The 257,316-nt window shown below is 48.4% G+C and overlaps 2 protein-coding genes and 1 long non-coding RNA gene across 5 annotated transcripts; 1 reads left to right on the forward strand and 2 right to left on the reverse strand.

Moving 5' to 3' along the window:
• Positions 1–5,258: 5,258 nt before the first annotated feature.
• Positions 5,259–20,165, reverse strand: SPO11 (SPO11 initiator of meiotic double stranded breaks). Of its 2 annotated transcripts, XM_010365110.2 has the most exons (13): positions 19,930–20,165; positions 17,318–17,431; positions 15,991–16,079; positions 15,513–15,579; positions 15,171–15,279; positions 14,430–14,516; positions 13,787–13,823; positions 13,335–13,444; positions 10,889–10,988; positions 10,214–10,251; positions 9,060–9,136; positions 6,391–6,502; positions 5,264–5,897 (listed from the first exon to the last, which is right to left on the reverse strand). In XM_010365110.2, the coding sequence occupies exons 1-13, from the start codon at positions 20,058–20,060 to the stop codon at positions 5,778–5,780; spliced, it is 1,191 nt and encodes a 396-aa protein (XP_010363412.1). In that variant the 5' UTR covers positions 20,061–20,165; the 3' UTR covers positions 5,264–5,777. The 2 variants fall into 2 exon arrangements, with proteins under 2 accessions (XP_010363413.1, XP_010363412.1); XM_010365111.2 differs by lacking the exon at positions 17,318–17,431 and having other exon boundaries at positions 5,259–5,897; positions 19,930–20,119.
• Positions 20,166–66,241: 46,076 nt separating this feature from the next.
• Positions 66,242–82,832, reverse strand: LOC104663776. The gene is made up of 2 exons (XR_748174.2): positions 82,393–82,832; positions 66,242–66,994 (listed from the first exon to the last, which is right to left on the reverse strand). It is a non-coding gene; the product is annotated as an uncharacterized LOC104663776 (long non-coding RNA).
• A 120-nt stretch (positions 82,833–82,952) lies between these two features.
• BMP7 (bone morphogenetic protein 7) lies at positions 82,953–180,463 on the forward strand. 2 transcript variants are annotated; one of them, XM_010365109.2, is made up of 7 exons: positions 82,953–83,895; positions 119,469–119,661; positions 144,276–144,424; positions 165,106–165,303; positions 174,169–174,245; positions 175,919–176,029; positions 178,117–180,463. In XM_010365109.2, the coding sequence occupies exons 1-7, from the start codon at positions 83,478–83,480 to the stop codon at positions 178,264–178,266; spliced, it is 1,296 nt and encodes a 431-aa protein (XP_010363411.1). In that variant the 5' UTR covers positions 82,953–83,477; the 3' UTR covers positions 178,267–180,463. The 2 variants fall into 2 exon arrangements, with proteins under 2 accessions (XP_010363411.1, XP_030771617.1); XM_030915757.1 differs by lacking the exon at positions 165,106–165,303.
• The last annotated feature ends 76,853 nt before the right edge of the window (positions 180,464–257,316 follow it).

The raw sequence follows: 257,316 nt of genomic DNA on the forward strand, positions 1-257,316 counted from the left end.
TGCTGCCTCTGAATGAGGCAAGACTAGCTGGGGGTTTCCTGCCCTGGCCTCTCTGTTTGCCCACTGGGGTACCCTGAGCCCACCTCGGGGCTCTTTGGGTCTCAGTTTCCTGCTGCATGATGGGGAAAATGATGCCAGGGCTGTTCCTTATTAGGGTCAAGTGAAATCACAAGTGAACTACTCTTACTAATAGAACATTCTGTAGAAATGTTAAGGGATTCTTATTACTCACACATATGCCCACTCCAAATGTTTGAGCTGGTTGGTTCCTCCCAACCCCCACTTTTAGGAGTGTCTGAAGAAGAAAGTGAAAGAAAAGACCACAAGGAAGGGATTTCGTGAGGTTATGTAGGTACCATGGATCCTCTCCTTCACTACTCAGTGTGGTCTGCGTGCCTTGGCCTCCTTAGGAAGCTTTAGAATCTGGGGTATCTTCTTATAAAATGTAGATTCAGTAGGTCTAGGATGGGCCTGAGAATCCACATTTCTACCAAGTTCCCAGCTGAGGTTGCCGGGCCACAAACCACAGTTACGTATCAAGGCTGTAGATCATTTAGAATCCTGGGCAGCTTTTTAAAAACTGTGATGCTTAGACTGCACCCTTAGAGATTCTGATTTAGTAGGTCTGGGCTATAACAGAGGAAATTAATATTTTTTAAAAGCTCCCCCGGTGATTCTAAGATGCAGCCAAGATTGAGAACCTCTAGTCTAGACGATGATGGTAATAATAGCTCTTTTGAGCATCAGCCTATGCTAAGTGCTTTAGATGCTCCATCTTCTGTAGTGTCCAGAACAGCCCTAAAAGATAGTTATTGCAATTATCTCCATTTTATAGATATGGAAAATGAAGTTGACAGAGGTGATGTGACTTACCAGAGCTCACACAGCTGATACACAGTAGGTCCAATGAGATCTGTCCTGTGCCTGACCCTCCTACCAGCAAAGCTTTGGACTCATCTCTGAGAAGTGCTTCTTCTTCAACTACCTTTTCTTATCCTTTTTTCAATGGAACTCCTCTTACTATCTTTCCTTTAAACTCTCAAAAGCCCTCTCAAAGTTCTCTCAGGATTTCAAGGCATATTCTGCCTCATTAAATAGTGTATTTGTCTTGTCTAGATTCCCAGATTTAAAACTTGTATCTACTTCCATGGTATTTGCATGGTATATGCTTTGCAGCACCAAGCAGAGTATCTTACACGTGTTCATTATTAATACTTGTTGCATTTTATGGTTCAATGCCCAAGGTATCTTCCAGAAGTCTCTATTATGATACAGATTCCTCTGTAATCCTGGTTATTCAGCATACTCTATAAACTCTTCTTGCTGTTTAGGGTTATGTAGTTGACAAACTGCTTTTGCATATACCATCAGTGGAACCACTAAGGAGCAGTATGCTTGCCCAAATATTACAGCTAATATTCCAAGACTCTTGTTACATGAATAATCTCATTTAATCCTCACCATGACCCTACCAAGTCATTATTATTGTTGTTACTCCCATTTTATGGTTGATGAAACTGAGATCAGGTTGTAAATTGTCCCAGCCATAGAGGCAATGAGCAGAGGCAGAATTGGAATGCAAGCAGCCTGCCCCAAAACCGAACTCCACTTCCACAGGTGGCAGATTATGCTGATTTATGTTTTCCCTCCTAGAAACAAAAAGGGAGAGCAGTAATTTTTTTTTTTTTTAGATGGAATCTCACCCTGTCGCCCAGGCTGGAGTGCAGTGGCACAATCTCGGCTCACTGCAACCTCTGCCCCCAGGGCTCAAGCAATTCTCCTGACTCAGCCTCCCCAGTAGCTGGGATTACAGGTGCACACCACCACGCCTGGCTAATTTTTGTATCTTTAGTAGAGATGGGGTTTCACTATGTTGGTCAGGCTGGTCTTGAACTTCCGACCTTGTGATCCACCCACCTCAGCCTCCCAAAGTGCTGGGATTACAGGCATGAGCCACCATGCCCTGTGAGATCAGTAAAATTTTACTCATGGGTATGATTGTATGATTACTGATCCATACAATATAGGTGAAAATAATTAAACAATAGAAAAATAATTAAATTTTGGTAGTGACTCGTTCAAACTGGGAAACTTTTCTGCCATTTTTACACAGGGAATATTTATGTATAAGTACAGTTTCTATTTAATTGCTAGGTGAATAGAAACTGAACATGCTTATATTCTTAGCATGAGTTACTTTTCATTTTGAATTTTTAATAAGAGATGCACTATGTTGGCTTACAGTTTTGTGAACAGCTTGGTTGCAAAGAAGCACACATTAAGTGTGGCTTTACCAGGAATTGGGGCATCCAAAGTGGATTAACAAAGCAGATTCCTGTTGAGTGTATCACACAGAAACCCTCTTGGTTTTCCCCAAACTCTTTTGTTGTGACTCAAGACTCTTTCGCCCCATTCCTTAAGACAATGACTTGAAAACATTTCAAAGAAATTTCCACCCAAAATAGTGAAAGGAGTTGAGAGCACAGTGAGCGTTTGCCAGCAGAGGGCGACCTTGGCTTGTTTCTACAGGATCGTTTACTTGGGATACCTATCTGTGTAACAGTGAACAGAGTTCATTTAGCAAACAGAAGTACACGTTTCTCAATATTTCACTACAAAAACATTCCATTGAAAATCTTTTAATGTACATGTATATACAGCTTAGAAAGTCTGTTCTTTTCAGCAGCACTGAACAGATTATCTACATCAAACTAGCGGCTCAACTGAGACACTCAGTAAGGAATTCGTAGATGGAAACCCTGGAGGATTTTCCTTATTTTTGTAAAGTGCACTATGGTTTTTCCTCCTTATGAACTCGTAACTTCTGAAATCACTTAGTATCACCAATGATTATAATCGAATTTCTCAGAAAACGGGGGGTATTACAAGCAGCTTTTACTTTGTTAGGGTCATTATGAGCCCTTCAAGGAAAACTAAGAGTCTCTGGGCACCTTTTTGTTGTACTAGTTTTTGTTGTTGTTGTTGTTTGAAACAAGGTCTCACTCTGTCACCCAGGCCAGAGTGCAGTGGTGCGATCATAGCTCACTGCAGCATTGAACTCCTGGTCTCAAGTGATCCTTCCACCTCAACCTCCCAAGTAGATGAGACTATGGACGTGTGGCACCATGGCCAAGTAATTTTTAAAAATTGAGATGGGAGTCCCATTATTTTGCCCAGGCTGGTCTTGAACTCCTGGGTTCAAGCAATCCTCCTCCTGCCTGGGCCTCCCAAAGCTCTGGGATTACAGGTGTGAGCCACTGTGCCTGACCTTGTTGCATTCGTTTTTAAAAACTTTAATTACAAAAATTCCAATCTAATGTTCTTTCTTGATTAAAATTATGGAAATATCCAAATTAGATACAGTAGATGATGGTAGATGGGATGACTGTTATCAGTTACCATTTTAAATGCTAAGTATTATGGTAATCCTTTTTAGAAAGAAATCTCTAGAATTAGAATTCTAGAAGGTTCCCAAAGATCCACTAGCATTAATTTTTCATTTTCATCTAATAAAGATAGGTAGTAACGTCAAACTATATATAGTGCTCTCCTTCCATTTTCGTTTCCCAAATAACTGAAAATTATTTTAAGTAAATTTGCAACAATAAACTTGAGATGACTTAATTATCCAAACTGGAGGGATATGTCTTTTTCAAATTTATTTTTAAATTTGAATGACTATCGTAGATTTGTGGCTCCTTCCCATTTTGATAGTATATCCTAAACCAGATGTGTTGTGGGTTAAATATATTTTTAAATTAGTAATTTCTTCCTTTACAAAGCATACCAAAGTTCAGTGACACTGTTACATGTTAAAGGAGTAAGTATGGTATAAATTCAGAGGAAATTTTTTCTTATTTATAAAAATGTTTTTACAATTTTTGACAGTCTCACGAGTAAGTAAAATTAACAGCATACCAGAATGTTCTCAAAATGAAATGTTTGGTTCCTATGTGACCAGGTAATATAACATATTTGTTAATTGTAGATATGGTATTGGGGGATCTTGATTTGACACTAGCCAGCAATAAGACTTGCAGACCTTTCCCTGCAGTGTGCACACAGACCTCACGTGAAGTACTTTACCTGTACTAGCACCATGGTACCCAGACTTTCTGGGTTTAAATCCCAGCTCCACTGCTTATTAGTTTTGTGACCTTGGGAAAGTTATTTAACCTTTCTGTACCTTTGTTTTCTCACCTGTAAAATGGGGATGATTTTTTTAAAGTACCTAGCTTATAAGGTTTCTGTGAAGATGCAATGAATTATTGTTTGCAAAGCACCTACAAAAATACCTAGCGCATAGCAAGTGCTATGTATGTATTTTCCTTTCTCATTATATTACCTTATTTGGTCCTTACTACATACAACCTCTTGGGCAGGCCCAGCCTCTCAGGTGTACAACCTGTGCAGTCACCCAGGACCCCAGGCTAAGAAGGGCCTATACTTGGTTTAATTCTCTGCTACTATCATCTTGAAATTCTTAATAAAAAGGGATCCCACATTTACATTTTGCATTGAGACCCACATTTTCTTGAGGTAAGTAGTAGTATTGTCCCCTGGTATTATTGTGGCTTTGGACAAATAGCATCCTCAGTGTTCTCACCTGTAAACCATGGTGTAGTGACCGAGTAATTACAAGGTCCTTGGGAGAATTGAATGAGACACTGAATCAGCAGTGATTGGCACATTAAGTTCTCAGAAATGGTATATATTATTATTATTGTTACCATTTCTCTTTATAAAATAACTAACTTAGTATTTCTGTACTTCTATAAATTCTTTTTTTTGTTTTTGTTTTTGTTTTTGTTTTGAGACGGAGTCTCGCTCTGTCGCCCAGGCTGGAGTGCAGTGGCCGGATCTCAGCTCACTGCAAGCTCCGCCTCCCGGGTTTACGCCATTCTCCTGCCTCAGCCTCCCAAGTAGCTGGGATACTTCTATAAATTCTTATTCTTGCTTGCAAGCACAAGAAACTTTCAGTGCAATTAAAGGTTTACTGAAAGCACAGAATAAAATCATAAAACTCATCTCTGGCAAAATTAAGATAGGTTTATGGAGGGAAAAGGTCACATATTTACTGTTGGAGAAGTACCTTATTAAAATCTGAGACTTCTGTAGATCTTAAAACTGAAGAAGTTTTTTGTTCTACAGACCTAGACTAGAGAAGCATTCAAGACCTTGGAGAAACTTTTCAAATAAATAATATTATCAATAAAAAGTAGGCTCAATACAAAATAAAGCAAAACACTGAAGACTATATCAATCCAAATATTTATTCATATCGAATTTTACTAACTTAACAAATGAATTAACGGAGTAAGACGCCTAAGTATAAAGGCAAAGGAAAATGTAAGAAGAAACTACTGAACACCACAGTTCATTTGCAACATCTCAAATTCAGATCATTATGATTTCTGTTACCAGTAAGATACTTTATGCCTTAGCATTAGTTATATCGTAGAAGGTAAATAAAGTATTTTGTAGACTTTGATGACATGTATAAAATATTATTTTTTCAAACATAATTTAAAGGTCAAAATAACATATTCTTTTATAATTTACTTTAGAAGATAGGATAGAAATCTGTCTCTACAGATTTTCTAAAGAAAATTGGAGTACAGCATTTGTTTTGACAAAAAAAATAATTAATGGAAAGTTATTGTATTTCACCTTTAAGAATTAAGAATATAATATATGTTCTTTCCACAATAGTATCTGCCAATCAAAACAAAACTAATGAAAAGCCTCTGGCAATCAGAAGTTCTTCTGATTTATTTTTATATCCATCCTCCAAATTTTAATTTGTTAGGTAAGTACACTCTGGAAAGATAATCTGATGACAGGAAAGTCAAAGCTTGAATTTCTGCCTTCATTTTAGAGTCTGCCATTATTTCCATCTGTCAATAAAAGTAAAATATACTCATACCAGAGTTCTTAGCTGCATTTCTGTCAATTCAACAAACTAGTAATCTAGAATTGCTTTATTCTCCAAAACCAGGGACAACAGCCTTAAGGGTCAGCCAGAATATTCTAGAGCTGCTACAGCTAAAAATATCTGGAGTGAGAATACTCTGTATGCTGTCTTCAATAATTAGGGATAGTCTGAATCTTTATGATTTCTTCTTCCTTTTTCTAATCCCACAAACTACGATACAGCCATCAAGAATGTGTATATAACCATGATAAGGATAAAAACAGGCCAGCTGCATTCACTGATCTCATCTATTAGCATTCATATGACTCAATTTCAACAACTATTTACCGCCAAATAACACTTATGTTAGTCGTGTCATATAAAATTTCAAGAGGGATATTTTCCAAATACGATGTGAATAACCACTACTAAAGTAAAAACAAACATGCACACTTGAATTGTAAAAAGAAACATACTTCTTTTCTCCAAAATGGCTGGCAGGTAACATAAGGTCTCCTCAGGATACTGTCAAGTTTCATTTGGTCCCTGTTTGTCAGTGGAATCAAACTATCTTTAGGTACATTTAACCTGGAAAAAAGTAGGTGAAAAAAATCAGTTAAAAAGTGTTTCTGTAACTTGTCATGTATTTTGCCTGTATTTATTGTACTACTTCAAGAAACTCAGAAATAAGAAAATTAGTACAGATCTACCTCTTACATCCAGGATTGAGGGGATCTGTCATGTCTTAGACCAGCAAGTTTTCAAGTTCATAGTGGAAGTTTGTGTTTCCACAGTAAGATTCTAAAGTTTTTGTTTTCCTTCATGTCACACTCGTGGGATGATGACAGGATGACAGGAAGACCGATATTGGTTATTAAACAAATGCCAATAGCACTACCATCATGTATATAGATACCAGGGCAGCTTAATAATATACAGTTAAGCCTTTCAGAGCCTCACACTCTTCTGGCAGTGAGCTCCAATATGCATGGCCAATGGCTGAGATTCACTGAGGGACTTTAGGTTCCATTGAGTATTTAATTCTTCATAATTCATTGAAGATTCTGGGCCATGGAAATTAGTCTCTCACTTTTATCACTTTACACACACACACACACACTCTCACTTTTATCACTTTACACACACACACACACACACACACACATTCTTACCTATCTAGTTTTAAATTTGAAAAACATGGAATATAACTTTATCATGGTATGTGTTTTGAAAATAGAACATGAAAGGTCCTGGATTTACGGTGTGGTCTACCTTTTGAAGTCACAAATCCTAGATTTCCCAGGAGGGTCTTTTTCAATGTGTCCATAATTATGACCATTTGCCAGGGGCAGCTCTTGGATAGGGGTGACAATTTGATTGAAAGGGAGGCCTAGAGATTTCCCTTGCAGCCCGCTTCTGTAGCTACCATAGTGTTTTTCCTTTGATCGTATATTCATTTGGAATGGCTTTTCAGTGCACTGATAGAATTTATGAGATGCAGCTAGAGTTTCTTGAAGCCATTCACCTTAATAATTATCAGATCATATGTCTTGAATTTGTGTTAAAATTGTTTTTATACAAACAGATCACCCCCAAGGGATTTTGACCATGACACACATACACTAAATTGAACACGTTAATTCACTGGAGTGTAAATATTCAAAAATAAAAAATGAAATGTTTCCTCTTGGACCTTCATTTTGTAGAAAGTGGCTGATCACCCAAAACCTGTTCACATTCCATATTTAGGAAACAAGCATCTGTTATCAAGGATTGCTCACCACTTAAAGAAATCCAATAAACATGTTTAAATTCATTCTTACTGACCAATTACAACAATAAGAAAACATTTAAAAATATCACATTAGCAGAGGTGAAAAAAAGTGTTAATGCAGTAAGCTGAGGGACAGGTGGACTCTTACTCTTCAGAGAAAGCAAGATACTTAATCTATCCAGACAGCAGTCAAGCCCTGATTACGGGGATCCTCTTTGACCCACCAGTTCTTCTGGGAATTCAACCTGAGGGACTAATTAAGGATGTGCCTAGAGATTTAGTCACAAGAGACTCCATCAAAGCACTACCTATCAGAACAGAGATTTTGGAAACCACCTAAATGGCTATGAGGGAATGGCTGAACAAACACTAGCACATCTAGAATTAAAACTCAGCAACAAAAGACGCTAAAATAAGAAATGTACTTTATTGACATGGAAAAGTGATCACATTGTGTTGTGTTTTAAAAAAAGCAGATTACAAAATAACAGAGTATGATCTCAGTTTTGTGAGAAAGTTATGGCTATGCACAGAAAAAAAAATTTACAAAGGCTGCTGATCTGTAGGTGATATTTAACTTGTTACTTAATATTTTTTTCTATAATGAACATATATAGTAAATTTGCCAAACTTGAGGTTCCCAAATTTTAACAATCTTAAAATGATATTTTTTTTGAAGTTAAAAATTTAAATCTATGACAAAATTGACTCATATGGCAAATGATGTTGTCAATGGTTACAATTTAATTGGATTTACTGTATTGTATTATTATTTTTTATTTTTTTGGAGACAGAGTCTCGCTCTGTCACCCAGGCTGGAGTGCAGTGGCGCCATTGTGGCTCACTGCAACTGCCGTCTCCCAGGTTCAAGCAATTCTTGTGCCTCAGCCTTCCCGGTAGCTGGGATTACAGGCATGCACCACCACACCTGGCTAATGTTTGTATTTTTAGTAGAGACAGGGTTTGTCATGTTGCCCTGGCTGGTCTCAAACTCCTGGCCTCAAGCAATCCACCCGCCTTGGCCTCTCAAAGTGCTGGGATTACAGGCGTTAGCCACCATGTGCCCGGCCTACAATGTATTGTACTTTTAAGTACAAACAGTGTATAAAATGTCTTCACCATAAGAGTAAAACAAAAACAGTTTTTAGCTAGCTGAAAGTGTAACACATTAACCAAATTGATGTGTTAAGTATTTTAGTAGTTGAAACAGAAACATTAATGAATTTAATCCATAATTATATAATCATAAGTCATTGTGGACAATATAAATAAAAAACATTAAGAGCTTTTCCTTGTGACTTTTTAGGCTTATTGTTACATATGACAATGAATTGTCATTTTAAATATCCTAGTTCTGCTATACTATCTAACCTTTTCAGATCAGAAGGGAGAAGACCAAGCCATCTAATAGCTGGAACTGTGAGACGATGAGCTTCAAAAGACATAGACTAAAATAAAGAACAAAAGTATATTAGGTGAGGCTAAATTGCAGAAAACTAGCATTCTTGTTTTTCAGTCACATTTTTCACTTATTAAGAAGGACAAGTACTAAAGCTGGCTTCACATGCCCAGAGCCCACAGAAGTAAGAAAACCATCAGGAGCTATGCTAAGCTGGGCTTTTAGTGAAGGTGTTAAAACTTTCTGGGTTAAGTGCGGTGGCTCATGCCTGTAATCCCAGCACTTTGGGAGACCAAGGCAGGAGGATGGCTTGAGCTCAAAAGTCCAAGTTTGCAGTGAGCTGTCACTGTACCACCACACTCCAGCCTGGGTGACAGAGTGAGACCCTGTCTCAAAACAGCAACAAAAGAACAACAACAACAACTTCTATGTAGTGTTTCTGTGTTAATTTTCTAAAGCAAACTATAAATGAAGCTCTCTGATCTACATTTCTTATTGTTCATGATTCCCCATCTTACACCCTGCTCCACCATCCTTTTCATCTGCTATAAATTTTGCCATGCATCACAATCCCTTGGAGGATCCCACCCCTAGAGATTTTGGCTCAGTAGTTCTCGATGGGGACTGAGATTTGCATTTCTAAGAATATTCCAGATGATGCTGATGCTGCTGGCTTCGGGCCACTCTGTGAGGCCACTGGTATATGGTAATTGTAGACACTGGCGGTGACATTTATTGTTTCCATTTCTCTTTATAGTGGGAGAAAAGGGATTAGAAAAGTCAGAATTCAAGGCTCTATATAATATTTGGAGTATATTTGGTGATCAGACAGCGTTGTTATTACCCCAGAGCCCCACAGTTCCTTCAGTATGCCAAGAGAGTACAGGATAATAATGCCATTTGCCCATAGCTAATCCCACTCTGTCATCTGTGGTTGCACTGGTCATACTGGGAGCCGGAGTCACAGCCGCCGATATACAGATTGCTCCTAGAATAGGATACTAAGCCCTCGGTACACTTTGGGTACTCTCAGCCTACTTGGGGGTGATTAGTAAATGCAGAAATCACCTCAGTGAATATAAAATATCCAAATAATAAAAAAGGAAAACTGCTTTTCTATACTTACCATAGATCCATACTTATAGATGCACATTATTTCTATGCCTGTTAAAAGAAAGTTTATACATTACAGGTTAATTTGCACTCTCAAATTTTATCTACTATCTACAATTTAAATTTTGTGGACATCGCCAGTGAAAAATTTATCGTTCTCAGTTTAATATGACAAAATAACAATAAATTGTCTCAAATAATTATAGACCTAATTTTTTTTTTTTTTGAGACAGAGTTTCGCTCTGCCACCCAGAGACCTAATTTTAATGTAATCATTTTCTTTTAAAATGTTTGATAAAAGTGTCCTGAGAGTAGAAAACACAACTACAGGCTGGGCACGGTGGCTCACACCTGTAATCCCAGCACTTTGGGATGCCGAGGTGGGCAGATTATCTGAGGTCAGGAGTTCGAGACCAGCCTGGCCAACATGGTGAAACCCCATCTCTACTAAAACTACAAAAAATGAGCCGGGCATGTGGCATGTGCCTGTAGTTCCAGCTACTCAGGAGGCTGAGGCAGGAGAATCACTTGAACCTGGGAGGCAGAGGTTGCAGTGAGCCGAGATCGTGCCATTGCGCTCCAGCCTGGGTGACAGAGCAGGATTCAATCTCAAAAAAAAAAAGAAAAACACAACTACAAATATGATTTAGTTATGACTATTGTTATAAATAGTCCAATGATAAATTACCATGTGGATCAGCATCTACAAGAGTGAAAACAGGAACATGAAACGTATCCCAGAGTTTCCTGACTAAAAGTCTTGTGTTTAGATCAGGAACTCCCTTTCCCTAAAAGCAAGATGAAAATTAAGAATTTTAACTTCAGTAGAATAAAATGGTTACAACTACACTCTTACTAATAATTTAAAAGTTAGGCTGGACGCAGTGGTTCACGCCTGTAATCCTAGCACGTTGGGAGGCCAAGGTGGGGGGATCACCTGAGGTCAAGAGTTTGAGACCAGTCTGGCCAACGTGGTGAAACCCTGTCTCTGCTAAAAATACAAAATTAGCCAGGTGTGGTGGTACATGCCTGTAATCCCAGGTACTCAGCAGACTGAGACAGGAGAACCACTTGAACCTACAAGGCAGAAGTTGCAATGAGCTGAGATCATGCCATTGCACTCCAGCCTGGGCAAAAAGGATGAAACTCTATCTCAAAATATTACTACTACCAATAATAATTTAAAAATTACAGGTTATGCTCATACAATGGTTAGTACTCTGCATGTGGCCACAGCAACCCTGGTTCATATCTGAGCCACAGCACCGAAAAAAAAAAAAAAAAAAGGTTACATCTTCCTACCTTGGATTTCAGGTGCTGAAAGACTGGTGTTGACTGTGAAAAAAATTGTACATTATATACAAACAGAGTGAAGGACTGGGAATTATGCCAGTCCTAGGAAATGATCCTAGGGAAATATTTCAGCAAAAACAGAAATAATAAACACCCTACATATTTAAAGATGCTCACTGAAGTGTTATTTAAAATGGCAAAAACTAATAATAAATAGCCAAAATATCTAACAACAGGGATGTGGAGAGGCAGCACAGTGCAGTGGTGATCTGCACCAGTTGCAGGGCCAGGCAGCCTGAGCTCGCATCTCAGCTCTGCTACTTCTTAGCAGCATGAACATGAATGAGTAACAAAACCACTCTGTGGTTTGGGGCTCTGTGACAACATATGAGATTATTATAGGATTATTTAGGGTTTAATAAAACTTAACTGGTGGGATAATATTATGAAGTCATTAAAATAATAATTATGTAGAAAAGTAAATTGAAGAGTGTTACAACAATGTTAGAGAAAAGCAGAAAACCAAATGAAACGGAGCAGAGGAAGAGCGCAGAGTAGCCCTAGAGATTCAGAATGGGCTTTGGGTTACCGCTGCGAGTTTGAATTCCCTCTCTGCCCATCATCAGTGGTGTGATGTTGGGCAAGTTTCTTAGTCTCTTTAGGCCATGGCTTTATCTATAAAATCAGCATAAATATGCCTGTCACACCGAGTGATGGCATTATAGTAACATGGAGTTCAACTATTCAAATCCAGTCCTGGTTTTGAATAGCCATCCAGATGTGGTAAAAATACCTTCCTGCATTCCAGTACCCCATTATTAAGGTGACGATGATGTTAGTACCTACCTCCTAAGGCCGTTGAGAGCCTTTACAAGTTGATATATGATAAACACCAGTAAATGTGAACTCTCACTACGTCAAGTGCTTAGCAGGGCTCCTAGCTCATCATGGGTACTTAGTGTATTTTCACAATGTTCTTTGGGAAAAATAATAGCACATGAACACAGTAGAGGAGTCAAATAGTATTAAAGGACCTGGTGGAAAATGGCTCTTCCTAATATGGCCCTCGAGTCCCAGCCCCTTCTTGAGAGGCGTTTGTGAGGGATGTTTATGGAGGCAGTGAGGAGCGCTGCCCTGGAGAGGAGGCGGAATGGAGTCTTAGGAGGGCTGACCATTTCCACAGAGGCATCCAGATTTAGAGCAGAAGTATCAGACAAAACCAAAAGTTTTTGAACTGGCGAGGAGGGAAATGACAAGTCTGGTGTGGCAGGGAATCAGTTAGTTAGAGTGAGAGATAATTGAAGTCGGGGGCCTGTCTGGAGGCTACCAGGTGGTGGTCTTGTGTCAGAATGAAAGGGGAAGGATTAAGGGGAAAGGGCTGAAATGAAAGAGATTCCCAAGGCCAATTCAAAAGGACTTGGTGACCATGGGATGTGAGCAGTAAGTCAAACTGACTGACGTGTGGACCTCATTGCAGTATCTGCATTGATAGCCACAGGACAAGTGGCAGGAACACTCAGCTCTTCAAGGAAGAAAGCTTTTGAGTGTGGTTTTAGAAACATGAACTTATCAAGGTTACAGCACTCTATGATCATGCCATGGGACTTTGGCCTGGGCAACAGAGCGAGACCCTGTCTCTATTAAAAAAAAAAAATGAACTTGAGGTGACAGCCAGCTTTGAGGATGTTTAAATAAATACCTTGGAAATTTCTGTTCTATGATTCCAAAGGATGCATTATATTGAAAACAGGACATTGTGTAGATAATATTGTAAATCCTCTTACCAATCACCATAACAGTATATATTAGTATTGGAATTATAGTAAAGTTAGATAATATACCGTAATCATGATGCATGGAGACAATTTGTTGCAAAAGTTGTCATCTAGGAGCCGCTGAAATGTTGCATCTTTTTCTACAATTAATACAAACTTTGCATCTGTAACTAAATCTGTGAAGTTAAGGCTGATAATTTGAAAGCAAGAGTATTTCAGTTTAATCACCAACTAAATTAAGGTGCCATATAGATAATTCAAAAGCAGCTATAAATACAACATTTTCATTTGTACCTTCAAACATATAAACATATCTATTCATATATTCAGATATCTGTCTCTTCCACTAGATGGTGAGCTCCTAAAAGAGTCCTAAAGAAAGGACCATGGTGTGTTCATCTTGACTGCTATAGGGTCTAAGTTGTTCCTTACACATTATGAAGGCTTGGCTTACCAAAGGAATGAATGAATGAATGAACATTCCAAAAGTTTAAATAGTTTTCCCACTTAAAGGATACTCCGAATTCCTTGAATATTAGATGGCACAGCAACAGCCTTTTAAAAAAACAAAAACAAACAAACAAAAGAAAAACAGTTTTTATCTCACATAAAAAGCAAAAAACCACATTTTTTAGTTTATCACAAAGCCCTCTGTTTTTATTTTTCTTTGACCATACCAGTCATCAGAGGCTTATTCCTCTGTGAAAAAATAGTAGAAAACAGCTTTACCCCTCAGTGAGAAAACCGGCACATGACTCACAGCAATTCTCCCAACAGGGGTACTAACTTTAGTATTGTAGACTCTCTTTGTATCTAAGCCCAGCAAATAGTTCAGTATTAAAAATATCGCTTTCAGAACCAGAACATTTAATGAAGATTACTAAATAACCACGCTAAAATGATCAAGCTACACTTTATCTGAAAATGGTGCATTTTTAAAGAGTTGTATATGTATGCTTATTTCATTCTGACATTTGACAATTAGCATATTTTGAAACTATGTAATGTACAGTACTGTAAAGCATATTCCTATTCATCTTTCAGTTTTATTTTGAAATCTTAAGCTCTAGGTTACATAACAAACCAAGAAATACAATTAGGCTTCAAAACTGAAGGAGCTAAAAGAGTTAAAGCTGTGAAAACATCGATGATGCTTCTTACTGTTGCACCACAGGTACAATTCACTTTGGTGCCATCTTCCTCGATATACCTTAAGTTGCCAGCAATTAAACCTTTTGATGTAGATAACTGCAAAAAATAATAGACATATTTGAAACCTGTTTCACGAATATGTTTTACGCTATTAAGTCACTCCTCGTGTTCATCTACTAAATTATTGGTATTTTCACTTGGGTTGAAATTTAAGAGACGAGGCCGGGCGCGGTGGCTCAAGCCTGTAATCCCAGCACTTTGGGAGGCTGAGACGGGCGGATGACGAGGTCAGGAGATCGAGACCATCCTGGCTAACACGGTGAAACCCCGTCTCTACTAAAAAATACAAATATCTAGCCGGGCGAGGTGGCGGGCACCTGTAGTCCCAGCTACTCCAGAGGCTGAGGCAGGAGAATGGCGTAAACCCTGGAGGCGGAGCTTGCAGTGAGCTGAGATCCGGCCACTGCACTCCAGCCTGGGCGACAGAGCGAGACTCCGTCTCAACAAAAAAAAAAAAGAAATTTAAGAGACGAAAGAGAAAATATGTAAAGGTATTTAGGAATTAAAAATATTTGGTAATTCATCAGTTTGGTCCATTCACCCAAAGGAAAATATTGAGAATCTATTATTTAAATTTATAGTGAGAAAAATGCAGCATCAAATAATATCAAGGCTATATTATGTTTTAAAATTATGTTTTATGCAAGCATTTTGTTTTAAAATAAAATATTTGTATTAGGTACTACTTACTATATGCAGACTCCTCCTTGACACTTTTAACATACAAGAAATGTCATTGATAATATTGTCCACAACAGTCTGGTTGCCAAAGAGTTGGCTGTCAGTGTAATATATGTCTCTGTGAAAATTTAAAATACATATTTTTAATTAACCATATTCCCTTTGAATATGACAAGTATTAGAGTGTTAACCGAAGAAAGCTTTAACTGGATGAAAACACAACATGTAAAAAAAGTAAATTATGAGCCATAGTTTAGTCTTATGTAACTTTTCCAAGTATATAATAAAAGTTAATCCAAGTAATTCTCACATTACATTTTAAAGAGTAATTTACTAGAACAATATATTTACCTTTTGGTTGCATAAGTGTTGCTCTGTACTAACTTATAAATCATGGACAATATTTTAAGGATTAGAGCTGGAAAATAAGATTCAACAAATAAGTTGCTCATCATTTCTCTTATTGATTCAAAAGATACTGCTATCAAGGATTTTAACTTAACTTCAGTTAACATTTAAAAAATTATCTTTCCGAAATGGGAGGGTTAAGTACAGAACAATTACCTGAGGAATCAGTTAAAATTAATTGCTCTATGGACAGCAAAACTAAGAGGATGACTTTGCACTGAACCATATACCTTGAAAAATATATTTATGTTGATAACCTACTTCCGTAGTTATTGACAATGAAAAATTCTAGAAATTTATTTTATGTACAAAAGTGGTCTATTAAAACAAGTAAAATTATTTAACTTGGAACAAATAAAATTAAGAAGATAACAAAATTTATTTATCCTTTATTACCAAAAGCTAAGAACAATTAACTTACCAAATTTTTTAACTGATTTTGGTGAATCACTTTTGATCTTTCTTGTGGTGCAATGGGATACCATCTGAAGACCTACAGAATCTTCAAACCTGTCGTTTTGTTTAAAGCAAAGGAATAAAGTGAAAAAGACAACTTCTAAACACCAAACGATATATACTTATGGTCTTTAAAACCCACACTTCTTCTCAATTTAAGCACTGAAGCTTAGGATCAACTGGTTTGAAAGCATAGATCATTCCAGGTGCTAACTAGGAAATTAGATTTGTGACATACAGAGGCACCAAGATAAACCATTTAACATAAATGAGCTAATACCTTTGATTAGGGGGTGTGGGAGTGTGTTTGTGTGTGTGTGTGCATAGTTTTTTCCTGGGAAGACATTTTTAGTGTATGTAAAACGTTTTCAAATACTTCACAATTAGTACTTTACTCATTTTAATAATCTACTCATTTAATAATTTTACTCAATTTAATAAGCTTTGAAATGTTTCATTTCTAGTTTACCTGCAAAATTACTTTACATAAAATAGCAATTTTATTAGGTTGTTAAGCTGAACTGCCAAACCTCCCCTAAAGGTGGCAGAAGGCACCAGGTGGATATGTCAGGTGTAAGCTGCTTCAAAGCTAGGTAAAATCCATCTTTCAAAACATGACTGAAAAGTATACAGCTTATATTACTTATATAGATCATAAAACAATAGTGAGGAAGGAGACTCAAAATTCCTTTCATTTTGTTTCTGTACCTCGTACAAAATATGAGAGGCTGAAAAAACCTGTATAACCAGGTTCAATAATTCTGATAGAGCTGTTTGCTGATTTTACCCTTTTTGGACACATGACTTAGCAGGGTTAGAAGGTCTGTCAGGAGAAAGCCTTAAATGTGCTATATGTTCAGGATACTTTTATTTTGGTCTGGTATCAGGATTGGTTATACTTCCCATGAGCAAGTGGTTTGCTTTTGTGGTATATATGAGAGTTGCACCCATGACATCTCCCCCTCTGTCTGCTAGAAAGCATAGCTCCAAGTTTAGTGTCTATTTTTAGAAAAATTATGAGACTTTATCACATGCATTTGGAATTCTAACATCTTCTGGTGCTCCATTCTGTTGGTGCTAGCATTATTTTCCCTTTGCCTCATCTTTCACACCTACTTCTAGTTTACATCACCTCTCTGTATGGTATGTATTATGTAAACTTCCTAAATCCTTTTTTTTTGGCAAGGTAATGGCAATAAAATGAAAAAAAAAAATGACCAGAACTCTAACTCAAATAATTCGAATAATGACATAGATACTGCATTTAAAAAATAAAAATGCAAAATGCCTACTTTATGTTTTCCCAGCTTGATCTGTTGTCTATCGTGAATGCAGGTGCTTCGTTTCTTGCCAAGCTTGTGATTATGTCTTGGATAATATTTTCTATAGATACAAGAACCTCAGAACTGAAACAATAAACACAGCATGATTCCATCTTAATCATGCATTTTGACTTTATAATATGTAAGATTTTCCCAGATCAATATTAAAGTAACTTTTTATTTTATTCTTTTTTAAGACTAGGTAATTGGGAAGGGATTTTTTAAAAAAGAGAAAGACTAGGTAATCCATGTCAATAATTATCTCTCCCATTAAACCTTTACTACTGCATTAAAGCAACTGTATTTACAAATAAATTTCATTTGCTTGTAATTTTACTTCTCAAGCAATTACCAATTGAAGGTCTTCCTTTTACATTAATGACTACATTTACAACTATATTTTTATCTACACTTCATATTAACCTACCGTAATCTAGCTGAACTTTAATACAAACTTGACTTGACATACTACTGATATTTTAATTAAAAAGTGATACAATATTGGCGTTGAATTTCTTTCCCAAAAATGCAATGCAAAAATTTCAAAAGAAACACCTTTTGTGGTCGCACATTACCCTAGTTAATCTCAAGCCTTAAAATCGGCTCTTCTGAAATTTAGTGATACAAAACAGAAATTTAATTACTACCCTGGAAAGAATGCGCGGTGGCTTACGCCTGTAATCCCAGCACATTGGGAGGCCGGGGCAGGCAGATCACGAGGTCAGAAGATTGAGACCATCCTGGCTAACACCGTGAAACCCTGTCTCTACTAAAAATACACACACACACACACACACACACACACACACACACACACACACACACACACACAAGCTGGGCGTGGTGGCGGGCGCCTGTAGTCCCAGCTACTCAGGAGGCTGAGGCAGGAGAATGGCGTGAACCCTGGGAGGCGGAGCTTGCAGTGAGCCGAGATTGCGCCACTGCACTCCAGCCTGGGCGACAGAGCGAGACTCCGTCTCAAAAGAAAAAAAAAAAAAAAAGAAGAAAAAAGAATGAAGTGTGAGTTCTGCAACAAACGGTGACTTGGCAGCGATTACGCCACTCTACAGCAAAATGCGAAGACTAAGCCCAGTTTTCTGTCAGCTGACTGTTAATTTCACAAGCCATCAGCTTCAAAAAATGTTATTCTGTTATAAACACCATTAGCTTATTGTCTAGGAAGAGAAATCAAATGCATTCTAGAAAATAGGCAAAATGTTGAGAGCTTTAATTTCCACAGGAACTTCAGAGTTTTTACTGAAAACTTGTGTATCAGAAAATGAATTTTAAAACTTTTAGTCTATTCTAATATTGGGAGGTAACAACTGACCCAAATACTCATTTTTCCTAGTTTGGAGAAACAAAGTATTGCAGGATAATACTGTAACCAACTTTAAGATACAATCAGATTCATCTACGTCTGCGCTATTAACAAGGGACTTGCCACTCTCCTTTTCCCTCACTCTCCTAAGTTCTCCCTCAAACTAAATTCTTTTGCAAAAATTGGTTTGCTTGTAGGTTTTTCAGATTTTTTGGTGGTTGGTTTGGGCTTAAAAATAAAAGGCTGAAAAACTTTGCTGAGCAATCAACCAAGAAAGCAGGTCAAGGAAACAAAACAAAGTATTTTTAAGTGAAAGTGGTCAATCACGTAACCATGTTTTCCGTTGTTAATTCCAACATGGGTAGCTGAAGGGTTCCTGTATTTTATTTTATTTTATTTATTTTTTTATTTTCTGACGGAGTCTCGCTCTGCCCCCCAGGCTGGAGTGCAGTGGCCGGATCTCAGCTCGCTGCAAGCTCCGCCTCCCGGGTTTACGCCATTCTCCTGCCTCAGCCTCCCGAGTAGCTGGGACTACAGGCGCCCGCCACTTCGCCCGGCTAGTTTTTCGCATTTTTTAGTAGAGACGGGGTTTCACCGTTTAGCCAGGATGGTCTCGATCTCCTGACCTCGTGATCCGCCCGTCTCGGCCTCCCAAAGTACTGGGATGACAGGTTTGAGCCACCGCGCCCGGCCCCTGTAATTGATTTTAAATACATAATTTAAAATATATACTTTGTCTCCACTTCCAAAACAATAAAACATGTTGTCTTATTATAAACCACTTAAAATGTGTTGATGTCCTTGTTAATTCTGAGAAAACCATTCGCTTACTGAGAGAAGACATACAACACTCATTTTCTTTCTCAAACAAAACAAAACAAAAAAACCTTAAAGTTTAACCTAAAATTTTATCTGAAAAAACGTTTAAAAAATACAAAGCTAACTGTACCCCAAACTCCCCAACCTATAAAGGATCTTTAGGAAATCTTCCAACCCAGCTGCAGAGAGCCTCCTGGAACATTCTAGAAGGGAACATCCTGGAAGCCACAAAAGAGCGGTTGACACCTGGCTTTCTTTCTGAGTTCAAAATAAGGGTTCAAAGCAGGTGGCGGGTACTTAGGAAGGATTTTTTGGGGGTTCCAGGCTGGCCCTCCAACGGGTTCCTCCTCAGCGTCAACACTAGGAGGCAGCCCGGCGCCGGGAAGAATGCCCGACTTCTCTACAGAGTGGCTGCCTCGCGCCTCAGCACCAGCTCCTGTACCTGGAGGCCAGGCGGCTTCCCCCACTGCGGGGCTCCTGGCCACCTCTCCTCAGGGCAGCCAGCAGGGACTCCCTGTGTCGGTCTAAAACCTCGAAGAACGAGGCCTCGGGCCCCATAGGTGCAAAGGCCATGAGGGTGGTGGGCTGCCAGAAGCTCCAGAAGCCCCTGTCCCGGGCTGCGCCTTTGGGGCGTCGCTGCGTGGCTTTCCCGCGCGTTCTGAGCGGCCAGCGCGTGCGCACACCCGACACCCAGAGGCGGGGCTGGACAGGCCTTTGCGTAGTTCAGGGCGTGGAGTGCGCAAGCGCAGGGCTCTCAGGCACGGTCTCACCTGCGAGGCCCTGAGGCGGGCGCCTCCCTGAGCTTGGGTCGCGAAGACGTCGGCTCCGCGTGGCTGAGCTGAGAGATGTTTGTGTGGCCTGCTGCGGATATTGGACCCAGAGTCCCTTAAGATGATTTAATTATTTTGGGGGTGGGCTGTTTAGGGACAGCAATATCAGCGATTTTTCGTTAAAACACATAACGATGAAGATCCAACTGTATGGGATAACAGCTCTCGGCACTGGGTTCAGCTGTGATTGAGGCAAGTGCAATCTCTGTCCTTACTAACGTTTCATAGCAGTTGAATGCCTCCAAAGCCCTTTGCACTCAGGTCCCTCTTCTAATTCCCTTAAGAACCCCAGCACTTTGGGAGGCCGAGACCATCCTGGCTAACACGGTGAAACCCGTCTCTACTAAAAAATACAAAAAACTAGCCGGGCGAGGTGGCGGGCGCCTGTAGTCCCAGCTACTCGGGAGGCTGAGGCAGGAGAATGGCGTAAACCCGGGAGGCGGAGCTTGCAGTGAGCTGAGATCGGGCCACTGCACTCCAGCCTGGGTGACAGAGCGAGACTCCATCTCAAAAAAAAAAAAAAAAAAAAAAAAAAGAACCCCAGGAAGTTCCTAATGTGTCATCCTAATTTTGCAGGAGCCAGGAAAGGTCTGCTCAGAGCAGACAGGCCTGGGTTAAAATCCCAGCCCTCCCACTCTGTAGGGCAGACCAATTTAGCAAATGAAAATGCAGGACAACCAGTTAAATTAGAATTTCAGATAAACAACAAATACTTTTTTTTTTTTAGGTTAACTACGTATCATATAATGTTTGGTATATACTTTCACTAGAAAGTTATTTCATAGCCATGCACAGTGGTGCTCACCTGTAATCCCAGCTACTAGGGAGGCTGAGGCAGGAGGATGGATTTAGAGGCTCCAGGAGTTGGAGGCTGCTATGCGCTAGGATTGTGCCTGTGAATAGCCATTATACTCCAGGATGGGCAACACAGGGAGATCCCTTCTCAAAAAAAAAAAAAAAAAAAAGTTCTTTTTTTTTTTAAATGAAAGGGCGCACATATTTATTACTGAACCCAGCCAACCAACGCATTCATAACAGGTTCAGAGAAAGAAAATATATTCCCAATAAAACATGTCCCAACTCTCCAGAGAGTGGCGACATTTTCACCTTGATGTGGTAACATGACTGTGACCTTCAGGCAGTATAAATATGTGTGCCATCTCAAGTGCAATTCGTTATAGGCCCAGCTTGGTTCTTCTCCAGTGTCTCCTTTTGGAGTTGTATCTGTTTTTATGACCAGTTTTCATCTGAATCCACTGGGGAATGGGACGATTTTGCTTTTATTTCTCGGACAGGAATTGCTTAATCCTGAAAGTCTTGTGAGAAGACATGGCGAGAAGCAGAGTCAAGCACACACCACGATGGCAGAGAAAGGAACGTTATTTCATTATTTATGTGAAATTCAAACTTAACTGGCATCTTGTATTTTATCTAGCTCCTCTCCCTCTTTACTATGTTGTCCCCTCGCAGACTTGGTGAGTGGTGCCTTTCCCCCTCTTGCTCCAAGCCTTCTAGAGCAGAAGATAGAAATTCTGAAGCCCCAGGAAAGGAGTCCTGACTTTGGGGAGGAGAGGACAGAGGAGCGAGACCCTCAAGGCGGCTCCAAGGCCTTTGGGGGCCTGGTCCTGCATGGGTGGGGTGCTGGGGGCTTGGCCCCAGAAGAGCCACTCGGGAGAACTGTTTTGTTCCTGGTAATTTGATAGTTTTCCAACTAAAACTGGTTTACCTTCATAAATAGTGGACTCCCCCGTTCACTGGGGTGGTTGCCTATGTTGATAGCCTTACATTGCTGTTATCACAAATACTTCCTCCCTGCCTACCTTGCACCAGGCAAGGTTTATTACTGAGGACACAACTGTGAACAAAGCAGGTAAACCCCTTCCTTTTAGGGATTTCAGAGCCTAGAAGGAGGGGAGAACTAAGGACAATCAGGTGAACTCTTTTTTTTTTTGAGACGGAGTTTCGCTCTTGTTTCCCAGGCTGGAGTGCAGTGGCACAGTCTCAGCTCACTGCAATCTCTACCTCCTGGGTTCAAGTAATTCTCCTGCCTCAGCCTCCTGAGTAGCTGGGATTACAGGCGAGTGCCATCACACCCGGCTAGGTTTTTGTATTTTTTAGTAGAGATGGGGTTTCACCTTGTTGGCCAGGCTGGTCTTGAACTCCTGACCTTAGTTGATCCATCCACCTCACCCTCCCAAAGTGTTGGGATTACGGGCGTGAGCCACTGCACTTGGCCAGATGTACTCTTACATAATTAAGTTGGCAGGGTAAGAAATGCACTTAAAATAAATCAATGACTTTAAGAGGTGAAAAATAGTACACCCAGTTCACACATGAAGATACTGAGGTTTGGAGAAATTAATCCATTTGTGCAAGATTGGACCTCCAGTAAATGATAGAGCTGAGAGTTAAACCTTGTCTCCAAATTCATGCTCTTAACCACTTGGATATGAGGCACCTGTGGGGATCTGGCTCGGAGTGTGTCATCATTCTGTGGGAGTTTCTTTGGCGGTAATCTTAGTTCTCTCATCTTTGAAATGAGGGTGTTGTGGCAGGTGGGTTCTCATGCATCGTCCCCAAAAAGGAACAAACAAATGAAAGGCTCTTGCAGGCTGGGAGGTCAATGACACCGTCAAGGCTTGTCTGCTGGAAGGTGCCTCTCTTTTGGGACTAGAAACATTTCTGTCCACTTTTCCCTGTCCCCTGAGGACAGAGCCTGTGCATGAGACTCAACCAGAAGCCAGCAACCTTGCTAGATCTGACACAGAGGGAAAGGTCCTGAGCTGGGTGGGGGCACAAGGAGAGGATCAAAACAGTGAAGTGAACAAACCCGTAATAAAACTGGCATTCCTGAGAGGAGAAACCGCAAGGTGCAACTTGAAAGGACTTGGCTGGGGTTCCCACTGCGCTGACAAAAGCAGGAGGGGCAGCTCACCCTCCAGCAGCTATGGCTCTGCCTGTGCCCTGCAGGTATCCTGCTCCACCGCAGGACTTGCAGGCCCTCCCCCAGCAGCTGTGTGCACCACCTTCACATCAAAGTCAACAGTCCCAGCCCCAGGCTGTGAGCAGGAACCAGAAAAACATATTCTGCTCCTAGCAACACATTGCAAATGAAACTGACAAATGCCAACTTGCAGGGCAGTCTCAATACTGAGTTCTCCCTATGGGCCAGGAAGCTTCCCCGCAAACCCTACTAGCCGTGTTTCCTCCAAACGCAGACTCAGTCCCGGCAACACCGTGGAGGGCCAAAACCTTTGTGCAGGCTGGAAAGGAGTATTGTTTAAATTAGGTGCAAAGATCTATTCCACCTCTAACACATCCAAAAGGGAAAGAAGGGAGGCAAGGATGGGGAGGCCCTTTCAACAAACCAGACAGGAGAGGATAGCATACTTCTTACATTTAAACAAGGTGGCTTCTTTAGCAAATATAAGTGAATTTTAACATTTTATAGATTCATGGCAGGGTGCGGTGGCTCATGCCTGTAACCCCAGCACTTTGGGAGGCCGAGGCGGGCAGATCACTTGAACTTAGGAGTTTGAGACCAGCTGGGGCAACATGGTGAAACCACGTCTCTACAAAAAATACAAAAATTAGCCAGGTGTGGTGGCCTGAGGTGGAAGGATTGCTTGAGTCCTGGAGGCGGAGTTTAGAGTGAGCTGAGGTTCATGCCACTGCCACTCCAGACTGGGTCACAGAGCAGATCTTGTCTCAAAAAAAGAAAAAAAAGAAAAATATTGTACATTCTTGTTAGACAAAAAGTAGAGAAAATGCCATAGTATTTTCTTTACTTCTTGAGGGTTTACAGCCATTTTTGCTTTGCATTTTTTAGCTTTAAAAAAATTATAAGACTGCTACATGCTTCTCATAAGATATTGACATAATTCAGAAGTGTGTGAGGTGTGAGTGAAAGAGGAAGAGACCTCCCTGCTCCCCATCACTGCAGCTGCACTGGCTCCACCTCAATGGTTCCTGCCTTTTTTTTTTTTTTTTGAGATAGGATCTCCCTCTGTCACCTAAGCTGGAGTGCAGTGGCGTTATCATAGCTCACTGCAGCCGTGACCTCCTGGGCTCAATTGATCCTCCTGCCTCAGTCTCCCAGTGTGTTAGAATTACAGGTGTGAACCACTGCTTCTGGTCCGGTCTGCTCTTTACGCTGTAACCTTTGGATCCTGGAATGGTTCCTTCCTGCTCTAAGGCCTTTGCACTTGCCTTTCCCTTAGCAGCTTGGGACTCCTTGTCCTTTTTCTTTCCCTACTGTCTTCCCTTCCCCTCCCAAATCCAACCTGGCTAACTCCTGCAGCCTGCAGATCGCCCTCTGAACATCTCCCTGGGCCACACCCCTGTGTCTTGACTCCTGGTTACCATGTGCCCACAGTTCCACATGGCACATGGAATGATTGAGTGAATGATTCCCCATGCAGTTACCTGTGTTACCTATTCCTTGTATTTTATCCCAGGCATTTTTCTATTCATGCCTAAATTAGCAACGTGTCTAGAGTAAGACCTCACTCTGCAGACTGGTATTACTGCCTCTGATAATAATAGGAACTGAGGTTTGCTGACAGTCAGACACTGGGCCCAGTACTTCATGCACAAAATCTCATTTACCCCCTTCCATTTTACAGCAGAGAAAGTTGGGTACTGAGAAGTATAGAAATTGCTGGGTTTCATAGAGATGCAAGTGACAAGGTGCTGACAGGAAGGGTTTCTTTGATCTAAGCCGCTGTACGATATTGCCTCAAAGTCAAGGTAACTTAGTATTGATGAATTAATTTGCTTGTTCTTGTAGCCAGTGATCATGTACCAGGATGTGACATAAAGCAGATCAATAAAATAAAATTAAATCTAATGTTAAGAAGACACCAAAATATTTGCAAGCCTATGGGTCATCTTATTAACAAAAGCAGGATGTTGACTTATTTTTAGAGAGTGCTGTCATGCACTACCATGGACCCAACACCAGCTTCCATGACTGTCAACTCATGGCCAACATTTTTTCACCTGCGTCCACCCCCTTCTCTACCCTCACACCAGGTTATTTTGAAACCAATCCCAAGAATCATATTATTTTATTAATAAGTGTTTCAGCATGTTTCTAAAAAATAAGGACTCTTAAACACATTATAATTCCGTTATCATACTAAAATGTATGTTAACAATCATTCTTTAACATCACCAAGTATTCTGTCTGTTGAAATTGCCCCAATTTTTCAGCAATTGTTTTCTTCTCATTTAAAAAAATTATCTATTTTTAATTGACAAATAAAAATTGTATATATCTATCCTATACAACATGTTGTTTTGAAATCTGTATCCATATTTAGCTTAATTAGCTAAATCAAGCTAATGAACATACACCTTAGCATCACATACTTATCACAGAACACACACAGGTAGTCCTAAAATCTACTCGCAGCGATTTTCAAGAATGCAATACCTTGTCATGAACTGTAGGCACCATGGTGTACAATAGATCTCTTGACCTTATTCAGCCTGTCTAACTGGAATTTTATATCTTTTGACCCCTATCTCCCCAGTCTCCTAGCCCCCCTCTGTTCCCCACCATGCTGCTCTAACTTCTATGAGTTTGACTCTTTTAGATTTCACTTATAAGCGAGACCATGCGGCATTTGTTATGTTTGTTTAGTTTGTTTTCATCGAGAGGTGAATAAGGTCCATCCACACATGGCTGTTGGTTGATATGACTCTTAAGCCTCCTTAATTCTGTAGGTTCTTCTCCACTTTTCTTTCCTTGCAATTTACTTGTTTTTTTTTTTTTTTTTTTTTTTTTTTGAGACGGAGTCTCGCTCTGTCGCCCGGGCTGGAGTGCAGTGGCCGGATCTCAGCTCACTGCAAGCTCCGCCTCCCGGGTTTACGCCATTCTCCTGCCTCAGCCTCCCGAGTAGCTGGGACTACAGGCGCCCGCCACCTCACCCGGCTAGTTTTTTGTATTTTTTAGTAGAGACGGGGTTTCACCATGTTAGCCAGGATGGTCTCGATCTTCTGACCTCGTGATCCGCCCGTCTCGGCCTCCCAAAGCGCTGGGATTACAGGCTTGAGCCACCGCGCCCGGCCTCCTTGCAATTTACTTGTTGAAGAAACTGAGTCATTTGTCCCAGAGAGTTTTGTGCAATTGGGAGTTTGGGGATTGCATCCCTATGATATCATTTACTATGTTTTTCTGTTTCAGATATTTCTTATAAATTGAGGGTTGAATTTGGAGGCTTAGCTGTTTCTGGTTTGATTTTTTTTCATAAAAATATTTCATAGGTGGTTTGAAATATTTATTTTTTATTTTTAGGCGGAGTCCTGCCCTGTCACCCAGGCTGGAGTGCGGTGTGATCTCGGCTCACTGCAACCTCTGCCTCCTGGTTCAAGTGATTCTTCTGACTCAGCTTCCTGTGTAGCTGAGATTACAGGTACCCACCACCATACCTGACTAATTTTTGTATTTTTAGTAGAGATGGGGTTTTGCCATGTTGGCCAGGCTAGTCTTGAACTCCTGACCTCAGGTGATCTGCCTACCTCGGCCTCCCAAAGTGCTGGGATTACAGGCATGAGCCACCATGCCCAGCCTAGGTTTAAAATATTTAGAACCTCCATTATAACCTTCCAGAACTTCTGTGGCTGGGGCTTCCAGGTTGAGAACTTCAGAGCTAGCCTCAGCCTCAGCCTCTCATTCACTGAAGTAGCAGCCAAGCCCTGGAGGCTAAGTCACGCTTAGCAAAATCCCTGAAGCCTGCAAAATCCCTTCACAGACTACTGACCTAGACAGAGAAAGCTGAGGAGGGCTTTAGAAAAAGCAGCTTCCCTCTGCTGCCCTGAGTCGCCCTGGGCATTTGCAGGGGAGGTTCCCCGACCTGGTTCGCTTTCTGCTTGCTAGCACGCAGGGTGGCTATATGCCACAGCCCAGCCTGACTCATCCTCTCTGCTTTTTATTTCTTTCCTCCTCACACCCTCGCTGAGCTGCTAATTGCTCTCCTCCACCCTCCCCCTTGGTTGGAATCCTGAGGCCCTGACCTAGAGACACCCCATCACAAGTGTTTTCCAGCCAGCTCCAAAACCTCATCTCTGCTTTATTTGAAAATCAGTCAACATTAAACAGAGACTTGCTCTGATTTAAGGTGAGACTTTTAAAACTCTAAAGTAATTTTCCTTCTCTCCCTTCGCTTCTTCTTTTTCTTTTTTATTGTTTGTTTTCCATTTTTTTTTTTTTTTTTGAGACGGAGTCTCACTGTGTCGCCCAGGTTGGAGTGCAGTGGCGCGATCTCGGCTCACTGCAAGCTCTGCCTCCTGGGTTCCCGCCATTCTCCCGCCTCAGCCTCCGAGTAGCTGGGACTACAGGCGCCCGCCACCTCGCCCGGCCAGTTTTTTTGTATTTTTAGTAGAGACGGGTTTCACCGTGTTAGCCAGGATGGTCTCGATCTCCTGACCTCGTGATCCACCCACCTCGGCCTCCCAAAGTGCTGGGATTACAGGCTTGAGCCACCGCGCCCGGCCTGTTTTCCATTTTTTAAAGACTTCTTGGCAACTGGCTTTGGGAGAAAGAGACCCTTTTGCAAAGGACCAGAAGGCATATCCAGTGTTCAAACCCAAGGCGATGAAACCCCAAAGGTGTTTTCCTTTCCACATCTCTATCTCTTCCACTCCCAGGCACACACCAGAAGGGCTGTCCGATTTACACATTGGCAGGTTTATGATTCATCCAACAAATGGTTTAAGCACCTTCATGGTTCCCAGGGCCCTTCTTAGTACTGGAGATTCAGCCAAGCTTGGCATCACCAAGTTCCTGCACACACATTGCTGGGGAAGGCAGATTAAAAAAAAAAAAAAATTCCAGGAGTGGTGGCTCATGCCTGTAATCCCATCGTTTTGGGAGGCTGAGGCAGGAGGATCACTTAAGCCCAGGAGTTTGAGACCAGGCTGGGCAACACATTGAGACCCCATCTCTGCAAAATATTTTTTTTTAAAAAATTAGCTGGACATCGTGGCTCATGCCAGTAGTCCTAGCTACTTGGGAGGCTGAGGCAGGAGGATCACTAGAGCCCAGGAGGTTGAGGCTGCAGTGAGCTATGATCAAGTCACTGCATTCCAGCTTGGGTGACAGAGGGAGACCCCATCTCTAAAGAAAAACAAAGAAGGAAAAAAAATACGCAATTTAAATTCAATCACAATGTGTTAGAGGGAAAAACGATGTGGGTGGTAGGAAAGTGGGTGACTGGGCAGGAAAGTGCAGTGAAGGTGGGAGAGAGGAGGGCAGAAGAAACCTGTCTCAGGTGAGGACCTTGGAGCTAAAGCCTTAGCTATGAAGAAGATCTGAGGGGATGAGCTCTAGGCAGAGGGAGCGAGGAGCTATGCAAAGCCCCTGCGGAGAGATTCCCTGGGAGAACTTAAAGGTCAGAGAGCAGGCCAATGTTGTTGGAGAGATGGGCAGGGGGTCTATCGGCCACAGTGAGGAAACAGGTCTCTGTTTTAAGGCAGTGATTCCTTAGTGCTGGGGGTGATTTTGCCCCTCAAAGGACATTTGGTAATGTTGGGAGACATTTTTGGTTGCCACCCATTTGGGGGCAGTTGCTCCCGGCATCTAGTGGGAAGGGGCCAGGGATGCTACCTGAGTCCTGCAAAGCACAGGATAGCCCCTACCACAGAGAACTTGCCAATCCCGGGTATAATAGTGCTGAGGTTGAGAAACTCTGGTCTAAGAGTGGTGGAAGGTCACTGGAGGGTCTGAAGCAAGGGAAGGATGTCGTTAAAAAAGGAGAGTGGAGTGTGGGGAGGGAGAGTGGAGGTGGGGAGATGGGGAAGACGTTGCACTCGTCTCAGTGAGAGATGCTTCTAGTTCCAGGAGGCGGACCTCAAGGATGGAGAGAAGGCAGATGTTTTGAAATTGTTCCTATTCAAGCAAGCTATGGTCAAACACGTTTTGGAAATGTTGTACACTATACCAAGACAAGCAGTCTAGCATGAATCCAGAGCAAGGCTATTTAAGTTCAGATCTTGGCTTTGCCTCTTGTTAGCTGTGTGATCTTGGGCAGGATTCTCAACCTCTCTGTGCCACAGTTTTTCCATTTGTAAAGTGGAATAATAGTGTCCATCTCAGAGGGCTAATGTGAGGAGTAAATTAGTTAATATACATATAAATAAGCTAGTAGATGACTAGAACACTGTGAATACTCAATAAGCATTATCTGGTATTAGTACATACTCCTTTTGGGAGTATCACTGGTTATATCCACAAATTGAAGTCTCTGCGAAGGCCTGTAACAAAACTGTTGCTGGACTTGCTTAGCTTGCATTCACTAAACTTATATTCATGACACGTCCCCCACCCCCACCAACTGTCTGAACACTCCGAAAACCAGGGATCCTCAGAAAACATTTATTTATTTATTTATTTATTTATTTATTTGTTTGTTTGTTTGTTTGTTTGTTTATTTATTTATTGAGATGGAGTGTCGCTTTGTCCCCCAGGCTGGAGTGCAGTGATGTGATCTCATCTCACTGCAACCTCCACCTCCGGGGTTCAAGCAATTCTCGTACCTCAGCCTCCTGAGTAGCTGGGATTACAGACGTGCGCCACCACACCTGGCTAATTTTTGTATTTTTAGTAGAGACAGGGTTTCACCATGTTGGCCAGGCTGGTCTTAAACTTCTGGCCTCAGGTGATCCACCCACCTCGCCCTCCCAAAGTGCTGGGATTACAGGCATGAACCACTGCATCCAGCCCCTCAGAAAACATTTTAAAATCATCTTTATTGAGATCTAATTCACACATCATAAAATTCATTCTTTTAAAGTATACAATTCAGTGGTTTTTGGTATATTGAAAAAGTTGTGCAGTCGTCCTCACAATCTAAGTTTGGAACATTTTGTCTCCTCGGAAAGAAACTCTGTACTTACTAGTAGTCTCACCTCATTCTCCCTTCCCCCAGCCCCTGGAAACCACTCATCTACTTTCTGTCTATGAGTGTGTCTGTTCTGGACATGTCACATAAATGGAGTCATACAGTACGTGGCCTTTTGTGATTGACTTCTCTCACTGAGCGTAGTGTTTTCAAGATGCTGCCATGTAGCATGGATCTGTGTTTCATTCCTTGTTATGGTCAAATGCTATTCCACTGCATGGAGAGACCACATTTAGTTCATGCGTTCATCAGTTGCTGGACATGGGTTGTTTCCACTTTTTGGTTATTGTAAATAAAGCTGCTATGAACATTCATGTACAAGTTGCAGTGTGGATACATGTTTTTATTTCTCCTGGGTAGACACCTCGGTGTGGAATTGCCGGGTCACATGGTGAGCTCAGTGTTGAGCTTCTTGCAGAGGAGAGCACTCTGAGGTTTGTGGATGCTGGCATTTTGTTTGCTCTGCCATTTCCCCCTCTTCTCCTTCCTCTCCCTCCATGTTCTCCCTGTACTCCTAGATGCCAATGAGAACTTTGCCTCTTCCTAACTGTTCGATCTTGAGGAAGTGATTTATCCTTCTCTGAGCCTCCATTTTCTCACCTGTAAAATGGGAATAAAGATGAAATGGGATTATTTATGTAAAGTACTTGCTCTAGTCCTAGTAGTCAGCTGGTTGAAGCCGTGTTGTTGCTAGTGGCATCTGTGAGTGTACAATGTGAGATCTTCATGTAAGCAGTATATGGATTGGTAGATGCAATTGCCAGCAATGCTGTGATAAAGAATCCTGTGCTTGTCTCCTGGGCAGGATGTAGGATACGCACATCTTCACCTCCATTGGAGTTGGCCAACTGAATCTCTAAGGCAGTTGAACCAATGCACACTCCCAGTGGAAGAGTTTTCACCACACCATTTTTGCCAAGCCCTGATAATTTCTTACTTTTTGCCCATTTGGTGGGTATGACACAATGCCACCTTATGGTTTTGATTTGAATGCCAGATACTTTATCTGGATTATGTTATTTAGCACTTGCAGACACCTTGTGAGGTTCATACTAATGTGATCCTTTTTTTTTTTTGAGACAGAGTCTCACTGTATTGCCCAGGCTGGAGTGCAATGGCACGATCTCAGCTCACTGCAACCTCCGCCTCCTGGGTTCAAGCGATTCTCCTGCCTCAGCCTCCTGAGTAGCTGGGACAACAGGTGCTCACCACCACGCCCAGCTAATTTTTGTATTTTAGTAGAGACAGAGTTTCACCATGTTGACCAGGCTGGTCTCGAAATCCTGACCTTGTGATCCACCCACCTTGGCCTCCCAAAGTGCTGGGATTACAGGCATGAGCCACCGTGCCCAGCCATATGATACCCATTTTGCAAAGGAAGAAACAAACTTTGAGAAGTAAAGGGCTGGCCCATGAAACATGAAGCCAGGCAGTCTGGTTCCAATGCCTAGGCTCTCCACCTGAGCTTTACTCTACCTCCTTGGGGCCTGGGCTGACGAATAAACATGAAAAAGACCCCAGGGTGACTACTGAGACTGCCAAGAAATTGAAGAACTACATTCATTCTTTCCATCAGCAAATACTTATTTGTGCCAGGCTCTGTGAACAAAATAAAGTCTCTATTCCCAGGACTTCTGGTCCAGTGTGGGGAGACAGCAAGTAGATATGCAACATTACATAAGCTCTGGGAGAAAAATCAAGCAGGAAAAAGGGGCTGCAGGGTGATGTTTGTCTGAGGAGGTCAAGGGAGGCTTCTCGAGGAGAGGACATTTGGACAGAGAACTGGACATTCATACAGGAAGGGACGTAGTGAGGGTGCGAGCCACGTGGCCAGCTGCAGGAAGAGCTTTTTTGGCAGAGAGAACAGCACACACACAAGGTTTGCATGGTGGCATGATTGGGGCATTTGAGGAATACCAAGGCAGCCTTGGTAGGCAGAACTCTAGAGCTGGCTCTGGATTCTCATTCTCTGGTTATCCAACCAAATAGGAATCCAGGTGCTGCTGCGAAGGGTTTGAAGTTGAAATGAAAGTCCCAAGTTGGTTGATCTTAGGATATGAAGATGATCCTAATGGGCCTCATCTAATCAGAGGGGCCCTTTAAGAGCAGAGGATCCTCTCTGGCTGGCGCAGAAGTCAGAGGGTTTGGAAGCACGAAAAGGATTCCAGGGGCTGTTGCTGGCTGAAGATAGAGGAATCCACGAGACAAATAATGCAGGTGGCCTCTCCAGGCGCTGAGAGCTGCCCCCAGCTGAAAGCCACCAAGGAAATGGGGACCACAAGGACCTGGGTCCTGCAGTTAGAGAAATGAGCTCAGAAGAGAACCCGAGCTCCTGGTAAGAACACAGCCGGAAATACGTGATTTCAGCCTGACCAGAGAACCCAGACGCACTGCACTAGACTTCTGACCTACAGAACCATGAGCTTATAAACAGGTGTTGTTTTAAGCTGCTAAATCTGGGGCAATTTGTTACATAGCATAGAAAAGAAATATAGAAGTTGTGTGGCTAGGACAGGGGGCACAAGGGGCAGAAGGAGGAGATGAGGCTTGGGAGGGACTGATTGCTGTGGTGAGGACTTTGGCTTTTATGCCAAGGGAGGCGGGAAGCTGCCAGACATGTGTGACTCTCAGACCGCCTGGCCCTCTGCCACACACTCGCCTTCTCGCAGGTTCCATCCTGCCCAGTTTTGTTCCACCACCGCAGCCCACTTCCTTACGTTTATCCATCTATCAACTGATGTGTGTATGTGAGTCAGTCAGGCCCTGTTGATTGCAGGGGACAGGAAACCAGCGGAAAGTACTTATCCTCCAAATCCAGGGACTTCAGGGTGAGCTAGATCCAGGAACTCAACCATTACTTTCAGAAATCTGTGTCCTTCCGCCTCTGCCCTTCGCCCTCTTCTGTGTATCTGCGTTTTCAGGCGGGCTCCCCACACGGTGGCCAGGATGGTCATCAGCAACTCTGGCCTTCACCCTGCCATCCCAGTGATCCAGGCAGAGAGACCCCCACCTTTCTCTCAATGGCTCTCTTAAAAGTCCTGGAGATAACATGCCTTGGCCCAACCGGGTCACAAGGTCACTGTGAAGCCAGTCACAAAAGGTGGGCAGCCGTGGGGAGAATACATTTAATGGGTGGGCCTGGGCCATGCACTTCTTCCAGGAGGCAAGCGGGGCAGAGGGCTCCAGGCCCACCCTGAAACCCCCTGGACTGTGAAAGTGAAGAGTGGTCCTTTATGGTGTTCCTCGGGTGCCACCTGCAGCAAGAGAGGAAGCAGATGCTGGTGGTCAAAGCAGCAGATGCCCCTGAGGATGGCCAGCTTGGTCCACACCTCCAGGTGCCGTGGGTGCCTGCACTCAGACACGGCTTGGAGATTCCAGAGCGTCGCGCTCTGTTGCGCTCAGGTCACCCCCCATCTCTGCATCCTATTAGGTCTTGGCACAGGCAGCAGGACTTGTGGAACTATGACAGAGCCCTGCCTTTGACCTGGTTGTTTACTGGAGAAATAGAGAAAATCAGCTGAACAGATGCTTGGACGAACGGAGCAGCCCTGGGAGGCACATGCAACAGTCGCCTTTGTAAACAGATGCGGCTCAGAAAGTCTGTCTGAGCCCCAAACAAACGAGGCCTGCAGCCAAGCGTGAAGCCAACTGGGTTCCCAACCAGCAAGGATGAGGCGCCCTGGAGCCGTGGGGCCACTGGGGCTGGGGGATTGCCCAGGATGCCCCAGCCTGTAGGGGTGGTGGGGGTGCATACTGACTCTTACATTTTCCCCTTGCTCTTTTGGAAATGCAGTTTTGGCTTTGGGAGTCCAAGGTGGGCGAATCACAAGGTCAGGAGATCGAGACCATCCTGACTAACACGGTAAAACCCCTTCTCTACTAACAATACAAAAAATTAGCCAGGTGTGGTGGCGGGTGCCTGTAGTCCCAGCTACTCGGGAGGTTTAGGCAGGAGAATGGCGTAAACCCAGGGCGGAGCTTGCAGTGAGCAGAGATAGCACCATTGCACTCCAGCCTGGGCGACAGAGCGAGACTCCATCTCAAAAACAAAACAAAACAAAACAATATATATATATATATATAGTGCAGTACTGGAAACAGGTCTAGGAGGAGAGGGACTGATTGGCTTGGAGATTCCCCTCCCCAAACACCAATAATCATTACAATCGACCTTGCAACAGCCTAAGGATTTTATCAGGTCCCCTTCTCCCCGGCACACGTATGATTCTCTCATGACATCTCCTCTGCTTGAGCTCCAGCCATACGGGCCTCTTTGCTGGTCCTCAAGGACCCCAGATATGCTTGTGTCTCAGGGCCTGCGCACCTGCTATTCCCACTGCCTGTGACGCCCTCCCCACCCCAGCCCCGTGGCTTGCCCCTCACTGCCATTAGGTTTCTGCTCAAATGCTCCCTCACAACACAGGACTTGTATCAGGCTCTGTTTTGCTGCAGCGGCGAACAACCCAAGCCCTCCATGCCCGACACACCAAATGTTTCTCTCACACACACACAGCACCTCCAACCTCATTCTAGGGGGATCTGAGACCCAGGCTGATGCAGACTCCATCTCCACTTTCACGGCCACAGCATCAGGGGAAAGGGAGTGTGGCAAGTCACAGTGACACCTGTCACTTCCATGCACACTTTGTTGGCCAAAGCAAGTCACAGATGTCTGGGAGGAGAGCCAAAAACATGAGTGACTAGCTCAGTGTCACCTCCTTTCTTAGTCACCCTAAATAAGCAGTCCCACCCTGCTTTAATGCCTTTCCTACGCTGCTCCCCACCTGACGGTATGGATTTAGCTGTTGTCCCCTCGCTTCCCCCTAGAATAAAGTCTTCCTGAGGGCAGGACTTTGGTTTTGTTCACTGGTTTGCCTGCAATATTTAGAACACTGCCTGGCGGCATTCAATATACACTCAACTGTTAGTCAAATGAATCAAGAGCATTATGAACAGTTAATATCGAAGGCTACTGACCACGTGCCAGCTGCCATGCTAAGAGCTGTTCATGCATTTACTCATTTGATCCTTGTCTCAATCCTGTGGGGGATGTAGGTCTATATGACCCCCATTTTCCATATAAGGAAACTGAGGCTCAGAGGGGTTCAGACAGTTGCCCAAGGTCACACAGCAAGTGAGTGGGCAGAGCCAACCTCTTGACCCACCTCTGAGGGGCCCTGCAACCCAGTCGCTTATGACCAAGAGGGCAGGGTCACTATGTCCAAGCACAGAAGTGGAGACAAGGCCTGGTGAGCATTTTCAGAGGGCAGAACAACAGTGGCAGAAAATAATAAAAGTATCTCTAGTTCTTGGGTGCCAGGCACAGTGCCAAGGGAGGCACATGCACCTTCTTATGGTCACAAGCATTGTTGGAATCCCCATTGAACAGGGGAGGAATCTGGAGGTGATGACACTTTCCAAGGTGCTGCTAGTCTCCAGGAAAAGCTGAGGCCTTGGTCGTCCAGATCTGGAGGCTGAAACATTAACCACAAGGCTGTCCTACCTTTTTGCTGACCTGTACGTCCAGAGCATTGCAAAAGAGGCATTAATTTCCATTGTCACTGTGCCCAGGGCCCCTCAGCAAATCAGCAGGCTCTGCTTTCCTCTGCTGTGACTTTGTGAAGCTCCTTGATGGGGACATAATGCAAGCCATTGCCTTGTTGCCTAATAGTTTATTGCATTCTGTTTTTCCAGCCCAGAAAAGAAGGCGAACTTTAATGTTTTCCTCCTGTGAATGCTTGTACTTCTGTCCAGGCTTGTCCCTAACCTCTCCCCGGGTTCTGTCTGTCACTCTCCACCCACTCCTTGCCTTTTCTCCAAATTGCTGCAATAATCACATAGAAGAGTGCAGGCATCTACAGATGCCTGGGTTCGGGTCTCAGCCCCACCACTTACTGGCTCTGTGCCCCAGAGCATGTTTCTCAGCCTTTCTGAGCCTCAGTTTTCTCATCTGTGAAGTGGGAATAATGACCATTCCTAACTCATAGGGTTGAGGGCTAAATGCATCAACTATGTAAAGACATGCATTGAGTGCCCCATCAGTGGGAGAAACCATCATTTCTGAGGACTCTGGTGGCACCAGACATCTCTTCTAAAGTGTTTGAGGTCCATCAAAGTTGGCACAATATTGTTCATGCCTCACTATTTGGAAAAGCAAAAAAATTGCAAACACTCAGTTATTTGCCAATACAGTACAAAATTGAATCAATCAATTTTCCGTGTCTGCAATGGAAAACTCTACAGCTGGTAACAAAACCACTGTATTGCCTGAGGGGACTTTGGCTGAAAAAGGTGGTTGTGTCACATACCACATTAGTAGGTTAGATTTTGGGGACTTCACCTTCTGCGTTACATATTTCTGAAATATTTAAATTATTTTATAAGGTAGAGGTTGTTTTGTAATCAGGAGAAGCAAAAGAGGTGTGAGCTTCATGTAATGGGGTCCACAAGGATCTTTGTATGTCTATGACTTTGTTTCCCACTTTCCTTGACTCATCTTCAAAGAGTTTGGGAGTTCTCAAAGTAGAAACTTTCATACTGGTATCTCTGGAACTCCTTATTTGCTGCTGAATAAAAACAGAGTTCAATGGGTCTGGTAGGTTTGGTTATGGTCTTGTCGTAAGGACTCTGTGAATTTCCCTCTGTGTGCCCTATGCAAGTGCTCAGCCCACCGGTCTTTAAATAAAGTTCAGTGCTGCCTGATTTAGTGGCACAGGTGGGAATCATTGCCTGAGCTTCTGTTTGGAGGTAGCAGTGTCCTTTCCATCACCCATACTGCTTTCTTCTGACTACCTGGAAAACCATATCCACATGCTTTGTAATTATTTTATTAGCCTTACATGTGGAGGTGGTGCTGGCAGCTGGGCAACCCCTTGAACTCGATTATCCCAATGCCACTCTGCATCCCTGCACATTTCCTGTCACTCGGGTTTGTCTGCTAGTGCCAGCTTTTCTATCAAGCAAGTGGGTTAAGAAGCACTGTCAGCTCTCACACCCAGGCTGAGGCAGCCTCCACTTCTATTTGTACTTTTGCAGTCACAACATTAGGGGAAAGGGAGTGTGGTAAGTCACACAGTGACACCTGTCACTTCCATGCACATTTTCTTGGCCAAAGCAAGTCACAGGTATCTGGAAGGAGAGCCAAAAATCAGCAATTCAGACCTCAGTTAACTCATTAGCATCTTGTTGAGACAGGGTAACTTCTGGAAAGAAAATAGCAGGCAGACGGAAGCAGTCACCAAACCTCTGATTGGAGATCTCTGGGATGACTGTCCCATAATCACTGGGCTTCCAGTGATCAGTCGCTTTTATTTCTACCATGTTTGATGGGGAGTCAGTTTGACATGTCTTTCAAAAGATTGGTTTGGGCCTCAATCCCATATGCCCCAATCCCAGCAGACGAGACCAGCAGTCATGAACAGAGTCCCTGAGATTAACTCCCATTCCCAGTTACAGACAGCTCACTTTGGTTCCTGGTGGTTAATGGCATAGAATCTGCAGTCAGTGTGTCTGATTCACACCTGAGTTCTGCCTCTTACTAGCTGGTAGCCTTGGGCATGTTCTCCATCTTCTTGGGTCTCAGCTTCTCTATCTGTAAGACGCTGGTGGTAAGGTGCCCACCTCAAGATTATTATGAGGACTAAGTGAGTTCATACTTGCAAGAAGCTTAGAATAGGGCTTAGCACATATTAAGTGCTTGTAAACATTAGCCATCATGATTGCTATTCATATTATTATTATTATTATTGTTTTTTGTCTTTCAGTAGTGATGACAATGTTCGTCATTATAAGTACATGCTCAAACTCTGTTCACATCTTTTCTCTGTCCATTTCCATCAATTTGATAAAAAGGTCTGTCTGTATTGGCCAAAGGTGACATTCACCCCCTTTCACGATCCTGGATTTTAACTGTCAACTCAGTTTTGCCTCCCTAGAATTTGAGAATGCCACACTTTTATTTCATTTCATCCATTGCCTGTGATCTCCCACGCCAGGCCCTTGCACCCTCACCTTGAATGCCTCCTCCCATCCTCTGCCCTGATGGGTGTTGCTCATTCCTGGGGATGACTTCGTCTATGAGGTCCTCTGCACCCTCACCACCCCTGCCTCTCATGCCCACAGCTCCCAGTGACTCACCACCATTCCTGTGTGCGCTTGGATGGAATCTTCTACTGAGAGCCAACTGCTGTCTAGGTCTCCCACCTGTAAGTAGGGCCATTGGATCACACAGTTGTTAAGGTCCTGTTCAAGCCAATATGGGTCTTTGGAACATAGCTAAGAAAATATTGATGACACCTGTATCGAAGGAATCATGAAATGTTAGTTAAGGACATGAAAGAAGATCAGAATAAATGGAGCTATGTGGCTATATTCATGGATGTCAGACTCAATATTATAAAGATAAGAATGTATTCACATTTACTGAAGTTCAGTGAAATTGCAACAATTACTTTTGGATGTTGCATTTCTCTTTTTAAGTCCAGTCAAGTGAAGCAGTGGGAGTGGGGAAGGAACACATAAATCTGTAACTGGCTGTGATCAATTAGTTGTAAACACCATGGCACATCCTGGGCCAGCCAGGATGTTGCATTCCTAGTGAAACTTAACAAACTGATTCCAAAACTCATATGGAAAAACAGAGATGAAGAATAATTTAGACAATTATTCCGAAGAATATTTGTCTAAGAAGAATATGCAGGGAGGGCATACGAGACATCGAGTTGTTCACAACGCTCTAGTTATTGAGAGAGGCTGATATTGAAATAGTGATAGAGAAATAGATGAATGAAACAGAATGGAAACTTGCTCCATGACTCAGGTGGCCTCGAAGACAAGGGAAAAGAATGGGTCATTCAAAACATAATGCTGGGACAACTATTTCTCCATACCTTAAAAAATTTGATTCCAGCGGTGTATCATACTCAACACTCAATTCAGGATGAATTAAACACCTGTGAATGAAAACCAAAACTTCAAAAAGAACATGTTGGAAAATATGACTCTTGGGGAAGGAAGGATTTCTTCTATGGATGAAAACCAAAACTTCAAAAACGAAAATGTTGGAATATGACTTTCGAGGAGAGAAGGATTTCTTAAATACTCCAGGTAGGAAAGGTGAGGAAGATAGTGGTCAGGCTGTGTGTTCCAGCTGTGAGTCACTCCAGCTGCCACCTGCCAGCAATGTTATGCTGAGCATGCTCTTCATCTCTGTGCTTCAACTGGTAAAATGTGGGTGTGCGTTTTGGAAAACTAGGTCCACTGCTGCCTTTCCCCATTCTTTTTTCGCCTACAAAGTCAGTCCAACACCCACCATGGAAGATGAGTGCTCTGGCTAATTTCTTTCTAGTGAACTGTAGGGCCGAGTCGAGGCATATGCCCCAGTCCTAGCAGATGAGACCTGAGGGCCTGTATACCATGGGCTTCGGAGAAAGGCTCACTCCCTAAGAAACAGATGTCTAGGAGCAGACACCTTTCACCAGCATGTCATTCAGACTGCATGCGATACCTGGAACTGCAGCAGCACCCTGTTACCACGAGGGCTCTAGTTGGAGGCATAGATGGGGGAGCACAGAGATGGAAAGAGCCTGGGTCCCTGAAGAGTTTATGGGGACACTGGTCTCAGCTGCGACTGCATGGACACCGGACATCACATTCTGGGAGAAGATACATTGTCTTTACTGTTCAATCCACTTAATGCATGATCTGTGATCTGCTGTTAGATTCGTTCTGACTGATGTATAACAGTCCTATGTCATGATTCCTTGTAAGAATTAAGGGAGGCAGCCAGGCTGGGTGGCTCATGCCTGTAATCTTAGCACTTTAGGAAGTCGAGGTGGGTGGATTGCTTGAGCCCAGGAGTTTGAGACCAGCCTGGGCAACATGGTTGCCCATCTCTACCAAAAATACTCCCCTCCAAATTAACCAGGCATGGTGGTATGAGCTGGTAGTCCCAGCTACTCTGGGGGCTGAGGCAGGAGGATTGCTTGAGCCTGGAAGGTCAAGGCTGCGGTGAGCTGGGGCACCACTGCACTCTAGCCTGGGCAACAGAGGGAGACCATGTCTCAAAAAAAAAAAAAAAAAAAAAATTAAATGAGGTAACAGTGTGTATAAAGCACTTTGCACAGTTGCTGGTGCTGCTGAGAGCTTGATAAATGACAGCTGCACAGTCGCTAGAACATGGAAGCCCCTCACTGGGGTGACTGAGTAAGGCTAATGGTCAGTTAGAGGCACTTACAACAGGAAAGGCTCTGGCTGGAGTTCAGTGGGCATTATCCCACGAGTCCTCATAAAGGTCATATGAGGTCGGTACTATTATTATCTCCATTTTAAACACCAGGAAACTGAGGCTCAGAGAGGTTAAGGAACTTGCCCAAGGGTCTGCAGCAAGAATGTGGTGGAGCCGGGACTTAAATCCAGGCCAGGCTTAGAAACTGCAGAACTTACTCATCTACTTTGGGAGACGGTTTCTCCTAGGACAGGAGCCCTGATGTTTCCTTTGTGGGGTAGTGGGGAGCATTTTCATGTCATCAACAAATCCTGCTGCGTGGAGCCCCACCAGCTCCTGGAGAGTCCAGCGCCAGCCTCAGCCCTCTGCCTCACTGTGTCATGGCTGGTCCTGGTGCACTGCCCAGCGAGGCGAGGAAGAGCCAAGAACCCCTGGCTGAAACGCCTCACTAATAGAGTTAGAATGTTCTTGTCAAGAAGGATTTCTTTGGGGGACAGCCAAGTGAGCCACATGCTCAGCTTTTAGAGGCAAAAGGACAAACGTGACGCGTTCTTAGGGACTCAACTATGGCAGCTGACACTTCCATCCTCAGGGCAGGGTGTACGAAGACGGGCCTGTTAGTTGCACATGAAATCCAACTTCCTTGGGGGTGTTTTGATGATTTCTGAACACTCTGGGCTTTCTTGCTATGTTTCTGTCAATTTCCTCTTATGACTTCTGCAGGCAGTCTTGGTGCCAGCTCAAAAGGACCTCGATCACTGGGACAGCAAGTGGTGGGGATGGCCCTTACCCTCTTGGGGAGTCTTTTCAACCCATCAGCTTGTGAAGGGGAGGGTGAGGTACCTGAATCAGGGGAGGGGACCCCTGGTGAGATCCTCGACCATCTTAACATTCTCTACAGCCCAAGAGGAAGTCCTGAGTCAGAAACTGCTGTTTCTGTTGCTTTTAAATACCAGCCCTGGCTCTCCATGCAGATTTCCTTAGCCAACTTCAAGCTGGACACTGCACAGCTGAATCCCCCGGGAGCACTGGAGCTGGACGCTAACGAAGTCACCACTGAACTCTTGGGAGTCTTCGAAGACAGAGAAGCCGGGAGGCAGCATCTGAGGCCACCAGCCCAGGCCATCAGCTCACAGGTCAGCCTCCAGCAGGCCAGGGGCTCATGTGGCTTGTGACTCAGTGTCGGAGATAATTGCACAGAGACTTGCTTTCCTTTTCTTCTTATTCATCTATCCGCAACACTGAAACGCCCACCCTCCTTTGCATAATATATGCAATGAGGGAAGCTGTCCCCATCGTCACATGCTTGTGAACAGCTATGTGGGTCAGCTTCTCACTGTGTCTGGCTGTCTGGCTGCCGTTCCTGGGGTCCAGCATCTCCACTGTCACCCTGCTGAGATTCCATCTTGGGGTTATGGGTTCTTGTGTGCTGGTCACAGATGAATGACTTCATATTCTAGGCTGTGCTGATCTTTTTACCACTCACCCAAAAATAGGCAAAATACAGATCCAAGAGGCCCCTTGCTGAGTCAGCTAAGCTGCTGGTGAGGAGGATGTGGGGAGTCCCTGCAGGGGCCTGGCCTTGGTCCTCACGCTGAGCCCTAGGCTCTGAGAGCCGGGGTGAGTGGATGTGGTATAAGCACTCCAACCTCCAGTGCAACCTCATCAGCCATCTCTTTTGGTTGCCATTTCAAAACCCTAGTATAATTTTCACTGCTATGTGGTGGTATTTAATTTTACCAAAGTATGACAAACTTGCAAATATATTCCCTTTGGGGCTTTTCTTTCTCCTCCCATTTTACGTGACGCATTTCAAACAAACTAAATTCTTCCCCTTTCAGCTCCTGTCCATGTCCTTCCCTTTGCGCTGCTTTACGTTTCTTCCTGTCTCCTTCTGACATGATGTGATGTCTGATGTTACATCTGACTCTCTGGGTGCTGCTGGCAGTGGCGGCTTCAGGGGGACACAGGCTTTGTAAGTCTTTTGCTGCTTCCTTCCCTGTGTCTAGAATAGCGAGTGTCTCGTGCCTTGTGGGAATTCAATCAGGATTTGGTGAACAGTGGCGCTAAGCCATTCACTAAATGTTACATTATTGGACAACCTGTGATACGTGTTGAGTACTGTGGAGGACATAAATAATGGCCAGATGGCTACCATTGATGGACGGCTGGGTGCAGAGGCCGTGGGACATCTCCACATCTGCTCTACATTGAACCAGGGAGCAGTGGGACAGATGGTCGGAAAGCGGGGTTCAAGTGACCAACTGCCTGGCTTCATTTCTGGCCGCAGTGCTTGGTAGATCTGTGACCTTGGGCAGGTTCTTTCTCTCTGTCAGTTTCCACATTTGTAAAATGGGGATAATAGGAGTACCCATCTCGTTCGGGTGTTGCCCAGATTAAATGAGGTCACGCATGTCAAGTACTCAGACACCCTGCAGGGCACAGGCTGGATGAAGGCAGTGGTCGCTAATCCCTTCAGCAGCTGACGAAGCAGGAACCATTAGGATGCCCATTAGCAGATGAGGAAATGAAAGAAGTTCACCAAAATACTCAGCTGGTAAGCATATGGGGACTCAGAGGGGACCCATCCTGCCCTCAAGAAGCTTACGGTTCACCCTGGAGAGGAGACAATTGCGCAGATAATGAGGCTATGCAGTACACTTTACAAAAAAGTCAGATTCAGACAAGGTGCTCCAATTCCACCACTCAGATCCCTTTTCTTACAGAAGGACCAGCTCTAGGGCCTGTATACCCCAGTCACAAACCTGTACTCTGTGACTTCCAAATGCCTTGAACAAACTCCCCTGCTGTTTCAAGGGAATCTTCAGTTATGCAAGGACGTGGGCTGGGCTGGGACCTCAGTGTCATGTGGTGTTCAGCATTTTACACAAATAGCAGGATTTTTGAAGAGTGTTCTGTGAATAGAAAAAGCTTCAATAATATATATCACAACCCAATAGCATTCCCAGTGATGATTGAGGGTGGGCTGTTCCAATTAATTCACAGGCTAAATTCATGATGGGACTTACTAGAGACCTGTAGCAAATGTCCATGCATTGACTGCATTATTTCTGCTTTAAGAGTGCTGAGCCTGGGGACCCAGGACACAGACAGGGTGGCTCCCATGAGTTTCTTATTCCTTCAGCCAAACTGCTCCTTGCAAGGTGAGGCTGTTTGCTGCAATCTCACCTAAGGGAAGCTCCATTCCTTCCATAGCAAGCTGAAACTTGTCTTAGATTGAAGGCCCATTAGGGGTAGTCATTAACTGGTCCTTGCTTTGAACCTTGCCAATGGTGGTAAATATTCTTTAAAACGGGCTGAGCAGGCAGGCATTTCATTGGGGTGGGCCCTGTTTGAGGAATTAAGTCATCGACTAACAGAGTCTGCAGATGACTTCATGGCGACTTCCAAGAAGTAGGCCATGGTCTGGTAGCCTCTTTAGTGCTCCAAGTCACCCATGGCTATAGAGCATCAGTGGTAGACTTAGGCTGTGTACTGGGGAGAGAAAGTAAAGATTAGCAATAGTAGTCAATGTTAATGAGTACTCCCTATGGGCCAGGCATATGCATGACTTAAACTCCTCATGAATAGGAATTATTATTAGTTTTGAGATGAAGTCTCACTCTGTCACTCAGGCTGGAGTGCAGAGGCACCATCTCAGCTCACTGCAACCTCCTCCTCCCGTGTTCAAGCGATTCTTGTGCCTCAGCCTCCTGAGTAGCTGGGATTACAGGCACCTGCCACCACACCTGGCTAATTTTTGTATTTTTAGTAGAGATGGGGTTTCACCATGTTGGCCAGGCTGGTTTTGAACTCCTGACCTCAAGTGATCCACCCGCCTCCGCCTCCCAAAGTGCTGGGATTACAGGCGTGAGCCACCGTGCCTGGCCGTGAATAGGATTTATTATCCCTATTTATGGGAAAAAAGTCTGAGACTCAGAGAGGTTAAGAAATCTGCTCAGGTCATGCAGCTGGAATACTTGACGTCTGATATTTATGATAGCTTGGATGTCTGGCTCTAGATTGTACACTCAGACTCAACTTGTCTGCAAGTCTCCCTCAAGAGAGAAGACAGGCTCCGCAGAGAAGAAGAGGGGGAAGAACATAAGGGGAGAGGAGGAGCAGAGGAAGAAGAAAAAGTAGCAGGTGTTGGGGAGTGAATTTGGGCAGCTGTGATGATTTGCCCCAGGTCCCCCAAAGGAGCCTGACTTGTTGGACAGGAGGGCCAGCTCACAGCCATCTGCAGAACACCAAGGGCAAGTCTGGGAGGTGTGGCTACTGGAGCAACTTCAAAAGCAACTATGTGTGTTTTGCCTTTGGGTATGAGTGAGACTCTTTAGGTTGCAAGTGACAGAAAACCTAATCAAACCAGCTCAACAGAAAAATAAACATTAGCTCATGTAACTGAAATGTGCAGAGTAGATGGCTTCATTCAGGCAAGGCTGTGTCCAGGTGTTCAAATAGTGCCTTTCTCTGTGTTGTCTCCTTTCTCAGGCAGGCACTCTCCCAGAAAGATGGTGGTCTGGAGCTCCAGGTATGTCCAAACCAAGTAGTAACCCCAGCAGAAAGAATTGCCTCTCACAAGACTTCCGAAAGGAATTCTGGGACTGAGTGGCACTGACTCTGACAAACTTGGCCTGGGTCAGGTGTCCATCCTTGAGCCATCTTTGACCCACGCTTGTCCATCCCTGCTCATGGGGGTGGGAGGATGCGATACTCTGTGCCCATTTCACCCGTGGACAGAGCCAGGCTCAGTCCCACCGGACTATGTGGAGAGAGTTGCAGGGTTGGGTGGGGGTCTCTATATTAGTCTACTCGGGCTGCTGTAGCAAAATACCGTAAACTGGGTGGCTTAAACAACAGAAATGTTTATTTTCACCATTCTGGAGGCTGGAGGTCCAAGATCCAGGTGCCAAGATGGTCGGGTTCTGGCGCAGACCTTCTTCCTGGCTTATAGACGGCCACCTTCTCACTGTGGCTCACACAGCCTTTCCTCAGTGTGCACAGAGGTGGGGCATCAACGAGCAGATGCTCTGGTCGGTGTCTCTTCTTAGAAGGGAACCACTCCCGGGAGGCTGAGGCAGGAGAATGGCGTAAACCCGGGAGGCGGAGCTTGCAGTGAGCCGAGATAGCACCACTGCACTCCAGCCTGGGCGACAGAGCGAGACTCTGTCTCAAAAGAAAAAGAAGGGAACCACTCCCATCACATCAGACCAGGGCCTCATGGCATCTAACCCTGGTCACTCCCCAAAAGCCTCATCTCCAAACCCCATCACACTGGGGATACAAGCATTCAGTTTATAGTCTCTGAGGAAAAGTTCTAGAAGAAAGAAAAGGTTAACATTCTGAGAAGAGAAGACAAAACTGTCAAATGTCCTGTACAAAGATCTTTTTTAGAACTCTCTCATAGTGTTCACCTTCTCCCTTTCTGTTGTCACGGCCAGAGGAGCTCTGGCTGTCACCTCTCCAACAGCTCTCTTGCTTACAGCCCCGCGGCAACCTATGGGCAGAACGCACTTCTTAAGGGGCAGTTCAGGTGTGCTTCCCCTCTTTTAACGATGTTTTCTTCCAGGGTTACAGAGTAAGGTATGACATATTGGAAAATATAGAGAAAAAAACTACCCACAATCTCACACTCAGGGGAAGCCATATTTCCTTCCAGCTCTTTTAAACGCACTATATTTTTATACAATTGAGGTCATTGTACTTATACAATTGTGTGTGTTGCTGCTTCACTTAAGTAGTGTAACCTTTTCCCTGCATCATTAAAATACCTTTGTAAAGACCCAAAACCATGGTGGCCAAGGGCATGAGGTTGTGAGTCTTGTGCCCCACACCATGGCCAGGACATCTGATCACAGGGATTGGCAGCTGTCCCAGGACCATAGTGGGAAAGCACAGTAGGAAAAAGCAGTTCCCCTGATGAAGAGAGTGTTGGTTACGCAGACAGAAGAATACATGTTGGTTCTTAACCTTCCCAAAGGCCTATCTCCATATCCAGCTTCCTGCCTGGCCAGAAGACACAGTGTTCACTCAGCCTCTCCCGCTGTGTCCCCAGCTGCCCCATCCCTGTATCACTCCAAAGCTGGGGTCATGGTCACGCCCTGTATTTCCTGGCTGGGAGCAATCTCACAAGGTTCTCCTCTCTCCCTACAGGCATCATGTATGGTGAAGACTGCCTAGCTCAGGGCTATCTAGGCCCAGTCCCATCTTCCCCCAGGGCTGTTCCTTAATCAGTGGTTTCTTAATGAGAATCTATGGGGGGACATTGTGCTCGGGGCTGGGGAAGCCATGGACAGCCAACAGGCATGGTCCTGCTCTCCTGAAGTTACAGTCTCGAGAATCAGCCTGTATTAGTCTGTTCTTACGCTGCTAATAAAAACATACCCAAGACTGAGTAATTTTTTTTTTTTTTTTTTGAGATGGGGTTTCACTCTTGTTGCCCAGGCTGGAGTGCAATGCGTGATCTCGGCTCACTGCACCTTCCGCCTCCTGGGTTCGACTGATTCTCCTGACTCAGCCTTCCAAGTAGCTGGGATTACAGATGCACCACCACACCCAGCTAATTTTGTGTTTTTAGTAGAGATGGGGTTTCACTGTATTGGTCAGGCTGGTCTTGAACTCCTGACCTCAGGTGATCCACCCACCTCAGCCTCCCAAAGTGGTGGGATTACAGGCGTGAGCCATCACGTATGGCCGAGACTGGGTAATTTATAAAGAAGGGAGGTTTAATTGACCCTCAGTTCAGCATATCTGGGGAGGCCTCAGGAAACTTACAATCATGGCGGAAGGGGAAGCAAACAGGTCCTTCCTATGGCAGCAGCAAGGAGAAGTGCTGAGCAAAAAGGGGAAAAGTCCCTTATAAAACCATCAGCTCTTGTGAGAACTCACTCACTATCTTGAGAACAGCATTAGGGTAAACACTCCCACGATTCAATTACCTCCCACCGGGTCCCTCCCATGACACATGGGGATTACGGGAACTATTAATCATCTTAATACAATTCAAGATGAGATTTAGGTGGGGGCACAGCCAAACCATATCACAACCACACAAATAACAAGGTGACCAGTGCCCTAAACCTCAAGGGCATCCCTTGAGGAATTCCCCCTTGGGGAATCAGGGATGGCTTCATGGAGGAGGTGATGTCTGAGCTGAAGTCTGACAGATGAGAAGTTACCTGGTCTGAGTGGCAGAGAAGAGAGTTTCAGGCAAAAGGGACTGCAGATACAGATGTTCCAAGGAAGCATGGTGACCTCAGAAGTGGGTGAAGCTGGACAGCAGAGAGGTATCGGGAGCAGGACAGGAAATGGGGAGAGGAGGCTGGAGAGGACCGTGGAGCAGAGCAAGTAGCACCTGCAGGACTGGTGCGGGTGTGGGACTGGTGCGGGTGTTGGTCCTTGTCTAAGAGCAATCATGAGGTGGCGGTTGAAATGATCTGTATGCCTCAGGCATCAATAGTGGATGGCAGTGAATCAGAGCTTAGGAAATAGAAGCTACTCTAGGTACTCCAAGTTTGTAGGGTTTAATCGAGGAACTGAGGGCTTTTGCAGGAGCAAAGGTAGTGAAGGATGGAGGTGTTGCCAGGAAAGATCATGGTCTGCTTCACAGAGGGCTCAAGAAGAAGCTCCGGCTGGGTTTGTGGTTGTCAGGAGATCACCGAGAAGCCCCTGGGAAATCTCAGGTCTCCCGTGCTCCTGGCTGCAGCTGCCTTGGAGATCAGCAGCTCCTTCTTTTCTTCCACTGTCCAGGTTTCTCACAAGAACCTCTCCTTGCAAAACTAACCTGAAGCCCATGAAAGAAGGATCCTTGGAAACACAGATCCTGCCCCTGCAAAGCCACTTTAGCTGGACATGGAAGCAAAGAGAGCCCCAGACAGCCTGTGCGCATGGTGTGTGGTTCACAGCAGGTGGTTTGGAGTCTGACAACTTGGGTTCAAGTCTTGCTACCGCCACTTTTGAGATACGGGACTTAAAGCACATGACTTATTGTGTGGGTCTCAGTTTCCTCTTCTGTGCCATCTGCCATGGGTTGGTTAAGAAGCTGAAATAGGCCGGGCATGGTGGCTCATGCCTATAATCCCAGCACTTTGAGAGGCTGGGGGGGGGGGGGGCACATCACCTGAGGTCAGCAGTTCGAGACCAGCTTTGCCAACATGGTGAAACCTCATTTCTACTAAATATACAAAATTTAGCCTGGGCCGGTCGTGGTGGCTCACGCCTGTAATCCCAGCACTTTGGGAGGCCGAGGTGGGCGGATCATGAGGTCAGGAGATTGAGACCATCCTGGCAAACACAGTAAAACCCCATCTCTACTAAAAATACAAAAAATTAGCCAGGCGTGGTGGCGGGTGCCTGTGGTCCCAGCTACTCGGGAGGCTGAGGCAGGAGAGAGGCATGGGCCCAGGAGGCGGAGCTTGCAGTGAGCTGAGATCGTGCCACTGCACTCCAGCCTGGGCGACAGAGCGAGACTCTGTCGAAAAAAAGAAGCTGAAATGGGTTAATATGCACGATGCCCTTAGACCAGCACCTGGAAGTTAGTGAGGCTCACTGTGATTGGCTGCTATTCATGATTCCATAGATGGTTCTGGCCTCAACGTGGAGGATGGATAGCTATGAAGTGATCGCAGAAGAGGGACAGCTGTCCTGGGAGAGGCAGCACTGGCTGGGATGAGATGGTAGTGACAGGGCTGGAGCACTGCCAATGCGTTTGGGGGCTCCTCAGGGGATGAGATTGGCAGAGCATGGTTGCAGACTGGAAATGGGGACAGGACGGGGAGAAGGAGGCCTCAACACCAACTCCCTGAGGGTCTGCCTCATGCAGTCTCCTGAATGTTGCCGGAGCTCACTTCTCTTTGAGCACCCAGCTCATGCTTGGTGCATGGTGGGTGCAGCAGGCCCCAAAGAGGGCACGTTGCAGACGTGGCTGCAGTGCGCAAGAAAGCAGCCACAGGACATGAAGACAAGGCTGTAACACGATGCCTGCGAGAAAGAGAGTCACACAGGGGCCTGCGGCAGGTGCTAGGAAGGTATTTCTGAGAACTCGTGAGCAACTGCCTCACAGCTGGGTAGGGGAGCATGCTTTTACACTGTTGGTGGGAGTGTAAATTGGTTCAACCATTATGGAAGAGAATGTAGCGATTCCTCAAGGATCTAGAGACAGAAATACCATTTGACCTAGCAATCCCATTACTGGGCATATACGCAAAAGAATATAAATAATTCTGTTATAAAGATACATGCATGCATATGTTCATTGCACAGTATTCACAATAGCAAAGACATGGAATCAACAGAAATGCCCATGAATGATAGGATAAAGAAAGTGTGCTACATATATACCATGGAATACCATGTAGCCATAAAAAGGAATGAGATCATGTCCTTGCAGGGACATGGATGGAGTTGGAAGCCATCACCCTCAGCAAACTCATACAGAAACAGAAAACCAAACACCACATGCTCTCACTTATAAGTGGGAACTGAATGATGACAACGCATAGACACATGGCAGGGGTGGGGGGCGGGGCGGACAATACACACTGGGGCCTCTTGGGGGGTGAGGAGGGAGAGCATCAGGAGCAATAGCTAATGGATGCTGGGCTTCATACCTAGGTAATGGGATGATCTTGGCAGCAAACCACTGTGGCATGCATTTACCTATGCAACAAACCTGCACGTCCTGAACTTAAAAGTTGAAGACAGGCCGGGTGCAGTGGCTCACGCCTGTAATCCCAGTACTTTGGGAGACCAAGGAGAGCAGATCACCTGAGGTCAGGAGTTCCAGACCAGCCTGGCCAACATGGTGAAACCCTGTCTCTACTAAAAATTCAAAAATTAGCCCGGTGTGGTGGCAGACACCTATAATCCCAGCTACTTGGGAGGCTGAGGCAGGAGAATCACTTGAACCCGGGAAGGTGTAGGTTGTACTCCAGCCTGGGTGACAGAGTGAGACTCCGTCTCAAAAAAAAAAAAAAAAAAAAAGAAAAGAAATAAAAAAAAAAAACAAGGTGAAATTTACATAACATATAATTAACCACTTTAAAATGTACAATTCAGTGGCTTTTAATACATTCTCACTGTGCATGCATCACCACTCTGCAGTCCCAGAACACCTTCATCACCCCAAACGGAAGCTCTGCACCTGTTACCTAGTCAGTCCTCATCCCTTTCCTGCCAGCCCCTGGCAATGAGTCATCTTTATGCCTCTTTGGATTTGCCTCTGGACATTGCATATCAATGAAATCATAACAGTGTGTGATTTTTGTGTCCACCTTCTTTCAATTAGCATGTTTACAAAGTTTATCCATATTACATCATGTATTGGAACTTCCTTCCTTTCACGGCTGAATAATACTTGGTTGCCTGGCTATGCCACAGTTGTTTATTCATTTCTGGATGGCCATTTGGGTTGTTTCTGCCTTTTGGCTATTGAAAATAATGCTACCATGAACATTTGTGTACAGATATATGTCTGGGCCTCTGTTTTCCATTCTGTTTGCTATATACCTAGGAGTGGAATTACTGGGTCATGTTGTAACTATTTTAACTTTTTGAGGAACTGTCAAATTGTTCTGATGAATTCTTTTTATTTTTATTGTATTATATTTTATTGTTTTGAGACAACGTCTTACTCTGTCACTCAGGCTGGAGTGCAGTGGCATGCTTATGGCTCACTGCAGCCTCAAACTCCCAGGCTCAAGTGATACTCCCACTTCAGCCTCCCTAGTAGCTGGAACTATAGGCGTGTACCACCACACCCAGCTAATTTTTGTGTGTTTTTTTTTTTTTTTTGTAGAGACAAGATTTCACCATGTTGACCAGGCTGAATTTTTTTGTAATGGAGTTAGAACCTTTACATCAAGTACATCAAGTACACACATTGTTAGATAAATAGCTTGATGAATTTTTCCATATATGTGGAATAAGAGATAGAACATTTCCATGACCCTGGAGTACTTTCTTGAGCCCCTTACAAGGCGGCACTTCTGCCATCCCAACAGAAAAGTAACCACTGTACTGAATTCTCTCACTGTCGATTATCTTTGGAACTTTATGTAAATAGGATCATATAGTGAGTTCTGTTTTTTGTCTGGGTTCTTGGTCACAACATCTATGAGATTCATTGATGTTGTTATTTTTTATTGCTGAGCAGTATTCTACTGATGAATATACCATACCTTTTTTTTTTTTTTTTTTTTTTTTTGAGACGGAGTCTCGCTCTGTCACCCAGGCTGGTGAGCAATGGTGCGATCTTGGCTCACTGCAACCTCCACCTCCTGGTTCAAGCGATTCTCCTGCCTCAGCCTCCTGAGTAGCTGGGATTACAGGCACACACCAGCATGCCCGGCTAATTTTTTTTTGTATTTTTAATACAGATGGGGTTTCACCATGTTGGTCAGTCTGGTCTTGAACTCCTGACCTTGTGATCCACCCGCCTCGGCCTCCCAAAGTGCTGGGATTACAGGTGTGAGCCGCAGTGCCCAGACGACCATAACTTATTTATCCATTCTATTTTTGATGTATATATTTGAGTTGTTTCCCGTTCTTCGTTCTAAGGAACCAAGCTGCTTTGAGCAGCCTGTGCTTCTCTTTGTGCAGATGTGCATGCACTTGTCTTGCTCGTGCCTTCAAGGAGAGCATGCACTTAGCTTGAGTAGGTGCAGCCCAGCAGTTTCCCAAGGGGTGGAGCCCATGGAGCATCCACCCTGAAAGGCAGGAGGGTTCCAGCTGTGCCACCGTCTCATCAATACTTGGTATTTTAACCTTTTTTATTTTTATTTTTTAGCTACCCTAAAAGAATTTCAATAAAATTTCAATAAAATTCAACTAACAGAATTTCAATAAAAATTATTTGATACTTTGAGTGAGTAAAACATTCAGACAGCTTCTAGTTCGAAAAGTATGTAAAAGTTAACAGTAAGAGGCGTCCCTCCCGCCCTGCCCCATCCATCCACCCCAGTTCCCATCCCAATAGGAAAGCCCTATTAATAGTTCATTGTTTATCCTCCCATATAGTTTTTATAGATAAAAGGCAATGCAAATATATATATATATATAGAGAGAGAGAGAGAGAGAGAGAGTCCTCATTTTACACAAAAGGCAGAATATTATGCACACTTTTCTGCATCTTGCTTTTTCCATTGAGCCATCTTTCAAAGCTCCTTTCACTTCAGTACATGAAATTCATGAGTAGATGTGCCGTGATGAGGCCCCCTTGCTGGAAATGTTTAGGTGGTGGTTGATAGTTTGTTTCTACAGAGAGAATTGCAATAATTAACCTTGTACAAAAATGATCTTAGTCCTGCTCAAGAGCAGAACTGGCCAGGCATGGTGGCTCAGGCCTGTAATCCCAGCACTTTGGGAGGCCAAAGCTGGTGGATCGTTTGAGCCTAGCAGTTCGAGACCAGCCTGAGCAACATAATGAGACCTGTCTCTACAAAAAGGAAAAAACGTAGCTGGGTGTGGTGGCACATGCTTGTGGTCCCAGCTACTTGGGTACATGATGTGGGAAAATCACTTGAGCCTGGGAGATCAAGGCTGCAGTGAGCCATGATCATGCCACTGCACTCCAGTCTGGGTGACAGAGTGAAACCCTGTCTTAAAAAAATTATCATTCATCTTTACTTATTCATTCTTTCATTCATTCAGAAATACCAGAAATATCACTTGGGGTCCTTGTTAGGTGTCAGGCACTGTTTCAGGTACTAAGAGGAGCCAGTCACAGTGGCTCACACCTGTAATCCCGGCACTTTGGGAGGCCGAGGTGGGCAGGTCACCTCAGTTCAGGAGTTTGAGACCAGCCTGGCCAACATAGTGAAACCTCATCTCTACCAAAAATACAAAATTAGCCAGGCGTGGTGGCATGTGCCTGTTATCTCAGCTACTTGGGAGGCTGAGGCAGGAGAGTCACTTGGACCCAGGAGGCAGAGGCTGCAGTGAGCTGAGACTGGACCATTGCACTCCAAACTGGGCATGAAGACTGAAACTCTGTCTCAAAAAAAAAAAAAAAAAAAAAAAAAAAAAAAAAAAAAAAAGTACTAGGAGGCATCTCAGGACCTGGAACACTTGGACAGTATGCTGTGCATAAAAGATGCTCAACCTAATATTTGTTAGGCAATGAAATGAGTCTCTAAAGAGCTTTCCAGCAACACCATTCTTGTTTGCTGTTGGTTGATTTATTGTTTGTGACGTTTTCAACACAAAATCAATTGAAATTCCAGCTTTTACAGTTTGTGAAAATTGTAATCTGTACAAAAAATGCACAAATTTGTTAAGATTTGCAAAATCTACAATTTATTATTTGTGTGACTTGGAAAAAAAATATTTAAATTTCTGAGCTTCAGGCTCCGGACTGTATGAAGGGGGATAATAACATAACCCACAGGCTTGTTCAGGAGGTAAGAGAAAGTGAGCCTTAGAAAGTGCCTAGTGCGGCTGGGAGCAGTGGCTCATGCCTGTAATCCCAGCACTTTGGGAGGCTGAGGCAGCTGGATTACTTGAGGACGGGAGTTTGAGACCAGCCTGGCCAGCCTGGTGAACCCTGTCTCTACAGAAGCTAGAAAATAATTAGCTGGGTGTGGTGGGGCACGCCTGTAATCCTAGGTACTCATGAGGCTGAGGCAGGAGAATTGCTTGAACTCGGGAGGTGGAGGCTGCAGTGAGCTACGATCGCACCACTGCTCTCCAGCCTGGGCGACAGAGACTCTCAAATAAAATAAAATAAAATAATAAAATAGTGCTTAATGTGCAGTGCCTCCCTGCAGAAAGCCCTCAACAATGCTAGCACTGGTTATGCTTAGGACCTGGACAGCTCTGTGACATCTCGTGAAGCTAGAATGGTTGAGGAAGAGGAAAGGAGGACTGTGCCACCTCAGCCTTCCTTCCCCTGATCTCAGCCTTCCGTCCCCCGATCTGCTCTTTCCTCTTCCATTTTGAAGTGACCACATCCGAAGGAGGCAGAATCTCATCTGTCGCCCCTTAGATCAAAGTCTCCCTGGTCTGAGCAGCTGGCAGGTCTCTCTAGGTGTCCTGAGGGGGCTGATGGAGCATGGCAGGCCCTACTCCTTGTCTGCCTGCACCTCTGATTAGCAACACATTTCCCCTAGCACAGCCCTCGGGTCATCTACCTGAAGTCACACTCCATGCCTTGAGATTCCTTTTGCAAAGTATGTGACAGCCCTTTCCAGGTCACTGCAGTGGAATTTGACCTCTGGAGCTGGGCTCTCCCGCTTTCCAGAGTCATAGTATTCCATGGTTTGTTCCCACCCTCCTCCAAAGACAGCAGTCATGGGCATTTTCATTTCAATGTGCACTTCTTGTTATCATTAGTATTTGTCAATTACAAAAGTCATATATTCTTATTATAAAAATATAGAAACATAAACGGAGAAAGTGAATCCTTTTCTCCAGAAATGAGCAGTGTGTGAAAATTCCTTTAGAATGTATTTGCCTACCCTGACCATATTTTTTAAACTAAAATGGAATAACCACATATTGTTTAGTCATCTTCATTCTCTTGTTTCTTTTTTAACTTTAGGCACATCTTGGACGTTATTCCAAATAGAGTCATCCTTTTTGAACGGCTGCAAAGAAACACATCATATGGATGATCTGTAACAGGGGTCCCCAACCCCTGGGCAAGGACTAGCACTGGTCTGTGGCCTGTTAGGAATGGGGCCACACAGCAGGAGGTGAGTGGTGGCCGCGAGCGACCATTACGATCTGAGCTTCGCCTCCTGTCAGATCAGCAGTGGCATTAGAGTCTCATAGGAGCGTGAACCCTATTGTGAATCACACATGCGAGGGATCTAGGTTGCACACTCCTTATGAGACTCCAACGAATGCCTGGTGATCTGAGGTGGAGCAGCCTCTTCCCAAAACCATCCCCCACACCCACCCCCTTCCAGTCCGTGGAAAAACGGTCTTCCATGAAACTAGTCCCTGGTGTGAAAAAGGTTGGGGACAGCTGATCTACAGTATATTGTTCCCACCCCATGGGTTGATATTTAAGTGGCTGCCAACATTTTGCTATTACAAATAGTTCTGCAGCAACAAACAGCATCATACATGTATGGTATGACACTTGAGGAACTGTAAAATTGAAAGTTGAAGTTACAATTGCAAAAATAGAATCTGGGCCAAATGATAGCCATAATATCTCAAGGGCCCACTGGATCCAGGCATGGTTTAATGCGCTTCCTGTTTACCAATTAATTTGATCCTTACAGCGATCTATGAATCAGGCACTGCCAGTCCCATTTCCAGGTGTGAAAACGGAGGCAGGGAGAGGTTAAGTAATTGAAATCACATGGCTGGTAAGAAGTATGTTTTGCCTTCTGACCCATATTCCAACACCGTCTTCCAGAAAGAGTGTATCCAGGCGTGCTGTTGCCAACTTGGCCTTCTTCCACTACAGCAGAAGCAGAATGCAGAGGCCTGCAGCTTACAATGACCGAGTACTTCATGTAGATTCTGCCATTGCAATCCTTACAACCACCCCATTAAGCAGGAACCCTCCTTACCCTCCTTTACTGATGGGGAAACCAAGGCACAGAGCTTAAATATTCACTTGTGATCTGCCTGCTGGTATAAGCAGATTTGGAATCATGATCTGTTGAATTAAACATAATTCACGTGAAAGTGGTTTAAGAAGTTTGTGGGCACCCAAGACTACTGGTCCACTAGGTGACCCCTCTCCCCCAGGCATTCCCTTTGTACATCATTGGTGGATTTAGTGTCATTTGTGGTTGGCAGTGACAGTGCCTTTGGAGACCTATGGGGGTGGCTGGGATGATTTCAGCACAGATGTCAAAGCTGAGCCGGCTTCCATCTGTGAGAGGGCAAGACTGTCCTCCAGGCGAGGCTTTGATACCGGTTAGTGGGAAGGGAGGGAGGGCAGAGATTCCTCCAAAGGTGAGGAAGGGAGATAGGAGGGGTCCTTGCTCTGAGATAGCCTCCAGGTGAGTACCTCCTGGGGCACCCACCTGTGTATCCCTCCCCATCCGCTGTCCCCTTCCCTGCACACTGGTCTGGGTTCCTCAGCTTCACTTTGTGGCCTCTCAACATCCAGCCCCAGGTGCAGCCTGGGCCACCCACAGCTTAGTGCCAATTGCTTTACTCAGCTAATTAGATCAGCACCTCAGCCTTCTCGGGTGCCTCTGGATGTCCAGATGTGGGCCTGAGGCTGGGGAGAAAGAAGGACAGTCTCCTTCCCTCAGGGCTTATCAGGAAGGAGACAGACTTATTTCTAAGGAGACACAGCACAGGCTTGCGTAGAATTGGGGGTGCACAACTGATAATGTGGACAAAGCTGTCTCCGGGAGGGACCTCCAAGGAAGAGTGAGCCAGGAAAGAAGGGGAGGGGGTGGCTTCCTGGCCACTGAGGAAGGACAATGGGGTGGAGTCAGTCCCCAAGGGGTAGCCTAGACTGCTCAGATTCCGCCCTCCCGGCCCCACCCCGCAAACACACACACCAGGGGCCCACAGAGCCCTGGGGTGCTGCCTTTCCTGCTTGGAGAGGGCTGCCCCAGCTGGGATGTGACCCCAGCCTGTTCATGAGTCTGGTCCTGGGACCCTGGCTCCTCTGTGGAGTATTTGTGTGTTTGTGGATCCTTTGCTCACTCCTTCTCCCCTCTCTTAGAGTGAAGACAGCCACCTCTGGGGTGGAGAGAGGGCCCTGAGAACCTGCCCTGGTCCCCCTGGCTGTAGCATGGTGTGGTTGCCAGGGTCTGGTAGCCCCTTTTGTCTCCTGCTTCCCCTAGGACCCCCTAATACCACCCCCCTCAGCTGCAAAATGGACACGGGATTTCCGCTCTGAACCTTTGCACAGGCTGCTTTGTTTGTCCCAGAACACCTTTCCCTGCTTCTGGGGTAGGGTAGGGTTATTGTCCTGGAGAACCTGACCCATCCTTTAGATCTGCAGTGACGTTTTCCCCGCCTCCCCCACTCATTCTGGGTGCAGTGCAGCTGCTAGCCATGGGTACCTTAGCTGAGTTTTAAAAAGATGTCCTTGTACCATGATAATGCAAGATGCTAACATTAGGGGAAGGCGGGTGAAGGGCAGATAGGAACTCTGCTGGTTTTACAACCTTGCTGCAAGCCTAACATTATTTTCAAAACAAAAATTAGTAAGCAAAGATGTCCATTCCTCCCGACAGTCTTAGTGGGCTTGATCTCAGCTCCCACTTTTCACATGCGCAGGGCAGCCTGTGTGATCAGACCTATTGGTCCTGTGGGTTAAGGTCTCCCCTTTGTGTGTCACCCATTAACACGAAGTGTGGCCGGATGGGGTGGCGCCCCAGGATACACACAGGTGCACTCCCTGATGCCCCTGGTCTTAGCTTCCATAAGCTTCAGCACAGGCTGTTTGACTCCTAACCTGCTGTTTGAAATCACTTTGCTAAATGTCTTTGCATTAGAGCAAGTTTCCCTGAAGCTGACCCAGAATCACTGATTCACATGCTGGTGGTTTATTGGGATACATATCCAGGAGAAACCACTATTGGAGTCAGGAAAGCAGAACCGAGAAGGGAAAAAGTCAAGGAAATCTGTGATTTTAGGCAGAATCCCAGCCTCACCTGATCCCAGGGAGTTCGGGGCTGTGAATGACACCCAGAGTTTGGCCTGCCTGGAGGCAGGACTGGGCTTTCAGACCCTGGCTAAGGGCTTCGGGAAGGTAGGGACCAGGTGTGTCCCACTCCCTGTACCTGCAGGGGGAGCATCTGTGACACAGAGCACCAGACACCGGCTGTGGAAGTTGGGAGGAGAGCACAAAAGCAGAAAGAGGGACCCGAGGAGACCTGGGCAGGTCCAGGTGCGTGGAGTCAGGAGAACAGACAGTTGGGAAAGGAAGGTGGATGCAAAATGGGGAGAGGAGGGAGAAGGTGGAACCAACAGCACGAGCTGGTGCCCCGAGGACAGACAGAGCCCCGCATCCATTCTTGTTGCCTCTCACCATGGTGAGGAGCTGCCCTGGGCCATGCAGTGTACAGTGGAGAGCAACCGTGTGTGCGCGTGCCGCAGGGGGCCAAGGTGGTTTCGCCCTTCAGGTCTCGCTTGAGGGTCTCTCTCCTGGTCTCCTTCTCACGGGTTGCATTGTGTCCTCTAAAAGATATGTTGAGATGCCAAACCCCAGGGTCTCAGAATGTGACGTTATTTGGAATTAGAGTCATTGCACGTGTAATTAATTGAGGCAATGAGCTCATTTAGAATAGGGTGGGCTCCTGATCCATTGGAACTCTCCTTATAAGGAGAGGGAAACGTGGACACAGACGTGGAGGGGGAAGACGATGGGAAGACACACAGGCAGAAGATGACCAGGTGGAGATAGAGGCAGAGATTGGGGTGATGCAGCCACAGCCAAGGACGCCTGGGGCTACCAGAAGCTGGAAGGGGCCAGGAAGGCTCCTCCCCCAGAGGTTTGGAGGGAGTTCTGCCCTGCTGACATCTTGATTTTGGCCTCTAGGCTTCTGGAACTGTGAGAGAACACATTTCCGTGGTTTTCAGTCATCCAAGCATTCAGAACTTTGTGACAGCAGCCTCTGGAAACAGCCTCGCAGCAGAAACCCACATGGAAGACAGTTCTGGAAGTGTGGCTCAGCCAGGCCCCGCAGGAGATCAGAGCCACCCCAGCCTCTGAGATGAATGTCTCCTCCTCACGCAGTTTTGCCAAGCCCCCTCCCATGCCAGTCCTCTGCCTGGCTCCTTCCTGGTGCCAACCATAGTGGCGATTGCATTGGGGCCCTGGACAGTCTTGCCAGGCTCCCTCAGGAGCCCATCACTCGCTGAGGACAAGGTACTGTCTGTTTCCTTCTTTTGGTTGCCCGAGGGTTCAGCAAAGGGCCAGTTTCCTTGTAGGGCCTTTTCTAACTGATGGAGAGGGTGGGGAGTTGCAAGGAGAGAGAAGCGCCCATCCCCAGGGTGGCATTGCAGCTGCAGGGGCCTGGTGGGTAGGAGTGGGGCCTCCCTGATCTACTGCACTCTGTTGCCCAGAGGGCAGTCAGCTGGTCAGCTGATGAACTCGGGTCAGAGAAAACCCAGCTTTTCTTTCCCAGTCCTGTGGGACAGACAGCTCCAAATCCTGGCCCACCAGCTTTCTCCGAGTGTTAATTTATCAGGACAATAATAATCCTCCTATGATTTAGGGTTTGGAGGGATTACCAGACTGTGGTGGTGGAGCTGATAGGCGTTTATTACCTACTTAACCATTTAAGTAGAACAAAAAAGAAAATCCTTGTTGCACAAAAGGTGATGAATGTTTTTGTTAAAACACTCTATTAAAATGATTCATTAACATGACAAAGAATCGCCCGGTCTCCAGGCACCCTTGAGGAGGTTAGAACATCTGACCAGACAAGTGTTTTTGGGGAACTGCAAGAATTCAGGATTTGCTTCTACTCTGCATGGGGTGGGGGGTGGGGCGCGCCCCCCACCCCTTGCAGAGGATGCCCCGCTGCTTTGCGGGATGTGGGTTTTTTTTTTTTTTAAGAACCCAGACCCTTGTTCTCCTATGACAGCGCTGCTGCAAACCATATTGCTAAGGGAGCAGCTATGAAAGAGTCCCCACGGGTTTCCCAAAGTCGGCTACGTATTAGGTCATTTGCTCTTCCATCCCTTTCAAACAGCAAAGGTGTCAGCTTGGCACGTCACCCCCATACCGTCCGATGATAGTGTTAGATCACTCAGTGGCTGACGCACAGTAGGTGGGTTCTAAAGTTTTAATGAACATAAGATGGCAGGAAGTGGCTACCCTGGAGTGATGGACAGCTGGGTCAGGAGGTGTGGAGGGGTGCTTTGGACTGGTCTCGGTTTACATCCTCACTGCTCCACCCTCGCTGTGTGACCTTGAAGAAGTGACTTCTCTCCAAGCTTCAGTTTCTAGTCTGTAAAACGGAGCTCACACCCAGACTTTGTTTTAGGGCTGTTGCAGGGGTTAAATGAGAGCACAGTGGCGATGTTCTTGGGCCAGTTCCTGGAAGGAACGTAGCACATTGCCCGGCACAGAGCAAATGCTGAGGAAAGTCACTTGGGGCTGTCTTCAGGCTGGATCACAAAATTCCTCTTTCAGCAAAGACACCATCTGGCAAGCGCCCTGCAGTCTCCGCCATCCTCTGTAGTTCTGCCAGCTTATTACTGTTTTGTTTAGTTTTAAAAATATAGATGACATTTATCGAGTACTCACTGTTATTTCTCCCTTAATTCTCTCCACAGACCCACGTGGTAGGCGCTGCCATGAGCCCTATTTTCCAGATGAGGAAAATTGAGGCTTAGAAATAGTTAAGCGAGCCGTCCCAGATCACATGGCCAGTAAGTGATGTGTGCCCAATTTGAACCCTAATCTGTCTGAATCTTTGCCTTTGGTATTTACAAAAGTGTCTTGCCAGTTGGGAGAGGCAGGAAATGGGCGAGTGTTTCTTCAGGAATCACGAACCAGAATCTTCTGTGCCCTTTATCTCATCAAAGTGCCACGGCAGCACTTCAAAGTAGATGTTTTATTTCTTTTGATTTATGGCTGCTTGCTCATGAGTGTTATTCCTTTGGTGAGGAAGGAGAGGTCTTGGGGGAGGCAGGCAGGCTTTGGAGGCAAAATGCATTTGGGTTCAGCTTCACGATGGAGCTGTGTGACCCAGGGGACGCTGCTTAACCTCTCTGTGCCACAACTTTTTCAGTGGTAAGCTTGGCACCTACCTTCTAGGGTGGTCTGAGGCACAGTGTCTATGAGGGGCTGTGCCCGGTGTCTGCCCACTGTCAGGGCTTGCTAACTGTTGGCTGAGATGATCTGGCAGGACCATGCTGGCCTCCCTGTCATTACTCAGTGGGTGGCGATGATCTATGGGGTTTCCACCACTGCACACTGTTCACACCAGTCTGACCCGCTGATAACTCCTCTACTCCCAACAACAGATCTCCCTATTTTCCTTTCAGTTGAAGATGAAATTCATATTTCTATTATCTACTATAGGTGTGTCTGAGAGCAAAAAGGGAAAAAAAAGTGATTTAAAGCCTGGAATTCAAACCCCTCAAATCTTTGAAGCTACAGCCAGCTGAAAAAAAATTGCAGTCAACTGTAGTCATTCATGTTTATCGGGGGAGGAAAAAAAAAAAAGGTTCTCGCCAAACAAAAGCCCTTACCAGGGAGAGGGAAAATATGAGAAGTATTTGGTCGGACGCTTCATTTGCTCCAGAGCCTGCCTCTGAGCAGCTTACCCAGCAAGGCATTCCGCCCACTGGGGGCTCGACCTGTCCCCCCACCCCAGGACATTATTAAGTTGGAAATAATTAAGGTTGCTAAGTGATTTCACCTCTTGTGAAACTGCTAGAAAGGAATCCAGTCATTGTTTAATTAAAAAATGCAGAAAGAAAGGCTAAGAAGGGCAAAAGAAAAGGGAGGAAGGAAGAAAAAGAAGGAAAAAGGGAAGGAGGGAAGGAAGGAATGGAGAAAGGAAGAGAGGAAAGGGAGCTGCGTGATGTGCTCAGGGAATGGGCTCAGAGGCTGGGTAGGGGGCATTTCTTCCTATCACGCAAGACCCCATCTCTTGCTCAGCTGCACTGCGGTCCCTGCCTTCGCCCGCCCCTGTGGCCATCATCCCTCCTGGCACCACCGTTTACACAGCTGCCTCCTCCCTGCCACCAGGGAGGAACAAAGTGAACCTGGAGTTCTCTCGGCGTCAGACGCCAGCTTCTAAAGGCTCAAAGGGGCCCAGTTAACACACTGAGCAGGAGTTCCGATTCAAGACTGGCTCCTGCGCTTCCCAGCCGTGTGGCCTGGAGAAACATCTTTTAACCCCATTGAAGCTGCCATTTTTGTAGGTTAAAATGGTCAGATATCAGCAATTCCATAAGGTCCCACCTGAATTGCTTAAAAGAATAGAGCATGGGAGTACTTTTCCAGTGGGCAAGCCTCGTCCTACTACGAGGCAGTAACGCGTTCCCCACACAGTCACCGAGTATCTCTGAGATGTCGGTGTGAGGCTAAGTTGGTCCGTAGTGTGGACCTGCTTAATCCCTGTAGCAACCCCAAAAATGGATGTGGCTGTTTCCGCATATTGTAGATGAGGCAGCTGAGGCTCAACTAGCCCAAATCTCATGCCTCAGGGCGTTCTACTAGCATGTGAAGCAGCTGGGATTTGAACCCAGGTAGTCTGGCTTCCGAGTCTGGGCCCTTCACTATTAATTAGTCAACCATCAATTAATTAAATCAATACATTCATTTGTTCGGGAAATATTTATGGAGTTTTCTTTTAATGAACCATGCATTGTTCTAGGCATTTGAAATGCAATGATAAGGAAGAAAGAGACTCTTCCATGGAGAAAGGTAACATGCGGCAGATAAATAAAAGGTATTAAAGACAATGCTGGCCCCCAGGGGGAGAGATTTTGCTAAGGTGGTCTGGGTGGTGATATAGAAGGAAGAGGCATGGTAGCTGGAACATCTGGAATGGGGCAAAGTGATACTGGCAGGCAGCAAGGTGGGGGGCAATTGTGGGCTGTGGCATGGACTTCCAGGGCCACAGTCCAGGAAGACGTAGCCTGGATCCAAGGCAGGAGAAGTGGGTAGGGTCAGACTCTACCTTGAAGGTAGAAGCAGCAGGACCTGCTGATGACTTAGATGCACGGGAGAGAAGAAGGCTATTGTTTTTGTTACCCTAGGTCCACAGCTAGTAAGTTGCAGAGCAAGGACTTGGAGCCAGGTTCTTCACATGGGGCAAATATTCACTTTGCCATTCATTTCACAAACATTTATTGAGTTTTGTGCCAGGTGCTGAGACAGCCTTGTTCTGCCCTCCCAGAGCTTCTATTCTCCAGGGGAAGGCAGACTCTAAGCCACAAAAGTCATTGGGACCCATGTAATTATGTAGGTGCAAAGAAGCGGGGTGCCCAACACGTAGCAAGGGAATGGACTCCATCACTCCAGGCTTCCTGGAGCCTGCAGAGGGGCAAGGTTGGACTATAAAGATAGCTGGTTGGGCGTGGTGGCTCATGCCTGTAATCCCAGCACCTTGGGAGGCCAAGGCAGGTGGATCACAAGGTCAGGAGTTTGAGACCAGTCCGGCCAACATAGCGAAACACTGTCTCTACTGAAAATACAAAAATTAGCCAGTGTGGTGGCATGCGCCTGTAGTCCCAGCTGCTAGAGAGGGTGAGGCAGGAGAAGCGCTTGAGCCCGGGAAGCGGAGGTTGCAGTGAGCCAAGACCGCGCCATTGCACTCCAACCTGGGCCACAGAGTGAAACTCTGTCTCCAAAAAAAAAAAGCCAACACCTTCTGATGCTTCCCAGAGGCCAGGGAGTATGCTGAGAAATTTACATCCATTATCTTATGTCAGTCTTTATAAGAACCCTGGGAGGCTTGAGTGCAGTGGCTCACACTTGTAATCCCAGCACTTTGGGAGGCTGAGGCAGGTGGATCACTTGAGTCCAGGAGCTCGAGAACAGCCTGGGCAACATGATGAAACCCCATCTCTACAAAAAATTAGCTGGGCATGGTGGCACACACCTGTAGTCCCAGCTACTTTTGGGGCTGAGGCTCAAGTATTGCTTGAGCCCAGGAGGTCAAAGCTGCAGTGAACCATGATTGCACCACTGCACTCCAGCCTGGGTAACAGAACAAAAGCCTGTCTCAAAATGACAACAGCAAGAAAAACAAAAACAAAAAAAGCCTAGGGGGAGGAAACTATCTTTACTCCCTCTTTACAGATAAGAAAATTCAGGTTTTGGGGTGGTGGGGGCACCCTGACTGCCCAGGGTCACACCACTGGCAGAGCTGAGACTCAAACCTTGGGACTCAGATCCTAAACTTCACCCCTTCCCTCTCTGCTCAAAGTTCTCTGATATCAGCGCCTTCTCATCACTTCTTAGAGACAAAGAGATGTGATTAACAAATCAATATGTCAAATACTAAGCATGTTCTACCTCCAGACAGTCTCTGGTGATGGAGCAGGTGTGTTTGGGGCAGGGTAGAAGGTTTGAGCTGAGCAAAATTTGATGGAAGTCCAGAATTTTGCATGGTTTTTAATTACTTTCAGATTTAATAGAATATCATTCGGTGTGATTTATTCTACTCAAAGATTGATTAGTAATACAACTTGAATTGTATTCCATTTCCCCACACAATTTAAGATGATTTAGTGTCAAATAGAGACTAAACCTAAAAGCTGTTTCTTTCAAGAGCCCTAGTCGCCCTTGTTCTAATGCACTTGGAAAGGAGAAATTGTGCCTCCACCAGCCAAACAGCAATTTGATCCTTCCTGAACCTCAAAACAAATGAGGGTCCTTCCCATCTCTGCGGGGGTAGGTGCTCTAATGGGGTCTGAGTCACCTCGTCCTAGCCCAGGTTTGTCAACCTCTGCACTGTTCTCTTCTGGACTGGATCCTCCACTGTTGGGGGGCCCGTCCTGTGCATCAGAGGGTGTTAAGCAACATCCTTGACCTTCACCCACTAAACGCCAGTAGCATCCCCTTTCCCCAGTTGTGACAGCAAAAATGTCCTAAACATTGCTCCATGTTCTCTGTGGGGGCAAAATTGCCCCCTGCCGCGAATCACTGATTGCTTTGGTGGGGAACCAGAGCATGTTCTTCAGAGGCAAACTTAAAATCTCACTCAAAAGTGGGGAAACTCCCTCTGAGGGATAAATCACAGCTTTTGTTTCATTTTTCTTTTTTTAGAGACAGGGTCTCGCTCTGTTGCCCAGGCTGGAATGCAGTGGCCTGATCATAGCTCACTGCAGCCTCAAACTCCTGGGCTCAAGGGATCCTCCCACCTCAGCCCGAGTAGCTGGGACTACAAACATGTGCCTCCATGCCCGTTTTTTTTTTTTTTTTCTAATTTGTTTTGTAAAGAGAGGAGGTTTCACTACATTGCCCAGGCTGACCTCAAACTGCTGGGATCAAGCTATCCTCCCCCCTCGGCCTCCCAAAGTGTTGGGATTACAGGCCTGAGCCACCATGCCCGGCTTGTTTGCTTATTTCTTTTGTCCCGCTTGCTATGTGGACAGCATCCTTCAGGTGCCACTGGGGGACCCTCAGAGGACTGACACCTGCAGACCTCGGGGCTTAAGAGGGGTGCGGAGCAGGCAGCTACTCGTGCCCTGGCAGCGGTTGGTATCTTTCCATCTGTTTCTTCCTTTCTGTGTCCTGGATTCTACATGAACCAAAGGGCCCCCTGAGGCCTCAAGATGAAAAAGTGGTCAGAAACGTGCCTCCCTTAATGCAGTCGGAGTTCTTGGGCCGGGGAACACATGTTGTTCCATTTAGTGGATTTGCTCTACCAGCTTCTGGGTGTTCAGCTTTTGGGAACCCCTGTCCCTCCAGGGGATGATGTTACTGTGTGTGTGTCCCTAACACTCTGCAGGCAGTAATTATAGAAATTTGCGGGACGGTCCTCGTCTCGCCAACCCCCTCCCCCTTTTCCATCTCAGACAACAAATAAAACAACCCAGCTCTCCTTTGCGGCAGGACCACCAGGGCTGAGCAAAGGGCCGCCAGCCCCTCCCCAGGGTCTCTCGCGCTCCCCACTTGGCTCTTTCAAGGGCGTTTCAATGAGCAGCCTTGTTGAGGCTTCCACTAGGGCCTGGCCTAGAAGGGACCATTAAAAACAGTTTCATCAGAACAAAAGAGGTTCTGTTCTTATTGTCCCCTCGGCTGCAGTTTGGATGCAGCAGTTGAAAATCTATCTGGACCGAGCAACAAATCTGGACCCAACCAGGCCGTGGAGTTCGCCCTCAGTAGGGATTTCTGGATGGATCCTTGGAGCAGATAATTTACAACTAAAGCAAAACACAAGGAGAAGCTTTTTATTTGGCACAAATGTTTTCTATTAAAAGCCTTCGGAAGCCCCAGTAACTGGAGCTCTCTTCTTACACGAGCTCGAGGTGATTGTATTCCTGCACACAGAGCCCCTTAAAAGAATTCCTGGTTTGAATGCCAGTCTTGTCTGCAAGGAAGAGTGTGGAGCTGCACTAGGAAAGATCGCACGGAGCCCGAAGCATGTGGAAGGGGAGTGTCTTTGGGTTGATTTTAAATGCCTGCCCTGGAAGCTTTGTGGTTGGGGATTTTCTGCTGCTGAGACGCACCAAACAGGCAGGGGCATTTGTGGTGTGGACACAGGGAGAACTGCCCCAGAGAGGAACTGTTGGTCTGTCATGGGGGATGGAAACTTTTGTGGCTAACTTTCTGGGACATCAGATGAGGTCAGTGCCACCAATTCCACGGAATGGACTGCCTAAAAGAAGTTATTTTAAAATTTTTATTTGTTTTAAAAAAGTTATTTTTAGGTAGGGTGTGGTGGCTCACACTTGTAATCCCAGCACTTGGGGAGACTGAGGCCGATGGATCACCTGAGGTCAGGAATTCAAAACCAGCTTGGCCAAGGTGGCAAAAGCCCGTTTCTACTAAAAATACAAAAAAATTAGCCGGCTGTGGTGGTGGGCGCCTGTAATCCCAGCTACTTGGAAGGCTGAGGCAGGAGAATCGCTTGAACTCGGGAGGTAGAGGTTACAGTGAGCCAAGATCACGCCACTGCACTCCAACCTGCACGATTTAGGGAGGCTCTATCTCAAAAAAAAAAAAAAAAGTTATTGAAAAATTTTTTTCTGTACTGCCAAAGATGAAATTTCGAGAGATGACTAGTTTCAGCAGCTTATTTAGTTTGAACTCTGGAATCCTCATGCAGATTTCCAGAATGGTCATTTTCAAAACTGCCAGTTAGTGTCTGTGTGCAGGGCCTAGCGCAGCTCAGAGCCACTTTCATTCGGGTCATGAATTTGTCAAAATAGAAGAGTTGCAGGAGCCAGTTTTGCTGTTTCGGATTCTCAACTCCAGAAAAAATGTCCCTGCAAGGCCCTGAGGATGACCCCCAAGTGCAAAAAAGAATGAGCCAGAAATCTACAGGCCAACAGGTGTATCACAGCATTTCTGAGAATTCTGTATCAGATGGACATCAGCTATATTGCTTTCCCTGTGCCCAACAACCAGGACATTCTTGGAGACTGCTTTTCTTTCTCCCTTGAGGAATTCAGAAGTGTCCTCCCGAGGAAATGTCAACTGTGAGGCCAACATGAAGAGTGGTACTGGCTGCCAGTCTCTCTCTCTCTCTCTCTCTCTCTCTCTTTCTCTTTCTTTCTCTCTTCTCTTTCACATAGTCTTACTCTGTTGCCCAGGCCAGAGTACAGTGGGGGTGATCTCAGCTCATTACAACCTCTGCCTCCCGGGTTCAAATGATTCTCCTGCCTCAGCCTCCCGAATAGCTGGGATTACAGCCGCCCACCACCACACCTGGCTAATTTTTGTCTATTTAGTAGAGACAGGATTTCACCATGTTGACCAGGCTGGTCTTGAACTCCCAACTTTAAGTGATCCACCCGTCTTGGCCTCCCCAAGTGTTGGGATTATAGGCGTGAGCCACCGTGCCTGGCCAGTTTGACATTTCTTTTCTCTTTCTTTTTTGAGACAGAGTCTCACTCTGTCACCCAGGCTGGAGTGCAGTGGCAGCAATCTCAGCTTACTGCAAACTCTGCCTCCTGGGTTCACGCCATTCTCCTACCTTAGCCTCCTGAGTCTGAGTAGCTGGAACTACAGGTGCCCGCCACCATGCCTGGCTAATTTGTTTTGTATTTTTAGTAGAGACGGGGTTTCACCATGTTAGCCAGGATGGTCTCGAGCTCCTGACCTCATGATCCGCCCGTCTCAGCCTCCCAAAGTGCTGGGATTACAGGCTTGAGCCACCACGCCCGGCCCTGACATTTCTTAAGTTGATTTTGTGTTAGGCACTTTCTGTGGATTATCTCATTGGTTCTTCCCAGCAATCTGAGGGAGACAGATGAGAGAAATAATTTTGCCCATTTTACAGATGAGAAAACAGAGACCCAGAAAGGTTTGGCAAATTGTCCAGGGTCACATGGTGAGCAAGTGGCAGATTCTGATTCAGGAGTCCTGGGTGGGCTGGGGTCCTGCTCCTGGTGGTGCTGAAACCCCGTCTCTACTAAATAGGCAAAAATTAGCCAGGCGTGGTGGTGGGCGCCTGTAGTCCCAGCTACTTGGGAGGCTGAGGCAGGAGAATTGCTTGAACCGGGAGGTGGAGGTGGCAGTGAGCCAGGATCACGCCACTGCACTCCAGCCTTTTTTTTTCTAAAAATAAAAACCAGAATGCTCCTCCCCAGTGATGTGAGCGACTCCTTCCCCCTCTGTCCTCAGGGGTCCCTGCTCAAATCCGGGGCTTTTCCTGATCACTGTAGCTAAAGTGGCATCCTTGTCCCTCTCTGCACCCCTGCCCTGTGTTACTGGGCCCTGTCTAACAGCCCTATTAGGGTAAAAGCCTCGTGTGGAGAAGTTTGGTCCATGTTGTTCACTACTGTATGCACCACACTCAGAACAATGTCTGGCACCTGGTAATATTCATTAAATAATTAATGCAAGAGGATAGAATGAACCCCTAGAAGAATCTATTCCAAAAGCAGACAAAAGGAGTTTAAAATTCAAAGTAGGAACAAAGACAGGGGCACAAAAACCAACACACAAGCAAAACCCAGTGGCAAGCCACAGCCGCTCCCTGATTGAGCAGCTGTGTCTTGAGTCCCTGCTACCTGCCAAGTGCTGAACCAGGAGGCAGGAACCTGCGGCAGATGGTCTCATGATGGAGGTGGATGAGAAGTCAGGAACCACACTGGACTGAGTTAGGGCTGCAGCTGAAAAGGGGCAGGGGCTCTGTGAACTCCTCTATCGATCAAGTGTTCATTGAGCACTGACTGTATGCAGAGTCCCATGTTAGATACAGAAAGTATAAAACAGTGTATGTGGCATGTCCTCTGGGAGCTCACAAACCAACGGGCACATAGCACCCAGTGCTAATGACCTGCAAACCCATGCCAGTGTGGAAATTCAGAGCTGGAAAGGCCATTGTCGGGGGTAAGTGCCTGCTCCCCTGGGCCTCTGTCTGTCTGCGGAGCCCCTGTTCAGCTGGGTGCTTGGCCATCAAGGGAGTTTTTTGATCAAATTTTCTTTTCTTTTATCTTCCTCTTTCTCTCTTTTCTTTCCTTTCCTTCCTTTCCTTTTCTTTCATCCTTTCATTCTTTCTTTTTTTTGAGATTGCGTTTTGCTCTTATTGTCCAGGCTGGAGTGCAATGGCATGATTTCAGCTCACTGCAACCACTGCCTCAAGTGATTCTCCTGCTTCAGCCTCCTGAGTAGCTGGGACTACAGGCACCCACCACCATGCCCAGCTAGTTTTTCTATTTTCAGTAGAGATGGGGTTTCACCATGTTGGGTAGGCTGGTCTCAAACTCCTGACCTCAGGTGATCTGCCCATCTCTGCCTCCCAAAGTGCTGGGATTACAGGCGTGAGCCACTGCACCTAGGCAAATTTGGTTTTCTTTTTACTGACCCAGTGTCCCTTCCTGGGATTCAGGTGACAGCATCCCCCTGCTTTGGGGAAATGGTGCCTGCCCTACGATATGGTCTCTGGTGGGGCTGACCCAGTTCCCTGACCTCCACCCTGACTCAGAGGTGAGCAGGTGAGGCTGGGAAATCCAGGTGCTCCCTTCCCCGTTTGCCATTACTGGCGTGCGAGGTGAGCCAAGACCTGGATATCCTCTCCTGGGAGCAAGAGGCTCTCTTTCTCTTCCCAGGGTCACTTGCTGGCCTTGACATGTGGCAATGCAGAGGAAAACCTCTCTGCGGTAGGAAATAATGAAGCCAGCATTCAGATAGATGCCAAATTGAAAGATGGAGACAGAGAGAAACAGAGCCACGGAGACAGAGGTCACTCCATGAGCCCCTGGGCACACTGTTGATAGGACTTCCCTGTTAGGGACTCCACTCTGAGTTGGGCATTGAGTCGTTTTGAGGTGGGTTTCTGACACTTGCACATGATAGATCTCTGACTTAATATAACAGCTTGTGAAACACTCTACCATCTCCTCCCTAATTAAAGACTGAGAATGTAATCCCAGCACTTAGGGAGGCTGAGGTGGGTGGATCACAAGGTCAAGAAATCGAGACCATCCTGGCCAACATGGTGAAAACCTGTCTCTACTAAAAATACAAAAATTAGCTGGGCGTAGTGGCACACGCCTGTAGTCCCAGCTACTTGGGAGGCTGAGGCAGGAGAATCTCTTGAACTCAGGAGGAGGAGGTTGCAGTGAGCCAAGATCACGCCACTGCACTCCAGCCTGGCGACAGAGCAAGACTCCATCTCAAAAAAAAAAAAAAAAAAAAATATATATATATATATATATATATGTGTGTGTGTGTATATATACGTATATATATATATAAGTATATATATACATATATGTGTATATGTATATATATACGTATATATATATATAGAGAGAGAGAGAGAGAGAGAGAGAAGTCCCGCAGTGAAGATACGTGTTTCCCTTTCTGGAGCCCATCGTTTCTTAAAGTTACTTGACAGAAAGCCATTTTCCCTAACAACATGTGCAAACATTTTTACAAACGAGAAGAAGAGAGGGTCCTTGACGCAGTGAAACATTGAAGGAGTGGAGGTGGCATTTGCAACACGAAGCTCCTCTGGAAAACAGAGCTTCAAAGTGGCTCCTGGAAGCCAGACACAGAGAATTATCTAGATCAATGTTCCTGTGCTGTTGTAGAGCTTAGCTCCTGAGTAAGGAATTTTGTATCTACACGGGGCCATTTTCACAACACGACTTTTTTGAGTCACGTTCTGTTGTTTTACCTATAAAATTTCTGCCTCAGAGACAGGCCTGCTTTTTAAACACAGGGTGGTTTTGTCTGCTCAGCCTGTTTATTGCTTCATGCCGAGAAGGCTTTCCGAAGTCACAGATGCCTTGAACCTCTAAGCCAGGGACTCAAAATGTCCACGCTGGATTGATTTCTTTTCTCTCCTTAAACAAATGGAAATAAAAGAACCAAATGTCTGTAAACTGAATTTTCTGGTTGTAATGAGGTGGTTCCCACCCCCAACCCCCAGCAAATTCCTACATGGCATTTGGGGATGAAAGAATATTACCCCATAAAAACAAAATCAGGGCTCCAGTGCCAGAGATGTGGAGGGTTATAAGGAGCCATGGTTTACGGAGGGGTCCAGGGAAGGGAGGTGGTGGTGGCTTGAGGTGTAGGGTAGCTTCTATGCTTCACTGGAGGCCTAAAGAAAAACCCCTGGACTTGGTATCTAAACAGCAGCCTTAGGAAATGATCTGTCTCTCAGGTGACCATGATCTTTTGCAAACTCTTTGATGTCTGGGAACATCATGTTTCCTGGCTTTGCAGATGCAGGCAGCTCACTGGGAGCTTGCTGGGAGCAGAGATGGGTGGAGCAGAAGTCTGGCTGAGGAGGGACACTGAGCCTTGGAAGAGGAGAGAGACCAGGGCCAGCAATGCCCGTGTGTGGAGACTCTGTTCAGGGACAGGGACCCCGGCTGGAAGTTGGGTCGCAGTTCTTTGGGCTGTGAGAATTGGGCACCAACTCGAGTCACCCCAAGGAATGTGGTGGGATCATAAAGACCCCTGTGGGGAACCATCAGCTCCAGGAAAAGCCGGAGTTAGGAGGGTCTTCTGGAGCCAAGCATCCCAGATGCTCTTGTGGTCACCGCAGGGCCTTTGTACCCATCGTTGCCTCTGCCCACAGTCCCCTCCCCCTACTCCTCCTAGGCCTGGCTTTGGAGACCTCCCCTCCTCAGAGAGGCCTTCCCACCCTCTGCTCTCAGCCTCTCACTGGGCTTTCTTTTTCTCCATGGCACTTGTCGGTGACTCCTGCTTCCGTCCATCTCCCCTAACTAAAATACCTGTGTGAGAAGTCTTGAATATCTTTCCACTGCTACTGTCTCATGGTCTGAAAGAGACTATCACATGGTGGGAATAAATTAATATATATGTGAATGAATCAATGAATGAATAAAATTTCAGGGCTGCTGGGTACAGTTGCTGAGAGTGTGTACTGCACAACTCCGGAGGTCACTGTTGTCAAAGGCAAGAATAGGAATGTTGATCCCAGAGTGCACAGTGTACAACCTACACTACTGGACCCCAGTGGCCTGAGCTCCTTTGTAAGGCAAGCTTGCTCACCACCCATCATGGCCACACTTTCTACCTCTTGACCTGGCCTTACTCCTGTAACCTCATTTTCTCTGGATTTCCTATTTCAAATACCCAAGGAAGTGAATCTGATAACTCTGGATAGTTGTCTTGCCTCAAGCCATGTCATCGGTCACTCTGGGCAGCTTGGAATAATGGCCTTCACATGACGTCTTCTATCCTGATTATTTCAGGCTGGTGAGGGGGCAAGGTTGCCTGTGGTGGTCACCTGTGTGTGCTGCCTGCCTGGACCCATGCAAATACTTCACAAACAATGTCTCATTTTATCCCCACAACATCCCCACAACAAGGCAGCACATTTATTTGTTTGTTTGTTTGTTTATTTATTTATTTATTTATTTATTTATTTATTTATATCTGAGATGGAGCTTTGCTCTTGTTGCCTAGGCTAGACTGCAATGGCATGCTCTCAGCTCACTGCAACCTCCTCCTCCAGGATTCAAGTGATTCTCCTGCCTCAGCCTCCCAAGTAGCTGGGATTACAGGCATGCACCACCACACCCAGCTAATTTTGTATTTTTTATTAGTGGGTTTCACCATGTTGGTCAGGGTGGTCTTGAGCTTCTGACCTCAGGTGATCCACCCACCTTGGCCTCCCAAAGTGCTGGGACTATAGGCATGAGTCACTGTGACCGGCCAGGCAGCACTATAATTATACCTACTTTACAGGTGAGGAAATGGGCTCAGAGACTGCTATCAGGCTGGCTGAATTAAAACATGGTTCCATTGCTTTCTGGCAGTGGAATTGATTAATCTGAGCCTCAGTTTCCTCATCTGTAAATTGGGCACAAAAATATCTATTTCAAAAGAGTTGTGAGGATGAAAGACATCGTTGGTACTGGTGTCTGTTGGTGTGCTGTCCTTCTCTCCGACTCGGAAGTGCTTGATGCCACTGTCTGCAGCGATGCCGCTGGTGGGAGGAGCTTGCATGTGCTCTGAACACTTGACGAAAATGAAAAAATTTGGTTTTTAGGGTTTGTGTTCTGAGGCTCAGTTGTCTGGGGCACGAGTGCTTGAAGAAGAGAAAAGCTCCCCGGGACGCTTGCACACGTGCTCCGGCAAGTCTGCATCTGACTCTCAAGGCTGTTTTGTCACCTGATCTCCCAGTGACTCTGAGATGTGTGATGAGTCCGGCTCAAGGAGTGGGGAGCTCAGGGGCATGCCCACTGCCACTCAGCAGGTGAGTGACAATCCCGAGTCAGGCAGTATTCCAGACAGAAACCAAGACATGCTCGCAGAGAGTTCATTCACTCATTCAGCAAATATTCACCGAGTATCAGCTACATATGGGACACTGTTGTGGGCTCTACTCATGGTAGTGAACAAATCAGACCAAAACACATGCCCACATTTCCATGGCAGGAGAGAGACAATGAACAAATGAACACGTAACTGTTGTATTTCAGGTGGTGGTGGTAAGAGAAAAAGAAAACATGGGCTGCTTCTGATAGACGGGCAAGGGAAAACGTCAATGGTGAAATATTTGAGCAGAGACCCAGAGGAGGTGAAGGAGGTGAATATCAGCATGAGCCTTCCAGGCAAATGGCACAGCAAGTGCAAAGACCCTGAGGCTTTTGTGGAACCAAGGACACAGCTGATGCGTCTTGCTTTATGCGTAAAAGCCCTTAGTGTAGAATTGCCAGATAGAATACATGGTGAGAGGTTAAGTTTGCATTTCAGATAAATAAAGGCTCATTGTTAGTATAAGTATGTCCTGTGCAACTTGGAACATATTTATTTAAAAAAAAAAATGAGTCATTATTTATCTGAAATTCAAATTTAACTGGATATCCTATATTTTTTATTTGCCAAATCTGGCATCTCAACTCAGTGGTTTGTCATCATGTGAGCTATGGAAATAAAAATCTCAGGCTGGCTTTCCAGGGGCAACTGGCTGGGTGAAATAGGGGATCAGAATTGGGTCATGCACGTTTGAATGCTGGCTTTGTCATTTGTTAGTCATGTTTCTTGGCCAAGTCCTTTGACCCCTGGGCCTCCATATCTTCATCTGTGAAATGGGAGATACTGCATCCAATTTCAGGGTGATTCGAAGACAAGAGCTAATCAGCAAAGCTTGGACATCAGATAGCTGTGTCATTCACATTTACTCTTATTAGTTGTTGCATCATGTGTAAGATGAGCTCAAATCTGTTAATCTTCCCATAAGATCTTTTCACATGAGTTGGGACTAACCTGTTATATGTAGAGTAATGGTTTACCGACAGGGAGGCAATAAAGATAAAACTCGAAGTAAAAGAAAGAACACAATTTTTTTAATGAGCAGAAACACAATGAAGGAGGTGAGAGAAGGAAGAAAACAATAGAGATGGAGAGAAGCACGACATGGGGTGGTGAGGAGTTCCCAGGACCCTGGGAGCCAGGAGCCCAGCCTAATCCTAGCTCTGCCCTGATTCACTGTAAGACTTTGGGTTCAACAGTTTCTCTTTGGGTGTCAATTTCTCTGTCTTCAAGATGAAGGAATTGAACTACATGTCTGCAGGACTTTTGTTGTAATGGACTGGAAACTCAGTACACAATGGCTTAAGCTGAACAGTCCTGGGTGGGGCAGGCTTCAGGGATGGTGGGCTCCAGGGACTCACTGATGCTGTTGGTCTCCTGCTTCCTCTTGTTTTACTGTCCTGTGGCTTCTCTCACAGGGCAGGCTCTCCCTGAAGGGAGGGAAGATGACTGCCAGCAGCAGCCCCTGACCTAGCAACCCCAGTGGGAGGAAAGACCCCTTTTCCTGGTAGTTCCAGCAAAAGTTCTAAAGTTGAATCTCACTGACTTAGATTAGGTCACATGACTGTCACTGAACCTATCGCATGTGCATCTCTGGTTGACCAGGCTGGGTCACGTACCCACTCTGAATTTTAGAGAAGAGGATAGTTCAACCTGAAATACAGGGACTGACAGTGAAGAAGGGACATTTCCACTGAGGAAAACAGAGGAAATCTTCGCCAGGCACAGTGGCTTATGCCTGTAATCCCCGCACTTTGAGAGGCCAAGACAGATGGATTGTTTGAGGCCAGGAGTTCAAGATCAGTCTGGCCAGCGTGGTGTAACCCTGTTTCTACTAAAAATACAAAAATTAGCCAGGTGTGGTAGTGCACGTAGTAGCTGTAATTCCAGCTACTCAGGGTGAGGAGGGAGAATTGCTTGAACCCAGGAGGCGGAGGTTACAGTGAGCTGAGATTGTGTCACTGCACTCAGCCTGGGGACAGAGGGAGAGTCTGTCTCAAAAAAAAAAAAAAAAAAAAGAAAGAAAGACAGAAAGAAAACAGAGGAAATCTTTGCAGAAGAAGGAGAAAAGGCAGGATCTCAAATTAGGTGGGCTTCCAAAGTGTTTTCTATGAAACCCTGGGAGCAGAGAAAATGGTAGTGAAAAGAAACCAAGCCTAGGGGCTCTGGGCCCCTGCTGGGATCACCTGATAAAAGGCAGGGTGTCCAGTCCGATTTGAACTTCAGATAAACAACGAGTGAATTTCAGTATGAGTATATTTAATACATATACTCCAAAATAATGGGATATACTCATACTAAAATTCATTCATTGTTTATCTGAAATTCAAATTGAACTGCACACCCTATATTTTTTTGCTAAATGTGGCAACCCTAGTCCCTCCCCTGCTCTATTTAACCAAAGAAGCTCTGTTTCTATTTTCTGTGTCGAGCCTGTGTGGAAAACTTCCTTGACCAAAAGTTTTAGCTGCTGAACAAAAGAGAAGGCCTGTATCCTTTTAACTGACATGGTTGCCATGCCCTCTCCAGCTCCCCAGTGCTGTATCCAGCAGGGCTCCTGGCTGCAGGCAACAGAAACCAGCTTGGGCAAGCTGGTGCAGAAAAGAAGTCCACTAGAGGATCTTGGAGGCTCACAGAACCCCTGGGAAGGCCAGAGAACCAGGCTTGGGGGCTCTGTAGCTGGGACACGGCCCCAGATCACTCTGCAGAATGGTCTGGGCCTGCGCTGATAGCTTCTGGGGTCGGTGCCTCTGACTGACTGAAACTTGGTCACCTGTCAGGGCTCTGGCTGCAAAGCAGGCAAGACAGTGCTTTTCTGGATATTCACCAGATGGGGCATCCTCAACCAGAAGAGAGGGCTCAGATCTAGCTGGGAGGAGGGAGATGCTGAAAAGCAGGAGCAATGAACCCTCACTCCTGCTCTTGCAGGTGGAATTCTGGTTTTTGATGTTTCTGGGGAGAAGGGGAGTTTATCAGATCAGTCATCAGGGGCCAAACAGCAGAGTTTTGCTGGGAAGGGACTCTGGGGAAGGTTAGGGTCAGAGTTTGCCTAAAGGGGCCAACAGTTCCAGCCTTTTCAACCACTGGTTCAGTAGCCCTCAAATCATGAATTCAATGGAGCTGTCTTGAAATGCACCATCCTTGGTGGTCCTTTGGTTTGGGTGATGGGTTGGGGTAGTCTGGGCACATCCTCCAGACACAGCAGAGCCCTTCATGAGGCCAGGGGCAAACCAGATTCATTGGATCTGACTGGTAGATGTGTCTTCTTTGGTCTAATGACCAAAACCAGTTCAATTAGTTGCCAATAGATAAACATTGAGAGATGTCACCATTCAAACTCAAGTTTCTAGCTTCTCTGGAAAATTAGAACTATCTGGTGATGTTGGAATCAAATTTCTGATGCCATCCAGAAATATTCCTTGGGCCTCACATTGCATCTCTGTATTTATGTTACCTGGCTGGTACCCATTGGCTTTTGAGTGCATGACTTCTGCAATAAAGGAGGAATTGAAGAGGGGCTCAGAGGTATGTTCCTCAAACACTGATAGGGCATCTACTGTGTGCAAGGTCTCTATGGGCACTGGGAGGTCCATCCAGGACTAAGACAAACCCTGTGTTTTGGTGTAGCTCAATGTTTAAGGACTTAGGTCCTGGAATAAGATAGCCGGTGTCAGAATTCTGATTTTACCATTCATTCACCATTGGTGTGGCTTCGGGCAGGTTCTCTCAAGTATTTGAGCCTCAATTTCCTCATCTGTAAAATGGGGATAATAATAAAATAACACAAGGTAGTTGGGAGAAGTAATGAGTTAATTTAAAAAGACAGCCGGAATAACAGATAATGAAGTTTTAATTTGAAGCCCCAGTTGGTCGGCTGTAATTTCAGAAATCTAGAGCCTCGATCGTCAACATACAGTCTGAAGACCACAGCCTCTGAGCCCCCAGGAGCTGATGAGGAGTGCAGAATCTCAGCCCACTCAGACTGGCTGTGTGGGAATCTGTGTTCTAGCAGACCCCCAGGGGATTCATATGCACAGTTGGGTTGGAGAAGTGTTGCTTTAAGTTAAAACAAGGAAGGAAGGGGCTGCTCCCAGGTCACTAAATGTTCACTGATGCTTAAAGGCCTGTGCTGTGTAGACAGATGTGGCTTTGGATCCTGGCTCCATTACAGATTGGCTGTCTGACTTTGGGCAAGGTGCTCTCTGGATGTTGGTTCTCCTTCTCTGCCATCTGAGGAGCAGAACTAGCCTCTGCATGCAGTGAGGGGTTGCAGGTGATGTGGGCTTGGGCAGTGCAGGCTTAGCAGGTGTCCAGCACAAGCAAGTGCTCCCAACAGGTGACAGGTTGGCCGCTCCCTGTCACGTTTTGGAAGGAGGAAAGGGCTACCTCTAATGCTGAACCAAGGATAGTTAGTGCTCAAAACCATACCAGACTTCCTCCAATCAAGGAAGAAATACAGCCCTGATAATAATAAACAAAACACTGCTTCCCCCTAGCTGGCTTCCAGATCCTAGAAATCCTGCATAGTATCAGCTTTCTCTAGAGTGTGTGTGTCGTCTGTGTTTTCCATTTGGAACTGTGGCCACTGCCATGTGTACTTAAGACTGATGGAAGACGTTTAGTCTCTCATTCTGCTGCTTTTAAAGTTGTGCAAAGAAAATCTCAGAGTGGGCAAACGTGAGGAGTCCAAGCCTCCTCACGTGCAATGAGAGATCTGCATGGGAGACAAAATTTCACCACAGGTGTGCTCCAATAACTTCCTCTGCAGGGTCCACCTCTCTGCACACAAGGGTTTTCAAGCCTGTGCACGAGGCGGCTCTTGGCCTTCTATTCCTTGCTGGGGTTGGAGGTCCAGGTCATCTGGCCTTAGTCAGGTGGTGTGGACAGAGAGAGCGGCCCACTGGCTTCCTTGACTGTGCTCCCCAGGGAGCCCCAGGGCCAGCTGAACCTCCTCTAGGGCAGATGGATGAAGATGAGGTCCCCACCTCGCTGAACAATGTGTGTGTCAGCAGAATTCTTTTCTTCTTTTTACTGCCTTAGAGAGACATGCTGACTTGGTCAAAATCGCTTCGGCAAGATGTGACTGATGATGGAGGAAATGAAAACTCCTGGCCCAGCACTGGGAGGCCAGCAGGCGAGGGGCACGGACCCTGGGCCGGGGCCGCCTGACACAATAACACCCCTCACAATTCCAGGCCATCTTTCATCCAGGCAAAGGCGGCCCCAGGTGTGGAGCAGACTGGGGCAGATCGGATTACGGTCCTGGAGCCTAGTGCTGGGTGCCCTGGCCAGGGGAGCCACAACTGGGAGTGTGTGGGTGGGGGACTAGCTGCTGGGGAAATGAGATAGGCCCCAGGGAAGTCCCTGGGCCCGGCTGGCCTGCCGTGGGCCTGGGCACAATGTGAGGATCGGAATGCAGTGATGACCCTTTCATCTCTAATGTTCCCTTCCACTTCGCTCTCTCTGTTGCTCTTGCTCTCAGAGTCAGGATACATTTGCTTTTCTCTGCTTGGCCAAAAAGCAGATCATCATGAAAAGTTTTGTTGTTATTTTGTAACTCAGGAGGCTTTTTTGTTACCATATTTTCCTTTTCATCCAGATGGTAACATAATAACATTTATCAAGGGTTTTCTTTGTGTCCCAGGCACTGTGGAAAGCCCTTTCCATGAATTAACTTCTGAAACCTCACAGCTATCCCAGAAGACAGGCGCTATCAGTCCCTCCGTTTTACAGATGGGGGAACTGAGGTGTAGAGAAGGTTAAGTCCCTTGCCCATGGTGCACAGCTGGAAGAGACAGAGCTGGAGTGTGAATGTGGGTGGGCAGGCTCCAGTGCCCAGGCTACCTCCTCCACACAAGACTTGACCTTGGCAATCTCAAAGCCTTTTCTGGTGGTGGCCTCAGCTCCCAAACTGGCATCAGATGCACTCCCAGATGGATATTTCTTGCTTGCTAGTTTTCTTTCATTCATTCATTCATTCATTCATTCATTCATTCATTCGGCATTCACTGAGGGGCTGGTGCAGTCTTGGGGATGCCTCTGGGGGAGGAAACAGGGAAAAGAAAGACCCCCTCCCCCAGCATGGATCACAGGAAAGATAAGGCTAAATGGGGGTTTGTGGGAGTTCAGAGGAAACCTTATCTCTTGAGGTCTTGGATATGAAGGGCATGTTGTCTCTTCCTCTTGCATGAGAAAAGATGGCATCTCAGAGGAAGGGTTTCTGGGGAGAGGGATCTGGGAGATGCCTTAGCTTGGCGCCTGCACTGGCGCCTGCATGGTCAGCCCTCAGTCAACTGGTCTCTTTAGGTGTTGGCTGTGCTTATTACTATTCATTCAACAGGTACGAATTGAGCACCTGCTATGTGCCAGGCTCAGAATAGGCTCAGGTGAGATGCACAAAGAAGGGTAAACTAGAATCCTTGCTTAGACACTGACAGATCAGTTGTTTCATATGTAAATTGTAGCAATGAGACCTGCTGCCCCTGCCCCCAGCCTCACCTGCTTGTGAAGATCCCTCCAAAAGATTTGAGAGTAGATAAAAAGCAGAGACTACTGCTGAAGGGCAGGGCTGCTTTGGCTCCTTGTTATTTCAGACTTTGGAAGAAAGTGACCTCCTTTCTCTCTGCTGGCACTGGAGGTGGCATAGCCTGCCCCTGGCAAGCCAGCGCTGGAGGGTGTGTGCAGGGCTGGGGACTGAGCCTGGTTTCTGTTCCCTTCTCTTTAGGGCTCAAGCACTTGCTGTTCCTCCACCTGGGATGCCTTTCCCTGGAAAAGCCTGTCTCTTTCTTGTCTTTCAGAACTCAGATCAGTGGCATCTCCTCCAAAAGCTCCCCTCCCCACCCTCCATCACCTCACCCTGTTTATCTGCTTCCCCCCCTCCCGACTGCCTGTCAGTTATCACAGGCTGAAGTGACCCAGGTTCTCCAGTTGCACACTCTCAGATGGATCCTGGATGACTGTGACACTACTGCAATTTCCCCAGTGGCCCTGGGGTAGGATTCCTGCACGCCACGATGCCCACCTTTCCTTCTCCCTCCTGCATGTCCTCCTCTGCCTGGCTTCTGAATTTCCAGAGAAAGTGATGGACAAGACCCGCCTCTCCTCCCGTCTCTGACTCTTATTTGAGGCCCTTGCTTTGCTTCCCTGGCCTGGAGGCCGTGGCTCCTTGATGGAGTCCGCCGTGTGGGTTCGCTCATGGCCGTGTCTTCCTGCCCAGCATTGTGCTTGGCCCCAGGACTGGCCACGTAATATCTGGGTCAGGTGCAAAATTAATACGGGGCAGGGGGGACTTTGTTCATAGGTGATTTAGAACTGCATATGGTGACCCCAGAGTAGGAAACCAAGTGTGGGGCCCTTGAGAGCTGGGGGGCCCTGTACGATTGTCCAGGTTGCAGGCCCAACAGCTCCCCACCTGATATCCTGTGCTCCGTGCTTGTCTGTTGAAGGAAGGAGTGAATGGATGAAGACCAGGTGGTGGGAGTGGTTTGAGGGCCTTGCCTGGTGGGTGGGCAGAGGCCCCTCCCTGGCATGGGGGCTCAGGACCTGTTCCATCTCACAGCCTGGGGCCTATGTATAAATGGCCAGGACCTGCGGGCTGGCATGGGGGCTCAGAACCTGTTCCACCTCATTCTTGGGGCCTATGTATAAATGGCCAGGACCTGCAGGCTGGCATGGGGGCTCAGAACCTGTTCCATCTCACAGCCTGGGGCCTGTGTGTAAATGGCCAGGACCTGCAGGCTGGTAGTTTTCTGCTTCTTGCCTTGGCCTCTGGCCTCCCCTTTCTCTACCCATGTGGCTCCTCAGGCTGCTATCTAGTCCAAAAGCCCCCAAGGGAGACCCAGAGGACCACTTGGCCAATCTACTTCTGCTCCAGAAAACTGTCAAAGACCATAATTCTCTTCCCCAGCTCTCCTGCTCCAGGAAGGACAGCCCCAAAGTGAGGCTTAGCCAGAGCCCCTCCCAGACAACCCCCCTGTCCCCGCCCGCTTTCCTAACCTCAGCCCTTCCCAGTTCATCCCAAAGCCCCTCTGGGGATCCTCTCTCACCCAGCCCCAGCAGGGGAAGGAGACAGGATGAACTTTTACCCCGCTGCCCTCACTGAGTGGTCTGGGGACTCCCTGTGACAGCGCGCATGTCTCGGTATTGATTGAGGGATGAATAGATGAGGAGAGGCAGGAGAGGAGGCTGATGGGTAGGTCTCAGGCACAGACCCTTGGAGGGGAAGAAGATGCGAAGACCAGCGGCTGGCTCCCCAGGCACTGCCAGGGGGAGGGCTGATGGGAAGCCCTAGTGGTGGGGCTGGGGTGTCTGGTCTCAGGCTGAGGGGTGGCTGGAAAGATACAGGGCCCCTTGGAGGAGAAGGTGGGAAGAACCCCCCATCTCACACGAAGTTCACTTATTCACTCAACAAATCGTGATTGCGCAGCCACAGTGGCTACCAGGCGCTGGGTTCAAGGCACTGCGGGCACCAGAGCTGCGGAGAAGATCGCTGGTCCTGGCCCCAGTGCGCTGGGCGTCTAGCGGGGATAAGAAGGCAATAAAGAAGGCACGGAGTAACTCAAACAGCAATTCCAGACAGCAAGAGAAATTACAGGAAAGAAAACAAATGTGCGTGGGGGTGAGGCGAGGAAACAACCTCAGCTTGGCAGGTCTTGGAGGTCTCTGGGAGAAAGCAGGGTCTGATGGGGGGCGGGAGGTGGTGAGCGGGGAGCGGTCCAGGCGGAGGGAATGGCCAGCGCAGAGACAAGCTGGCAAGCGGTTCAGAGAGGCGCGGAGGGGTCAGCGTGGCTGGCTTAAAAGGAGACGGGGACTGAGGGGCAAGACCGCCTCAAGGGTCACCGCTTCCAGGAAGCCTTCTATTTCCGCGCCACCTCCGCGCTCCCCCAACTTTTCCCACCGCGGCCCGCGGCCCACCGGTCCCGCTCGGGCCGCCTTCCTGGTCCGGACCGCGAGTGCCAAGAGGGCAGGGCCGGCTCAGATTCCTCCAGCCGCATCCCTGCGACGTCCCGCCAGGCTCTAGGCACCCCGTGGGCACTCAGTAAACATTTGTCGAGCGCTCTAGAGGGAATGAATGAACCCATTGGGCACAGCTGGGGGAAGGGCGGGGCCGAAGGCAGGTGGGAGGCCGCCGGCGCGGGAGGGGCCCCTTGAAGCCCGTCCTCCTCCTCCTCCTCCTCCTCCGCTCAGGCCCCAGCGTGTACCACTCTGGCGCTCCTGAGGCGGCTTCTTGTGCGATCCAGGGCGCGCAAGGCTGGGAGAGCGCCCCGGGGCCCCTGCTCTTCACGTCAGAGGTTAGAAGAGGGTGGGTCGCCGCCGCCTGAGGGCGAGAGCGCCAGAGGAGCGGGAAGAAGGAGCGCTCGCCCGCCCGTCCGCTTGCCTCCTCGGCACTGGCTCTCTGGACTCCTAGGCTTGCTGGCTGCTCCTCCCACCCGCGCCCGCCTCCTCACTCGCCTCTTCGTTTGCCGGGGCTGCTTTCCAAGCCCGGCGGTGCGCCCGGGCGAGTGCGGGGCAAGGGGCCCGGGGCCAGCACCCAGCAGGGGGCGGGGGTCCGGGCAGAGCGCGGCAGGCCGGGGAGGGGCCATGTCTGGCGCGGGCGCAGCGGGGCCCGTCTGCAGCAAGTGACCGAGCGGCGCGAACGGCCGCCTGCCCCTTCTGCCACCTGGGGCGGTGCGGGACCGGAGCCCGAAGCCCGGAGCCCGGGTCGCGCGTAGAGCCGGCGCGATGCACGTGCGCTCGCTGCGCGCTGCGGCGCCGCACAGCTTCGTGGCGCTCTGGTCATCCCTGTTCCTGCTGCGCTCCGCCCTGGCCGACTTCAGCCTGGACAACGAGGTGCACTCGAGCTTCATCCATCGGCGCCTCCGCAGCCAGGAGCGGCGGGAGATGCAGCGCGAGATCCTCTCCATTTTGGGCTTGCCCCACCGACCGCGCCCGCACCTCCAGGGCAAGCACAACTCGGCGCCCATGTTCATGCTGGACCTGTACAACGCCATGGCGGTGGAGGACGGCGGCGGGCCCGGAGGCCAGGGCTTCTCCTACCCCTACAAGGCCGTCTTCAGCACCCAGGGCCCCCCTCTGGCTAGCTTGCAAGATAGCCATTTCCTCACCGACGCCGACATGGTCATGAGCTTCGTCAACCTCGGTGAGTAAGGGCAGGCGGGGGTATGCGTCTCTGTTCGGGGGCACTTTGAGACCGGGAGGGAGGGAGCCGCTTCTTCTATACAGCCCGCCCAGCTTTCTGCTCCTGGTTGAAATCGCAGTGCCTGCCCGAGGGTCTCCCACCCACGGCCCTATGGCTCCCAAGCTGTGTGCGCCTCCAGGTCTGGCGCGCTGGGCTCGGTGGGCCTGTGGGGGTTACTGGGAAGGAGAGATCCACCGAAGTCCCCTCCATGTTACGCCGCCGGCCGCATCTCTGGGGCTGGAGGCGCCGGCCGTTCAAAGCGCGGGGCTTGGTCATGTGAGCTGTCCCGGGCCGGCGCGGCTCGCGCTACCTGGATGTAAAGGGCCCTTCCCGGCGAGGCTGCCTTCCCGCCCTTCCTGGGCCCCTCTCAGCCCTGCCTGGCCCTGGCATCGCGGCCGTCGCACTCCCTTACCCGCCCTGACAAGCCCTACCTGTCCCCTAGTGGTGCGCCCGCCTTAGCGTACCGCGCGCTCCGAACGCCTTGGGGCCCCTCTCCGGGCCGCCGGATGCCCCATTCTCTCTTGGCTGGAGCTGGGGAGCTTGCTAGTTTGCTTTCTTTTCTTTATTTTTTTTTTCTTTCTTTTCTTTTTTTTTTTTTTTTTGAGACGGAGTTTCGCTCTTCTTGTCCAGGCTGCAGTGCAATGGCGCAATCCCTGCTCACCGCAACCTCTGCCTCCCGGGTTCAAGCGATTCTCGTGCCTCAGCCTCCCGAGTAGCTGGGATTACAGGCATCCGCCACCACGCCTGGCTAATTTTGTATTTTTAGTAGAGACTGCGTTTCTCCATGTTGTTCAGGCTGGTCTCGAACTCCCGATCTCAGGTGATCCTCCTGCCTCAACTTCCCAAAGTGCTGGGAATACAGGCGTGAGCCACTGTGCCCTGCCGCTAGTTTTCTATTTTAAGTATTTAGTGGTAGGTCTCGGGCCAGCAGAATCCATTTTCAGCATTTATCACGTGTGGCGTGCAATCCACAGGTTTTGGCGATTGGGTTGCGCCGGATCTCCGAGCTGACGCCGCGGGGGCGACTGGGGGTCCCAGTTTACGACTGGAGCCGCGACGACCCCGAGGACGCGAGCCTGGGGCTGCCTCGAGGGCCGGGGAGCTCCCCCTCCGTCTGCGCGCACTCATTCTCCAGACTTGCTCAAACTAACCCCCCACCCCCCCACCCCGGCAGCGCACTGCGGAACTGATGATCAAATATTTGGTTTCCGAGATAACACGCCCCGATAGCGCTGTTTCCTGAGCGCTTTCATTCTACTTGTGTAACTTGCTGCGAAAACCCGAACCAAGTCAAGACAGCAAACTCACGCCCACGGGCTCTGTGTCAATATGGAAATAATGATACTGAAGCCCCACGCTGGGCACCTGGGGCGTGGACTGGGGGCGCGGGGAAGCGCAGATCCGCCTTCATGCTTCCCCCTCCTGATAAGGTCCCTGGAGTTCCCGGGGAGGCCATTGTCTGTACTTAATAACCAAATCCAGCTAGTGAGCCAAGCTTCAGCGAGCAAGGGGTGGGAGGTTTAGATGCCAAAATACCTTTAAGAAAGTTTAAATTATACTAAGCAGCCAGTTAAGAAGGAAGCAGCAACATATGACCTGATTTAGAACCATCTCCAAGATGCATGAGGTGGAAAGAAGCAAGGTGCAGGTGAGTGGCCTGCATGTATGCTTTTGTGTATCATGGTGTCCTCCTGGAGGAAGACACCAGGAACTGGAGAGAGATTTTACTGGAGGGCTAGAGAGGTGGGGGCACAGCTGGGGCTTAGGGAGTGGGAGCTGGGGTCTGATTTTTCATTGTCTGCACTTCTGTATTGGTGATTTTTTTTTTAAAAAACAATGTGTATTTATTAACTATACCAAAAACTAAAGGAAAATTCCAAATACATACACATAAATAATGAACGCAGAGTTCTGTCGCCCTCCTGAAGCCTGGGGTTAGCCAGGGCCCTTTCTCTGCTGGGGGATTTATGGCATCTTCCGTTCTGTTGGGTACCCCGGACTCCCACTGAAGGTGCAGGTCCCAGCGGCTGCCTTCAGAGCCTGGCTGGGGTCATTAAAAAGGTATTTGTAATCTCCGGCTTCTGTAGAAGGCCCTGCAAACCAAGAGCAAAAAAGCCGCCACTGCTTATGGGCCGGCGGTGTGGGCTAGGCCCCAGGGGCTCCCTGTCCCCCAGAGAAAGACCAGGTTGCTCGGAGGGTGCCTCTGGGAACTTCGGTGCTGGCTATTTGCTTCCCCCATGGCGGCAGGAGCAAGCTGGGACTTGTTTGGGAAGGCCACAGCTGGGTGGTTTTCCTCCTCTGGCTGTACACACACCTTTCAATCCATTTCTTTCATCTTGAAAGGACAAAGACCGGCTTGTCTGAGCCTCTTAATCAGCCAGGCTGGCTTTGGGCTTTGTGGGACCCTGACTTTCTCAGGTCTAGCGTTCTGGGACATCACTCCAAATTAGATGGCAGAGTGGCTTTTAACAGAGCGCACTGACCTTGTTTTCTTTCTCTCTCTGTCCCTAAACTCGAGGTCATTAGTTAGGTGAAGACCTGGGCTGCAGTTTGGCGAGACGCTTCCTGTAGATGCTTCTAATGTTGGCCTTTAATTTCTGCTAAGCAGCAGCACAGGAATAAATTGCCTGTCCCTTCTGTTCTGTTGTAGCCTGGAATTTCTCCATAGGAGGGACTTGGGGGTGGCAGTAGGGTTGAAGAGGGTTGGGGGGAGGTGTAGCAGACTTGTCTGGCCACTGAGTTTGCTGAGAAAGAACACTGCTATACTGTTTTTCCTTGGATTGCAAATCATGTTGATCTGTAGTATTCAGTTTTCTAAAGGTAAGTTTATTCTCACAATTTACAGAAGAGTGAGAAAATATCACTAGCACATATCAAACTATTCCTTATTATTATGGTGGGACTTTGTCGGGGGGTGGGGCATGGGTGAGGATCTTGGCAGCCTCTGTTGCCCCTTCCCCCTGCACTGCATAGCTCTGCTGTCTTGCAGGCAGGCAGCCTGCGTACGCTGGGGGACCCCTGCCTGAATTCTGAAGGCTTTTGCAGACCTGGTGCGTTTATTCTTCCTTCTGTCTGCCGCCAAACTGGTTTTTGTTCCTGTAAGTTGTTCTTGGAATTCAACTTTTTTGCCAGGCTGAGCGGGATCTAAACTAGAAGGAAAACTAGAGGGGAATTTACGACAAAACCAGGTGGTGGGAATGAGGACTAAAGGCTACACCTTATGACAAAGCCCAGCCTGTACCATAAAGCCCCGGGCAATGTGAGCTGAGCTGCCTGAGTGAGACTCCCATCTTCCCAGCCTGGGCCCCTTAAGTTCAATGGCAAGATTTGTAAACTGGTTTGGATTAACAACCCCAACTCCTCTGTGTAGACTTAATTTTGGAATTCAAAACAGCTACCCTCTCTTAAATAATCCCCAGGCAATGGCGTTTCTGCCCACTGAATCTAGCCGTAGCCCATTACTGTTCCTTCTTTGGGAAGACCCAGCAGCTGTGTTAGGGATCTTCTAAAGTAGCCGGCTGGCACTAGGGCAGTGGAAGTCATCATGTTTATCTCTGGTCCAGGTAATGAAGGCATGAAATTTGTGTAATCTTTGACGCTAAATTGAAAAGAAGAGAAAGTTGGAAACCTATCATTATTGGAGTCAGCCTATAAAAGTGGCTTTTGTTAATGTAGCTGAAGAGTAGGGAGAAGGCCGTGCAGTTTGATTTTTGCTTTTATGCCATCTGGCTGTCCTTTTTGTTGACAAGTGTTTGGCATTAAGACCTCTCCCATTGCCCCTCAAGAGCAGTCCCTACCACTGTAGAGTATTAGAAAAAGATTCTGTTACAGTTTAAAAATTTCCTTCAGGGAGTGCTTCGCAAAGGGGAGCGTGGACTGCAGGCATTTGCAGCTGTAACCTGGCTTGTGTTAAAATTTGGAAGGGCTGTTCCACATTCCAGCACTCGGAGCGCCGGCCCTCACTGGTGAGCAGCCAAAGGTTAATATAGATGTCACACAGCTCCCCCCTCTTTCTTTCTTTCTGCAGAGCGCCTTTGCTATAGGAGTGCACCAACAGCTGTGTTTTTCGTAACCCTTTCAAAATCACTTCTTTTAAACCTCATTTTCCTGCTTATATAAATCAAAGATTTTCCTCCACTTTTCCCAAGCATGTATGTGACCTAGCTTTGAACTTTTTTCATCCTCTATGTATTTTCCTTCTGGAATCAAGGCAGGGTAAGGCTGAAACCTGGATGCCAGCCTGGGTGGCTGTTTTTGGTTTTGGTTCCAGGGTTGTCATTTGGTAGTGGAGCGGTCCCCATGGAAGGGGTAACAGAGATGGCCCACTTGCAAATCCGTTTTAGGGGGATGACTCTCTGAATGCACAGAGAGAAGAAACTGCTTTTGAGATGCAGCCCCCTCAAGCTACAGTTTGGGGCTTTACCATGGCGTAGTAGGCTATCAAGACTTGGCCGAGATAAACACAGCTGGTGCACAATCCCCTGACCACCGGAATGCCTGTGATGTGAGTGAATATCACATGTCCGCTGAACTCAGAGACAAGTGATGACTTCATTCCAGGGAGAGTCCCATCTAAGTTGATTGATCACTCCTATCGCTTTAATATCTCCCCCTCATTTGGTAAGGTCATATTTGGCCCATTGCAAGAATCAGCATGTCCTAAGTCTCCCCCGTCTCCACCCTTCCCCGTCTGCCCATCCGTGTAACCGGCTGAATATTTCAAATGGGGAGCCCTTTGCACCATGCTTCTGGCCACATGAATTCTTTCACGCTCACTCTTCAGGCTTAGCTGGGGGGCTGTCGGCACACTGTTTTCTTGGCAAGCCACTGCAAGGCTTCACCTTAATGCACTCTGACACTGTCACCTGGGGTTAGGGCACAGGCGGGGATGTGTGGGACCTGTCATGTTATCGTCAGAAGGAATGTGCGGATTAGCCTTTACAGCATAGTGGTGGGAGAGCACTGCAGCTGTGTACACTTATTATAAAAGATTTAAGTCCCACTGGTAAAATCAATATATTGAATTGCACAACCCTCTGCTTTTAATTAGTTTAAATCAAATGCGCCAGTGCCATTTTGCCTCCTCTCGCCTTCATGGGGTGAGGAAATACCAATATTTACATAGAAACTGTTAATTTGTGGTGAAAATGATAACACATTTAGCTTTACACACTCAAATTGCTCCAGCCTGATGGATCCCAGATCAACGTGGAGTTGAGCTGAGGAGATGACGTCACCAGGAGCGGGGAGGAGACAACCGTGATGTCTGTTGCCTGGACCCTGGATTCCAGATGCAGGTGGACATGTGTGTAGAGGCAGTGCCTGGGGAGGCTGGTCCTTCAGAGAAGTGAGCTGGTTCTTTCTATTGCAGATCAGAAACAGTGAAATTTACCCACATCATCTCAAATCCTTTCTTGGAAGCATTCTTACAAAATTGTGAAGGGGGCACTTGCTCTTGGGTCATTTTGAGCCTGTTCTCCCAGTATGCAAGGGTCATTTGCACTGGGCGGCTCAAGGCATGGTGCTTTATTTATTCCAGAGCTTCACATGCTTTTCTTTCCAATCCCTGAAACAGTTTATAGAGGAAGGGGGGTTTGCTCACTGCAAATGATCCCATGTACGACCGCGGCTATTATGTGAGCCGTTTGGTATTAGCTGTGTGTTCAAGCTGGGATTGAATTTTCGCAGCAAATGGCATCTGACAAATAATATTTGACAAAAAAATGTGACTTGGTATGTCTTAATATGGAACAGATAGGTCATTTAAGCTTCCCTGGCAAAAAAAATTGCTCAAACCCGAACTGAAACAGCAATGCCAGGGAATACCAGGGCTGCTGCTGTGTGTTTTTCCCTCTCCAAAGTGGAGTGTTTATGATTTGGGGGGATATTAGAGTGCATGAAGTTTGACACTTACTTATGCGAAACTCAGGCTAGCGTGTGCAGTACTGCCTTTTCAACATTTGTGTCGGAAGGCATGGTGGGGAGCCGCGCAAAGCCTGTGCTGATCCGCGTGGAGTGGATTGAATTAATGACAACTCCGAGAGCACCAGCTTTAGGGTAATTGCTTTATTGTTTTGGAGCCAGGGTGCTTATAATCCGGTTCCTGTGCAAACATGTTGAACGTGTGTTAATGCATTTCCAAACCAGAGCCTCTCACACAACCCTGCTTTTCATTAATTGATGTCGGTAGCATGGTACAGTATTTCAAAGGGCTGGCCAAGTATAAACTGTGTTTCCAATTTCCTTCCTTTCCTGTGTTTGGAATGCCAATGTTAATTTGTTCCCATGCAGGAGCGGGGGCTGCCAACCGCGGCTTTCTATAAAGGGCTTCACAGTGAAGGCTTCCAGCCCTCGCTGATGCTTGGGGCTGCCTGGCCAAGTCTCCTGACACTTTGCAGCTAATTCTGGGTGATATATGGAGTGAGGGGTTGGGGGCTTCACTGCCGTGTAACGGAAGTTCTTGGTGACAGCAGTGGGTGTGACTTGGCAAGGGAGGTTGGAACGGCATCCACAATGATTCTCTTTAGACACAGCCTAAACCCATGTGTCTTGTTTCCACGATGACTGCATATTAGCTGTGTGACCTTGGGCAAGTTACTTAACATCTCTGCATTTGTGTCCTCGTTTTATAAAGGCTGCAATAGAATCTCTTCCTCAACAAATTCTGAAGAAACAGAAATCATATCACTCACGTGCAGAGGCCATCACCTAGTAGGTGTACGACAAATGGTAGCTCTTGTTTTTACTGCTTTGGCCAGATGAAGATTTACGTTGGTATAGTAGTCCAAATTTCAGTTTTTAAGTACTTACTCTTAAAATACTGAGATTAAACTGCTCATGTTGTTTTAAATGTCAACAAAATGATCTCCAGAGTGTGAATATGCGCGCTCCTCCCTCTTTCAGAGATCACTGGAATTTGAATGAACGCACCAAACTTATTTGAGGATGAATAGAGTCTAAGGCTGAATCTTTCCCCCAATTTTAGCATCTATGGTTATTTAATGATTTTACTACTTGGGAAACTGGAACTCAGTGAGAGGGTGTACTGGAACTCTCTGTAGTGCCTTTGCAACTTTGAATTAAAAATTAATTTCAAAATAAAATGTTTAATTTAAAAAATCGCATTACTGAAGTATTTCTTCCCACTCCTTTCTGGAAGACGGTCAAAGTACAAATTGTCTTTCCCTTCAAGGGAGTGACAAGCCCAAAGCATTCATTAACAGACCTGCACAACTTCCCCACTTTTTATTGGAGCAGGTGCAAGGCTGCCCAAGGCTCCCGCAGCTGGGGTTAGGCTGCAACAACAAAGCCCTGTGTGAATTCAGCGTGTTTAGAAGCCTCTGGAGACCAGAGGACGAAAGAGAATGTCTCCAGGGCCAGATACCGAGGGGTGGCATTTCTCACTCAAGACTTTCCGTAAATTCCCTTCAGCTCTTTCTATACTGTTTGGAAAATCCGACTTACCAAGAATTAGGTTTCCCTGCATCTCTGAAGTCACGTGTTCTGTCACATCTTTATCTCCCTGGAGTAGCTTTCAAGTTTCAGTCTTTCGTTGCCTGGCTTAATTAAATTTGGCCATGAATAAAAACTTGCACCATTTCCAAAATCGAGAACTTGCATGTTTCTAAGCATTGGGTTTAGGCCTGCCCTGTCTTGTGCTTCCAGCCTCTCTTCTGCTTTCATGTAGTTTGGACTACATGAAAAAAAAAGAAAAAAGAAAAAAGCTAAGCTCTTAGCATGACAGTTGGCATATAATGGTCCAAGTACTCATCCCCCTGGCAACTTACACACACAAAGGCAGGCAAGTTTTTTTTTGTGGCTTGTGTTTTGGCCTTCAATAAAGGACACTTTTCCGTTTTTTTTTTTTTTTTTTTTTTTTTTCCAGACAGCCTTATTCTCCCGCCCATGCACAGCCTTGCAGAATTCTCGTGATATAGAAGGTGCTCAGATGTTGGTTGTTTCTGTGCATGTATGGCATGAAGACATTCTAAGCAGTCTCTTCTGAATGCTTTTGATCTCCAATTCCCACTCCTACCTTTTTGGGTACATACCCTAAATAGTAATAAGTTGTATAACTGCTACAGGATAGCTAGGATAGCTTGTACTTCATAAAACATAGACAAAACTAGAAATTTAAGTAGGAGATACTAAATCTAAAGCAATACAAAATTTTGGTGTTAATATAAATTTTAGCTAATGAATCATTTTAATTTTAATTGTTAACACAATTTTAATTAATACACATTTAATTAAAACTTAATTAAATTTTAACATAATTAAGGTTGCAGTCACGAAAATTTGCAATGCAATGGACTGTTCTTTGATGTTTTCGAAACCGTGATTTAACAGTTTAGGATTACTGATCTAAAGGCCTGGTCCCAAATTTCGATGACCCTTCATCTGGTCAGTATACGTGAAGTTATCACGTGTGAAGAAACTCACAATCTTGGTGGGTTAAAAATCCCAGAAGTTTGTTTTTCATTTGTATCAGGTTATAGCTCTATGGGGGTTCAGGGTTGGGGTGTGGAGTTCTGCACATTGGTGGCAGCAGGGTCCCTGGGAGAGGCTTAGGTCCTCAGAATGTCACGAATAAGGTGCCAGAAGGAAAGACAATGTGAACTGTGCCTTGGCTTTTAATACTTCTGTCTGGAAGTGACTTTCTAACTTCAAAATTTTCTATTTTTGTGTATGTTTTATGAAGTACAAACTATCCTAACTAGTAGTTATACAACTTATTTCTTTTCTTTCTTTCTTTCTTTCTTTTTTGAGATGGAGTTTCACTCTTGTTGCCCAGGCTGGAGTGTAGTGGCGCAATCTTGGCTCACTGCAACGTCCGCCTCCTGGGTTTCAAGTGATTCTCCTGCCTCAGCCTCCCAAGTCGCTAGGATTATAGGCGCCTGCCACCACGCCCGGCTAATTTTTGTTATTTTTTATTTTTATTTTTTTAGTAGAGATGGGGTTTTACCATGTTGGCCAGGCTGGTCTTGAACTCCTGACCTCAGGTTTTATCCACCCGTCTCGGCTTCCCAAAGTGCTAGGATTATAGGTGTGAGCCACCTCATCCAGCCACAACTTATTTCTGTTTAGGATATGTACCCCAGAATTTACTCTTCCACCTGAAAGAGCTTCTGCTCACATTTCTGGGTGAAAGTGGGCCATGTGGCCAAACCTGACCCAAGGTGGGCAAGGAGATGACGATGCCACCACTTGCTCAGAAAGGCAAAGCACCAGAGAGTGTCCCGGAAATGGCACGGATAACACCACACTATCATGGCTGAAGCATCTCTCACAAGATTCAAAGACAGAAATGTGAGAGGTAGGTTGTGGGGTGCGTTACTGAAACCAGACCTTCATTTTTCAACCCTACCTGTCATATATTTTTGTTGAAGCTAGTGAACTCCCATGATTGTCAGTTGGAATTTGCTTAACAATTATAATTGTAATGTATCTTTCCCTGCCTCCCAATGGGTTCCTCTTGCCTCCTCCCCACTTGTGCTCCATTTTGGAGACTGATATTCTGGAAGCTTCCATCTCACTGAAGTACTCAATTGGTTTGACAAGAATAACATCTCTTTCCATTCCCACTTGTAAAATGACTTCCCTGTTTATGACTTGTCTTTCAGCAAAGGCAAGCTTCAGCTTTTGTCCAGTTCACTACCTAGAGAATTAAGGAGCACTACTCTGCTCCTGGCTAATGAGGTGACTGCTGGCGTTTCCCTGGAAGGCGCAGGTTATCACTTTGCCATGAAATCTTGTCCACAATGGAAGAGCTGCTTGCTTTCTCTCTGGGGCCTTAGAGACATTCTTCTTTCTTTCTCTCTTTCTCTCTTTCTTCCCTTCTTTCCTTCTTTCTTTCTTTTTTTTTATTTTTCTTGAGATGGAGTCTCTCATTATCGCCCAGGCTGGAGTGTAGTGGCATGATCTCCGCTCACTGCAACCTCTGCCTCCCGGGTTCGGTTCAAGTGATTCTCCTGCCTCAGCCTCCTGAGTAGCAGGGATTACAGGCTTCCACCACCATACCCGGCTAATTTTTGTATTTTTAGTAGAGATGGGGTTTCACCATATTGGCCAGGCTGGTCTTGAACTCCTGACCTCAAGTGATCCACCCGCCTCAGCCTCCCAAAGTGTTAAGATTACAGGCATGAGCCACCACACCTGGCCCCCTAGAGACATTTCTTAGTCCAGGCAGGATCTTACATGGCTGAATCTAGACATTAAATTCAGAGACCCCTCCATCATCTAAATGCATCACTGAAATGGATTGTAGACCTCAGAGGGCTAAGATCTTTCTGTGTAGCAGCAATAGATTCAGAGTAGCCATCTTTCTGGGGCCCTCATGCATTCTCTCAGCATTCTGCAAGGGAAGCAGTGTCATTTCTATTTTAGAGAGGAGGACACCGAAGAGGCCCCAATATGCACAGCTAGGAAGTATGAGGCCGATGTGTCTGTCCAGCTCCTGCTGGGTGTGGAGCTGCCCATTCTTTCCTCCTGAACCTGTGGGGTATCAAATAAGGAATGGGGAGCGTGGAGGAGATGATGTTGAGACTATTAAAACAGAAGCCGAGCCCCTGGCCTTGACTCTGTGGTCCTGTGTTCTGATGAGTGACATAGAGAAAAGCAGGCACACACCTTTCCCTTCTGTTATCCACCCTGCTTGTGATACCTTCCCTCTCCTCGGTCTTTATGGTTTAAAAATAATTGTCAGGGCATAGGGCCCTGAGTGCCTGTGGGGGGCACCTACATGTGCCCCATACCCCCTCCATGGGGAAATTCCAGAGCCAGCCAGAGATTGGTATTTTAATAGCAATTCCTCAAGATGCCATATAAAAAAGACCACAGAAACAGTCTTTTCCGTATGTGCCAGCATGCCTTTGTGTATGGTCTGTAATATTGTAAAGTCCCCAGAATCAAAATGCGCATGAACAGGGGATTATTCGAGAGAGCAGCAGGTGTAGCTCTGGGAGGGGATATGGAATGGAGTTACCCCAGCAGGGACTTCTTTGTTTTTATTTTTTTATTTTTTTACTGTATCAATGTAGACTGGAAACAGTGTCAGAAGGAGAAAGCAAGTAACAGAAGGATGTTTAGGATGTAACTTTGTTAATTACGCACACAGGCACCCCCAACCTCCCACACCAGGGCACCAACTCATATTATAAATTTATTATTTGTGGGTTCATACACATTGCAGTAATACTGTGGACACATGTGCAGGAAGGACTACCTACCTTCAGGGTGAGAGCTGCCCCTGGCGAGGAGGGAAAGGATAGTTTTGATGAGAGTTTCAAATAAATTTCACCTATTTCTGTCAAGTTTTCTGTCTTTTAATAAGAAGAAACCAAAAGAGGCCGGGTGCGGTGGCTCACACCTGTAATCCCAGCACTTTGGGAGGCCAAGGTGGGTGGATCACCTGAGGTCAGGAGTTCGAGACCAGCCTGGCCAACATGGCGAAACCCTGTTTCTACTAAAAATACAAAAATTAGTGGGGTGTGGTGGTACACACCTGTAGTCCCAGCTACTTGGGAGACTGAGGCAGGAGAATCGCTTGAACACGGGAGGCAGAGGTTGCAGTGAGCCGAGATCATGTCACTGCATTCTAGCCTGGATGACAAAGCGACTCTGTCTTAAAAAAAAAAAAAAAAAAAAAAAGGAACCAAAAGAAAGTACAATGTGATGTCCTGGACTGGATCTTAGACCAGAACAAGGACATCTGTGGAAACGCTGGTATAGTCTGAAACAAATCTGGAGTTGAGTTGACAGTTACACAGCAATGTGAACGTCTCGGTTTTGTCAAATGTCCTGTGCTTGTAGAAGATGTTCACCCTGGGAGGACTGGGTGAAGGGTACTCAAGAATTCTCTGTACTAGCTTTACAATGTTCTTATAAAGTTATTCTAAAATAAAAAGTTTATTTTTTTTTAAAGGAAGCAACTATGATGGGAGCTCTCATCACTTCTCTGTTATTGGTGCATGGATGTCCACGAGCTCAGCCACCAGCTGCTGTTTGTGGTGGTCCTGCCATTTCCAAGGCTGGGGGCAGGAGAGCCAGTCCCAGAGCCTGTTCAGTACGATGCCCCGAAGGCCAATAACGAATCAATCTACAGACCCATTAACACGACAGGGACTCAGCGAGTAAAAGAAAAACCCACAGGACAGTGCCCTGAGAACTTTAAAACTCTCTTTTCCTCATGCATAAGGTGCCCGATATAAAGCAGCTGTTTGTTTATGGTCAAGAAAGTGGGGGCAGGGTGGGAGCAGATCTAAAAGATCTTTCTATTTTCTTCTTGGTCCTGAATTTTGTAAAATGCCCCCTACTCCATTCCCCAGTCTTCCCCCTTCTCAAGTTTCAGTTTTTGACTGACTTGACCTAACATTTCTTGAGAGAGAAGCCCTTAAAAATGGCAGCAGGGCCTCAGAACCTTCCAGGCTAGTAAATGTTTATGGGATGGAGGCACTGGTTGGTCATTTCCTTTAGGAGGAAACGATAAATGAAGCTACTTGCCTTATGCCTACTCAGACCCTGAGCTCCTAATTATCTTAATATACTGGCAGGAAGCAGGGATGGAAGGGGGAGGACCCAGAAATCTCTGCGCCTCTGGAACTTGGAAGCGCCCCTTTTTAGTACGTTTAATGTACAGTTTCTCAGCCTGGGCGCTATTGGTATGTTTAACCAGATAGTTCTCTGCTGGGTGCTGTCCTGTGTATTATAGGATGTTTAGCAGCATCTCTGGCTCTTCCCCCAGGATCTGACAACCAAGTGTATCTCCAGACATTGCTAACTGTACCCTGGGGGGCAAAGTTGCCCCCATTTGAGAACCACTGGTTTAGGATAACTTGCCTCAACCTTGGGAATTCATCTGGAAGCCTTAGCCTCAAACCCACTGACCCACAGTGGTGAGTGGGAAAAACAGCATTTCTAGATGGGCGGGTTATTTTCTGGCTGAAAGGAGCACAGATTGCGATCAAAACTCAAGCCTTCTCCTGGGAGCACACAGCTCTACCTGGCTTTGAAACACCCTGGAGACTGAAATGGAGCTCAAGTCTCTAAAGAGCAAGCATTGTCTCCTGGGAACCAAAATACTTGACTGCACCTTTTGCTCGATGATGCTAAAAGTTTATTAAACACACATTGAGGACTGGCCCCTCTTTTATTTTTCTCTTTGGACATTCCTGGGGAGGAATAGGGCACATCTCTCTCTCACCTTGTTCCCCTCTCTTGGCAGGTAACTTACTCGGGGTTGGGAGGGGGAGGGTGAGCACAGAAGCTGTATTTTTTCGTGTCTCCCTGTAACTTAAGTGCTGCTTCCTTCCGACCCCAGCCCACAGGCCGACTCCAGCCCCACCACCTGTTTTTGTACAGCCTGTGGGCTAAGAATGGCTGGTACATTTTTAAAAAGTGTGATAAATAAGAAGAATCATATTTCATGACACTAAAGTGACATGAAATTCAAATTTCAAGGTCTATAAATAAAGTTTTATTGGAACACATCCATCCACTTACTCATTCTCTCTTCTTTACTGCTGCTGCGACAGGGTTGAGAGTTTCCACAGACACGATGGTGACCGAAGCCTACAGTAGTTTCTGCTTGGCTCTTCATGGAGTTTGTTGAGCCCTGCTTTCCACAGGCTATGTCCCCTACCTGGGAAAGTACAAAAAGTAAAAAAGCCTGACTTTTGTTTTGTTTTGCTTTGTTTTTTTGAGACAGAGCGTCGCTCTGTCACACAGGCTGGAGTGCGGTGGTGCGATCTCGGTTCACTGCAACCTCTGCCTCCTGGGTTCAAGCAGTTCTCCTGCCTCAGCCTCCCGAGTAGCTGGGATTACGGCGTGCTGGTCATCATGCCCAGATAATTTTTGTATTTTTAGTAGAGACGGGGTTTTGACGTGTTGGCCAGGGTGGACTCAAAAGTCCTGAACTCAAGCGATCTGCCTGCCCCGGCCTCCCAAAGTGCTGGGATTACAGGCGTGATCGGCCAAAAGCCTGAGTTTTTTATCGGTCCCTTTTGTCCTTCTGCAGACAGTGAGTCAGCCACACTTCCTGCTCCCCTCCATGTTCGATGGAGCTCCTCTGAGTCTGCGAAAGCTCTGGGTTGAAGGATGACCCCTTTGAAGACTCCTCTGCGTCTTTAACATGAGGTGTGTGCTCCGAGTCCCCATAAGGGTGGTGTCGGACACAGTGAGGCTTTTCCTGCATTTGCCTGGTCCCAGCACCCTGTTCTCCTGTGTTCTGTTTTTGAAAAAGTTCTAAAATGTCTCAGATGGTAGTTAAGAGTTTGGGTCTGAGTCAGACTATCCGACTGCAGAGCCCCCACCGCTCTGCCCCCACCGCTCTGCACCCACCGCTCTGCCCCCACCGCTCTGCCCCCACCGCTCTGCGCCCACCGCTCTGCCCCCACCGCTCTGCCCCCACCGCTCTGCCCCCACCGCTCTGCGCCCACCGCTCTGCCCCCACCGCTCTGCCCCCACCGCTTTGCCCCCACCTCCCCGACTCACTCAGGCAGGTTGTTAAACCCTGGGTCTCCTATTTTCCTACTCTGGGGTTGATGTGGGTGCCTGTCTCCTGGGCTGCTGTGAAGATCCCGTGTGGGGAGACAGGAGGAGGGCTGACCTCGGGCCGCCTGCTGCTGGTGGCTGGGGATGCCAGTGGTAGGCAGCGATGCTGTCATTTGCCACACTATAACTGATCAGGAACCCACTGTACACGGGACCTGCCTGTGCCCTCTGCTCAGCTGCTCTGTTACCCACCATGGTAGGATGTGCTGCTGGTTTGTGCTGGGATCCAGAGCGGGCTGTGGGCATGGTGGCCTCCAAGCCGTGACTCCACAGGACTTACATCAGGGCAGCTGGCCTTCTCTTTGTGATGAAAGCCCAGCTGAAATTGGAGGCTTGTTGGTGTCGACTGGGCACAGGCAAACAGGAAACTGGCTGTATTATGACGAATCCAGTTATACTAGAAAATTGCCTTCTGCTGATTAAGATCTGTGTTTATTGGTGCAGAGTTTTAAGGAGACACCCAGATCTGCCCACCCTTGTCAGCTGGGGGCACAGGCAACCTGTTGGGTTTCGACAGTTGACTGTGGGCTGGCCTACTCCAAAAAAAGCACATAAATAAAACTTTCACAGTAAAGTTGTATGTTTTTCTTTTATTTATCTGAATACCATTCATGTCAGACTTAGTGGGTGGCATTTCTGTGTTACCCCCACTTTTTGATATGGATAAATGAAGTTCTCCTTTTTTTTTTTTTTTGAGTCAGAGTCAGGGTGACAGGTTCTGTCATCCAGGCTGGAGTGCAGTGGTACGATCTTGGCTCACTGCAGCCTCTACCACTTGGGCTCAAGTGACCCTCCCACCTCAGCTTCCTGAGCAGCTGCAACTACAGATGTGCATCACCATGCCTGGCGAATTTTTTTTTGTATATATGTGTGTATATATATGTGTATATATATTTAATATAGATACGTATTTATATTTATAAAAATATATTTTATATATATATATATAGAGAGAGTAGAAATTGGGTTTTACCATGTTGCCTAGGCTGGTCTCGAACTCCTGGGCTCAAGCAGTCCTCCTGCCTCGGCCTCCCAAAGTGCTGGGATTATAGGTGTATGTTACTGCACCTGGCCCATTTCTTCATTTTAAGTGAGGACCTGCCCATGCCAGTTGTTCATTAAACCGCATGATTTCAACATTTATTTTTACATATGTGAAAATGGAATCAGGAATGAGAAATCACTCGCCCAGCTTTGGGGACGGCAAGTCTGTCTGTCTTTGGGTCCAGATCACTGGTGTGTGTCCTCAGGCAAGTTACTGAAAGGGTCGGAGTGCTCTGGGCCTCAGTTTCCCTCTATGGTGAGCCGCTCAAGGCTCAGGACACTGGGATTAAACGAGATCGTGGCAGGAAAGGGCTCAGTCCTCACCTACAGGGAACTCTCAGTAAACAGGGTTGCTCCTGACTGCCTTGGGGGTCCAGTCTGGCTGCAGAGCCTCTTCTAGGCTCATCTGTGAACATGACAGTAGACTGATGTCATTAGGGAACATGACAATGGCCTGATGATGTTTTTGTTCACCTGCAATTCACTGTAGATGCCTGGAAGTTCGTGACCAAATCCAGCCCTCTTATCCAAGACTATATACTTCCCTAAGTACCTTCACATCTCAAACATTATATGTATGTTATTTACTCAACTCCTATTACAGATTTTGAAAAGAATCTCGGGAATTTGAAAAAGTGTGATGCAGTCACCCCTGCATCAGGCGTAGGCTAAAGACAGCAGGTAGGACAGACATTGGGCAGAGTGGGAATGACCCTTGAATTCCCATGGGAAGCTGTTTTGTTATGTGGTGTCTCTGTATGGCTGAGTCCCTTCTCCCAGTTTCTCTTCCAGTATTGCAGCAGATCGCTGCTGCTTCCATTGCACATGGGGTGAAATAACCTGCTTGACTGTAGGACCTGTATTGTACCAAAATACTTACCTTCAAACACTAGAAGGTAAGAAGTTTGGTACAATACAGGTCCTACACTTAAGGACCCTCCTGGTGTTATACTTAACACTAAGGACCTATAACACCCTCTGGGACAGCAGATACTGTAAGAGATATACATCCTAATGGTCACTACCTGCTTCTGTGGAGAGGAATGGTGTTTCACTTAGAACTTGTTCAGCTGCAGTTCACAGAACACCTGCATAGCATGGCTTCAGCACAAAAACATGTCATTATCTCCCCTAACAGCAAGTCTTTAGGGAGGCGAGTTCACGTTTGTGGAGGCAGCTCAGTGATACCATCCAAGCATCCATGAGCTTCCCACCTCCCCCGCCACCATCCTCAAATTCCTCATGGCTCTTACCTCATGCTTACAAAACGGCTGCTCCCGCCCCAGCCAGTTCATCCTCATACAATCTCACATTCAAGGCAGGAGGATGGGGAATGGCGCAAAGAGCTCTCCTTGCCTGCCTACCTCTTGGTTTCCTACAAGTTCCTTGGAAGACTTCTCCTTAAGTCTCTTGGGCTAAACTGTGTGTAAGCCCCCATCTTGTTGCTTTGAGGGAAGGTATGAAGGTATGCAGCTGGCATCTAGCCAGCACAGTGAGAGGCAGGGGAGGGAAAAGTGGGTTGGAAGTGGTTGTTGGGTGGCCACATTCAAATGATTGAAATGGTTTCTCTCTCCCTCTTTGTTATTTCCTGTGTTGTATACAGTTAGATTTACAAAAGGTGTTTGTACATGTGATGTGGCTCCACTGTATGCACAGATAAATAGAGGCCCCAAGCAAGCTTCCAAAGCCTCCAGACGATAGTGTTCCACTGTGAATATATACAAAAGGTTGGTTGCACATTGACATTAATTTAACCAGACCCTCTGTAGCCCATAGAGAGATTTTAGTTATTCTTTAAACTCACACCTACCTACAAGTAGGTACAACATTAGCTCTAACTTTGAAGACTATATAGAACTCTAGCCAACAGCCAATTGTTTGCTGAAAACAAGCTTTGTTTTATTAACATAACCCTCCTGATCTCCTGAGATAAGGGCAAAATTTCTTTCTTTTTTTTTTTTTTTTTGAAACGGAGTCTCGCTCTGTCACCCAGGCTGGAGTGCAGTGGCCGGATCTCAGCTCACTGCAAGCTCCGCCTCCCGGGTTGATGCCATTCTCCTGCCTCAGCCTCCCGAGTAGCTGGGACTACAGGCGCCCGCCACCTCGCCCGGCTAGTTTTTGGTGTTTTTTAGTAGAGACGGGGTTTCACAGTGTTAGCCAGGATGGTCTTAATCTCCTGACCTTGTGATCTGCCCGTCTCGGCCTCCCAAAGTGCTGGGATTACAGGCTTGAGCCACCGCACCTGGCCCAAAATTTCTTGAAAATGACCCGAGGAGGGCAGGAATTATTGTCCCCTGGGAGGAAGCAGAGCCTGGGGTGGAGCTTGGTTTGAGTTCTGCTTGTGAGACAGGCGGCTCCTGTCTCCCCTTAGTGGAGGATGAACAGATCAAGAGACTCAAAGCATTTTAAGAATCTGTGTCAGTGTTTGTTAGCCAAGGGTGGAGAGCTGCTTGAAAGAAACACCTGCCTGCCCTGGTGAAATGGTGGAACTTCATGCTTACACTGAGAGCCTGATCAAATGTTTTCCAGTAAAGGGTTCTGGGCACCTATATTCTTTCTGCTTGTTCCCATGGGAGACTGAGGTGATAGGTCTGGGTGCCTCCTTAAGCCCATTGGTTGAAGAGATGATTAGGGGAGAAGCTGAGAGGTGGTTCTGAAAAATATTTTGCTTTCTAATAAGTGGCCGCTGAGCAAACGGAAGTCTCTGTTCTCTTCCCCATTGTCTTGCCTTGAATGTGGTTTTGTGAAGACATGTTGCTTGGAGCCACAGCAGCCATCTTGTGACCGTGAGACAAGAGGCCTAAGAATTAAGTCAACATGCAGACAATGACAGAGCAAAAAAGACAGAAGAAACTGGGGTTCTTAGTCATATGGTTGAACTACTACATTCAGCTACAATTTTTGGGGAGAGGCTCTTAAGCAGTTTGAATCACATGTTCACTCGTGAATCAGTTGGGTCTAGAGGGGTAGACCAGGCTACATCAACTCCAGCAACTGCTGGAGTCAGCCTCTGGCCCTTTATGCTTGGGCTGGGGTGTGGAGGTGTGGCTACTGTCTGATTGCAGCTATGTTAGCCATTGTAATAATCATCCCAGTAGCAAACATTTGTCAAAGGCTTACTATGTGCCGGGCACCCTTTTGTCCTCTTTTGGTTTTTTTTTTTTTGAGATGGAGTCTAGCTCTCTCACCCAGGCTGGAATGCAGTGGTACAATCTTGGCTCATTGCACCTTCTGCCTCCTGGGTTCAAGTGATTCTCCTGCCTCAGCCTCCCGAATAGCTGGGACTACAGGACGTGCCACCACGCCCGGCTTAATTTTTGTATTTTAGTAGAGACGGAGTTTCACCATGTTGACCAGGCAGGTCTCAAATTCCCAACCTCAGGTGATCCGCCCACCTCGGCCTCCCAAAGTGCTGGGATTACAGGCACGAGCCACTGCACCCAGCCTGTCCTCTTTAGTTAATATTAACTTATTTAATTTTCATGACAGCCATTTCAGGTGGGGGCTATTATTAGCAGATAAATGAGCAGAGAGCGGGTAGTTGGCCCAAGAACACATACCCAGTTAAGCGTCATTGGATTTGGAAATCCGGTGCCTGAGCCTTCCCTCTTACACTTGATCCTGAACTGCTTCTCAGGCCTGAAGGGTAGGTTTGGAGCAGACCAGTCAACAGCAATGCTAATTGGAGAGTCTCACATGAGGGCAGGAGGAAGCTACATAGGGGTTTTACAGTTACGTGTGTCAGGCCTAATGCCCCATATATTTGCTTATCAAAGTCTCTGAAAACCAGGATGTCTTTAAATTGATTAAGATATTGGTATCTTTTCCCAAAGAGCTGCTGTTGAATTGATTGTGCCTCTTAGTATGGTGACATGTTTGTTGAGTAGAGCTGGCAATGAGTAAAGCTAACAACACTTATGAATAAAACTGCTAATTGAGTTTTAATAAAACTGCTTATTGAGGTGTAACATGTGTAGCATAGCATAGAAATCAAGAATACTTGTGTGTGTTTGCAAGGCAATCACACAGGGTAACCAGTGTGTAGATTAAGAAACAGAATCGACCAGAACCCCCTTGTACTTGTACCCAGGGGTAACTATTGTCCTGTTTTCTAGTAGCATAAATTAATCTTGCCTGTTTCTAAACTTTATATACATTTAATTATACAATAATGCTTTTAAATCACTAATCACAGGAGCAATGATTTGGAAAGAAGACCCCAAGTAGAACTTTTGGGAGTCTGTTTGCAACTCTTCCAGTTACATTTCATATAGAATACAAAATGTCATTTAAAAACCATTCTCTGGTCCCCGTGGGGTGCCTCATGCCTGTAATTCCAGCACTTCGGGAGGCTGAGGCAGGAGGATCACTTGAGCTCAGGAGTCTAAGGCTTCAGTGAGCTGTAATTACATCACTGCACTCCAGCTGAGGGTGACAGAGTGAGACCCTATCTCTATAAAAAATAAAAATAAAATAAAAAAAACACCAGTTTTTTGGTGTGATCTCATATTCTTCTGCTTCCCGCACCAGAAATAGGTTCAAAGGACAACCATGCAATTTTAAGGGTGTTTTGATACTTTAGCTTAGGAATTTAAGTTCAAGTTCTTACAATGTGGACTTGAAATGAGTAAGGCTCTCCACGATTTCCAGTTCCCACCAAATCTCCCCCATCAGCCCCTGGGGTGGCTTTTGTACGTCTCTGCACCATCCTGTTTTCAGAAATGAAGCTGATTACTCTGGTCCAGGGACAGAGTGTGGCTTTAAAGAAGACTCTTATTTTGAAAGGGAGACAGGGGCTGGGCAGGAAGGAAAGGCAGAACCATCTTTTCCTTCACTGCACCTGCATCTCATGGGCCTAATGAGTTTAGGTTGATGGAACCCAGGCCTCAGGAAGGATTATAAATTCTCATTTGATTTGATTTGCCTCTAAAATACCTTAAACCAGCTGTGTCTGCCCAGCTGACCCAAGCGTCTCTGGCTGCTCTGGGGGAAGGTCTGAGCAGGCCCCTCCTGTCCTGGGGAAAGGAGGGAGGATGGCAGCTTCACTTCCCCCACCTGGCTGCTCCTGGAGCCTGCTCTGGCCTGGCTGGGAGCAGGCAAGGCACAGGTCTCTGCTGCCTTCCCTGGTGGCCAGCCTCCATGTCCTTGAATTCTCCCAACAGCCGCAGAACTGGGGGCCTCTGTCCGTCCCCATTTTATAGGGAGAAAAAGTTGAGCCTTCCAGAGGTGGGTTAGCTTGTCCTGGGTCACTGCTGGTGATTGGCAGAGCCTGCATGTGAACCAGACCTCCAGGCCCCGCGGCCCATGCTCATCCCCAGTTCTCTCCTGCATCCTGGGCTGAGTGAGGCTGAGGAGCGGGTGTCTTCCTCCTGATTTGCTCATAGAGAGAGTTTCAAAACCCACTTCACTAAGTCTCCGGAGAAGCTGCTGAGTGCCCAGCAAGTGAGTGTGGGAGCTGGTGTGTGAACAGTGCTAAGCAACAGAGCAATCAGAGCGAATAGCTTCCAAGACTATCACATGTGCCAGGCACTCCACGGACACTCTCCTTTCCTCTGGTTCTCAGAGTGGGGTGTCTAGACCTGCGTTATCACCATCACCTGGGCATGTGTTAGACATTGATGCTCTTGGGCCCACCCTAGACCACCCACCTTAGACATGCTGGGAGTGGGGCCGAGTGGCCTGTGCGTTAATAAGTTTGCGTGTGACTCTGGGCATCCTGAGGGCGGAGCATGCCTGGTCTACTGTACTCCCGGGCTTTAACTGGCAGCCCAGTGGAGTCAGTGCTATTACCAGCTCCACCTGCATTTTACAGAAGAGGAGTGACACGCCCCAGCAAGTGGCAGAGCCGAGACTCGCCCTGTTGCCCAGCTCTGCTCTGGAAACCTGAGTCCTGCTCCTTTGCTCAGTTCTTACTCTCCTGGAGTTAAAATCTAGAAGAGAGGACAGTGGAGAAACAGGTCAGCAGGCCTCTCACCAAAATAATCCCAGTGTTTAGGCTATGGGAGGGAAATGAAAGAGGCTGAGAGGGAAGGAGGCCCAGGGAGAGTGTCAGTGGGGTTGAGACCAACTCAGCTGTGGGGAGGGGCCACAGTGCCCGGGCAGGCCTGGAGCAAAGCCTCTGCCGTCTTGAACTTGGCATGTCTGACAGTTATCAGCAGGATACCACTCGCCAGGTGCTTGGTGGGGAATGTTTGCTCCCCACGTGACCCCATGAGCAGCGTGGGGATCCTCATACCTGAACAGCCCCCATGCCAGGCCTCAAACCCACAAGTCAGGAGTTGAATTCCTGCTGCTTCCACAGAATTTCTCACACTGGGAACGCCATTTCTTTATTTTTTAAATTAATTATGTATTTTTTAGGTAGAGTCTTGCTGTGTTACCCAGGCTGGAGTACAGTGGTACGATCTCAGCTTACTGCAACCTCTGCCTCCCAGGTTCAAGCGATTCTTGTGCCTCAGGCTCCCGAGTATCTGGGACAACAGGAATGTGCCACCACGCCTAATTTTTGTATTTTTAGTAGAGACAGCGTTTCGGCATGTTGGCCAGACTGATCTTGAACTCCTGGACTCAAGTGATACACCTGCCTCAACCTCCTAAAATGCTGGGATTACAGGCGTAAGCCACCAATCCCAAGGTTTTAAAGAAAAACTTTCTCCTGCATCTCTGAGAACATAGGCGAGGACCCCCATTTGCAGTGGCCCCCTGCAAGCCCTTGGTGCAACAAAGCAGTGTGGGCAACAGCACCTCTGCAGTGATGGGGACACCTGAGATCTGACTGTCCACTAGGAAGGCCATGAGCCACATGCAGCTGTTTAGATTTTATTTTATTTTATTTTTTTGAGATGGAATTTTTGCTCTGTTGCCCAGGCTGGAGTGCAGTGGTGCCATCTTGGCTCACTGCAACCTCTGCCTCCTGGGTTCAAGTGATTCTTGTGCCTCAGCCTCCCAAGTATCTGGGATTACAGGCGTGTGCCACCATGCCTGGCTAATTTTTGTATTTTTAGTAGAGACAATGTTTCACCATGTTGGCCAGGCCAGGCTGGTCTCAAACTCCTGACCTCAACTGATCCACCTGCCTCACCCTCCCAAAGTGCTAGGATTACAGGTGTGAACCACTGTGCGTGGCAGCTGTTTAGATTTAAATTAATTACAATGAAATACAATTAAGCATTCAGATCTCAGTTATGGGAGCCACATTTCCAGCGCTTAGTAGCCCCACATGTCTCAGTGTGCCTTACCAGACAGCACAGATAGAGCCTCCAAGCTGCCCCGAGGTATTAGGGTAAACCGCATACAGGTCAAAACTGGTAGAGTATCAGCAGCTTTACATGGTACAGTCTAATAGGTGAGAAAAGGGACTTCAGAGAAATTCAGTCCTTTCCTTTGTTATGGGAGGAAGCTGAGGCCCAGTGAGCCTGGGGTTATACCAGCCAGCTCACAGTTCAGATGAGACCAAACCCCAGGTTTCTTGACCCTCTTGAACTCTGCCTGTCTGTTCAGGTCAAGGACTCTCAACTCAGCACTAGTCACATTTGGGGTTGGATGGGGGGCCATCCTGAGCATTGCGAGATGTTTAGCATTGTCCCTGGTAAACATGTTTAGCCGTGTCCCGAGGGGCCTTCATGGGAGTGAGGGGAGGACAGTCAGCTCTGGCTGAGAACCACTGGTTTAGGTGAAGACAGTAACTACTTTTCATTCTTTTCCCTCAATTTCAATGAGCTGAGGATGGGGTTGGAACTCAGAAATCCCTGGGGACTGTGTTCCTCCCTCTGGGAGGTGGGAAGCCATAGGCCAGGGGCTGCCTGGGTCTGTAGTAGAAGGAGCGGCATGTGCTTGCAGCCCGTTTTTCTTTTCAGCTGTATGGACGTCTGGGTTTTTTTAGGCAAAGAACTGGCCTCAGCTCTAGAGATAATTAAACCCATCTTTTCTCCCTCTCCCTGCCCCATCCCCTAAACTCTTTGGTTCATTCAATTCACAATGATAACATTGTTCAAGCAACACTGCACACATGTTGACATTGAAGTGTTTAATCTTGTGGTACAATCATTCCCTCTGGCCCCTACCCCAACATCTGTGCAGGCTGCAGACTCAGGGCTCATGACTAGAGGATGGCCTGGGAGATGCCTGGCCCGCCTGTGGTCTCCCCTGCGGGTCTCATGTCTCTGGACGCAGCCCCTCAGCACCTAACAAGGCAGCAGTGTCTCCAAAGACCCTCTTGGAGAGGCGGGCGGGTAGGACTCCAGGTGGTATTGCTGGCAGCTGAAGCATTTGGTGGAAAGTTCGAGAGGTGAAGCAGCTCAGGGACAGGAGAGACAATGCTGCCTGTGTGCCCTCTGCCAGGCAGGGCCCTGCCCCCCAATCTGGGGGCCTGGGGAGGGGTGACGAGGAGATGGGTGAATGCTACAAAACCTTCAGGCCGTCAACCTCTCTCCCTCAAGGATTGGCATTAGGCAGAAGCAAAATTTACAAGCCTGGGAGGGAGCTGAGTCGGATGCAGAGCCTTCACTTTGAGTTTAGCTTTGGAGATTTATGTGGCGAGCACATTAAGTGTGCCAAGAGCGTGGTTCAGCTCAGAGCTGTCCTTGTCGAATCATCACCACAGCTAAGAGGTCACTGGTAGCTCCTGTGTGAGGAAGAGAGCTGGTATGGCTGAGTGGGGAAGAGTACGGACCTTTGAGGATTTACATCAGCTGTGTGACCCTGGGCAAGAGTCCGTCTGAACCTCAGTGTCCTCATCTGGAAAGTGGGCATGATGTGTGCCCCTGCCTCTGAGTGGGGTTTTCATAAAGATTCAATGAGATGATGTACAGGACATGTGAAGTGGCAGCCAGGCCAGTGGGAGGGCCTCTAAAATGCTGGCTGCCCACCTCACAGCCATCAGGATGGCCCCTGATATGGTTTGGCTGTGTCCCCACCAAATCTCAACTTGAATTTTGTCTCCCAGAATTCCCACGTGTTATGGGAGGGACCCAGGGGGGAGGTAATTGATTCATGGGGGCCGGTCTTTCCCATGCTGTTTTTGTGACATTGAATAAGTCTCACAAGATATGATGGTTTTATCAGGGGTTTCCACTTTTGCTTCTTTCTCATTTTTGCTTGCCGCTGTCATGTAAGAAGTGCCTTTCACCTCCCACCATGATTCTGAGGCCTCCCCAGCCATGTGGAACTATAAGTCCAATTAAACCTCTTTTTCTTCCCAGTCTTGGGTATATCTTTATCAGCAGCATGAAAATGGACTAATACAGTAAATTGGTACCAGTAGAGTGGGGCGTTACTGAGAAGATACCCGAAAATGTGGAAGTGACTTTGGAACTGGCTAACAGGCAGAGATTGGAACAGTTTGGAAGGCTCAGAAGAAGAGAGGAAAATGTGGAAAAGTTTGGAATTGCCTAGAGACTTGCTGAATGGCTTTGTCCAAAATGCTGATAGTGATATGGACAATAAAATCCAGGCTGAGGTGGTCTCAGATGGAGATGAGGAACTTGTTGGGAACTGGAGCAAAGGTGACTCTTGTTATGTTTTAGCAAAGAGACTGGTGGCATTTTGCCCCCACCCTAGAGATTTGTGAAACTTTGAACTTGAGACAGCTGATTTAGGGTATCTGGCGGAAGAAATTTCTAAGCAGCAAAGCATTCAAGAGGTAACTTGGGTGCTGTTAAAGGCATTCAATTTTAAAAGGGAAACAGAGCACAAAAGTTCAGAAAATTTGCACCTTGACTATGTGATAGAAAAGAAAACCCCATTTTCTGGGGAGAAATTCAAGCCTGCTGCAGAAATTTGCATAAGTAGTGGGAGCCTAATGTTAATCCTCAAGACTGTGGGGAGAATGTCTCCAGGCCATGTCGGAGACCTTCATGGCAGCCCCTCCCATCACAGGCCTGGAGGCCTAGGAGGAAAAAGTGGTTTCATGGGCCAGGCCCTGGGTCCCCCTGCTGTGTGCACCCTAGGGACTTGGTGCCCTGTGTCCCAGCCACTCAAGCCATGGCTGAAAGGGGTCAATGTACAGCTTGGGCTGTGGCTTCAGAGGGTAAAGCTTGGCAGCTTCCACATGGTATTGAGCCTGTGGGTGCCCAGAAGTCAAGAACTGAGGTTTGGGAATCTGCACCTAGAATTTCAGAAAATGTATGGGAATGCCTGGATGCCCAGGCAAAAGTTTGCTGCAGGAGCGGGGCTCTCATGGAGAACCTCTGCTAGGGCAGTGGGGAAAGGAAAAGTGGAATCAGAACCCCCACACAGAGTCCCTAGTGGGGTGCAGCCTAATGGAGCTGTGAGTAGAGGGCCACTGTCCTCCATACCGCAGAATGGTAGATCCACCAACAGCTTGAACTGTGTGCCTGGAAAAGCCACAGTCATTTAACGTTTGACACCAGCCCATGAAAGCAGCAGCTGGGAGGGAGGCTATACCCTGCAAAGCCACAGGGACAGAGCTGCCTAAGACCACGAGAAGCCACCTTTTGCATCAGCGTGACCTGGACCTGAGACCTGGAGTCCAAGGAGATCATTTTGGAGCTTTAAAGTTTGACTGCCCTTCTAGATTTCAAACTTGCATGGGCCCTGTAACCCCATTGTGCGGCCAATTTCTTCCATTTGGAATGGCTGTATTTACCTGATACCTGTACCTCCATTGTATCTAGGAAGTAACTAGCTTGCTTTTGGTTTTATAGGCTCACAGGCAGAAGGGACTTGCCTTGTCTCAGATGAGACTTTGGACTGTGGACTTTTGAGTTAATACTGAAATGAGTTAAGACTTTGGGGAACTATTGGGAAGGCATAGGTGGCTTTGGAATGTGAGGATATGAGATTTGGAGGGGCCAGGGGTGAAATGGGTTTGGCTGTGTCCCCACCAAATCTCAACTTGAATTGTATCTCACAGAATTCCCATGTGTTGTGGGAGGGACCCAGGGGGAGGTAATTGAATCATGGGGGTTGGTCTTTCCCATGCTATTCTCATGATAGTGAATAAATCTCACAAGATCTCATGGGTTTATCAGGGGTTTCAGCTTTGCTTCTTCCCCATTTTCTCTTGCTGCTGCCATGTAAGAAGTGCCTTTTGCCTCCCACCATGATTCTGAGGCCTCTCCAGCCATGTGGAACTGTAAGTCCAGTTAAACCTCTTTTTTTTTTCCTGGTCTCGGGTATGTCTTTGTCAGCAGCATGAAAACGGACTAATACAGTCACCATCAAACAAAACAGAACAGAAAATCACAAGTGGTGGTGGACATCTGGAGAAATTGGAACCCTTCCCGACTGCTGGCGGGAAGGTAAAATGCTGTAGCCACTATGGAAAACAGTATGGTGCTTCCTCCAAAATATTGAAGATAGAACTACGATATGACCTGGCGATTTCACTTCTGGGTATATCCCCAAAAGATTTGAAAGCAGGGTCTCCAAGAGATATCTGCACACCCATAGTCACAGCAGCGTTCCTCACAATTGCAAAAACGTGGAAGCCCACCATTCAGGGATGAATAAACAAAACGTGGCCCATCCAGACAGTGGAATATTATTCAGTCTTACAAAGGAAGGACATTCTGACAGGCTACAGCACAGATGAAACTTGAAGACATTTTGTTAAGTGAAATAAGCCTGTCACAAAAGGACACATACTGTGTGATTCCATTTATAGGTGTTGCCCAAAGCAGTCAGATTCATAGAGACAGAAAGTAGAAGGGTGGGTGCCTGGGGCTGGAGGAGGGAGGAAGAAAGGGGAGTTAGTGTTTAATGGGGACGGAGTTTCGGCATTGCAAGATGAAGAGTCCTGGAGACTGGATGTGCAAGAATGGCATCCCTTGTGTTTAAAATGACTGAACTGTACACATAAAAGTGGTTAGAATATTAAATGGTATATTCTGTGTATTTTGCCACAATTAAAAATAAAATTTTAAAAAATGGTGACTGTTTACCTGGCTTAGGGGTTCCATAGGTTGTCAGAGCTGCAATCTAAGTGAGCTTCTACGAACTGCTCTGGTACAGTACAGCTGAGGGCTCTCAGGTCCTTGCTGGGGTGGCCAGAAAGTCCTTGTTGAATGAGTACAGTGGAGGTGTTATCTGGACAATACGTATCATTGTCGACTTCTAGGCGATGTTCTGTTTCTCTGGGCATAGGGCATTCTCCTCCCTTCTCCCAAGAGCTGCGTGTGTCAGTGTGGCCTCCCCAGGCTGTTCATGTTATTAAGAGAACATTTTCCTGTTAGAGTAGTGGAGTTATTGCATGCCTCTGGCGGCTTTTCCAAGCTCCTTAATCTTGCCATGGAAATCTTTGAATGAATGAATGAAGAGTCGTCATCAAATTTCACATCCCTGAAATTGCGGGCCATAAACTGCCTTCTAACAGCAGCCAGGGATAAGTCAGCTCCAGTGAGTTCTGGTGTATGCCAGAACCTTCCAGATGAGCTATAGCCCTCCAGGAAAAGAACGAGCCAGGGTTGGTAGTTTCAGAGTTAAATGGGCACCCGGGAAGTGCCGGGATATGGGGCCCTAAGCAGTCCTCGGGTCCGTGAAAACCCAGTTCTAACTTCTGGTTATAATGTAGACTTTGATAAGTTCTTTTAGTTCCTTGAGCCTCATCCTCATTAAAGCGGGGTGCAGAGGTCTGTCCCCAGCCCTTAACTGGAGCTGAAGAACGCTTAGGACTAGTTTGTGCTCACAGAAACCAGACTCTGAGTGAGGAACTCTAATGCTGGACTTGTGGTTTTTGCCTGGAAAGCATCCCTTCGCTCATAAAATATTTGTTCCTGCCTTGTAGTTTAGCAGCATCTTTGGGGGCAGTGAGAGGACCGCATAGTCTGGAAGATTAACCGTTTTTTTTTCTGAAGACCATAAAGTTTTGGAAGGAGCTGCTGGGTGATTATTTACTATCCATTTATCAACTCTTTCCAGCCCTGGCTGGGAGAGCGGCTTCAGGAGGAAATGAAGGCGGCTTTGCCTGGGCTGATGGTTTCCCTTTTCATGGATACAAATATCTTTCATATGCAACTGGCCACAGTCTTGCTCGTCAGGTGTTTTTTTCTGCGTGGCTGTCCCCATGAGAGCTGCTTCCTGAGGTCTCTGAGCAGCCAGCGACCAAATCCAGTGAATGGTCACTGGAAGAGGAATCTCCCTGCCCCCTTTCTCTGAATCTGGCCACTGTTGGGCCATCTTGCCCTGCCTGTCCTCTGGTCCTGCCCTTCCTTTGGACCAAGTCCTTCTGGTGGCATCGTTCTCCTTCTCCCAGGCAGTCCCAAAATATCGCTTCAAGGTCATGCTGGTCTTTCTCATCATAAATGCATTTTTCCTGCATAACTTGATCCATAAACCCAATTCAACAGCTCCGAGCTTGAGCATTCTTGCCAGGGTTATCTAAACCTCTTTTTTCAACTGTCCAGTTGAATTTTCTGCAGGTCATCTCAAGTTTCACCTGTCTGCAGCCACACGTGTTTTCTTCCCCACCGCTTCACCTGAGCGTTCTCTCCTGCACTGACATCTACTGATGGTGTTATCGCCCTCCTGGCACTCCAGGCCAGCAGTGGGCAGCATCCTCTAGTTCCCCCTCTTCATATGCTCGCTTTGGACCCATTGTCTTGTCCCTTCCCCTAGAGAAGCACTTCTGGTCCATTACACTTCTGGGGTCCTGACAAGGGATGGAAAATGCTAACATCTTTTCTCTTGAGCCAGTCAGGATTGATAGTGGCTGCCTGGGTGCCAGAATTAAGAAAAGAGTGTTGCGATTGTTTAGTGATGCCTGCCTCGGGTGCCAGGAGGGAGGAGCAGGGCGCATGTACTGGGTATGCATCATCTCTGATCCAGAGCCGCCTCTGAGCTCCCTGCCTCTGTCCTTACTCCCTATAACCAATCCACTTTCCACAGGGTCACCAGTCCTCTATCTAAAATAGATCTGGTCAGGACACTGCCTTGTGTCTAACAAGGGAGGAAGCCATCATGGTTGATGACATCAAAGATCAACCCCTTAGCTTGACATTCAGGCATTTTCCCAATGAGGAATTTGTTGCTTTTTTCTTGTTATTCTCAGCAAACTTCTCACCTAAACTCTCCAGCATGCCCTGTTTCTTGTCTCTTGGGCCCTCGGTCACGCTGTTCCCTCTGCCTGCAGTGCCCTTCCTTGTCCTCTGGGGCTAGTGGGCCTCCGTTCTTCCTTAAGCGTCCATTCAGCACCTCTCTTGGGAAGAACCACCACCTGCAGAGCTGCCTCCCACCTTCTTTATGCCTAAACACAGGCACTGGGATTTGCCAACATCAGCGAAAATGAACGATCTCTTTAGGGACTATGTCTCCTTTGGCCTCATACCCTGTTTCCCCAAAATTGTTGCCATGGAAACAGTCAGATGTGGAACTAAAGCTGAATGTGCCTACCCTCTGACCCAGAAATCCTGCTTCAAGACATTTACCCAGTGGACACGTGTTCACCAAAAACCATGCACAGGAGTATGCATTGCAGCACAGTTTGTCTCAAACTGGAAACTCCCCAAATGACTATAACAAAATGAGTTGTGTCCTATTCATATGACAGGGTTTTAGACAGCAGTGGGAATGCATGGACCACTGGTACGCGGAACCACATGAATGAGGCTATCGAAAGCTGCAGACGCAGAAGAGAACACATTTGTGATTCCATAGTCAGGTGTCATAGAGGCAGAGCCAGTCTGCGGTTTTGGGTATTAGGAAGGCAGTCAGCCTTAGGGAAGCAGGGACTGGTGTTTGGGAGGGGCCCCTATCGGGACGACTTCAGAGCTGGTAATAAATGTTTTGTGTCCTGCTCTATGTGTATTCACGTTGTGGAAATTCATCACACTTGCTGAATGCTTGTCTGTGTGCCTTACTGTGTGTACATTGTCAACAAAGTAGTTTACTTAAACTAGAAAGGAATTGCGTGAAGAGGAATGTGTTCAGTGTGGAAGATTTATGAGACCCTGCTAAACATCAGGCTGTGCAGGGCATGGGATCCAGAGCTGAGACAGTCATGGGTCCTGTTCTTACAGAGCTCAGTCAAGGGAGATTACTTACATTTGGGAATGATCCAAGTCTGAAGAAAGCAGTTTTCATGGTGAATGGTCATCTGGAGAGAACACAGCTACCTGGAAGTGTTTCCTGCCCATCCATTTCCACTTCTGGGTGTATATATAATTGGGCTTGTGTGTGTTTTGCTCGGAACTGCCTTGGTTGCAGTCAGGCAGTAGCCTGACTAGAGTTAGCTTAAAGGGGACTTCTTTGAAGGCTTTCAACGTAGCTCATAGATTAGAAGAGCTGAAACCCAAACTTCAGGAAGGGCAGAGACTACCAGACCAGGGGATCAACCTAGCAGGTCTCTCTCCTCAATTCCAACCTCAGTCCTCTGTACTTGGAAGCTTCTTTCTCACAGACCAGCCTTCCCTGCAGGGTGCTGGCAAGGGGCTTCCTGGAGCACTGGATTACATCCTTAGAAATCAAGGCAGGGAGAGTGAATAGGGGCTCTTTCATACCAGGTTCCAATAAAAATAAAAGAAGGCCTATGTGTGGCCAAGGTTAAGACTGGCTTCCTCCCGTCCCTCAACTGGGGAGAAGAGAATCATGGAACAAGATGGTGGCTCCCTTGGAGTCCCATGGCTCAACTGGGACAGTGATGATGGATTCTCCAAGAGAGACAGACACACGAGGGATGGGGAGTGGGGGTGGGGGGACATGGACAAGGCTCCTTATCACCTGTGCATCGCAGTGAGCCATGCCCCAACTTTGCTCATCCTGATGAGCTATGTATGCCCAGCACAAAGTGACCCCCCAGGCAATAGAAATATATCTTCTGTACTGTTTTCTTGTGTTTGTAACAATTTATTGTGTTCATTTAGTTTTGTGTATTATGATGTACAGCTGTACATATGCATATATTTGGGTTCATACCCCTAATTTTTAGGGTGTTAAATACTGTCCCATAAAGCACGACTCTGAATACTGCAGGTTCTGTTTAAGCATGAGCTGCCCTTTGCAAGTCTACACAGTGGGTTGCCAGTTTCTTTGGTTGTGGCCCTCCCTTTGTGTCAGACAACCACAACTTAGGGGTTTGCCTGAATATTTCTCATAACTGTAGGTGGGAGGAAGAACGCCAGATGTTAGGGAGAGGCAAGGTACTCCTGAGTGATGCTGGGGGCAGGTGTGACTCCTATCTGGGACATAAGTCTTCCCTGACGTGACAAAGGATCACGTGGCGGTGGGGGGGGGGGGGGCGCCCGAGTGGGCAGCTTCTTGTTCCTACCTGCCTCTAACCCATTATCGACACCCTACAGCCCAGAATTTCCCCTCTTAGGGTCAGTTTTGGGGCTATTTCGGGTTTTTGTAAAAGAGAGACACTGGTCTTGTCTTTGGGACAGTGATGGGGCTGCTTTCTGTCAGGATGGTGTTTTCTGGAATCCATTTTCATTGGACTTATCTTTTGGTCTTGGGGATTTAGGTCCTTTTAATTTTTTGAAGATGAAAGACCTTTGTTAATGCCTGTGAGCTCTCTCAGCCCTTGGGGTGCTGGGATGTAACAAGGTAGAGGGAGGAAAAGCTGGAATCCTAGGCTCTTGGCTTCCTAAGGAAGCTTTTCCCTGTAGGCATGGGGAGATGTCAACTCTAGACATTTAGTTTAAAACTCAAGTCCTGGGTAATCAACTATATACAGTAACTTTAGAAGAAAGTGTAAAGACATATTTTCACCTGAAAAATACATGCAAGCTTCTACCTGTTTTAGTGGTAACGATTCAATCGTCTAGAGACTTGAGTTGAAATGGTCCAGATTCCATACTGTGGAGTGGCTTCTATAGAAAAGGAAAACCTTGGAAAGATGAGATTTGGAATTTGGTTTGGACTTTGAATTATCCACTGCTTATTTGTGTGTGTGTGTGTGTGTGTGTGTGTGTGTGTGTGCGCGCGCGCGCGTACTTCATGACTGTTCTTTCTTTGATAATGGATACAAAATCATTTTCAGAACATGTGACAATGTGGGTTTCAGGGAGAACAGAGTAATATTGTGGCTCCTGCTTCTCATAGTCTCCAATTAATTAATGAAGGAAATCCTCTCAGAAAGCCATACCAAGGAGCCCACAAATGTTTGCAAGAAATTTAGTTCCTCACTTTATCCCTGAGTTGCTTTTTAGAAGAGAAACCTTGTAACTCCGATACCTTAACAGTTAAGATACAGTTTATCTTACATATTAAAAACAGTTGTACCTGCAGCTGTTGCAACAAACCTTGTGTTTGTGATTATGTATCAGTGTTTTCTTTCTTCATTGGGCATGACTCTAATGATTGTACCTGTGTTTGTGTCATGCTTATTCAAACATATCTTTATTGCTCGGTCTATTGCACTTTTTATTTTCAAATGTAATCATAAGTGCACTGTGTAAATGCCCACAGCACATGTTGATTGTCATTCTTCTGGCTCATTGTTTTAGAGGACCTGTAACAAAGGCAGACTCAAATGGCTCTCCTGTGGCTTTCTCCTGTGAGCAAATGGCTTCTGTGATCTTCCCAACAACTCCATGAGAAAGGGCCATTGTTACTATCTCTAGGGAGAGGGGAACACACAGGGATTAAGTAGCTTGGGGAAGGTCACACAGCTGGTAAGTGGCACAGCCAAGATCAAACTCAGGCCACCTGGCTCTAGAGAGTGTGAAGGTCAAGAGGGTGAGCTTTGGAGTTCAGCCGCTCACCTGGCTTGTGACCTTTGAAAGTTACCTGGCCCCCCTGAGCCTCAGTTTCTTCATCTGTAAAATGGGGATCAGTCCTGCCTCATGGGGTTCCATCAGATGCTGGCAAAGAGTGCTCAGTGTGGGGCTCACAGAGTAAGCACTCAGTAAACATGCGCTTTGCACTTCTGGGCTCTTCAGCCGTCCTCAGTTGTAAAACAGATGCTCCCCAGCCCCTTTCTCTGCTCCGTCTGATTGTGTATCTCCCAGTGGGGCTGTTCTGAAGCTGGGTTCATCCAGCGCTGGGAGCAGGGAACTGAGGTTTGCTGGGGACCCACTGTGTTCAAGGCATTGCACTTTGCTCCTGTGCATGATTGCAGGAGCAACCCTCTCTGCTGAAAGTTGAATCACGGCACACTTCAAAGGCTCCTCCTGGCCTTTGGAGGTCTGGCCATGCTCCGGTGGAGAACAGAGACGGTTGGAACAAGACTTCATCTGTGCTTCACCTCTCCTGGTCCCCTGGAGAAAAGCACTTGAGAAGCCATGAGTTGTCCCAAGACTGTGCCACCTCCTTCATGGGCAGACCTGGCCTCTTCCACCTCTTTCCTAGCACACTCTTCAAAGCCTCTTAGATGCAATGGTTTGGGAGAACAGCTTCCAGGGTAACTAAAGCTGTACATACACAATTCCACTTCTAGACATACGGTGACGTGGATGAATTACACCAGCACTGCTAAATGAAAGAAGCCAGATATAAAAGAGGGTATAGTGTATGAGGCCCTGCAGGGACTGTTCAAAACCAGGCAAAACTAACCTATAGTTTGAGAAGTCCAGGGAGGGAAGTGGGGTGTTTTGTCTCTTGACCCAGAGGAATCTCCATGACTGGTTTTACTTTGGTTTACACACATGCTACATGTATGCAGCAGTGCAGTTAAAAAGTTCTAGCAAGCAAGCAAAGGAACGCCCCTTGCTGAGCTGTTCATGCAGCCACAGAGATGCATGGTGGTTCAGGCCTCTGGTTTGGGCAGGACCTGGGCTTGAATCCCAGGTCTTTGACCCTGGGGAGGTCACTGGACACCTCCTGGGTCTCAGGTGCATGCTCCACCTACCTATGTGGGATTGTACTCACCTCCTCGGGCTGCTCACCTTTTAGGGCTGGCATGAGGGTCGACTGAACTGGAAAGGTGACAGAGGACTGGCCCCGGGCAGTCCCACAGTACACAGTCAGACCCTTTGCCCTGCCTTCCCACCTGGGGTCACCTCCGGAGGCTCACTTGGTTCCCAAGTGGCTGCCCTTTACAGAGACTCCTGCCTTCTCTGTAAATCAAAGGGGGGGATTGGTGACATCCCCATGGCCTTCTCTCTCTCTTTCAACCCCCACCCCCACTCTGCCATTCACTTATTTTACTGCTGTTAGTCTACTGCTGTGGCTGTAAACCTTGGCATCTCATTAGAAATATCTGGGGGTGCTTTAAGAAGATATTGATTCCCTTGGTTCAGGAGGGGGTAGGAGTAGCTGTGTGCTGGAGCCCGCTGTGTGCTTCTCTTCCCATCCATGTCCAGCAACCTCACATTGGTATCTCGAAATCTGCCAAGATGGTGGTATTTACACTGTGGAGTCAGCAGGCACTTCAGATTAGGTCCCAGAGAGCCGGTTGTTAAATGTTTACCAGCCCACACCTGGGCCAGGACATCAATATTTTCTAAAAGTGTCCACAATGATTTTCATGTGCTTTCAGGGCTGAGAACCCCTGAGACGTCCCATAGTAGGCACAGTAAGGTTTCTGCTTACCAACAATAGCTAACAGTTATCCAGCCCTAGCAGATGTTAAACTATTTGTGTGAATGAGATCATTCAACCCAGACCACAACCCACGAAGGAGGATTATGATCCCCATTTTTTAGATGATGAAATTGGGTTCCATAGAGGTTTTTTGTTACCTTATCTAGGGCCACTCTGTTGGTTATTGGCTAAGGCCAGATTCCAACCCAGGCCTGAGCCCCTGGGACCTGAGTCTGGCCAGGACCTCTTGGATGGCTGTGGTTAGTGCTCTACTTTTCCCAGCAGGTTGGACGCAAAATCATGCTCTTGTCGTTCAGGATGACCATGGGGACCATGGGGTCTGAGCCCGTGACCCTCTAGTCTGCAGTGTGTCAGTGCGGAAGGAGCAGTTGTCACTGGGGTCACTGGCAACAGGAATGCCTCCATCTAGCTTAGGCAAGATGCTTGAACTCAGAGCCTGAGAGTGAAACCCAGACACTAATAAGCTTTCGGTGTTGGTGTGTGTTCTCTTCCTCTTCCAGTGGAACATGACAAGGAATTCTTCCACCCACGCTACCACCATCGAGAGTTCCGGTTTGATCTTTCCAAGATCCCAGAAGGAGAAGCTGTCACGGCAGCCGAATTCCGGATCTACAAGGACTACATCCGGGAACGCTTCGACAATGAGACGTTCCGGATCAGCGTTTATCAGGTGCTCCAGGAACACTTGGGCAGGTGGGTGCTGTACGAGTATCTGGGAGAGGTGCTGAGTTTCTTCTGGGGGCAGAGGAAAAAGGGGGTGATGGCCAGAGGATGGAACAGATTGGTGCAGCCACGTGCCAGGCCCTGTACCAGATTATCCCTTCTAAAGAAGGTGTATGGTGTATGTCACTTTCTTAATACCATGACCGACAACGAATTCAGGAATAGTAGAAGGCCAGGGAGCCCGAGGATGCATGGTACCATAGGGGTATATATAGGCAGTCTGGATCTGGCTGGGTGCTAAGGGACATAGAAGAAAAGGGGAAGGGGAAAAAACATTTTTGAAGGGCTACCTCTCTCCCATTCCTTACTCTGAAACCCAGTGCACGATGTCAGGCAACTAATTAAGGTGGCCATCTAAAATAAAATGTTAGGGGAAGAAAAAAACCCAAACCAAAAATAAACAGAGAACTCTTAGCTTCCAAGAATCACTAGGTCAGAAACCAAACATGTGTGTTGAAAGTCTTTAATTTATCGAGATGCATTAATTTCAAGGTCTTGTGAGAAGTAAGGAGGCTAAGAAAAAGGGCTGGGACATTTAGCAGGTACATTCTATTCAGACAGTCTGGAGGCGAAAATGACCAAGGTCCTATTACTTAGTGGCTGGGTTACTGGACCCCTCAGGCTGTCAGACGTCTGCCGTCCCCACTGGGCAGGGAAATTAATGGAAGAAAGGTGGTGTGGGCGCCTCCTTGTGATGTGCAGGCCTAGCATCTTCAGCTAGAAAGGGGACTTGTTACCATAGACAGGGACAGAAAAACCATCACAGCCACGTTTGCCAAGCACTGCTATTTGGCGGGGGCGGGGGGGTGGTCATCTAAGTACCAAGAAAACAAAACTGTCTTGAGTGTTTCCAGTGGTTTTCACTTGAGATATCTTGTTTCACATTCACCGTAGCCTTCAGAAGTGGTGGCTCATCTGTAAAACGGGGAGAACTAAAGTGGCCCGAAGCCAAAGAATGAGGCCACCCAGAGAGAACGTGGCCACGTTAGGACGTGAGCCCAGGTTTGCAAAGCTGGAGCCCACGCTTATGAACGATATTTCTTTCAAAAATTTGTTTTTAGGCTGGGTATGATAGCTTATGCCTGTAATCCCAGCACTTTGGAAGGCCAAGGTGGGTGGATCATTTGAGGTCAGGAGTTCGAGACCAGCCTGGCCAACATGGTGAAACCCCATCTCTACTAAAAATATAAAAATTAGCCAGGTATAGTGACACGTGCCTGTAATCCCAGCTACTTGGGAGGCTGAGGCAGGAGAATTGCTTGAACCCAGGAGGAGAAAGTTGCAGTGAGCCAAGATGGTGTCACTGCACTCCAGCCTGGGTGACAGAGCGAGACTCTGTCTCAAAAAAAAAAAAAAAAAAAAAAAAGAGTTTTTGAGTAGGCAAGACATGCTCATGGTATAAAATCAAAAGGAAAGAGAAGGAACCACAGTGAAAATGAAGGCTCCCAGCTCCTGCTGAGGCAGCCCCTGCTGCCAGTTTCTGGAGTCTCCTGAAATCAGCGAAGGGATCTGGGTTGCTGTTTTCACCTGTGGCACCCCACAGTGCATTCACTCCTGCCCCTGGCTTTTGTTGTTGGATGATGAACCTCAGCAGCCCTTTCCAGTGGTTCACGTGGGGTGCCCTCGTCCTCTGAGTCACCTCACTGTTCCACAGCATGGAGTGTGCTGTCTTTCGTGCGTGCACACTGGCCCCTCTGTTCTGTGATGGACGGTGCCGCAGGGCGGGTACCCTCACTGACACAACTGTTCATGTCTATCAGCCCTATAAAGTTCTAGAGGTAGAATTGTGGGGTCAGAGAGCCACACGTGGGTGGCTTTGGTAGACACTGCTGAGCAGCTCTCCTGGGAGGTGACATCGGCATCTACTCCCAGCAGCCAGGGAGCTTCTTTCTTAGGACGAAACCACAACCTCTGTGTCCAGGCTGTTATCTGGATCCTCCACTCAGCTCTGGCAGCTCTTGGTCCTTCCTGCTGGCTTCATGGGTACCTGGTCCCATCATGGTCTGAGGTGTCTTTGCTGTCTTGCCTGAGATCCACGGGGTGGATCCTGAGGGCTACAGGGTTGGGCAGCAGGCCTGAGCACTGTGTTTGGAGCAGGGACGGGCGTTCCAGGCGTCCTCCCTGCCAGGCTGCTGGCAACAAGCAACTTGGGCTGGGGATGCCCATTCTGGTGCTGGGGTCCTGCTCCGGGGGGCTTCTGGGCTGCTGGGTGGCTGAGTCCCCCCTCAGCACAGGTACCTGCTGCATGCCATGCCTGAGGGCATCGACCAGAACGAACTAGACATGAGTCCATGCCCTCTGGAAGCTCACGTTCCAGCAGAGGAGAGGACATGGCGGGTGGGAGCATTGAGCAGGGAAGGGAGCAGGGTGAGAAGCAGTGGAGGGAAAGACCGAGCTGCTTTCTTTAGGTTTCTACATGTTCTTCCTGTGCCTCCTGCAGCAAAGCCTCCATTCTTCAGAAGTTAAATGGTTAAATTGAACAAATATTATTTATTCATTTTTTTTGGACAGGTTGTTTTGTTTTTGAATCTAGAACCAAGATACCCCTATTATGTAGTTCCCTAGCTATTAAGAGCATGGATTCAAATTCTGCCACCAGGTACCCGTGTGACCTTGGGAAAGAGTCATCTCTCAGAGCCTCAGTTTTTTCCTTTGTAAAATGGGGATAATAATTGGATCTCCCTTCCAGAGTTGTGCTGTGGATGGAAGGGGGTGACATACTTACAACAGTGTCTCACACACAGGAAGTGCTCAATAAATGGTCACCTGCGTTAGTATCATCGTCATCACAGCAGGAAGTGGAGCAAGACCTCCCTGGGAAGATAAGAGCCCTGGGTGGTGGCTGTGGCACTGCCTTCCTGTGTATGTCCACTGAGCCAGTTCCCCTAATTCTGCAGTCTCCCAGTGGGAACAAAGGCCCGAGCTTGAAAAAGCTCTTTGAATCCCCCACACTTCTGCCAGCTCGCCTGTTCAGAGATGGGGCTATTCTTTGCGTGTCCCCAGCCTGGGCCCGCACGGCTTCTTCCAGCTGAAGGCCTCCTGCAGATCTCAGCCCAGGGGAGCCCAGACCCTGCCCTGCTGCCCCCGCCGTGTGGCTGCCTTGGTCTCTGTGCTGCCAGCCGTCCAGCTGTGCAGGGCTGGGACATCTGACAAGTTGTGCCTGAGCTCCAGGAAAGCCCTGGGGGTGCTGGGGATTAGCTGGCTTTGGGTCGGCCTCAGCGTCTCTCCCCTTGTGGGAGTCACTTTCCACTGAGTCCTCTTGATCTCTCGGAATCCAGATTAAATTCCGATAATGAGCTGAGCTGGAGGCCTTCCACAGCCCTGTGGCTCTGTTTAAAGCGCGGCCCCAGACAGCTGGAAAGACAAGTTGGATCCACCCTTGGCGGGCTGTGGAGCGAGTGGGGGATAAGAGGCAGGTCTGGGGACAGTGGCCTTGGCTCCAGAGGCCTCGCTGGGGCGAGAGGGGACTGCTAAAGGATTGGAGTCTTATCCTCATTTTCTGAACCCCAGGCCTGAGGCCAGGCCAGCTGGGGCCTGGCTTCCAGGAGCTGGACTTGCTACTCTCCCCGTTGGTGCAGATTTTGGTTCCAGGTGAAGGTGAAGATGTTTGGGGTAGGGGTCATGCTGTTTGCCCTGTTTCTACTGTGGAACTGGGACCTGGCATCTTCCATCCCAGCCTTCCCCGTCTCTCCCTGAGCATATCCCAGGCTTGCCCTACTCCGCAGCACTGCCGCACATGTAGGTGATACACTCTGCTTTGGGAGCTGGCCTATGAGAACCTCCCTGGAAGGCCAAGACCAGTCAGGGCAGCAGAATCTGCTCCAAGGGAGTCAGCTGCCACCAAGGTCGAGATGATATCGGCAACTGGATGAAAATGTCCCCTGGTTCATCTCAGCAACTTTGGCTGCCAGGAGGGTGACCTCAGTGTGGTCTCCAGGGCCAAGATTTGGATCAGCTGCAGTCTGAGTCACTCTGAGGAAGAGGGAGCTGCCCCCTGCCCGTCCCCACTGCACAGGATGGATTGGCAGAGGAGGCCTGGGCTCAGCTTCCTGGGTACGTTCAGCCTAGGCAGAGGCTCTTGCCCTCAACCAGACCTGGGATGGGGGCCCTGAGTTTCTGCCTTTCTGACAAGCTCCCTGGGGACGCCCTGATGATTTTGGTCCATGAACCTGAGAAGGTAGATGGGGCTGGATGTGGTAGGAGGAATGCTGCAGCCCCCTCACAGGACAGCCCTTGGGCAGTGGGCCAAGGGCTCCTTGCCCAGTCCTCTCCTGGGGATGCTGGGGTGGCGGCAACTTGTGATGTGCAGATTCATGACTTGGTAGCAAGACTCTGGGTGGGTTTTGCCCTGCCGTTAGCCCCCATGAGCGTGTTTGGGCAGAGAGCCATGGTCACGTTCCAGAGCACGTCTCCACCCTGTGGTTGAAGCTTCTCGTTGCGTGGTGCTTACTATTTATGGCTGTGCTGGACATTTCAGCTTTGTTTCACGCCTTGGAAAGTTTCCTATGAAGATGTATCATCCCCATTTTACAGGTGCAGAGCCTGGCTCAGAGGTGGGAAGTAGCTTGCCCGAGAGCACACAGCTACAAAGCGGCAGAGGTGGGACTCGAACCCAGGCTCTTAGATTCCAGCACTCACCATCTTAGCCATGGCCATGCCTCAGTGATTCCCATAGTGCTGATTTCCTCACCTGGGGCTCAGATGGGTCCATTGATGAGTCCTGAGTTGGTTTTCAGCCTTAGCTGTGCATTAGAATTACAGAGCTTTTTAATAGTCCTGATCCGTAGGGGTTGAACTGTCATTGGTGTGCTTTAAAAGCTTCCTGTGTGCTAGGGTATGAACAGGTGGCTAAGAACTCTCTAATTTCTCAGCCATGAGCTGTCTTACATGCCCAAGAGGAAGGAAATAGTTGTTTTTTTTTTTTAAGAGAGAGAGACGGAGTCGCACTCTGTCGCCCAGGCTGGAGTGCAATGGCACCGTCTCAGCTCACTGGAACCTCCACCTCCCAGGTTCAAGTGATTCTCCTGCCTCAGCCTCCCAAGTAGCTGGGATTACAGGTGTGTACCACCACACCTGGCTAATTTTTTTATTTTTAGTGGAGATGGGGTTTCACCATGTTGGCCTTCTCTGACACATTCCATGTTCCCTTCAGCTTGGTGTCTCAGAGAAGACTGTTTTTCTTGCTATAAGACTGAGCCCAAAGTATAGTCCAGAACACAATTGTCAGTCTCACTGGCACAGGAAAGGGACTGGCTAAGGGTGAAGATCCCTTTGGACTCTGGCTCCAGAGGCTTCTGGAAGCTTCTGGAAGCCTCTGGAGCTTCTTGCTGCTCCTGAAGGCTATGTGCCTGTTTCCTCATCTCCTGACTTCAACCTCTTGGCACTACACCTCAGCCCCAGGGCATGAGCTCTGGTTTTGAGCTGCCTTCTCAGGATGTGCCAGTTCAACTTCCTGAGTAGCCTTTTCAGAAGGCAAGGAGGATTCCTTCTGGCTACTGGGAACTTCCAGGATATCCTAGAAGGTCAGAGGAAAGCAGTCCTCACCAAGGAGCCTTGGCATTTTTCCTCGCAGCCCCTTTCTCTGGGCCCCACTCCAGAACCCAGGCTGAAGCTGCCTGAGCGGGAATGGCAGGCCTTAATGTTTTTGGTTCCACTTGGGGTCCTCTCATGGATCTGCAGGGATCCCTCTGGAAAAAGCCACCCAGCTGGGCAGAGATGGCAAACCACTGTGTTCAATCCAGTTAATGCTGGAGACACGGCCAGCATCCCCTATTCAGCATCTGGGGGCCAAATGCCCATTGGCTTCCTGTCCTGTGGTCTGAGGCCATCTGGTGGGCCTTGGTGGCTCTTTTTGATCTCTGTCCCTGTTATTTCTTCCCATAATTCATCCCAAGCCTGGCTTCACAGGGAGCATACAGGTGGTGGCTGGGAATCAACGGCAACAGATTCCGTTCGCTGAGTGTTTATGGCAGGTGGGGGCTCAGCAGGTTGCCCGCATTTTCCCTGATTCCCCATAGGTGTTATATCATGTGCGCTGAAGCTGAGCGGGTGTCCTCACAAGGTGGTCAGTCCTGCCCTCTTGTAGACCATCTGTGGGAAAGGTCTGCTCCCTTTATGTTTCCATCGATTTAGCCGGGTCCACAATGCGATCTCGGAGCCTCCTCTCTCCCATGACGCTTGTCTATACTGGGAGAAGGGATGTCTGCCTTTGGGAACAGTCATGATGACAAAAGCTAATTGTATGCAACAGGGACTCTTTACTGCTTCCCACAACAAACCCCCATGGAGGCACCCTTATCCCTGCCCACCCCTCTTTTTTTTTTTTTTTTTTTTAGAGATAGACAGGGTCTTGCTCTGTTGCTCTGCTGGAGTGCGGTGGTGTGATCACAGCTCGCTGCAGCCTCGACCTCCTGAGTTGGAGCGATTCTCCTACCTGAGCCTCTCAAGTAGCTAGGACCACAGGCACACACCACTATGTCTGGCTAGTTTTTTACTTTTGTAGAGATGAGGTCTCACTATGTTGTCCAGGCTGATCTCGAACTCTTGGCCTCAAGTTATTCTCCTGCTTGGCCTCCCAGAGTGTTGTGATTACGGACATGAGCCACCGTGCCTGCTCCCACACCCTTTTTCACAGACAAGGAAATGCGGGCACAATTCTGGGTTGGGGGTTAAGGGTGAGAAGCTTACATCTTTCCCCAGTCACATATGTTTTTCTTCCTTGGCTGGTGGATACACTTTTTTCTTTCTCCTCATGGCAGTCCAGTCCTGTAAATTGGGAAATGGTGGGGCAATTCGTCTTTTCCACACAAGGAAACTGAGGCAGAGACCAGTGACCTGCCCAGCCTGTCCCAGCAGTGTGTAGTGAGGCTTTGCAGGTGCACCTGGAGCCACCTCTTATTCCACCCCTTGGAAGTTGCATGGACTTGGACAGCATGTGGACCCTTGCTGAGCCAGCGTGGGCTGCATAGTGAAGATCTGAGCGGGATCTGAGTGGGGCCCAGCAGAGACAGTGACGGAGGCTCCACAAGGGCAGGAGTTTTGTTCGTTTTGCTCACTGTGGTATCCATTTTTCCTAGAGCCTGGCGTGTAATAGGTGCTCAGTAAGACACTGAATGCATGAAAGGATGAAAGCATGACCCGGCCTCTCCTTTGAGGATGTGGGCTTCCTGAATTCACACACCGCATGGTCTGGTCCTGTGTGCCCCAGCGCACGCACAGCAGATGCCTGCTGGATGAGCGGGTGCTGGCCACAGTATCTTTGCCCTGGGGCTAGTCCGTCCTAGCAAACGCTCCAACATGCTTTCTCTTCCAGAACTGAAACTCGAGAATGCCTTTTTTCTTCAGCATCTGAGCCCAATTTCCAAAAAGTGAAAATTGCTTGTAATTATGATACTTTTTGATCCTATGGATGTTTCCCTGTGATGATTATAATTACGTTATTTAGAGCTGTGTGCCAGTGGGTACCCAAGGGTAGGTCGGTTCTTGTTTGCAAATAGGGTAGACATCAGCATGTGTGCGGCAGCCTGGGGTTCTTTACACTGGAATGCATTTGGGGAGAATAGGCTTTCGTGGAGGCAGCTCTCTGGATAACTTGATTTGGCACTTTGATTCCAAAAGCACTTCATGCTTGGCCCTGGGCCTCTGCTTGCCTATAGAAGCTCATTTTTCCAAATGTATTAACATCTGTGTTTCGAATCAGGATCTGTAATCGCTTTAGCCTTTTTGGCAGGAGACAAAGAGAATTAATATTTTTCAATTTGGTCATAAGCAGTCATCTGTAGCTGGGAAGAAAAGTGTCTGCTCAAATACTAACTCTAAGGATGAGGAATACAGGCTTACCAGGAAAATGATGTTTTAAAGGAGACAACCACAATTAATGAAGCTAGTTCAAGTTCAGATTGGAAGTAGGCATGTGGGTAAATACTCAAGGTTCTTCCAAACCCTGCTTCTTCCTTTGTCTTCCAATTGCCACCTCTGTCGGTGCCATATTCTTCTTTTTCCTCAATAATGCCCATGGCTTTCCATTTTGCCACCCCAAGAAAGGAAGAAGGAAAGCTGACACCTGGCCTTGCATTCCAGCACGCAAGCCACCCTTCTCCTCCCGGGACCAAGGCAGGCATTGCTAATGGATCCCAGTCCTCCCTTTCCCTGGATCCTTGGTACAGGTTTCTAAATGAGGCAGCCACTGCCAATTGAGTGAAGCTGCCATCAAGTGAAACTGGTTTCAGGTCAGGTTTCTCAGAAGCTGACCCTCAGCTGAGGATTGTGTGGCTGTGAGAGTGAAGGATTAGAAAATGTTTCCAAGAAAGGCCTTTAGGAGCATCGGACAGTGGGAAGGTGGCGAGGCCAGGTGAGGGAGCGGTGCTGCTGCAGAGCACCCCGTAGGGTGACTTTGGCTCACTCTTCCTGCTAGAGGTTCTGGAGACAAAGGTGCACCCTCACCCTAGTCCCATCAAGAGAGCTGAAGTGTTTATACCCTGTCATTTGAGGCAGGGTTTCTATTTTCCATCCTCCACAGTAGTGACCTTTGCGGGTGGCTCATTCTCTGGGGTAAGGGCCATCCTGGGCATTTTAGGGCATTCAGTAGGAGCCCTGGCTTCTGCCCACCAGATGCCAATGACACATCCCCACACTCAGTTGTGAAACCAAAAATGTCAGCAGACCTTGTCAGGGTCCCATCTTTAACGGGTCTCTAACTAGGCCCTGGGGAAGTTAGGAGACAGTGCAGAATGGCGCTGACTGAGAAGCACAGGGTGGAGGGAGGGATGTCAGGTGCCTCTGGGTGACACAGCCGAAGCTGAACATACTTAAGTGGGAAGTCCTTTGACCGCCCTGTCTTCTTCCCACCTTCCCATTCACCTTGCTCATGGCTACCTACCACCAAACACCAGCTGTGCAGCTCCTCACACACATCTGTCCAGGGTGGTGCTTAAACCCAGCTGTTGTCAGAACCTCCTGGAAATACATCGGAAGAGAAAAATACAGGTTCCCATGTTTAACCCCAACTAGTCAGGTGTAGGGCATGGAGTTTTCGTCATTAACGTTTGAAAACAAGCTCCCAGGACTGGCTGTGTCCCTTTTGGGACCCACTGCACAATGAAAATGTTGGGCCCCTTGTCAAAAATGTATAAAGGATTTCAAGACAGCAACAGCACAGCATGAAACCAAGCTCGGAGTACTTCTGTGTGTTGGGCCCCGTGTGACTGCATGAGTCACACGCCCATGAAGTCAGCCCTGGCCTTGCCATCTCCCTGGATATAGATGTCTGTTGATATATGTGTTGATAGATATCTTTATACAGATACCTTTCAGCCCCAGCCTCATTTCCAGCAGTCTCCTGTACACGTAAACACGTGGAAACACAGACAGATCCTCGGAAACACAGACACAGCACATGGAAGCGCAGACATGCCTGGTTTCCCCTGTTTTAACACCTTACATCAAATAGGGTACAGTTTTCATAATTAAGGACCCAGTATCTGCATTTTTATTAATGAAAGTCAGTCATTTATTCTGGACCCCTTTGCTTTTACTTCTTGTCCTTCTGTCCTGTCCAGGACGCCACTTACCCTTCAGTGGCCACATCTCCTGGGGCTCCTCCTGCCTGTGTGTTTCTCTGGCTTTGCTTGTTTCTGAGGGTGACAGTCACCCAGCGTTTGCTAGAGAGTTGATGCAGAATCCTCTCCCACTATTGTTCGGTCTATCTTAGCCCCACCTGTTTTAAAATTCAACCCGAATCCTTACGCTCTGACTGTGGCTCGATGTCTTCTGAACTTGGGTGACCTGGGTCACAGCCACACAGGGTCCCCAGACGGGAGTCCTTGTAACCCCTGGGCTTTCAGCTATGGTGACCCTAGTGCCTGGCACAGACCACTCCACGTGGCTTTGCTTTTGGAGTGGAAACTAGATTATAAGAGCCTTTTTGGGGTGAAGATTCTTCGTCTCCTAACTCTTCCCCAGGGCCTAGGTAGGGGTGCTTTAAAGGTGGCACTTGAGGTATCCTCAAAAGCAGGCTCTTTCCTCTCCATGCTGTGGGCTTAGGGAGTGGGCTCAGCCTCCTGCTCTGGGGTTGAACCCACAGGTTCCAGAAGTGGGAGAGGGTGGGTGGGGGTGGTTTGGGAGTTAGGTTTGCAAGTGGGATTGAGGGCTGGAACCAGGAGCCTCCCAAGAAACCTGTCATGGTCATTCTCCTTGGAAAGCTTTCTCCAGCTGAGCCCTGCCTCCATCCCTTTCCCCTCGGGTGTTCCACGTGTGGGGGCCCACAGCGCAGTAGGAAAAGCATCTCTGAAGCCCTAGTCTTGCTCTTTGACATAAGAGGGATCCTCCAGCTTCTCCTGCATCACTGGTGTTTGAGCCTTTTCTCTGCAGATGCCACCACAGGTTGTCCTGGCAGGGGTCCTTGCCATGTGTGTAAACAGCATTTCTCCTCCAGCCCATGTCTGGCTCCTCAGGGGGCGACTCCCGCCACGTCAGCCTCACCAGCTGCGACCTTGGACAGGGTCTCCACCTCTCCTCGGAGAGATGGACCGGCTGAGCCACAGACCTCTAGGTTTCCCCTCCCCACACACCTTTCCCTATGCGGGAGCTCTGCTGGGAGCTTTCTTTGACCCATTGAGGAGTCGGAGTCAAGGCCCATGGAGAATTCCCCAGCTCCCTCACTCTCAGGAGACGGCCCCTCACCCTCAGGGGACGGCCCCCTCGCCCTCAGGGGACGGCCCCCTCGCCCTCAGGAGACGGCCCCCTTTGCCCTCAGGTGCACCCCTCAGGAGCATAGTCTCTAGGAGGTTCTGACCGGCTTGAGTCCCAGGCCTGCAGTGTTCTGTTTTGACGATCTCTAAGCCTGCCTCACTTCCCCGCCCCCTCCAGGTGGTTCCTGGGGTCACCTCTCAGACAAACTACTTGCATTCAAGTCCTTGACTCAGGATCTGCCTCTAGGGTCACTGAAGCATGACAGAGGCCAAGTGTCAACCACACAGGGCAGCTGGGAGGGCTCCCTGGCAAGGGGCAGCTTTGGCACCGGCACAGTCCTGGGACCCGGTGAGGGTCTACTAAGTGCAAGCGGACGTCCTCAGTCTGCCCCCTTCCTGGACCCCCCTGGCTTAAGGATGCTACCATGAGAATAAGTCTTAGACACCCCGTTCTAGCCCTTTCTGGAGGTTCCAACCCAGCCTCTGTTTTTGAGACTCTTGAATTTGGAAATTGCGTCACTTGTTTCTGTCTGCAAAGCACTGTCAAGTTTCTTTCCCCTTGTCTCCCTGCTTTGCTGCACTTTTTCTGTCTCTGGCTTTGGAATCTTAAAACAGCCTGTGGTTCTCTTAAAAAAAAAAAAAAAAAAGAGGTTGGAAAGATGACCCAGCTCGAAGACTGTATTTGTGGTGCTTGTTTATTCCTTGAGTGTGCTGCGTGAAAGGGGCTGAATTTACCTCATTCTATTTTGGTCTGGACCTGGAGGCTGGAGGAAATGCGGCCCCCAGGGGAAGTCTAGAAAGATGAGTCTCCCCATCCTCCATGGCTGCCCGCCCACCTCCACAGTGCCAGACGCAGGGAGCTGCCCATCCGTGTGGGATTTCCCCCACAGCCGCGTCAGAAGCTCTGCAGTGCCCCCCAGGTTTTTCTGGGGGGACCCCCCAGAGTTCTTGACGTTTCCCCAGAGTTCTTGATGTGTTCCGTGGGCTGGAATCCAGCTCGCGGCTCGGTTCCACTGGGTTTCCGGATGGATCATGCCTGGGTTGAATGGAATGGTAGAGCCTCCAGTTTTCCAGAAATTCTGGGGCTCAAACCCTGGTATCTTAAGCAAAGAGTGACAAGAGTCGGGTCCAAAAGGAAATGTGAGGCATGTTTTCTTCCCAGCTGTTGCTCTCTGCCTGCCTGAGTCCTCTTGATTTTTTCCTGATGTGAGGAAAGAAGGTGGCTCTGAAGAGGTGACGGGGACAGGAAATGGCACTAAACTGGAAGCCCATGCAACCTGGCAGTTTCCAGCGGGGGGTCAGTTTGAGGTAGTTTGACCGCCCCCTGGTTCCACAGCCAGGCCTGTGAAGATGGAGGGTATGGAGGTGCCCAGGGGCTGATGAGGGTCTCCCTTCAACTAGCACGTGCAGCTGGGTGCCTATGGCCTGGGAGCGGGCGCCTAGTGGGGCAGAGGGTGGGCTAAGGCCCCAGTGAACTGTGAGTCAGAGCCATTTCTGGAGCTACTGGAATAATCTGAAAAAGTATTTACCATTTCTTTTTTAATAATATAAACTATTGGAAGTGAACCCGGAAAACCTCACTGGCTGTAAGGATGCAGAGGATACCAGCACGTTTGTCCAGTGTGCATCCAAGGCCTGCTCTGTGCTAAGCTGTGTGCTTGGTGCAGAGCACCGGTGCAGAGGCTGCTCCAGGCAGGGCTGAACAAAATAGGGCTGGTTCTTGCTGACAAAAAGCTTAAAACCTGGCGAGGAAAGAGGAAAACCCAAAAAACGATACAAACAAATGGAAACTCTAGCCCAGATGGCGCAGGGGAGAGGACTTGGGCTTGGATGGTGTCCGACGTGGATGCGCCAGTAGGAGGGCATCAGTGGACGCCTCCCTGGGGAGCTCAAGAACGGGCAGGTGTGAGGGAGGTGAAAAGGCAGGGAACAGTGTCGCAGGCAGTGGGAACAGCATGTGTGAAGGGCTGTGGTGGGCTGGAGACTGGCACAGATGAGGAGGGCTGGGTGGGAGGAGACTGTGGAGACAGGGGCCAGACCATCCAGGGCCTTACAGGTTGGGTGACCTGGAGTTGATAATAATGCCTCCTCTCTCTCCCCAGTTTCTCGGTTTGCATTGTCAGTACCATAGTCTTCTTTATCACAGAACACATTAGAGAGCTTTGGCTTTTTATCCTAAGAGCTGCTAAAGAGTTTGAAGCAGGGAAGTTAATTGCTCAGCCCCTGCAGGCTGCTGGGGCAGGGGGAGTGCGGGGTGAGAAGAGTGGAAGTGGAACCCCCGGGGTTCTCTGGGTGGCAGCTCTCCCTCCGCCATCAAACCATCACCGTGCAGGGCTGGCGCTTTGCTGGAACAGGGCTCTGGGCTGGCTCCATTCACTATCTGCATTTCCCTGAGCCTCAGTCTCCCACCTGTGAGAGAGGACAACAGTGCCTGCCTCTCAGGTGCCATAGGGTTCCATGAGCTCGCTCGGGGCCTTCTTCTGAGATGGTTCCATCTTGAGTCGGGGTCAGCTTGCTGCAGTTGTGATCTTGCTTTAAAAGCCGAGGCAGCTTGAATCCCGTGGTGGAAGATTCACGCTGACATTGAGGTTTGCTCCAACCAGCTAAGAGCCTTGAGTATGTGGCTCTGAGCTGGCGTCTTGAGCGTATCTTTCCATTTAACTCATTCTCAGAACAATCCTCATGGCTACCTCCATTTTATAAACTTAAGAACCTGATGGGCAGAGGCCGACTTGCTCAGGGTTACTCCACTGAGATTTAATTCCAATTTTCCTCAACCCAGAGCCTGGAGCCCTACAGCCTCCGTCCCTGAGCACCCACTGTGGGAACAGAGGACCACTCTGGGGATTTCATCACAGAGAGGACTCCGGGCCCCTGACCTCCTGATTGTCTCTGCTGGTGGCTGTGTCTCAAACGAGGGAGAGCCTTCCATTTGTCACCATGATTCTCGTCCCTCTTGACCCCCTGCCTCTGTGATCCGCACCTAGACACAAGTTTGAACGACTCATGACTGTGCTCCATTGCCGGAGCAGACATTTCTTTGCAGCAGGACTTCTCAGAGTCTTTAAAGAGCTAAGGTGCATGATGACATCTCTAAGGAGCAATGTGTCGTGTGGCGCTTCCCCACCTTATTTCACCATAGTGCATTTTGGATTTTTGACCCTCCCATTTTCCTCTCTTAGCTATCCTATTAATAAGTTGCAGTTTTTGAGATCTTGAAAAACTCCAAACCCTTTGTCTTGTGGGTGGAGAAACTGAGGGCTAGAACATAAGGGCCACTGACTCGCTTTCTGACTGTGACAATGCTGGCCTCCGGGCGCTGGATGGGCGTCTTCCTGACCTTCACATGAGTGGCTGGGCGGGTGCTGTCCGCAGTCAGCTAGCCCTGCCCAGAGGGAGACAGACAGCCGTGGGGTGGGTGAGAGGGCCGTGGGTGGCCACCGGAGCTCCGTCTGGGGCAGGAGGATATTGTGCCTCTTTCTGTATTTTTCCACCTTACTCCCCAGAGCTTTAATTTTAGACTTCCTGGATATACACCGTCTTCAAGAAAGTGTATTTTAAAAAAGGCTTGGACCTCCCTGACTTCATCTTCCTGTCTGGGGGATGCCAGGGACTGTTCTATGATTTGGCAGGAAAGTAGGGCATTCCCTGAAACTGAGGTGGGGGAGCCTGGGCCCTGGGCTGGGTCCTGCCCAGCCTACAGCTCAGGAGGGGCACCCCTTGGACCCGGGAGCTGGCTGCCAGGGTGGGGCCTGCTTCCTCCTGGGCTCCTTTGATCTCCTTCCCGGGCTTCCCTGCAGGCCGGGGTTGCTGCTGGGCTGACTCCAGGTGCGCGGCGGGTTGCAGTTTCCCGGCCTGACACCACAGCCACAAGCCTGTGCTCCCTCCATGACATCATGCTAGCCTGGGAATGCTCTGGCTGCGCTCGCTGGCTTGCTCTCTTGCTCCTTTTCTTCTGAGGAATATCCTTGCGGCCCAGCAACTATTCACAACACGCAGGCCTTCAGAATGTCCAGCCTGCAGTTTTCCAAAGAGCAGCAGGGTGAGGCGAGGGTGAGAGTCAGACTAGCGGTCGGGGAGAGTCAGCTGGGTCTGCGAGTGGCAAAGCCTGTGATCTCCACCCCTGCTTAGAACTCCTCCCGGCTTCCCAGCGCTCAGCAAGACCTGACCTCCCCCGGCCAGAGGCCCTGCAGGAGACATCATGTACCTGTGCTCTCTCCTCGCTACTTTCTCATCATGATTTCTATATTCAGTTCTCTCTGCCAGCAACGCTTTTCCCTGCCCTTTTAGCTGTGTTAGCGCTGCTCATCCTCTGACCCCCGACAGGAGATGTTTCTGTGGAACGTCCTTCCCGCACACCCTCACACCTCACATCTAGTCCTTTTCTTTTGTCTTGCTCACCCAGAGGACTCTTCCCTCCTTCACACCACTTAATTAGGGTTTGAATGACCCTCTTTTGTGCTACGCACACCCAGCCTCTGGACCCGGAGCTCCATCTCTGGCTGCCGTTGTGTCTCTGGCTCCTAGCAGAGCACCTGTGGAGAGGAGGCGTTTCAGTGTGGATCTCAGGAGAGAAACTATTCGTTCCTCTAGCTGCTGTAACAAGTGACCACCAACTTAGTGGCTTAAGACAACACACATTTATTCTCTTAGAGTTTGGGAGGTCTAAAGTCTGAAATGGGTTTTACTAGGCCCACATCAGGGTGTCCATAGGGCTGCATCTTTTCTGGAGGGCCTAGGGGAGGATCTGTTTCCTTGCCTTTTCTGGCTTCTAGGAGACAGAGCCCCCTTTCTTGGCTCAAGGTCCCCAGCCGCAGTCACACCACACTGTTCCCTGCTTTCACTGTCACCTCTTATTCTCTGGCCTCCTGCCTCCCCGTTATCAGGACCCTTATGATTCTTTTGGGCCCATGAGGATAATCCAGGATAATCTCCCAACTCAAAAATCTTTCATCGCATCCGCACAGTCCCTGCTGCTGTGGAAGGTGGCATACCCACAGCTTCCGGGATCAGGACGTAGAAGGTGGCATACCCACAGCTTCTGGGATCAGGACCTGGGAGGTGGCATACCCACAGCTTCTGGGATCAGGACCTGGGAGGTGGCATACCCACAGCTTCCGGGATCAGACCTGGAAGGTGGCATACTCACAGCTTCCGGGATCAGACCTGGGAGGTGGCATACCCACAGCTTCTGGGAAGGTGGCATACCCACAGCTTCCGGGATCAGACCTGGAAGGTGGCATACTCACAGCTTCCGGGATCAGACCTGGGAGGTGGCATACCCACAGCTTCTGGGAAGGTGGCATACCCACAGCTTCCGGGATCAGGACGTGGAAGGTGGCATACCCACAGCTTCTGGAATCAGGACCTGGGAGGTGGCATACCCACAGCTTCTGGGATCAGGACCTGGGAGGTGACATACCCACAGCTTCTGGGAAGGTGGCATACCCACAGCTTCCGGGATCGGGACCTGGAAGGTGGCATACTCACAGCTTCCGGGATCAGGACCTGGGAGGTGGCATACCCACAGCTTCTGGGATTGGACCTGGAAGGTGGCATACCCACAGCTTCCGGAATCGGATCTGGAAGGTGACATACCCACAGCTTCCGGGATCAGGACCTGGACGTGTCTGAGGGGGTGTTATTCTGCCTACCGTATCATCTGAAGTGTGTTTTCCTTTTTTTGATGGTGGTCCTGGGCCAGCCCTGTGCTCTCCTGCCCTGCCTCCTCTAACTTGGGTGGGGCCCCTGGAGACAGCTTTCTGTGCTTCGAGTAACCTCTGGCCTGGGACCTGCTGCTCCCAGTGGAGGCCTGTCCTGAGCCTCCCTGCCCCTCAGTTTTTGGTACAATCCCCATCCCCATGTAATAGGTGGTATTAAGGTGATACTAAGTGGGGATGCAGATTGTACTGACCTCATTGGAGATGGGAGAGTGTCCCTTAAGAGACTTGTGTGCAGTAGGTGCCCAGGACAAGGTATCAGGGTACTGAGGGCCCCCGTCCACCAGCCAGGTGATTCCAAATGCAGCCCTTCCAAACCTGGCTTGCGCCAGCTCCCTGAAGGTGGTGGGGGGCTATGTCTGAAGGTAGCAGAGAGGGAGATCAGGCTGGCTCTCAGGCTGTGATGGCGAGAAGATTTTTCATTACACTGCCCTAAATTATGGCCCAGAACTGGTGTCTAATCCTTGTTCAGCCACCAGCTGCCCATGCGTAAGACAGAAACTCTCTGATCTTCCAAGCTGAAAATTAAAATGACCAGAATGGATTTCCAAGGGCCTGTTCTGCTCCTAAGACCCTGGATGGCTGGGCCCAGGCTGAAGGAGCCCTGACGGTGGGCACAGACAGGACACGGACTATCCCAGGCAACGAGGCAGTGTGCACTGCGTGGCCATGTTGGAATTTGTGTTTCCTGTGGCTCCAACGCCTGCCTGGGTGCCTCAGGGCCAGAGAGATCCTCAGACTCCTAACTGCACTGTGTTTTGCCCTGGGGGAGTTTCAGGGCCAGCTTCCCTGGGATCTGTTTTTGTGCTGAGGCCCTGGTCCTGTATCCCACATGGGAGTCTTACTCCCCTGGGAGTGGGGTGGTGGGTGAAGGCCCATGAGAATCAGTCTCTAAATAGCCTCTAGGAAGGTAACCAGAGGCCAAAAAAAGGACTTCCTGTCTTCCCACGTTTGAGATTTTAAAATATTCCCTTTTCCATTGTGGTAGAACTTTCCAGGGGAAGGTGGGCTGGGAGACAGTGGAAATGAGCCTGGGGATATGCGGTTCCTCCTCCTGCTCCCTCTAGAATTAGATTTCAGCTGGTTCACCTGGGTGTCCCTGGGAGGAGGCACCTGAAAGCCCAGCAACACACTGTCCCCAGGCTGGTGGTTAAATATTAACGTCTCTCAGTGCTGCGGCATCGGGGTCACCAGCGGCTCATGCCTTGTAGAGCAGGGCTATGGGAGAACCCAATTTCAGAAGAGAAGAGAAGACGACTTTTGGGGTCTTGCTATTTCTTTAATCAGAAACAGCCTGAGAAAGTGGAAGGATCATCAAGTTTATAGACAAAAGACGTGTGGCCTGTCTCCTGGCTCTGCTGCCTTTCTGTGAGATTAGAGGAGGGGCAAAAACTGTCCGAACCCAGGACAGAAGGTGAGAGCCAGGCTTGCCACCTTACCTAGGTTTGTTCTGCTGATCAAGTATAACATGGAAATATGTTGCCCCATACAGATCTAGCTTTTTCCAGAAATAGGACGTGCTTACTAAATTGAGACATGTGTTAGCTTGTAAAGGGAAGCAAAATATTTCAGTGAATTGCTGCTGCCACTCTGGTCTGTATGCATATAAATGTTTCATGCAGATGTGTGTATACTTTAAAACAATTATTAGCATAATGGCACCTATATTTGGGGCACTATGTTTGGGGCTTAGATTGGTCTTACCCATTTTCAAAAAATAACTTTATTAAGATATAAAGTGTATAATTCAGTGGTTTTTGGTACATTCTGAGTTGTGCAACCAACACCACTGTCTAATGTTAGAATGTTTCCATCACCCTGAAAGGAAACTCCATACCCACTAACAGTTACCCCCATTTTCCCTACCTCTCTAGCTGTTGGCAGCCACTCATCTTTCTTTTTTTCTCTTTTTTTTTGAGATGGGGTCTCGCTCCATCACTCAGGCTGGAGTGCAGTAGCGTGATCACAGCTCACTGCAGACTCCGCCTCCTGGGCTCAAGCGATTCTCCTGCCTCAGCCTCTCGAGTAGCTGGGACTACAGGCATGTACCACCATGCCTGGTTAATTTATATATATGTTATTTATTTATTTATTTATTTATTTATTTATTTATTTATTTATGAGATGGAGTTTCGCTCTTGTTTCCCAGGCTGGAGTACAATGGCGTAATTTAGTAGAGATGGAGTTTCTCCATGTTGGTCAGGCTGGTCTTGAACTCCCAACCTCAGGTGATCCGCCTGCCTTGGCCTCCCAAAGTGCTGGGATTATAGACATGAGTCACTGTGCCTGGCCAATTTTTATATTTTTTGTAGAGACGGGGTTTTGCCATCTTGCCCAGTCTGGTCTTGAACTCCTGGTCTCAAGCAATCTGCCCACCTCTAACTCCCAAAGTGCTGAGATTATAGGTGTGAGCCACCATACCTGGCCCTACTTTCTGTCTTTATGGATTTGCCTATTTGGGACATTTCATAGAAATGGACTCATACACTATGCAATCTTTTGAGTCTGACTTCTTTTTCTTAGCATAATGATTTCAAGATTCATCTGTGTTGTAGCCTTTATCAGAACTTCAGTTTTTAATGCAAATAATATTCTGTTGTATCAATTTACTGTATTTTGTTTATCTGTTCGTGAGTTGATGGACACTTTGCTGTTTCTACCTTTTTGGCTGTGAATAATCCTGCTATGAACATTGGTGTGTAAGATTTTGGGTGCACATATATTTTAATTGCTTCTGTGAGTAGTCGAATTGCTGGGTCACATGGTAATTCTACATCTGACATTTTGAGACACCACCATACTGTTTTCCAGAGTGGTTGCCCCGTTTTCCAATCCTACCATTAGTGTATGAGAGTTCTACTTTCTCCACGTCCTTGCCAGTAACACTAGTTATCATCTGTGGTTTTGGCTCTGGTCATCCTAGTGGGTGTGAAGTGCTGTCTCACTGTGGTTTCAATTTGTGTTTCCCTAATGGTTGATGATGTTTAGCATCTTTTCATGGCTTACTGGCCATTTGCACGTCTTCTTTAGGAAAACATCTGTTCAAATTAGCCTTCTCTATTTTGGGAGTCAGTGGCATGCTAGCTTTACAATATGGGTTTCAAACTCTCCCTCTTCGATGTTCTTGATCAAATTATATAAGAAAGAATTATCTGTTGGTAATTTGCAAAATTTGTGGTTATAAGACCAACTGGGGTATGGGGGTGGGAAAGACCTTCCTATTTCAATTTCTTTTGGGCAAATCAAAATTTTCATTTCTTTTTTTGCACCAATTTTTGCATTTTGCATTTTCCCAGAAGTTTACATCCTACAAATTCTGTTTCTTAAACACTTTCCTATCATATTTCCACCTTGTCAACAAGTGTAGCTTTATATGGTCCTTTGAAGCGACTGTGCAGGGCTTTGTTGCCTTGGACGTGCCATAATGTTTTTACCAGTCCCTCTCACTGGATGGTTAGTTTTCAGTTTTTCTGTTATAAACAATGTGACTGTTGTTTGGGTTATGTATCTCTGAAACTAACCACTCACATGTAGTGGCTTAAAACAACATTGTTTTATTGCTCAGGAATTTAGGCAGGGCTTAGCTGGGTGGTTCTTCTACTCTTTCTGGTGTCTTCTGTGGTTACTGATGGAGCTAGGAGCTTGACTAGGTCTGGAAGGCCCGAGATGGCACCTCACTGGGGATTGACTTGGTTTCTCTCTCTCTCTCTCTCTCTCTCTCTGATTTATAGATCCTTATCCTCCATGGCCTGTGCCTCCTTCCCCTCCATGTGGTCTCTTCCTTTAGCAGTGTAGTCAGATTTCTCGATTCAGTGGCTTGCTTCCCAGAGGGCAAACGTAGAAATGATAGGCTTCTTAAATCCTAATCCTGAGCCTGGCAGGGCCTTAGTTCCACTGGGTCCTACTGGTCACAGCAGATTACATGGTCAGTCCAGACTTCAGAGGTAGGGAACAGACTCCACAAGTTTATGGGACAGCAGCATCTGCGTACAGAGACAAGGAATTATTGGTAGCTGTATTTGCAGAAAATCTAACACTACTGTGAACATAGTACACTTTTCTGACAGATTTTGGAGTCCAAGGTAAACGTGCTTGGAAGGGACATGTGGTCTGTTGACTGGAGAACTGTGGGCAAGTCACGTAACCTCTGGGGCCAAGACATGTAAAGTCCCCATCCTAGGATTTCCTGAAGTTTAGCAGAGAATAGACAGCAACACTGATACACCTTGTAATAACTATATTTCAGGAGCATCTGGGAGTTGGCTGCCAGGCTGGTCCTAATCATTGAAAAAGGTGGCATTATTCTCATTTTACGTAAGAGGAAACCAAGACACAGGAATTATCTGGCATAACCTTGCCTTACCCCTTCTCCATCACCCGGGTTTCATCCCTCTCTAGTATTTTCTCTGTCTGTGATGACAACACGTATCATACAGGATTCGACATATTCCTATGTGTCTCTTGTCCCCAGGTGAGTGAAGGAGGTGGCAGGGTTTAAGCGTTCAGGTTCTTGAGTCAGGTTTCCTGCACTGTCGCCTGGTTCTGCCACTTATCAGGTGTGTCACTGCAAACAATTGGCTTCTTTTCACTGACCCCGACTTTTCTCATCTGTAAAACGGTAACAGGACTTTGACCATTTCAAAGGGCTGGTGGGGAGATTCGGAGAACCGAAGTGTGGAAAGCACGGAGATTCTCAGCAGTGGCGAAGGTGAAAGAACGCATTTAGGTTCCTCAAGGCCTTTCACCCTGAGCCTTCCCTGCCTCTTCTCTCACCTGGGCTGGGCCAGGGAGGCCAATGTGTTCAAGGTAAATAAAAATGTCACAAAGGGCTCCTTCAGTGCTCTCCTGGTTGTAAGAACCAGTGTTCTTTTATGATGCTCGAGGTGGCAGCTAGAAATTCCCCTCTCCCAGCTGTCAGACTGGACCTGGCTGCTGAGTAATTCCTTCCTTGTCCTTTCCATGAGGTCCAACCTCACACCTGGGCTCTCAGTCTGAAAGCAAAGCCCGTGTTAGCATCTCACACTTGACCCATCTCAGCAAGGCTCCTGTCTCCCGGTGCCTTCCAATGAAGATTTGGCTCTCCTAAACATGCCTGGGACACATTGCAAACTATGACTTGAAGGAGGGGAGTTGATGCGTTCACGCTGATTCATGGATGAGTCAGCGCTGGCCCGTAGCATCTGGCCTCAGTGTCATAGCCTGCAATAAGAGAATGCTCAGTATCGTTTGGCGAGGCGTTCTCTGTTTAAAGACCTCACTCTGTTCCCCTGGTTACCATTCATTGTTTCACTGCCCTCGAGGGCCTGTCCAGATTATCTGGTCACATTTTCCTGCTAATAACAATTTTCCAGCAAAATCACCACCTGGGATTGTGACTTCTGTGCTGGGGTGTGGATATTTCCTACAGGGGCCTTGGGAGCCTGATTCAGTAGGAGAAGTTGTTTCAACTTGGAGTAGTGCTTCTTGTCTCATCTGCTAATTGTTGAGAATAGCTAATGGTTCATTGACAACCTTGGTAGCTTTTCAAAGCCAGGAAAGTCATCCAGGCAAACTGGAGATAAGACAGCAGGAAATTCTTGTTTATAAGTTTAAAATCTGTGTAGACATCCCCAAAGCCAGCCTGAAACTATCTCTAAAAGAGCATGGGGAAGAAGAAGTTAATGAGTCATGAAAAATCATCTCATTATTTTGATTCAGTTTGGATGTGAAAGGCAGACTTAGGGTCTTCAAAGTCCTGTGTGGCTCTAAAAAGACTTCCTTGCTTCTGTCATCTCTCTGTGCTTGAGAGAGGAATGAGTCCTTTATAATCTTTAAAAAACAAAAACAAAAACCTCATTCCTCATAGTCCTGGAGACTGGGAAGTCCTGGCAGGGTCAGTGTCTGGTGAAGGCTGCCCTCTGCTTCAAGATGACCCCTTGTTGCCGTGTCCTCACGTAGCCGAAGGTGGAAACGCAAAAAGGGACCAGACTTTCCCAAACTCGTTCATAAATACATCAATCCATCCCCAATGGCCTAATCACCTCCTAAAGGGCCCACCTCTTAATAATGATGCATTGGGGATTTTCAACATGAGTCTTGGGAAGGACAAAACATTGAAACCACAGCAATAACAGAATTAAGCATTTTCTGAATCAGGTTCTGGGGGTTGTTAAAAAGGAGAGTTTGGGGGGGGCATGGGATGAGGTGACTCCTGCCCCCATCTTTGGTCCTGGTGATGCTGTCCATTGCTGTGGGGTGCCCACCCTCCCATGGCTAGGAATGGGCACATGACTTGACTGGGCCAACTGGATTCTCTCCCCCAGAGTTTTGGATGGAGAGAGGCCCAGAGGGAAAAGCAGCTCCGATTTGTTCCTTCTGTGCTTGTGCCTGAGAAAATTGCCCTGTGCCCTCGCACCTGCCTTGGTTCCTGTCTGTTTCTGACTCTGGTTCTTCTTCCCTGTGTAGGGTTCTCTGGGTCTGTTAATCTCCCAGTACTCACTAACATTACAGATCTGTTTCCCATGTGCTTTCTCTGAGCCTTGTTCACATTGATGTGCCTGATGAATGTCTGACAGATTATGGCATGCAGCAGAAGGATGATCTAGCAGACCTCACAAACCTAGAGTTGTCCAGGTCAGACAGGAAGATAAATAGGGGTGGTTTTCCACAGTGTTAGTAGGGAGAGCTGGGGGCTGGAGCCAACTGGAGATGTGTGCCTCATCAAAGGGACATCGGTGGCTCAGCTCCTGCCTGTGGTTTAGTGGGTTACATTCCAATGAGGTTGACTGGTGAAAGGCTCTGAAAAGGCAGTGTCCAGAAGAACTGTCTTTGTGTATGCTTGCAAGCTTGGGCTTGCAGGTAGCCTGGTTGGTTTCCAGTCCTGCCTGGACTGTCCTAGTGGTATAACCCTGGGCAAATAACTCAAACTTTCGGAGCCTCAGTTTTGAGTTCTGCACAATGGCATGGGGAATATTATCTACCCCACATAGTATTGTAAGAACTAAGTGACATGAGACTGCTCAGGCATTTCAACCCGGAGCCTGGCACATGGTAAGTGCTCCATAAAGGGTATGTCTGACATCTTTATGTGTGAGCAGAGAAGATTCACTGTAATCCCCAGGAAGATTAGATAACTCCAGGTATGATAGAGACTGTTGTTGCCCTGGGGCAGGGACCAGTGTCACGTTGTTCATCATTATGCCTTGGTTTCTGGTACAACACAGAGGTATAAACATTCTAGTTGGCTATTAAAGGACTTAAAGTATTGAAACTTTGAATCTTTATTAAAAGTGTGCAAAAAATGTTATGAAGATTTTTCATACTAAATTTCTACTATCCAGAAACATAACAATCCACTTATCTACCCACTTATTCATCTACTCATCTACTCATTCATCCATCCATCCACCCATCCACCCAACCACCCACTCATCTACCCATCCATTCACTTATCCATCCATCCATCCATCCATCCATCCATCCATCCATCCATCCACTCATTCACCCATGTACCCATCCATCCAACCACCTATTCATCCATTCACTCATTCACCCACATACCCATCCATCCACCCACCTATCCATCTACCCATCCATCCACCCTCCATCCCCTATCGAGTTAATTATGATTTTACCCATTTTGCTACTGTAAAAAGTGAGGAAGAGAGAATGAAAGGATTTTCACTATTAATACCATCAGTCCAGAGATTCACCTCCTACCTCTTGGTGGGCTCAGGAAGATGGTGCATGTCCTGGAAATGAACTTAGGGTTGTGGGAATTGAATGAGACAGCGTAGTGTTGAGCCTGTGGGACAGTATCTGGCACATGGTGAATAGTTCAGTCACTATCAACTTCTGCTCTCTGAGACTCTTCCAGCAACACGGAGGCTGCATAATCCCTGTCTTCCTGTACTCTGTCCTGCTGGGATGCCCCTAACAATTTGTGGGGTGATATTGCCTTGTAACAGCTGCCTGTTCCCTGCATGTGTCTCTTTGTAGCTCTTCTGCACTCTCTTTCCTCACCACAACTACTGAGGGGTCTTTGTGCCTGGATCTTGGTCTGATGTTCCCACTTGTGGGGGACCAGTGGACTCTTTCCCTCCCCTCCCACCCCATGAGGCTCTGCTTCCCATCTGTTGGGGAAGCTGAGCTGTGACCTGGCTGACGCAAAGCCTGTGTCTCTCCTCCTCTCTCGCAGGGAATCGGATCTCTTCCTGCTCGACAGCCGCACCCTCTGGGCCTCGGAGGAGGGCTGGCTGGTGTTCGACATCACAGCCACCAGCAACCACTGGGTGGTCAATCCGCGGCACAACCTGGGCCTGCAGCTCTCGGTGGAGACGCTGGATGGTGAGTCCCCCGGCCACTGCCACCACCAGTCCTAATGCAGCCTGTGCTCCTGGACTTCAGGAGGGTGTCAGCAGTGCTCATGCTTGCCTCACTATAAACAGGCTTCCCCACCCCTCCCAACCAGTACTCCATGTGCAGCCTTTTGATCCAAACCGGAAGCAGCCCCTTCCCCTCTTTCCATGAGAACATTACATGTTTGGCCATAGCAGAATTGGGTAAGGCTTCATTACACAAAGGGTGGTCCTACATCAGCAGGGGTGAGGGCAGCCCTCTTATGAGAAATGCATAGTCCTGGGCCCTTCCCAGACCTGCTGCATCAGAACCTGCACTTTAACTAGAGCTCCAAGGTGACACCACCGGACACAGGACATTCTGGACTGTCCGTGAACTGCAGGGTGTTTAGCAGCATCCCTGGTCTCTTACTCACTAGATGCTAGTAGCATCTCCCAGTTGTGACACCCAAAAATGTCTCCAGACATCGCCAGATTGTCCCCTGTGGGACAAAGTTGCCCTCATGCAAGGCATTAGTCCCTTCCACATTAGAACCTGAATGTGGGTCTGAGTCCCCAGTTCCTGGAGAATCCATTGTGAGTCTGCCCTCCCCCACACCTCTCATTCCCACCACAGTTCTGCCTCCTTTGAGAAGGGAAGAAGGAAGGATGGTGAGTGGGGAAGTGGGAATGGGCTTCTCTATGCTAATTTTCCCCCACCCCAAACAGATAACAAATGGTATCTTGTAGCTTGACTTTGCTTAAAATTCAGTGGTGATGGTTTCCAGCTGTGTAGCTTCTTCCTTCCACCAGTTTTATGAACAAACATTTTTTTTCATTTATTTTTAAATAAACACCTTTGCAATGTTTGCCTTTGGAGCTATGAGCGATACATGTGTAACACGAAATAGTTTCCCTCCCACTTTCTTCTCCAGCTGCTGAGTTCCACTTCCCAGGGACAATTGCTGTTTCCTTCTTTTCAGAGATGCTCTCTGGGTATTTCAGAAATTACATGGAGATTCAGCTTTCAGTTTTTCCCCCTCCCATAAATGGTGGCCTGGCATATACAGTGTTCTCCAACTGATGACTTATCTCAGAGATTGGTCCTGTCAGCCATTAAAGAGCTTCCTTGTTCCATGTGTTTTGTGTCCATGTAGCTCTGCCACCCACACACACTGTGGCGTTGGACAATTTCCCTAACCTGTCAGAGCCTGGGCTTTCTCATCTCCAGCATGCAGGTGATGAGAGGGTTTGGGCTATTGGGTTGTTACAAGATGTAATGGGTTATTATGGGAAGAGTTTTTAAAAATAGTGCCTTAATGTGCATGGGATTTTCCCAGGCATCTTGGTAAAATGCAGATTCTGATTCAGCTGGCCTGGGGCAGAGGAGTCTGTGTTTTCAGACAGCCACCAGGTAACAGAAGCTGCTGGTCCTTGGACCATGCTTTGAGTAATGAGGCTTAGAACAGGACCTAATTGTCATACACATGTAAAGGAGAGCAGTCATCATCATCATCATCATCACCACCACCATCATCATCATAACTGACTTACCCAGCTCTCCTGGGATGGATGCCTAGGTGTTTTCTAGTCTTTTGGTCTCACAAACCAGGGCTTCAGTGGGAAACCTCGGTGTGTAGGTCATTTTTCATTTGAGTGTAACTCCAGGACCAGTTCCTGAAGGTGGTGTTGTCTATTTGTAGTTTTTTTTTTGTTTTCTTGTTTTGTTTTTTGTTTTTGTTTTTGTTTTTTGAGATGGAGTCTCACTGTGTTGCCCAGGTTGGAGTGCAATGGCACGATCTCGGCTCACTATAACCTCTGCCTCCTAAGTTCAAGTGATTCTCCTGCTTTAGCTGCTTGAGTAGCTGGGACTACAGGCACCTGCCACCACACCTGGCTACTTTTTCTATTTTTAGTAGAGACAGTGTTTTACCGTGTTGGTCAGGCTGGTCTTGAACTCCTGACCTCAGGGAATCTGCCCGCCTTGGCTTCCTGAAGTGCAGGATTACAGGCACGAGCCGCCGTGCCTGGTCTATTTGTAGTGGGTTTTTTTTTTTTTTTTTTTTTTTATTATACTTTAAATTCTAGGGTACATGTGCATAACGTGCAGGTTTGTTACATATGTATACTTGTGCCATGTTGGTGTGCTGCACCCTATTTGTAGTTTTGATAGATAATGTCAGTTTGGCCTCTTTAGAGGCCATTCCACTTGCGTCTCCACCAGCAGTGCGTGAGGATGCCTGTTTTCCCATTGTTGCCAGTTCAAGTTCTCAAACGTAGATTTTTGCTAATCCAACAGATAACAAATGGTATCTTGTAGCCTGAGTTTGCTTTTTTTCTTATTCTGTGTGAGGTGGGGAATTTTTTTCATGTGTGCCATTTGCAGTTTCTTCCTACACATGGTATGTTCATATCCTCTGCCCATTGTTCTGGTAGGTTTTGGTCTTTTTCTATATGATTTTGGTTCTTTGCAGTTTGAGCAGCAAACATTTCCCCAGTTTTTCAGTTTAATTTTTACTTTGCGTATGCTGGATTTTGCCACGTGGATTAAGACAGTAGAGCTTGGCCAGGCACAGTGGCTCACGCCTGTAATCCCAGCACTTTGGGAGGCCGAGGCAGGTGGATCACTTGAGGTCAGGAGTTTGAAACCAGCCTGGCTGACACGGTGAAACCCTGTCTCTACTAAAAATACAAAAAAAAAAAAAAAAAAAAAAAAAAAAAAAAAAAAAAAAGCCAGGCGTGCTTGTGCGTACCCGTAATCCCAGCTATTCAGGAGGCTGAGGCAGAAGAATCGCTTGAAACCGGGAGGTGGGGGTTGCAGTGAGCCCAGATGGCACCATTGCACTCCAGCCTGGGTAACAGAGAGAGAATCCATCTCAAAAAAGAAAAGAAAAAAAAGAATAGAGCTGAATGTAATAACCTTTTCCTTGATTGATCCTGGCCTTTGCCTCTTTTTCTTCCTATCAAAGGCCACTGCCTTAGTCTGGAGCTGGGGGCACATCCTGGCCAGCATCTTGGGGACAATTTATCAAAGTGGAGTTTAGGGGCCCTTATCTGTTTCTCCAGCTTAGGTGCCTGGCAGTAGGATGTGAGTAGCAGGAACAATTCCAGCATTTGATAGGCCTGCGGGAGGTCTGAGTGAGAAAACAGAGACCCTCCTCACCCCAGACCATCCAGAACATGCGCTCTGCCTGAGTTGTAGAATTACTCACGTAAAGTCACAGGCCATGTGAGGGGACTGAAGAGTTTAGCACCACACTCTTGTCCCCTGCATCCCAGACCAGTCTTCTTTCTACTGCTTGTCCCCCACTTCCGCCCCACCCTGCAACTTGTTCTTCTTCCCCTTTCCATGCCCCTGAGAGTTAAAAGTGGTCCTAGAAGACACTGGAGCTTTCCATTGCTGTCTTAGGGGTCGGCAAACTCTAGCCCGCTGACCATCAGCCTGCAGCCTGATTTGTGTGTGTGTGTGTGGCCTGTGATCTAAGAATAGTTTCACATTTTTAAATGATTGAGGAAAATCAAAAGAAGAAGAATATTTAATATCATATAAAATTACATGAAATGCACATTTTGGTGTCCATACCTGATGTTTTATTGACACAGCCATACTCATTTGTTTACATTGTGTCTGGGGCTGCTTTTATGCTTTCACAGCAAAGTCGAGTAATTGTAACAGAGACTCTGTGGCCTGCTAAGCTGAAAATATGTATTATTCTCAGAAATACTAACAGAAAAAGTTTGTGATGCCTGCTGTATACCAGCAATCCTCAGACTGTTCCGTGAAGTGCCAATAGGTGCCTCAGGGAAAAAAGGAAGAGTTTCACAGTCGTTTAAGTATGAGGAATGCTAGGCTGAATAAATGAAACAGATTTCTCTGCAGGACTTATCAGAGCATTTATTTTGCCAGTGTCCATTATGAGTCTCTGGATAGGAAATATTGCCTCAAGGAATTCCAAACTCATCTAGCAACAGAATCATTTGACTCTTCTTTTTCCCTAAAAGCCCCTGTGGAACATTCTAGGGATAAGATAAAAATGAAGTCATATGGCTAAGGTGGACTTAATTCCCTTCTTCACAGTAACCATTTCTGTGGACTTGTAGATGTTGGGGAGACCTTCCAACTGGGCCCCGCTGGGTTCTGTGCTTCTCTGTCTTGCCTGCCCGGCTGGCTCAGGTGATTTTTCTCTTATTTGATGCCAGCCCTGTGGCCAGCTCCTCCTAGTACCGCTCCTGCCTTCACCATTCGCCACAGACACATTCAGAGTCCTTTTGCCCTTTTTGCCTGCAGCACCTACTCCCCGCATTGTCCAGGTTATGGGAAAAGGCTCAGCATTGGTGGAGGCAGTGCTGCCCAATGGTTAGAGCTCGGGCTCCCGAGCCAGGCTCCCCGGGTTCAAATCCCAGCCCTGCTGTTTTCCGGCCTTGTGACCCAGGGTGAGTCACGTAAAGTGTCTCATCTGGAAAATGGGGTTAATAATAGTTTCCATCCCCAAGGGTGGTTATGAGGGATTAGATGAGCTCATGTGAGTGAAGAGTTTAATTGCTCAGTGTGTGGTTGCTACGAAGCACCACTGTCTCTTGTGATTGTCACAATTACCCAGCAAGGTAGATGCTATGGTTCACATCCCCGTGGTGCAGGCAGGAAATGGAGGCTCCTGAGAACCTGCTGGGGTTCTGTATTGCAGCAGCCCACCCAAGACCCTCTCCGTTCCTTGCAGCCTAGTGGCTGCACGTTGCTGTCTAGAGTCAGATCGAGGATTAGATGCTGTGTCATGACCCCCTCTGGCTCCGTGACACCCTCTTTGCCCCTCCTGGGCAGGGCCCTGGGGGCTGGGTGTGGTGCCACCGCCCAGGGACTTGGCTTGTCCAGGTGCTGTGCGCGCCCAGGCAGTGAGTTTGGTGTGGTTGCCCAAGTCAGGGGAGGATCACCCACTCAGATTGTCAGGGAGGGGCAAAGTGTATAATGGCCAGTTGGCTGTGTGGAGTTTTGGACCTTTTGGGGATGAGCTAAGGAGCAAGTGAGTCCAGGATTTTCGAGACATCATGGCTGTGAAAATGCTTTGTTTTCCCTACTGTGGAGGATCTCAAGCCTGGTGTCCACCAGGGTCACCCTGCAGGGCAAACTGCACATGCGGGTGCCTGGGCTCCATTTCAGACCCACTGTGGGGGATTCTGATGATGCGCCCAGGAATATGCCCTTTTTCCCTAGTAGCTTTAGGGGTACACGTGGTTTTGGTTCCATGGACAAATCATATAGTGGTGAAGTCTGAGATTCTAGTGCTCCTGTCAGTCAAGTAGTATACACTGCACCCAATATGTAGTTTTTTATTCCTTAGTCACCTTTTCAAATAAGACTTGGGTAACTTGAGGCCTGGCCCAGTGACAATACTCTGGCAAAGTTGTGCACAGTGCCTGTGGCAGCCTGTTTACAAGATGGTGCCTGGGCTGACAGGTGCCCCTCAGGTTCTAGGTCTCAACCCTCCCCTGCCAGATCCTGCACGGGGAAGGGCAGCAGGGCCTGTGGGAGGTGGTGTGCATCCGACAAATCAGTGCACACCTGCTTTGTGCCTGGCCCCGAGCTGGCTGCAGAGGCCCTGGTCCCTACCCTGGGAACTTCTTACTGACCTTAACTCAGAGAATAATCTGCCTGCACCAGCATCCAGAGAAGACAGGGGCCCAGGCAGCAGTGCCCATGCCCATGTCACCATCCAGAAGGGGTAAAGACAGGGTCACCTGAACCTTGCAACCACTAGGCAGTTACACTGTGCCTGGACGTAGAAGGGGCCCTGGCAGCTGCTGGAATTTGGAGTCTGTACACCTCCTAGGGCCTTACTTTTCTCATGCACACAATGGGCATGTGGAGGAGAGTAATTGGGGCCAGTGTACTTCCATTCTAGTGGGGCGCAGCCATCAAAGACCTTATTGCGGAAGCCTGGTGTTTGACCCTACGTGAGCCCTTGCCTGCCAGTGGTCTCCAAAACTCCAAAGCCCAGATGGCGCCCTCCTTCCCTCCCATCTGGCCACGGGTGGGGGGTCTTGAGGTCAAAGTGCGGAGGTGCCCTTCTGAGACCACCCAGGAAGCGTGCGTCTGTTCCCTCTTCCTCCCAGCTGGGCCCTCCTGTGAGTCACCACGCGGAGCAGCAGCCGCAGCTGGGGCTCCACTCCAGGCCAGCATGCCCTCATGGGGAGAAGCCTATAACTCCCAGGCACCTGCAGCTCGTCAGGAGGGGCCAAGCGGGGAGCCCGGTCTCATCTCCCTGGGGATGGGCTGGCGCTACAGGAATCAGGGCTGGAGTCTGTTTATCTTTCCCTTAGTACAGAAGAGAGGAGAGGCAGCCTCTCCACTTATTGCAGCCCCCAGGCTATGCTTCCCACCCATGGACTGGCTGTGTCCTACACCCCACGCTAGATGCTGGTGTCAGGGACCGGGGGTGAATCTAGCACTGCCCAGAGCCCTGTGAGAAAGGAGAGGATAGAGAGGAGAGTGAGGGGAGAGGAGGGGAGAGAAGGGGAGGGGAGGGGAGGGGAGAGGAGAGGGAAGAGCAAGAGGAGAGCGAGAGGAGAGGAGAGGATAGAGAGGAGAGCAAGAGGAGAGGAGAGGATAGAGAGGAGAGCGAGAGGAGAGGGAGAGGAGAGCGAGAGGAGAGCGAGAGGAGAGGGAGAGGAGAGGGAGAGGAGAGGAGGGGAGGGGAGGGGAGAGGAGAGCGAGAGGAGAGGAGAGGATAGAGAGGAGAGCGAGAGGAGAGGAGAGGGAGAGGAGAGGGAGAGGAGAGGGAGAGGAGAGCGAGAGGAGAGGGAGAGGAGAGTGAGAGGAGAGGAGGGGAGGGGAGGGGAGAGGAGAGGGAAGAGCGAGAGGAGAGGAGAGGATAGAGAGGAGAGCGAGAGGAGAGGGAGAGGAGAGCGAGAGAAGAGGAGAGGGAGAGGAGAGGGAGAGGAGAGGGAGAGGAGAGGGAGAGGAGAGGAGAGGCCAGGCACCCTTGAGTGGAGGGAATCCTGCAGCTTGGGGCTCCTCCCACCTTGTGGCCTTAAGGTAGAGGAGCCCTCCCTGCAGGCCAGGCCCTGAGCTGCCAGCGTCGGTGCAGCTTTTAGAAGCAGGATGGACGAGCAGCCCCTGCACATACATACTCTGGCACCCAAGGCCCTGTCATAGCACAGCTCCTCAGTCACCTCTGTGTAGTCTCAGCAGCTGCTCCAACGTCTTGGGGTCTTGTTCCTTTGTCTGCTCCGTGAACATAATAACATCACGGATTCTGTAGGCGGCTGGAAGAAGGAAGTGAGTTCACAGAACATGCTGAATCCCGGGCCTAGCTCCCTGTCTGTGCTCATGAATGTTAGATGTTCTAATTGTTGATTTATTTAGTTCTCACAATAATCCTGCCCAGGTAGCACAATTGATATCACCAACATTTTATAGATGAGGAAATAGAAACTGAGAAGGCTGGGAAACTTTCTCATGACTCCCAGGTGTAGACCTGGGCTTTGACCAGAAAATCGTGACTCCAACCCCCTTCCTCTTTGCTGGAAAATCTTCCAACGAATGTGTTCACCAGGCTGCAGCCTCAGGATGGGGTTTGGAGGGGTAGATGAGCCCCTGCAGGGGACCCAGCCTGGCTGTCCAGAGGTAGAGATGCCAGGACCCTCTAACATGTTAGGTCTTGCCTGGCTTCTGACCTGGGAAGGAAAGTGTTTCTAAAAAGAACTCAGAAGACAGTAGTCTTTTTGTAGGACTCACTGTAGGAGCCTCCTTTGCAGAAGTGGCCAGGGCTGCACTTGACTTCCATGGGCTCCTCCCTCTATTACAAAAAAAAAAAAAATTAGAGCTGGGCACGGTGGCTCATGCCTATAATCCCAACACTTTGGGAGACCGAGGCGGGCAGATCACGAGGTCAGGAGTGTGAAACCAGCCTGGGCAACATGGTGAAACCCCGTCTTTACTAAAAATACAACAATTAGCCAGGTGTGGTGGTGCGCACCTGTAGTCCCGGCTGAGGCAGGAGAATCACTTGAACCCAGGAGGTGATGGAGATTGCAGTGAACCGAGATCATACTACGGCACTCCAGCCTGGGCCACAGAGTGAGACTCTGTCTCAAAAAAAAAAAAAAATTTAAATTAAAATATGTTTTATGGTCATGTTGGTATCAAGATGAATATTATAATTCTGGGTGAATTAAAAATTAAAGATTATTTTTGAGATGGGGTCTTGTTATGTTGCCCAGGCTGGCCAGGCTCAAGCGATCCTCTGGCCTCAGCCTCCTGAGTAGCTGGAATTGCAGGTGCTAGCTTTGAATTAAAACCTAAAACATTCTCAGATACTAAAAGTTCATGTTTTATCTTCCGATTTTAAGAGACATTATTGCATTTTCATGGGCCCTGCATCCCAGCATGGGGAGTGAATGATGAATGATGGTCTTCCCCCACCCCCACTGTTAGAACAAGTTTCCTACAGCAATCAGCTTCTCCACCTGTGTTGGACATACAGTTATTCACTCAACAAACATTTGCATGCCCCTGTAGCAAGCCAAGGACTGTTCTAGGCACCAGGGGTATAGCCTGAACAAAAGGAAGATTTGGCTGTTGTATTGCTCACATTCTTCTAGGAGGAGGCTGACCAGTAATGAGAGACCACGTACTGAAGGGCAGGGGTGAAGCCATGCAGATGAGGTCTGAGGCTCTGAGTATGGTTCAGAAGGGCTTCCTGCTGCTGTGCAAACCAACACGCCCATTTTCTTTGTGCCGTCTTCCACCCGCAAAGCCTGCTGTGGAGAGATGAAGACTGATTTGGGCTGGGGAGACTCTCATCCTTGCAGACATGGAAGCAGCAAGTCATTTGTCCCAAGAAAGGGGCTGCACCCTTTTGTCCTGGTTCATGGTGTACCCCTTCTCTTCCTTGTTTGCAGAAGAAATCCCTCGAGACTCAGGAGGGCCATGTCAATCAGCCCTGCCTCTCAGATCCAAGAAGATGATCAGGGAGGCCTTGTCTGCCTCATATCATACTCCCTCGTTGGGGACCCATTTCTCCAGCTCCTGTGAGCGCTGGCTTTCCATCCCCTGAGCTCCAAGGCCATAGGGCACCTTCTCTGCCTCCTGCACCCCATCTTTGCTTCCTGCAGTCGCCTGGGGGTCAGGAGCATGTGCATTTTCGCTATCTGCATGCAGAGAACCCCGAGCGTCTCTCCTGTGACACACGAGAGCACGTGTCTCGCTTCATGCTCATTCCAGATTGAATTGGATGGGATTGCAGAGCATTTAAAGGATTGAAGGGCATGTGCTGTCCAATGTGACTCTCAGCTGTGGCAGCTGAGGAAGGAGCCAGGAGGTGAGCCACTCGCCTGCGGCGGCTGCAGAAACTAAGCCCCACAAAGCCAAGGCTGGTGAGCGATGCCGCCCACGGTGCAGCTGGCTCCAAGGTGCCTTCGCTCCATGCGATTGCTTCACATCCTGTTTGTCCAGAAGCCGGAGAGGGAGAGGAAAGAAAAGGCCTGATGACCCAGTGGCTGGGATCGGTCCTTCCAGGGCTGGGATGGCAGGGATGGGGAGGGCGGAATTGGGTAACTGGGGCCAGGTAGATGTCACAAGTGTTAACTAAGTTCTCACTTGTCACTTGGGCCTTGGTCCATCGAGAGAAATGACTGGAGTGAATGTGTTTTTCACAATTAACGAGAAACATTCTTGTGGTGTGGGCCTTGGAGGGGTAGCCTATAGCCCTGGGCCTGGAAAACAAGCCACAAGGAAACCCAGATGCCACCCCTGTGCGGCGTGGGTGGGCTGCATCCCCTCCTTTACCAAGGGGCCCCACCGTGCTCCCTGCCTGCTCTCCAGGCTCTTTCCGCAGAACTCGCTGGGTTCCTCAGGCTGGCCACGCCGATTTTGCTCAGGTCGCCTGGGGTTTGCCAGTGGTGCCGGGATGCACTGGCTGGGCCCTGTCCTCAGCTCACTCTGAGTCCTGCCTCCGCCTGGCTCCTCTTGGGAGGCCTTTCTCTCCATTCCTCAGTGAATCCCTCCTACCTTTGGAGTCCCCGTAGGTCACCTATGTCCATGCCTGGGCAGTCTCTCTGAATTTTGGGGGATCCTTTTCCCTGCCATCGCCTGGACTGATTGGCAGATGGTGCAGGGGTCAAGCTCACAGGCTCCAGTTGGCTGGGCCAGAGTGGACTCCATCTCTGCACTCCCTAGCATTGGGTCCCTGGTGGGTGACTTTGCACCTGTGACCTTGCTTTCCTCCTTTGTAAATGTGGAGTTACGATTCTACCTTGAGAAGTTCCAGCGAGTAGCGATACATGGAACGGGCTCAGCATGGTGCTTGGCACACATTGGTAGGCTTTCATTTTTGTTGAGAAGCAACAAGGGAATCAGCTGTACCCAGAATACTTATACTAACAAATAATTGAAGATAATGATGTCTTATTTCATGAGGATATTGATGGTTTTCCCTACAAGTCTGGAAGTAAGTGGATCTAGGGTTGGTTAGAGTCAGGGTCAGCAAAGGTTTTCAGTAAAGTACCAGAGAGTGGATATTTTAGGCTTTGAGGGTCAGATGTTTGTTTTTGCCTGCTGTTTAGTGTAACAGTAGCCACAGGTCATGTGTTCCTGACTGTGCATCGACTGTGTTCCAATAAAACTTTATTTGCAAGAACAGGCAGTGGGCTGGATATGGCCTGCAAGCTGTAGTTTGTTGACCCCTGGGCTAGCGTATCAATAGGCTCGAGGCTTTTTCCCTTCCGGCCCCCTCACCTTGACAATGTTGACATTTTGCCCTGAGGCTCTCTCATCATGGTTGCCAATGTGGCTGCCTCCATGTCCCCAGGCATGGAAGGAGAATGCAGTGGGCAAGAAGGAAGGATGTTTATCTCATCATGTGCCTGCCTTTTTTGGGAAGAAGACACTTCTGAGAAGCCTGCAGTATCCATCCCCAGCGGGAGCTGCAGGGGAGGCTGGAAAGGGTCTAATGTACAACCTTCATGGATGGAGGAAGGCCAGGCACGAGGGGGCCGCGCATGACTGTGGGGTCCACACTAGCCACTTCTGCCTCACCTCCCTGCAATAATTGGGCCTTCTCCACTCTGCTCTGGACCACTGGAGCAAAGGTGTGGTCAGACAGCTTTCCTGGCCTCTTCAGACAATAGTAGCTGTGATGCTTTGTGAGCAGATGGCGCCTACAGTGTGCAAAGGGCTGAAGTTTTGACAATGTGAAGGACTCAATTTCTGCTTTATGTCGGAAAAATGCCAAAGTAAGTTCACCCCAAAACCTGTACACTGTGTCTCTCATTATATGTATAATCACCAAAGCTGGAACCTCCAGATGGATGGATAAAAATTGTGCTGCTTACATACAGCAAAAAAGAATGAACTGTTGAAACACGCAGCTACGTGGATGATCTCAAAGGCATTATACAGGTTGGAATAAGCCAACGCCAAAGAGTGGCATTAGTATGAAATACCTAGAAAATGCAGTCATAGGGATGTGAGTGGGTCAGTGTTTGCCAGAGGCCGGCGGTGGGGGCCACGTGACTACAAAGCAGAGTTTCTCAGCCTTGGCATCACTGGGTAATTCTCAGTTGTGGGGCCATCCTGTGCATCTTAGGATGTTAACAGCTTCCCTGGCCTCCACCCACTCAATGCCAGTAGCAACTGCTCAGTTACGACTACCAAAAATGTCTCAAACATTGCCGCATGTCCCTTGGGGAGCAGCATCACCCCAGTTGGGAGCCACTGAGCTAAAAGGCAGCTCGGAGAGATCTTTGTGGCGTGGAGCTGTTCTGTATCCCCATTGAAGCTGGGTACCGGCATCTGTACACGCGCTAGCACTTACAGATGGGCACACCAAAAGGGGTCGATTTTACTGTACGGTAACTTAAAAACTAAGACTTCAAAATGCAGCAAAACGCACCACAGAGAGACAAGCACTGAGTCCCAGTGAAGAAACCAGCAAAGCCATGGCCTCTGGGCCCCTCTACCTGCCTCTCAGGTAGGCCAGGCCTCTTTCCCACCTGGTAAAGAGGTGCAGCCTGCAGAGGGCTCAGATACCATTAGCCCGCAGGAAAGCCTTTCTATCCCAACCTTAAGGAGCATATCTTGGCAGATAGAATACAAGATGCCCAGTTAAACTTGAATTTCAGATGAACAACAAAGAATCACTTAGTTCAGCATGTCCTCCATGATGCAAACATTATGTGTTTATCTGAAATTCAAATTCGATCAGGCACCCTGTGTTTTTCTTTGTGTTTGTTTGTTTGTTTTTTTTTTTTTTGCAAAATCTGCTATTCTTGGGCAAATCTGCAGGCTTGAAAAAAAACCTATCAAACCTCTGCTAAAATATGTTTTCCAACTTTCTCAAAGATACAGATTTTATGGTTAAAATATGATGCACGTCCTGCCTCCCTGCCTACATCAGTTTGTTCACCCACCTCACCCCATGCCTTACAGATGCGGGCTGGCTCCCTAGCCAGTGTGACTTGTCCAGGACATTTAAATACAAATAAAGTAAATAGTTACACGCACTGACTAAATCTGATATTTTATAATATAAAATGAAAAGGAATTGTTCTCCTGCAAAATAACCTTTCTCAGCCCTTCCTGGGGTATTAGAACAAAATAGATGTTACATATGCAAACACCTACGTTAGTATGTGCTTTATATATATATAATGTATATTAATATGTCTTCTATAACATATTATGTACAATAGTATATATTATATTATAAGTATATATTATAATATATAATAGTACGTATTATAGCATATATAATATATATTGCTATACCTATAATATAAATAATATATAATATGTAATATATATAAATTTATAATATACATAATATATAAATTTATAAATATATATTATATATAATATACCATATATACTACATTATATATGGTATATGCTATATTATATACTATGATATATATACTATATATAATATACATTTTTATATCATAGTATATTTTATATATGTATATTTTTTAGGTGGAGTCTCGCTGTGTCACCCAGGCTGGAGCGCAGTGGCACGATCTCCAGCTCACTGCAACCTCTGCCTCCCAGGTTCAAGTGATTCTCATGCCTCAGCCTCCCAAGTAGCTGGGATTACAGGCATGCACCATGACGCCTGGCTAATTTTTTTTGTATTTTTAGTAGAGACGGGGTTTCTCCATGTTGGCCAGGCTGGTCTCAAACTCCTGACCTCAAGTGATCCACCTGCCTCAGCCTTCCAAAGTGCTGGGATTACAGGCGTGAGCCACCACACCCGGCCTACATTTCTTTCTTCCTAGGTGTAATCAGGCTAATTTGCGTGCAGCTCCCCATGGGAGGGAACTTTCCTTCTGTTGGCCCCACCAGAGCCTGGGCCTGTCTTGCCGCTGGAGCACCCCAGAGCACAGGGTAGTGCTGGGCTCAGTACCCGAGGTGTGAACACGTGTTCGGTAAATGAATCTTCAGGCACTGGTTGATGCTTCATGATGCACCTTCTAAGTTCATTAATCTCATCTTGATAAAGCACTACATTCTCTATCGGGGTTTGTAGGTCAGACTCCGCTGCGATGACTCACCTTTACACATCTTCCTTTCTTGGCTTGTTTAGGGAGTGTGTTTGTACAGCCACGGCTCTTGACCAGGGATGGTTTTCCTCCCAGGGGACATGTAGCAATGTCTGGAGACATTTTTGGTTGTCATGAAATGGAGAGGTGCTGATGGCATTAGTGAGAAGAGGTCAAGGGTGCCGCTAAACATCCCACCATGTATGAGGCAGCCCCGATGCCGACCACGCCCGAGTGGGCAGGCCCACCATGCTGGCTGTGGCCTGTCTGGCGAGCAAGCTTTGGAGCCAGCATTAAAGCTGGCTTCTGTGTAGGAGCAGTGGGTGCAGGAGACCATCCTTTCCCTGAGGTGTTGAGCTTGGAGGAGGAGGAGGGTAGTATGTGTGAGGGTTCCAGGGAGGCTGGCCCTGAGCATGGTGGGGCCTGGAGGAGGGGTAGACAGGAGGGGACGTGCTTCTGGACCACCACTCTCTCTCCCAGCCCTGTTGGTTCCCCACACGGCATTCAGAATGGGTCTCCCACCACAGAACCCTGGCCACATCGCCCCCCGCCCAAATCCCTCGCTGGGTTGGGAGACCCTGCGTGACCCAGCCCCTATCCACCTCGGCCTCAACCCCTCGGGCTCCTCACTCACTCTCTCCGGCCTCATCTCCTCGGGCTCCTCACTCACTCTCTCCAGCCTCTCCTGCTCTGGTTCCTTGCTCACAGTCTCCGGCCTCACTCCCTCGGGCTCCTCACTCACTCTCTCCAGCCTCTCCTGCTCTGGTTCCTTGCTCACTGTCTCCGGCCTCACTCCCTCGGGCTCCTCACTCACTCTCTCCAGCCTCACACTCTCTGGTTCCTCACTCACTCTCTCCAGCCTCACACTCTCTGGTTCCTCACTCACTCTCTCCAGCCTCACACTCTCTGGTTCCTCACTCACTCTCTCCAGCCTCACACTCTCTGGTTCCTCACTCACTCTCTCCAGCCTCACCCCATCTGGTTCCTGGCTCACTCCCTCCGGCCTCGCTGGCCTCCTCACTGTGCTGAAACACACTATATTTCTCATGAACTTGGCATGTGCCATTCCCTCTGCCAGGAATATTCCCTCCCCAGGCCTCCCATGGCTCACTCCGCTCTGTGCTCCAGGTGCCTCCCAGACACCTTCCCCACTGTGCCCCACTGTCATGTCCCTGCTACCCTGTCCTGAGTCCTTCCTAGTCCTTGCCACCATCAGACACAGCACTCTACACCCCTGAGCCGATCTCCCTCTCCAGTCAGCTCCCTGGGTGGTCGCGTTCTCGTTCACCGATGTGCCCCAGCCCCTGGCAGGCACATAGTAGGTGCTCAAGAAATAGTTGCTGAATGAATCAATGAAAAAACAAGTTAGTTGTTCAAGCCTGGGACACAGAACCTACATTAGGAGAAGAGGACGAGGCAAAGGATGCTTTTATCTCAGCGTTTCCAGATGCGAAGCTCCTCTGTGGCCTCCAGGGAGGAGGTCAGTGTGTGTTTCATTGACGTGGAAATATGTCTGCAATATATTACGTAAAGGGCAGAGTTATATGAAACAGGATTGACGGTGCAATCCCAATCACGTGGAATCGCACCCTGTGTCTGCGTCACGTGTGTGTGACGGGGCAAGCCTCACGGGTGCGGGTGAACTTAGAAGGGCCCCGTGCTGGGTTTGCTTCTGCTGTCCCTACCTTGAAATGAATCACTTTTGAGCAAGAGGTCCTGTGTTTTCATTTTGCACTGGGCCTGGCAAATTGTATAGCTGGTGCTGGTGCCTGGAGATGGATGGGAGGTCACTGCCCGCAAATGAGCTCTGAGCAAGACGTTCCAGGGCCTACGTTCTTCTCTGTGATTTCCTCTGTTTGCAGTCATCAGGTATTGTTTGCAGAGCCCCCTGTACCCCAAGAAAAAGTCAGATAACTGAGTTTAGAGTATTTCAGTCCAATTTCTTCCAAATGACTATAGACAGGCATTTGACATTACAAGGAATACCAGGGACAAAAAGACCTAGCTGTTGGGAGAAGTTGTCCCCTCCCCACCCCTGGGGTGCTGACCTCCAAGCTCATGTGTAGGCCCCACGCCCTTCTGGGGAACCTTGATCCTAGTTGAGTACCAACTGTATACCCAGATGGAAGAGAGGCCTTGGGTGTGTTTGCAGCACAAGGGCTTGTGGCTGTCATGGCAGAGAGTGCAGGCTTTGGTTTTGACAGACCAGGGTTCGAATCTTGACCTTGCCAGGGACCAGCTCAAAGGCCTTCCTCACTCAGTCTTGTTCCTCCTTTGCAAAGTGAGCTTGCGGCATCTGCCGTGGGGCTGTGTTGAGGATGGCTGTGAGCTCCCAGTCTGCTGTTGGTGAGGCAGGCATTTATTTATTGAGTATATAGCCAGACCCTGTGGTAGGCATCCTTACAGTTTCTCATAAAAACTGTCCCTCTAAGGCGCAGTGAGTGGGTCATTCCCACCCCTGTTTTGCTTTTTAGTTTTTTAAAAATGTGAGATCTAATTTTCCTAACATAAAACTCACCATTTCAAAGTGTACAATTCAGTTATTTTTTATAGTATATTCTCATTGTTGTGCAGCCATCCCATTGTCTAATTCTAGTATATTTCCATCACTTCCCCCGAAATATCCCTTAACAGCCACTCCCTGCTACCCTCAACCCCTAGCTCTAGGCAACCAGTCAGCTACTTTCTATTTCTATGGATTTACCCGTTCCAGACGTATCACAGAAATGCGATCATTCAGTGTGTGGCTTTTGCATCTGGCTTCTTCCTATCGGTGTAACGAGTTTCAGGTTTGTCCGTGTTGTAGCATGGATCAGAAAATGACTCCTTTTTATGGCAAACAATATTCCACTGTGTGGATGCACCGTATTTTGTTTATCCCTCTTCCTTAGTTAATGGGCGTCAGGTTGTTTCCACTTTTTGGCCACCATAAATAATGCTGCCGCCAACTCGCGTGTACAGGTTTTTCGTGTGAACCTGTGTTTTCAGTTCTCGTGGGTACACACCTAGGAGTGGAATTGTTGGGTCGCGTGAAGACTACATATTAAACCCTTTTTAGGAATTGCCAGTGTATTTTCTGTATCCCTCTGCTGTTGTTGTTGAAGGTGAATAAGTGTCTGCCATGGTGTTGTTCAGCCTTTAAGTTAAAAACCTGAACCTTTTCCCAAACTCGGTGACAGAAGGAAGATTCCATACCTGCCCTCAGAGCACCTGTCCCATGTCGGGTCCCAGATGGCTGGCACCATGCTCCCTGTCCCCAAGTCTCTACGAAAGGGGCAACAACAACCCAAAATACCAGTTCAGACTAAGCAGTCAAAGGGTTTTTCATCTTAGTGGCTGGGGTGAGAATGCGGACTTCAGGGCTGACTTGATCCAGTGACTTAGCAATGTCAGGAGAGACCCCGTCTCTCTGCTCTGCCTTCTACCACGGTGGCCTCTTTGGAAACATGGTCACCTGTGATTGCCAGATGGTGGCCATTTCTGTGGCTCCATCCATGCCTCCTCCCTCAATCCTGTTGAGAGAGAGAGAGAGAGGGCGGGGGGAGGGGGCGGGGGGCAGGCTTCCTTCTGGACACTAGAGTGGGAGGCTTCTTTTCCAGAAACCTCCAGGATACCTCTCCTTCATTCATTGGCCAAAATGGGTCATGTGCTCATCTCTGAACTAATCACTGTAGCCAGAGGATTAGTTGCCTTTTATTAAACCACAGGCCCCACCTCTAAGGCCAGGGTGGAGGCTATGTAAGGCACAACTGCCTCCATGAAAATCCGGTTGGCTACCAAGGAAAGGGGGAACAGATGTGTCTCATGGCACCATCCCCATTTTACAGATGAGGACATTCAGGCCCCAGCATACAACTTGTCTCTCAGGCCACATAGGCTGGTTAGTGGCAGATGTGGGTTTAAACACCCTTGAGACCCACTTCTTGCCCCTCTGTCCTGACATTTCCCAGCTGAGGCTGTGGCTCCCTGGATGTGGCTTTCCTGACAGCTGCCCAAAGCAAGCCAGATGCCTCCGCTCAGAGGTGCGGAGAGACTTTTTGCAGCGCGTGGATTTAAGGTATCTGGAACAGCATCAGCTTTTCAGGCCAGGCATTTTTATTTTGCCCTAAAAGCCTTTTGGGGGGAAACAGAATTCCTAGGGGGTCAGCTTTAATGGTTTCTTTTATAGAACCATTCAAATTATAGATGCGTGAACTCGGGGAAACCCCGCTCAAGAATGCAGGAAAGCCGAATGTTAAAGGGAGTTAAGGTAGAATAGTGGCGGGTGGGGGGAAATTTGTTCTTTTAAACATTAGTTGTTAGAAAACCAAAATGAACCCCCTGGTGCTGATCTGGTCCTGGGAGGCTGGGTTTCTTGACTTCTGGCCCGTCTGGGGGACTCCAAGTGAAGTTAATTCCAGATGTGAACGAGCCCATCACTTGCTGGCCTCTGACCCCTCCCACCCAACTTGGGGGCACCGTATCTGCAGAGGCTCAGCCTCCCAACTCCCTGTTGTCCTCATCTGGGTTCAGATTCTGATTTGTTGCTTCCAAGCTGGGTATCCCTGGGTGGGTTATTCAGCCTCTCTGAGCTTGTGCTGTCATGTGTAAAATAGGCTTTGTTTCCACTGGATACTTTTTTTTTTTTTTGGCTTTGAAATACTCATCACCCCCAGGCATGGTATTACGTATCTATTGCCAATGACCTCATCACTGTCAAAGGCAATGGAGAGATAGTGTGTTCTTAGGTCCATCTGCAGAGCATAGGACATCGAGTTTGCTCCCTCCACTTTCCTCCCCTGTTTTCCGGGACCCCATACCCTGTTGGTGTCCCCATTCTTCCTGCCCAAGCTTCTTTCAGATCCTTCCTTACCGGGTACTCCTGCACAGTCTCCATTGCATTCTCCTGACCTCTCAGTGGAAGACAGAGGCCACCTAGGCTCAGTCTTCACATTGCTTCTCAGGCTGCACATTTTCCCCAGGTGAGCTCATCCAGTCTTCTGGCTTTAAATCCCATCTCTATGCTGGGGATGCCCAAGCTTACATTACTATCTGGACCACTGCCCTGAGCTAGCATTTATTGAGTACTTAGGGTGTGCAAAATTGCCCTGAGCTAGCATTTATTGAGCACTTAGGGTGCACAAAGCTCTGCCCTGAGCCCCAGTTGTGCATTAAGTGACAGAGGCAGGGCTTTGAACTAAGGCGGTCTGGCCTGGGCCCGGCTGCCTCTCTTACTAGCCCAGAACTCATCTCTTCCAACTGATCAGTTGATCAAGCCTAGGCTAGACCTCTGCTGCCCACCTGACACCTTCCTTTTGGTGTCAAGTAGGGATTTCAGATAATATCTGCTAAACCAAACTTCATGTTGTCTTCCACCCCTCTATTTCCCAGCTTATGCTCCATTGCCTCAGTTTCCCTACCTTGGTAAATAGCCCCTCTCTTCTTCCAGGGGCTTGGGCCAAGAGCATGCCAGTCTTATGAGACTCCCCTTTTTCTCACACCTTTTATAATCCCTCCCCAAATTCAGTCCTAAATCCGCCACTTTCCTGGTTTGGAGGCTGTGTTGTTATTTGAGACGTCACCTTTGGGGGAAACTGGATGAAGGACACTTGGGACCACCCTGTACATCGTCTTTCAACTTCCTGTGAATCTGTAATCATTTCACAGTAAAAAGTTAAAACCAAAATAAATTCTAAAGATAGATTTTAAAAATGAACTCTTGAGGATCTGGCCATTTCTCACCAGCCTCCCTCCCCACCACCCTGGGTCCAGTCTCACGTCACCTCCGACCTGGACCATTCTGTTGCCTCCACCTGGTCTCCCTGCTTCTAGGTTGACCCCTGCAGTCAGGTCTCCAGGGGCAGCCTGAGTGACCTTATAAAAACCACTGAAAGTCCCACCCTAGTGGTTCTCACTTCTTGCAGAGTGCCTTGATGTCCTAACCAGGGCCCTGGATGTGAAGTTCCACTCACTGGGTGGCTTGAAACAACAGGGCTTTATTCTCTCACAGTCTGGAGGCTAGAAGTCCAAAGTCAAGGTGCCACAGGGTTGTCCTCTTACAAAGGCTCTAGGGAGGAATCCCTCCTTGCCTCTTCCGGCTTCAGAGGCTCCTGGCCATCTTTGGTGCTTCATGGCCTCTGTCTTCCCCGGGCTGTCTGCATCTGTGTCTTTATGTGGCCTTCTTATGGGGACACTAGTCACTGGATTAAGGCTCATCCTAATCCAGTATGAGCTTATTTTAACTGATGACAGCACATCTGCAAAGACCCTGCTTCCAAATGAGGTCACATCCTGAGGTTCTGTGTGGGTGTGAATTTTAGGGGACACTAGCAATGCAGGACAGTGGGCTGAGGCAGGTGCTCGTGGGTGTGAATTTTAGGGGACACCAGCCACGCAGGACACTGGGCTGAGGCAGCTGCTCGTGGGTATGAATTTTAGGGGACACCAGCCACGCAGGACACTGGGCTGAGGCAGGTGCTTGTGAGTGTGAATTTTAGGGGACACCAGCAACGCAGGACACTGGACTGAGGCAGGTGCTCATGTTGCCCATAGGATCCAACCTGACTCATGCCCCTTCTGCCCCTCCCAGTTGTCCCTGCTACTCCCCCCTGCCCCTTGAACACACCCTCCTCACTCCTGCCTCCATACATTCACCTCTGCAGTTCCCTCTGCCTGGAATACACTCTTCCCAAACATCCACTGAGCCCCCTCACTCACTGTTACCCAGATCTCTACTCGGATGGCCCCTGTAGTCATTAGGGATGTTTGTAGTTGCTCCCACCTTCCCTGGCACAGAGCAAGATTGCCCCCCAACTCCCTGAAATTAGGCACATACCATGACCTACTTTGGCCAATGGAATGTGAGTGGCACTTATGGGGTTCGCTAGCTTGCCACCTTCCGCAGCCCTCAGCCTGGTTCCCCACCCCTTATATTTCCTGCCTGCCTTCCCCACTTGCATGGAAACCCAGAGAACAGGACGTTTTCTTGGCTGCTTTCGCAGTTGTGTTCAAAGTTCCTTAAACAATACCTGGCCTAGAGTGGGTACTCAATAAATACTTGCTGGATGGAGGAATAAAGAGTTCATGAATGAACCGGGAGGCATAGCGTCTCTGCAGCCCTGTCCCGCTCGTGGCCCTCCTGTAACTACTCTTCTGTGCACTTGGCTGCTTCCTGTCCAGGGCAGAGCATCAACCCCAAGTTGGCGGGCCTGATTGGGCGGCACGGGCCCCAGAATAAGCAGCCCTTCATGGTGGCTTTCTTCAAGGCCACGGAGGTCCACTTCCGCAGCATCCGGTCCACGGGGAGCAAACAGCGCAGCCAGAACCGCTCCAAGACGCCCAAGAACCAGGAAGCCCTGCGGATGGCCAATGTGGCAGGTACGCCCAGGTTGGGGGGATCACAGACTCACCACAGGAACCCATCAGGGCCCCAGCGGGACCCAGCAGGGGACTGACTCAAAATCCATTCAGGTGCTCGCCAGATGGCTCAGGAAGAAAACCCCCAAACCCTTCCCTACACAGAGCATCTTAATTCTGTAAAAGTAATAAACTAGCTTAGAAATGCAAGTTGCGAAACATTAGTATAATACAATGCCAAGCATGTAGATATTTAAATAGACAGAATAATGGCAGCGCTTGCAGCTACACAGGGATGAAGGAAGACTCTGAAACATGGATGGGAAGACCCCCGGGGGGCTTACCCCATGGAAGGAGGGGGAGGAAGAAATGGGGAGGTAGAAGAGTTTGCTGTTTCTTTATTTCATAAAATGAAAAATATTTTAAATTCATGGCAAACTCTAATATTTGATAAATATATATGTATATATGTATGTTTGTATATATGCATATATATATGTGTGTGTCTATATATATGGTTTTTTCTTTGTTTGTTTGTTTGATAAAGTCTTACTCTGTCACCCAGGCTGGAGTACAGTGGTGCGATCTCAGCTTACTGCAACTTCTGCCTCCCAGGTTCAAGTGATTCTCCAGTCTCAGCCTCCCGAGTAGCTGGGACTACAGGTGTGTGCCACTGTGTCCAGCTAATTTTTGTATTTTTAGTAGAGACAGGGTTTCACCATGTCGGCCAGGCTGGTCTCAAACTCCTGACCTCAAGTGATCCACCTGCCTTGGCCTCCCAAAGTGCTGGGATTATAGGCGTGAGCCACTGCACCTGGCCAGGTGGTAGGTGTTTAAATAATATATGATTTGTGCTACTCAGGAGTCTGAGGCAGGAGAATGGCATGAACCTGGGAGGCGGAGCGTGCAGTGAGCCAAGATTGCGCCACTGCACTCCAGCCTGGGCGACAGAGCGAGACTCTGTCTCAAAAACAACAACAAAAAAAGAATATATGATTTGCAATACTTTTCAGTTTGTTTGAAATGTTTCTTTACAATAAATTTTTTAAAAATTAAAGCTAATATTTTCATTGCAAGCAAATCAAACATTAACAGTAAATATAAGTACAGTTAACGCATTGTGCGAAGGAGACTTCCAGGGGGTCGCACTCTGCAGGTCCTCTAGAGCAGACAGCTTTTAGCCCATCATGTTGTGTGGTTCTTGAGGCTCTGAGGTAGATGGCCTCCCACTTCACAGAGAGGAAAACTGAGGCTCGAAGAGGGTAAGTGGTTTGTCTAAGGGCACGGTGTAGGTAAGTGGCAGCCCTGGGATTGGGTCTCTGGGGTCCGGGTTGTCCCTTGCCCCAGGCCCTCTTCCCTGTCGGACGTTGCCAGGGCCATCTGCCTGGCCTGGACGAACTTCAGTGTCCCCAGCAATCCCACTGAGTGCTTTCTGACAAGTCACCAGGCATTTGTGGGGCCCCCACAGGAGCCTGGCTTTGTCCCGGGCACTGGGGCTGTGGCTGGGGTGCAATCCCTTTCCCCATAGGCTGATTGGGGAACCTACATTGACAGCCTCTGGTGGCCTGCGGGTGCTGGGGTCCCAAGAAGGTGCATTCTGGTTTTGGGCTTTAGGGGTGGACTGGCCTGGACCAGCCCTACTGGCACTGTGGGCGTCTGTGGACATTCCTCCCACACCCCTTGCCTGGCTCACGCCCCCTGCACATGCAGTGTCAAGTCTACCAGAAGATGCATCTGGACTCCTCCCAGACCAAAACCAAAGCTTCGAATCAATGAACCTCACAACAAACCATTTTCCAGTGGACTGGAGGGGTGACACCCCCCCAGATCCAAGGAACCCAGTTTGCTCCCTATCCCCAATCCCATCCCGCCAGCCAGGGGAGCTGCTGCCTGGGGGTGCTGTTTCTCTGGCTCTTCAGGAAGCCATTTGCAATGAGCAGGGCAACAGCCTTTCCAAGATGCCAGTGTCTTAATCTCTGGAACCCGTGAACGTGTCACCCTCCAGGGCGAAGGGGAGTTAAGGCTGCCCTTGGAATCACAGGTGCTAATCAGCTGGCCTTCCAATACGCGGGCTCTGTGTAGCAGGGTGGCCCTATCAGTCCTTATAGGAGAGAGCCTTTGCAAGCTGTGGTTGGAGCCATGTGAGAACAGAGGACAGAGGGGTGGAGATGAGCGGGGCCACCAGCCCCATGATGCGGGTGGCCTAGAGAAGCTGCACAAGGCAAGGAAGGGATCCTCCCCTAGAGCCCCCAGAAGGAGCCCATCTTGCCCACACTGGCATTTACCTGCTGAAACTGGTGTTGGACTTCAGAGCCACAGAGCTGTAATCCGTTTGTATTGTTTTGATAATTTGTTTGGTAATTTGTTAAAGCAGCGATAGGAAAGAATACATCTTTGTTGGCAAAGTGATTTTCTTTTTCTTTCTTTCTTTCTTTTTTTTTTTTTTAGAGACAGGGTCTCACGCCATTGCCCAGGCTAGAGTGCAGTGGTATGAGCATGGCTTACTGCAGTCTTGACCTCCTGGGCTCGAGCAATCCTCCTGCCTGAGCCTCCCAGGTAGTTGGGACTATAGATGGATGCCACAACTGGCTATTTTTTGTAGAGACGGGGCCTCCCTATATTGCCTAGGCTGGTCTTGAGCTCTTAGGCTCAAGCTATCCTCCCACTTTTGCCTCCCAAAGTACTGAGATTACAGGCAAGTTACTGCTCCCGGCCTCCTCAGAGTGCTTCTTTCATCCAGCTAAGGAGCTGGGACACAGCCGTCTGGTGGCCGGCTCAGGAGGAGTTGAAGCCTTCTTGGCTCCAGGTTGATCACAAGGCAGAAAAAGGTCTGAGGTGCAAACGTGCCCTGCCGCTATGTGGGAAGCTATTACCTGCTTATCAGCTCTGGGGCCTGCGGTTGGTCCCAGGAAGCACCCAAGAGGAGCAGGGGGCTATCGAGAAAGGTCCTGGCGAGAGGACAGCAGCAGCCCCACCCCCAAACTAACCCTCTAGTGCCAATAGCTTCTTCCTCCTCACCTAGCCTAGCTTGAAATTTGTGTTCATTTTACTTTTCAAGGGAGAAGGCAGGTCAGCAGGGTTGGTGGCCTTTTTCAGACAAGGCTTCCTGACCCCTGGCAGATGTCCTGGGGCCCCCAGGTGGACCTCAGTGCGTCTGTGTGGCCCAGAGTGTGCATAGGGATTCTGTGTATTTTCTTTTCTGGCAGGTGGATCCATTTTTCCAGGTGTCTCAAAGGGGTCTGTGGTCTCCCAAATCAAAAACCAACTGAATTCCTTCATTTGTATTTGAAGTCTCTTTTATGCTGGACTCTTGAAGGCTGGGGTTCAATGCTGAACACCCACACAAAGGCTGCCCTTAGGGGTGTTAATTTAGGACAGGAAGGAGGGGGTTGCCATTCACATCCATACATAGTAACAGGCCCAGAGTCAGGGTGGTGCCCAGGGAACCCAGCCCATCCCAAGGGGTGCAGACAAGATTTTGTGGTGAGTGAGCTGAGAGCTCTGGGCCCAGTGGGTGCCCATGAGGCCAGGCTGGTCCAGAGAGGTTGCTCTGGGCTGTGGGACCTGCAGGGGCAGAGGCCTGTGCTGTGGGGTTTCCTGGAAGCTTTGGGGAGCGGGGAGGAGGCTGTGGGGGCTGAAGCAGGGGAGGGGAGTGAGGGTGGTGAGTCAGGCCTTCTCTTGGGAGCCTTGAATTTGAACTTCATGCCAAGCATGTTCAGAAGTCTTTGCAGAGATTCAAGCTGGGGTGTGCGGTGCAGGTGATAAGATCATTCTGGCTGCTCTAAAAAAGGTGAGGAACGGGGTGGGTGCCGAGGGGGTGCTCGGAGCCTGGAGACTCCCTAGAGGATTTTTACAGATCATCCAGGCAGGAAGTGCAGCAAACTCCATCCCGGCGAAGACTTCCGTGTCTTGGAGCTCCATCGGGTGCACGCACCTGGGTAACGAGCAGGAGAGGAACTAGGCCTCGCAGGTTTAGAATTCAATCAGATTTTCCCCACCACCTCCTCATCAAAGCCCCACCAAGTCTCCATTTACACAGCTCCTAGGACAGGGCTCTCACTGTTTCCCGTGGCAGAAATTCATTGCTGGGAACCTGCCTCCTTCCCGCGGATCGCTCGTGGCCCTGTTTGAAGTTCTTCTAAAACCTGCCTGGTAGTTAAGAAAAAGTAAAAATAAAAAATACCGAGGCCCGGGCCCCACCCTAGGCTTAGGCCAGAGTCCCTGAGTGTCAGTATGAGTATGTATGCCTGTGTGCCTGCCCCTTCGAATCGCTCGTTCCCCTCCGTCCCCCCACCCCTGTGATGGGCTGGAGCCCTGCCCTGGGGCCACACAAGTTGAATCTCGGCAGCCTTGTGTGTGCCGGGGCGGGGGCACATGCTCTGGCACACTACCCCATGCGGAGCTCGCTTTCCTGCCCACCAGCCCCCTTCCCCGGGGCTTCACGTGCTCTTCAGATGGTGCGGTTTGGGGTTGAGAAACTGGGTCCCTGCACTTCCTTCTCCCCACCCACGTTTGGACCCAGCTCCCTGGTAAGCAGCCGCCTTTACCAGATGACCCGTGGGGGCGGGAGCTGAGCCTGAGCACCAGTCCTGACTTGTCTGCGGCCCAGGCAGGGGGTTGAGGAGGTGGATGAATCCACGGTGCTGGCATCTGGGCTGTCTCCTGCTCACGTTCTGTTGCTTTGGGGCGGGTGGGGCAGGCTTGGAGGGACAGGAGCTGGGAGTCTCTCTTTGTTTCCTTTCCTTGCTTTCCTGCTAATAAGTCCTAAGGATACACCGGAGCTCCGGCCACTTTCTGCTGGGACAGCCATCATCAAAGAGCCCTGGAAGTACAGAGCAGGGTCTGGGATTCTTGGTGGCAGGGCCAGTGCCCACACCTCACTCGCACACCACAACTAGCTTCATGAGCTGTGCTCAGCCTTGGTCTGTTTGGCCTTGGGTTTGAACTAAGACATGCCAAATGTCGTGGTTTTGCTTTAAGACAGGGTTGGGGAAAGTAGCACTCAGGCCACTCCTTGCCCCTCCTGTGCTCATGACAGACATTGCTAATAGATCATGGCCCCTCCTGTGCTCATGACAGACATTGCTAATAGATCATGGGACTTCCTTCTGACAGAGCCTTCACGCAGCTGCAGAATCCTCCTTGACTCAGGACACCAAGGAGTCAGCAATGTCCCTGGCTCCAGCTAGCAGCTTCACCCGACACTTCCTTGAGCTGAGGGGATGTTCCTTCTCCTCTGCCCTGCCTTCTGCCTCCCCATAAGGAAGAGGGAGTAGAGTCGTGGAGGGGCGTGGCTACCTGTGGCCCTGGACATTGCCGCAGCCACGGAGGCCATCTTAGGTTTTGCTTGGCGTCTGTGTGTTCTCGAGGGCAGGCTGTAGAGTCCAGCTGTTTGGGCTCTTCCCTGATGGTTCCATGACCTTGACCTTCTCATGTTGAGGACACCCCGGCCCTGGGGAGGTCCCTGCTGCCCCAGAGCTGGTTCTCTCTCTCCCAGCCCTGCTACTCACCCACTGAGGGTGGGGACCAGGGGCCTCCGGGCTCTCCCTGGCTGCCTCCATCCACTCTGAGCAGCCCCTTGCAGCATTGAGCCTTGGGGGCTGGTTCCAGCCACGCTGATCTTCCCTCTGCCCACACAGTCTGCTGACCCAGGCCCCAGCTTTCTCATTCCTTGTGGGGCTCCGTGCCTGCTTCGGATCCTCTGTCCGATGCTGCTCCTATGGCCTCAGGCATGGAGGGCGCCTCGCCCCGCTGCTCGGCATCCTCATCCAGGAATGCCTCGCCTTCGGATGCCTCCCCACCCTCCTATCTCACTTCCTCTTGGTTCTTATCCGCACTCACCTCCTCAGGAGAGCGCCTGCTGGCACCCCTGCAGCATGCCCACTCGCTGCAGCCTCTCCTGCCTTGTTTTCCTCTGTAGCCCTCATCTCCTTGTAAGTCATGTGCACTCACTTATCTGTGACCCGCCTCTCGTTCTGGAAAAGCCCCTGAGTGGCAGGCCTTTGCTGTCTTACACCCGGGACTCATCTCAAGCCTGTACACTAGGAAGCAGCCCCTAGCAATGGCTGAATGAATGAGTGACTCCACCAGGCACGCAGGCACAAGCGCTTCCACCCCACAGCCTGGAGGCCACCTGCCCCGCCCCAGCCTTCACAGAGGTCACTTCACAGAGAGTCTCGAGTGTCTCCTCAGGACCAGGTCTAAACACACGTGATTCGGTTATAATCAATTAAATGTCATTTCCTCATTGGTGTGCATATCTTTCCACATTGCTTTTCTGAACTATAGATAAATTTTATATTTGTATAAATAGATACATTCAAAAATGGCATTTTGGGAGGCCAAGGCGGGCGGATCACCTGAGGTCAGGAGTTTGTGACCAGCCTGGCCAACATGGTGAAACCCCGTCTCTACTAAATATACAAAAATTAGCCAGGCATGGTGATGACTGCCTATAGTCCCAGCTACTTGGGAGGCTGAGGCAGGAGAATCGCTTGAATCCAGGAGGCAGAGGTTGCAGTGAGCCAAGATTGCACCACTGTACTCCAGCCTGGTCAACAGAGCAAGACTGTCTCAAAAAAAAAAAAAAAAAAAATTGCTGATGAAAACAAAAGCAGCCTGCTTTTCAGTCCCCAGCAGGGAGCATGGTGCTCCTGTCTCAGCCTGAGCCTTGAAGGCGGGTTCCTGATTCCTTCTGTACTCTCCATGCTGTTCTCCCCTCTCCTGCCTCCTTCCTCCTCAACACTCTTCTTTCTTCTTCTTTCTGCTTTCCGCTCTCGCTCGCTGTCTCTAGCCCATTTCGTTCCAGAATTGTTCTCAGTCATGGGGTAGCTAAGGCGGCTGCACACTGAAGATTTCCAGGACCAACAGAATGTCCAGTCTGTGTCTGAGGAGGTGTCCTAATTTGCAGTGTGTGGTCCATGGGAGGCTAGCTTACTGCACCACTCCTGTCCCACCCATTTTACAGATGAGGAAAGTGAGGCTCAGGGAAGGGAGTTCAGCGATGCCCTTCTTATCTTACCATTTTTCATTATCCTAGAAATCATGCAGATAGAATTCTCATGAATCAGAGAAAAGTCAAAAACTGAGTGATGTTCCACTCTTTGATATATACCCTAATGGCATGTAGTGGGTGTGGAGGAAACAGCCATGCGTTCAAATAGTTAACAGGTGTGTGTGTGTGTGAATGGAGAATGTGTGTAGTTTTAAATTTCCCTAACAAGTGGGCTACAAGAAGAATAAAATATGAAACTGACATGAACACTCAAGGTTACCCCAGGAGCTCTCTTCATTTTGCAAACCAGGAGTCCAAGATCTAGGAGAGCTGGGGTTGGACTCCATAGCTGGAGCAGTCCCCAGGACCTGGTCTTGACTCACAGGTTAGACTCCACTCAGAGGCTGACTGTGCTCCAGGGTCTACACCTCTAAGGGCGACACCTGAGCTCAAGCTGACCACCATTTTCTATGTGGGATGAGCCTTCACAGGGCGGCCAGTTGGGATGAGTTGAAGGTTGGCTGCAGATATCAGAAACCCAAGTCAAATGTGCTTCAACCAGTACAAAATTCATCAGCCCACAGAGCCGGGGTTGGGTGGACATTAGGGTTGGTGGATTCAGGAGCTCAACAGTGTCCTCCAAGCCCCGGGTCCTTCTGCCCCCACCCCACCATCTTCAGTGCTGCTTCCTTTCAAGGCCATAGCTGCAGGTGGCTATGGGGACAGCCAGTGGGGCTTCATTATTTTTAGCTCCCAGGCAGTAGGAGGAAGAGAATGAATGTCTCCCCGTGGGTCTTTCTTAGGAACGGGGGAACTGTTTGCGGAAGTCCCAATCTCTTTTAGTTTGTGCCGGGTCACTTGCCCTTCCCTGAACCACTTCCTGACTCCTGGACAGGATGTGCACTGATGGGGATCCGATAGTGACTTTACAAAACCTCTTTGAGGAGGTGACATTGGAACCAAGGCTTGAGCCAGACACAACAAAGATTGCAGGAAGGGGCATTGCAGGTCGAGGAAACGGCGCACGCAAAGGCCCTGCCGTGGGAGTGAGCTTGGTGTTTGATCAATCAGTTGTCAGAGCACACTGGGCCCTGCCCTGAGTATGACAGAGAGCCCCTGGGAAGTTGTAGGTGGAGGAGAGACAGGTCATGACTAAGAAAAAAGCAATCCCTCTGCCATGGGGTGGAAGGAAGGTTGCAGTGTGTGTGAGAGAGAGAGACGGACAGAAACTTCGGCAGTGTTTACAAGTGCTCAGGCCCTGACCCAAATGCTTACAAACTTACATAGTTCTGGAAAATCCCAGTGTGTAATTTTCACTGCTCAAAGAAACCTCAGGAGTGTTTTTTCTGAAAGGTCATCAGGTTTTGACTCTTTGCCATCTCATTGCTTCTTGCTGGTGGTGGTGATGGGGGCCTGTCCCAGGCCTGGTCCCCGCATCCTCTTGCCCCTGCAGAGGGATGAGTGTGTTGGGGCCTCACACGTCGAGGTCGTTCGTAAGCAGATCTCTGAGCAGGGCCCCTGCAGTGTCACTGTGGGAGGTGGATGGGGTTTGATTCCCTTATGGAATCCAGGCAGATGTCAGCATTTAAACAACACACGTGTATAAAAGAAACCAGTGTCCGCAGAAGGATCCAGAAAGTATTATGGGATAAGACTGCGTGAGAGAGGAATGGGGGCACTGGCAACTGCCTTAGTAGGGTGTTTGCTGGGGGTAGAAATGAGTTTTAAGGCAGTTAGACCCTTGGACTGGCTTTTGGATCAGGAAATTTACCCCTCAGCCATCTGTCCGTGGTTGCTGTGCACATCACCGCCTAAGATGGAGGGAACTTTGGATGTGTGTGTGTTTCCTTCTCCTCACTGGGCTCTGCTTCTTCACTTCCTTGTCAACGCAGAGAACAGCAGCAGTGACCAGAGGCAGGCCTGTAAGAAGCACGAGCTGTATGTCAGCTTCCGAGACCTGGGCTGGCAGGTAAGGGGCTGGCTGGGTCTGTCTTGGGCATGGGGCCTCTGGCGTGGGCTCCCACAAGGCAGCGGGTCTGTGCTCGGTCCTGTTTCTCATCTCTGCCAGTTAAGACTCCAGTATCAAGTGGCCTCGCTACAGAAGGGAACTTGGGCTGAGGATACAAGGAGGCCTCATGAAATCCAAGAGCAGAAATGTGTTTGAGACTTGAACTCGAACCAGGAACCCAAACACTTTGAACTCTGAACCCCATTCTGTGCATGCGCCTCATTCCCATCCATTGGCTGGCTGCTTCTCAAGATGATGCCGGGCTGTGTGTTTGAATCCAGATACCTGGGGAGCCATCTCCCCCTCTGCCCTCTGTCCTCATCCCATTCCCATTCCCATGGGAGGGACGGATCTCCCCAACTTGGTTCAGGCCATTGTTTCTGGACCAGTCAACTGTTTAGGGACGTGGTCATGTTACTGGCACATGGCTGCCCCCTCTGGAGCCATCTGCATGGAGTGAGGCAAAAGGCAGGGGATGAATCCTAGGAGAGGAGTGAGGGTCATGTGATCCACCATGTGTCTGCTGTGAGCGCTGGTGTGATTCTCATTCAGCAATCGTGCAGCTTCTGCAGCATTCTGGGCCCTGTTCTGGTATCGGATTGGAGACGCAGCATTGAACGTTGCAATGTATCTGCCCCGTGGGGCTCAAATATCCCTGGAGAGGGTATTGTCATGAGGTCAGGGCAACTGGTGGTATTCTACCCTCAGGGAGCTTGTAGTTCAGTGGGAGAGTCCAGAATCTTCCCTGGGGATTATGCCCCAACACACGCAGGGCGTGCACACACACAGCCAGCTCTGAGCCCTCCTGTGAGCCTGCCCTCGGGACTGACGACCACATCCACCCGCTGCTGGGACAGAACCCAAATTCCAGGGGCCTCTGCTGGAAGATTCCATGCGCTTAAGCCTCACTGAGGAGTGTATTGATTATTGGGCAACGTTTCTGTGCCATGCAGACCCTAGAGGCAGGTATGGCACATGGATCCCTTCCTGACCAGTGTACATACCTGTCTACACTGTCAATGAATTCTCATCCTGAGCCAGCATGGGTGATGCCATTAGGAGTTATTAGCCTCTCTGGCAGTTGGGCACACCAAGGCATGGAGGTTGGTTTAAGGTGAACTGCCAGTGTATGACCACCTAGTGGCGGGTAGAGCTGATGATTGCCTCACACCAGAGGCTCCTTGCTGTGCCACCTTCTGTCCAGAAGACACAGCCATGGATGTCCATTTTACGATCAGCCAAGCTCTGTGGGGTTTTCCTTCATGTTTATTTTATGGTTTTTTGTTTTTGTTTTTTTTTTTTTAGAAATGGGGTCTTGCTCTGTCACCCAGGCTGGGGTGCAGTGGTGTGATGATAGCTCACTGCAGCTTTGAGCTGTCTTCCCACTCAGTCTCCCAAGTAGCTTGGACTGTAGGCCAAGACTATAGAATGGTCCTCCTTTCCATTCTTGTGGGACCATGAGAGGCCACCCATTTTTCCTGCCCCTGCTGGGCCCCCTGCTGCTCAGAAGGCATGATCTGAGCCTTCAACCTCAGGTCGCGAGCCTGGCGTGGTGGCTTCTAGCCAGCATGGGGGTTGGGATGATGTGGCTCAGGCCTTCCGCATGGTTTCCCGCACTCTCTTCTCCTCTTCAGGACTGGATCATCGCGCCTGAAGGCTACGCCGCCTACTACTGTGAGGGGGAGTGTGCCTTCCCTCTGAACTCCTACATGAACGCCACCAACCACGCCATCGTGCAGACACTGGTGGGTGTCACGCCATCTTGGGGTGTGGTTACCTGGGCCGGGCAGGCTGTGGGGCCACCAGATCCTGCTGCCTCCAAGCTGGGGCCTGAGTAGACATCAGCCCATTGCCATGTCATGACTTCCAGGGGCTCCTTGCCCCATTAAAAAAAAAAAAAAAAAAAAAGCAAAAATTGTATTTTATGACTGGTTTGATATAAAGAGGAGTATAATCTTTGACCCTGAAGTTCATTTATTTCTCCTAATTTTAAAAGTAACTAAAAGTTTTATGGGCTCCTTTGAGGATGCTTGTAGTATTGTGGGTGCTGATTACTGTGCCTAACAGGGCACTGGGCCCTGCTTCATTTTCCTGTACAGGAAGCAGGTAAACAGATGAGAAATTTCAGCGAGGGGCAGACTAATCAGAAGCTGGCCAGCGGAATAATGGGATGGAGAGATGAGTGGGGACCCACGGGGCCATTTCGAGTTAAATTTCAGTGGGGTCACTGGGAAGATTCTGTGTGATAGTGAGATGAACCTGCCCAGCACGTGGCGACACTCAGTAGATGTTATTCCTGCTCTGCCAACAGCCACCATAGTGATAAGAGCTGTAGGGATTGTGTTCTTTTGCTTAGAATCCAAGGTTCAAGGACCTTGGTTATGTAGCTCCCTGCCATGAACATCATCTGAACCTTTCCCGCCAACTGATCATCCACCCTGCCTTGAATGCTTCTAGTGACAGAGAGCTCACTACTGGGACTACTCCCTCCTTTCATTTAGTAATCTGCCCCCTTTTCTTGCCCCTGTCCTGTGTATTAAATCCTGGAGAAAAATCTCATCTATCCCTTTCATTTGGTTCTGCTCTTTGAGGGCAAGGGTTTTTGTTTCTTTGCTTTTTTAAGCATTGATTTTCCAAAGCCCTCTCTCCCCTCCTCAATTGTAAACTCCAAAGCCCGACTTGGGATTGAAGGTCCTTAGGCTAGAAAGGGAAGAGTCCTCCCCAACGTGTTCCTTGGCCTGGATGTGCTATGCTGTGCCAGTATGCCCTAGAAGGTGCCAGGCATGTCTGCCCAGCCGCCAGGGACACATCTCTATCCTTCTCAACCACTGCCTTCATGGCCCATGGAACAGGAGTGCCATCGTCCTGTGTGCACCTACTTCCATCAGTATTTCACCAGAGATCTGCGGGATCAAAGTGAATTCTCCAGGGACTGTGAAATGATGCGATTGTGGTCATGTTTAAAAGGGGGCGACTGTCTTCTAGAGAGTTCTGATGAAATGCTTCTAGAGGAAATGAGCTGATGGCTGGAATTTACTTTAAAATCATTCAAGGTGGAGCAGGTAGGGAAGGGTATGGATGTGTAAGAGTTTGAAATTGTCCATCATAAAATGTGTAAAAGCATGCTAGCCTATGTCAGCGGTCACAGCCTGGACACTGGGAACAGAGTGCCAGTCATTGACACTCTTGCCTGGCACCTGCAGTTGCTGGAAACCCAGAAGTTTCACATTAAAAACAACAGGACAGTGGAATCTCTGGCCTGTCTTGGACACGTGCCAGATCTGCTAATACTGAGCTCGGTCGGCTGCCGTCAGCTTAGGTTGAGTGGCGGCCTCTTCCCTTAGTTTGCCTTAATCCCCACTATTCCCTATTGTCTTACCCCTGGTCTACTTTGCCACTCATGTGGCACCCATAGGCATTTGAGTTTGTGTGTACCTGGCCCACATCCTCTGTAAGGTGCAGAGAAGCCCATGAGCAAGATGGAGCACTTCTGGTGGTTCCAAGTCAAGGACACTATTCAGCATTCTACAGTGCACAGGGCAGTTCCCCAACAGAGAATTACCTGGTCCTGAATGTCAGATCTGGCCCCTTCCTTCCCAACTGCATAGTGTGAAAACCTCTATGCTTTGGTTCCCTTGTCTGCAAAACAGGGATAATTCCAGAACTGAGTTGTCCGGGTAAAGTGCTTAGAACAGGGAGTGCTTGGCTTGGGGAGTGTCACCTGCGGTCATTCATTATGCCCAGACAGGATGTTTCTTTATAAAAATGTGGAGGCCAGTTAGAGGGACTCACCACTTCTCCGCCACTGCCCATGTTTTGGTATGTGTTTCAGGTCCACTTCATCAACCCGGAAACGGTGCCCAAGCCCTGCTGTGCGCCCACACAGCTCAATGCCATCTCCGTCCTCTACTTCGATGACAGCTCCAATGTCATCCTGAAGAAATACAGAAACATGGTGGTCCGGGCCTGTGGCTGCCACTAGCCCCTCCGGGAATTCAGACCCTTTGGGGCCAAGTTTTTCTGGATCCTCCATTGCTCGCCTTGGCCAGGAACCAGCAGACCAACTGCCTTTTGTGAGACCTTTCCCTCCCTATCCCCAACTTTAAAGGTGTAAGAGTATTAGGAAACGTGAGCAGCATATGGCTTTTGACCAATTTTTCATCCAATGAACAAGATTCTACAAGCTGTGCAGGCAAAACCTAGCAGGGAAAAAAAAACACGCATAAAGAAAAATGGTCGGGCCAGGTCATTGGCTGGGAAGCCTCAGCCATGCATGGACTCGTTTCCAGAGGTAATTATGAGGGCCCGCCAGCCAGGCCACCCAGCCGTGGGAGGAAGGGGGCGTGGCAAGGGGTGGGCACATTGGTGTCTGTGCGAAAGGAAAATTGACCCGGAAGTTCCTGTAATAAATGTCACAATAAAACGAATGAATTAAAATGGTTAGGATGTTACAGATATATTTTCCTAAACAATTTATCCCCATTTCTCGGTTTATCCTGATGCATAAACAGAAGCTGTGTCATGTGGAGGGTGGGGATTCCCTACAGGTTTCATTCTGAGGCCTGCAGAGGTCCAGTGTTTACCGAGGTTTGCCCAAATCCAAGATCTAGTGGGAGGGGAAAGAGCAAATGTCTGCTCGGAGGAGAGTTGTGTGTTGACCTTTGGAGGAAAAATATGTTCTGTTGTTCAGCTGGATTTGCAGTGGCAGAAATGAAACTAGGTATGTGAAACACCCACAGACATTTGGAATTGGCTTTTCAGCTCGCCCCAGTGGTAGTAAATCCATGTGAAATTGCAGAGGGTACAAGGACAGCACGTAGGATGGAACTTGCAACTCAACCCTGTTGTTAAGAAGCACCAATGGGCCGGGCGCGGTAGCTCACGCCTGTAATCTCAGCACTTTGGGAGGCTGAGATGGGTGGATCATTTGAGGTCAGGAGTTCAAGACCAGCCTGGCCAACATGGGGAAACCCCATCTCTACTAAAAATACAAAAATTAGCTGGGCATGGTGGCACGTGCCTGTAATCCCAGCTACTCTGGAGGCTGAGGCAGGAGAATCGCTTGAACCCAGGAGGCAGAGGTTGCAGTGAGCGGAGATCACCCCACTGCACTCCAGCTTCGGTGACAAAGTGAGACTCCATCTCAAAAGAAAAAAAAAAAAGGAAGCACCAATGAAGCCTAGTTCTCCACAGGAGTGGGGTGAGTGGGGGTACTGCACATCCTCCCAGTGGACCCTCTGGTCTTTGTCTGCAGCAGCATTCCAAGGCTGGGCCCTGGCAGGGGTACCGGTGGCTGTCTCTTCATTTGCAGACCCTGATCAGAAGTCTCTGCAAACAGATTTGCTCCTTGAAGTAAGGGGGAGATGGCATAATAGGAGGTCTGATGGGTGCAAGATGTGCTGGACTCACATTGCAAACAGAAGCCTTATTGAGGGTAACATCCTAACCAAGTGTCTTGATTTGGAGGTGGCATTTCTGACATGGCTCTTGGTGTAAGCCCGCCTTGCCTTGGCTGGTGAGTCCCATAAATAGTACACAGTCAGCCTACAGCCACAAACACAAGGCCTGAGGGAGGGCTACACTGTCTACAAACGTTTTCCACATCTATAAAGGAAGCAAGGTGATCCGAGACTGTGGCCATGTGGAACCCGGTCTTGTGGGGGACTGTTTCTCTGTCTTGACTCAGACGGTTCCTGGAAACACCGGGGCTCTGTTTTTATTTTCCTTGATGTTTTTCTTCTTTAGTAGCTTGGGCTGCAGCCTCCACTCTGTAGTCACTGGGGAGAAGTATTTTTTGTTAGGTTTGGTTTCATTTGCTGGCAGAGCTGGGGTTTCTTGTGTGATCCCTCTTGGTGCAGGTTTTCTCACCACTTACTGACCCAACCAGCCTCTGGTTAGCATCATTTGTACATTTAAACCTGTAAATAGTTGTTACAAAGCAAAGAGATTATTTATTTCCATCCAAAGCTCTTTTGAACCCCCCACCCCTTAATCCCTCGTTCAGGATGGCGAGCTTGCTTTCCTTCAACCTGTTTGTTTTCTTATTTAAGACTATTTATTAATGGTTGGACCAATGTACTCATGGCTGTTGCGTCGAACAGTCTTTAGTGAAAATTCTGTATAAATAGACAAAATAAAAAGGGTTTGACTTTGCAATAAAAGGAGACGTTTGGTTCTGGTTCTTTGGCCTGTGTCTGTGTGTGTGTGTTGTGTTTTTCTCTCAGTTCCTGGACACTGAATTTCTCTCACACTGCTGAGAGCTCCCTGCCTTCGCCTCCACCGTGAACGCACTGTTTAGCATTCAGGCCTTGGGGGGAAGTGGGCGCTCGTCAATATTTGGTGCAGCTGTGTGGGGCTCTGGGCAGGAGAGATGGAACCAAACAACACATGTGAATTTGGTAGAGGCTCCACTACAAAGGTCCTTGATTGAATTACAGTGCAGCTGTCAGCAGCTGTTTCAAAGAGGCAGGGGGTAAATTAGCTGTGTTTACTGCTAACATAGTTGAAAGATTTAGTCATCCCAATAAAATAGAGGCAGCACAGAGAGAAAAAGGGCAGGAGGTGCACACCCAAAACTTTAAAGCAGTGCCGGCCCCAGAGCTGACACTGTCCAGTGCAAATGATTGGGGCAGTTGGGAGCAGCTGCTGGAGCGCGGCTATGGATGTGGACGGCCCCCAGCAGGCCTGGCGAAGGTGCCTCGCCGAGCATGGAGCAGCACTCGGCCGTGTAGCGTGGAGCAACATTTTGGACGCCTTTCCACTTTGAAGAGCACACTCAGGTCACCTGATGTCTGTTGTTGGAATCCCAGCCTGATACTTGGACAGGCTGCCCATTCTTCCCCTATTGCCCGAAATAAAGCGCTGCTCCTCACAGGTCCCAGCCCTTGTGATTTCCAGACCCTCCTGCCGTTGTCCGGACAAGCAGTTCAGCGTTTGTTCTATTTTCCAGGCTGAAGACCAGAGCCACACACCAGAGGTCCAGATGCGGCCTCCACGTGGGTCTTACTCCCCGGCATGGTGTTTATCCGTGTGTTAAAATGTGCATTCATTGCCAACATGTTTTTGAGTATCAGAAGATGCGGGTGAAGAAAAACTCCCCAAATCTGGCTTCTCTTGAGAATCGGCAGGCCTGGCCACTCTGGGTCCCACACACATGTGGCCGCTCTGAGTGGCTGCAGAGGGATAGCTGGTACCCAGTCTCCACTGCTCCCTATCGCCTCTCTTACAAAAGGGTGAATGTCAGTTGCTGTTTTTAAAATTGTAGATGCCTATTTATGTGCATCCATGTCCCTAATGTCCCTGTTAAGAGCAGGAAACTAGAGGCTAGCCTGGGAGAGCCGGACACTTTGGAAAGGACAAACATTATTTTGTCACCGCTGTCCCACTTTCCTGTTTGGCCCCCTGGGCAGGCCCTGCAGACATGTGTGTCTGTGGCTGTAGCACCACAAATGGCCTCACCTTTCCTCTTTACCTTCCATCCTCCTGGTTTCCACCTCTCTTGCTCATTTCCCCCCGGAGCATTTTCTTGTTGCCTCTCTTCTCAGTCCCACTCACTGTCAGGCACAGAGAGGTGAGGGAATTTACTCAAAGTCCCCCAGCTAATAGTTACTGGAACTGAAATTTGAACCTCAAAACCTGGACTCAACCCCAGGCTTTCCTGAGCTGGAATCTCCTGGGGCTGCTGGAGAAACGTGGGGATTCCTGGCTGGCAGTTCTGAGCCTCCCAATGTCCGTCCCCAGTCCTGTGTGTCAGGCCCTGACGACTGAGTCGCTGGACCAATGCTCAGGGCTCGGCCTCCCTCCCGCTTCCAGACTGCCTGAGGGCCTTCCTCAGTGTGCACTGATGCTGAGCTTTAGCTTTCCTGGTGGGTGGGGCTGATGGCCAGCCTGCTGTACCGTGGACGCTGCACATGAGTAGTCCTTTCCCTCTGTCTTCTCCATCGCCTGGTGACAACAGTGTATGGACCATGCTGGGTGGCTGGGAGGGTTAGCAGTGGTCACCGGGGCCATCTATAGAGTGGATTCTCACTGGCATGTTTTGAGTCCTGCCCTCTGTTCAGATCTTTTGGAGACACTGAGCGTGTGAGTTTTCTGGGGCTGCCATAAGAAATCACTACCAACTGCTGGCTTAAAACAGCACAGATTCATTCCTGTGGCTCTGGAGGGCAGCCATCCAAAACCCAGGTGTCAGCAGAGCTGTGCTCCCTCTGGAGGCTCTCAGGGAGGACCCTTCCCAGCCTCTTCCAGCCTCTAGTGGCTCCAGGTGTTCCTGGGCTGGTGACTGCATCATCCCAATTTCTGCCTCTGTCTATACATGGCACATGGCCTTCTCCATCGCTCCTCTGTATGCCTTTTCTTTCTTTCTTTCTTTTCTTTTCTTTTTTTCTTTTCTTCTTCTTTTTTTTTTTTTTTTTTTTGAGACAGAGTCTTTCTCTGTCACCCAGGCTGGAGAGAAGTGGCACAATCTCGGCTCACTGCAAGCTCCGCCTCCCAGGTTCACACCATTCTCCTCCCTCAGCCTCCTGAGTAGCTGGGACTACAGGCGCCCACCACCATGCCTGGCTACATTTTTTTTTTTTTTTTTTTTTTTTGTATTTTTAGTAGAGACGGGGTTTCACCGTGATAGCCAGGATGGTCTCGAACTCCTGACCTCATGATCTGCCCACCTCGGCCTCCCAAAGTGCTGGGATTACAGGCTTGAGCCACAGTGCCTGGCCCTCTGTGTGCCTTTGATAAGGACACCTGTCATTGGATTTAGGGTCCACCCAGATAACCCAGGATGACCTCCTCTAGATCGTTAATAATATCTGTGAAGACCCTCTCTCCAAGTAAGGGCACATTCACAGGTTGGGGGATTCAGACATGGGCACATCTTTTTTGAGGCCACCATTCAATCCATCACAAGACCCTCTCCTTTTCCCACCACAGGGTTCTTGGGCCTCTCAGAGCTTCTCCATCCAGCCTCAGTTGGTCCTCACTGTTCCTGGTTGGCGCCACCACTGTTACCCATGCTGGGCAGAGTGAACTCTGGAGCTCCCACAGCTGGAGGAGGAGCTGCAGGAGCCCAGCCTCAGCTTCCCACCAGCTCCAACTCCTCTCATGTGCGCTATGGGAGGCGCTCTCCGCGAGGGGACTGGCAGATGGACAGGCGCTCCAGGCCAGGGTCCCCTATCCAGGAGCAGGTGGCCATAAATAAGGATGACCACGGTGGCTTGGGGCAGCCAAACTGTGATGCGATGCCCTTTCTAGGAGCAGGGTGGGCTCTGGGGACAGCACGAGCTTCCTCTTTGGCTGGAAGTGTTCATTCTTCATCTGCTCATTCACTAATTCACTGTGTGTCCACCGTGCACCAGGCACCATGGCGGGCAGTAGGTACAGGTAACAGGTGCCTGCGCTCAGGGAAGTGGGTCCCAATCTGAGGACATAGCAAGCAAACAGGACCCAGCCCCATGCCAGGATGACTGTGGCCCCTCATCCATCTGGAAATAAGACAAATTGTTATTTTTTACTGTGTTGGCATAAAGATGAATATCAATCAGGCAGAGTTATATTCATTTGCTCTGATTTTAAAGGACATTAAAATGCGTTTGTGGGTCCCTGAAAGTCCCATGGGCCCGGGCACTGTGTCTACCATGTTTAGTGGAGAAGCCAGACCTGACTGAGCCATTTAATGCCAAGGAATGACGTGTGTCGGGAAGCCACAGCGTGTGGGGTGACAGGGAGGATAGGGTGGTCAGGGACGAACCCTGAGGAAGGCCCTTTCAGCTAAGACCTGAATGCAGGCCACAGTGGGCTGTGACAGGGGCGGGGGTACTGCAGGGAAGAGCTCTTCCACCTGAGGGAGGAGTGTGTGCAAAGACCCTGGGGTGGCAGGCAGGAGGAACAGCGGGAAGGCCATATGGCTGCGGCACAGGAAGGCAGGCAGGACATCAGCAGGGAGAGAGCAGGCTGGTCGTGCATGGCGTTGAGGGCCACAGAGGGACCCTGGGTTTCATCCAAAGTGCACTGGGGGCCATTGGAAATGCGGAGACCAGGGGAAGCCACAGTGGGGAGGGTTAAGGGTACCTGGAGGAAGCAGCGTTCCAATCCCAATTTGCACCAGTCAAGCTGCCCTCCCTTCCTCCTCCTCGTCCTGGGAGGTTGCTCTGCAGAGACTGGCCATGGGATGGGCGCACAAACCCACTCAGTCCAGTGTTTAGAGTGGGAAGTGGTACCCAGTCAGGTTGCATGTGGAGGCGGCTGAGAGGACACACACTTCCTCTGGGGAAGACATCTGCCACCTTCTTATTTATCTGGGAAAAAGGAGAATTCTCATGCCACTAGGCAAGAGGCAGCACGTGCTGGGCAGAGGGGCCAGGGTTGGCTCCAGCTCAGAGCCCGACCCGGTTAATTAGTCAGCTGTGGGACCTCCATCTTAGGCAACTTATCACTTTCTCTGTGCCTCAGTTTCCTCATCTGTGACATGGGTGTGGTGCCTACCCATACTTAGGATATTTAAGAGCAGTTGCATATAACAGAAAAACCCCAAATAATAGTGGCTTAAAGAAGATAAAAGTTTTTGTCTCATCTAAAAGAAGTCTGAAGGTCAGCCATCCAAAGACAGGACGGTAGTTGTCTTACTCTGCCCCTAAGGATCTAGGCTCCTACTTTTCTTCTCTACCGTCTTAATTCATGGCTTCATCCTCACAACCCACCTCATGGTCCAAGATGGCTGTTGGAGTGCCAGTCATATCTGTTGTATTAGTCTCTTCTCATGCTGCTGATAAAGACATACCCAAGCCTGGGAAATTTACAAAAGAAAGAGGCTTAATGAACTTTCAGCTCCACATGGCTGGGAAGGCCTCAAAATCATGGCAGGAGGAAAGGAGGAGCAAGTCATGTCTTACATGAATGGCAGCAGAGAGAGCTTGTGCAGGGAAGCTATCGTTTTTAAAACCATCGGATCTCATGAGACTCATTCACTACCAAAAGAACAGTGCAGGAAAGACCCAACCCCATAATTCAATCACCTTCTAACCGAGTTCCTCCCACGACACGTGGGAATTGTGGCAGTTACAATTGAAGATGAGATTTGGGTGGGGACACAGCCAGACCATATCATCTGTGTTCTAGGTTTGTGTGCTTTCTTTAAGCAGCCAACCCAAAGATGAGACACAAAAAGTCCATTTACCTCTCATTTAGCACAAATACAGTCACACTTAGCTACAAGGGAGACTGGGAACTATAGGTTTTTATTCTGAGTGACACTAGGCACAGCCAAAAATCAGAAGTCCAAGTCCTATCACCAGCAGAATGTTAAAGACTCTGGCAATTGGCAATTACCTATCTGTATTAGTTTCCTATGATTATAACAGCTACGATGGACTTAGTGGTTTAAAGCAACACCCATTTATTCTCACAATTTCCATGGATCAGGAGTGCAGGTATGGCCTCGCTGGGTTCTCTGCTCGGGATCCTACAAAAGCTAAATGTGAGATGTCAGCACTGTGTTCTTATCTGCAGCTCAGGGTCTTTGTCCAAGCTCATTCAGGTTTTGGCCAAACTCAGTCTCTTGGAATTGTAGGACTGAGGCCCCATCTTCATGCTGGCTGTCAACCAAGTCACTTCCAGCTCCTGAGGCTTCTCTCAGTTCCCTTGCATGTGGCCTTCTTGCAACTTGGCAGTGAATCCTTCAAAGCCAGTGGGAGAATATCTCTTACTTCTTGTAAGGACTCGCCTGATGAGGTCAGACCCACCCAGGATCATCTCCCATTGCTTAACTCCAAGTTAATTGATTAGGGACCTAAATTACATAGGCAGAATCCCTTTACTTTGGAGAGCAATACCCACTGTATTCACTCAAGGGGTGGAGATTATATGGAGGGCAGAAACCTTTGAGGCCCTCTTAGAATTCTGCTTCCCACAGTACCTAAGCTACACTACACACCGCAGGTTGCACTAAGAATAAAGTACCTGGTACAGAGGAGGTGCAAAATAAAACAACAGGGACTGCAGTGGAATCCAGGGGCCTCCCACTAAGAATCCCCCCACCCCATCTGATGATTTGAGCAATTTGAGACCTGAGTTTTATGTGCTTGGCATTGTTATATGTAGGCCCCCAATTCTTCATAGAGTCACTTGTCACCCCAGTTATCCTACGTGTGGCTGGGAAGGAGGACGGATGACCGGTCTGAATCTTTGCAAAACACAGTACAAGGTTCTGAGCCCTCCCTCTGGGCCAAGGACCCTGCTCAAGGCATAACAAGTGCTCCACACTTGATCTCATTCACTGAACGCTCACAGACCTGAGAGCTGCACCACAAACTGTCCTTGCCTCTATAGACCAAACAGGACTTTTAACCTTTTGCTGGGCTGGGTCCTCACTACCCCAGGGGGCGCTGTTCACACAAGCGTCAGTGGAAACAACTCCTCCAGGGTGGGGCAGAGCAGAGGGGGCCCTGGCCAGCCCCAGGCCGGGGTATCTGATGGCAGGACGGACCCTCTCTCACAGGACCCAGCCCTTGCCGGGGCCTAGCCCACACTGGAGTTGGCTCCCGTCTATCCCTGACAAGGACACTCACAGTGACCTTCTTCAGACATGTTTTCCTTCTTGCTTGTGGATCAATTCCTCCTGGCTTAGATCCCTCCAGGACTCTAGAGCTGATCTTTCTTGGTCTCAGATTTGAGGAAATAAAAATAGAAGAGGAAAAACACAGAACTCTCTGAAGCTTTGCAGTGGATGCAGCCGTCTGGACAGAAGCAGTGTGCACCTGGGCTGGAAGAGCCACAGTCCCTTGACGGAATCTCGGTGCTTCTCCTAGCCCCTCTCAGACATGGCTCTCATGGTAGACAAGACGGGGCCGGGTCTCAGGCCTGTGACTCCGCAGAATGCAATGCCCAGAGCTTTCCCAGCTCTGAGTGGCTTGGAGGCTGGTGTGAGGACTGAGGGTGTCCACAGATCACCAGCCCACACTGGCAGCCCGAGTTGGAAGACAGGTACAAACTACTGGCCAGCCAAGTCCCTCAGGTTCTGTGCTCAGGAGGGCCTGGAGTTTGGTTTCAAGCTTTTTTTGTTGCTGTCTTGAATTTATTCATACCTTTTGAATAAGGGTCCCACATTTTCATTTTGCCCTGGGCCCTGCAGATTCTCTAGCTGGTCCTGTGCTCAATGGACAGAGCAAGGACTCAGAATCCAATTTGGTGTCTGTCACGTTCATTGTTCAACAAGTCCGTCTTGAGCACCTGCGAGCTGCAGGCAGTGTTCTGGGCAGAGGGATGCGCTGAGGTCAGGAGGGAGGGGGCCGGGCTCTAGGGTGAGGAGGGAGGGGCTCTGGGCTCTGGGATGATGTGGCCCCTGCCTGGACAGGCTCGTGAGTACATCATCAAGGAAGCCCTCAGGCAATGGCGGGTGTCAGGTAGAATATTAACAGAGTAGGCTGGGCCAGGTGGCTCACGCCTGTAATCCCAGCACTTTGGGAGGCTGAGGCGGGTGGATCACCTGAGGTCAGGAGTTCAAAACCAGCCTGGCCAACATGGTGAAACCCCATCTCTACTAAAAATATAAAAATTAGCTGAGCGTGGTGGTGCACGCCTATAATCCCAGCTACTTGGGAGGTTGAGGCATGAGAATCACTTGAATCCCGGAGGCGGAGGTTGCAGTGAGCCAAGATGGCTCCATTGCACTCCAGCCTGGGCAACAAGAGAAAAACTGTCTCAAAAAACAAAAACAAAAACAAAGTAGCCTGGGCAACATAGTGAGTCTCCATTCTACAAAAAACACAAAGATTAGCTGAGTGTGATGGTATGTATCTGTAATCCGAATCACTTGGGAGGTTGAGAGGTAAGGATCATTGGTCCTCAAGGCTGCAGTGAACCACGATTGCACCACTGCACTCCAGCCTAGGCGACAGGGTAAGACAAAAACAAAAACAAAACAAAACAAAAAGATTAACAAAGAATCCCTGTAGGAAACAAAATTGGCTCAAATTAGGACCAACTGGGAAGGTGGAAGAGAAGGGGCTGGGACAGGTACAAAGCCTTGTAAGGCAGAGTGCACGGAATCCATGTAAAATGCCCCCAAGCCTAAATGGATGAGGGAGACCCCGAGGGAAAGCCAGAGGGGACCCTTTCTGGGGAAAGGCAGTGAAGCTGGAGAGGTTCCGGAAGTCACCCTTTGCACTAGTGACGTTAGGGTTTGAAGCATTGTTTGTGTGGGGACATCCTGTGCATTGTAAAGTGTTTACCAGCAGCCCTGGCTTCTACCTACCAGATACCAGTAACATCCCCCAGACATTGCCACGTGTCCCCTGGGGGACACAATGACCCCCATTTGAGAACCACTGCATCAGAGAAGTTGGAGTCAACAATGAGGCTGGAGGCTGGGGTCTGGGGCGAAGCAGGGGGTTTCGACGGATGGGGTCCACTTACTCAAGGATCCTCAGGTGGACAAGTGAAGGAGCTGGGGTTGAGCCCTGTCCTGCCTCCTGGAGACCCCAGTGACATCCAGCCTGCCGGGCTGGCCATCATGAGCCTGTGGTCTGCCAGCGTCTGCCTCCTTATGAAAGCCGCAGGGATCTGCAGGAGGCTGGGAAGGGGCATGGAGAGATGTGAATTTATTGAAGGGAAACGTCTATGGCAAATAGGGCCACCAGACGAAGGACCTTGTATGTCCTTTTAAAAGAAGAATTTAGAGCCTCTTGTGACCTGAGTGACCGTGGGCATGTCACGTAGCTCCTTGAAGCCTTAGTTTCCTCTTCTGTAAAATGTGCACAGCCATAATAACCTCCTAGGGTTGCTGGGGTCATTCATTAAGGTGATGTCAGCAGAACCTTTATCACAGAGCTGGCTTATTGAAGCTGCTGCCGTGATCCAATGACACTTAGGGTCCTCTGCTCAAAGCCTTCCAAGGGCTCCCGCCTCACTTGGGTAAAATCACCAGAAGGGCCATACAGGACACCCCCCACTCCCCACTGGCATTACGTCTGCCCCCTCCACACCAGTCTTCATTTCCTATGACTGCTGTAATACATGACCACAGACTTAGTACCTTAGAATGACACATATTTATTCTTTTAAGGTCAGACGTCTCAGAAGAGCTGGCTTCTTCCAGAAGCTCCAAGAAACCTTCCCTTGTCCAGCCTTTCGGGCCCCTGCACTCTGGCTCACAGCCCCTCCCTCACTCTGGCTCACAGCCCCTCCCTCACTCTGGCTCACAGCCTCTCCCTCACTCTGGCTCACAGCCCCTCCCTCCATCTTCACAGCCAGCACTGAAGCATTCCCCACTCGCTCTCATTCAGACCTCTGCTCTCGACAGTCTTGTCATCTCTCTCTCTGACTGTCTTACGGGAACCCTGTGATGACATGGGGCTCACCCACTTATTTCAGGATAGTCTCCTCATCTCAAGATCCTGAACTCCATCATACCTGCAAAGCCTTTTGTGCGAAGTGTGATATAATAAAAAAATAAATATTTGGTCCTGGCACAGAGTTTCTAAACTCCTTGGAATTCCCCCAGAGGGGGTGATGGGAGCGTCGATGGTCCTTCAGACCAATCTCCTCCTGACCATACCTGAGTTTATGCTAATCAGGTAACCTTTGAATGGCCAATGGAATCAACTCTGTGATTAGAGGGTTGGAACTTTCAGCCCCACCTCCTGGCCCTGGGGAGGGGAGAGAGGCTGAAGGTTGATCTAATCACCAATGGCTAAAGATTAAATCAGTCACGCATATCCCTCCCTGAACAAAGGGGTTCAGAGAGCTTCCAGGTTGGTGAATGAGGGTTGGTTCTGGGACCAGGAATACTGTTTCTACAGACAGCTGCAGGGCTACTCCCTTGGCGCCTTGAGGCCTTTGTCCAAAGTCACCTTGCCCAGAGTCTTCTGACCCCTGTTGATCCTGAGTCTCCTCCTGGCGGTCTCTTTTCCCGTGTCACTTGCTTTTCTTTCCTTAATGCTGATTGCCATCCAACGATGGAATGCCTTACGGAAGACAGCTTGTCTGTCTCCACTGCTGGAGAGCAGCCACTTTGCTTTGGTCACTGTGTGTCCCCAGTTCCCAGCACAGGATTTGGCACACAGCAGAGCTTATCTGACATGTTTTGACGAATAAATGTCATTGTTGTTACCAGCTGGAAATCAGGACACGTGGGCTCTGCCCCTCACAGTTGAGTGACCCTGGGGGGAGCCTTAACCCTGGTCTTCTGGGCCTCCCACTTTCAGGTCAAGGTTACAGTCGGGGGCTTGTGGGTAGGCTTCATCCGATTGGCCCCTTTGGTAGTGCTGGGTGGCATCTTCAGGTCATTAGTGAAAAGCGTTCTCAGGTGTACTCAGGAGTACGTCCCCCGACAGAGCAGTGGCCTTACCTGCTGACCCTCATCCCAAACCCTGTAGCTGTTTCCTCTGCTCTTTTTTTGTTCTAGAGAAGGAAGTGGCTTTAGGAAAGAAATTACGTGTGATGAATCTGACCTTAGATGCATGTTTGCTCAAACTCACATCATTGTTTAATGCCACAAGCAAGTCACTGAGTAACAGACTAAATAATTCCCAAGAAATGTTTATGTGTGTGTGTGCACGCATGCATGTGTGTTGGCAGGGGGTATCTGTGGGGGTGAAGGTGGAGATGGATGGTGGGTGGTGACTTTGGCCACAATTTGCTCCAAGGTCCACACCCTTGTACTTGACCCTCGGTGGTGCATATCTAACACAATTAAATTATAGAAATGCTGGGCTGGGCGTGGTGGCTCATGCCTGTAATCCCAGCACTTTGGGAGGCCAAGATGGGCAGATCACCCAAGGTCGGGAGTTCGAGACCAGCCTGACCAACATGGAGAACGCCATCTCTACTAAAAATACAAAATTAGCCAGGCGTGGTGGCATATGCCTGTAATCCCTGCTACTCAGGAGGCTGAGGCAGGAGAATCGCTTGAACCCAGGAGGCGGAAGGGTTGTAGTGAGCCAAGATTGTGCCATTGCACTTCAGCCTGGGCAACAAGAGCGAAACTCCGTCTCAAAAAAAAGAAAAAAGAAAAAAAGAAAAAGAAATGTTGAATAAAAATGGTTTCGAATGCTAAAGCCAGCAGAGAAATTATATATTTGAGCTCTGACCCTTCCTAACAGAATCCAGATCTGTGGTCTCTCTATTTTGGGAGATTTTAGCATAAGCCATCATATACATTCCCTCTTGCCAAGAGTTAGGCAGCAATGTCTTTGTCCTTCCACCTTTCAAGGTCACCCCGACCTGTGGGTGGGTCACCGAGAGGTGCTGTGAGTGGGACAGAAATAGCTGCTCTGAGCAAATGCCTTTCCCAACAGTCTCTGGGGAGGATGATATTCCGGCTTGGCAGAGCCCCTCCAGCCCTGCAAACAAGTGCTGGTCTCTGTTTGACACTTATTTAGTGTGTCGATGAAGGAAGGAATGACAGATGACCCAGGCCCCAATCCTGGCCTGTCCTTTGAGTGGTCCCTAAAATAATACCATTAGTGGGGCCAGGCACGGCTTCTTATCTGTGGAGTGGGTGCGCTGATAACACTGAGCAGGTCCTCACGGAAGCCCTGGGCGAGGAGGGGTAGCAGCTGTGGGCCTTGGACGTGTTGCGAAGGTCTTTGCCTCCTAGTTGGCCTGCTGATATTCCAAGGGGTATAAATAGTCCAAGAGGCTCCACGTCTGATTGTGCAGGCATGGCAGCAGTGGCGGAGCCTGGCACACCTGGTATGTGACACTCAACCAAAGCCACGGTGCACAGACACCTGCTGCTGCCTCTGCCCTGTGAACTCCTCCTCCCAGCCTTGCCCAGCTGTGACCTCCTTGTCCCTGCTTCAGGGACAGGGATATTGAAGGGTGCTCACCTTCAATATTGTGCCTTAAGCGTTTCTCTGGCTGCCCACAGCTCATCATCAGAATGCTTCTTTTGTTCACATTTATCATTCTTGGTCCTAGATTTGGAAATAAAGAAAAGCACACAGGAAAAGGTAAAAAAAAAAAAAAAAAAAAAAATCGTCCTTAAATCCGAACTTCTGCTTCCACTGGATATTAGCTATACTTATTTCTAGACTTTTTTTTCTGTCCATACTTTCATCGTTTTGTTATTGTTTTAATACAAAAGGGATTATACCCAATTTTTCTAGCCTTCTCTCTTCACTTACTGAATCACAAATGTTGTCCTGGGCCCCATACGCCCCTGCAGCCCCGTCTTTGCTGGCCGCCTGCCTGCCATCTGGACTGAGCACACACACATGCTACCTGGGCTCATGTCCTGATCCTAACTAGCTGTATGATCGTGAGCAAGTGACAACCTCTCTATTATGGTCCTCTCACATGTAAAACCGGGCTTATAATCATTTTTAACCTCATAGGAGTATGGTGAGAATTAAGTGAGTTAATATGTGGAGTGCTTAGAAGAGTATTTGGTTCATAAGATGACAGCAAGAGTGACTGGAAAGAATTAGTAACCTAAAAAAAAATTTAAAGAAAGAGTACCTGGTTCACAGTGAGTATGGGTAGTGTTAAATCATCCTCACCATTAGTACTGCCAGCAATACCACCAGCACCACTGTCCCCATCATCACTGTTAAGTTCATCATCACTACCACCACCACACCACCATCAATATCGCCACCACCACCATCGCCACTGCTATTACCATCATTATCACTACCACCACCACCATCACCACCACCATCACCATTATCACCACCACCACCACCACCATCATTATCACCACCACCACCACCATCACCACCACCATCACCATTATCACCACCACCACCACCACTATCACCATCATTATCACCACCACCACCATCCTCACCACCACTATCACCATCATTATCACCACCACCACCACCATCACCACCACCATCACCAACACCACCACCACCACCACGAGCACCACCATCAACACCACCATCACCACCATCACCATCATCATCAACACCACCATCATCACTATCACTATCACCATCATTATCACCACCACCACCACCATCCTCACCACCACTATCACATCATTACCATCATTATCACCACCACCACCACCATCACCATCATTATCACCACCACCACTATCATAATCACTATCATCACCACCACCACCATCACCACTACCATCACCACCACCACTATCACCACCACTATCACCATAATTATCACCACCACCATCATCACCAGCACTATCAACATCATTATCACCACCACCACTATCATCACCACCACTATCATCATCACCATCATCACCACCATCATCACCACCACTACCACCATCATTATCACCACCATCACCACCACTGCCACCATCATTATCACCACCACCATCACCACCACTATCACCATCATTATCACCACCATCATCACCACCACTATCAACATCATTATCACCACCACCATCATCACCACCACTGTCATCATCACCATCATTACCACCACCACTATCACCATCATTATCACCACCACCATCACCACCACTACCACCATTATTATCACCACCACCATCATCACCACCACTATCAACATCATTATCACCACCACCACCATCACTACCACCACCACCACCAACATCACCACCATCATCAACAACACCACTATCGCCATCACATTACCATGACTTATCAGCACCACCACCGCTATCATCATCACCATCATCATCACCACCACCACCATCACATCACCATTATCATCACTTGTCACCACCACCATCACCATCACCACTATCACCATCATCACCACTACCACCAGCATCACCACCACCACCATCACCACCACTATCACCACCACCACTATCACCGTCATCATCACCACCACCACCACCATCATCATCATCACCACCATCAACATCACCACCACCACCATTATCACCATTACTTATCACCACCATCACCACCACCACTATTATCATCATGACCATCACCATCACCATCATCACTACTACCACACCATCTTCCCCGTGCCTCCTGTTCTTTACACATGTGCAATTGTTAAGTGGCTTTTGGGCAGGGAGGCAAGAGCATGCTGGGCTGACACAGTTAAGGGACCACATCTGAGAGCAGCAGGCAGCCAGTATGATCACACTCTGGAGAGTGGTCTGGCCACATCCCACTGAGACTGTTCTGGCTGCTGGATAGAGAGCTGGAAACTTGGGGCAGCCCAGCTGAGCTGCACAGGGCCCTGGGAGAGCATCCAGTTCAGCACTCACACACACCCCCACTCCACAGATGGGAAAACTGAGGCTGAGAGAGGGGCAGGAAGTGCCCCGTGGTCAAGCAGCAAGTGGGAGGAAGCTTGGTCAGAACTGGACTCTCACTCATGGACCTTGGGCTGGTGCTGTGTTCTCTGAGCCTCAGTATTCTCACCTGGAAAATGAGTGCATCACATAGGGTTGTAGCTGTGTTTATTATTTAGCAACACTTTATAGTAATCGGAAACAAACGTGAAAATGTGAACCTGTGTTGCTTTTGGTGGTGGGCATGTGGGTGTGTTTGTTAAACTCACTTCTCTGTCCATTTGAAATTTTCCATCTACACAGAAAGCTGACAGTGTGCTTCTCCTCATCCCCATCACTCCTGCCATGACAACAATTCTTGCTTATTCTTCTTGAGCCCTGCTGACAATCTACATGCTGTGTGGCAATGGACTTTTCCCTTCCTGATGTTTGTGGTTCCCTGGGGCAGGCTGTGTGCACCCACCTAGGCTCTAGAAGCTCTGGGGTGATTGTGGTTTAGCCTCCTCTTGTTCCTACTCAAGTCCCTCAGGAGACGTAGAGCTGGGTCCCCTCCACTTGCCTGGACCACCTGCAGGAGAAGCCCCTCAGAAAATGGGTCCCTGGAACCTTCGCGCAGGTTTGCTGAACCTCAGGAATTCACTCAGCACAGAGTTCACGCCCAGCTGTCCCAGACCAGCTGGGTTCTTAGCCCCAGAACCAGCAGGAGGAGCTGCGCAGAACTGCCTTGGAGGCATGCTTGGAAGACACTTCTTTGTTTTTTTTTGTTTGTTTGTTTGTTTTGTTTTTTATACTTTAAGTTCTAGGGTACATGTGCACAATGTGCAGGTTTGTTACACATGTATACACGTGCCATGTTGGTGTGCTGCACCCATTAACTCATCATTTACATTAGGTATATCTCCTAATGCTCTCCCTCCCCCTTACCCCCATCCCATGACAGGCCCCGGTGTCTGATGTTTCCCTTCCTGCGTCCAGGTGTTCTCATTGTTCAGTTCCCACCTATGAGTGAGAACATGCGGTGTTTGGTTTTCTGCCTTGCGATAGTTTGCTCAGAATGATGGTTTCCAGCTTCATGCATGTCCCTACAAAGGACATGAACTCATCCTTTTTTATGGCTGCATAGTATTTCACTGTGTATATGTGCCACATTTTCTTAATCCAGTCTATCACTGATGGATATTTGGGCTGGTTCCAAGTCTTTGCTGTTGTGAATAGTGCCGCAATAAAGAGAGAAGGACAGGCTGTGCTGGCCAGGGCGAGGAGTGAGCACTCACGATTCATTATAAAAACTTCCTCACTTTTATAATGAATCATAAGCGCTCACTCCTCACCCTGGCCAACAGAGCCTACCCTTCTGGCCATGTGGACGTCATCATGCAGGGTCCTGCTGGCCCCTTGACATCAATAGGTATGAAGCTGCAGCCATCCTCTCCCCTCCTCCAGTTCCAGGCACCACCATCTCCTAGTCTCTTGAGACTGGCCCCTGGCTTCTCCCTTCACCCCAACCTCCATCCCATCCAATCAGCTCCCCATTGAGAAGTCCAAGTGGACCCTCTTCTCTGGCCTCACTGCCCCCAGCCCACTCCTTGGACTCCAACCCAGCCTCTTCCTTGTCGGTCCCCCAGCTACTCTCCAGTCCTATGTGCAGCTGCATCTTCCAGATCCACCTGGCACGGCATCTCCTTCTGCCTCAATGTCTGAGATTCATGACCTTGATCACAGCTGGGTTTTGTATAGAAAAACAAAAAGAAAAATAAAACTGGAAGAAAAAAGTATTAATATTGATTATATTAGTTTGGTGGGATTATCAGTGATGTTTATTTCCTTCTTTATGATTTTCTGTGGTTTTAAGACTCTCCAATATATTTACAAAATCAGAAGAATACGTATACATGAAATATAAATATGTAAAGTAAAAAAAAGTAAAAATTAAAAATATATTTTCAGCAGGAAGACACTTTGGTGGTCTCCTATTGCCTTCATGGTGGGGTCTCAAATGACCCTGAGGCCCCGTGGCCTCTCACACCATGGTCTAGCCTCATCCACCCACCCCACAGCCTCATCTCCCAGGCCTCTGAGGCTCTTGTCTGCTCAGGGCCTGCTTAGCCCCAGAACCCGACTTGGGCGCATGCCTTTCCACGCCTCTGTTCTGTTGATCGATGTCTGACTAGCCCTTTCAACATCCACACTCACAAGGACTCACTTAGCTCCTTACTCTGCGCCAGGGACTGTTCTAGAAATGAGCATGCAGCAGGACGCAAGACAGACAATGCCCCACTCTCAGGGCTCGCTGTCTGGCTGTCTGGGAGGTGAGACTGAGGAGACACCATCCATAAGCACAACCAAACAAACCCGAGACAGCCCACCCCAAAGGAAGTACCGCTCAGGAGAAACAAGCCCTTGTGGATATTTACAGAGGAGGGGCGATTGTGACAGTGCGTTGGGGACAAGTTTGCAGAAGTGGCTCCTCTGAGAAGGTGATATTTCAGAGGAGACCAGAGCAACAAGGGAAGTCACCGTTAACGCAGTCCCAACAACCCCTGTTCACAGGGGAACCATGATCCTGTTTATGTGACTGTACTTTATTTTTAGTTTTCTGTTGAAATGTGATACTCATACAAAAGGGCACAACATTATAAGAAGGAATACTCCCAAAGTGAGGCCTCCACACCTGGGAGAGATGAGCAAACAGCATCGTGGTTCCCAGAGGTGCTCTTGTGCCCCTCACAGGTTTCGTCCCCTTCCCTGCAAGGGTAACCACTACCCTGAATTCTCACGCTGTAGATTGGTTTTGCCTGTTTTAGGAAGTTGTGTTAACAAAATGACATAATATATGCTCTTGTGTGTCTGAAATTTTTCTCAATGATGTGTTTATGTGAGGTTTACCAATGCAGTTGTGTTTCCTGTAGTTCATTCATTTTCATTCCTGTATAATATTCCATTATGTGAACGGAGCAAATTAGTTTCTCCATTCTACTGTTGATGGGCATTTTGTAGTTTCTAGTTTCTTGCTAATGAGAAAATGCTACCATGAACATTCTTGAACACATCTTTTGGTGAACATATGTCTGTTATTCGGTCAGGTCTAATCCTAGGAATGGAATAGCATAGCTAGGTTGTAGTATGTGTAAATTATCCACTTTAGTTGAATCTGCCCATTAGCTGTTTTCCAAGGTGACTGAACCTTTACTAGCCCTTACTAGCAGCATGTGGAAGACATTTGCTCAACATCCTTGCCATCGTGTGATACTGTCATTTTCATTTTACATTTTCTGGCGAGCTATTTTATTGAATTTTGAATTTACTGATTTGAATTTGTTTGGGGGGGCTTCACAACCCCACATAACAGTCAAGACTAGAGCCGGAAAAGGGGCAAGCTCTCTGCTAGTTGTTTGCTGCCGTGCATTGCAGACCTTCCGTGAGCCAGGTGTGGCCCGAGCACTTCCATCCTTTATCACAGTCCAGCCTGCAAGGGAAGGTGCTGTTATTGGCTCCAACTGACAGTGGGCGCTGAAACCCAGCCCAGCTCCACTCCTGAGCTGTGTGTGGGGCCACATCTACCCAGAAAGGTAGGATCCTTCCTCCTCCCACACAAAGGCACTGGATGGGCTTATCAACAGCCCAGGAGAAAAGTGGATTGGCCCAGAGACAGCAACTTGCCAGGGACTCACAGCTCAGAGCAGGGGTCTGAGGCCAGATTGGTCCCACCCCAGTTCCTGCTGCTAGCTCCTGCACTATTCTGCCTGTTGGAATGGTTCCGCTGCCCAGGTAAGGGAGAACCTAGATACTACTCCCACAGACCAGCAATTTGTTTTTCTCCTCTTGGCTTCTGCTCCAGCCCTTGAACATCAAAAACGTGGGGCCTCATGATCAGAGAACTTGAAATGGAACCCGGGAAACAGCCTCATGCCCAAACCTGAATGTGGGTGAATTAAAATAAAAACAAGTGACTTTACTGGTAATCCACTGAGTGCAGCATAAGGAGGAGATCTGGCCGTTTTCCTGCTCTCTGGCCACTCTAGATGAGCAAACCTGATCATTTAGGCTAAAAAATTCACTGTGCTCTGGTGGTTCCCACTGATCAGGGAGCCTGCCAGCTCGCCCTGAGCTCTGCTCTCACCATGACAGCTGTGGGAGGGAGAGTCAGGCATTTATTTATTTAGGATTTATAGATGGCCTTTTTCCAAAAAATGGTTTTGAGGAAGACTTACTAAAAAACTTAAATGTGAAAAGTGGGAGGTTGAAAATAAAATTGGAGTAGGATGCTTTTCTTTTTTTTTTTCTTTTTTTTTTTTTTTTGAGATGGAGTCTCGCTCTGTCGCCCAGGCTGGAGTGCAGTGGCCGGATCTCAGCTCACTGCAAGCTCCGCCTTCCGGGTTTATGCCATTCTCCTGCCTCAGCCTCCCGAGTAGCTGGGACTACAAGCGCCCGCCACCTCGCCCAGCTAGTTTTTTTGTATTTTTTAGTAGATACGGGGTTTCACCGGGTTAGCCAGGATGGTCTCGATCTCCTAACCTTATGATCCGCCCGTCTCGGCCTCCCAAAGTGCTGGGATTACAGGCTTGAGCCACCGCGCCCGGCCAGGATGCTTTTCAAAGGGAGCAGAGAAGTCGGTGGTGGTCAGTATCTGGGACAGGAGAGTCACCCCATGTTGCTGAAGGGATCTGAGCGCGATGCTGCTGATGCTGAGAAAGCAGATCAGAGAAAGAGGAAAACGGGGCCCTGACGAGGAGACTGACACTGTGGTTTGCCTGGGACTGGTTCATAGACAGCGTCTTTTAGGTGTTTCTTCACATGGTAGATGGGGTGAGGGGCTCACTTGAGTCTTTTTAAAATAACAGCACTAATCTCATTCATGGGGACTCGGTCCTCATGCCCTAATCACTCCCCAAAGTCCCCCCACCTTTTAATACCATCACCTTCGTGGTTAACATTTCAACCTATGAATTCGCAGGGGGTGAGGGGACATGAATATTCAGACCATAACGATAGATATGCTATGGCTTTTCACAAGCTGCAGAAATTTAAGTGTTAAAACTGAGAAAGTCCCAGACAAAGGAGGTTGAGTTGGCCTAGTTGGCCACCCTAGGTCTTGGTGACATCATTTGAGCTGCTGAATCCAGCTGTACCCGAAAGCAGGCCACTCCAGGGTTTGGGGTGTGTATTCCAATGAATGCCTTTTGATGCTTTTTTTCCCTGTAGGAAACTGTCCTTTTGTTACTTTTTAAATTGAATTTACATGTGTACAACAGTAAATAAAAAGTTAAACTTTAATACAAGGTTGATAATAAAAAGATGCTGTGTAAAAAGATAATAAAAAGATACCCTGCTTTCTACCACTGGTTCCTGCTCCCCAGTGGGGATACAAACTGGTATCTACCATTTTGCAATTTATTGTACTAGGCACTTGATGGAATCTTTGAATCTGGACTCATATCCTCCAGAGGAAACTTCTTTTTATTTTTACTCCTTTATCTCTTTATTTTCTTTTATCTTTCTCTGCTATTAATTCCGCATCCTTCGGAAGTAACTTCCTGACTTCTCAGGGAATTGTCCGGCTCGGTTATGTCTTTCTTTTTCGTTCGTTCTTTCTTCGCTTTTTCATTATCTTCGCTTTCTTTCTTTCTTCTTCGTCTTTCTTTTTATTTCTTTCTATGTACTTCCTTAATTCCTTCCTTCCTTCCTTCCTTCCTTCCTTCCTTCCTTCCTTCCTTCCTCCTTCTTCCTTCCTTCCCTCCTCTTTCTTTTTTTCTCTGAGACAGGGTCTCACTCTGTCATGCAGACTAGAGTGCAATGGCGCGATCTCGGCTCACCACAACCTCCGCCTCCCAGGCTCAAGCGATTCTACTGCCTCAGCCTCTTGAGTAGCTGCGATTATAGGCTAGTGCCACCACCCCTGGCTAATTTTTGTATTTTTAGTAGAGACGGTGTTTCACCATGTTGGCCAGGCTGATCTTGAACCCCTGAGCTCAAATGATCCACCCGCCTCGGCACCCCAAAGTGCTGGGATTACAGGCATACGCCACTGCACCCGGCCAGTCCCTCTACCTTTTGATATCATCACCTTGGGGTACTAGTCGCCTACTAAATATACAAAAATTAGCCAGGGGTGGTGGCACGTGCCTGTAGTCCCAGCTACTTGGGAGGCTGAGGCAGGAAAATCGCTTGAATCTGGGAGGTGGAGGTTGCAGTGAGCCGAGATTGCACTACTGGATTCCAGCCTGGGCAACAGCGAGACTCCATCTCAAAAAAAAAAAAAAATTAAAAGGTGGGGGGACTTTGGGGAGTGATTAAGGCATGAGGGCATGAATAAGATTAGTGCTCTTACTAAAAAAGGCTTGAGTGAGACCCCCTCATCCCATCTACCATGTGAGGACACATCAAAAAGGCCCTCTCTATGAACCAGAAAGTAGACTTTCACCACACATCAAATCTGCTGGAGATTTGATCTTGGAATTCCCAGACTCCAGAACTATGAGCAATACACCACCTCCATACATGGACTTCTCCCACACGCTCTTGATATACTGATCATAATTTTTGACAAAGTGATTTTCTAGTATTTATGTAATTATAGTCACATAAATATTGTTTATCTCTATACCATATAGTATTTTATGGCATCATTTACTTTCTTGCACAACCTTTTGTTTTTCCTGGAGTTTATAATTGCCTTTAGGAAGCAATCTGCTTAGTTTTCTTTGTATCCATCATTATGTCTTCCCCCAACTATCCAAAAGTATCCTAAAATTTTTGTCTGCACAAACACATCAGGTAACCTATTGAGTAACTTCCTTTTTGTTTAGTTTTTAAGTTATTTCTTGTGGTTTTCTCTTAATGGCCCCCAGACTGGCTGTACCATTGGGACTGTCAGAGGCATGTGAACCAGAGCAATTCTATCTTAAATGGGAGCTGGGTAAAATGAGGCTGAAGCCTACTGGTCTGCACTCCCAGATGGTTAAGGCATTCTGGGTCACAGGATGAGAGAGGAGGTCAGCACAAAATACAGGTCATAAAGACCTTGCTGATAAAACAGGTTGCAGTAAAGGAGGCAGCCAAAACCCACCAAAACCAAGATGGCCACGAGAGTGACCTCTGGTTGTCTTCACTACTATACTCTCATCAGCGCCATGACAGTTTACAAATAGCATGGCAATGTCAGGAAGTTACCCTGTATGGTCTAAAAGGGGAGGCACGAACAATCCACCCCTTGTTTAGCATATCATCAAGAAATAACCACAAAAATGGGCAACCAGCAGCCCTTGGGGCTGCTTTGTCTATAGAGTAGCGATTCTTTTATTCCTTTACTTTCTTAATAAACTTGCTTTCACTTTGCCCTGTGGAATCCCCCTGAATTCTTTCTTGCATGAGATCCAAGAACCCTCTCTTGGGGTCTGGATCAGGACCCCATCCTGTAACAGGACTTCCCTTCAAATTCTCATGGAACTTGCTGTCGCTTCCCTCCTGTGACAGCCCCCGTTCCCGGATCCTGTGCCTTCCTCTTTCATGGCTCACACTGCTGTGTGCCTGCAGCAAGTTCTCCTGGTGATGTCTGCGAAGAGATACAAGGGAGGCAAACTTGTGAAGCATTTAAAATCTGAAAACTTTGTTATTTTATCTCATACTTTGTCAACCCAATTCTAGTTTGAGAGTAATTTTCCTTTAGAAGGCTAACAAGGTTTGGCTCTACACTGTTCACAGCTGCAATATTTCTAGCATTGCTGTTAAGAAATTCAGGACTATTTTGATTTCTGTTCATTTGCATGTAAACGTTCTCCCTTATTTCCCTTTAAAAACCTGTAGTATCTTCTTTGTTTTCAGTTTTCTGAAGAATTTTAATATTAGGACAATTTCTCCCTCTATTCAATCTGTTTTCTTTGTCTGCAACTCCTACAAGTTGGAAGTTGGGTTCCAGGATGGATCCTTTAACTTTCTTACCTCTTCTTGTTTTCTATTTCCAGGTTCTTATGCAAAATTTTGGAATATTCCTTCACCCTTACCTTCTGACTGTCCTATCGACTAATAATTTTATGACAGTGAACACTTGCTTCTTGGAAGGATCTTCTGTTTAAAAACTAGCATTTCCTTCTTGTTACCTTCTGACTGTCCTATCGACTAATAATTTTATGACAGTGAACACTTGCTTCTTGGAAGGATCTTCTGTTTAAAAACTAGCATTTCCTTCTTGTTTCATAAATTCAGTCTTTCGTCTCTGTGAGGGTATTGACAATGTGAGGCCTAAACTCTGACATTTTTCTTCTCTTGCCCAAATTCGTATCGAAGATGCCTAGGGAGTTCCCCCCAGCAAACCATAAAGTCTCATCAGAGCTGTCTTGTTTAACCCTGTGTAACATAGCTCACTCTCCAACCTGACGCTGGCATCACCTCACATGACAGATAAAAAAGGAAATCTAAATAGTATAACCCCAAATACATTTATTTGCCATATCTTGAAATGGCCTTGCAAGGCTGTCTCTTGTAGGAAAAATCTGCCTTCCATAGAGAATCCCCTTCCCTTTCCAGGCCTTTTTCCTCATGCAGGAGAGATTCAACTAAGAGTCTGGCACATTTTCTTTTTAAGTCTGATAAGAAACATTTACAATTGATTCTGAATCTTGCTACCTGGAGGCTCCATCTGCATAATGGGAACCTTGATCTCCACAACCCCTTATTTTAACCCAGAGCCTCCCTTCTATGGATTCTAGGTCTTTAGGCAATAACTCAACTCTTTCAACCAGTTGCCAACTAAAAAATTCTTGAATCCAGCTATGACCTGGAAGGCCCTCTCCCCAACTTGGAGTTGTCCTGTCTTTCTGAACGGAACCAATGTACAGCTTACATGTATTGATTGATGTCTTATGTCTCCCTAAATTGGATAAATCCAAGCTGTAGCCCCACCACCTAAGACATGTTCTCGGCACCTCTTGAGACTGTGCCTTGGGCTATTGGTTACTCATGTTTGACTCAGAATAAATCTCTTCAAATATTGTACAGAGTTTGACTCTTTTCGTTGACAAATGTTTCTAACTTTTCTTTTCCCTGCATCATCGTTGCTTCCTGCGCCTTCCATCATTTTCTGCTTGTGGGTTTCAGCTTCTGGTTCCATGTGATGGGAGACTGGAGTCCTCCCCACACCCAGGTCTTGTTTTCACCACAGGGTCGCCCCCACCCTTCACTGTGCCGGCATCTCAGGTTTTGGAGTCTCAGGTTCAATGCCTCTGAGGGGCAGTCCTCCCAGCTCCTTCTGGGAAGGCAGTAGAACTGGGGGCCTGTTATCCGGGCCTCCTGCTGTTGTCCCAGAGCCCAGGCTTCTTAAGGGTCAGCTTTTCCATGGGGCTATGGGGGGTCCCCTCCCACCTGCTTTCCACCTTCCGGCATTTGGCAGGGCCCTTCAACTGCTGTTGTCGCCTCCTCTTTTCCTGTTTATTGCTCATCAGGTTTATACCTTTGTTCAACAGTTTGTTACCTTTATAGAAAGGTCTCTGGATGGAGCAAAGAAAAATGCCTGTGTTCCATTCCCTGTGTTTACCGCGAACGGGGTGACCCATTGCCCGGGTTTGCCCAGGACTCGCTGGTTTTAAAACTGGAAGTTTTACCTCCCAGGAAACCCCTTAGTCCAGGTGAGACCCTTTCTCCAGCCATGACGTCTGAGGCTTCTGGATTTCCGAACCTGTTCGTGTTCAGTGTTCCCCAAACAGCCCCTGCCAGCATCCCAGCTCATGCAGGAAGCACGCCCTCGCGGCCTCAGAGAACGATGCAGATGAAATCACTCATGTCAGACACCCGTGAGTGTCTGGAAAAGTCCCTGTATTTCTGGAAACCCCAAAGATAAACGGTGTGCATGACTATCATTACTGAAATTGCTGGCTGCAGCAGAGACGTGCAAGTCCAACAGCCGCCTGGCAGTGCAGCCCCCGCCCGCGCAACCTCTGTAATTATAAGACAGCATTTTAAATGGTTCCAGTCCAAACAAGACCTGGAAGTGCAGAGAGCAGGCTGGTCGTTTAGGGCTGAAGATTAACAATCACCATGGAAAAGCCTGGGAGGACTTACTCACAGCCAAGGGCAGGGCTGGAGGTGGTGCTCTCACTGTCTCTGCTGCAGTGGGGTTTGTAGCTGCAAGAGAGAGGCAGCTGACCTTTCTCAGCACCTCTGTCCACCCCATGCCATGAGGATGGCATCAGGAGATGCCCTTTTGTTTGGTTGGTGCTTTTCCACATTCTACGAATGAAGTACACGTTTGGATTAGGACTTAAAAAGGCAAATATCTTTAGGATGACTTGAGCTTAGCAGTCATCACATGAGAGAATAAATTAATTTACACAGAGATGAAGGAAAGCCCAGTGTAAGGCAGTTGCTGGAAGGCAGGCAGGAGGGTGACATGGCAGAGGTGGGGCTGGTGGGGAAAGAGGACCATCTGGTGTGTGCCTTGATGGTTAGCTCCCATATCCACCCACTCATTGCCTGTCTTATTTGGCCTCCCTGAGCCTCAGTTTCCTCATCTACAAAATGGATGTAATTATAGCACCTACCTCATAGGGCTGTTGTGAAGATTTAAAAGAAAAATAAATATCATGTGCTGAGCATATTGTGAAAATATGCACATAATTAAAGTACACAGTGACTGGTGTTACTATTGCTCTTATTATTATTACCATGTTCGTTTTGCTATTCTTCAAGAAACACAATAGATTCTGTGTCAGTAGAACTTATCCCTGCTCTGCCTGTAGGTGGCCGCTGTCTGATCTGGGAGGTGCAGGAAAGAGCAGACTGCGAGTCAACCTTCAGCTAAGCAAGACTATCTTAGTCCATGTATGTTGCTTTTACAGCATACAAGAGGCTGGGTCATTTCTAAAGAAAAGAGGTTTATTTGGCTCAAGATTCTAGTGGTTGGAGGGTTCAAGACTGGGCAGCTGCATCTGGTGAGGGCCTCATGCCGCTTCCATTCATGGAAGAATGAGGAAGAGAGCAGGTGTGTACAAAGAGACCACATGATGAGAGAGGAAGCAAGAGAATGAGATCGAGAAAGTTCTGGAGATTGAGAACTTACCCACCTCTGAGGGAGGGCATTATTTTGTTCACAAGGGATCCACCCCCATGCCCTAAACACCTCCCACTAGGCCCCACCTCCCAATACGGCCAAATTTCAACCTGAGTTTTGGCAGGGACAAACCATGTTCAAACCATAGCAGAGACCACAATTAATTGGCATTCAATTCATCAGCGTGCCCATTGAACAGATTCTGCTCTGCCTCCACTCGGCACTGACACTTCTACTCTTCACAACACGTGGAGAACAAGTTAAGGGCCAGCAGGTCCTGGGAGAAGGCAGAGTCCAGCCAGTCTCCTAGAAGCCTCTCCATCTGCCTCCACTCTCAAGGTGATGTGGTAAGCTTTCTAAGAGCCACAGGTGCTAAAGAGAGATCCAATCAAGTCAATCAAGTTCATGGATCTTGACCATGGCAGAGAGACAGGTCAAGGTATCTCAGCAAGATATCCACCATCAAGGGATCATGGAGAAAGGTGGCTGGAATGTTCACTATCCCCATTTCCTCTGATTCAGAGATTTCTGGTTAGTTGAGCTTTGTTCAGCCAGGGTCCTTCCTGGGGAAGCATCATGACATGGTCCCTGCATCGTTCCTTTGCCTAATAAACATGCAGCACACCAGATGCCTGGTCCTTGAGAGACTCAAGGAGCTCAAGTCTCATGGAAGACACTGACAAGTATAAGACAATCACACTGCAGCTGATGAGGTAAAGCCCCTTGGTTTTTGTTAACATCGGAAAGGGAATAAATAAATGAGCATGTATGTGAGTGAATGAATGTATGAATGAATGCGTGAATAAATGTATGTATGAATGCATGAATGAATGTATAAATGTATGAATGAATGAATGTATGAATGTATAAATGAATGTAGAATGAATGTATAAATGAATTAATGTATGAATGAATGAATGTATGAATGAATGTATGAATGAATGAAGGAAGGAATGTTTGAATGAATGAATGAATGAATGAATGAATAGAAGAAATCAAATACTTGATGTGATAGAAGTAAATACAGGTTTGGTGGAAGCCCAGAGGACCAGAACTGACACAACCTCAAAGATTCTGCAAGCTGAGTTAGTTCCTCATTTCCTGTGACTCTCACCTCAGCAGTCTCTCTGTCCCTATCCATCATTTCTCACTCATCTTTCTCAAAGGCCCAGGATCAGGCCAGGCTGTTTATGGAGCACAGAAGAGAGCAGAAAATTGGGCAGGTGAAATAGAAAATCCTCTTTGGATGTGGTAGTTGTGGAGTGCATAAGTAAAAGAAGGAGCGTTCAAACATTTGTCAGATTTTTGTCCCTGTCACAAATATCTGGAAAGGTATTTTGAGGCATGAATTGATGTTGCTTCAACCTTTCTTTCCTGTTTGGAACATGGATGTAATGTCTGGAGGCACAGCTGCCATCTTGCAGCTATGAGGTGAGAATCAGAAGATCAGAAAGGGACACACCTTAACACTGGGGTGAGGGGTGAAGAGGGAGGTGAAGACCACACCACAGGAGTCACCACAAATTTATTTGACTGTTGACTGTCCTGGGAAGCCCTCCATCTGGCCACCGCTATCCTGAGCCCTCTATCATCCACATTCTGAACCGAGACATGACGATTATTTGCCTCTGGCACAGTCAGAAAGCTGCTCCTGCCCTGAGGAAGGGCCATGTCACATGTTGTCCCACTGGGTGCTCTTTCTGACCTCTGTTTCATGCAGGGTGGAGTAAGCAGCAGGGAAGATGCCCCAGCAGGGCCCCTGATTCCTCCTTGTTGGTGTATTTATTTGGGGCCTCTCCCCTCAGGAGTTGGTAGTGAACGTGTTTTCCCAAGAATGAGGGCTAGACACAGTGAACCCAGCGGGGAACAGTCAGATTGGGCACTCAAGCGGCCAGGGCACGTGAGTGTGTGTCTGTGTGTATGTGGATGTATGTGTGTCTGTGTGTGTGTGTGTGCTGTGTGTGCATGTGCGTGTGTGTGAGTGCACACGTGTGTCTGCATGGTGTGGGCACGGGACTATGCTGTGATCATGCATTATTATAGGTGTCTGCACCTTAGAGTTTGCAAAGCACTTTTAAACTTATACATGTCTGTATTTGCATATATGTGTGTGTGCATATGTATAGACATATAAAGCTGCTCCCTCTCACTTTGTTGAGATATAATTCACATACCACACAACTCACCCACTGAAAGTGAACAATTGAATATTTTTAGTATATCCAGAGTTGGCAACCACTACCACATTCACTTTTAGAATATTTTTTATCACCTCCTAAAGCAACCTTGTATCTATTAGCAGTCACTCTGTGTTATGACTGAATGTTTGTGTCCCTCTAATATGTATCTGTTGAAATCCTAACTCCTAATGTGATGGTATTAGGAGGTGGGGCCTTTGGGAGGTGATTCAATGGGATTAGTGTGCCCTTATCAAAGAGGCTGGGGAGAGACCCCTGGCCTTTTGCGTGAGGATAGAGCGAGATGGCCCCCACCACAACTCGACCCAGCTGGCCCTCGATCTTGGCTTCCCAGCCTGCAGAACTGCAAGACATAAATTTCTGTTGTTTTCAAGCCACCCAGTCCATGGTATTTTGTTAGAGCAGCCCGAACTGATGAAGATATTCCCCATTTCTACCCACTTTACCCCAGCTCCTGGCAACTACTAATCTACTTTCTGTGTCTATTTCTAATTCTAGAGATTTCATTTAAGTGGAAACTTATACAGTCTTGTGTCTATAGCATCGTGTTTTCAGGGCTCATCCATGTTGTAGCAGGCATCAGTACTGACTTTGTTTTTATGAATAATATCCCATCATATGGAAAGACTATATTTTGTTTATCCTCTCATCAGTTGATAGACATTTGAGCTGTTCCCACTTTTGGCTGTTATGAATAATGCTGTTGTACATATTTGTGTATGAGTTTTTGTGTGTGGATATATGTTTTCATTTCTCTTGGGTGTGTACCTAGAAATGGACTTGCTGGATCAGATGGTAACTATTCTTGGGAACTTGCTAGACTTTTCCAAAGGGGGTGGCATCATTTTCTATTCCCACCAGCACTGTATAAGGGTTCTGGTTTCTCCACATCCTGGCCAACACTGGCTATTTTGATCATAGCCATTGTAGTTGGTGTGGTTTTGATTTGCATTTCCATAATGACTAAACATGTTGAGTGTCTTTTCATGTGCCTATTGGCCATTTGTACATCTTCTCTGGAGCCATGTCTATTCAGACCCTTTGCCAATGTTTTAATTGGGTTGTCTTTTTATTAGTGAAGCACTTTTATAGGCACACACTCTTCTGCCTCATGATGCTCCTGCAGGGTAGGTTGACTGTGTTATCACTCTCATCTTACAGTTAAAGAAACTGAGGCCCAGAGAGCACTCACCAGGACCAGCTGCATCATTTGCAGGGCCCAGTGCAAAGTGGAAATGCAGAGCCTTTAATTAAAAAATCGTTAAGCATTTCAAGACAGCGAAAGGAGAGCATTAAACCAAGCATGGAGCCCTGAGTGGCTACAGAGCGCTCTTGCCCACAGAGCAGCCCCTGGGTCTAATCTCCTGTAATAGAAATATTAATAGATAATCTTTGTGCAGTGGTTACTGTGTGCCAGGATCTGTGCTAGACACTTGACCTATAGCCCGCAGCGAGTCTTTACACCTGACCTATGGGGTGGCTGCCACTCTAGTCTGCATCGTGCAGATGAGGAATGAGGCTCAGAGGCATTGCCTTGCTTGCCCAAGGTTGCCGGTACCAGTGGCAGAGTGCGGAATCCCACTGAGATCTGACCGACAGCATCGAGGGCTGATACTGTTAGCGTGGTCTGAGCCATCTATGAGGCTCAGCTGATCCTGAGTCTGCGCTGAGGAGTGTGTGTGGGAGGCGGGGGAGGAGGGAAGTGAGGCAAGAAAGGGAGGAAGTCATCAAGGGTGCGCTCAGGGGCAGGCCATGGCTGTGGGGAGTGGAGCTTCCCTCTTGCTGGGGAACTCTGGGGAAGAGCGTGGCCCTTCAGAGCAGCATGGTGGCTGAGCTATTTATCCAGAACTCTGTCCATCATAGTCAAGGGCGACTCCCAGTACCTGTATAACATTTAAAGAGTGCTGCTATGCGCCACATGTTTTGCTAAACACACCCTAGCTTCCCAGCAACACCGTGTGGTAGACACTATTGTTCCTACTTTGTAGACAGGGAAACTGAGACCCAGAGAGCCGGAGAGGCTACACCTCCCAGTGATTTATGAGGCTGGGCTTCCAGCCCAGGCCTTCTGGTCCAGAGCCTGTGCTGCTGCCCTCTGCATGGCCTGGCCACACACTCCCTGCTACAATGCTGGCGCTGCCACCCTGCTGTGGCCCCACTGACCCATGAGCCTGGCCCATCCCCTCAGGCCAGGAGATGCAGGAAGTGCGAGTTCCCCCAAGTTCTTAGACCATCCTGGATCTGGGCCCATTCAGACCACCGTCCCTGCTGTCCCCAGTTCTGCAGGGCTTCGGTTTTTGTCACTGTGCCATACGCTTCCTCGGTCCCCTCCCACTCCAGCCACTTTGATGTACTTTTTGTTCCCTGTCCTGCATCTGGCATGCACCTGGCAGGGCAGGCATCTGAGCCTGTCCCCACAATGTCCCTTCTGCCACTCCTCCACAGCTGCTCACGATCCCAGTATCCTCCAGACTCGGTCTTCCCATTGGGAGCTCTGTATTTTGGGGTGGGTGTGAGAGTCAGAGCTTGGAGGCAGCTTCCCAGGGAAGACAGGAAACCCTGGCACCCAGCCTCTTCTCCAGGCAAAAGAACAGGGCTGGTGTTCACTGTGGCTGCAATGAAAAGCTGCAAGTGGGCAACGTTGGCCCTGAGCCCACTAGGTGCCTCCCCACATTGCCCCAGATGCTCCCCACATCCAGCATCTAAAACAGCAGCACCCACACAGTGGGGACTTCCAAACACCTGCTCCATCTGTGCCTTGCTAAATATTTTGCAAAACATCCTTGCAAAGCACTGGGCAAGGGTGAGTGGGGTGAGTCTCTAGGCTAGAACAGGCCACACACCACCCATCCACGAGTGGCAGTCTCCAGCTAGAGCCTCTCGCTGTTTCATGGAGCCCGTGGTGAAGCTCCTGCAAGCAGCTGTGTGATATCAGCCAGTGAGTGCATCTACACCTGCGCATTCTGCAGGCCAAGTGTCTCCAGGCTGGGTGACGAGCCCCTCTGAGCCTTCACTCTGCATATGAATATGTCCATGGCAATGCCCTACTTGCAGGGCTGTTTGAAGATTCAGTTAAACAATATACTCAAAGTGTTTGCCTTAGCACCCAACATATAGTCAACACTACAAAAAAGTAGTGTTATGTATAAATTTAAAACAAGGAGGGACAGCTGTGATGATTTGTGACCTACTTTTAAACATGAACTCATAGAATTTGCCATCCTGGTGCATGTAGTTCTACAGAGCAGTTTTGAGCCTGGTAGCTGAGAGCACAAACTCTGGGGCCAAGCTGCTTAGATTGCAAATGCCAGCTTTGGCAATTGAAAGCTGTGTGATCTCAGGCAAGTCACTTAACCTCTCTGTGTGTCAGTGTCTACATCTATGAAATGAGAACAAAAACCATACCTAGGTCAAAGTATTGTGAGAATTAAATTAGTTAATATATAGAAAATGCTTTGCCCTGTTTCTGGCAGGATGTAAGATGTTTACATAGATTGATTTTTCCTTTATTACTTCCCCATGGAATAGATATGCCTTCTCTGATTATATCTTCTAATTGTTCCTTCTAATTGATTATTCCTTCATTATTTATCTGTGGAATAGAGAAGGTTTAGTTTGACTTATCAAGCAAATTTAAAAATTTTAAATTATATTTTCTTTTTACTTTTTGTTCAGTTTTATTTATAGCGAAGTACATAATACACGGTTATTTTATGACCACTAACAATAAAGGTAGGGCGGTAAAAAGAAAAGGAGGAGGAGCAAGCATCTTGAAGGACAAAAAAAAAAAAAAAAAACCCTAAGTTAGAACTGGGCCTGTCTGTATGCTACCAAAGCCCACTGAGCTAGTCAAGGTGAAAACCTAGAAGCTTTTAACATCGGGATAAAAAGCCAAAACAAAAACAAAACAACAGCAAACCAAACCCAATGCATTTAGTAAACACCTGAATTGCCAGAGAACGCTTTCTTGCAATAAAGACAGGCTCAGACCTGATACCTCAATTCAGGCCTAGCTCCACCTTTAGCTAAATGACCTCAGTTGAATCACGCCCTGTCTCTGAGTCTCAGTTGCCGCATCTACAAAATGGGGATAATGAAAGAACCTTCCCAGGACGCTGTGAATCAAATGTGGCCATGAGTGTGAAAGCGAAGAGTGTGTAGCCAATAAGCTTCTCTGGATTGAAGGTGAGAAGGAGCTGGATCGGAACCCAGATCAGCCACTTCCGTGTTATTTCAGCAAGTCAGTTCCCCTCCCGGAGCCTCAGTTTCCTTATCTGAAGCAAAAGAGGAAAAAAATAGCAGTTTCCCTGATAATCAAATGTAGGCCAGTGTTGCCCTCACCTGGGAACTGATGCTATTGGCTCAGGGTCTCCCTTACCATTGGCCAAGCCTCTGTGGCCGCAGAGGGAATAACAGCTTCCCAGGATGGTTCAGCTCCAGCCCTTGACGCCCCCATCACTCCTGTCTGTGGAAAAAGCATAGCCCTAGGCCACTGTGGGGCAGTCGCGCCTTCCCCGGGTTAGTCTGATGAAACCTCAGGTGTCGCTCTGTCTGTGTGCTGCTCTATCACTGACTTTACTGAGGATACAGAACAGCTTCAAAAGTGCTTAGTGCATGTGGACCTTGAACTACATGTTTTTTTTTTCTTTAAATATACTCACTTTAAAAAATCATTTGTCATGTTGCACAGAGCACACATTACCTTTATAAGTTTTGTTGGTTGGTTTTTAAATAGAGATGGGCTGTCACCATGTTGTCCAGGCTACTCTCCAACTCCTGGCCTCAAGCAATCCTCTCCACCTTGGGCCCCCAGTGTGTTGGGATTACAGACACGAGCCACTGCACCTGGTCATGCATTACTTTCATAAGGAAATAAAATTAAACCAAGAAATTATAAAAGTTAAATTAGATAAATGAGGTGTTTTTTTCTTGCTGTAACTCCATCTACAATTTCTCCCAAGGCTCACTGATGACAGAGGGGGAGACCAGTGGTGATGGCCTTGTTGTGACTGGGTTCAAATTCCAGCCCTAATGTTTACTACTCAATGATCTTGGGCAAGTTTGCACTGAAACTCAGAGTTTTCACCTGTAAAGTGGGCCCACAACTGTGTCTCACATAGAGTTACCATATGACTCAGCAATTCCACTCCTAAATATATGTCCAAGATAAATAAAAGTGTTACTTATGCTTCAAAGATGTTCAAACAAAAATTTGTACATGAAAGTTCATAGCAAAACTATTCCCAGTAGCCGAAAGGTAAAAGCAACCCAAATATCCATAACTAATGAGTGGATAAACAAACTGTGGTCTGTCCGTATGATGGAATATTTTTCAGCCACAAAAAAGAAAGAAGTCCTGCTACCTGCTACAGCATGAATGAACCCTAGAAATAATTCTGCTAAATGAAAAAATCCAGATGCAAAAGGCTGCATATTGTGCAATTCCATTTATGGGAAATGTGTAGAACAGGCAAATCCATAGAGACAGAAAGAGGATTAGTGGCTGTCAGGGGCTGCGGGAAGCGGGGAATGGGCAGTGACTTCTCAATGGATATGAGATTTCTCTCTGGGTTGATGAAACGTTCTGGAATTAAATAATGGTGATGGTCGCACAACATTGTAAATGCATGGAAAGCCACTGAATTGTACATTTTAATATGGTTAAAAGGGTGAATTTTGTTCTATGAATTTTACCTCACTAGAAAACAAAAGATAAAAAGAAAGAGTTGGACCTGAAACGAACTCACACCTGTGAAGCATTTGCACAGCCCCTGGCACGGAAGAAATGCCAGCTGAACTTAGCTCCTGGGAAATAAAAGTGAAGACGTGCACAGTTCTAAAGCGTGCCATTTACACCTGAAAGCCTTGCTCCAAGAAGCCGGCAGTCTGTCCTGGGCCTGGGAAGCTGAACAGAAGTCCTCTCCATGAACTCTTCCAATCCTAGTTTACGTGGCACTCGAGGACTCAAAGGAAATTAAGGCCAAACAGGGAAATTGCAGGGGAAGTCACTGCAGTAAAGGAGAATGATATGAAACAGTGGTGAGTCCTCTTTCTTCATGAAGACCGACTCAGGAAAAATAAAAATCTTATGTGTGGCATTCTTTTTCCCATTTAATAATGAAAGTCGTTAAAGTGTGTCCCATAGAAAATATATAATCTTACAACATAGACTACATACTGTTTTGAATAACAGTGCAGGCTCCGAAGCCAGACTGCCTGGGGTCAAATCCTGTCTCTGAAGCAGAAGCTGTGGCGCTTCAGGCAAATGGCTTAACCTCTCTGTGCCTCAGTTTCCTCATCTGTACCTACCCCATGGGGTGGTTGTGAGAATTTCCTGCAAAGTTGTTGGGCTGGTATCTGGCACAGCAAGAGGCTCCATAAATGCTAGCATGTATGAGAGATATTATTATACAACAGCTATTCCTGAGAAAACATTTTCTATTTTTTTAAGCCACCAAAATGTTAATTTATAGGCAACTGTCAGGAGCACAACAGGGAGACAGCTCTCTCTTTTTGTTGTTGTTGTTTTAGAGACAGAGTCTCGCTATGTTGCCCAGACTGGTCTCAAACTCCTGGCCTCAAGGATCCTCCTGCCTTGGCTTCCCAAAGTGGTGGGATTATAGGTGTAATCCACCGTGTCCAGCCAGGAGACAGATTTCTGATCCCTCAGTCTGAGATTTGATTTTGTGAATGAAATGGGACATGGTGATTACAGACCAGGGTTTCTCAATCTGGGCACTATTGACATTTGGGGCTGAATACTTCTTTGTTGGGCAGGGGAGAGGGTAGAGTCCTGGATATTGTAGGAAGCTTTTAGCATCATCTCTGGTCTCTATCCCCCACCTGCCTCCCCACCCCTCAACTGTGACATCAAAAATGTCTCCAGATATTGCCAAATGTCCCCTGGAAACAAAATATGCATTGGCTGAGAACCACTGCTACAGAAAGACAAATGGAAAAAAGGAGACAGTTATTACATTTTATTATATTTTCTCTGTTTCTAGAGGAGTTTTGAGAAATACTATATTGGGGTCAGTTTTCAAAGATCACATTTTAGAGTAACAGATGACTTCTCAGTTTGAGGGGGTGAAAAGACTTCTGAACTAAGCTTAAAATCCAGGCCAGACATGGTGGCTCACACCTGTAATCCCAGCACTTTGGGAGGCCAAGGCTGGTGGATCACTGAGGTCAGGAGTTTGAGACCAGCCTGGCCAATATGGTGAAACCCCTTCTCTACTAAAAATATAAAAATTAGCCAGGTGTGAGGGCATGCACCTGTAATCCCAGCTACTTGGGAGGCTGAGGCAGGAGAATTGCTTGAACGTGGGAGGCAGAGGTTACAGTGAGCCGAGAACGCACCACTGACTCCAGCCTGGGCACAGAGTGAGACTTTGTCTCAAAAAATAAAATAAAAATAACCTAACCTAACCTAACCTAACCTAACATAACATCCAGTGTTTTTGCCCTGGCCCCACATGGGTGTATGTGTGACTTGAGGCACGTACTTGGTGCCACTCTCCCTCTCCACTCTGTCATCTGTTGCCTGGAGACAATCGCAGCAGATCGAACGGATCAAATGGCTTCTCCAGAACTTGTGGCCGTCAGCTGAGCAATTGTTCCCCAAACTTCACTCACCTTCACGATTTTTACCTTCACCCATCAAATGACTGTATTATTCTTTAACATTTTATTTAAATCAACCATGCCCCTTTTATCATTTAAATGCTTACTTTAGCCCTGACTTAAGCAATTATCTTTGTCATGTGTCTGATGTGTTTGCTATTTTTTTAAAATACATTTAAACATAAATACATAAAATAAAAATGTTTGTTGGTATCTTGCCTAAAATCATCTCATGTGCTACCAGGAGTGTTCAGAACACCCTTTGTGAAACATCAGAGTAAACTCTTATAGGGAAAAATCCTTTGCAATGTAAAAAAAATTATAAATGCTAGATACAACTTTGATTCACTTGAACTGATACTTGGTAGCAGAATTGATGCTCGGCTCTCGTTGAACATCACAAGGAGACCCGCTGCTTCCCGCTGTGCTTTGCTGTGGTTCATTGCCCCTCCACTTCTGTCACTTGAATGTGGAGAGGTGATGGGGCTTCTGTCCTTGGTAGGAAGCTGTCTGGTGGCCTAGAAACTCATTGCCTACACTGGAGAGCTGAGCTGGTTTTGAGACCCCCTCTGATGGTCCCTGACTCTCTCCAGAAAATCTCCCATTTGGGTGGGCATGGCAAATCTGAATAAACCGAGAACTTATAGGGTGCTGGAGGGAGCCTCCCTCATGGTCAGAGCGGGCAAGGCGCACAGGCGAAGCAGGCTTGCTATTCCAAGAAGGCAACGACTGGAAGATGTTGTTCAGGGCTTCTTCAACTCCCCCTTTTGCTACACAGCTATGGCTTCCTCTAAACTTCCCCAGTCTTTTCTGAACCCTAAGTCCAGCTCCCGGGCAGCAGGAAATACTGTTGTATGAACAAACAACATTAGGAGTACAACCCCTTCCCCACCTCAGCCTACATCTCTCTGTGGGGAGAACTGTCCCACCGAAGAGGGTGGGCCTCTTGGCAGCCATGTTTGTGCCTCACCACGCTGCCTGGCTGGCCACAGCTGATTCGGCTCAGGGACAGCATGTGACCCACACTGGGCCAATCAGAGGCACTTCCTGGGGGAATTTGCCCTGAGAGACACAGAGCCTGGGGCTGGAGATTTTCTGAGATGCCTCAGGCTCCTTCCTTCCCACAAATTTCCCCTCAGCTTGAGTAGAATCTGCAACCGACAAACTCTTAAGATGACCCCAAAGGCTTTGTTCATTCCCGTCTCCATCATAAATCAGGTCAGCTGGGAACACGGGAAGGTTCCAGAACCCACCTTGCACCTGTCTCCCCTGGTGTCCACTTTTGCATTTACTTAGGGGTTTAGAGGCCAAAAAACAACAGCAATGGCCTCAATCGCTGTAGGGTGCTGAGTACTTAGTGCAGAGTCAGGATTAGGGTACGACAAGCGAGGTACTTGCCTCAGCCACAAAATTTAAGGAGGTGCCAAAAAAGTCATCCAGATAAGTAATATTTTAATGCGATGCATTTAAAAATCAAAATCAATGCCCAAAATTCCATGATGAACAAAATATCCACATTTTAAAGAAAGACAGGGTCATTCACAGTGCCATGTTGAGCCATATTGGAGCCTGAGGCAAAAGGAAAAATAAGTAATAGTAACTGTGTCTTTATTTATTTTGATTACTGAGTTTTTTGGCAGTTCCCTCTCCCCATCTTACATTTTGCACTCGAGGTGAACACTTCACTTGCTCTGTCCCCTTGCCAGCCCTGACTGAATGTGTGCTGGCCCTGGGCTGCCAGCCTCATCTACTTTAATCCTCCTTTCTGCCTGGACACCTCCCATAGCCTGTACCTGGTCTCTTGATTCCTCTCGCCCTGCTGGCCCACAATCTATTTTCCATCCAGAGCCAGAGACATTTTTAAAACGCAAATTAAATCTCATTACTCTCCTACTCAGAATCTTCAAATGGATGCCTTCATACTCAGAGTAATAGCTAGACTCTTTGGCCCCAGAGCCATATACATTGTGGTCCCCATTTTGCCACCACTCTCCTCCCTCCCTTGGTTCCATCAGGTGAACTGCCTTGCTGTAGCAGGAGTGCTCCATGCCTGTCCCTTCCCCAGGGCCTTTGCACCAGCCACAGCCTCTGCTGGAACACTCTGCCGCTGGGTGTTACCTGGCTCACTCCATCCAGGGTTCAAGGCCAGTGTCGCTTCCTTAGAGAGGCCTTCCCTGGCCATCAGTCTAAAATGGCCCCATCCCTGGTCCCTTTTGGGCACATCCCATCCTGTTTGTTCTCCTTATAGTATTTTCATGACCTGAAGTTTTGTCTGTTAATCTGTTTGTTTCCTTATTGGTTAAAGTTTTTTGTCCAGACTGTAAGATCCACGAGGGCAAGGACCTGGTCCTTAATGCTCCCCAGGGCACCCCCTGTGCTCAGTCCACACTCTGTAAGCATTTTCAGAATTCATGAATGAAACCTAGTTTTCAGATGAAGAAACTGGTCTGCAGCTCTTTCCAAAGCTCTGAAAGAGTTCACTCTGAGCTCTCACCCGGATCCTCTTTCTCGAGGTGGTCACTGGGATTTTCTGTGTAAAGATCCCTGACCCCCGCCTCCCATCTCTTCAGCTCCCCACACCCTCAGTCTGGCTCTGATTACTGGGCTGCCACCCACCCGCAGACTAACAAACGTAGAACAGCTGTGCCGCAGGAAATCGCCTCCAACTCAGCCCTGATGGTGCAGGGATGTCTTTAGTTAACGTAAATAGGCTTTTAACATTCATTTTTTTCTCTTTGTGCAAAATACCTATCATTAATTCTGACTTGCGAGATCAAACAGTTAACAACGTGTTGATCCTAGCTTACTTTCAAGTGATGTATTGTATCATTTTGGAGAGTTATGGGGGGCTGATACTTTCCTTGACAAATGCATCCGAGTCCCTGAGAAAGGGGCCAGCCAGCGTCCCGGGAAGGAAGCAATTAACAGCTCTGCTCCGAGGGCTCTGCACACCATTGCGTCATTCCTCCACGTTTTATTGAACACTGGCTTTTTTCTTTTGCTTTCTGGTTGTTTTTTTTTTTTTTTAACCAAAGGAAATGAGCTTCTCTAATTCATCACTTTGAGCAGCGTCAGAGGTAGAGTGGAAAATAAAAAGGCTTCACTGAGCATCGTTGGGGTGTTTTTTCCCCTCTCCGTGCTGACTTGGGTCTGCAGGGTCATTTTGTGGGTGGACTTTTCTTGATCTCTTTTGATTGGAGCCCTTTCTGTCTTACCAAGACCCCATGGCTTTTCAGCATGTTGTACCTGAAACACCAGGAGTTCCAAGACAAAAGCATATACTCCAGGGTCTAGAGAAATATGGAGTGACACAGACTAGGTACGAGACGCTAGGGAGTGGTGGCAGTTTTGCCACAGTCCCCACCACTCCCTAGTGTCTTGTACCTAGCCTGTGTCACTACTCAGAGCCACACAGTGGTGGCCACAGTGGAACCAATTTTAGGAGAATCTGGAAATCTGGATTTGTGTGTGTGTGTGTGAAAACATGCCAAACAAAAACAGCAGGCCAGAGGCCAGCCGTGTCCAAGCCCTTCTCCCCAGCCGAGCTGCTTAAACTGGAGCATGTTTAGCCTTAGGATCCAAGTCAGTGGGTGAAGGAGTCGGAAAAGCCTCAGAAGAAATAAGGTTCATCCTCTGGGAAGGGTAATTTGATTAGAAGCATTTTAGGGGAGAAAGTTTGTGAAATTTCACTCAAAGACAGTTAAGCACATCATTCTGATATTAAAACAGAGTTGTAGAGCAGAGGGTAAAAAAAACAAAGGAATATAAAAAACAAAACTTCAAAGAAATTTTGCATTTGCAGTGGTAGATTTGGGGAACTCCTCTGAGTCTTCAGCTCACAGGCTCCTTTTCTTCAGCTTCCTGGAGCATTTTGATGGAAAAGTAGAGAAACTTAAGAGACTTGGTTTTATCATCTGTGAATTAGGTGTAATAATTGTAACTACCTCTTAGGATGGTTTTGAGTGATCAGAGAGATAATAGTGCATACGAACTTCCTGGCATGGAGTGACTCTTTAACCACACTTTAGCTGTGATTATTACTATTGTTACTCCTTAGAAACAACCACACGGTGCTCCCAAGAGCTGTTTTGGTCATGAAAGCACAATGGATTTCTCACTTTCTCCCATCTATTCATTCTCTTCTCCTGAACACCATCCCGCTCCTCTCTGAAGCTCTCCTGTCTTCTCAGTCCCCGCTGTTCTCTCTCCCTGGTGTTGGTTTACGCCACATACAAATGCAGACACCTGGCCTCGTGTGGTTGTCAAGGTTGGCCACTCAGTTTGGAGATGAGGCCCTCGGCCTTCGCTGGTGAGCCTTCTACAGAGCTGGCTGTTGTCAACTTGTCCGCACCAGCTGGGGAGGGAAGGCCACCTCCCCAACCTGCCATCCCTGTCTAGTCATCCAGTCATCTCTTTGTAGCAGGCACAGCTAGGTCCTATCACTGTCCCCAGACTACCCACAGAGCGCAAGCGTAGCAGGAGACAGCGTGCAAAATTAGCCTTGTCTTCCTTATTCTGTCTTCATAAGAAGTGTATGAATTTTAAACCATCTCAGACAAACGGGGGCAGGTCTTCCAGCCTACAGTTTTCCCGGCGGATTCCCTGTATTCTTGAACATCTCCTTCCAGCTCCTGCAGTGTTTCCTCTTCTGGGATGTAGGGCCGTGGACTGGAGCACTCCCCTCAACTTCTTCCAAGGCCAGGTGTGCGCTGACACACAGTAGGAGCTCATGGAAATTTGGTGGAAATAAAAGCATGCCAGATTAGTTTCCCATACAGGCCATCTGCTTCGGTGGAAATCATTTCTGGCAGAATTTTGATGACATTGGGGTATGTTGAGTGATTTATGGAGCCGTTAAACATACACTAAATCAATCTTGCTCTTTTTTTTGTAAGGGTGGGGGTGGAGAAGCAATATCCCTAAGGGAAAAATAAAGTCTCCAAGCTAGGACTTTTAGCCTGGGGCCTGACACTGCACAGAAAATGGCCACTGCGGTCTAACAGGAACGCAGCCAGTCAATGTGAGTATGATAGCTTTCATGTTCCCTGAATCTTACAAAATGTGTATCCAATTAACCACTACTGAAGGGCCTTATTTATAAAATAATACTTTTGTGGTCAGGTTGCACTCTTTCCACTCATTTCGGGTTGATGGGGCTCAAGTTGCAGATTCCGCCTGTGATTAATGGGGACAAACATGGGGTTTCTGCTGGCGTCCACGGTGCTGGGCGGAGTCTGGCCAGAGCAGAGTTCCGTGTGGAACTCAAACTCGGAGACCCCTCTTCTCATTTGGGTCTCTCCTGAGGAGCACCAGGGTGAGGGAAGCTGGGAAGAAGTCTCAGGGAAGGAGGGAGGAGGCCATGCGAGCAATAAGAGGAAAAGTCATTGATCTCAGGCAGCAGAGGGTACAGTGCTGTGCGGTCACATCCCTTTGGCTCATTGGAGGGGGAAGTCTGGAGAATTTTGTGGGGTGTGGGAAAGAGCTCCCTGGGCCACTCGAGGGCTGGGTTTCTTGAATGCTGTGTGCCTCGTTCTCCAACGCTGGTTGTGTTGGTATAATGAAAGCGGAGCTCAGCGCAGGGAGATTGAGATTTGGAGCAGGTGGGAAAGTGCAGAGGTTGACAAGCTTTTTTTGCAAAGGGCCAGATAATAAATATTTTCAGCTTTGCGGGCCAGACCGTCTCTGTCGCATCCACTCAGTCCCGTTGTTGTAGCGGTGAACAAAGGGGGAGTGGCTATTCCAATGAAACTTTATTTACAAAAACAGGCAGTCAGCCGGATTTGACCTGTCAGCCCTGGTTTGCAGAAAGTTTAGTCCAATGGGAATGGAGACACCCAGAATTGAAGCAAGCTGACCACTCTACCCAGGGACTAAATGCATTCTCTCTGTCCGCAGTGGCCATGAATTTCAGTCTGCAGTCGATGGTATGCAAGAACTCTAGGTCTAATGGAAGTTAATTTATCTTTCAAGCCCTGTTCCCAGTGGTAGAAACCTAATTTTAGGGATTTGGGCTCTCCCGTTCCCTAAGGATTGCTCCAGTTCGGGCAGTGAGGGGTTGGGGAGACCCAAATAGCGCAGGCATGCGAGTGGTGTCAGCCTGGATTCTCTCCCGGTGACCCAGACATCCGTGGAAACCGCCTCCTTCCCTCTGGAGTGGTCCTCAGTTCTCACCAGTCACACCTGTGCCCTCTGCATCTTGAGAGCAGAGCCTCTCCGGGAGTGCTGGGTCCGTTGGCCACAACTGCCAGAGCAGCCTCAGAGCCCAGCCCATGGGAAGCTTTCACTGGATACTGGGGCGTTCTGAGCCGATGAAACCCTGTGAGGCTTCCAGGCACCCAGGCAGACATTTCTTCTGTGCCTGCTCCTCTGTGTCTCAGGGGGATGTGGGGAGCTTGCCAGCTCCTGTATTCTGTGAATGCTTGACCTAGATTTTCTGTGCTCTTGGATCCCCAGCCTAGAGTTCTATCACTCTCCCCCCACGTGACTTTGGGGTCTTGGGGAACAGGAGTGTGTGGACCTCTTGCACTTTCACCATTGTGCAAGCTGGCTGTTGACACGCTAATGTTGCATAACACACCATTACTAAGCTCAATGGCTTGGAGCAATGAGAGCAGTTGATCGGTTGATCGTGATGCAGGTGATCTAAGCTGGGCCCTGCTGGAGGTTTCTGCTTCGGGCTGAGGGTCCTGCTGGCCTCAGTTATAGAACGCAGGTCAGGCTCACGCAGCTGCACATGTGTTTGTTTTGTGGTCCAGGCTGAAGGGGCAGCAGCTTATCCGGGGCGTATTCTCCTCATGGCAGATCACTGGGGCACAAGAGCTGAGCCCAAACCTGCAAGGACTTTGAAGGTCTCTGCATGTGTCATACCCATTGCTGTTCATTGGCCAAAGCATGTCACTTCGCCAAGCCCACCATAAACAGGATAAGAGGCATATTCTGCGCATTATGCAAAGGAGAGGGGAGTGACTGTGTGTTGAACAATATTCCAAACTATCGCACACATCGCATGAATCTGTTAGGAATGCTTCCATCAGTGAGGAACAGAATATTCATCTAAACTTAGCTGAAATAATAGAGATTTGATAATCTCACCAACAATAAGCCTGGAGACAGTGGAGATAGATGATTCCAGGACTTTTTTTTTTTTTTTTTTGGAGACGCAGTCTCAGTCTGTCACCCAGGCTGGAGTGCAGTGGTGTGATCTTGGCTCATTGCAATTTCCGCGTCCCAGGTTCCAGAGATTCTCCTGCCTCAGCCTCCTGAGTAGCCGGGATTACAGGCATGTGCCACCACGCCTGGCTAATTTTTTTTTTTTTTTTTGTATTTTTAGTAGAAATGGGGTTTCACCATGTTGGCCAGGCTGGTCTCGAACTCCTGACCTCTGGTGATCCACCTGCCTCGGCCTCCCAAAGTGCTGGGATTACAGGTGTGAGCCACCATGCCTGGCCCCCTTAACTGAGTCAGCAATGACCTCCCCCTGGACTCCTGGCCTACCATCCTTAGTGCTTGGCCCTATCTCATGGTGGCAAGATGGCTGCCAAGGTTCTGAGTCGAGCATCCTTAAATGACAGTATTCTGAGCAGAAGAACAAGGAAGGCCCTTCTCCTCCCATACCTTGCTCTTATGGAGGAAGATCTTTGTTCTCAATTCCATGCAGGTCCAACTCTTCTGCCTCCTGCCTCCTCCATCTCAGGCCTATAGACACACAATCCCTGAAGCAAAGAATCATTTGCAAGAAGACCAAAAATCCAGTGGCTTTGATTGTGACACAGCATTGTTGTAGGCAGAATGTCCCCTCAAAAATGTCCACACCCTAATCCTTGGAACCCGAGAGTATGTGATTTTACATAACAAAAGGGACTCTGCAGATGTGACTAAGGTTGGGGATGTTACAGTAAGAGATTATCTTGGATTTTCTAGGTAAACCCAGTGTAATCCCATGAGCCCTTAAAAGCAGAGAACTTTCTCTGGCCAAAGTTAGATGTGGCAGAAGGAGACGTCACATTCATGGCACGAGAGGGACTTAACTCACCTTTGCTGGAGGAGGCACATGGAAAGCGCAGGCAGGACCGCAGCAGCCTCTTGGAGCCTGTCCGGGCTCACAGCCAGCGAGGAGCGCGGACCTCAGTCCTTCACACACAAGGAACTGAATCCAGCCAGCCAGTGAATGAGCCTGGAATTCCGGCTCTGGATTCCTCCCCAGAGCCTCCAGGAAGGAGCTCAGCCCTACTGACACCTAGATCTCAGCCTTGTGAGACCCAAGGCCAAGACCTCACTGAGCCCACCAGAACTTCTCATCTACAGAAGGGGCATCAGCTTATCAGCAAGAAATGGCTGTGGGTTTAAGCCCATCACTATTGGTTGTAATTTCTTATAGCACCATGAGGAAGCAAATACAGGCAGTATTTCTCCTTCCCCTGCTCTGGGCAGCCGAGGGGAGATCACACAGGTGATCCTTGGCCACCGTCAGGAATACAAGTACATGCTGTCTTTAGAGAGCAGCCTCTGTCTAGTGGACCTGTCCACTCTGCCAGTCCAGCATTTCTCACCCTGTGACTTAGAACTGCTCGGGGTCCTTGTGTAATATGCCCATTCCTGGGCCCATTGCATACCTGCTGGGTCCCACTTTCTGGGTAGGGTCCAAATCCAAGCCTCCTAACATGCTTCCCAGATGACTTTGCAGCAGGCTGGTGTCTGGGCTCCATGGTCTTGGTGGCGCGGGCTTGGCGGAGGCTCCGTTGCTGGTTGAGCACGGGAATCTCTCCGGGCAGGAGTGTGTATTTAACATTCAGATTCCTAGGCACAGGCACTGCCTCCACCATGTGCCTGGCAGCCCACGTGTAACGCCGCATGTCCTCGCATGTCCTCTCTGTGTTTATCATTCCTGTATCAGGAATGGAAAACTCCTGCCCTTTTCTACAGCCTCTAGCCCCTGGGGTGGCAAGTGAGTGAATTGGAAGTTGATTCCAGGAAGGATTAGCTGGGCAGACAGAAGGGAGCAGGTTTCTGCTGTGGGCACCTGGGGATCGGTTTGACTGGAGGCTTCCCACAGGCAGTGCAGGAGGTGCCTGGGAGTTAGCCCTTGAGGATGAACAATGCATTCACTCCTCCCATTAATCATTGCCTGGGGGCTGCTCCCAGGAGAGTGTTAACCCCTCTGCCCTGAGTACTTCTGGGGAGTACTAGCATGTCCTGGCACTGGCAGCTGTTGGGTTCCAATACCCAGGAAAAGTGAAGGCCGAAGGGGTAAGGACAGGGCACCCACAGCGTCTGCTAGAGTCCTGTTCACTAAGTCATCTGCCACCTCCCTTTGGACGGAAAACCAACCTCTTTCCAGATCAATGAGTACACTTTGCTCATATCCTCTGTTGCGGCTGCAGAGCGTGGCCTCATCATGGATGATACCGGGGGTTGGTACCATCCCCTGCCATTCCACATTCAGTTATATCAGGTTTTCATCTCTGTTAAGAGGAGATTTTTCACCAGTACCTTTTTTGAGAGCCACATCCTAGAGATTTCGGAAAGTTTGTTGTTAACTTGAAAAGCACTGGTCACTTCTCTCCCCTGCCTGTGGTGAGGGTGACTGCATGCAGATCTCATCTTGCTTCCTTTTGTTTCAGTTTGGGTAAAACCCAGATGAGAAGCAGGCAGCGAACAGCAGGACAGCCTTGTGCAGGTGGCGAGAGGAGCCTCCACCAGCGCAGAAGCAGGAGGGAGGCACGGAAATGCAAATGGCTTCCCCCAAACACCGAGGTGCATTCGTTTTATTTTCTGGTGGGAGTAAAAGCGACCTCATAAAACTAACAGTTTATCTTCAGACCTTGTGATACATTTGACTCTAGGGGGATGATCAAAAGAGAGTGTTGGAGGGAAATATAAACACCTTTGGGGTCACAGGTTAGCACTGAGCCTTGGTTTTGGCAGCATAATTAAGAGTCCTTTGACATGGGGGCGTGGGGCTGACATCTCCCTGTGAAAACGAATCCTGCCTGTGCTCCGCCTTGAACTTCCCAGACAAAATCCTGGGCCTCCTCTCTCCTGCCCAGCCTGGAGGCATCTGCCTCCCGCACAGCTCCAGAGAAAGAGATGACTCAGCCCCCAGGAGTTTGGCCACACTTGCCCTTGTTAACAGAGGCCAGTGGGCATGTGGCGGCCCCTCTCCCCAGCAGGCCCATCCTTCCTTCCTTCTTTCAATGGGTCCTGAACCTCCACGAGGCCCAGTTTGCTGGGCCCCCGTTATCACAAGTTCAGAGTACCAGTTGTTCTGCCAATACCTGTATTCATCCAGTCAACAGATAATTCCACAGTACAGAGCAAAGCAGAGAAAAACTGCAACGTGGCATCTTCCCAGGAGACAAGACAGAGAACAAACAATGAGCAACCAAGGAAAAAGGTACTTTTGCATGATAGCAAGGGCTATGCAGGAAACAAACAGAATGGTGTGGTAAGAGGAACCAGAAGGGGCACAGGTTTTATTTTAGAAAGACCATCAGGTAAGGAGCCTGCCCTGCAAGAAAGTGAGATGCAAGGACCCCATGACTGATGCCCTTAAGTTTCTGAGTGAGCTTGTGTGTTTGAGGACCCCCGAAGGCCAAGGAAACTGTACGACTGTGAGTAAGGAGGAGAATGCTAAGAAATGAGGCCAAATGGCAGGCAGGAGCCAGACCACAGAAAGCCTTAAGTCTTCGGGGGAAGACGAGGCAGAGAATGGAAGCCTCAATAATGTCTGTTCTGAGATGTCACCCGAAGGAGAGGTGGAGGTGCCCTGATGCATTTTCACATTCAGTCCTTCACTCGTTTATTCTGCAAGTACGGATTGAACAGCTACTATGTGCTGGACATGTGACAAACAAAAAAAACAAAAAAAAAACCCTGTCTTCAAGGAACTTCTATTCTAGAACGGGGTTTCTCAACCTCCCCACTTCTATTTTGGGCTGGATCATTCTTTGTGGCGGTGAGGCTGTTCTGGGCATTGTAGTGTATTTAGTTGTGTCCCAGCCTCTACCTGCTAGACGCTGGTAGCACCTGCACCCCCCAAGTCCTGATAAACAAAAATGTCTCATGGAGCTCCATCTCTTGTGGGAGACATTGTTGCCTGGTTGAAACCACTGCTGTAGAACTTGACAGCAGAACTCACCTTGGGCAGGCATCTTAGGTTGGGCATCCCGGCAGATCTCAGAGGGAGATTTGCTACGGAGGTTGCTGGGGGAAGGGCTTTGGGATCAGTGGGGTGGGGACGTCAGCAAGGTGGACAGAGGATGCGGATGGGGATGGATGGGGATGTGGTGGCCACAAGGGCTTCAACCGGGTCCTGTGCTCCTGCAGAGGTGTCCTGCCTTGAGCAAGAGACCAGGACTCCCTCCCCCAATAACCTGTCAATGGGCACAAGGCCACCTCCCGGGCCAGGGTGTGATGTTGGGGATATGGCTTTTGTCAGCCAAGGGCCTTGGTCACTGACATCCCCAGCAGCTGGGGAAGACTGTCCTTGTGTCTCAGTTACTGTACAGGGGCCTTTTATATAATTAGCACAGGGACAATTTTATATATAGGCAAAGCATTGGGATTTGATTTCAGGCCAACTGGGACTATGCTGGCCTTTAAATATGTCCCTGAAGCAGAGATGTTGCTTTTTAAAAACAAAATTGAGGTAAAATTCACATAATGTAAAATCAGCATTTGGAGGCGTGAACTTCAGTGGTACTTAGTGTGTTCACTGCTGTGCAGCCATCACCTGTAGCTGCAAACATTTTCATCACCTCGAAGGGAAACCCCGTACCTGTGAAAAAGTCTTTCCCACTTCCCTCTGCTCCAGCCCCTGGTAACCACGAATCTGCTTTCTGTCTGTACAAGTTGACCCTCTCTGAGTATCTCCTATAAATGGAGTTATGCACTTTGTGGCCTTTTGTGTCTGGCTTCTTTCACTTAGCAGGATGTTGTTGCAATTGGAGCTCAAATTTTCAATGTAAATATTCCTGGGGAGGGCAATGCAGCTTCTTAAGTGACTGATGCCGCGTCCTGTCTTGAGAGCCAGTATTAGGTTCCCGGTATGTTGCCTTTGAACTAAGCAGTCATGATCCAGCTGCAGAATCATCCCATGTGGCAGCCGCCACCTGTGGAGGCCCCATATGTGTGGCTGTTAAAAGTCCACGTGCAATTCCGAGGATGTCCCCAGGCTGAGAACCTCTGGAAAAGTGTTTTTATTTTATGCCCTATCATCTAACTCTTAGACCTATATAATAATACGCCTATAATAATGGTATAATCTATTCACAGTTACGATAATAATTGTTTACCCCCTTTCTCATTTTATAGATAAGGATGCAGTGGGTCAGAGAGGTCCAATTAGTTGCTCGTGGCTATTGAGTGGCAAACTGGGATCAGAGCCAGTTTTGGTTGACTCTTGAGGACTAAAGAACTGGGGGAGGAAGTGATGGCGAGGAGAGGAAAGGGGATGAGTGGAGAGACAGATGCCGTGTGTTTCTTAAACCCGTCTGATACTCCTCTTGGGCTCCCAGGAGACAATTGCAGCTCAGTGGTGCAGTGGGACGGGTTTGCCAGATGAAGGGTGGGTGGAAGTCACTTCGAAGCCTGGCACTTGGAGCCCCCTGCAGGATCTCTGCCCTCACCTCTTCTGTCTGAGCTTTGGTTGCCTGGAGGCCCTGGGACCTCTAGAGCCTGACAATGGTAGGGACTAGGCCCGATCACGACTTGGGAAATGGTCTCACTTTGCTAGATTGTAAGAGGCACAGGAAGTAAACTTTTACTGTGTATGTTAATTTCCAATTTCTGCTGTACAAGTTACTACAAACTCTGTGGTTTTAAACAGCAAAAATGTATTATCTTATAGTTCTGGAGGTCAGAAGGCCTAAAGTCAAGGTCTGAACAGGACTGTCTTCCCTTCTGGAGGCTGGAAGAAGAGTCCATTTCCTTGCCTTTTCCATCTTCTACAGGCCACCTGCCTTTCCTGGCTCCTTCCTGCATCTTCAAAGCTGGGAGTGCAGCATCTTCAGATCTCTTTTGGCTCCTGTCTGTGCTCTGTCATCTTATCTTCTTCTTCTGCCTTCTTCTTAGAAAAACCATTGTAAGAGGTCCAGTTAGTCTGTCTACCCCAATATCTTTAATCTAATCACATCTGCAAAGTGCCTTTTACCATGTTAAGTATCATACTCACAGGTCCTGGAAATTAGGACCTGGTCATCTGCGAGCAGTTGTTCTTTACCCGGCATTCAGTGTTAAACCACTGTGGTTTAGGGATTACTTGTTACAGCAGCACACAGGGTTACCCTTATTATTGTCCAACTGGGGATGTCAACTACCAAGATTAAACTACTACCTCCAATTGTGCCATGCTCAGACCTGAATGGAAGTGGAAATGGAACCCCTTGAAAGGGCAGATCTTTCTGTTTGAGAGGAGTGTGAATGGCCGTTAGGAATTACTCTTGTGAAAATTCTAGTTGCCAGCCACTGAAGCTAATGGTAAAAGGAAGACAGGATGAGAATTGAAGAGAACTGACTTGTCATTCTCACTCAGCTACCAAAAAGCTTAGAGCAATTTGCTTTCGCTCAGAGAGCCCCACTTACTTCCTCTATAAAATGAAGGGTTTCACAAAGCTTATAGTCAAAAAACATTCGATGCACATGCTTCCCCTATCATTCTGTGCCCGAAGCAGACACGACAGATCAATCCCAATGAAGCATTCCATCCCACTCAATCCAGCCTCAGCTCCACACACTTGCATAGTGCTGTGACCCAGGCAGCTATTCCCAGTTAAGGGAGTTCCTTCAAGATGAGACCCAGCTGAATCTGAGCCTTAGATGATCACTAAGCTCTATGTTAGTTTTTGCATTCTATGAAACCATGATTTTGTGAGCAACCTCATCCTAGCAGGGGGAAGGTAAACCAAGTTGTGGAATTTCAGAAAGATTTTCCCAACAGTTAGAGCCACTCAGCTTCTAGACCTGTGTAAATAAAGCCCCAGGCAGCCAGCTTGGGGGTCAGGCTCTCTTCCTTGTAGCCCAGCTTCTAAATTACATGTTTCAAATTTCCCTTCCTCTGGTTTGGGATGCCATGATTTGGGATGGGGGAGGGCTATTAACTTTTACAACCATGGAATACAAATAATATTTCTCTTGGAGAATTTTCTCATTCCCCAGGCCATTTCCCCAAGATCCAAGAGTTCAAAGTTATTGCAGGGTGTTGTTGAGTTGTATTACTTAAACCCACAGAGCCCATTTAATATTCACTCAGGCCCCAGCGCTCAACCTTTTATTCTTACTGATTTCAAGCATGACTTCCCCACCCTGTGGCCGCTTTGCCATTTGGTACACTCCCTTGTTTCTTCTTTGTGATCATCCTAGTTAAATTGGCTTCCGGAACACGTGATGGGCTTTTTCTTCTCTGGAAGGACTGTTGATCTATGCAAAAGCTGGTCTTGCTTCTCTTTTATACCTCTGTGTGTATAAACATTTTTTTCTCCTATGTTTTTCTACATTTGCTGCATTTGTTAGGGTGTTTTACAAAGTTGTGATGTTTGAATACTCACTTTGTTTGAATGTTAGATTTTTTTTAAAATAGAGTTTGCCGGTCATCGGACCCTCTTTATGTAATTGGCATCTCTGAAATCTAATTAAATGGAATTATATGATAGTGGTTATTGCAGGCACAGGCTTAGGGGCAGGCTGGGAGTTGCATGACCCTAGGTAAGGTATTTAATCTTCCTGAGCCCCAATTTTATCTAAAAGCAAGGATAATAACAATGACACCTATTTGTGGCAAAATCTGATCATTGCCCCTCACTATGCATCTCCCTTTCTTCCTTAGCAAGGAAAACTCAGATTTTTACTTGGACCTGTGACAAACTGGAATAAAAATCACATTTTGCAGGCTGGGCATGGTGGCTCACACTTGTAATCCCAGCACTTTGGGAGGCCAAGGTGGGTGGGTCACCTGAGGTCAGGAGTTCGAGGCCAACCTGGCCAACATGGCAAAACTCCGTCTCTACTAAAAATACAAAAATTAGCCGGGCATGGTGGTAGGCACCTGTAATCCCAGCTACTTGGGAGGCTGAGACAGGTGAATCGCTTGAACCCAGGAGGTGGAGGTTGTAGTGAGCTGAGATAACCACTGCATTCCAGCCTGGGCAACAGAGCAAGACTCTGTCTCAAAAAAAAAAAAAAAAAAAAAATCACATTTTGCATCTTTTCTTGCACCCAGATCATGTATGTGACTGAGTTCTGTCAAAAGAGGCATAAACATGTGCTCTTGTAATTTCTAGAAAGTGTCTTTAAAGGGGACGGCGGCGATGGCGATGTCCTTCTCTGTTGCTTCTTCCTTCTTGCCTACTGGAGTTTTGTGTAAGGGCTGGATCTCCAGCAGCCATCTTGGACCACGTGGGTGACCTTGAGAATATAGACTACACAGGGTTAAACAAAAGGAAAGGGATGGAGTTTCCCAATCCCAGCCTTGCATTGCTTACCTGTGAACTTCTAAATTTTCTTTAAACCACAGATAGTTTGGGTTTTCTGTCACTCTTGTTGGACTTGATCCTAACTGATATATGCTTACCTCAAAAAGTTGTGACAATTGAATGGGTTGACAATGGATTAACAGCTTTGAAACACTTAGCAGATGGTCTGGAATCGAGTTAGTCCTCAATACGTGGTAGTTATTATTTTTATTATTCTTTTAAGCAAAGAAAAAATTAGCATCACATTGGAGTTGTTTTATTTCTTACAGGAGAAATTCAAGCTGAGCTGCATGTGTAACAAGAGTCTGTGATGCTCTGAATGTCTGCTGTGGCCATGGGCCCATTTGGACCTAGATCCTGTATTCTCTACTCCATGATCCTTCTGGGGTTCCCAGATAAAATGCGGAATGCCCGGTTAGATTTGAACTTCATGTCAACAACAAATAATATTTGAGTATAAATATTCCCAAATATGGCTTGGGGCATACCTACACTAAGACATTATTTGTTGTTGGTCTGCAATTAGCATTTGTTGGCCATCCTACATTTTTATTAATGAAATCTGGCAACTCTAGACCTATGCCTCTCTCACAGCTACCTGGCCTAGGGATTGTTATAGATGGGTTTCTAAGGAAGCAGATTAGGATGTGAAATTGGTGTGAAGGAAGGTCAGTGGGGAGTGTTTCCAGGATGAACATGTGCAGGGAGGGAGAAGCTGAGCTTTCGAGATGTCACAGCAAAGACCTCAGCTGACCCACAGAAGTCTGGAATCAGGATGGCCCTTCAGAAGATCATAAATAGGGGAAAACAGGGCCTGGACTTCTCTGGTTTTTCCTTGACTGTTCATTGCACATAGGCCACCCCAGGAAGGGGCCTGACTTTGAGGCAGCTGGCTGTCAGAGCCTGAAGACAATTCCTGGAGAAGGACTCAGCTAGAATGATCACCCCCAGCAGCCTGGGGAATGAGCCTCAGACCTGAAGGAGGATCTGGGTGGCATATCATGGCACCCACTGCAGGGTTAGATGCTTACCTCCAAAGAAGCCATCTATGGCTTGGCAGGACAGCAGTGCCACCAGGGACGTGCAGTGCTGGTGGTGATGGCCAAGCAGTTAGGCCGACTCCCTTAGGGAGTCCACAAAGGAGCACTTGAGAGGGGGTCTGGGGTTGACTCACAATGGTGAGTGTCCGGGGAGTGGGGAGAGGACATGCCCGGCTCCAGCAGGAAAGTGCCGCCAGCTCTGTGGAGTCCCGGGATCCCCAGGGAACCCCTTTCTAGGATGCCTGCCTTTTAAGGCTGTTTTCTGTCTTCCTTGCTTCCCAGGGTTTTCCTGAAACAAACTCTCATCATCTGAGAAAACCTGCATGCACCTCTGCTCCCGTACCCCAGAGGGAACCAGCCGTGTGCCCTGGGAAAAGCTGGGGTCCCACAGGTCCCAGTCTCTGAACAGGGTCTCGTATAAAGAAGCACCGTCCAGTGACTGTTGCAGCGTGCACTGGCATCTCGAAGACGGCATCAACGAGTATCTACATCACAACCCATAACCTCGCTCCTCAAGTTCCCTGTACTCCCCTCCCAACCCCTGCACCCACAGTTGATCGTGAGCCTCGCACTCACCCACTTCCAGCACTGCCAGATTCGCTCCTTACTTCCCCACTCTTCATATGGAGAGTGACAACTTCCCTAGGTGGGTTAGAGCCGCTTTGGGCCCATCTTTCTGCTCCTGGCTCTCTTGTTCCATTCTCCAGGTTTTCATTCCAAAATATCTGGCAAACATGTCATTTTGAATTAATTTGGGGAGGTCAGGGTGCAGTTGGGGCAGGAGCATTTCCACATTAACAAATATTGCTCTCATCATGATACTGTTTTTTTTTTCTGGAGACAGAGTCTCGCTCTGTTGCCCAGGCTGGAGTGCAGTGGCGCCATCTTGGCTAACTACAACCTCTGCCTCCCAGTTTCACACAGTTCTCATGCCTCAGCCTCTCAAGTAGCTGGGACTACAGGTCCACACCACCACGCCCAACTAATTTTTTTGTATTTTAGTAAAAACAAAGTTTTACCATGTTGCCCAGGCTGGTCTTGAACTCCCGAGCTCTGGCGGTCCAACCGCCTTGGCCTCCCAAGGTGCTAGGATTACAGGCGTAAGCCACTGCGCCCAGCCAGATACTGATTTTTTTTAACCCTACCATTTATTGGGCGCATACTACACATCAGGCAGTGACCTCAGTATTTTCCATCGAACAGATTGTTTAGTCCTAAAAATGATTTCATAAAACTATTGATTAAAATCCCTAATTGGTAAATAATAACTGAGAGAGATCAAGTACTCCAAGAAAGAAGGAAAAAAGGGAGAGAGAGAAGATCCTTGCGATGATGAAATCCCTTAGACTTTGCCATCCCATCTTTCTCCGGCCGCCACGCAGGGGTGCAGAAGAAAGCAACAACATGGACCACCAACAACATGGCCAGGGTCTTTTTGAACAGAGAAGCTACTGCTATCTAAGGTAGATTTTATTAGAGCCCTAGGAAATGAGAAATTATTATTTCAGAAGCGTCATTTTTCCTGCTGGGTGGATGTACAGAGTAGTTGGGGGAGATGTATTTTAGCCATTGGTCCTAGTCACTGTTTTCTCCCTGTTAATCCCGAGACATTTTTCTTTTTCTTTCTTTTCTTTTTTTTTTTTTTTTTTTGAGACAGAGTCTCACTCTGTCACCCAGGCTGGAGTGCAGTGGCATGATCTTGGCTCACTGCAACCTCCGCCTCCCAGGTTCAAGAGCTTCTCCTGCCTCAGCCTCCCGAGTAGCTGGGACTACAGGCACACGCTGCCATGCCTGTCTAACTTTTTGTTAGTGGAGACAGGGTTTCACCGTGTTAGTCAGAATGGTCTCGATCTCCTGATCTCATGATCCGCCCATCTCAGCCTCCCAAAGTGCTGGGATTACAGGTGTGAGCCACAGTGTCCGGCCCTGAGACATTCTTTAAAAGTGAGAATTACAGGCACCTTTGCTGGAAAGCAGGATTCCTGGGCGGGTGACAGGCGCCAGAGCAATCTCTGAATCTCGGAAAAGGCAGCTGTGTTCTCAGGAATGTTTCCAGTGCTGTGCCACCTCCAGGGGTGATGGAGCTGCTGGTTTCTTACTCTGAGGCAGGTGGGGCCCTGCCCTGTGAGGCCGCCAGTGCTGCAGGTGTGGGAGAGTGGGCAGTGCTTAGGTGGTGTGGGCGGTACTTTAATGGGGTGGGTGGTGCTTGGTTGTGGTGGGCAGTACTTTGATGGGGTGGGTGGTGCTTAGGTGGAGTTGGGTGGGTGGTGCTTAGTTGGGGGGTGGGCAGTGCCACAGGTGAGGTGGCCACCTGCTGTTGGGTCTCCTGGCCTCCGTGTGCCCTCCTCTGGTCACTGTGTCTTGCTTTCCTTCTGCAGAGCCACTATTTCCAATCTCAGGCCACAGAGCTTGAGGGAAACTTATTTTCTGCTCCCACCTTCCTTACAGGTGGAACTCATGACTGAGACCTGAGCCTATCAGCCGGTCACATGATCCTGGCCCAGGGCGATTGGCTGTGGGAAGTGGATGCGGCCTGCTGTGTTCTCCGGTGGGAGATTGGGGGGATGTACATCTAGCATTGCTGGCAGCCGTTTTGTTCCCGTGAGGGAAGAGCCTGGGGAGAGCAGCAACCTGGTAGAGTGGGCCTAAGACACCGAGAGGGGATGTTGATGCATGCTGTGAGCTCCCAATCCAGCCGTGCCCATTGGACTTACCCTCAGCTTTCCAGTCTCAGCAGCCAACACTCTTTCCTTCAGCCAGATCAAGGTCCTTGTCACTCACAGCCAACACCACAACTGATACAAAAGGGAAGGACAGAAAACAATTGTGGAGAAAGCCGTCTGGATGGAGCCGGCAGCTTTACCTTGGCCACCATCAAGTGGCATTTCCAAAGAGCAGATGCATGCAGAGGGGTGTAGTTTGAAGGAAGACCTGGCGGGATTAGCTAATGAATTGGATAGCAGTGTAGTGAAAGAGACCCTCAGGAATGACTTCAGGTTTTTGGGCTAAAGAATTTCAAGACTGGAACCATGAATGGAGATGTTGGTTTAGACCAGTCGCCCTCTGGACCAAGCTGCTGTGAGCATGGATTTAACAAAACGTCAGCCCCACTGGGTGTGATTTTCAAGTATGAATTCAAAACCTATGGTGAGTTTCTACCAGTTTAATCAAAAGTCCTTTTATTTTGTTCTGGGTAAACACAGCTCGGTCTGGGGTTTGCATGCAAAGCAGTGGCTTTGACTTTCTTTTCATTTTTTTATAGCAGTTTTCCTCCAGTGATGAGAAAACCATTTTTGCTTATTGACCTTCTAAAATGTCGGCATTATAAATCAAATCACTTGCAAAAAATTCTCCAAAGCATAATTTTTCAAAGCTTTTATCCCTAAAGAAGTCAGTGTATAAGGACTGAGTGGTGAATGAGCCAGCATCCTCTTTTCCTCTCTGGAAGAGGTAAAACATCCTGGGCTGGGAGAGGGAGGAAGAGAAGTGAGAGGCTGGATGGTGGGCAGCTTCTGAGAAGGGATTTCATGTTCTGCCCTTCCTGGGTGAGTTTCATGGAAAGTCCCCAATGCAGGAACAAATCAGAGAGACCTGGAGCGGCGGGAGCTCAAGGGCAGAGCCATCAGCTGCGTTTAGGTGACAGAGGAGACATGGCTGGTTTGTGTCGTGTCTGCATGTGAGCAGAGAGCTTGCCTCTGCTTTGTGAGTTTCTCCAGCCCTGAGTGGGGAGTGGAGCAGCCTCTCCTCCCACCCTACCCCTGTGTCCAGGGATGCTCAGCAGTCCCCAAAGTAAAGGCAGACTTGGAGACACCTGGAGCCTGGGAATGCGGGAGGGGATGGAGTGGATGATGTATTTGTGAATCTCTCAAGGATGGGCAGGATGTGGCCCATCTCAGCGGATAGTGGCCTGCAGCGCAGGTGACCGGCAGCCAGGCATGTCCCCAGCCCCCACTGCTGCAGCCACAAGGCCCTCTGGAAACCTTGCTGCAACCCCTGATGGGAACGGCCCTGGTGAACGGGAAGCTGCTATCTGGATGAAGAGTGATTCAAGGAAGCTATGGGTGGAGTTAGGGAAATACAGCATCGCATTTCATTCTGGGTCTGATACGTGTGCCTGACTCAGGGTGGGGCTTCTCTGGGACTGTTAAGAAGTGTGCATGAGTTCTCTATGAGAATTTAAATGTGTATTTTGAATATACATATATATATATATATATATGTATTTGGTATAGACAATATATTTGTGTCCCTCCAAAATTCCTGGGTTGAAGTCCTCACCCCTACTGTGATGGAATCAGGAAGGGGGGCCTTTGGGAGGTGATTAGGTCGTGACGGTGGGGCTCTCATAGATGGGATGAGTGCCCTTATAAAAAGCCAGAGCAGAGAGAGCACCCTTATTCCTGCCTCTATGCAAGGAAGGTGCTGCCCACAAACCAGGAGGCACACCCTCAGCAGGCACCCCATCTGCTGGTGCCTTCATCCTGGACTTCCCAACCTCTGGAATGATGAGCAATAAAGTTGTGTTGTTCATAAGCCATCCAGTCTGTGGTGTTCTGTTACAGCAGCCTGAACAGACTAAGACAATGTTTGTAAGAGCCCATTTGGGTTCCCTGGGTGGCCCACAGCAGCTATGCAGGGGTTCTGGGGTCTGTGCCTTTGGGCCTGGATGACGCGGGTGTCAGGGCCTGTGGCTGGGCTTGGTCAGCGCCTGCCTTTCCCTCCGGTCTCCTCCATCTTGGCTCCCACCCCTCCTGCCCCCACTGATCCCCCAGCTGCAGATTCTTCACCTTGTGATGTTCCACAAAGGAATGGAGCTCTCCCCAGCTCAAGTCCCATAGCCTCTCACCTCAACTCCTGAAGGTGCTCAGCAGAATCCAGAGCCCTCCATCTGGCAGGATGAGTCCCCACTTTAGGAACCATGGGAACCACAGACTCTACCTGAGGCAGCAGCTGCTGTGCACAGATCAGGTGCTCCATAGACCTGGCCTCTCCCAGCTGGCTGGTCCTTGTGCCTTCTTTCTAGTTCTCCTGCCTTCCCTTCCCTCAGCTCTGGGGCAGGGCCGGGGGAGGGGGCAGTGCCTGTGTGATGGAGCCCAGCTGGCTGGGAGGCACCTCCTGGCCTGTACCACTGTCCTAACCCCTGATCCCTGACCTCCTGCACCTGGCTTCTTAGGCCCCTCCACCCCCTGGCTGGATCACTTCTACCTTCAGAGCAGAAGGTGGCAGTCCTGATTATAGGTCCCGAGTGTTAAGGAAAGCAAAGGTGAGAGTGTGCAGTGACCTTCTGGGAGAGAGTGCAGTTTATGCAGCAGGGATGGGCAGAGAGCAGAGTGGGACCAGGACAAAAGGCCCCAGGAACCCAGGAGACTGCAAATTGCACCTTGAGGCCTGCCAGTGACTGCTTTTTCCCTTGGAGGGTGGTGTGGTTCCTTCTTGTGTAGGATGAAAGCCCCTGTTTCCCAGGGCCCCTGGGTCAGGCAGTCGTTCCTGTTGGGAGGGATTCATGGATTGGAGTGAAGGGGTCAGAAACCCCAGACACTCCAGGCCAGGAGCAAGCAGCTGAGTCAGATGCTAACTGAGTTTGCAACCTGGGCTGATCCTTGCCTGTCAGTGGGTCCTGTGGAGCCACATGTCACCACCATCACCACCACCACCAGTGCCACCACTACCACCATCAACAACAACCACATAAACATCACCAGGACCAACACCCACAATACAAACAACACTATCACAAATACTAACATCACAAATACCACCACCACCATCAACACCACCAACACAGCCAGGGCCACCACCACCAACACCACCAATACAGCCAGGGCCACCACCATCCACACCACCAGTACCGCCAGGGCCACCACCACCACCACCACCAATACAGCCAGGGCCACACCATCCCACACCACCACTGCAGCCAGGGCCACCACCATCCACACCACCACTACAGCCAGGGCCACCACCATCCACACCACCAGTACGCCAGGGCCACCACCACCCACACCACCAGTACCGCCAGGGCCACCACCCCACACCACCAGTACCGCCAGGGCACCACCATCCACACCACCAGTACCGCCAGGGCCACCACCACCACCACCAATACAGCCAGGGCCACCACCCCCCACACCACCAGTACCGCCAGGGCCACCACCACCACCACCACCAATACAGCCAGGGCCACCACCATCCACCCCCCACCACCAGTACCGCCAGGGCCACCACCACCACCACCACCATCCAGCCAGGGCCACCACCATCCACACCACCACTACAGCCAGGGCACCACCATCCACACCACCACTACAGCCAGGGCCACCACCACCCACACCCCAGTACCGCCAGGGCCACCACCACCCACACCACCAGTACCGCAGGCCACCACCACCCACAAACCAGTACCGCCAGGGCCACCACCACCCACACCACCAGTACGCCAGGGCCACCACCATCCACACCACCATACCGCCAGGGCCACCACCACCCACACCACCAGTACCGCCAGGGCCACCACCACCACACCACCAATACAGCCAGGGCCACCACCACCACACCACCATACAGCCAGGGCCACCACCACCCACACCACCAGTACGCCAGGGCCACCACCACCACCACCACCATACAGCCAGGGCCACCACCACCCACACCACCAGTACCGCCAGGGCCACCACCACCCACACCACCAGTACAGCCAGGGCCACCACCATCCACACACCACTACGCCAGGGCCACCACCACCCACACCACCAGTACCGCCAGGGCCACCACCACCACCCACCACCAATACAGCCAGGGCCACCACCATCCACACCACCAATACAGCCAGGGCCACCACCACCACACCACCAGTACGCCAGGGCCACCACCATCCACACCACCCTACGCCAGGGCCACCACCACCCACACCACCAGTACCGCCAGGGCACCACCATCCACACCACCATACGCCAGGGCCACCACCACCACACCACCAGTAGCCAGGGCCACCACCACCACACCACCAGTACCGCCAGGGCCACCACCACCACACCACCAGTACGCCAGGGCCACCACCACACACCAACTACAGCCAGGGCCACCACCATCCACACCACCAATACAGCCAGGGCCACCACCATCCACACCACCAGTACCGCCAGGGCCACCACCATCCACACCACCAGTACCGCCAGGGCCACCACCACCCACACCACCAGTACCGCCAGGGCCACCACCACCCACACCACCAGTACCGCCAGGGCCACCACCACCCACACCACCAGTACCGCCAGGGCCACCACCACCCACACCACCAGTACCGCCAGGGCCACCACCACCCACACCACCAGTACCGCCAGGGCCACCACCATCCACACCACCAGTACCGCCAGGGCCCACACCACCCACACCCACCAGTACCGCCAGGGCCACCACCCATCCCACACCACCAGTTACCGCCAGGGCCACCACCACCCACACCACCAGTACCGCCAGGGCCACCACCATCCACACCACCAGTACCGCCAGGGCCACCACCATCCCACACCACCAGTACCGCCAGGGCCACCACCACCCACCACCACCAGTACCGCCAGGGCCACCACCACCCACCACCACCAGTACAGCCAGGGCCACCACCATCCCACACCACCAGCTACAGCCAGGGCCACCACCACCCACACCACCAGTACCGCCAGGGCCACCACCACCACCACACCACCAAGTACAGCCAGGGCCACCACCATCCACACCACCAGTACCGCCAGGGCCACCACCACCACACCACCAATACAGCCAGGGCCACCACCACCCACACCACCAGTACCGCCAGGGCCACCACCACCCCACACCACCAGTACCGCCAGGGCCACCACCACCCACACCACCAGTACCGCCAGGGCCACCACCATCCACACCACCGAGTACCGCCAGGGCCACCACCATCCACACCACCAGTACCGCCAGGGCCACCACCACCCACACCACCAGTACCCAGGGCCACCACCCCACACCACCAGTACCAGGGCCACCACCACCCACACCACCATACAGCCAGGGCCACCACCACCACACCACCAGTACAGCCAGGGCCACCACCACCACACCACCAGTACAGCCAGGGCCACCACACCCACACCACCAGTACAGCCAGGGCCACCACCACCCCACCACCATACCGCCAGGGCCACCGCCACCCACACCACCACTACAGCCAGGGCCACCGCCACCCACACCACCACTACAGCCAGGGCCACCGCCACCCACACCACCACTACAGCCCGGGCCACCGCCACCCACACCACCACTACAGCCAGGGCCACCGCCACCCACACCACCACTACAGCCAGGGCCACCGCCACCCACACCACCACTACAGCCAGGGCCACCGCCACCCACACCACCACTACAGCCAGGGCCACCGCCACCCACACCACCAGTACCGCCCCCACACCACCACGCCAGGGCCACCGCCACCCACACCACCAGTACCGCCAGGGCCACCGCCACCCACACCACCAGTACCGCCAGGGCCACCGCCACCCACACCAGTACCCACCGCCAGGCCACCGCCACCCACACCACCAGTACCGCCAGGGCCACCGCCACCCACACCACCAGTACCGCCAGGGCCACCGCCACCCACACCACCAGTACCGCCAGGGCCACCGCCACCCACACCACCAGTACCGCCAGGGCCACCGCCACCCACACCACCAGTACCGCCAGGGCCACCGCCACCCACACCACCAGTACCGCCAGGGCCACCGCCACCAAAAACACACACCATCACGTATAACTAAAATAAGATTCTATGCCCCCCACTGCCTGAATGGACCCTCCTTTCGGCCAAGGACTTTCCAAAGTCAACCCAAAAAATTAGTTCAGGTCATGATGGGCAGGGGGTCAGACATGCCTCATGCAACCCTTTGGAGTGCAGGCACAGCTGACCAGCATTGACATTAAACCAGAGAGACCTTAGGACTGACAAAACAGGCTCTTTGTAGCAATAAGATACCAAATTCCAACCTGACTCCAGCACAGCATCACGTGACAGATAGCAGGCCCTGAAAGAAATCAAACTATTTTCTCCCAAAATAGATTTCTTTGACATATTTTGAAGTGGCCCTGAAAAGCTGTCTCTTGTGAAGTGAACATAAGAGATGGAGATGGAGGTGGAGATAGAGATGGAGATGGAGACATTCTACATTCTGCAGGAATCTTCTTCCCTTTCCAGGTCTTTTCACTGATTCAGGACAGAATTGACTAAAGGTCTGGCACCTTTTTAGGTCTGATAGGGGACATTTCCCATCTATTATCTCTGAAGCCTGCTACCTGGAGCTTCATCTGCAGAGTAAGAACCTTGGTCCCCACATCCCCTTATCTTAACCCAGACACTCCTTTCTGTTGATTCCAGATCTCTAGATAGTAACTTAAATCTTTCAACCAATTGCCAATCAGAAAATCTTTGAATGCACCTATGACTTGGAAGCCCCTCCACTACTTCGAGTTGTCCCACCTTTCCAGACCAATCCAATGTACACCTTACATGTATTTATAGATGTCTACCTGTACCTTCTGTCTCTGTCAAATGTATAAAATCAAGCTGTAACCCAACCACCTTGGCACATGTTCTCAGGACCTCCTGGGGCTGTGTCACAGGCCTTGGTCACTCATATTTGGCTCAGAATAAACCTCTAAATATTTTTCAGAGTTTGACTTTTTTCATCGACAGTCATCACACTAACCATCACCACCAGTACCAATGACCAACAGAGCAACAATGAAACTACAGTGGATAGAGCCTCTACTGTGTCCTGGATACGAAGGACTTTTCACCTCTAAATTCCTTTGATCGTCTTTGTTTTAAAGATGAGGAAATAGCAGAGGAGTTCGGGAACTTGCCCATGACCATTTAGCAGTGCTAGTGCAGCTGGGGTTCAAGGCCCCCCAGGTTGTCTCTTTAGGAAGGAAAGAGACATTCACTGCAGAAATCTTGGCTGGCCGCCTTCCTCTTTTGAAGACCACTTACAAGAGACAAGAAGGGAGACAAGAGAGGAGACAAGCTGGCTGAGGAAATGGGCCCATCTCCCTCTTACCCCTCACGTGGGCTGCATTCATGGAGGTATGCTATGGGGAACAAGGGAGGAGATGGTGCTGCTGGAGTCCTCGTGGCTCATACCACACCTGGAAAATGGTGGCCATGCCTTGGCACCAAGGCTTATGGCACCAATGGGCCAAAGTGGACCCAGAAACGGGCATGACAGTTTTCCTTGGCGTGGGTCCCCTGGCTCAGTGAATGATTCCTCAGGCATCCTCGAAGACCACAGAGTTATCCTTGCCTCCTTTTCCTCACCCCTCACAGTGAAGCAAAGGCTCCTGGGCCCTCCCATCTCAAATATGCCCAAGTTCTAGCCACCCACCTCCAAGCTGGCCCAGCCAACCTGGTTCTGGTCCCAATCGTCTCTCTCCTGATTACTCTGCAGTCTCCTCTCTGGCCCCTTTCTTTCTGGATTTTCCAGATGGGCTTTCTAAAATGGAAATGTGCCCCCATCATGCCCCTGCACAAACCCTCTGGTGGCCCTGAGATAACGTTCATCGCATGACCTGAGGTGGCTGGAGGTCTGGCCATTCGTCTGCCCCTGCAGCCTGGGCCTGCCCCTCCCCCCATCCCCTGCTCCCTGCTGCTTGAACATCCCTGAAGATATCATGCTGTTTTGCTTCCAGGAATTTCCACACACTGTCTCTCTGCAAGGAGCATGGACCAGACTAAATAATAATTGATGGAGCATTTACTATGTACCAAGTGTGATTTTTAAAATTTTACATTTATTATCATCATGAAAATCCCAAATGTCTCCCATTCTTGTGGTATATGTGAGGAAACTGAGGATCAGCTGGATGGGTGCCCAGGCAGCTTCTGACCTGTGCTCCTGACACTGCACCACCCCTGCCTTAGAGCACATCCGTGACTCTAAACCTGCAGCTCCAGCTCCAAGTGAGGGGCCGAGTGAATTGCATCCTTGCAAGGGCATGGGAGCAGTGTGAGGGCTCAGAGCTTGGTTGGGTCTGGATTTCAGTCCTGACTTTGTTGCTTCCTAACTGGAGGTTCTGGAGCAAGTGACCTAGCCTCTCTTGGCCTCAGTTTCCCCTTCTGTAAAAAGGGGTTTAAAAATAATACCTTGCTGGATGTGGAGAAACTGGAACCCTTTTTCACTGATGGTGGGAATGGCACAGGTGCTTTGCAAAACAGTATGGCAGCTCCTCAAAGAACTGAAAATAGAGTTATCACTTGATCCAGCAATTCCAGCAATTCTTGGTACAAACCCAAAGGAATTGAAAGCAGGATCTAGAAGAGACACCTATGTTCATAGCAGCGTTATTCACAACAGCAGAAATGTGGCAGCAACGCAGGTGCCCATCAATAGATGGATACGCAAAATGTGGTTGCATCCACACAACGGAATATTATACAGCCTTAAAAAGGAAGGGAATTCTGACACAGGCTCCAGCATGGATGAACCTTGAGGACATTACTCTAAGTGACATAAGCTAGTCACAAAAGTACAAATACTGTATGATTCCATGTATAGGAGGTCTCTAGAGCAGCCAATTTCATAGAGACAGAAAGCAGAAGGGTGGTCACTAGGGGTGGCGGAGCAGGGAATTGGGGAGTTAGTGTCTACCAGGAACAAAGTTTCAGTTTGGGAAGATGAAAGGGTTCTGGAGGTGGTGATGGTTGTATAACATTACGAAGGTACTTAATGCCACTGAACTGTACACTTAAAAACGGTTAAGATGGTGAAGTTTAGGTGTATTTTACCACAGTAAAATCGAGAAGCAAAACGAAACAAAACAGTGCCTCACTGCCACGGTTGAGGCAGAGGGAAAGAGTGCGAATGCAGCCAGAAGACTTAGCACAGCACACCGCACACGCCAAGCCGGAAGACTTAGCACAGCGCCCCGCACGCGCCGAGCCGGAAGACTTAGCACAGCACACCGCACACGCCGAGCCGGAAGACTTAGCACAGCGCCCCGCACGCGCCGAGCCGGAAGACTTAGCACAGCACACCGCACACGCCGAGCCGGAAGACTTAGCACAGCGCCCCGCACGCGCCGAGCCGGAAGACTTAGCACAGCGCCCCGCACGCGCCAAGCCGGAAGACTTAGCAGAGCGCCCAGCACACACTGAGCCAAGCACCCGCGCCAGCTGGGGCTGCTACTGCTGTTTGTGCTGTCGCTGTTATGTGTGCATAGAGAAGCCTGCTCAGACAGCCTCACGGAACAGTGGTCAGCTGGAGACTGACTTCCTGTGGAGCGCTTGCTTCAGTTCCGTCAGCTGGAGCTGTCATCTTCTGAAGGATTTCTCTAGACTGGGAGCATGGGCTGTTTGCAGGAGCAGCAGCGGCCCCAGCCCTCAGAGTCTGTGCTCCGTTTGTAGCCTAAGTGCTCAGAGCCTGGCGACACAGCTACAAACATGCAGAGCTTGGGGCTGGGGGGCAAGGCCAGGGGTGACTCCTGGCTGGGCCCCATCTCCTAATCTCCTATGAAATGGAGGAGGGTTGCGGTGATGATGGAGACGGTGGGTCTGACCCAGGGTCTGGCCCTTGGTGGGCGATTGTGGGGTGCTGTTTGCATGAGGAGACCAAGGGCCACCCCCCAGGCCTCTCTCCTTCTTGATACGGGGAGATGAGTCCTTTTTTCCAGGGTGTGTCTACAGAGTGTCTCAGTACCAGAACTGGAACTAGAACACAGGCTTTCTCATTGCTGGGCTGGGCGTGGTTCCTCTGCGCTGCGCCTTCCAAATTAGTGAGGTGTGCCCCAAGCCTGCAATAACAATTAGAGCTAATATTTATTGAGCTTTCCTCGTGGCTCTTCTTTTGTCCGCACAGTAAGCCTGGGTGCTGGATGCTCTTAACCCCATCTTGAGGATGGCCAATATGCATTCAGAGAGGGCGAGCCACATGTTCAGATCACAAGCTGGTGAGCAGCAGGGTGGGACTTTGAACCCAGGCAGTCGGATGCTAGGGCCCACCCTGTTAACAGCCTCATTACATTGTGCGAGCAAAGAGGGCTGCGACCCTCCAGGCCTTCCGGAGGTCTGGCTGCCCCTGCGGGGACTTCCCAGCAGCCGGGTTTGCTCCAGCTCTCAGCATTCCCACCTCTTGCCTCAGTTCGTTTCCCAAACTGCAGCCCCACAGCTGCCACCGCTGGCTCTGTGGGGACTGGGAGGGGACACTGAGATCACGGGGAAGGGCTGGCCCCGTGGCTGGAGGCCTCACCCCAAAGCAGCTCTGGGGACTGTGCTGGGCCTTTGTGAGCCGCACGTACTCATTGAGCCGGGTTGAATGGAAGGTCAGATTTTACTGCAGATCTGGAAAAATCCTTGCTGGTCAGGCCAACCCAGAAACCAGCGCTACAAAAGGGCTACGGGAGCTCTCCTGGCCATTTCTGTGGAAGCTTTTATGACTTGGTGGTTGAAAATCAAGAGCCGAGCTGAGAAGTCCTGTGGCCCCCTTGAGGTCCAGCATGCTGGCATCAGGTGCCAGGAACCTCCAGTGCTGGGGATGTGGGAGCCTGCCGGGGGCCTCATGGTTCTTTTCTCAGCTCTGTGGTGACAGATTTGCCCAACAAAGGTGTCCTAGGTTGGAATCAGAGCAGGATGAAGAAGGAGGCACAGGCAGGGAGATGTCAGAGGAAGAATTTCCCAATGGCCAGTTGTGGAATGTGAGTGGTGCAGGTGCAGAGAGAGAGAGAAAAATACCTGGGCGGCTTTCTGCTGTCATCTTCCTAGTGGTAGAATTTTTAAACAGCCACGTGCCCCACCACTCCCTCTGACCTTACTGTTGGTAGTGTGACTATCCTGTTGCAGTCATTGACAGGTGGGGTCCATCCTGCCCTCCTGGGACCTGGGCTGGCCTTGTGACTTGCTTTGGACAATGTCATGTGGTGGGAGAGAGGCTGTCCCAGTTGCAACCCTAGGCCAGGAGATGCCATGCACATTTCTGCTGTTATCTCTTGGGCCCCACCTTTGCTGGGTAAGCAAAACCCAGCTAGCCTGCTGGAAGATGAGAGGTACAGGACCCAGCCGATGGGCTGACAGCCAGCCACCACTATGCATATAAGCCAGGCTGTTTTAGACTTACCAACCCCAACTGACCTCTCTAGCTGACTGCAGACACAAGTTCAAGCCTAGCCTTGATCAGTGCAGACCAGCCTTGATTAGCAGAACTTTCCAGTTGACCGATACACTCGTGAGAAATGCCATGATGGCTGGGGGTGGCTTGTCACTCAGCTAGGTATAACAGATACACAGCTCACTGCTCCCCTTTGTCAACACCCCCATTCTGGGTGGTCCCTCTTCCTAGCCAATCTCCGTTGCTGTCACATGTTTACTTGTTTTGCACATTAGAGTGTACACTCCATGAGGACGAGGACATGGGCTAGCTCTGCCCCACTCACTAGGGCCTCACATTTGACTGGGACATAGTAGGCCTTTAATAAGTATTGGCTGAGTAGACTGATGAATGAATTGGTACTTATGTGGGAGATTTTTTGTTTGTTTCTTCTCATTTATTTCACAGGTCTGGACGGACGTACTTGGTTTGATGTTTCTGTCCTGCACTGAGCTGTAAGCTCCCTGAGGGTGACCCTGTCTTCATCTCCATGTCACCGCCAGTTCAGTGTCAAGCACATAGTAGGTGCTTCATAAATAGTTGCTGAATGAATGAATGAATTTGTGTGTGTGCCGTGTACTGCTGGCAATTGAGAAGAGGTGAGAAACCTCCATGTTTGTGTTTGTGTGTGCTTCTGTGAATGTGGAGAATTTCTACTCTATCCTATCCTAATCCACTGTAAGGCCATTCTACAAGACAAAGCAAATTTTCACTGGTCTAGTCTGGGTGGAGGACTAGGTGGCAGGGGAATGAGTGGAATGACTTTTGTGGTCAACAGAATAATGGCTCCAAAGACGTCCATGTCGCAGGACCTGCTCGTGTGTCCTCTTACACAACAGAAGGGGCTTTGCCGATGGGACCAAATTAGATCGCTCTTGACATGACAAGGTTATCCCGAATGACCTGGCAGGGCCCAGTGTAATCACAAGAGTCCTTATAAGCGGGGAACAGAGGTGTGAGAAAGACTGCAAGATGCTGTGCTACTAACTTTGAAGGTGGAGGAAGGGAACATGGGCTGAGGAGTGCAGGGGCCTCTAGAAGCTGGAAAAGACAGGGAAACGGATTTCCCTCAGAGCTTCCAGAAGGCACACAGCCATGCTGGCACCATGCTAGTCACCCAGTGAGACCCATTTTGGGGTCTGGATTGTCAGAGAATAGACTTGTGTTGCTTTAAGCCACTTAGTTTGTAGTAATTTATTACAGCAGGCGGAGGAAACACACACAACCTTGAACCATCTTCTTTAGCGAAAATTACTAGGAGTTTCTCAGTTTCTTCTGAGGGCTGGTGTGACCTCATGGGCCAGCAAGAAGAGCCTCAGCTCTCAGCCACCTTTGAGGAAGTAGACATGGACTTCCTCCCTGAGGTGTGGGGGGAATACAGGAAGACCATTTTTCAGATCAGAACATCAAGGAAGAGAGAGAGAGAGGGAGTGAACTGATCCTGGGTGTGCAGTGGCAGTGCAGGCAGTGCCTGGCTGGCTTTGGAGCTGGGGACCCCTAGCACCCAAGAGGGTTTCTCTGGACCCATCAGAGAAACAATGAATGGACATTATTTCAGTTGGACAAGGTGTAATTCAGACTCTCTAATGGATTTTTTAAAATGTTTCCCTGCCCAGCATCTATTCCTTTATTCTGGAAATGATTCCAGGTTTTTTTTTTCTGGAAAACTGCCTTTCCTCCAGTTTCATGATGTGGCTCATGTCACCCACACCCTCATAGCCAGATGTGGCTCTGTGACACTGGCTTAGCTAACCAGTGAACACTGCTTCTTTGGCCACAGTGACTGGTCAGGGATGAGCATGTGACCCAAGTTTGTCCAATCAGAGCCGATGTGGACTCTGCCTGAACTCTGGGGTGAAGGGAGTTGCTGTTGCTGCTGGGGGCTCAGGGAAGACACGATGAAAACCTGGGCTGGTGGAAACGATCCCCATCCCACAGGGATAGCTTGCATGAGAGTGGAGCCAATACACAGGAAAGCAGAGCCCAGAGTGGAGGAAAAACAATAGAGAGAGAGGGAGAGAGGACAGACTGACCGATAGACAGAGGCAGAGACAGAGAGAGACTGACTCTGGGTGATTTTGTCAGAGCCCCTGGATCGAGCCATGCCTGAGTCAGCACACTCCCCAAAAACTCCTTGGTTAGCCAGAAGACTCCTCCCTTGTCCTTCCCTAAGCCAGCACGAGTGGGATTTTCCGTCACTTGCAACCAAGAAAGTCCTGACCAATACAGAACCATAAGAGCAGAGCCATTAGGATGCTTTCACCCCTTTAAGAGGTGGAAGCCCCTCTTTCATTTTGTAGTTGGAGAAACTAGAACCCAGAAAGGCCATGGTACTTGCCTGAGGTCACACAGCGAGACACTCCATAGCCGGGACTGGACCTGAGGGTGCAGAGCTCCAGTTTAGGACTCCTTCTCCCATCCTGTGGTCAGGAAAGTCAATCTGCCCCACTTCCCACCTCCACCCCCCAAGCATCCTCTACATAAATATTCCTGAACCTGAGAAGCAACAGGAGACGGAGGTTAAGGTTTCCACGTTTTAGGCTGGCTTCGCATGAGGCTGCACAGAGACCCTGACCCAGGCCTTTGGCATCCTACATAAGGAATTCTGGATCTGAGAACCCCTGATTGTGGCAGGGGCCACAGATACAAACAACAGACTTGCAATTGCATCCTTGACCCATATCTTATTAGTCACGGTATTTATGCTGTCCAACCTCAGTTTCCTCGTCTGTAAACTGCTCATAACAATAATATCAATATCTTTCAGTCATTTGACAAACACGTAGTGAGCACCTACTATATGCCAGACACTGTGCCAGGCAGTGGGAAGTCGGGGTGTCCATGAGGACAAAATCCTGCTCTCTCAGTCCTTACAGTTCAGTAGCTCCTTGTGGTTCCTGTGAGGGTTAAATAAGACAGTGTGAAATTGAGGGAATTTGACGGGGTGGAACTCTTTGCACCTTGATTGTGGGGAGTCGATTTTGTGACTGGATGTTTGTCAAAACTCACAGAACTGCACCTTGACCATACATAAATTCTACCTCAGTCAATGATGCTCAGTTTCTTATAAAATAAAGAACATCTTCTCTTTCCATCAGTGGTTAGGCTTATGTTGCAAGTCAAAGGAGAAAAGCTTCACATACAGTGAAAACTCATTAAGATGAAAAATCCCTTTAGAGAAGAAGAGAGAGCAGGTGTCAAGCGCTTGACCTGGCCGCAGATCGAGGGAAGTCCTTAGCACCAGCCATTGTCACCAGAGTCCTCTTCCCACTGTTGGTTTTCAGCTGTTTTGGATTAAGTGTGTTGTGACTCCCTTCCCTGAGCTGAGATCACCGAGGAGTGACCGCAGCTCAGAGCCCACGCCTAGGAGCTTCAAAAGACAGAGCTGACAAGTTGAGTGGCCCTAAAATCATTACCAGGAAGGAACTCAGCCACGGGGCTGCTTGGAACCCGGCCTAGGGCCTCTTGGCAAGTGCAGGCTGGAGGAGGGAGAACAGGCCAACCCCACGTCCCCCCTGCTGACCCTCCCGCCCTCTCTCCCAGCCTAGTGTCCAGGACTTGTCCCCAAGTAGGAGTCCCAGGAGGGCAGGGACCATGGCTGGGTGCACACTGTGTTGTCTTCATCTCTCCACTGGCCCAAATGCTCCGAGGAGGCCAGGACGAATGTGAATCAAAGTGTGGGGCCTCCACTCCCAACAGGAGAGAATGGAGAATTAAGCCTGTGAGATGAAGCTGCACACAGAGAAGAGATGAGGGCAGCAGGGAGCCCTCTGAGGAGACGACATTCTTGATTCTTGAGCACAGGTTGGAAGAAATGGAGTCAGCCAGGTGGATATTTGGAGAAGCAGAATCCTGGGTGAAAGGAATGACTGTGCCAAGGCCCTGAGGCAGGAACATGCCTCGCGTAGAGGGAGCCGGGAGGCGAGATGGAGACACAGCAGGAAAGCCAGGTGGTGAGGACCGTGGCCCAAGAATGGGACCTGGAGTTTACTCAGAGAGAGAGAGAGAGAGTGGCAGACCTGTCGGAATGGGAGCAGCAAGGCAGGGCCTTCCCCCCAGCAAGCTCTGCTCGGGACCGAAGGTGCGGGAGGTATGTTGTTGGCGGTCATGGACACCAGGCCAGGGCTTACTTCTGGAAGGAAGCATTTAGCCCTGCCTTGTAGTCACCCACACTTCCACCCACCGCCGGGGTTTTCTACCTCGGGAATAACACATGGGCTATATCTTGAGGATTTGTTTTCCTTTTTTCTAACAACGCAAAAAGCTAACAAGTGAGAATAGGCCTTTCTGTGTGCCAGGATCTACATATTGGACGCATATCTTTTTTTTTTTTTTTTGAGATGATGCCTTGCTCTGTCACCCAGGCTGGAGGGCAGTGGCGCAATCTCGGCTCACTGCAACCTCCGCCTCCCAGGTTCAAGCGATTCTCCTGTCTCAGCCTCCTGTGTAGCTAGGATTACAGGGACACACCACCATATCCGGCTAATTTTGTGTGTGTGTGTGTGTATTTCTAGTAGAGACGGGGTTTCACCATATTGGTCAGGCTGGTCTTGAACTCCTGATCTCAGGTGATCCACCCGTCTTGGCCTCCCAAATTGCTGGGATTACAGGTGTGAGCCACTGCACTCAGCTATCCGTGTATATCTTTGAAGGCATCACCTGCCTGGGAACATGAGACCGAGGACTTGGTCACAAATCAAGTGGACGTTTTGGAGTGTCAGCACAATCTGTGTCCATATTTGCCAACAAGTTTTTTAAAAATGATGTTTTCTATAATCCTGGATTTGCACAGCGCAATCTTGACAGTGTCACCTTTCTTCCATTTCTATTCCAGCAATAATCTTAAATTCTACTCAAAACAAAGAGCCCCTGTCAGCAGTTAATCCTCAAAGGGAGAGCTTTGTTCGAGACTAAAAAAACCTCATTCAACAACGTTGGCAAGAGCTGGCATTCTTTGTGCCCACTCGGCCCAGTGTTTTCAGCTCTGACTAGGAGTCTGCATTTGAGAGCTTAAGTTCTTTTTTTTTTTTTTCACCCCTTGCAAGTAGAGCTCTCTGTCACAAGGCGCATTAGTGGAGCAGGTATTCAAGGGAATAATAAAGGAATTAGAGCAGCCGCCAGGAATAGAGGCAGGGGGCTGGGGAGGATCTCCAGGTGTGTTGAGTGAGGGGGTTTCTGGGAAAATGGGACCCAAGGACAGAGGAGGAACTGGGTCTTCTGAGAGGTTCTCCCTGCGCTCAACAGACACATTTTTGTATTCATTTTCAATGTTGTGTAACAAATCGCCATAAACTTCGTGGCTTAAAACATCCTTTTGCTACCCATCAGCTCTGGAGGTCAGGAGTTTCACACAGTGCGACTAGTTCCCTGCCCTAGGTCTCGCCAGGCTGAAGCCAAGGTGTCGGCAGCCTGCGTGCTCCTCTGGGGCTCCAGGTGGCCTTCCAAGCTCATGTGATTGGGCAGAATGCCATCCTTGTGGAGTAGGACTTGGGTCTTACTGGCCGTCAAGGTCACTCTCAGCTCCTGATGGCCACCTCATTCCTGGCTCCGTGGCACCTTCCATTTTTGAAGCCAGCAACCAAGAATCTCCCTCACATCACATCTCTTTTAGGCTTTGAATCTCCTTTTCCAGAGGGGGCCTCATCCCGTTTCAGGGCTCACCTGGCTGTTAGGTCAGGGCCCCTTCAACTTATCAGTCACGGTGCTGTAGCGGAGCTTGCTCATGGAGCACCAGCCCTTCAACTCACACAGCCACGGTGCCATAGCAGAGCTTGCTCATGGAGCGCCAGCCCGTGGCACACACAGGCCCTTTCACACTGGAGATGGGGGGATTATGAGGCCAGGGGTGGGCTGCTGATGGGTCACGTGGCATTCCACCTTCCATGCATGCCTTCATGGCCATGAGCAGACACTCAGAGCCGCTCACCAATGCCAGACCTCAGAAGCCCCAGCGATGGCCCTGGAAACTCCACACACTCCACCAAAACCAGGTGGTTAGGGGCTGAGGCCTGGGCTCCAGACTTGTGTATAAATCTTGGCTCTGGGCTCTTAGCCGTGTGACCATATCAGACAGGATGGGTTAGATTATGCTGAGGTAACAACCAAGCCCGACGTCCCTATGGTTTAAAATCTGAGATGTATCTCTCACACACATCACATGCCTCTTGCAGGTTGGAGAGAGACAGTGCTAACCATGGTCACTCAGAGACCCAGGCAGACAACAGCCACCCTCTTAAATGTGGCCAGTAGTCAGGTCAGAGGGAAAAGAGAATGTGGTCTTGGCAAATCTCGTGGCCACCCCTGACTCTAAGAAGGCAGGGAGGCGCCCTCAAGGGGAGAGAGCTGGAGTGTTTTTGAATCTTCCATGAACACTCCACAAAGTGGGTAGGTGATCTTCAGTGAGTTTTGTTTTCTAGTCTGAGCCTCAGTTTCCTCATCTGTAAAACAGACACGAGAGTGTGATCTGGCCAGAGCTGGGATGCCGTGTGTTGGGTAAGTGTGAGCTAGGTTCTTGCTACGTACAAGGTCATGTGAGCTCATCTACTCCTACAGCAGCAACCCCCACACAACCTTGTGAACATGCTAAAAACTGCTGAATTATACCTTTTAAAATGGTGAACGGTATGGTATGTGAATTCTCTCTCATTCTCTTTTTTTTTTTTTTTGAGACAGGGTTTCGCTCTTGTCACCCAGGTTGGAGTGCAATGGCACGATCTCAGCTCACTGCAACCTCTGCCTCCCAGGTTCAAGCAATTCTCCTGCCTCAACCTCCCAAGTAGCTGGGATTACAGGCACCTGCCACCACACCCAACTAATTTGTGTATTTTAGTAGAGATGGGGATTCACCATGTTGACCAGGCTGGTCTCAAACTCCTAACCTCAGGTAATCCACCTGCCTCTGCCTCCCAAAATGCTGGGATTACAGGCGTGAGCCACTGTGCCCGGCTGCATCTCAATTCTAGCAAGTCAGCTTGCTTTGTGAAGTTCTCTTATGTCTGTTTTGGAGTGGATGAAACCAGAAATCTATTCTTCCTCTGTTTCACTGGTTTTCTTGTGACAGAACCCAGTTTTCCTCTGAGAAACTGCTTTCCACCACTTTCTTGACCCTGGTGAACTTCCCACACCTGCTCCGCCCCAGCACACTTGCCTGCTCAGGTCAGGCATGGGCGGGTCGCTCCATGCTGGCCCTGATCCTTCTTTCTCTTCATACAATCAGACGGACAGGTGACGTAATCCTAGGGGGACCAGCCAATCAGAATCCTGCCCTGGGACTGCTAGGATGGGAGTGGTGTAAGCCTGGATCCTTCTGGACTCCATGAGGAGCACATCCGTGGGGAAGATGGTGAGGCTGACACAGAGTGGAAATAGAGAGACTGACAGAGCCTGAAGACACACTCCACATCGTCAGAGGCTGGTCCCGTCCTGAATGTCAGCAGTGCTAACTAAGATTAACAGACTCTGATCTGAGCCTTTGTTTTCAGCCTTGTCTGGAGCCAAATGCCCCTCCCCAGCTTCCCAACCACAGAAGCCAGTGAAGTTCTTCTCCTGCTTAAGCCGCTGTGAGTCAGGTTTCCAGCCCTGGTGATATGGTTTAGGATGTGTCCCCTGCAAATCTCACGTGAAGGTGAACTCCAGTGTTGGAGGTGGGTCTGGTGGCAGGAGTTTCGGTCATGGGGACAGATTCCTCACAAATGGCTCAGTGCCCTCTCCTGGTGATCAGTGAGTGCTCACTCTGGGAGTTCCTCCAAGAGCTGGTTGTTTACAAGACCCCCGACACCTCTGTTTCTCTTCTCTTGCTTTCCATCTTGCCATGTGACAGGCTGGCTCCCCCTCTCCTTCCGCCATGATTGGAAGCTTCTTGAGGCCTCACCAGAAGCAGATGCCAGCACCATGCTTCCTGTACAGCCTGTAAACTTTTTCTTTATAAGTGACCCATTCTCAGGTATTCCTTTATAGCAATGCAGATAGGCTAACACACCTTGCAATCAGAATGATTCCAGCCGACACACTGGCCACTGCATCTGTAGAAGTGTCGAGGAACAAGATATAACAGGTGGGCTAGTGTGCTGCTTCAAGGAGTGGAAGCCTCCATTTAGAGGAGCTTTACTGCTGACGTAACAAGAAGGCTGGAGGGAGGCACATGCTACCATTGGTTTAGCAGTTTGCTGATGCTCTGTGATTCTCTTGGGCCTTTTCTCAAGGCCACAAAATGGCTGCTGGAGCACCAGGCATCATGTCAGTGGGCAGAAAAGAAAGGAAGAAAATGTGATGTCAGTGACATCTGTCCCTTTTAGCATAAGATCAAAAGCTTTCCCAGGTCTCCAGCAGACTCCCCTTACATCTCACCGGAAAAGTACTGTGACATGTGGCTGCAGAGGAGTCTGAGAAAGTGAGCTTTGCTCTTCCAGCCCCTAGAGTGGAGGAAAAGAAGAATGGGGTTTGGGTTGGCTGTAGGCAAGGAAGTGAAGATCCTCGCCTCTGTGTGTGTGTTCTGGTGATCTCATTTGGAACTGTCTGATATGCTGAAAAGTTTTTGATTACCCAAAGGGGGAAATGGATTATAAAATACAGATTGGTAAGCCTATCTTCAAGACATGAAATCAGGAAGAAAGAAAAACAGCACTAAAAGGGGTTTGGTAGTTAAATGCTTGTTTTATTGATGAGAAAACTGAGACTCAGAGAGGCCAAGTGACCTGCTCCACATCACGCCAGCAGTCACAGGTGAGGTGGTGATGTGAGAAGAATCTTGCTTGGCTGGGATGTCTGGGGTTGACATCTAATCCTGGCTCAAGCCTCTAGCAACCACCAATTGTGTTTGTCTCTGTGGGTTTACCTATTTTGGATATGTCGTATTAATGGAATTACACAATATGGGGCCTTTTGTGACTGGCTTGTTCAACTTAGCATAATGTTTTCTTTTTTACTTTTTTTTTTTTTTTTGAGATGGAGTCTCACGCTGTCACTGAGGCTGGAGTGCAATGGCACAATCTTGGCCTCACTGCAACCTCAGTCTCCCAGGTTCAAGCAACTCTCCCATTTCAGCTTCTAAAAGTAGCTGGGATTACAGGCACCTGCCATCATGCCGAGCTAATTTTTGTAATTTTTGTGGAGACTGGGTTTCATCATGTTGACCAGGCTGGTCTTGATTCTCCTGACCTCAGGTGATCTGCCTGCCTTGGCCTCCCAAAGTGCTGGGATTGCAGGCATGATCCACCATGCCTGGCTGGCATAATGTTTTCAAGGTTTATGCATGCTGTAGTTGTGTTAGTATTTTCTTCCTTTCTGTGGCTGATTTTTGTTTCTTTCTGTGGCTGAATCATATTCCGTGTCTATTCTGGTGTGCCTGGACCACATTTTGTGGATTCATTCATCAGCGGATGGACATTGGGCTGTTTCCCACGTTTTAGCTCCAGTAACCAATGCTGCTCTGAGCAGGTGCATACATGGACTTGTCTGAGCGTCAGTTTGCAGTTCATTTGAGTATATATCTTAGAGTGGAATTGCTAGGCCATAGGTTTATTTAACTTTTTGAGGAAATGCCAGGCTGTTTGCCACAGTTGTTCCACCATTTTAATTCCCACCAACAGTATCCGAGGGTTCAGATCTCCCCACAGCTTCACCCATACTTGGTATTTTCCATTCCTTTGATGATGGCCATCTTGGGTGGGAGTGAAGAAACATCCCGTTGTGATTCCGATTGGTATTTCCCTAATGACTAACAGTATTTGGCATCTTTTCATGTGTCTGTTGGCCATTTGTTTATCTTCTTTGGAGAAATGCCCATTGAAGTCCTTTGTCCATTTTCTAATTGCCTGGTTTGTCTTTTTGGTGTTGAACTGTGATAAGTGTATATATATATATATATATTCTGGATACTAGATCCATATGCAACAGTTACCTTCTAATGTTGGCAAACCAATGTTAACATTTAGAACTGATCAGCAAACTGGAATCCTTGCTCTTACAGTTGGGTGGTCTTCCAGGCGAGATGTGAAAACAGAGGTTTGAGTTTTAGAGGCATAACCTGGGCCAGTTGGCTTGGCCATGCCCTGCAGAGTGGGAGGACGCTTGTTAGATCAAGTGTGTGGACCACACCCCCCCTTTTTTTTTTTTTTTAAAAAAATAAATCTTTAGTTACTAATGGGAATCCCTGTGTTCCCATCATCCTGCTTGCTCATTTAGCATGCTGCCCTCTTTGTCTCAGACTTGTTTTTAAAAGGATTAAATCATTACAGAAACAGCTGAGGCCCCCATACTCCCTCCCTAATCCCATGCCCATGGCCTCTTTAGGAATTATCATTATCTAAAGCTGCTTTCCTGAGGGATTTGAAGCAGCTTATAATAGCAAGCACAAGTCTCGAAATTGCCATCTATCGGACATTAATGGCATGGGAGTCGGTGGGAAACTCTTGAGCTCACCTTTCTTCCTTGGGTTTTCTTGAGATATCACCTGAATTTTGTCACTGTTAAGGTGCCATATCTCCTGTCCCGCTTGACAGAGAGTGGGAATGCCGGGACATTCCCTCCATGTGGCCAGAGGGAGGACGGGCAGGGCCCAGGGTGGCTGGCTTCCAGGGTGTGCAATTCTGGCAGTTGCACAGGGCCCATGCTCACAAGGTCTTCAGGCTTGGTTTAAAACTCTCCTAGCACCATCTGGAAATCTTTAATAATTCTTAATAATTATGTAGCCACTCCTGCCCATTTTGGGTTACCAGGTTTAGCATATAAAAATACGGTACCCCCAATTAAATATGATTTTTAGATAAACAACACATACTCTTTTAGCATAAGTATATCCCATGCAGGTAAAACTACAAAACTTCTAGCTAATTTTGATTTTCAGATAAACAATGAATAATTTTTTTAGTATGTTTCATGCAATATATGAGACATACTTATACTAAATCATTATTTGTCATTTTTCTGAAATTCAAGTTTAACTGGGCATCCTGTATTTTATCTGGCAGCCTTATGCCCATTACCTCCATGTGTCAGGAATGGACATTTCCTGTCTTGTTGTAGAGACTGGGTAGACTAGCTGGTAGGTTCCAAGTTAAGGGAGGAAAAAGAGACCAAGCTTTGTCTCTTTTGTAAAATGGTGCTGAGGTGAAAACACGTGCCCGTATCTTACACATGGAAAGGACCGGGTGTCCGCTCTCCCTCCTGTGCAGGTGTTTCTGCTCAGAGCCTGAAGGCAGGTGGTGTAGACTTGGGTGATTCAGTCCTCTGAGTCTCTGGTCTTTCATATCTGTGACTTTGGGCCTCAAGGCAGCCCTATTTCTGTTGGAGCAGCAGGGGGTGAAAGAGGTAACAGAG

The sequence above is a fragment of the Rhinopithecus roxellana genome, chromosome 13, assembly GCF_007565055.1.
Source record: "Rhinopithecus roxellana isolate Shanxi Qingling chromosome 13, ASM756505v1, whole genome shotgun sequence".
Classification (NCBI taxonomy): domain Eukaryota; kingdom Metazoa; phylum Chordata; class Mammalia; order Primates; family Cercopithecidae; genus Rhinopithecus; species Rhinopithecus roxellana.

Bases quoted from the DNA above. Each gene is read 5' to 3' on its own strand.
- SPO11 (XM_010365110.2), bottom strand. From the start codon at position 20,060: ATGGCCTTTGCACCTATGGGGCCCGAGGCCTCGTTCTTCGAGGTTTTA. The intron at 16,080-17,317 runs GTAGGCATTTTG...ACAAAACGACAG, and splicing joins TCAAGCTGGGAAAACATAAA to GTTTGAAGATTCTGTAGGTC. The intron at 15,580-15,990 runs GTAAGTTAATTG...CTTATTTTCCAG, and splicing joins AAAATCAGTTAAAAAATTTG to CTCTAATCCTTAAAATATTG.
- BMP7 (XM_010365109.2), top strand. From the start codon at position 83,478: ATGCACGTGCGCTCGCTGCGCGCTGCGGCGCCGCACAGCTTCGTGGCG. The intron at 83,896-119,468 runs GTGAGTAAGGGC...TTCCTCTTCCAG, and splicing joins CATGAGCTTCGTCAACCTCG to TGGAACATGACAAGGAATTC. The intron at 174,246-175,918 runs GTAAGGGGCTGG...TCTCCTCTTCAG, and splicing joins TCCGAGACCTGGGCTGGCAG to GACTGGATCATCGCGCCTGA.